The sequence below is a fragment of the Paramormyrops kingsleyae genome, chromosome 2, assembly GCF_048594095.1.
Source record: "Paramormyrops kingsleyae isolate MSU_618 chromosome 2, PKINGS_0.4, whole genome shotgun sequence".
In the NCBI taxonomy this organism is placed as follows: Eukaryota; Metazoa; Chordata; class Actinopteri; order Osteoglossiformes; family Mormyridae; genus Paramormyrops; species Paramormyrops kingsleyae.
Window position 1 is genome coordinate 15,187,427 of NC_132798.1, and position 222,173 is coordinate 15,409,599.

The window sequence follows — 222,173 nt, forward strand, 5'->3', positions numbered from 1 at the left end:
GGCAGAATGGGGACGGGAGGCAGAGGGTGGGGTAACAGTGTGATAGGGCAGAATGTGGATGGGAGGCAGAGGGCGGAGTAACAGTGTGATGGGGCAGAATGGGGACGGGAGGCAGAGGGCGGGGTAACAGTGTGATGGGGCAGAATGGGGACGGGAGGCAGAGGGCGGGGTAACAGAAGCAGGTCGCTGTGCTGAGCGATAGAGTGAGTCAAACTGCAAATCCCCCATCCCTTCCATATCCCCCCTCCAAGTCCTCACACCCCCTGTACAGAACTTTGAAATTATAAAAATAAAATCATTTAACAGCAAAATGGATGAAAATTGAGAACATCCAAACGGCAATTACTCCTGTCCCTGGAAGCGGTGTAATCTCTCCCATCTCAGCGTGGGCGGCAGACTCTTACCGGCGGCTGCCGTCACTGCTCTCTACCACCCCCCATCCCCCACCCCCCGCCCCAAATTGTCCTCCACCACTTTGCTCATGCCGTGACCTCGCCCGGGGCTCGTAAAGGGGCAGTGAGCTGCAGATGGCTCTGAGTCACAGCGCCCCCTATGGTGACGGTGCAGCATTTTCACAGTTCCTCAGCTTGTCTAAAATGACGTAATAGGGATTGGTTTCACGTTGGATAGTGTTTTTTTTTTCTTTACAATAGGTAGCAAATAACTATTGTTAATCCAGTCTAAATCTTCACGGTTTATGAATAAACAGGGACTGACAGATGGTCAGTCCGGGAGATCGAACTTCGTTATTCAAATATAATTTGAGTTTTAAAAATATTTACATAATTGATGGTAAAAATCTAAGTTAGAATTTGTGAAGATTTATGTAGGCTACTGTTGGTCATCTACTGCATCTCCTCATTTTTGTTTTGCCAAATGACCCTTGACACTTAACATAGATTATCTGTCAACAGTATTGCCTTTGAAAATACCGTCAAAATATCATAATATCGTATACCGCAGTATAATGTCTGGAGGGTATGATAAAGTGGGTACCACCCAAACCTGGTTAGACATAGCCTGAACCAAAGGTAACATTTGATTGCATGATCTCGTTTAAGTTTTAAGCTATTTTATGCACATAAGCGTATGTTAACTATCGTTCGATACCTTAATTTCACACCACAATTTAGATGACTTTATGTTTTGCTGCTGCTCTTTCTGTCCTGTTGGCAGCTAAATAAATAAAAATGTCTTATTATATATTATTGTCTCCTTGTGATTTTCCTCACGTAATCGCAGGTTAACGCTGCAGATTTCACCGTTCACGGTGGGTCGCTGACAGTGGGTTTGGGCAACTACGCAATGATCGCTAGGCCTGTAATTTAACTGTATAAATAAAATTTGAATTTCTCTGAATGAAAGATCTGTTGTGTCATAAAAATTCGAATGGCTTAACAGGCAGTGGCTTTCTATGGTCAACCTATAACCTGTGCACAACTGTTACACAGCAGTGGAATGAAGCTTTTGCATTGGGTTCTCAACGAATTGATTTAGTTTCCAAGGGGTTATCGAAAAATATACTTCAGAAATTTACACTGAAAACTTTCCATAACAATAATAATCTGTGTTTGGGTACAGCAATATCTTGGACCTGCAGCGATAAACATCCTCCAATCACATTGAAGCTACTGTTCTAATCATCATAGTCACAGGGATCTTTGATGTCACAACGTGCCTGGTTGGCCGTTAGTAATTTTGGATCCCTGCTGGACCCCCCTGTGTGATTTTCAGTGCCGTTTGCCCCCAAGGGGGTGCACGCTCCAACTGTGTCTGCGCTGTTTGTTAATCCGGTGTTTAATGTTCAGTTAATTTAAAGAATTTCACAGACATCTTTCCACTTTTGCCAGAGAAAAAAGTTAATTGAAAATATGTCTCTGTCATGTTGATGATATTTTTTAACACAAGAACCCTACAGAGTGTTTTCATTATAAATAATTGGAGAGCGCCCTTGATTGCATTGAATCTGTTATCCAAGTATCCATCTTTTTTTTTTTTTAATAACATCCAGTCCCATTTCTGACATCATGGGAAATTAGTGTCCTCTTTCCTGTGGGGGGTACATATCCTCAGACCAGAACCTGCACACTCAGAATTGCCTCAAGACGTTTTTTCCCATAATCCCACACCTTCTAGGGGTCTGACTTCCCTCAGAGACAAAGCCCTTCTGATCCTCTTCTACCTCAAGCGGCCCTCTGTCACCCGGCCAGGGCGTGCTGTGATATGTCGGCACATTGATTTTTAATTTTTTCTCCCCTCAAACCTTGGAGCTTTCTGCTACTGTACCTAAACTCACTCTTTAAAACTAGATAGAGAGATGGACGTTGATGGCGAGCATCTGCCGTAACCTGCAGGGCGGCCATGTCTGACCATGCCCCTCTGTCAGCACTGTGGTGGTGCGGCACTCACAGAGCGGCTCTCAGGAGCACCAGGGCGACTGCACAGTGTATCATGGCAGTGAAGCCTTTTTTGATACCAGGCTATTTGGGTAACCAAACCCACAGCTTCAGAATGCTGCCGTTTTAACCCTTTGGTGAGATACTTAACCTCACTGAATGGACGAGGTATACGAAAAGGTTAAAGTGCAAGGACCGGACGCTGCTCTCACTTCTGAGGAACGGGCAATAATGAGCAGTTTTGGGGCTCTGCTCCATTCATGCATGCGATCTCCCAGTGCATGCACCAGTGTTTGCTGGGTGTGCCACCAGCGGCATCCAGTGCTGTACATGAAAACAGTGAAACCATCCGCATTCCCACTTGTCTTTTTTTAGCGTATTTCCTTCAGACTGACCTTTGATCTTGCTGTCCTTTTATTTTTCATTCAATTATATTCTTTTACAAAATATTCATGCCTGATATTTTCCGAAACCCCCCCCCCCCACCTTTGCTATTTTTTTTCATTGTTGTTATGGCAACCGCTCCACCACCTGCGTGAGGTGTACGCATTTACAGTCTCCGCTTGTCCCCTGGGTTTAAAGAAAAAAAAAAGTCCATGATTGTGGCTGCAAAAGATGCTGATAAGTGATGTTGCAGGTGCACATGCTTCACGGGCTGAACACGTATGTGTGCAAATGTAGCCTCAGCCGTGTTCTTGCTGCTCTTGCCGCTTGCACTACAGCCATAGATAGGAAGCAGAGTGCCCATGCTGTCTCCCGAAAGGCTGCCGCCAATCTCCCTCGTTTTAATACCAGGCTTTTTATGATTTCCACCCATAACTCAATCCTGTCACTCAGACTTCCATAACGGTCTGTTAGTTGAAATGGATAACTGGAAGGCAAGTAATAAAAAAGACTATTTGTGCTGAGCGTGAATATGTAGACTCTTTATACGAATGGGCTCTTTCCGAGACGGCGTGGAACTGGGTCTGTAATGCCGTCAGGCGGGACGGCAGCTCTGACCCGAGAGCTTAATGTGCAGATACTGGACTTAGCCTCAGGCGGGGCTGTGAGCCCGGCTCTGGGTATGGCAATAATAAGGCAAATGGGCATGATCTACTCGTGACGTCACCGTCTATTGGGCCATTTGTGATGGCAGAGGGACGCCTTCAGCCTGTGATTGGGCGGCAGGGGTGAGGCCCCGCCCAACCTTGCTGAGTTATTACACACTGTACATCCTGGCCCATACTGCTGGGGTATGACTTGTCACCATGGCGATCTGAATATAACTGGGGGGGGGGGGGTGCTCAGAGGACAGGGGGTGGCTGGCCTCTCATAAGGTTCACATAATTTTTGTGCTTATGCTTGTGCTGTATGATCTAAAAAATTTCAAAATATGCAAAACTGCAGAGTTTTTTTATTATTATTTGCCTTATATAAGGAGTTTTTGTTAGGCAGGTAAATTATATTTCTTATCACCTTCGTTTATCAAATGGTGCATTGCAAGCATAAGCATAAGTGAGTTATAGAGTATCTGCGCGCATCCTCTCCGCTCACAGGGGGCGCCGTTTCCCTGGAGACGCTGCTCCTCCTTCTGTGGCACTTTGAAACTCCAGGCGTCACCGTCATCTGCAAGTGTATTCTGTCTAGGTTATGGATTGCTTCTGCCACAGGCTTTGATCAGTTGTGCTGTTATTCTACCATTTTCTTACAATACATTCAGATGACTAAAATGAAAATTTCAAGTAGGAAACCCACATGGAAGAAGCAGTCGGGGAAAAAGGGAAAGGATCACAGACCGGAGGAGGGAGAGAAAGCGGGCAGCCGGCGGTCGGCAGAGCACGGGTGACACAAGGAATCACTCGGGGACTAACAGTGTCGGGCTATGATGACGTCACGGTCAGGCTGCCCTGGCAACAGGCCGCCTCACACTGAATCATCACGTTTCATACGATGACGGGCGCATAAACGCAAAAGGCACACGGAAGGATGTCTGTGAAGGAAGTGTGGATGCTTCTTAGCGGGTGCCCTGTCCTCCAAACCCCCCAGTCCCCCTCATGTGGTCCACGTGCTGGCGGGGGGGGGGGGGGGCAGGTGGCCCATCGCCAAACCCTAATGGATTCTGGGAATGTGGTAGACTAGGGGCGAGGGTGGGGCACACGATGGATGCATGCTAATGCTGGAACAAATCCTCGTTGCCACCCACCAAAAAAAGCCATGTCACCCCCTACTGGAAGAAAATAGAAATGCATTTCTTCTATTGACATCACATCACATGGCTACTTGCTCTCCAGACCATGCTGCTAACGCAGAGGTCGTTGTCTCAGTGTCCAGGTAATGCTGTGCTGTCTAACTTTGCTGCAAAGCATTTAGGGCCACAGCCAATAAAACACCCAGTCGCTCTGAACAGTATGACCAGCTAGACTGATAAAATCTTTGATGTTTGATCTGGTCCAAGTTCTTCTGTGACTCCTCGTGGTCCAGCATTGTCTTCCTTTGGTCTTCAGAAGTGAGGCCTCCTTCCCTAGTTGCTCCTGACAGCCACAGGAGAGCCAGAGGAGCCCTGTAATGTGGCTCATCTCGGTGCCTTTCCCCGCCAGCCTGTCTTTGCTCTCGTTTCATGCCTGTTTTGGTGCAGCTCTGTATGGCTGCCGGCCTTGGAGGCTCAGCAGTCGTGTGTCCTCTTCACTGAGGGAGAAGCAGGCGCATTTTCCCATCCGTGCCCCAGAGGACCGATCGTCACTCTAATGAGATGTAACTCCGTGTTGCCATGGGAAACAAAATCCTTGCCCACGCCTTCGTGTTGAGATGTTGACCTGCTTGTTAGAATACTGGCTGGGTATCGCAACACCCCCCCCCCCCCCCTCCCCCCGACCCCCACCGCTGTCACCGCCATCCCAGCCCCAAATGCTCACAGCGGGCGCTGTGGGGACATGGGTGTCTTCATTTGCTTTTGGGAACACCGACAGGCTTAGGAGGAGATTCTCCACTTGAGGCAGAATCGGCGTCCAGGTGGAGGAGGCGACGCGTCCGTTCAGGCCACTTGACCCCATCAGTGAAGAGCCTTTTCTCTGTAGATACACATGCTGCTGTTTTCCAAGGTACACCTGCTAAAGTGTAGGAGGTCTGTTCATTTCGAGGGGGCATTTCAAGGGCAGAAGCTTTGTGTGAAGCAAAGAGGTACCAGGGGACAGGGCTGGGGGGGGGGGGGGGGGGGGTGGGCAGATGGGGTTTCCATGGAAACAGAACTCGGGGCCTTGCGACAACAGCTGCCATTTGTTACAGTGTCTAGCCCCCACTCACCTCTTGAGTATTTCCCACAATACTAGGAGGGGCAGCAAGATTAAGTGCCATCCCTTGGGGCCCATGACTGAGGTCCCTGGGAAATATTATTTGGCCTGAGTCACGTGACCTGCAGTATAGTGGAGGCAAACCACACGGCCTGTGGACATGTGTGGCCCGAGTCCTGTTCTGGTTAGAGCATGAGACCCGGGGTTAGTCTCTCTGATTTAGACAGAGCCTTCCATTCTTCTCTTACTCCCTCTGTTAACACGCCACGTTAGCAGGAGAGATCAAAGCCACAATGAGCCTTAAAAGTTAAATCAGAGGTTGGATTTGTGAATCAGTGTCTCTGCACTCCTATTTAGATGCATACAGATTAATTTAAAAGGGGTCGCTGGCGGCCCGGCGGTCCTGACGGAGGCGAATTGGAGTGTGCGGCCTCCCCTGGCCCCATTTGATGTTCAGCCTTTTAGGGTGTTAGTTTGATTAATAGCTCTGGTGTCTGATTCCCGTAGACGTGCGTGCGCAGTGACCGGAGACACACGATTGCGTTGCAGGCTTCCAGTATCCCCGTGTGAAGGGCACGTGCTCAGTGCCTGCGGCGGACGGGGATTGTCTGAAAACTAACACACACTCCTACAGGTATTGCTGAGAATATTACACCGTTTAGTATTTAAATACGGGAAGTAAATAGGGTCTAAGTCTTTTTCTCCTCTCCTTGATGTTACCTCCGTCTGTGACGTAGTGTGTTCTGCTGCCATCTGAAAACTGTCGCTCTCCTCGCTTATGTCGCCATTCAGACATTTAACTTTGAATTAAACTTTGATAAATAAGCGGGGGAACGTGGAAGCCGGCTGAAGAAGAGTCAGATACGCTGCTCCCATATCTCAGGATGCATTTCTACTCGTGATTAAAATAAAATTGAAAAGAGAAATAATTTTCTGCCAAATCCAATTAGCTGAGGCATTTCCGTTCTGGCCCAGCGAGCTGTCCAGGCCTGGTTCTGTAACATCTGCTTCTAATTATTTTGGATTCTGTTACCAGCGCCCGTCTCCGCTGCCTCTCAGATTTGCATATGGTTTCTGATAGGCTATTAATTGCTTTTTTTAATTTTTCCTGAGGAAACAAAGAGAGTTAATGACAGCTCAAGGCCAATTAAGGAGCCAGACAAACGAAGGTGTGGGAGCTGTCACATTGTCTCTTCCCAGCGCCGTGACTTTGGGCTGTGCGCACAGGTACGCAGCACCTGTTCTCCAGCTCCGGTGCTGCAAGGGCTTCTGGGTAAGACACTTCCCCCAGGTGTACCACACTTCCCCTTTATCCCATACTCCTCGCTCTCGTCCAAGTCTTTCAGCGCGAAACAAAGTTAGATGCAGCCACAGAGAGCGAGATCAAACGTGAAGCAGTCTTGAGTATGTAGGGTACATTCTGGGCGTGTGCAGAGGACCCGTGTTGAGTGGCTTACTGAGCATGTTCAAAAGGTGGAGAGAGAGAGAGAGAGAGAGAGAGAGAGAGAGAGAGAAAGTAAGCAAGAGAGAGAGCGAGTGTGAGAGACAGAGAAAGTGAGAGTGAGCGAGTGAGGGTGTGTGAGAGAGAGAGAGCGAGTGAGCGAAAGCGAGCGGAAGTGGAGCGCTCTGGGGAGCTGTCCATAAAACTAGGTTCTGATCAGGATGAACAGGAGAGAGGGAATTCTGGGCAGCTTTGTGGGTTACGTGTACATAATTCAGGCCAGCTGTGAAAGGTTTGCCTCCAGTAAAGAGCTGTCCAAATGAAATGCCTGTCTGGATGGTCCTGAGTCGCCAGAACGAAGCTCTGAAAAGCATCATGTGAAATACTGGTCTGCCATAGGCGCCACCCCCCCTCCCCCCCCCGGCTGGCTGGATGGACCACAGCGAGGTCAATGGGCAGGATGGTTAAAAACAGGAAGCCAAGCAGCACAGTAAATATCACGTTTGTGGCTTTCCCTTACGACCGTGAAATTATGGAATGGTCTGGTTATTGCCGAGTTAAGTTCTTGAAAGGTTACACTGTAAACGGGGGTCAGAGCCCCGGCCTGCTCTTTATTCAGCTATGAAATCAGATTAAATGTGACCTTTCACTTTGGCCCCACATCCAGATGATGATTCCGGCAAACGGCGTCCGCCGACCCGGGACAGGCTCAGGTCTGTGGCGAAGGCTGACGTAAGTGGAGAAACGGGGCGTCTGCAATGGGACAGATGCCAAGAGGCAGACTAACAAACGAGGGAGCGTTGTCGGGATGCCAGGCTGAGTCCGGCCACCGGGGGGCACATAAGAACAGCCACCGTCTGTTACTTACAGATTAATCACAAATGCTCAGGCTCTCTAAGCACAGCGACGAGTGAAACACTATTAGGACAATGAAGCGAGCCACTCAAACCGAGAGCAAATTCCATAGTGATTCATTTGCTTAATTACCCTCAGTGTGAGAATGCGGCGCAGTCATTCCGGAACAGTTTTAAATAAATTTCCGTTGTTCCAACTAAATAAGAAAATATTCGCTTTGGAATTGGTTTATCAGGCACCAAACCGTAATGGGAGGATTGTGAGATGTATGTGTCACGATCCGCTCCGTTCGATCCCGATGTGTGCCACGCCCCTCATTATCCACGTGTGCTTTCCCGATCGTGCCCAGCTGTTCCTTGTTGTCTCGGCTTGTCTTTAGTATTTAGTCCGTGTCTGAGTCAGTCTTCCCCAGATCTGTCATTGATGTATTGTCACGTTGGATGTCCCTGCTTGTCTGTCGCTTTCTCAAATAAACCCCTGATTACCCGTAAGCACGGCTTGCTCTGCTGCTTCCTTGCCGAGCCCTGACAGAATGACAGATCTCCCCAACGCACCTCCGCAGGTCGATGACCAGCGCATCGATCTGCTTCGCGAGGTGTTGTACTGGCTTCACCAACCGGAGGTCCGGGAGGACACCGGATTGTTGGACTTGGCCAGTAAAAGCGGGACCCTCCTCCAGGAGGTAACCCCGCTCACGGCAGCGCCTGTCATGGCGGAGGTTCGCGAGAACCTCCGACAGCTCTTTGACAGGGTTACGGAGAAGCGGCTTCAGCCGCTCGCCCTCTCCGAGGCAACCCCGCCGCAATCGTCATGCCCCAGCCGCAAGAAGAAGAAGAAGCGGAAGGGGAAAGGGGAAGCAGCCGCCCCGACGCTGTTCTTGGGGGCCTGCTCCTTACTCCCTGCCGGGGATGACATCGCCGCTGCACCGCCTGCAGCAACAACGGCTGCTGACGCCACACTGCCCGCGGCTGCGCTGCCTGCTGCAGCTGCCGCCTCTCTGCCCGCGGCACCGCAGCAGCTTGATGCCTGTCTCGCTGCTGCTATCCGGCCATCGCAGGCGACTTTCCCCTTCCAGGGCACACGGCTAGCCCTTAAAGGGGCCAGGGCCGTCAGGGACTCTATTCCCCGGATCCCCAAGGCCCTTAAAGGGGCAGCGCCTGCACGCCCAGCGCCAATCCTGGCGCCTATTCCGGACCTGCCTGCTCCGCACCTGCCCGCGCCTGCTGTAGCTGCTGCTGCCGTCGCCGCTCTGCCCGCGGCACCGCCTGCTGCTGCTGCCGCCGTTCTGCCCGCGGCACCGCCTGCTGCTGCCGCCGATCCGCCCGCGGCTGCGCTGCCTGCTGCAGCTGCCGCCGATCCGCCCGCGGCTGCGCTGCCTGCTGCCGCCGCCGATCTGCCCACGGCTGCGCTGCCTGCTGCCGCCGCCGGTCTGCTCGCGGCACCGCCTGCTGCTGATGCCGCCGCTGCGAAGCCAGCAGCACGGCCTGACCCGCCTGTCCTGCCTGTCCTGCCTGACCCGCCGGTCCTGCCTGCTCTGCCTAGGGCAATGCCCGAGGCGGCCGCTGCGGCGCCCCCTGCTGGCCGCGTGATGGCGGCGCCCCCTGCTGGCCGCGTGATGGCGGCGCCCCCTGCTGGCCGCGTGAGGACGGCGCCCCCTGCTGGCCGCACGATGGAGGTGCCCGCGACGGCGCCCCCTGCTGGCCACGTGATGGCGGCGCCTGTCCTGCCGGCTCCTGACCTGCCCGTCTCGCCTGTCCTGCCGGCTCCTGACCTGCCCGTCTCGCCTGTCCTGCCGGCTCCTGACCTGCCCGTCTCGCCTGTCCGGCCGGCTCCTGACCTGCCCGTCTCGCCTGTCCGGCCGGCTCCTGACCTGCCCGTCTCGCCTGTCCGGCCGGCTCCTGACCTGCCCGTCTCGCCTGTCCGGCCGGCTCCTGTCCTGCCCGTCTCGCCTGTCCTGCCCGTCTCGCCTGTCCTGTCCGGCCAGCCCTGCTCGCCGGTCCTGCCCGTCTCGCCTGTCCTGTCCGGCCAGCCCTGCTCGCCGGTTCTGCCCGTCTCGCCTGTCCTGTCCGGCCAGCCCTGCTCGCCGGTCCTGCCCGTCTCGCCTGTCCTGTCCGGCCAGCCCTGCTCGCCGGTTCTGCCCGTCTCGCCTGTCCTGTCCGGCCAGCCCTGCTCGCCGGTCCTGCCCGTCTCGCCTGTCCTGTCCGGCCAGCCCTGCTCGCCGGTCCTGCCCGTCTCGCCTGTCCTGTCCGGCCAGCCCTGCTCGCCGGTTCGGCCCGTCTCGCCTGTCCTGTCCGGCCAGCCCTGCTCGCCGGTCCTGCCCGTCTCGCCTGTCCTGTCCGGCCAGCCCTGCTCGCCGGTCCTGCCCGTCTCGCCTGTCCTGTCCGGCCAGCCCTGCTCGCCGGTTCTGCCCGTCTCGCCTGTCCTGTCCGGCCAGCCCTGCTCGCCTGTCCAGCCGGCCCAGCCCTGCTCGCCTGTCCAGCCGGCCCAGCCCTGCTCGCCTGTCCAGCCGGCCACGCCCGCGGCCCCGCCTGAGGCCGCCGCTCGGCCCGCGGCCCCGCCTGAGGCCGCCGCTCGGCCCGCGGCCCCGCCTGAGGCCGCCGCTCGGCCCGCGGCCCCGCCTGAGGCCGCCGCTCGGCCGGCTGCCCCGCCTGCGGCCGCGGCTCGGGCGGCCTCGCCCGCGGCTCTGGCTGCCCCGCCTGTGGAGGCCTTGACTCTTGTCCGCCCAGGACTGACCTCCCTCATGACTCCCTCGCCCTTGCCCCGGCGAGGTCAACAGCCCCCTGGACCCCGCCTTTCGGTGTCCCGCAAGGGACGGGGACACAGGCGTCGGGCCCGGGTCCCGCCCGCCCTGCCCCCTGGCTCGCCCGTTCGGCCCCTGGCGGTGGCGCGGTGGCTGCCTACGGGTCCTCCGGCTCGGGGTCGGCGGTCGCCGCCGGGTCCCCCCCTGGGTCCTCGGTGCCGGTTCTCGGTCCCGCCTCCGGCTCCTTGTCAGTCGCCTCCGGGCCCCCCTGCTCCGGCTGGGCGTCGGACGGCGCCTTCGCCGGCTCCGGCTGCGCCTCCGCCTGCCGCGGCTTCCCCCTCCTGCCTGCCTGCACCGGTGTTCCCTCCTGCTCCCTCCGTGTCCCCTCCGTCACTCCCTCGTCCCGTTCCCTTGGCCCCTGGGTGGTCCCCTTCGGTTCCCTTCTCCCTCTCGCCTGTGGCCCCTCCGGCCGCTGCCCGTCGCCCGCCTGGGTTCCTTCGGGCTCCCCTGGCTCCTCCTCCCTTTCCCTCCGTCCCGTCTGTTTTTGCTCCTCGTCCCTCTGTGTCTCCTCCGTTCCCTTCTGGTCCCTTTGTCACTCCGGTTTTTGCTGCTCGTCCCTCTGTGCCTCCCGTGTTCACTCCCGGCCCTTTTGTTCCTCCATTTTCTGTCCCCTCTTTGTCTCCTTTCTTTGTCTGCCTGTCCGCGTTCCCTGTCCTCTGTCAGGTTTTGTCGTTTTTCTGGTCCTTGTTCCTGTTCTGTGTCTCTGTCCTGTTTCCGGTGTCTCGTTGACGTTCTGCTTTTGTCTTCCAGGTCCTGTTCCCCGGTCTCGTCCGTCGCCTCCTCCCAGGCGCGCCCGGTGTGCGCGCCTTTGGGGGGGGGTTCTGTCACGATCCGCTCCGTTCGATCCCGATGTGTGCCACGCCCCTCATTATCCACGTGTGCTTTCCCGATCGTGCCCAGCTGTTCCTTGTTGTCTCGGCTTGTCTTTAGTATTTAGTCCGTGTCTGAGTCAGTCTTCCCCAGATCTGTCATTGATGTATTGTCACGTTGGATGTCCCTGCTTGTCTGTCGCTTTCTCAAATAAACCCCTGATTACCCGTAAGCACGGCTTGCTCTGCTGCTTCCTTGCCGAGCCCTGACAGTATGAGTGAAGATTTCTGGGAAATAAATTCAGGGACCATCCGGCAGACAGCCACGGCTGAACAGTAACACTCGCCGAGGTGAAGGAGAGATGGAACGCAAGCGGGAAAAAATCTGAAACCAGAACGTCATCCGGGTGACCACAAATTCTCATCAATGTCACATCTCCTGTCCTCGTGTGACAAATGGCTCGGCCCGTGTCACCCACCCCTGGCACTGCTGTGCTGCTCTGTCATCGCAGGGGGCTGGGATGAGGGCGCCCCGCCCCCGAGGATGAGTCTCTCACATGACAGGGGCCTGGATACTCTAGAATTTCCTTCATCTTTTATCCATGGTACCGCTATAGCTTCATGTATGTGTAACTTTGGGTCATATTATATTTGGGTAGTATGTTGATGTCGCTTATCAGTTTTGCGTACCTTACGTGTCATGTGGACAAGCTGATTGTCTGAAAGGAAACACACCGATAAACTACTGTCAAGTTACATATAATGACCGTTAGCCGTTAGCACACAGAGCAGCTATCCATGTCACCACACTACAAACCCAAGTGACAGTTTCCCACGGGCTGAGAGCCGCGCCACTCGCATGGCCAGCATGTTTTCGATTAGCAGGCTAATGTTGCGTGCTCTTAAAGACCTGTTTTCTCCTCGTGTTAGCTCGTTAGCGTCACGTTGTGCTAGTTCACTAGTCATATGCAAATATTTCCTACAGAGACTATAGTCGTAAAATGACTTCTGCTGCATAAAGCTGTCATTATAGCTACAAATCTAAGGAAAGATGATAGGTCAGTATTCTTAGACATGCTTAAGTTAACACAGAAATGCATGCTTGTGCCTGAACAGATGTAGTGTGTGGGATTTTATATATTTTTGTAAACGTTCTGTCAAACTGAACTAAACAGAGCATGACTGTTTGCTGTACAGGTGTTAATGGGCGGGTGGGTAATGGATGGTATTAATAAAATGAAATACACTCAGTCATTTACCTTCAATCCAAATCGCTGTCTATGCTGTAGTAGATAAGTACTACAGGCCATATAAATGAACAGTATAATTACAAGATCTAAAGAATACGTAAGTATTCACTCATACATATAGTAAATGTGGCTTGTGACACATATGTTCATACCTGTAGTCAACATCTGTTTCACGTAGAGACACAGGGTTCAAGAGGGGTCATATTCACACAAAGGGGTCAATCTTACGATAAGCCAATGATATGTTTTGAATCTGTGAGTGACATGGGAGATGGCACTTTGGGGGCCAATCAGCTTTCAGCCCCACCCCTGTCTAGCTACTGAGTGGCCCTTGACCATTTCCTAGGTGATCAGAGATGCTGTCAATTAAGCGATGGTGGAAGTGGGCAGCAGAAGGTGTATGTTGGCTGATGAGGTGCAGTACACCTGGGGGGGTGGGGGGTGGGATGGGAGTGGCAGTGAGATAAAAGATTAGGAACACTGCAGAATATCAATGGGGCTGTCCTGTGGGAGATGAATACAGGAGTCCCAGAGCAGATAGATGAACCACAGCAACTGAAAACCCGACCAGGAGACAGATAGCCGCTTAGCCGCGAGGACGGGCCTGTTTGCTCGCGCGACATGCCGATAAAAGACTTAAAACACAGCATCTGAGATAGCCTCTGGTCCCGTCAGAGTCAGCTGGGAGCTCCTGAGGAAGAAGGAGCTTTCGGCACTTGCAAAAAACGAAGAGGAACAAACTCACCTCGGCAGATCGCGAGGTGGGGGGAGCTCGCACTGATGATTGAAATCACTCCTGCAGAGCCGGCACCGCCCCCCAGAACCGCTGTGTTTTCGGTTTTCTGGAATGTTTCAGATGCAGTAGTTCATTCGCTTTGGAGAGCGCTGAGTGAAACTTGGAGCAGTCAGGAGATATAAAAAGATCTGTCAACATGTTGTGAAGAAAAACCCATAACTGAAATCATAGGCATTATACACATGACAAGACACCCATAACTAGATATTCAAAAAGTATAGAGCAGTTTTAGGTGAGACGGTTCCCCTAGGTGCATTTGGGAGGGTGAGGTTGTGGTGAGGTTGTCCATCAGGTCATCAGTAGTAGAGGAAGTATAGTGACTAAAGACAGCTGGTCCAACTTCCTGGGTCAGATGCTTCTCTCTTATTTACCTTTGACGACCAACTTGTGCTTGAATAAAATACCGCATTGCAGAAAGCAATGTAAGTCGCTTTAGATAAGCAGGAAAGCTTTTGGCCTGCATGCATTTTATGTATGGGGCTTGAATACATGCATCAGTGAGAGACTTGGCCTCTCGTCAAAATAGCAGAGGAGCGGCGTCTGAGTGCAGAGGTCCGGCCGAATCTCCAGGGCGCCGAGGGTCTGCCTGTGTCGAGGAGCATTATGAAAATAAGCATTCTGCTGGGACATGGGGCTTTGGAACCCTCTTCAGCCCGGCATAATCATGAGAGCTGTCAGGCCAACGAGGCTCTGCTTCTCTGGCTAGATCCTATGAGCCTCTTCAAGACATAAAACATGTCGCTAATGAAGCTGTAAGGCAGTGATCACAAGGCGAGAGAGGGAGTTCAGGCTTCGACGTCAAGCCACAAAGCATGAACTGGCAGAGGCCGCATGTTCAGGGCCAGTCTGGATGGCATGATGCTCTACAGCAATCATCACACGCCCCGTCTCCTCCAAGCCTCGGCTAAGGTGACAGAAAGCTCCCTACAGGAAATACGGTGAAGCAACGCTTCACTCTTTCGCCTGCGCCAGACTGCCTAACTGCATTAATATGATGCTGAGCGCACCTTCGACACTCCTGAATAGAGCGACATATCCTACAGGAGCCGTACGTCATTATCAATCAATTTGAGTGCAGATGTATTGAAGCTGTACCAAACCAAGGTCATATAAATAAGAATGGACTCAGGCAAAAAAAGTCACACATTACTCTTTCTCAAGCAGCCGACAATGAAAGGCAGACGTTAGCCAAGGAATGGGCTTCATTGTAGCCTTTCATGTGAGAATAGTGTACAGCGCTCGCATATCCCATAATATGGGCCGGGTAGCCACAGAGCCTCTCCATAATGGCCCCTCTATCCACTCGTAGCACTTTTCACGCTGCCTGGAATATGTAAGGGACGTGGTGCGTGACTAGATTTCGAATGGGCTCAAGTGCAGTAATGTGTTTCCAGTTCTTCTGTGCCTTTTCTGATTCTGGTTTTATACGGGGAAGGAGGGGATGGGCGTAAATTCTGATATGTGGTTTCCGTTCTACCTGAGCGGGATAAGCAGCAGGAGGATCGATGGATTGGGTTCCTTTCTAAGCAGTTAGGTGTCTCCAAACCTCTGGGGCTGTATAATTTAATGGATAAAGTCACGTCCTTGAGGTCAGTCAGGTATCACCCCCAGATCCTTGGGAGCGAGCCTTTTCTGCCGGAATCCCCGGTCCGTGTCAGACTGCTATGTCCTCGGGATTCTCAGTGGAGGAGTCGCTGACATGTATGTGCTAATAGGAAGTCATGGGGGATGAAAAACAATTTCAGACAAACTACTCACTCCGTTCATCTTGGAGAATAGTTTTTCTTTCTCCCTAAGCGTTAAAGATAAACCATTGCTAATAATTTGGACCTCTCCAAAAACCTTTTCTGTTTGAATCCTTTCTTTCACATCTTGTGTTTTTTTTTTTTTTTTTAAGGCTTTTGAGTCTGAACAAAAAGCTCATTTTCTGTGAATAAGTAAATCTTATTCAGTATTTTTTCTAAATGGAATTCAGGCCAAGTGCTGATTTGTTGGCACGGTTTAACGCCACACGTAAATACGCTGTAACCTTGGTCAGGCGGCTGGAGGGAGGAGCCCGCGCTGAAATCCGCCGCGAGAAGTGCTCTTCTCACGCCTCTGCTTCTACTGTCTCCTCCTTTGTCACGAAAGTGTGAGGCATCCTACTGAGTGTTTACACGCTGCTTTTGTGCTGCAGTTGGCTGCTTTGATAATGCCTGATGTATGTCAGTATGGTTTGTGAAACATGAGTGCTGCTCGAAGTCCATGTGGTCCCATAGTCAAGATTCAGCATCAGCACTCACTGCAGACAGAATGAATTCGGCTTGCTAAGTCAGCACCCTCTCAGAAGATGGTACCCTGAGCAGCAGAGGTGGGTAATTCAGGTACAGAGAGTCAAAGTCCAGGCCAAGGTTTTGTTTCAACCAACCAGCTGAGTATAAAGAGTCACAGTCACAGAGTTTTCAACTGGTTGGCTGAAAGAAAATCTGAAGACTGGACTTCTACTCTCTGGACCTGAACTACCCAACTCTGCAAGGCGGCCACCTATGTCTCGTAATGGGTTGACTGGCACTGCGTACCACTCTGAGGAAATTTTCCCCATTTGGGGATGTTATCTGGAGATTCTCTCAAGGAGAACACAACCATCAGTGCTCCCAGTACAGCCGCGACCCCGATTAGCAGCCGTGTTCGGCGTGAGGACTGAAATGGGCTGTACGAAGGCTGCCCCCGCTGTATCGACGCACCGGGGCCGTCTCGCCGTCTGGCCCAGCTGCAGACCAGCTAATCGATGGAATTACCGCACCTCCCAGCAAATAACTCCAGCCTGATTATCAAACAAAAGCTCCCTCAGAGAAGCAATTAAGGGGGTCTGTAAAGCCAGAGTGGGGGGGGGGGAGAGGGGGCAGACAGGGATAAAAATAGACCTCATGGGGGGGATGAACCAATTCAGAAAAAAAAATCAAATAATAAGCTGCAGGCACCCGGGGCGGCATCACAAGTCTTTATCAAACATCTAGATGGATTTCCATATACAGACCGTTGTCCGGCTTTTCCTGCTAATTAGCTCATTTTTTCCCAGCCTCCTTTTCAGCACAGGTTCCTGTCTCCCAACGCAATCCAATCAGCGCTGAACTTGAAAACTCTTTACAAGAACCATAAATCTCCTACCAGCCACTGTTGGGTTCTAGATAGAGCTGCCAGATGATCACCTTGAGAACCTTGGGACGCCCAGGTGCACGTTGGATATGGCAGAGAGGAGATCTGTACTGCCAAACTTGGTTTTAGTCTCTTGGTCTTGGTCTTCATGTCACAGATTTGGGAAATGTTCCATACAGATCTCATTCTGCTGGAGTTAATTTATGCCATGAGTATCTTCTTCCAGATCATTCTCCTTGCATTAGCTCTTGCATTTTGTCACTGTTACTTCTCATCATCAGTAATGAACAATAGTGGAGCTTCTCCTTGTCATTCAGCTTCAGTGGTGGCTTTTCTGGTTCCATGAGGCTAGAACGTCCATTTACCAGACCAGATGATCCATGGATCAGGGAGGACACTTTGAACTACTTCAGGCTTTACAAAGAAATTTGGGGTTGATTACTTAAACCCAAATTGTGTAGCATCTCTTTATGGTGCTGGGAGGTGTGAGACCTTCTCTCCATCCATCATGGAACGTCAAGGTTATAGGTCTCCCTGTCAATGGCCAGCGGCATTGTGGCAGACCTGGGCCATGGCCACCTTGCTAAAGCAGCCTCTAAGGGGTGTTAGGAAAGAGACAGTCATGTGAGGAGCTGCTGGATGCATCAGAGTCACCCCATCATCTGTGCGCTGGTGGGTCCATGAAGAGTGATCCAATCTGCACGGAAATCGTGGACGTGTTCTCTGAGCCGTGATTAAGCGGCGGCCCGGTGTTTGTTATCACACGGAAAGGTAGGACACATGTAGCTCCGTGGTCAATTACAGCAGACGTGGCTGGCATGTATGGAGTCACTCCAGCGCTGAGCTTTCAGCACATGGAGGAAGCAGGTTTAATTTCATGATTATGCATCTATCGAGGTGTGCAGTTTTTCTCCTGGAACAAACAATGCTGTGATTAGGACTCACAGCGCACCCGTGTTTGACGGCGGCATCTTTAAGTAATTACCTTGCCTCTTTCAGACTCACAGTCTCCCTGATTGCCATTGTTGGGGGCGTCGGCCTCTTGCTGAGCCAACGAGCTCCGTCTTCACGTTCAGATGCTCTCAGGCTGCGTCTCTCTCCCAGCTCCTCTCCACACACACCTACATGTGCAAGTCTCTCCTTCCCAGGCTTTGTTGTAGTTGGTCCACCTGTATGCCCTACCCGAGCTCAGCCCCTCTGGGCATACTCAAGGCATTCCCCCCCCACTGATCCCTCTATCCCTCTGCCCTCTATCCATCAGCTCTTTTATCACTCTATCCCCCTGTGCTTTATCCCTCTCTCCTATATCCCTCTATCCCCCTGTGCTTTATCCCTCTATCCTATATCCCTCTATCCCTCTGTGCTTTATCCCTCTCTCCTATATTCCTCTATCCCCCTGTGCTTTATCCCTCTATCCTATATCCCTCTATCCCTCTGTGCTTTATCCCTCTCTCCTATATCCCTCTGTCCCTCTGCCCTCTGTCCCTCTGCCCTCTATCCCTCTGCTCTCTATACTTTTGTCCCTCTATCCCTCTCCCCCATATCCCTCTGTGCTTTATCCCTCTCCCCTATATCCCTCAATCCCTCTGTCAATCTATCCCTCTGCCCTCTTTCCTCTATCCCTCTAGCCTCTATTCCTCTATCCCTCTATCCTTCTGCCTCTCTTTCCCTTTCCCTCTATCCCTCTGCTCCTCTTTCCCTCTGCCCTTCTTCTCACTATCTCTCTGTTCTGATATTCCTCTGTCCCTCCATGTCTCTGCTCTATATTTCTCTCCCTTTACCCCTCTGCCATCTATCTCTCTATTCCTCTGTCCCACTGCCCTGTATTCATCTGCCCTCTCTCCCTCTGTGCTTTATCTCTCTCTCTTCTATTCCTCTATCCCTCTGTCTTCTGCCCCTGTGCCCTGTATTTCTCTATCCCATTATCCCTCTATCTCACTATCTCTCTGTTCTGATGTCCCTCTGTCCCTCCATGTCTCTGCTCTCTATTTCTCTCCCTTTACCCCTCTGCCATCTATCTATCTCTCTATTCCTCTATCCCACTGCCCTGTATCCATCTGCCCTCTATCCCTCTGTGCTTTATCTCTCTCTCTTCTATTCCTCTATCCCTCTGTGCTTTATCTCTGTCCCTTCTATTCCTCTATCCCTCTGTCTTCTGTCCCTGTGCCCTCTATTCCAATATTCCTTTATCCCTCTGTCCCTCTATCCCTCTGCCTCATTATCCCTCTATCTCTCTGCCCTCTATCTCTGTATTCCTCTATCCCTCTGCCCCTCTGTCCCTCTGCCCTCTATCTCTCTGCCCTCTATCCTTCTATCCTCTATGCCTCTGCCCTCTATCCTTCTGCCCCTCTATCCCTCTGTCCTCCATCCCTCTTTCCTTCTGCCCTCTATCGCTCTGCCCCTCCATCCCTCTGTCCTTCCAGATTTTCTATTACCGTCCCTTTACTATTTATTTTCCTCTTTAGAAAAACAGTCTTTTTATCAACGTTTACGGCATCATTAATTCTCCAAATGGGTTTTAAGTTAATTAAAAGCGATTACATGGCTGTTCACAGTGTGATCCATTATTACAGCTCCTCAGTTCAGAAAACATGGAGCACCTCAGCAATCCTGAAGAAAGAGGGATGCAGAGGAACAGGGGAGAGCAAGGAAGATGGAAACAGATGGAAATTCTGTCTAAAAGGCAGCAAACACAGGAGATAGCAGATGTAGACGGAAGGTTATATCTGCCGGAATAAGCTGCCAAGATTTATAATTGAGGTCACAAAACCAGGATGCATCTGAATTCAGCCCTGATGCAGCTGTAGATTTGCTTCTGATGCAGAAAATAAAATGGCCGCCTGGCAGGTGGAGGCGGGAGAGGAGGGGTTAGGTAGCTGTAGGGGGCCGAACTTCACAGGCCTGACAGAACAGTGACAGAACGTCTCAGATCGCAATTCTGCCAACAGTGGAACTGATACGGTGCTTCTCTGGAAGGTTCTCTCAAGACGAACTGTTAAAGTTAGCAGCATGAGAGGGATGTAGATGTGCCTTGATGCTTCTCTGAAACGCTGATAACATTAATGTTTACAAAACATGCAGGGAAGCGATTGTCAGCTTCCTCTGGCATCTAGGGTACGGATCCCTCTGTTATTCCACATAAGGCTGGCCTCACATTCACCTTAAGCTCCGTGTCTCCACCCTTGTGTTTGCCTCACACTTTGCTAAAGTCACACTAATCACAGTGAACACCCTGCTTCTCATGTGCAGCTGGAACCAGGGGCCTATCTCAGTGGGAAGGCAGGGTTTTAAATATCCTACAGAGCCCCACTTTTAAAGGGGGGGGGGGGGGGCGTGGGTAGGAGGCAAGGTTTGCATGTGACTCTGCAAGGAGGGGAGGGTAGGAAGGGAAAGAAGTCAAAGGTCATTCACGATGCAGGAAGTGCTGTAGACACCAGCCCAGGGTGAGAGGTGACCGTCTCTGCTCTTGCCCCCGTGTGTGTGGTGCAGGTGAAGTACGGCCACTTCGCCTTTGTGTGGGACGCCGCCGTGCTGGAGTACGTCGCCATCAACGACGAGGACTGCTCGCTGTACACCGTGGGGAGCAGCATCTCCGACCGTGGCTATGGCATCGCCATGCAGCACGGCAGCCCCTACCGGGACATCTTCTCCCAGAGGTACCGTGGTGGGGGGCTGGGGGGCGGGGCCACAGGGAAGGGGTGGGCCAAAGAAGAAGGGGGCGTGGTCACATGGGGTTACCGGGAAACTAGAAACTTGCTGATTTTGTCACCGAGTGTCTTTTTATTTGTTTTATCACAGCTCACGCACATTGACACCCCTGCACACTGCCATGCTGTATAATGAGATGAGGTGTTTTCGCTTCTGTGTGTTATTCCATCAACAGCTGTTTATGCCTTTTTGTCCACTGATGCGCACGATTGGAGGAGAATATCTCCTGTAATGGAAGTTATTAAAGTAAACAAGCTATTAATTGAAAATCACTTTTCATTTCCTCTCGTTATTGTCAAGGCCGTGTCGTGCCCTCGGGAGTAAGCGTGCGCTTTGTTTCAATAAAACACTTCACTAAAAAGGTTCCCTGTGGTTCCTGGAACAATAATGGGGATACACTGAAGACAAAACTGTCCTGGAAGCATTAATATTTCATGGCCAGCGCTTGACAGGACCTCATATGCAGACTCAAGGACGAGCATGACACACTGTGAGCTAATCGTTTGGGTCACGGATTTGGGGAGCGATTTGAGGTGGGATCCTCGCTTTGGAAACGAGACCCAATGTCCCTGCTATCTCTCTGCGCTTTGTCTTTGATGGGCCAGAATGCACTCGGTACATGGGGTGACATGTACGGGTGACGTGCCAGTGACATCACCCTGCCAGCGCTGGGATTCAAACCGGCAACCTTCCGATCACAGACACAGTGTCCTTACTTGCTGAGACCCCGTCACTTGTATCATGTGATTTACTGTAGCCTAGATACCACCCCCCTCCCCACCCTGCGAGCGTCTGGGCGGCCCTCAGGCACACCCCGTATCTCCAAAGGATGTTCTAGGTGAAAATGACTTTTCTGTCGCTGGCTGAGGCATGCCCGCACCATGGAAATGCCGGGATATTAACGGGAACGTCATGCTGATGGGGACCACATTGGGGGATGGGGGGGGGGGGGCGGTTTTGCACGGTTTTCATTAAATTGCGCCAGTTTCAGGAGGCCGGTGGCAGACGCAAAGTAGACACTCTCTCGCCCCCAAGCGCTGTCAGCACCCAACAAATGGAAGGAATTACAAATATGTTTTCTGGACAAATTGTCATATTTAACGAAGCTTTGAAATAGCTGAGTGCACATGCATTTTTTAATGTCTCATGCTGCTTCAAGTGCCATTTTACCATTTATGCTAATTAATGGGTTGTGTCTGTGATGTTTTACGGCTGTCCCACTGTGTCCGTCCCGTGAGCTGCATTCCGGAATACTCTTCTCCTCCATTGTGTGAGTCACTTTTAGTTGATGCTTCTATCTGAAATGACCACTGCAGTGCACATGGTGACCACTGCATGCCCTGCAGACTAGTGATACAGCTAGACAATGTGAGACACACCGTCTCTTAGCAAGATCATAGCCCCCTGGAATGAACTCTGCAGTCCTAGAATGTACCTTCTGCAGTGCTGGAACCTATTTTCTGCAGTGTTGGAATGTACCGTCTCCAGTGCTGGAATGTACTTTCTCCAGTGCTGGAATGTAGTTTATGCAGTGCCAAGTGTACTTAATGCTGTGCTCAAAGATAATTTCTCCAGCAGTGTAATGTACTTTAAGCAGAGTTGGAATGTTCTTTCCCTAGTGTTGGAATGCATCTTGTAGTGCTGGAATTCTGATGTTCCAGGGCTGCAGTGTCTTCTGTCCTATTGTAATGAATTGTGCACTGCTGGAATGTGATATTTTGTGTAGATGGAATTTTCTTTGCAAGGCCATTATGCAGATTCTGGAAATAATTGTAAGAATCAGTAAAGCTTTGGCTTTATTCTAAAGTTTAAAGACAAGTTAATGGGTCCAGAGAGTTTGTTTTTATCTGCAAAGCACAACAGCAAGGTCCAAAGAAAATTCGTTTTCCACAACTGCATGAAAACATATGGCAGGAGAGGATTTGCGTTGTTCTAATGCATTCTACTCTATTCTGCCAAGTCATGACTCATTTAATTTCAGTAATATTTTTGTCTTGCTTTATCTCAGAGTAAAAATAAATGATCACAATCCAACAGAAGGAAGAATTAAGAATTCACGGAAATGCGGTTCTTTGATCTTACATGATGAACTGCATTCTGATGAGGCTTTGGGTGTCTGGTGGCTACAAAGGCTGCACTGTGGTGCTCGTTTACCGGTCATTTAGACGAAGCCGTGCCCTGAATCAGCCCACTGTGCCGGCTGTCCTTGGGCCAGTCTTGGTGTGCCCTCTCTGCTTGTTCCTTGGGTGATTGGGTGATTTATGATTCAATTGAACGGCAGCATGGCCTCTAGCATATGCCCCAGATTCTCCACTACCTTGCTATGATTTTCTCTCATATGACTCTCCCGGTCATTAGCACCGTCGCTCCGTCTTTGTCGTCTTCTCCCTGGTTGCTAGCTAGACTGCCACTTGTGACGTCAGTCATGGGAAGCCTTGTTTATTGGGTTTAATACTTGTTTCTGTATGATTTTTCTGACCCCTTCTGGGATAATAATCTGTAATAATCTTCTGGTAATTATAATCTGTTCATGGTTGTTTGTTGCTTCAGCTTTTATTATTGCCAATTTAAAAAGCTCAGTAAGCAGAATGTTATAAATTCAAATCATGTCATTCCCTGTAACTAGGGCTACTCTGCCTCTTAGTTATACAGTATATTGAGAAAAGTATTGGGACACACCTCTTAATCATTGAATTCAGGTGTTGCATTCAGATCTATTGCCCAGATGTATAAAATCAACCACCTAGCCATATAGTCAGGTTTACCGAGATTTGTGAAAGAATTCAAGTGTGGTGCTGTCATAGGATGGCAACTTTGCAATAAGTCAGTTCGTGAAATTTCTTCCCTGCTACATATTCCACGGTCAGCTGTAAGTGGTATTATTGCAAAGTGGAAGCGTTTAGGAACAACAGAAACTCAGCCATGAAGTGGCCGACCGTGTAGAGTAAGAGTAGGGTCACCGAGTGCTGAAGCGCTTGCTGCGTAAAAGTTGACAACGCTCAGTTAACTCAATAACTGCAGAGTTCCTGACCTCACTCATCTAACTGCTGCCCGCAACACCATCCAACACCTTTGGGATGAACTAGAGCGGAGACTGAGAGCCAGGCCTTCACGCCCAACATCAGGGCCTACATCAGAAATGCTCAGCGGGATGAATAGGCAAACATTCTCACAGACACACTCCAGAATGTTGTGGAAAACCCTCCCAGAAGAGTGGCAGCTGTTATAGCTATAAAGTGGAGACCAAGTCCATACTGATGGGATGTCATAAAACTTCCTATAGGAGTAATGGCCAGGTGTTGCAATACTTTTGTCCATATAGTTTATGTGATGATTCCCTCGAGTGTTTGTTGAATCCTGGGCCATGTAGTTGCTTGTAACTAAAACGAATCTGTCTTTGAGTTAAATATGATGGTGTGTAGAAATGATCCCTGTAGTTGTTTGTAACCAAATGTAAACTGCCTCTCAGGTAGAAATGCTGATTTCCCTGTTGACTATCGAAACTTGAGGGGTGTAGCACCTTGTACCTGGGACCGATCCACCTCACAGGCGCAATGCTAATCCCCTTGACCGTTTGGAGACACTTGAGCTGTGTTGTTTTTTTGTAGCCATACTATTCCGCCTCACAGTTGGGAGCGAAGATCCCTTATGACTGTTTGCTGAAACCTGAATGTGAACAGCATGCTAATTTAGTCTCTGATGGCAATGAGCTGCAAATTGAGGATTAGGGGGCTGCAGTTTCCCCTTCATTGACGTCAGACTGGCATATCTTCCTCCTTCCTCTTCTCCTGTATTTCCTAAACGTTTAATGAATTCCTTTATTTCTCTGTCACGTCGGCTGGAGCGACCGTGTCAGGCAGCCACTTCTTCTGAAAATTACAGACTCTTAATTTGACGGTATTCTCCAGTCTCACATGGCCCCCGGGTCTGGCCAGCTTCTGCCTGAATAAAAATGCAGTCATCACAGCTTCTGAGTGCACCTCAGCCCATTAATGCCGTCTCGATTTTGGCCCGGGAGCCAAAAGTGGCCAGCGCTCGGCACGTGGCGTCAGGCACGATTTATCACTCACGGCAGGCAAACGGGCCAGACACCCGTGGGGAGGTCCTGTGAGTTGGAACCTCATAAAACACTGCGGCATAGTGCTGCTTTCTGGTTCCTGCCTTTTCATTGCTTTTGCTTCCACTTTACCTCAGTAAACATAATAAGAATTATACACTGAGTAATCACAATGGATAGGAAAGCAAAATAATAACCTGTAGTGTAGTGTTTTGTTATGATCTGTTTACTTATGGTGGTTTCTGGCAGCGTTTTAATGAGGCTTTTTAAAACAAATCAGTGACAACGGTGTGGCTGGGCTGCTTTTTTAAAAAAAAACCAGATCCCAGATTGAAGCTTTTTCAATGTCAATTACTTTCCATTTAAATCAGTTTCAAAGGCAGGCATAGTGGAGAACCCTACGTGTCCTTTAGGGCAGTGTTACCCAACCCAGTCCTCGTGGAACCCCGGTCAGTCCAGGTTTTTGATTCCTCTCAGCTCCCAGCCAATCAGGAACACCGAATACCTGTTACAGGTGCACTGGGAGCTGAGAGAAAGCAAAAATATGGACTGTCTGGGGTTCCCTGAGGACTGGGTTGGGAAACACTGCTTTAGCGGACTGATCCAGGCCAGCTTTACTCTTCTTTTTGGAGCACACTTGACAAGATGCACCAAAAGTGTTTAGCATTCTTGAGGGATCCAAGGCTAACTAGCCATCCCTCCACCCCCCCAGACGTGCTGCCCTTGAACCAGGATGAAAGTTAGCGTGACCCACGGTCAATCAGGGTGATGCTGGGGGGGAGCACGCTGTTGTCTGGCCATCTGTTGGATTAGAGACTTACTCTGGGTCCACGGCGGCGTGGTATCCGCTGCTCAAGCCAAGTCCGGTTCCGAAAGGACCGTGGGTCGGGGGGCTGAGAGCAGGACGGAAGCAGCTGACATGTGCAGATACAGGTTAGATCCAACGGCCCCAGGCTGTGGGGAGAGGTGTAAGTGCCAGTTATTGTGACACAGAAAAGCAGATATTCAGGAGGGAGGTTCACAGGGCGGGGGAGCCAGGTCACGGCTGGTGCACAGCTTTTTGAGGGGGGTGGGTGTTTGCTGAGGTGGGGGGTTTGGGGAGGTCGCACTTCAAAGGAGTGCAGCCCCTGGCCAGAGGGGCCACCACATCGGGCCGCATCAAAGGGCGGGCCGGTGACAGTGCCGTCTACTTTGTTCCGAGCGCGAGACCTGCTTCTGGGAGGCATCTTCTCCGCCGTTTGAGGAGGACAAGCGGAGATGAGGTCCTGTGGGGGCGTTGCTAGGCAGCAGCTGTGTTAGCCATTGCAGTTCCAATGTAACATCTGGGGCAGCTCTTTTGCGTCGAGTATCCCTTTCCCTTTGCTTCCATGTGGTTGGGGAAACGTGGGCTAGGTTCTTTGGTAGCTGCAGTGACCTCGAAGCTTCAGGGATCATCATTGGTCAGTAAGTTGCCATAGGAATTGCCAGGCTTTTCCCAGTCGGGCTGTCACCGGCCCTCCTTCATGACACCACAAATGGCTGCCTCGTATCAGTGGGCACTCCAAGCAGTCTTGGGGTATGGGGAGGTTGTAATGGGTGACCTCATAGCCCCCAGTTGACCCAGGGGGGGAGCAGTGTCTTCACTGAAAAGCAGAGAGCAGCGGAGGCAGAATCATAGAAACCCTGGTGTGTTTGTCTTGAGAAGTTGGGCCTTAGAGATACTCGATTTCCCATGGCATCATTTTGAATTAAAAAGTTAAACATAACACCTAAAATGCTCTCTGGAGAGTGTTTGAGGCTCGAACATAGTTTTGAATGCTGTTAGTGGGGTATAGGTACATTTTTCACCTAAGGCATTCTGGAGAGCAAGATATCTGGCACAAAATCAATCTCCTCTTATCCCACAAATGGTCCAAATAAACACGTACCGATCCGGTGTTCAGAAGCTCCTCTGCCATTTATGAGGTCCAGCCTCCAAATGTTTCATCGAGTCGCACAGCGCATTGCTCTGCTGTGGTGTGGTTCCCCCCTCTGGGGTGTGGGATGACATAAACACACCCCCATCAAAGGGAGTCTTTGGAAAATATTACAAGCAGTTGTCCCAGCAGCCTCATTAAACAGTGTATCATTAATTGATCTTTGACTTCAGACGGTTGTGCTGATCGCTTATGGAGCTGGCTGGCGTGACCATTTCACGGTGACAAAGCGTGACGTGGACGCTTGGCTACCTCGTTAGTGCCCCCATGAGTTACGGGGACAAGGTCACCAAAACCCTGGCAGGAATCCAGGTTTGTTCCGTTGTGGTCTGGTGCTGCCAGTTTGGGTTCTGGTTGGCACACTGTCTGGGTGTCCATCAGCTCAGTGCTTCATTATGTTCATTCAAGTTTCAAATTCGCATGCGTTTGGAGGAACATAGCTGGAAGGGAGGGGATAGTTACATGGAGGGATAACAAGATCCAACTGCAGTGCAATACAAGACAACACAGTGCAGGAACAAATCTGCATTACAAGACAGAACAGTGCAAGAGAACCAGTGCAATACGAGCCAAGGCAGTGCAAGACGACCAGTGCAAAATGAGATATGACAGTGCAGGAGAAACAGTGCAATAGAAGATAAGAAAGTGCAAGATAACCAGTGCAGTACGAGACAAGACAGTGCAAGACGACCAGTGCAGTACGAGCCAAGACAGTGCAAGACGACCAGTGCAATATAAGAATCAGTAATTAATAAATAGGTAATAAATTGGTGATGCCAGTTGGGCAAAAACCCAGAAGTAGTAAAGTACAGAAGTGTTGTATATAAAAATCTTGGGAATGTCGTACCCACTGTGGTCAGCAGAGGGCTGTACTTCCTCTCCAGAGGTGACGGGTCAACTGATATCACCTTGTATTGGAAAAGTGATCATAGTCGTCTTAAAAGGCAGTCATTTCAGCTTAAAAACACTGTAGGCAGAAAGTTCTCCCTTTGTATGTGCAGCATGTAATTGCCTGTGCTGTGAAAAATCGATATGCACACAGATGTTACGGTGCCTTGCTGTGAAATCTCGCAGCCTCTTTGAGATCAGTATTCATCAGTTCGCTTTCCACACCTTTATAACCGTATTTATGTTCCATCCAGAAATATTACACCTTTTATAGAAACTGCTGCGGGAGACCGGCACCACCCAAAAGGTTTATAATTTTTCCATTTAGATTAAATGTCAGTTATGTGGTTTTAAAGTGACCATTTCTAATGCTTTGTGTTTTGAATTTTTTTTTAATGATAATTTTGACACTTCAGACAGATACAACTATAGATATTTAGTTCAATGTTTATGTGAATACTAACAGAGCAGCATTGCTAGGTCACTAGCCTGTTATTTGGATCCCGGGAGAGCCTAGGTCACATGACTTTCCCAGCATCCTCTAGGCTTCTGGTGTCATGTGGTCCTGAGGCGCGGAGGCCCCGGTAATCTCAGAATGAGAAACATCAGCAATGGGAACAAAGTGCACGAGAACGTATTAAATCCAGAGCTTGTTACAGGGACCAGGAAACTTACAGGCTTGTCATAGCCAATCAGAGCCCTGAATAATGAGCAACGCTCTACCCCCAGGGAAAGAATACAGGTGAATAGGTTACAGGGCTAAAAGGGGAACAGTGGGCTTTTGTGTATGTGTGTTCAGTTGCTGTCTTTGCTAATCTGCAGCTTGTTTTCGGTGAACGTGTGATGCTACCATTCAGTGTGTCAGCCAGAAAAAGCCACAGTTTGTTTCCTTTTTTTAACCAAGTAGTTTGTCTGACGCTGTCAGAGACATCTTCTAATGTGATCATTTCTGCTGCACTTTGGTTTCCGTGGCAACGGCTCACTGCACGGAGCCCCGGAGACGGGCGGACAGACTGCTCTGCAGGCAGGCTTCCTCCTTCCCAGGGACCGGAGTGACTTCACCACATCGCGGTGTGACACGGGGGGGGGGGGTCTTTCTCCCACCAGAGATGGCCTGGAATGGTGTGATGTGACGACGTGCTCTTCTTCTTTGTACTCTTCATCCTCTTCATTCATTTTGCCTCCTCTTCATCTCCGCACCGCCATGTTGTTATGTTCCCTCATGGGGGTGCTGTGTGGCCCTGTGGATTATGACTGTGTGTATAATCAGCAGGTCATCAGTTTAAATCCCTCGGCTGGCTGGGTGATGTCCCCATTGGGCCTCACCATTATCTGCTAATGTTTCTGCCATTGTCATGTGATTGATATTTCAATATATCTTTCCCTTTGTTGTCTTCTTCATCATTGTCTTCAGCATCATTATATTGCTTCATCTGCCCAATCTTTAGATCTTCACCACTTACATTTTGAACATTGATCCATCATTATTTTATGTCTTCTCCTCGGTTCTTCGTCCCATTAGCCTCCTGCGGCAGAGCTGGCATCGCGTAGGCGGACCTTGGTCTTGTGACTGAACATCTGTGCTTTTGATCAAAGTGTTCCAGGTTCAAATCTCAGACGGCTGAGCTGCAGAGCACTGATTTTCATGAGGTGAAAAATGTGCCCCATTACTATAAGCAGCGAGAGGAGTGTCCGTCACCATGGCTTCTGCAGGAGCCGCAGAAGCTTGACGTCGACACGCATATGCAGATGCTCAGTGACATGTGCTCACGTGCATTTCTATCCTGCGCATGCAAGCTCTCGTTGTCTTATGAGGACGGGAGCTGGATGCCATGTGAGATGAGAAGAAATGATTTTTGGAGAAGGCTTGGATCTCTCAGCCCACAGGAAGTGTCACGGGCCGGATGATCGTATCGAGGAAGGTGGCCTTTCTGTAGTGGCAATGCAACACTAAGTGGCGCCATGATTAACACCTCCTGTAGGAGCTTGGGGGTGAGTGGGGGTGGTGGTGGGGGGGTGTCACTATGGGGCGTTAATTTCTTGAGGATGCCGGGGTGATAATTTGTTGAAGCGGCAGCCGGTAAATTCATCTGGGCTGTAATTGACGAGGCCTCAGCGAGCACTCCTGGCGTTAGTCTCACTCTGACCCCCGGTAAGGGGATCAAAAGCAGCCGCTCTCATGCCCCGGGGGCTGTCACCGAAGCGGGGGTGCTCTCACACCCCGGTGAACAACACAGCCTGCAAGATCCATAAAAAGCCGCGGGCAGCGTCCGCCTCTTGCTGCTCCACGGCACGCACACCTGCCCGAGCGCGTGTTGCTGTTTATTTATCAAGCTGAGGATTACTTTGGGTTCTAAGCCAACACGCATCCATTTTTCAGGGGGCAGCTTGTCATTCAGGTCTCCAAAGTCGCCGTGGGGCCGTCGTTACCTTCTCCGTCAGGCAGTCCCGTTTTTATTTATGCGGTAGCCCTCTGGTTATGGAGCCGGCGGCTAAAGGAGGCCGTTTTAGTAACTCCGCCTGAGGCCGCCGTCGCTGGGAGTCGGAACCAACACTGTATCGATCCTCTGACGGTGATCAGCACGGAGGAGGTGGCATCTCGCTGTCGCCTAGAATAAACTGTTTTGCCGCCGTACTCACCATCTAGGTCGCTGGTTAGATTGTCGCGTTATCCCCGCGTTCCGCGAGGACGCCACGTGTCCATCGTTTGCGATGACTGCATTTAGGGAACATTTCCCGTACATATCTGTAGAGATATGTGCTCTCCATCTCATAGTTTTACCTTCATGCAGTAACATGTCTCAATTCTTCGCAGGCTCAGTAAGTGAAATAAACTTTGGGTCGTGTCTCCAGGAGCCACTGAAATCATTCCTCCTCGTTCCCTCAGAGAAGACGCATGTAATATTTATAATCCAATTAAAAGTAAGTGTCTGGCCTGAGGTGGGGGTTCCGGCACGTGTTCAGAACCTGCTGGAAAAGACGGCCAGAGCCTAGAGCATCAAATGATGGTGGAGCGTCTTCCCACACTGCCCCCTACAGGGAACAGTGGGACACTGTCTGTCAGTTTCCCCACACATTTCCCAGTGCAGCAGATTACTTTAGAGAAAGGCTATGGAACATGAATTACATTTATGACTCATTTAAGATTTTTAAGTGACAGAATTCATAAAGGCTAGGTGTGTCCTTTGGCTCTGATGTGGGTTCAAAGCCCCCTGTGGCACAGAGGAACATGATTGGCTCTTGTTCCCTCAAGTGGGCTGGACTGCTAGGCTCCTGTCCTCTGTCTTCAGTCTCAGGCTGTCTTATACCACAGGAGACTCGCAGCTTGGCTCAATTGCAGTGTGCCCGCTTGGGGGGTGGGGGGTGTGTGGGGGGGGGGGGTGGTTGGTTGAAGGTCCTCCCTCCTCCCAAGCTAAAAGGACACCTTTGGTTTGAGGCATGGACTGGTCCGGGTCTGAGCGTATGAGACAGAATTAAGGAATTCAAGTTAAGAGATGGATGCCTTTGCTGATTGTGAGCTCTCTCAGTAAAAGGCAGCGGATCAGTGAAAGGGCCTGTTTATCACAGAGGCTAGGAGAGAATTTAAAGTAAATCGACATTTGGGTGCCGGTGGGTCAGTAAGGGAATCCCAAAAAGCAACTTTAACCTGCTGCTGAAAACACTGATTCTTTGTTTCTACCCCTAGAGAGGTGGGTTGGCTCTGTTCTTTTCTCTCCCTGCTGTAATCTGAGAAAGATTTGCTTTGTAGTACAAATCAGAAAACAGAAGCCCCTTTACGTCCTGCGTCCTCCCCAAACCATAATTAATTTACTTTAGATGTACCGCTGAATGTTCTTATAATGCAACACTTACACTGCACCAGAGAATATCATTTTTCATTCAAAAACACGAGTTAGTCACACCTTCCGTTTTGCTATTGGCTGAGTTCTCTGGGTTGGTTAAACACTGCCCCCTGCTGCTGAAAGCGGAATATGCCAAAGGTTCTGCGAAACGGTAGCCTTAGGACCTGGGGGCAGAGTCTTGACTTTGTGGTGGAAAGAGCTCATTATCTGGGGGCCTGGTTGTAGCAAATAGCCTGTTAAGATGTAAAACCTTTAAACATGAAGGGAACAGAGATGTCAGAGATATTGGCATGCCTTAAACTGTGATTTGACATTCAGCAGCGTGGCTACTGACGGTCTAAGGGCTTTATATTCCCAATAAGGGCAATCCGTACTGTTAAAATGGATGCGTGGGTCTTTAAGGGTTTAACAGTCAGGTCCTTGCTGTCTGATGGGGGGAATCGCTGTTGAATCCTTGGGGGAGCCACTAGGGACTAGCTTCCATAGCAGTGCGATTGGATACAGAGTTTGTATGGCAGAAGTGTACATGATTACCCACAATCCTCCACAGGATCCTGGAGCTGCAGCAGAACGGCGACATGGACGTCCTGAAGCTGAAGTGGTGGCCGCGGGATAGCTCGTGCGACATGTACTCATCAGTGCAGACACGGCAGCGCGGCAGCGCCCTGGACATCCACAGCTTCGCCGGCGTCTTCTGCGTGCTGGCGGCAGGCGTGGTGCTCTCCTGCCTCATCGCCATGGTGGAGACCTGGTGGAATCGGAGAAAGGGCTCGCGGGTGCCCTCCAAGGAGGTGAGGGGCGGGCGGGCGGGCGCAGTCGGCATGTGGCGCCGGTGCTGGAGCGGGGAGTGTCACTGCACCACTGAATGCGGGGGCGGACTCGTCACTGTCTGCATTTTGCTGTCCTAGTGGAAGCGACCAATCAGAAAACAGAAAGAGGGGCGAAGAGACCCAAGCTGAGCATAGTAAGGCATCGGTAATGCGGGTGTGATAGGTAACCTGAGGCTGACCCCTTCAGGCAGAGTCAGACTGACCACCCAATCAAAACACGCCGACATGGAAACGCCAAACGCCTCGTTCTGAATTAACGGGGAGACCTGGGCGCTGTAGCCCAGGTGTAACAGCCTTTTGTTAATGCCGTCATAATTAGTGTAGAGAGGAGGACAGATACACTTGATTTACACCTAGAATTGTAGTGCTGCATGTGCTGAGTCTCTCCATGCATGGCAGCCTAGCTGAGAACAGATTCCAATGTTGAGCAGCAGGTGGCAGCACGTAGCAGGGCTCACTGGGGGAGAATGATATGGAAGGGCTGTAGAGGGTCATTTCTCTTATGCAGCGCACCCCCATGCCATGAGGGGCTACCTCTGAGGCACTCTACCCTCACTCCCCACCACCCCCTTGTATGTTCGTCTCTCTTTAATTACCTGATTCCTTAATCGTAATACATTATTTGACTCTCAGATTCATTATAAACATGTGCTACCATGTTCACCCAGCATGCCTAGAGCCTCTCCCCTGTGGGCGTGGCCCCATACCATGTGACACCCCCCCCCCCCCCCCCCATACACCCTGTACCACGGGTGTCAAACTGCAGTCCTGGAGGGCCGGAGCCCTGCACATTTTTGGGTTTCCACTCATTTAACACACCTGATTCAACTGCTTGTGCTAAGTATCACGTTGCTCTTGAGCTGAATCATTTGTGGTGGAACAGAACTAAGATATACGGGGCTCCGGCCCTCCAGGACTGCAGTTTGACACCCCTGCTCTATACCATTGGTTTACAGGTCGGTGGTACAGTGGCACAGTGGTTAGCATTGGGACCAGGGTTTGAGTCTCTGCCATAGCACTATGTGTGTCTGCATGTTCTCCCCGTGTCATCACGGGGTTTCCTCCAGGTACTCCGGTTTCCCTCCACAGTCAAAAAACATGCTGAGATTAATTGGAATTACTAAATTGCCCGTAGGTGTGCATGTGTGTGTGCCTGGTGTATCTGTGTGCCCTATGATGGCTTGGCACCATGGATGGATGGATGGATGGATGGGTGGATGGGTGGGTGGATAGATGGATGGAAGGATGGGTGGATGGATGGGTGGATAGATGGATGTCCTTCAGGAACAAACACACTGCACATCTATGCACAGCTTCCACATGCCTATTACCAAACAAACTTTCCACAAGGCAGTGAAACTTTCCACGTAAGTGAAAGCCCAATTTACAACAGATGAAGGAATGATTGATTTTAACATACGGGTATTTTAATTTCCAATTAAAATGCAATTATAAACCCAATTAAAACATGACATTTTAATGATTCCAGCCCAGTAATTATCCCAATTAAATTCGCTGGAAGGTCGGCTTACAGGTACAGTCTACTGAGCTTGTTGGGTTTCTGATTGGGTCAGTCTGGTATAAGAGGTCACATGGGGACTATGGACACTGGATGAGAGCGTGTGTATCAGGATTTAACCTGTCCCCTCCGTCTAGGTCCACACCGAACCACCACCCCTGTCTCACCACCTCCTCCCCTAGTCCACCCCTTTCTTTCCACCTCCTCCCCTGCTCCACCCCTGTCCCACATGATGCACCACCTTCTCCTTGATCCAGAATATGTAACACCTCCGTACCCGACCAACCAGCGTCACCAGTTCGGTGCCATACTCCACCAAATCAATCCAGGCCCATCTGTTCCGCCGGAGCTCTGAACCAGCGGCTCCGCACCCCACAGAACCAGGCCAGCATGTCTCCGAAGTGCCCCGCACACGGGCACCTTCGAAATCAATACAGGCCCAAACGTCAAAACCAAAAGCTATCCTCTGGACTCAGTCGGGGGGCTCTCAGACAGCCTCGAGCCCCCAGTGAGCATGCCCAGTGACCTGCCCCCGCCCCCATGTCCAAGACGCTGTCCTCCTAACGAGTGCTTGACGCAGACCCCTGTGTCAGCGGGACATTTGGTCAGGCGTGACCTAGCTGACCATTTCATCATCTGACTTCCTTGGGCTTCAAGTGGCTTTTGATCAGTGAGCAGCAGACGGCCCATGGACAAACCCCCCCCCCCCCGTGACCTCAACAGCTTTTATCTGTCAGCATGACCCTCCCCTGGGCCCCCGCCACCGCACGGCCCCCAAAGGGTCACGCCAACTTCATTACCATCTGAGAGGTGCTGCTCGCCGGGGCCTGTGCGGTTGTAGCCGTAGCATCCGCATGCCTATTAAGGGGACTGTGGTGTCTACCCAGCATTCCCTGGGGTTAGAGCCAGACAGCCTGATTACCGCCTCTCGGGGGTGTACGGCAGTGTTCCGACATCAATGCCGTGCATTTTTTTTCCCCCATGTAGGTGACATTTTACGAAGACAGCCATGTAAACACTGTTAGTGGAGCAGGATCAGGCCTGGCGGGGCTGGGGGGGGCCTCCGACAGCAGCTTAGTCCCAGGATCCTGCTATGACCACGACCGTGACCGTGCCCACGGCGGCGCGGTCATGCTGGGCCCGGGGCAGCCTTCCCAAACGCTCCAGTGGGTGTGACGCGTGCCATGGACACGCTTTGTAATCACAGCTTAAACCCCCCCCCCCCCCCCCCCAACTGTGCCAGATATCTGCTCCCCTCCCATTGGCACTTTTCCTTTCTTTATTTTCTTTCATTTTTTGTTTTTGTGAGGCTGGGGTACGATGTGTCACGTCAGCGAGCTTCCTGCAGGGGGCATAGAGGAAAAGGGACTCCCAGAGGTGTCACGTATGCGGATTTCAGTACCAGAAATTGTTACACCATTATGGGTCCTTTTGAAGAAATATCTCTGGTGACGTAATGGATTTTACCCCCGCAATAGCTGTTACCCCTGTAATGGCTTTTAGCTCCATATCGTGTCTCTAGTCTTGAGTGCTGGAACCCTACCCAACCCCATCCCCCCCCAGCTAAACAAAGCTGCTTCTTAACACCCATTGGAGGAAAAGGTAGGACTGGACCTGATGACGTCCTGGAGGAGCTGAGACCAGGCAACAGGACAGACCCGGTGCATGCGGCCTGAACACAAGCACGCCCTGAACACACAGGCCCTGTGCACATACACACTGTACATGTTACACACACTGTATGCACATTGGCCGCATGAGGGGTGCTGGTGCTGGGGGCGGTGGGTATGCATGGGGGGGGGGGGCTTTACACTGTCTCTGCTGCCTGCTCTGCTCAGTTCCTGATGCTGTGTGACTGCCCTGTGTCCTGCCTGAATGGTTTCCGTTCCTTGTTTTGTTTTGTAGATAAGTACTCTGTGTTGAGGATTTGGGTAAAAGCGTGGAGAACAATGCACAATGCCATTTTCCATCTCACCTTCCCAGGTACCCGGCCCCTCTGACCTCCGACAGAGCTCTGTGTGCTAACCATGCTGTGTGCCCTGCCCGCCTCTCTCTCCCCCAAGCCTGTTCCTGTCTCCCCCTGTAAAGCTCCTCCCTCCCTCCCTCTCTCTCTCACTCTCTGTGTCTCTCTTCCCTCTCTCTCTCTCCTGTCTCTCTCATGTTTCTCTATCTCTCTCTTTGAAACACGCCCACACATGCACACACATACACATGCGTACGCTCTCTGTAACACATATATATATAACCTGTCATATTAAAAAAAAGTACCTGTGATAGACCATGTGATAGACCATGTGATAGACCATGAGATAGACCATGAGATAGACTATGTGATAGACCATGTGATAGACCATGAGATAGACCATGACATAGACTATGTGATAGACCATGTGATAGACCATGAGATAGACCATGACATAGACCATGTGATAGACCATGTGATAGACCATGACTTACCACAGAGGCTCCGCCCCTTGACACACCTCGTGGTCTCGCCCCATGCCCCACATAGAATCTCTGAGATACAAAATAAACTAATCTGTCATATAAATAAAATCCCCCATTTGCCCTGGAATATACTATTTGATATGATTTCGCCAGGTGCCCTCTCCCCAGATCCCGCCCCACACCCTGCAATAGGTACCAGGTTTGAGAACCACGGATGGGCCGATGTTTTCAGAGATATGGCATCATCCCCAGCATTGTCACCCGCTTCCATGTGCCGTTTTCACCCACATCACTGTGTTACAGTTTAATGCGTAGGATGATGCCCTGGCAGGGTGCCAGCAGTGTCCGTACATCATTTGTCTCATTACAGTATATTTAATAGATGGATTGTGTCCAGCCTTTGATTGGATTTCGCGCCGGGTGGCCAGAATGTGAGACAAGTGCTTGTTCGTTATGAATGTGAGAAGTCTTCGTATGTAGATGAGCTCAGTGGACAGCAGCATCTGTGCCTGAGAGCCTGCAGTCTGCACAGCAGCAACTGTACCCGAGAATCTGCGCAACAAGGGCAGATGTGCCTGAGAGTCTGTAGTCTGTGCATCAGGAGCAGCTGTGCCTCAGAGTCTGCCAGCTGCGCAGCAATGGCAGCTGTGCCTGAGAGTCTTTGGTCTGCGCGACAATAATAGGTCTGCCTGAGAGTCTGCAGTCTGCACAGCAGCGGCAGCTGTGCCTGAGAGTCTGCAGTCTGCACAGCAGCTGCAGCTGTGCCTGAGAGCTGGCGGTCTGAGATCCTGTGGCTTATGCAGCCACCCATTCGCTGATGGGCTCTCCGCCTCCCACTCTCCCAGCCCGGCTCCTTTGTTGCGGAATGTTCCGGGCCTGCCTTCGAGTACACCGCACTCCTGGCTGGAAGGTAAGGCTGTCTCAGCCACAAACCACTGAACGGGGGTGACTTTAAGACCACCTGTACTGGTCCTCTCCAGCACTAGGCATGATGAGCGTGGCCGTGAACGCTCTGTGACCTCTGACTGTCGGTATGGAGATGAAGAGGATGAAGAGGATGCTCGGCAGGGGAATGACATCCCCCCCCCCCCATTCACACCACAGAGCCCAAGAGTTGCTGTTTCCTTTAACAAAGCAAGAAACATCCTGTGTGTATTCCCCCTGTGTGTGTGTGTGTGGGGGGGGGGGGTGCCTGGGGGGGGGGGCGCAGTCACCTGAGCCCCACTGCTGTCAGTTCTGGGAAGAAGAATATGTATGACATGTAGCTGAGGTCCCTCCAGAACCGTAATTATGTCATTTTCCCTGGGGGTAGGAATTCATCCTCCATTTGATGCAGCAGAAGTGGGGCTGCTGTGACCTGGTTTGGTCCCCCCTCCTGCTGGAGACGCTGTCTTTACCGAGGAAGCGTTTGAGCACTGGTGCCGCTCAGTGTATCTGCAGCAGTGCCGTCTTACTCCCCGCTCTCGCAACGCAGTGCCGCAGCAAGCCGCTGACAGTGAACTGCAGGTGAAGAGCGCTCGCAGTTAGTGCAGATAACGCTGGAAGCAGGCCTGCAGTAGGACTCCCCAGGTGAAGGGCACACCTACTTTTCTACTCCGTCTGTCTTGATCTCGCCAAATCCTCGACGAATGCGGCAATGCCTGCTGGCTCCGCGGTTCTCCATCGGCACCATCTGTTGTGCGTTTTCCTGGCGGCCCAGGCCTACATCGGGGCATTGTGCTCTGGATCGCAGTTAGTGTTTGCACAAGGTGCCGCGGAGGTCTGCCGTAATGTTTGCTGTTTCGTTCAGGTTCCCAGCGTGATAATAAGGTAAAAAGGATATTTCTTGATGATGCCTTTTGTCTCTGAATGGCTGTGGAACATCTTCACCATCACTTTCTGTAGTTCAACAATAGCTTCAGCTTGAAGGACATTCCCTGTTGCTCTATAATGGCTTTACACCATCTTGAAGAACATTCCTTGTAGCTCTGTAATGGCTTTGGAACATTCCGACGTAATTTCCTGTTCTTCTTGTTGGTTCAAACTTGAGCTCTGCTTCCTCACAGTATCACTTATGACCGACTTCATTACTAGGCCACATTTCTTACATTTAAATGGATTTACTTGGCAGATACTTTCCTCCAAAGTGACTTTCTAGGACATGAGTGTTAAGTTCTTTAGATCTGAGATCCATAGCAGATCAGAGATAAAACACTCAGGGAATCGCAGTACAGAATCTCAAAACGCAGAACCAATAAAAGAGTCATGTGGAGTTCAGGCCATCCAGAATTAGGTGATCAGTGGTCATTGTTGATACACCACAGCAAAAATGTGTCCTCTGTATTTAACCCATATGTGACATCGTGACATAGCAGGGGGCAGCTAATTCAGTGCCCGGGGAGCAGTGCTTGGGGGTGGTACCTTTCAGGTCGGGGATTCGACCCAGCAATCTTTCAGTTACATCAGGCTGCAGCCAGGAGCTCAGCAGGTGACTGGGAGCCCCTTCATGCATCGTTTGAGAGACTCTACTGTTCTCAGGCTCAGTGGAAGCAAAATCCCCCACTCAGGCTGAGGTGGGAAACAGACAGGAATTTGATTTCCACACTGTTTCCTGTCAGAGGAACATCGTAACTTTGAAGGGGTGACAGGTTGATGTAGAAATGTTGAGTCTTTTTCCCCTAGGCACCGTGTGCTGGTACCAAACAAGAGAGAGGCGTGTGACCATTCAAAGAGGCTGAACACAGTTCCTAGCTCGGTCTTCTCAACGAGCACGAGTGGTTTAGTGTGACGAGCCTGAAGTCCACCCAAGTGGCGGCTGCAGCCGTGTAGGAGAGTGACGAGCGTTCCTTACGCTGGCAGCTGTGTTGATAGCTCCCACTGAGATCATGTCTGGCCCAGTGTTGGAGAGCAACATAGGGTAGAACCTGTCACCACACAGCTACTTCTGTGTAGTGGAAAGTAAAGGTACCCAGAAAGTAGCGGCGATACTGTATAGCGATCCCTTAACTCTTAAGTAATCGTTCCTTAGAATCTCATGATTTTCTGTCTCCCAATATTTCATTATGTTGATTATGAATGATCATGATTGACATGGTGACTTTCACTCATCACTGGCTTCCATTGAGATGTCTCTCCTCATTCTCTCTCCACCTTCTTCAATTCTTGCTCCACCCCATGTTCCTTCCTGCTCCCCATGGGCGACAAACCCATCCACCCCTTCCTTCTCCCAGAGAGACAGAGCAAGAGAGAGCGCACCTGAACACCCCAGTGCTCCAGAACCCCCCCCCCCATACACAGACACATAGACACCCCCCTCACCCTGTCTTTCTGAAGCCCAAGCATGACAAACACACTTTGATCCTTCACAGGTGGTTCCGTTGTGATGTTCCTCAGATGTTCCTGCACCTTTTCTGCCCTATCTGTATCAGCGTGGCTGTGACACTTGTGAATGCCGGTGGCATAGACTAACAAGGAGCCGACCATGAGAGACAAACCCCATGCAGTGACAGTGCTAAATTTAGAAGCTAATGACATTAATTATTAACAGCACTGTGACTCTGATCATGCCTGAGGCGCTTCGTGTGCATCACATGTAATCATGTGCAGGTAACCGCTCACCATTTGAAATGGCTTGTGACTCTATTGGTTACGACACTGTGGCTGCGATCAGAAGGACACCAGTTCAAATCCCAGGGTCAGTGGATTGATTTCACTGTTGGGCCCTTGAGTCAGGCTCTTAACTCTCAGTTGCTCCAGGGACTGTCTGACCCTCCTGCTTTCTCAGAAATGTATGTCACTTTAGATAAAAGCAACTGCAAAATAAATAAATTGGAAATCGTGCCAAATGTCAGTAATAAGCCATTTTAGCATCTGTTGTAGCTCAGGCAGAAGGTGTAGTGGCAACGATTGCGCAGTATACTGGAGTTTTAGATAGTGAGGTCTGCTGTGTCTGCAGAGTCGGATATTTACTTAAGGCTCTGACTCTGACTGTGTGTCTGTGTGTTTGCTAAACTCCCAATGGCACTGCTGCCAGCCCAGGGCCACTCAAATGTGCAGCATGTCCGTCTGTCGCGGCTGTGCCCTCAGTCTGTGCTTCTCTATCCTGTTCCCCTTCCTCCTCTTCCTCTTCATCTCCATCTTCCTCCTGATCCTCCTCCTCCTTCTCACGCTCACCTGGCATGTCTCCCACTTCCACACCCATCAAACTCACCCCCCCCCCCACCCATGTGTGCCCATCAAATATCCCCGACTGTCACTGCCCCCCCCTCAACCCCACCTTCAAACCAACCAACATTTCCCCATAACAACTATTCCCTTCTTCTCCCACCCTGCCTCTTCCCTTCCCTCTTGTTCATCTCTCAATCCCCCCGCCCCCCAAAACCCAACAGGATGACAAGGAGATCGACTTGGAGCACCTGCACCGCCGCGTGAACAGCCTGTGCACAGAGGACGACAGCCCACACAAGCAGTTCTCGGCGTCCTCCATCGACCTGACCCCACTGGACTTGGACTCCATGCCGACGGCGCGCCAGGGCCTGGAGCAGATCAGCGACTTCCGCAACACTCACATCACCACCACCACCTTCATCCCGGAGCAGATCCAGACACTGAGTCGGAGCCTGTCCGCCAAGGCAGCGGCCGGCTTTGCCTTTGGGGCCGCACCCGATCACCGGACTGGTGGGGGCCCCTTCCGGCAGCGGGCCCCCAACGGCGGCTTCTTCCGCAGCCCCATCAAGACAATGTCCTCCATCCCCTACCAGCCCACTCCCGCGCCGAACTTCGGCTACGGCAACGACCCCGACCGAGGCACGTCCATATGAGCAGAGGGCGGTCCGCTGTGCCGACGGTCAGACAGCGGCGACGCGTGTACATAGAAACCCTCCTCACCTGCCCCTCTACCCGCTTTGCGTTTCCATTCCGCCCCGCTGCCAGGGGGCGCCCTTATCCTTTTGCTAAATTGTCACTGTCGTTGTGGAGACTTTTTCTATGTGGAGGGACAAAGTAACCCTCTCCTTCTTTTTGTCACACCGTTCGGAAACTGCTTTTGAGACGAGGAGCAGGTGGATCAGAACGGACGGCCCGCGGACGTAACCGTGGTGACGGGGACAGAGTGCCCCCCCTCAGCTGCAATAAGCCCAGCACTAGCTGGATGATCTCATCACTCTCAGTCCTTCTCCTTGTCAGAACCTTCATTCTTACACAGTGTTCCAGTGTTGCCTAGCAACACCCCCCCCCCCCCTCCCCGCCCCAGCTGGGCTGGATCCGATAGTGCACGAGCGCAATCCGGCACCACAGCTCGGCCCGATAGCAGGAAGATGTCAGGAGTACGGTTTGGGCCAAGACCGCACGGTCAGTACAAGGAGGCCGTGAGATGGACAGACCGACTGCACTGTACCAGTGCCCTCTGACCCGGATGTGATTGTGGTGTAATTTTTCTGAACAGAGCTGGCTGTTTGAAGAGGAAAGCTTCAAAGAGAGGAGAGAAAATAAGAAAATATAGAAATAAACTGCCAGAAAAAAAGAACTGGTACTGCACTCAAGACTGCTGTGTGTCTTTAATTACATTCGTTTTAAATTTAACAAGTATTAATGCGTGGAATGTGTTTGGTCAGAAAGATTAAAAAACATTGTGCTGAATTGTCTACTCGTTTATCTCTTTTTGAAATGGAAAAAGAAGAGTTTATCCTGTCATTCTCATCCGATCACCATCTGCCATGACAGTTTTATTTACCTGTTTATTTGTAGTTATAGCAGTGTCCGGGCCATCACATGTCATTTGCAGGTATATTTGCACCAACAGACCATACTGTGGCAGTTAAATGATGAGGCGGGGCTGAGAATCTGGATGGACCAATCAAACAGAACCTCAGCAAGTGATTGGCAGGAAGCTTGTCCCATCACGCTTTGGTCATCTCGCACTGAGCCTGCCCGCAACTTTAGAGTCAAACATGTCATTTGAAACAGGGAGGTGACAGCAATCTTTTAGGAACTCGTTTTGAAATGTCTTTGAGTTTAATTTCATTAATGTTTAGGGTAACGTTTATTTAACTTTTTTAAAGTGCCAGTTGTTTAAACAAGGCCATTAAGATGAAGCTAAAAAAGACAAAAACACATTTTGAGGAAAAAAAATAAACCAAACCTTTTCACTAACACTGTATTAATATTTAATAATGTTAGTTGTTTAGAATGAGCTTTCAGTTTGTTATCTTAAGACTAAATCTCCAATGTTGTGCGTAGAGAACAGCAACAGTGTTTGATGCAAGCCTTGTAGATGTTTATTTCTTAAGCTATGGCTATCGAATGACAATAGGACACAGGCAACATTTTAAATTTATTTAGTATAAAGGAAGAAGCATTATTACAATGTGTATTTTACATGTCGATGCTAATTTTGTTCTGAGTTTTTAAAGGAGCTCATAGAAGCCTAGCATTGATTTAGCTGTCATCTGACATCACCGTCAGTCTCCCCCCCTCGCTCCCTCCCACAGAAAGCCATACCATTGGCTCATTTTCTTTTGTTTTTGTTTTTGTTTTTTTTTTTTTTTTAAACGTTTGACCTGTTTGTTGACAAATAAGGAGGCAAGTTCGTAAAGAGACGCATGCACAACTTGCTATGCCTGTAACATTTTTAATTTCATACATAGAACGTACAGGATTATGTGACGATTTTCAACTTATTACAATGTACAGTATTTAATATAGGCCTATTTTGTTGTATGTGTTGCATATTATTCAAACAGAAGATACTGGGCCTCTGTTACAAGTGGCAAAAGCTTTCTGTGTATAATTTGTCTAATAAATTTGTTTTCTACAGCCGCGTGTTCGTGTTGTTTTTCAGGCTGTAGTGCTTGCAGGCGACACTCAGCTCATTCGCCTGTATGTCACCCCCAGCGCTGACTCCCAGCAGGAGCCCCTGGCTCTGATGCACACCCCCCCAATCGATTCCAGGCGTGGATGTGGGCCCCCATTGGGCTCCAGCCAGGGCCAGCGGCACCCAGCGGAGACCTTATGGACTTTTCAGCCCATCTGCACCATGCTGGTGCAGCAGCAAGTGGGCAGGAGCCCAACCGGATCTGCGGTCTGCGGTCAGCCTGGGGGCCACAAAGAATAACTCTGCCAAAATAAAGGGGTAGTTAGATCTTAAATGTGAAACACTTACCTGATACAGCAGATTGTATGTTCAAGAAAATCCACTGCTTGTTAGTTTCAAATGGAGTGCTGGACAATTTGTGCCTCCACTCTCTTAGAGTCCATGTTTGGTGAATGAAGAAGCCATCCAGATTCCACGTGCCTGTGATTTAGTGTAATAAACTACACTAAGTATAGAAGTTCACCGATACACCCACAGCGTTAAAACTCATCCATGTGACGTAATAGTGAACTAAAGCGAGCGTGGGTTTGTCTTCAACGTCTTTCGAATGAGCTCTGAACTCAGCACCCTGGACTTCTGACACTTTCAGAGCTGAAATCGTTGATGCTGTAGAGTGATAATTAGGTAGCTCTCATGGATCTGTGACTGACGACTTTGCTTTGTAACCGACTGCTTGTCAAAATTTCAGCCCAAAGCCTTTCATACGTCCATAAGCCTTTGTACACGGCAGGTCACCGTGGCGTGAGGCCAAGACTAGAAGGGGTGACCGTGCCTGACAAGTCTGCCGAGATCCATGGAAGTCAATCAGTGTCGGCAAAGGTTCAAGGGGGTGTTGCAGGGGGGCTAAAAAAGCCATTAAATTCTAATGATCTTAAGGAGAAGCTGCATGTTTAAGTTATAGGCTTAATTAAAAGACCACAGTTCAACAGCCTACACTGCAAAAGTTACTATTATTATCTGCAAAAGTGATTATTATTATTATTATTATTATTTTATTATTCGTAGTAGTAGTAGTCGGGGGAGGGGGGGTAGGAAATAGGGGGGCTATTAATTTGGCTGTATTTGTCCCCCAGAAAAACATACCTCTGCATTTAAATGAAAATTGTTAGAAAATGAGTCCCCTGAATATCAAACTCTGCCATACACCCTTGATGGGGGGGGTAGTATTAATATATTATTGTGTAACATCAGCAGAAAATTTTTGTTCAGACATAGACCGTAGAACTGGGGGGGGGGGTGGGTGCCCAGGTACCTTTGGGAGCATCATTAAGAAAGCAGTGATGAACAAACAGGAAGAAAAAATCACCTATAAATAACCTGATGCCGACTGATTAATAAAAGCATGAATGGTACAGGTGACTCACTGGGAGCTGCGATTTGATATGTACCAATCAGCTGTATTCGTAGACTGTATGTTTATTGTTACGTCATTGGCGGCATTAACTGAATCTCAACATGCATAGTGAGGCAAAAAAGTGCATCGAGTGGTGAGCAGGCTTTGGAAATTTAGGGGGAGAATGAAGAGGGAGAAGGTTATATCTGAGTTTTCCAAAAGCATACAAGTGGGCATAACTTTATGCCCCCCCACCTTGATCAGAGGCATGCATTCATACCAAGCATAACAATGTTTGTACCATCAGGAATTGGGATTGAAATCAAAGAGCAGTACAGCCATCAAGGCCAACAACAACATGATGCTTGAGATCCCACACATTGTGCAAAAATGACAAAGGGCCAGAAATGCTCTTATTTTCCCCGTAGCGTCTTATTATGTTCTTCCGTCTGCAGCTTCTGGAACATGAAAAAAATAAACCATGTGAGCGAACCAAGTTATGAGAGACAAATCAAACACATGTTTTGGAGAGACTGCCTGCACCTTTCCTGTGGTTTATGAGAAACGCTCTTATTTAAAGAGCTCTGGTCACCAGGGAACTAACAGAAAAGTCAGCCGCTGCTTTAGGCTGTCAGTTATGAAAAAGAAATGAATTCCCTGCATTCACGTGGGTCAGGACACAATATTTCTCCTGGGAATGTTCCAGCAGAAAAAGCATCATCATGCTTCTGAGTCTAGCAGAGCATGGAAGAATGAAAGGTTGTGCAAAGTCAGGCTTCGTGGGATTGTGTTGACAGTGTCCCCTCAACACCTTCTGGGCTGTTGGTTTGAATCCAGCCTCAGTTGTGTGTGTGTGAGAGAGAGTGTGTGTGTGTGTGTGTGTGTGTGAGCAGGTTTACCTATCCTTATGGGGACACAATGTCCCCATAACATGATAAATATCCATTTTTTTTCCCTTATGGGGACCGGTTTCCTGGTCCCCATAATGGAAAACTCTATTTTATAAAAATCAGTGACTGCTATGAAAAAACAAAAACTCTTGTATTTTGTTAGGTTACTTATGGTTATGGTTAGGGCAGGGTAGGGGTTAAGGTTGTCATAGTTAGCGTTAGCATTTTTCCCATTGAAATGAATGAGCGGTCCCCATAAGGATATGTTTACCCTACACGTGTGTGTGAGAGTGTGTGTGTGTGTGTGCTCATGTTTCCTTTATATTTACGTGGGTTTCCCCACAGTTCAGCAAAATGCAGTTTTGGTGATTTACTGACAGATAATTGTGCAAATGAGTGCTTGGCTTCAATCCAGCACGATTCTAACTGGGCAAACCAATTCCCGATGATTAACATCAGCGTGACCTTAGCAGTTTTGACGAACATGCTAAACACTTCTTAACGAAGGACCATTTTAATTAAATGTTCATAAGCTCTTAGCGTATATTAGCCAGGCAAAAAACAAACATCAGCTCATTATCATCAGTCTAGCGTACTACTGCTACAACAACAACATCTATGCTGAATTTCATTAGCATTTTACATCCAGTCTGCCTGTGAATTTCAATATTGCCTCCATACTACAAGGTCTACAAATGTATACAGTGAAAACGAGTCAATTTAGAACCTGTAAAACTTCAAGTTTCACCAAAGTTTATCCAGCATACACTACCCATGATAGTGTATGTGTGTTTTATCATACTTTTGTGCACTGTACAGGGTCTTACGGTGTAACAGTAATTCCCTCAGTAATACTTTGCACCCAGCGATAGAACTGTGTTAGGCTACACTGTGCTTGTGTGACAAGTTGTTTATTTTCCTGCATTCGCCTTTCACTGAGACAGCAAGTAAAGGTTCACGTAAAACAATGGCCAGTGCAGTAACCCTCAATGCCTCGCTTGGAAGCCTGCCTTACTGGTGACGATACCTTTCTGGGGTAAACCTGCGCTGGACTCATGCCAGGGGCTGCCCCTAGTGGAGATGTAACGATATTACAATGGGCCAAATCACACGCCATTTCTCCGTTAGTTAGATATGCACTGTTTTGTTTTATAATTATAATTTTTCTTTCTATGGAAATTCATATAAGAGTTGTCGATAGAACCCCAGCATAAATCTTGGAGTTCGGATTTCCCATCGCGTGATACGACACCAAAAGCCCTTCACAGCCACCGCGTTGCTGCTACCCCGACCACCACCCCAAATGAAATCGTCATCCTCACTCGTTTGTTTTTTCTTTAGAGTTTGCAAACTGCTTTGCATATCGCAGTGTCACGGATCGCCCTGCATATCCTGCGATACAAAAAAATACACACTTCTTAACTCCTGAATGGTTTAAGGAGCTCCAGTGCTCAGAGTTCCGTGAACGCAAAACCTGCAGCGGCTGTTTTTCGCTTTTGAAAATAACACGTCTTTAATTGCCTCCACCTTTTCCATAAGAAGCTATAATTTGGAAGAACTGCGTTTTCTTTTATTACAATTTAACACCCTTAATTGAGTTTTGGTAGTATGTTTATTACAGAAATTGTACATTTTGAGTAATTGATAGAGCATTGTGATCCTCGAAAATCCATCAGGTGGCGCTGTTTCACCATGATTGTTTTTTAAGACTTTTCAGAGTACTGTATTACTAAGCAAAAAAGCCACACTCTTGTCATTGATATCGCCCCCAGTAATTATGGAAAATACAGGAAAAAAAACGCGTTTTAAGTAAACAAAAAACTCCCCCGGTAATCCAAGGCAGAGTGAGAAATAAGTTCCGCGCGCAAACATAGCCTGATAACCTGAAATGGAGTTATTTCGCGTTTCATAAAAACTAAATTCTTTTGTTTTTGTAATTTGGCAAGCTGTTTTGAATTGCGGTTTGCTTTGACCAGTAATCAAGACTGACACTGAATGAATACTGAACTACCGGCCGTACCTGCAAACTAAGACGCTGCTGCGGTAGCCTGCGGCAAACAAGTAATCACGGTGAAGCTAAAACGCCCGAGGATTACACAGGTTATTAAAGAAGACGATAGCTTGATTGCAGCGTTGCCAGTTTCTAAGTTTATTGGTATCATGCTTTATGAAGCCGTTGACGCTGCGCGCTGAAGCTTTTTAAGTTTATCATCGGAGACGTATAACAAGGAAGAGTGCTGTCAGATGAACTTTGCAGAAAAAAATAGAAGTTAAAAACCTCAGATTTTGTGCAGCAGCATATGATTATTATTATTATTAATAATAATAATAATAACATTGTTGTTGTTATTGTTATTATTATTATTAATAATAATAATAATATCAATAATGTTATTGGTCTGGTGCTGTTCATTATAATTCACTATCTTCAGTTATCGTTGTTATTTACATAGCTATTAGTATCAGTACTAGGTGCAATTAAGCGCCCGGCTTTCTGGAAAAGTCGGTTTCCTCGGTGACAGGAATGGAGTAAGCAGCACGCAGACTGGACCGCGCTGGAAGACCCCATCGGGACACGTTTTGTGCACATTTTCCAAAGAGGTCTTCAGGCGTGTCGAATGGAACATAGAGTCACTATTGTGCGCACGACACTTTAATAATCGCCAGCTACAATATCCAACCTGTTGTTTGCTTTAGGGAGTGCTCCAAACCACACAGCCCGGCTGGGCCGGCGGTCGTGGGTGGGGAGACGGAGCTAGGCGCCAGTCCCGGAGCCTTCTTGCTTTATGAATTCATGAATAAAAGGAGAAAAGATTAATGTCATTTTTCGTCAGAAATACGAGGAATTCAATTCTTAAATCTAAATGTTAATGTAGTGCCTTCCCAACCCCCATTTTTACAGCATGTATTTCAAAATGTAACGTTTTTGCAGTCGACAGTAGTTGATTAAAATAGAAGCTGACATACATTTAGATAATCGTTTTGTTTCAAACTTATAAATTTGCATATTTGAAAAATAAATAAATAAAGTTGCTTTGCGATCCCGCATATTAATTATATTGCGTTTAATTTTTAAATAAAATTGTTTGAGGAAAAAACGGAATGCAGTATTAAAGTTCATTTGTTTGCAGGTAGCCTATTATTCAATTCAGTCACCTTATAGTATAGGTCCGGCCGTCCTTGGGTGAGATATCCGAAGCCTTTTTAGCACTACGTCATTCGTAATGTTTTAATGTAGAAGGCTTCGGGACACTCACCCCTTAACAACTGACCTCAACTTTAAAGCTTTGTAGCTATTCATATACCTGCACATTTCTACATACATAATCTACATAGTGAATAATAATTATTATTATTGTTATTATTATTATTTGCTGTTATGTGTTACATTTTATAATTATATTTTCCATAGAATCGCGTTTTAATTTCTTACAATGATCTATAACGTGTAGCGTAAATACTCATGATCCGGCTGAAGAATTGCACCATATTACTGGTCATGTGTAAATACAAATTATAATTGATAAATGTTACAACCTTCGCAACAAAGTTAAAATTAATATCTATGTAAGTAATTTTCGTGAACTGTCATGGAGGAAAATATCTTTAATAGAAGCCATAATTTAGATTTTAGGTTAATTTGTTATTACATACTTGTTTGAATTATTTGTTTATGCACAAGTCCGACTTAAATGTTGTTGTTTATGTATAAGGTTTCCTTTTAAAAATGTATGACTGGGAGGCGGTGCAGCGTGACTGATGACACGATTTTCACCCGACATTTGTCCAACTTTCTCTGAAACACACTTGTAGCCCGTGACGCCGAGCAAAATTTTACGATCATGTTTCCGATCTCTGTGAAGCTTTCTTACCAAACAGGGCGTTCCTTTGCTTCTATCAAAAGGTTTTGAACTTGTACAAAGGAAGATGAAACTCGAGATGACTTGAACATTCAATAGAATGGAGGAGGGTTGAATTGACAATGAACGCAAAACCCAGAGGAGCGGAGTTGTTCGGTCTGGGGTTTTCTTCCCCTCTGATTTCCAAGATCTGTAACAAGGGAGATTATTCTGATGTATTATTTTTTATACATATATCCCGGGAATCTTTTGTAGGAGTGACGACCCATTTTCAGTACGCGTGCTGCCACACGAGTCCAACTCCTTTTTTTTTTATTAAAGTTTGTTTGCTGGTCACAGAAAGATCCACATTATATAAGAAGGCCTGCAACATTAATTCAATTTTTTTAAAATTTCACTTAACTTTTAAGGAAAATTATTTGTCGATTTATCCACTAGATTAACTTTTTAAATGTTACCTTTACATATTTAATTAAACACCTTTGGGCGTGGCAATGTTCAAAAGTTGATAACTTTTCTTTTTAATATTTTTTAGGTTTATTCCAGTACAAGTAACGAGGACTCATGGTCCCTTCTATTGTTTTAAACCAAGTAATTCAACAATGCCGTCTATGAAATTATTTTCAGAACTGTAATAAAACCCAGAGGAATCTTAATAAAACATACACGTGTTTTAGGTATACGTACGTGATTAGAATAAGAAAAATATTATTCTCTTTGTGTCGGACAGGCTGAAGGAAAGTGTAATTAATTATTAAGTAAAATAATTGCCAACAGTGATTTCAAGAATTTGTTGGAAGATATCGCGTATATCTAAAACTGAATCGGTTTACAACTCAGCGGGTAAAGTTATTTGTTCTCAATTAACTGCAGCACGCTCCAATTTCGCCTCTAGGATATTTACTACTGTCTTTTTGGTAGGTCAAGTGATGTTGGCCGACGCTTTCCCTCTCACGTATAAGATTTTTTATTTGAGTTTTCACACGAGATAAAACATATTGATTTTTTTTTTTACTAGGAATAGATTTTTCGTAATATGCATTTCGTCCAATAGCATCGTTTAGTTGTAAAACAGTATAAGTTCCACTGTCCGCTCTGACCAAGGGTATGCATGCACATCTGGTCCACAAACCAAATTACGGTCTATCCTTGTTGTTCGCCATCCAGTTTCACTCTGCGTGTGTCCTGTGGGACGAGCCATTGTGACTGTAACACCCCAGTTAAACAGTCCTAAACTGCGGCATTATCATAAACAGTCTGAGCATAATAACCTCTCTCGGGCTCTGCGCGCTTTCTCATTGGCCGGCCGCACGCGCCTGCCCCGAGTGCTCTTATTGGTCAAAGCGACACGCGACCAGCGCGAGAAGGGGGGCTCCCCGGCGCGTGCCGCTTTTTAAAGGGGCGCAGCGCCTCGAGACACCAGAGAAGCGGCCTTGCACGCGACCCGGCGTAGGCAGAGGGTGCGAGAGTGAGGGGAGAGCTGCGGGATCGCAAAGCAACTTTATTTATTTATTTTTAAACTTTTATATAAAGTTTCCATATACTTAATTTGTTCTTTCTAGCCACCAAAACTAAAGCTTTTAATATGGAAGGGATGCATGTGGAGGAATGGGGCAAAGATGAAAAGGAGATGGCCGTGTTCGACGGGCAGCAAGCGCGCTTGGGGCGGGGGGAGCAGCGCGGGTACCCGCACGACCTGGCACTCATGGACAGCAGCGACCCACGCGTCTGGCTGGCTCCCGTGCAGCCTGGCACCTGCGCGGCACACGCCGACTACCTGCTGCACTCTCCCGGGTCCAGCGTGGAAGGCGTGTCCCCCCCTCCTGCTGGTCAGGAATCGGGCTGTAGGAAGAGTACCAAAAGCCCAGTCAAGGTGCGCGAACTGTGTCGGCTAAAGGGGTCTAGAGGAGCGGATGAGACTCGACAGAGGGCTCCATCCAGCAAACCAGCCAACGTAGTGCAAAAACAAAGGCGAATGGCAGCGAATGCACGGGAGAGGCGGCGGATGCACGGGTTAAATCATGCGTTTGACGAGCTCCGCAGTGTGATCCCGGCTTTCGACAACGACAAGAAGCTCTCCAAGTACGAGACTCTACAGATGGCACAAATCTACATCAACGCACTCTCCGACCTGTTGCAGGGTCCGGGCGGAAAGGTGGATTCGCCAAAGTGTGAAGTCTTGTCCAACACAACTTACGAAGGACCCGACAATCCTTTAGGACCGTCCTCTTCTTGCCGGAGAGGAACGGGTACGGGCTACTCCGTCCACCTCAGCTCGATGCCATTCCCCTACGAAGACAGAGCTTTGACAGCACTGATTGGGCAGGAGGGGCTGTGTCCCTCGGGGACACTCAAGTCCAGTTCCGAGGGCAGCAAGGACTCGCCTCGGTCAAGCCGCAGCGACGGAGAATTCTCCCCACATTCACACTTCAGTGATTCGGATGAGGCACACGCGGAGCTACAGAGCGAGGACGAACTCTCTGAACTAAAGATCCCAAGCCAACACACTTTCTAACCCCGATGCCCCTCACTGACAGACAGACTTTTATGTCATCCGTGCGTTTCTTTCTTTTTTTAGCCTGCTTATATATGCCCTCTGTTTCACGTCGCCGCTTACATGTCCACACGTGTGTATTTGAGGGCTACCGCATTTTTTATAGATTTTGATCGTTTTTGTTTGGTAATTCTGTTCTGCCAATTGTCCATTTGCCGATGGCATATAGAGGAGATCGCTCTGCCATGTCGAAACTGCCACGGGCTCTCAGATGTCATGTTCAAAAAGCTGTCTTCCAAGAAAAGCCGCCGGAACCTGTTCATGTTCGCAGTGACATGCTTACGTATTGCCTTACATTGTCCATCATTATTATTTTTAATTTTTTTGTCTCTGTACTTCTAAAGTTAACGCGTGCACTTTACATAGAGCCAGAGGCTTGAGAAACTAAAAAGTATAACGTTATAAAATAATGAGAATTCCTATAAAAACACTACTGCCAATTTGATACATATATTTAATGTAGATATTAGTTCTCTCGTTTTTTTTGTTATTCATTTGTAAAGAATTTTTGTGTCTTGCTTTTCCTTGGGAACAACGGAGGTATTTATTTCTGTGTTGGTTTTGTTCTGCCTTTTTACAATAATGTTACATTTGCTGAAGGTTACCAATTTGCCATTGCTTTATGATCCCTTTGATTTATTAGAATAAATGAGCAAAGAAACCTCAATGAAGTCCTCCAGCGTTTTTATTTTGGTGATTATTATTGAGTCTCAATAACTGTTATTATTACAGCCCCAATAAATAAAATAATACCATATTAACGATATTTGACACTATAAGCGGCATTAACACGTCGCTTTGAAATAATCATAATGACGTGATTGCTATTCTTCGCCATTTGTAACATATTATAAACTCTCATCGTAAAATAACCTTCGCCATCATCTATGCTACTACTAGACCGACAATACTGCGCTCTCCTGCAGTGTATAGTCAAACCTGAAAGGAACGCCGTAGCCACTGATTGCGGGTTAAATGTTGTCGTTTTTAAACAGTAATTATAAGCTCAGTGAAAGTATCAAAAGTGATTGGGTGTAATTTCATACTCTGCACGTCTTTTTTATAGACACGTGCAGCAAAGTATGAGCAACATGCCATATATCTCATTTTATCCGTAGCACCTTATTATTATTATTATTATTATTATTATTATTATTATGTTGTTGTTGTTGTTGTTATCGTTGTCGTCGTTGTTATCATTATTGTTGTTATATGATTATTTGTTTGTTTGTTTACTCATTCATTCATTTATAATAATATAAGACACAGGGGGAAAATGTGAAATGCATGTAAGCAGGATTGCTTGTGGAATATCGTTATTCGTGATGAATTAGCGGTCAATATACCAGATACATTTAAAGCAGTTAAGCTGGTTGTGCATCTTTCATTTCTATGGTAATCAAAGAATTCATAACTAAATCTTAAATACATTAAAATAGATAGATACAGAGACAGATAAATAGATAAATAAACACATAGATAGATCGATAGATCGATAGATAGATAGATAGATAGACAAATAAACACATAAACAGATAGATAGACAGACAGACAAATAAACAGATAGATAGATAGACAGACAGACAAATAAATAAATAAACACATAAACAAATAGATAGACAGACAGACAGACATACATACATACATACAGATAGATAGATAGATAGATAGATAGACACATAAACAGATAGACAGACAGACAAATAAATAAACACATAAACAAATAGACAGACAGACAAATAAATAAATAAACACATAAACAAATAGACAGACAGACATACAGATAGATAGATAGATAGACAAATAAACACAAACAAATAGATAGACAAATAAATAAATAAACACATAAACAAATAGATAGACTGACAGCCATACAGACATACAGATAGATAGATAGATAGATAGATAGATAGATAGATAGATAGATAGATAGATAGATAGATAGATAGAACTTGAAATAAAAAAGTCAGATTTTGACGTTTGCATGGGGTAAAATGCACGCTGGCTATTGAGATGCACTCAAAACGCTACATCGTCCTGGATTCGTTTTTCTCGGTGATGGCTTTTCGACTGAGATCACGTACATGAAGCGGCAGTCCAGTGGCACTCTCTGTCATTACTGCGGCTCTCATTTAATCTCATTAAAGTCAAACAGAGTTTGGAGTCGCTTCCCGCCGCAGCGCTCACGCCCGCGCTCGCTCTCCATATGGTGGAGCTTTTCGCTTCTTTCTCCTTTTCAAGCGGCGACGCTGCTGCCTTTGCAAACTTCTCGCGCTTTTAGTAAGTCCAGTTCTGTTGCTCCCCCCGCCCCAATTTTTTTTTTTTTTTAACGATTACATGCGTTACATAAGCATTTCTGCTCACTGAGATGATGCTACATCTATTGTCAGTACCATACACTTGCTATTTGAGCAAGTTTTGTGTTGTACTATATTTCAGTGCCATTTTTAAACATAGTTCTCTATAGCCAAATAGAGTTCTCTGTCGGCAACAAGTCTAAATGATTAGTAATGACTTTCTAAGTTGTAAGAGATCATGGTCATGAGATTATGTTTTATATCTGCAGAAAGAGCTTGGCAAGAACGCTGTCCGAGGTGTTCGGTGTCTTTATTGAAGCACGCGTTGTCAGCTGGTGAGCGCCCGGTCCCCCGCGCTCACTCCGAGCCGCGTCCCAGAGGACATACTTCTGGACACAGTCAGCCTGCCAGCCTTTCTAGGACTCAGTGCAGACATAAGACCCAGACCCAACCGCACACTCATACGCCAACTCACACGCATGCACGCTCGCTCTCTCTCTCTTTCTCTCTCTCTCTGTCACACACACACAGCAGATTGCAACCCATTTCAATGTCTTTTTAAAGTCCCAGACACAGTAGGCCTAAATAACAAATGTAAAGTTAATTGTATAAGAACGCTCCTGAATTTATCTTGAAATGTATATATTGTATTATTGCCAAATAATAAAAATAGACTATTAACAAACATTATATATTAATTTCATATCGCTTGTCATATAAATATAAAAATAAACAATGTGCTTTATTGATTATGCTAAAGGATTAACCTGACAGAATTTAGTTACAAAATATTTTCGTGTCAGCTTGCACTGGAGTGCAAGCTGGTTAATTTGGTTAATTAGATACATTCATTTTATTATTTAATTAATGTAATGCATTACTGGTGCTCAAATAAAACTAAATATGCCACGTCCTATCATATCATTTTCTGTTACGAGCCACAGATACTTTTGTGCTTCTGGTGTAATTAATAGGCCTGTGTATGCGAATTTCCAAAGGTCTGGTCCGGTTTAATTTCAGGCGCTGGATAGTAAAAACACGGGGAATTATTTATAAGAGTGATTGTGTGTACCTGGCGCCTTGTCTCCGCCCCTTAGCTTTAACCAGCCACTGAGCGCCTCGGGTAACAGCGGGCAGCGCCTTGTCTTTTTAATTATTTACAGATATGCGTCCCCGCCTTTATCTGTTTAACACCGTAGCCAGCAGTCCACACCTGCCCGACTTACGCGACTCTGTCAACTTGCTTAATTCTCCGATTTCTTCCCCTTGTACGTGAGTTCGTCCTGAATCTCACGACGAGGATTTTAAAATATCATCATCATCATTATTATTATTATCATTATTATCATCATCATCATCATCATCATTATTATTATTATTATCATCATCATCATTATTATTATCATCATCATTATTATTATAATTATTATTATCATTATTATTATTATTATTATTATTATTATTATACCCGAAATCATGTATTTTGACGAGACTTCGGGCTTAAATAGCCTGTAGTATATTGGTCTTAAATTTAGCAAATGCTTCGATTGAAGAAAATTAGCAGAATTGGTTTTGTTTCAAGTGCGCGCGCTCAAAGAAGCGAGCACGCCGGTAACCTACATGCAAGATACAAAAAACAGCTGTTGCTTTACATTCATACAGGTCTATTAAATAGAATTCAATGCAATCCGTAATATTGGAGTTAAACATTGTAAATGCTAAGTTATTTAATTTTTTCCTTATTTCAAAACGTATCCAACTGGAAATAATTTTATAATTGTGGTAGCCTATTGGCTGACTGACGAATCGGTTGATCAAATATAGCCTCGTTTGATACCAAGTACTAGCGATAATTTAGTTATTACTAGAGCGAGGTTATAAAAACGAAGCAAGAATATTTTCTGTATGAACATTGCGATATTTCAAAGACATATCTTAATGTTAGCTTCCCCGACCGTATAGGTCACCGGACCATTATTGTAAGAACTTTGCTCAACAAAGCACTTATTTATTTATTTTTACCGATTTTAATAGACATAACAGTGTCTCTTTCTGTATTTTCCGTCCTCCTCAACTTGTATCTCGGGTAGGAAATCACAGGAATTTGTGTCGGTAACAGGTACACATCAGCCGGTTAAGTTAAAGACCGCCTCTAGCTGGCTGGCTGGCTCTCGACACCTGTGGCATCGCCACTATCTTCCCAAGAGTAAACTGCAAACAAGTATCTGCGAAGACTCCCGTGAAAATGAGTTGATGTTTCATTCTCATTAAATATTTAGAAAGGGCGGTATGGAAAATAAAAGCAGAAGCTTGCTTCGCCTTCTGGCGTAACGATAAAACATGGCAAGACATATGGAGTAGTAAGGGTTCGTCCTAGTCAGCTGTTATCTAACGTCTCCCCACTGTCTGAAAACAGACACTTTCAGCACTGTTGCACTGGCATTTCAATACTGATATTTGTAATTCAGTGAATTGAGATGAATGGTTTGTGAAGATGTTCTGTAATGAGCTTAAAGGGCAAAGCAAACGTTGTCATGTTTTCGATTTATTCTATTCAGATTATTTATTTGTTTGTTTGTAGAATTTCAGTAGGCCTTTGCTGGGTGTGGAAAACTATATTTATGGATATTTTTTTTCAGAATAAAAACCGACCCGATGAGATATCCACCGCTTCTTCCACTAAGTTATATAGACGTGAACAAGTAAATTAATATTTTTAAATTAATATGGTTTTAATTCGTTTTCTTTTTTAGGAAAACTTAAAGCAAAGTAATTTCATTACAATTAAGACCCTTTTTGTGTGTTTATTTTTAATAACATCGTGGAATGTTGTCATAATATTATAACTGCATCGAACTGACGTACATTTTCATGCAATTAACTTAACAGTGATGCGTGCTTCGGTGTCTACAAATATAACTACAGAAAAATACAGTGCGCGGATATTTACATTAACAACTACTGTACCTGGATTGTAGGATTAAAGGTGGATTGGCTAAATGCCTCCCGTGAAATACGCTAATGTGTTTATGGAGGAAGATGATAGATGACGGAACTTGTTTGTTGTGATTCGGACAAAGGTTTACGTCACGGACCTTCGGCGATAGTAAGAATGAAAACAAAGTATCACTGTATCACAATATTCCCTAGAGATGGAAAAGATGCAATTAAGTTCTCTACAGTTCTACTTCTGAATTACACATACTGTAGAGCCGTCTTGGGCGGGTGGGGGGGAAGGTTACTACCGCTACACGTGCCCCCCTCCCCCCAACACAAATGAATCGGCAAAAAAAGAACAAGAGGGGAGATGAAAAGTTTGACACTGAATCGTGCATATTCTGTGCCCCCCTCCCCAAGCCTCTGAATTTTTCATGAGTTTGGAGGCAGGGGGGGGGGGGGGGGTGAACTGGGCTGTGGATTCAAGAAGCCAAGAGAAGATAGGATTCTCTAGGGGTTCCTGTACAAAGGCCAAATAGCCTGCATTTCCCAGCTGCTGTGGATGGAGGTAAGGGGTAAGGGGGGGGGGCAGGGGGCACAGAAGAGCAGGAGTATAGGGGTGGGGGGGGGCAAGGAGGGAGAAGGAGGGTGGGGTGGAGTAAAAGGCCACACAACCTGATGATACGGGTGACTCACACACATGTTCAGCTTGCTCTTAATAACCCCGTAGGATAACCCCGTTATCCACCAAAGCTGGAAGGAAGGACACGTCTAGCTCCCATCGGGGCACCAGATCCCAAGAGCACGCTAGTGCCCCCTATGGGCAGCTGAAAGCCGTGCAACACCTGTCAAAGCTCCTGGTGAGAGATCACCTATAAGTTTGTGTATGAAATATTTATGTGGAGGGTCAATGGACTATGGTACCTGTGCAGGGGTGTGCGTGCACCTGTGCGTACAATGCCAAGCGAGTAAACCTTTGTTTTCTTTTTGAAAAGATGGTTATCTAAGCAGGGCTGGAAAACAATGGGAACGGCCACTTGATCCAATGAATAAGAGTCATGAATAATGCATGAATGGTGCGCGGACTCCCCGAGCGCAGTCTCTGTGCCGGCGTGTCTGCGCAGACCCGCTGGAGAGAAGTCAACGCTCACCCCCATCTTTGGTACAGTCCGACTCAAGTTTCCTTGGAAAAAACAACAACAAATTGACACATTTTGCCATTGGACATCTCGCTGACACATCAAAGAAAACAAGTTCACACGATACCATGGCACAAGCAACAGTTCCGTCCCTGTCCTTCTCGGTGGCTTCATGTAGCTTTTAATATGTTATGTGCGTCACGTGGTTTCATGTTTGTACACAAGAGCCCTTTGGGGCAGCTAACTGGGGAAGGGAGAGTAACCGTCGGTCACCAGTTTCACTCCATCATCTTTGGTGTACCTTTGCTGCCCTGTGATGGGCATCGAGTCGACGGGTCATGTTTCCTGGCTGGTCTGACATTGTAGGTTCTAAGCTCTAGGTTTGAATGGAGATTTCATTCCCCATGTGAAGGTACGAATGAGAAAAATTGGAAAGTAAGCTGAAATGCGTGATAAAGTCACAGCATGATTGGTCTGTGGTCTCCATACCCTGAAATGCGTGTTAAAGCCGCAGCCTGATTGGTCCCGCAGCTGGTATCTGGGGGGACTCTGGCTAGACTTGTGGCGGTTTACCGCACACTCCTTGCCACGTGCATTACTGAGCCGTACGGCCAGGTTCCGCGCCATGACATGCTGTGACGCAACTCTATGCGCTCCCAACCCCCAGCATGCGCCAGTGGGCGGGGCAAGCACTGTGGCCAGCCCTTTTATGTCCGCCACCTTCAAAGCTCGTGTACCAGGAACGACATGAACCTTCTTGGGTATCCAGTCCATTCAGAGGCACACAATGCTTAGACCAATTACCCTGACACTGAATGCTTTCTGAGCTTGGCTTATATGCGTTGTGTGGGTGTGTGTGTGTGTGTGTGTGTGCCTGCTGTGTGTGTGTGTAGCGTGTATATATAGCACGTGCATCTGTGGGGAGCGTGTTAACTCTAGGGGTATTTACACTTTGACTCCGCATTCATCTTCCGCTGGCTTGGGTTACCTTTCACAGGTAGCATTGCCGCCATGTCACCACACCCAGAGAACGCGAGTGAAAGCCCATTGGGAGTCGTCAGCATCAGAGCCCCCACCTTGAACTTGTCAAAGCACTTCCAGAATGGAAGCTGTAGGCACAAGGCGGGGGGGGGGGGGAGGTTAGGGGTAAGGAGGCAGGGTCAAGTGGGGTCAGTGGAGAAGATGGGTTCAGCTAATATGTAGGCTGTCATCTCCGCGGTATAACCCCCCACCAGCCCCCCAAAAAACATGTTGCCGTCTCAGGCCACTGCTAGGCCATGTTCCTCCATCAGAACTGATGCTGTGAGCATTGGCACATCTAGAGAAGCAGCCTTTTGACCACCACGGGTCCTATAACCATAAGGTCATGGTCCACATCCCTGCAGCTACTCAAGGACCTAGATGTCTACAGAACATCCGGCCATATGCAGCCTTTAGGTGAAGGTGATAATTCAAAGGTTTTTGAAGGTGCTTTATGATGTTCTGAAGGGTTGCCTGGTAGACTTGACATATTCTTGGAGAAAGTGCCTTAGAACGGCTGCTACGTCATCCATGATCTCCTAGGAGCTCCAAAAACCCATGATAAAGATGCCTCTGCATTATGGCTGTGGGGAAAATGGCCAGGAATGTCCTTTAGACATGTCTCCATCGTGCCTCCTGATGTTGTCTGTCCTCCGGGTCCCTCATCACACCAGTCATGCTGGTGAAAGCCTAGTGTCTGTCTGATCTCAAGCTCCATCTGAGATCTTAAGCCCAGTCCCGCTTCTTCTGTCCCATGGCATCTATCCTTCACCCTTGCTTTTCCACACCAGAGCCTCCAAAGATACTTCTCAGGTTTCCAGGGATGCACTGAAACCCCTCAATTAGCGTTTCTTTGCTCTGAGTCGGTCGTGTCCTGCAGGCCACCACCCGGCACATACTGAGGACGTCTCTCCAATGGCAGGACTGGGCCGTTGAGCATTACTCGCAGACTCATTCTTTTAAAGTGTTATTTGAGTTTGGTTCCAGTGGCAGAACGTTCTAGAGCTGCTCCACGCGCTGGTCAGAGGACCTGTGCTTTCTGAGAGGGGGCCCTGACTCTGCAGGCGTGAGGGGTCCCCGCCCAGCCTACACTGCGAATCCCTTGGTCGGTGAGGACCTGCCGGGGCCCTTTGTACAGTGGCCCTGCAGATAATATTTCAGCTGCTCTCCATGCTCTGGGGACGGATACTGTATATTGTAGGAGTTTTCTGTGTTTTATTCCGCCTGGCTTTTCATGGCCAGTGAAAGGCTCCCCCCCCCCACTGCAATTCCCAGGAGACCCCCACTCTCAGGTAACGCGTGGGTGGAGCAGGACGGACTAGGGCAAGCTGCAAAAGACAAGGATATCACTTTCCACCCCCCCCCCCCCCCATCTCCCCCCAACTCCCCCATCCCCACACCCACCCTCCCCCACCTCCTCCCTGCCCTGGTAATCCCTCCCCTTCCCAATTAGAGATACATGTCAGGTCCTTTTAGAGCCCCCCCAGCTCCCCCCCCCCCAGAAATGCCTATTCACCAGCCCCCCCCCAGAAATGCCTATTCACCTCCCGGAGAAAAGTCCCCCGACAATGGAAGCTGTGGAAAGCGGTTCTGTAAATTGGAGGTGTGTGTGGGGTGGGGGGGGGGGGGGGGACGCTGTTGGACTGCCGGTGCCCCCGAGGGTCACATGGGCGCGTGAACGTGGCCCGTGGCGGGTTGCCTAACCTCCTCTGAGGTACATATACCACAACAGGCAGCCTGGGTCTGCATTACTGCTTCTATTTAAGCGTCAGAGGACACAGATCCGTTTGTGTCTGCCTACTAGGGGTGGGGGGGGGGAGGGGGGGGGGTACACTATCTCCAAAGTCAACGCTCAGGACGGGCCGAGCTGAGGAACTTAGTCTTTGGTACTCAGGTGGATCTCTGGAGGATTCTCTGACGCAGGTGGAAGATTCCCGAGGGGCACGGGTGGGATAAAGGGAGACGGAAAGGGCTGTCGGGAGGGGGGGGGATTCTCCACATCTGAGTACATCACAACATTGCGAAGAACACAGCGGTTCCCCCGCAGCGACGGTCCACCCATGCCCCCCGCTGGGACTGCGGCGAAGGAAAAGGCCCAGCTAATTGCTTAACTAAGTGGGGTGCGTCTCCCGTTTCAGCTCAAGTGCCACACTATTGTTTTGTTTCTCGTCTCATGTCTCTGCCAGCGGCCTTGAAGACAGTCATCACTTCCTGTTTGTCTCAGGCGTCTCACTCCACCTGCCCTGTCGACGATTTTAAGTCCTGTATTTCCCTAACATTAGCTATGTTTGCCTAAAGTCGTCTCTGATTAGAACTGGGTGGCTGCGCTATTTTGATGTTGTTTAACGTAATTTGTTCATTCACTTTGAGAGTAAATGTTACACTGTGATCATAGGCATGGTTCGCAGTGAAACATACCTGTCCTCTTCGTGGAGCATAGCTGAAGGTTTTGTGTTTATTTGTGTTTTACACGCAGGTCTGTCTCAGTAGGAGAACATTTTGAATTTGTCATTTCCTTAAGAGAGCAAATCACACTTTTACAGGTGCTACATCCTGGGATAGAGATAAGAAATATTAATAAATATTAATAAGCAGGCTAACCAATCAATACAGGAGAGTGACCTGAGGAATTATGGGTAAAAATTGTGATTGGAGAAATTGAGTAAGGAGAACCAGTCAAGGTGAGGCTAAATGTTTTCTGTGTTTTTACCCATAATAACCCTCAATGTGTTCTGTGTTTATAATCCTGCTTAAATCTGTAGCACACCTGACCTTGCTTGAGTTACATGACTCGTAATCCACAGGAGGGCAGCTGCAGGTGCACTTTTGATGACGGACCTTGAAAGCATGATTTCCGCTGGTCATTACACAGGAGGGGGCAGATAGCTGCCGCATCATGCCTGAGTCACCGGCGCCGCCCTGCAGAGAGAGCGGTGTCAATACATGAATCAATGACAGTAAAGCCCAACCAGGCACCCGCCAGCGCCGCAGACAGAGAAGGACACGCCCACACGTGTTCAGGTGTCAGGTTAATGTCAGTTCTGGGAGAGACAAAGGGGTAAATTAAGGATCAGGGAAACCTTCCCCTGGGGAAAAGCGCATATATATACCGAAAAAGAGAGAAACAGGGGATGCCTCACACATCTAGCATGACAGCTCCTGCTCATACCTCGTTCCCCTGCTTTCTTGGTCAGTTGCCCAGATAATTCCCTCCTACAGAGATGCTATAGAGGTTCTGTCTTTACAAAGTTTGTAAACCTGTGATCTTTTTGTGCACTTGAAACTCCATCTGTAAGTGGTTTCAGGTATTACACAAAGTCCTGAGTTTTTCAGCTCAATTAGATAGAAGTGTCCACTGGAATTCTATGACTACAAGATTCTGGAAAGGCAGAGAAAGGGCTCCAGAAAGGACAGCTTGGGTTTGTCTGTTATTATCCAGGAAATTTGTAGGCCTTAATCCAACCTGTGCGCACGTTCACAGGTAGCTGTTTCCGAGATTCTGTTCTTGAAGCTTCTCATTCTGCAGCAGATTGGACACTGGAGATTCAGATCTCTCCAGGATGCCTTCGAGCCTTGGAGTAACATCTCTATACAGATCCAGTTTCTCTGTTTGGACGGCCAACATCCAAATGAGGAGCCTTAGAGAGGGCAAATCCAGCAGGATGGTGAAAGTGTGTGTTTTTACTTTTGAACTAACTCTAAACTGTTTATTTTGTTTGAATGGGCTGGAATGTCTGCTGTAGAAATCAAGAAAGCATCGATTTTTTTAATGATAGGTGACTGAAAGTTAAACATTTGTAGTTTTAATAACATGGAGGGTTAGTGAGCTGGGAAAGTAAGATGATCCAGACTAGCCAGATTAGATTGTGTATCGTCCTGCTATGTCAGCGTCTGAGCTACGCTCATTCTGTACAGCGACTGTATGTTCAACTTCAGCCCTTTGACATCGTCCAGCAAGACTCCTACACTGTCAGAAAAAAAGGTACCAACTTGTACCTTTCAGGGTACAATTACTTGTCACTGGGGCTGTACCCACAAGGGTCTGCCAGTTGTACCCTTGCTATAGGTAAATGTATCTTTTAAAGAGATGGACTCTGAGGAACATTTTTGTACCATCAGGCAAACATTTATATTGTTAGTACCTTGGGGTACAAAACTGCATCAGGGCTGCATCTATAAAGAGCAGCCGCTTCCCCATGCCTGCTTCTGTTAAATTAAGACGTCTTCTGGCATTAATCTTAAGTGTGGCAGACTCGTAAGCCATGCCCTAAAATATAATATACTTTTGTAGTCTGCATTGGCTGTGATTATCATAGAACATGCATTTTGCTGACTGTGCCTTTAACATACTAACAGGTTTGATTATTACTTATGTCCCTGAATGCTTTTATTGTTGCTATTAGACCACTGTTGTGCAGCTCCGGCTCCGATACTCTGCTTGTGCTTGTGTCTTGCTTGTACGCTTGGAAGCTCAGCCTAGACCCACTTATGCCAGTTGATTTCTTGTGCCTGGGACCCCTGTGTTTGTAACGTGCTACTTGCCTCACTTGTATGTCATTTTGGACAAAAGCACCTGCTGAATAAATAAATGTAATATAAACAAAAATCTTCGTACATTTGAGTCCCGAAAAAATGTATCATGTTCAAACAAAGTGCTTTTCTTGATGTTTATTTCTGAGTGCAAGAAATAAATGAATGAGTTTACTTTGAAAGAAAACGCAGGAGAATGCGAGTCTGCCTGTCTGCTTGCTCCTTGGGGGGCTCCTTTGGGAGGGAGGGGGGTATCTGTGAGCCCCCACCCCCACACCCCTTTGCTGTACGTGTGCACTTCGGGGTCCAGCACATGGTGACGAGTTTCCTTTTTATTTCAGCTGCAGAGAAACAAGTCAACAAGCGGTCCAAGCAACAAAGGCCCAGTATCCAGGCCGGGCTGAGCCTTTTGTCCCGGGCCGGGCCTGCCGCTGAACGTGAGACGGCCCGGGCTCCCCTCTGCGGGAGGAACCTAATAGGAAATCAAAGGTAGCTGGGAGAATGGGCCGGGCTCAGCGTTACCTTCCCCTGGGTCCGCTGAAAGAGGAGTGTAGAAAGGGGCCTGGCAGGACCGGGGAAGCTTAATGCAGCGGATAGACTTTCTGAGTCTGCTCTCTGGCCCCAGTGCCCCCGTCTGAGCCCACATCGCCTCCTCCGCCGCACCCGTGCCCTGGACTCATTGCCCTGTCTTTCCCCATCTCCATTCTCTGGTCGTACTGCTCAGTCCTACCACATCTCTATGCTCTGGCCTGATTGCCCTCTCTTACCCCATATCCATACTCTGTTCTGATTGCTCTGTCTTACCCCATATCCATACTCTGCTCTACCTGCCCCATCTTACCCCATATCCATACTCTGTTCTGATTGCTCTGTCTTACCCCATATCCATACTCTGCTCTACCTGCCCCATCTTACCTCATATCCATACTCTGTTCTGATTGCTCTGTCTTACCCCATATTCATACTCTGTTCTGAATGCCCTGTCTTACCCCATATCCATACTCTGCTCTACCTACCTCATCTTACCCCATATCCATACTCTGCTCTACCTGCCTCATCTTACCCCATATCCATACTCTGCTCTACCTGCCCCATCTTACCTCATTTCCATACTCTGGACTTACTGCCCCATCTTACCCCATATCCATACTCTGTTCTGACTGCCCCATCTTACCCCATACCCATACTCTGGACTTACTGCCTAATCTTACCCCATATGCATACTCTGCTCTACCTGCCCCATCTTACCTCATATCCATACTCTGCCCTACCTGCTCTGTCTTACCCCATATCCATACTCTGCTCTACCTGCCCCATCTTACCTCATATCCGTACTCTGCCCTACCTGCTCTGTCTTATCCCATATCCATACTCATGCTCTGGTCCCATTTCTCTGTCCTCCATGCTCAGGCTGAGACCAGAGTATCTTCATTCTTACCTTTAGCTTATATGCAGCAGTCTCTTGCCAAGGCCTCACCACACACCCTTCACCTCCTGATTCATCCCCATCTCAGTGCTGCCACCATGGCCTGTAGGGTCCCATTTGGCTCCTTGGTCGATTTTCACACTCCCTGGTCCTTCACCTTGATCATAAAACTTGGCAATTTGTGTACTATCCTTGTGCAGTGGTTCTGTGTGTGATTTGGTGAACATACTGTTTTACTGAGTTTTCTTTTCCCTGCTTATAGAAGGTACATTTCCACATATGATCAATCCTGATGGCTTTCACTCTGGTTGTCGGTTCTGGCTGAATTTCACCATTTCTCTAGTTTTGGCCACAGATACCCAGCAAGAACAGGAAGAAGGAGTGTGTGTGCTTGTGTGTATGCGTGATGTGTGTATGCGTGATGTGTGCAGTAAATGCTTAAATGTTTGAAGTCACGCCAGTTCCTCATGTGACATCACCGCGTCGGTGACGCTCCTGGCTGCGGGTGGCATCTAGGGCCGTGTGGTGCAGCATGGATTGCGCCACATTGAGCCACTTAAGCTGTATGAAGGCCCTGAGGGTGAGGAAGCACTGGGGCAGGGGGGGCAGTCTCCTGCCCCTAGGCCTTCTCTCCATTTTTGGGTTACCCACGCAAGAACAAGGGCTTTTACAGCTCCGAATCCTGCAAGGTGTTGGATGTCAGCGCTGTCACAACTAACAAAACCATTAGAAAACAGTGCGACCCCCCCCCCCCACTCAAATGGGCCTTTGCAATCGGATCTGTTCCCCTTTGTGCATCTGAGAACACGGCTCTCAGAACCAGGCAGAGACACAGCGATTCCTTCCCTTTCAAGCGCATTCTTCCGAGGTGAACGTGCCATCTGAATGCAGGGGCCTCGCTGACACCCTCCGCGATAAGGTCTCTCCCTATTCGCACATCAGATTTTATGGAGATTCCTCACAGCCTGAGGAAATAAACTAAATGCAAGCAGCCTGTAAATGACAGTGACAGGCATGGAGCATTGGTGTGACTGCTGGCGAACCCTCGCGGTCCATGAGACCGACGCCGGCGGGGCTGGAGAGTAGCGGTGGGCCCGGACATGAGGCATGTCGACAAGCGGGCACGGGACGCGAGGCACAACCCCGAGAAAGAGTCAGTGTGTAAGAAAATGAAGTCAGACATGGAGACGGTGTGTGAGAAACTGGAGTCAGATACATCATCCCATGTAAGAAGACAGGAGTCAGATACATTGTCCCATGTAAGAAGACAGGAGTCAGATACATCGTCCCATGTAAGAAGACAGGAGTCAGATACATCGTCCCATGTAAGAAGACAGGAGTCAGATACATCGTCCCATGTAAGAAGACAGGAGTCAGATACATTGTCCCATGTAAGAAGACAGGAGTCAGATACATCGTCCCATGTAAGAAGACAGGAGTCAGATACATCGTCCCATGTAAGAAGACAGGAGTCAGATGCATCGTCCCATATAAGAAGACAGGAGTCAGATACATCGTCCCATGTAAGAAGACAGGAGTCAGATACATTGTCCCATGTAGGAAGACAGGAGTCAGATGCATCGTCCCATGTAAGAAGACAGGAGTCAGATACATTGTCCCATGTAAGAAGACAGGAGTCAGATACATCGTCCCATGTAAGAAGACAGGAGTCAGATACATTGTCCCATATAAGAAGACAGGAGTCAGATACGGAATTGTAGTGCAAAAATAGAGGCATCCAGGGCTGTGCAGCGATATTTTGAAGGGCAAGGGTTGGACCAGTAATTATGCGTGATCGTCGGTGATCAAAAGCTAGCATTCATTAAAATTTGCCAAGTTTGGGTGAGGGGGGGGCAGTCCCTTTGATAAAATTCGAAAAGATGCACTCATGCCAGTGCCCGCCCCCCCAAAGGACTGCAGGAACCACATTCACACTGAACAAACACCGAACACCTATAACATTAAAACCACCTGCCTAATATTGTGTTGGTCCCCCTCGTGTCATCAAAACCGCTCTGACCCGTCGAGGCATGGACTCCACAAGACCTCTGAAGATCAGGACCCAAGGTTTCCCAGCAGAACATTGCCCAGATCATCACACTGCCTCCACTGGCTTGCTTTCTTCCCATAATGCATCCTGGTGCCATCTCTTCCTCAGGAAAACAATGCGTACGCATTCAGCAATAACTTTCTCAGAAATGTGCACTGGAGTTGCTCTCCTGTGGGATGGGACCAAACAGGCCAGCCTTCACTCCCCACGCACATCAGTGAGCTTTGGGCACCCATGACCCCATCATCAGTTCACCGGTTGGCCTTTCTTGGACCACTTTTGATAGGTACTGACCACTACATACTCGGTACACCCCAAGGGATGAAGATGCTCTGATCCCATCGTCTAGCCATCACATTCTGGCCTTCTTCAAAGTCACTCAGAACCTCACACTTGCCCATTTTTCTTGCTTCCAACACATCAACTTCAAAAGCAGATGGTTCAGTTGCTTAATATACAACAGCATCCTTGACAGGTGCCATTGTATCGAGATTAATGTAATTCACATCACATGTCAGTGGTATTAATGGTATTGCTGATTGGTGTATACTGTACTTTAAACTACAATTATTGGTAAATGGAACTGCAACATTGCAGGTTTAATATATAAAATTATTAGTCACTAGTAAAGTTCTCTGAATTAAAATATTTAAAATGCAAAGTAAATATAAGGGATAACAAAAGTTACTTAAACAGTTTATGCTGTTATACTGTTATACTGCAGGGGATATGTGAACCACGGCCGGCATCAGCTTGAGCTCAGTTTTAAGTGCAATTGTGTGATGCCCCCAAAAAATAAAAAAACGGGAACAAAGATAACAGCTGAGCAGAAAGGCAGCATGTGATGTAGCTGACGGACAAGGTCGGCGGGGTCACGGTGCACCAGGAGACACCTGAGATGAGAAGCTCTCCTCTATCCTATAGAAGTGCTCCTTTTATGGGTGACTAATGACAGGTGCTCTTATCTTGTTTGTTTGTGTCTATTTCTACAATTTGGGTCAAGTGATCCCCCTTTGACATTCTGATCTGCGATCAGGGTGCCCCCCGCCCCCCATGGACTGCAGGCCAGTGTGATAGCTCACGCCGCGGTGGTACTGGGACCCATCGTTCTGCCTCGTGGGGGGATGGAGGGGCTTATTATGGGTCTCAAGAGCCACTGGAAGTGGACTGCTGCCTGAATTAATAATCAGAATCAAATGAGATAAACATCCAATCATTAGTTATGAATCATTCATTTTACATTCATGTTAAATTAATTGGCTGAGAAATATATGTTTGTGTTTTCATCCCTTTATGAATTATTAAATAGACATTTTGTTAGTAAATGAGTAACTAATCATTCTTAGCTCCTAAACATTAACACAAGCTAAATGCAATGCACATTCATTTAGATTTTATTTGAAATAAAATAGCAGCAAAGTGTTTTATTTGAACCAGAGTGAAAAGCAGCATCTGATCTATAACTAATATGTCAGGCTCCATTTAATTTGTGCAAATACATTCAGCCAACAGCTAATCAAGGATAATTAACAGGGAGCTCTGTGTGGAAACGGGCTGTAATCACTCAGGATTTAAACGCCTCATTAAGCGGGACCGCAGTGACAGGGAGTGCATTAGGTTGCCTGAGGCCCTGCATGGGCGCCTCCTGCTGGTCTGTGCAGGCTCTGCAGGTGAACTCAACTTGGATGCCCTGTCTGCCGCGTACCTGGGAGGGGTGACATGAGGACACGTCAAACGGCGGCATCTCCAGGTGTCTGGAGAGGACGACACTGACTGGTCCTGCTCCTTCCCGCACCAGTCCTTTCTCTTGTGCCTTGTGATGGACTGGCTGTCAATCAGGCTGGGAGTTAATTACCTCCCCGGCCCTCTAAGTCAGAGATGGGGTTGCGACCTCCGACCCCTGGGGGTCGCTCTTCTTTTCTCCCTTCCGTCTCAGGAGGAAGCCTGACGGCAGCGGGACCTGGCTGGACCACATGGGGGGGTCTCTGTGAGCCCATGAGCTCACTGACAAGGTTCTGGAGCATGTTTCATTATGTTGCTCTCTTAAGATAGTGTGTGTGTGTGTGTGTGTGCCTCTGTGTGGCTCTGTGTGTCTGTGGGTGTCTGTATTTGACTGTGTGTGTGCTTGTGTGTGTGTGGTCTATGTGCATATGTGTGTGTGTGTGTGTGGCTCTGTGTGTCTGTGGGTGTCTGTGTATGACTGTGTGTGTGTTTGTGTGTGTATGTGTCTGCGAGCGGGTTTACCTATCCTTATGGGGACATAATGTCCCCATAACGTGATAAATATCCATTTTTTTCCCTTATGGGGACCAGTTTACTGGTCCCCATAAGGGAAAACTATTTTATAAAAATCAGTGACTGCTATGAAAAAACTAAATATGCAAAAACTCTTGTATTTTGTTTGGTTACTTATGGTGGGGGATAAGGTTGTCATAGTTAGCGTTAGCATTTTTCCCATTGAAATGAATGAGCGGTCCCCATAAGGATATGTTTACCCTACATGCGCGTGCGTGTGTGTGCATGTGTGTGTGTGTGTGCGTGTGTGTGTGTGTCCGTGTCCGTGTGTGTCTTTGTGTATGTGTATGTGTCTGAGTGCCTGCATCCTGAGGCCGAAGTTATGCATGGAGCTAGAATGGACTGAAATTTGTGGGATTTGCACTCACCTGGTGCCCCATCACGCAGTGCCCTGCTGCTTGGGGGGGCTTTCCACTCTCCACTGGACCAGAGTGCATCAGATGAACACACCGACACTTTTTGCCTCCTCTTTTTCACTGGCCCTGCCCCCCTGACTCCTCCCACCCCCTCACTCCCTTGACTCCTCTCCATATTAGGAACATTCCGGCGTTTCCTGTTTACCGCAGATCCTCGCTTTCCTCTCAGTATGATTGAATTCGTTCAGTATTTACGCAGATCCATCTCTTCTGTCTCTCATTAACGTTGGTTTTATCTGTCTGATTGTCACTACAGCCTCCAGCATGTAAGCGGGACGGTTCACCCCAGAGACACACGCTTCTCCTGACACCTCCGGCTTGCTGAGCGTCCTCTCTGCCTTTACAGAGCAAAGGAACTTCATTCCAACAGCCGTAGACATCTCCCATATCACCGATCCCCAGACAGAACGCACCAGAACGACGATCCAGGCGACACAGCACCTACAAGCCGACGAAATCAAATCTCACACTCGAGCATGCGTTCCCCAAAGACGAGGGAAAGAGAGAAATGTGATTTCAGGCGACCAGAACACACCTGTGCCTCAATTTCAGTAAACAGAAAAAAAGGGCGAACTGGCTAAATAAATAAAGAGCGATATGCGGAGGAAAATGAAACTGTCATCACTTTGTGAACGAGAAAGAATGAGGGAGTGAGCGAAGGGCCCCCGGACCTCTATTGGGTTAAAGCCCCTGAAATCGCATCACTAAAGATCTGCCTTCTTTTCACAAATATGATCCTGGGCAATTACTGGCACTTAGGAGGCCGGTCCAGTAGGCAGGGGGAAAATTCAAAGTGCTCCACGGTGGCATGGAGGAACAGAAACTCGATTACAGTGATGGAAGGTCCAGCATGCCGATGAGAGGCAATGTGGGGCTGGAGGAAGGAGAGGCGAGTCCAAATACCTGCACAGGACCTGCTTCCTGGCCTCTCGATCACTTCACTCAAACTCAACATCACATCCAATCCCAGCACCAGAAAGTGCATTTCTGATGTTTCTCGGCAATGATTTGGTTTATATCCATTGGCTGGTCAATGTAACAAGAAAACACAAGGGCCATTTTTCCCCAGGTGGTGATGTAATGTCATAACAATGTACTGTATTGCGTTATTCCTGTTAAATATGCCGCCTCTGAAACAATAAAAAGAATGTGAATTTCAAGAATAATGAGAAAACACATTTAAAAGTGAAATATCAGAAGGCTTGTATGAGAAATAGCATTCACCCTTCTGTAGCATGTTGCCAAACCGGCTATTGGAGCTTAGGAGGGGAAAATGATGTTGGGGAAGACATGTGGGTTCGACAAAGGAAATGAGATGCTGGAAGAACTTTTCTGAGTATAACAGTGTCATGTGTATCTTTCGACTTGATGCTGGGCTCATGCCAGTCCCCAAGTCCTACTAACCACACAGCCGGAGTTCGGAGGGGAAGTTTGTCCTGAAAGCCATGGTGGCCGTAACGGGATCAGAGCCGCCGACGGACAGAGCAGAGCTTTTGTGTTTACGCTGATGGTCCGGTGGGCGGGGGGGAGGATGTGAAATGAGGGGGCGGAGAAGGGAAGCCCTCGGGGACCCCGGTCATGACCACGATCCCCCCCCCCACCCGCCGGCGGACCGGCGAGCTAATGGCCACGGTCCCTCTCTGATTTCCCCAAATTGTCTTATCGGGCCGTGCCTGATTGGCGAATAAAACCGTGACCCTTTGCCTGGAATTCCTCGGCATTCACACGCACATCTTGGGAACACAGATGGGCAGATAGACGGGATCAGTGCAGCCAGTGAAGTGGCTAACAAGGCCCATTACAGAGCCTTTCATACATGGCGCTGCGGCTGAGATCGGGGGCCCAGAGAGGAGGGGCTAGCGGCCCCCACTAACCTTTCAGGTCCACATCATTGTCCGGCCGTAAAAGTAGCTGCCATTGTGTGGGAAAGGTTTTTTTGGGGCAGGGGTAGGCAACGGGAGGGGAGGGGAAGGCGGGGGGGGGCAAGAGATAAGTGGCTCCTCCTTTCTGATTCACGCTCTGCTGCCCCAGGAGGAGCCAGGCGGAGAGTCAGCGATACAGTGGCCCTTTGTGGCAGGGCGGGGGCGTCTGTAGGCTGAGCCGGGCGAGGAGTTCGCAGAGGGAGGTAAAGGAGAGGGACAGTGCAGGGGAGGAGAGTTGGGGGGCAGGAGAGCAGGGGCAGGCGGGGCACGGCTGAGGGGTGGCAGTCAGCCTGGAGATGGAGCGTGCTGTTCCCTACTTCAGCCCCCCCGCCAAAAAAAAAAAACATTTTCAACAGGAGTGCACAGGATGGGGGGGCCAGGGGAGACATAGCTTCACAAGAGATGCTCAGAGCTTTAGCAGAGCGATGGGGCTTGTGGTCCATGGCGCCCCCTATGTGTGGCAAGCAGGCTGTGCAGGGCAATCAACAAGGTGCCCCCACTGGTACGGATCTTGGTGAAGCAGAGGGTCCTGCACACATGATTACACTCACCAACGTGCAAGTGTGCACGTGAGCGAGCCGTGCAGTACGCATGTCTCATATCGACCCATGCTAAGATAAGTCACAGGCTCTTTGCAGTAACTGCTTCTGCAATTAGCTCTTAATTACCATGGAGTGATTATAATGGGATCATTATGGATCGTTCATTAAAGCCCAGTCATATGACACTACAGACAGCTTAAAAGCTGGACTGTGGGCAGAAGGGATGCCAGTTAGAGAGCTAGGATGAGGAACCTCAAACACAAACGGCTTTGGTAAATATTTAGCAGCAGAATTTGGGAAACTGAACGGCCTGCAAACACTGAGTCATATTTCAAACACTGAGTCTGCTTTGTTTACTGAATTTTTTTGAATGACCAAGGTTAATTTCGCCAATGCATGCTTTTAGCTTTCAAATTTATCTCTATAAACTATGACACTTTCGCTCATGTCATTTCTGACTGCCCCGCTCATTTTTCTTTTGTAATTTCAAACCGTGGCTTTGATGGTGGAGAACCACACGCCGTATTAATACAGCAAGTGACCTCAGCGAGACTGGAACCAAAAAACATAAATCTCCGAGATACAGCCTCGTTTTCATTGCACATCATCAAGCGGTTTGATTGAATGGCCTTACATTGTTGCTTTGTGACAATGGCCACGGGAGAGTGATAAATTAATGCTGATTGTGACAGATGTAAGCCATGATCTATTGTTCAATGTCACCCACCCCCACCTTCTTAACCCCCCCGCATACTAACAGTGACAGGTTTGGGGCACTTTGGGTATGCTGGCAATTCAGTTGTTTTTTTCTCTTATGGGCATAGATTTTACTTCTTGCAAAAGTCTTTTCCTTATTTAATGTACAGTGAGAATAATTTTGTGTTGTTTTTTTTCCCAATTATTAGTCATTTTATTGGGGGGTGGGGGGAGCAGGCAATTTTATCCCATTTACAGTCGCCCCTCCCGATTTGTGAATTTGATGGTTGCAATCTCGGTTTTTCAGAAGTTGGTTGTAAACAAAAAAATGTGCGTATTTTTGGATGATGCCAAAAATATATAAACAATACTGAAATTATTTGGATCACATTAAATCATAAAATACATAAATGTTTGTGTCATTTAATATTTGTTAGTCTACATACATACCACATCTGTAATATTGAAAGTTATCTTTGGTGAAATAAATGAATAGATCGATAAATGAAAGAACCATGGGACCCCCGTAATTGCATAGATACTCTGTGCATCTTTGTCTCGGTGAGCAGCCTCACTCACATGTGAGCCGTCTTTGTGGTCATGGAACCTCACATTTCTCGCAGTAACTGTCAAACTTTCCAGTGCCAATAATTTTGCAGTTATCACCATGGCCCAAGTACTGCTCTCAATGTTCACCTTCATGAGGACCTTCTCCCCAAAGCCTCACAGATGTGATTGAGTGGTCATTTACAAATGGCCCCCAGTCGACTCAGAAAGGAAGTCCATTTTTGGGGAATATAGGCAACGAGAGGGACTCCTTTACGGTATTCAGCCTGGCTGTCAGCTGCCGGGGGGGGGAGGGTGTCCGGTTGTTGGAGCATTTTCTTGCTGCACCCTGGTCTCGTCACAGAGCCCCCGTGGGGGGGGGGGGGGTGTCTTTACGTGACAACAGACAGGGCAGCTTCCACTCCACAGCACTGAACGCCAAGCCCGTCTGAGACTGTCTGAAGAAGAAGAAGGAAAAAAAAACACAGTACAGCCAGTGCCATTATGAATGCAGAGGGGGGCAACCCGCACATAAGCCAGGCCTCAACCAGAAAGCTTGAGTATTAATCCCTCCTGCCGCCACCGGGGGCAGACGGGGCATCGACGGTGCGCCTGAATGGGACGAAAGTGAGGCTGGAGCTCAAACTCCAGCTAGCAGATGTTAAAGGCACAGTCATCTGGCGTGTGTGGCAACAGGCAGAGTTACAGGCCGGCTGGACCTCCTGGCGGGGGAACCTGCTGCACGCTACATGCACACGGCCCCCATTTCAGCCCCCGCCTTGGCCATCGCTATAAAGCCTAGGGGTCCCTAACCAGCGGCCAGTCAGAAAGCAGCTCTCGACGGACGTTTTGGCCCCATCTTCTTGCTGGTTTCTGATTGGACGCCAGACCCCCGCCCATGACTCGTCCAAGCGGCTCTTGGCCACGGTCCCTGAGTGAAACTGCAGGGTCTGTAAAAGTTATTTATTTTGCTGAGGCCTGGATCTTTCAAATAAACGTTAGCTGCTTGCATTGTAAGTGCTGGGGGCTTTGGGTCAAGGCGATGTCTTCCAGCCAAGATGCTGTAATTCAGAGAGAGAGAGATTCAAAACATCTCAGCAGATACAGGTGGCCACTTCATCTACAAGTGCCAGCAGTTATGTCTCATGATTTATAAACTGTACTTATACTCATCATTTGTGCGTATTATAAATAAATGGCATTTGTGAGTTATGCGTAGGTTTTGATAAGCTGTTCATATTGTTGTTTTAAATGTCATTTGTGTTTCGGTCTGGCCTCCAGTAAAGGGGCTCAATTTTCCATTCAGTCAGAATCAGCCTGAAGGGTTCCTTTTTTTGGGAGGGACAGGCATTCTTGGCCCAGATTTTGTTTTTGAAAGATGTTTTACTAGATCAGTGCAAACGCAATTACAAATCAATTACAATTCTAGAACCTGGAATATGAAAACAATAATGTTCTTTCTTTGTGTGCATATCTGTGTAAGTGTGTGTGTGTGTGTGTGTGTGTGTGGGGGGGGGGGAATCATGTGTATATTACACTGTGGGGACTAAATGACCCCACAATGCGATACAAACCTGTTATTTTGATGTTGTGGGGGGCATTGTTTTGGTCCCTACAATGGAAAACTCAATTTTATAAAAATCTATGAATGCGATCAAAAAAACTAAAAATGCCAAAAGTCTTGTATTCCATTTAATTCCACGGTTAAGGTTAAGGCAGGTCGTCATTGTTGGAATTATGCTTATGTCCATAGAAATGAATGGTGAGTCCCCACAAAGATATAATTGGAAACGTGCGTGTGTGTGTGTGTGTGTGTGTGTGTGTGTGAGTTCCACAGTGACAGACAGCATCGGAAAGCTGGGAGGACGCCATGGCGACTGTTTCAGCCTCGTTCTGGCTGTGCCCCCCCCAGCCCCAGTGGCACTGAGCCCCTGCTGGACGGGGTCATGTCAGACATCGGCCCCCATCGCGCGCCTCGTCCCCCCCACATCTCCCCTGCCAGCGCTGTCACCACGCCCCGCTGAGACAGCACATAGCAGACACAGCCCCTCCGATCCCCGCCTGTTGGAGGAAGGGGGGGGGGCAGGGGGCAGGGGGTACCCTGCTCATTATGCACTCATCATTTTGGAGAGACTCTCCAAAGAGTGCACTAGAGGGAGCGTCAAGGCAGAGAGGAAGACCAATAGGATCACTTCCTCCCCCCGCTACTGGCCCCCGTTCCTGATCCCTCTGTCTCTCTGACATTATAAATCAATCAAGGGCCCGGGACAGACACTGCACGCACCCTGACGGGTGGGTACTGTCCCGGCAGCTCAGACAGCACATTCCCCAATAATTTTCACCCCATTGCTGGATGGTAGCAGTTTAAGCCACAACCTCTATGTAGGGGTTTGAGTTCGGGGGTGACGAACAGGCGTCCGCAGGCACCGGCCAGGTCTGTGAGCTGTGTCAGGCTCAGCTACCCCAACCGTCACCCCTTCTCGTCGCATTTCACAGAAGGGTGATGCACATATCTTCACTTTACCAGGGGCTTGTTTCACGAAACAGAATTTCTTAATTAGCCAGAACTTGTTGGATTTAAGGTAGTCTGGGTTAAATGTAAATGAACAAATATATAGTCCGTCTAGTACAGACTACCTTAAATCCAACAAGTTATCTGGCTAAGAAATAAAAATCCTGCTTCATGAAACAGGCCCCAGACCTACCTTAAATTATTTTGCTTACCTCATCAATTTAATCCACTGTTACATTACTATAAAATAAATATGGGGACATACACAAATATTTATTCCACATAAAAGCAAAGGCAAAAAGAATGAAATTGGAAAACATAAGGACAGCATACTTGTCAGAATATTCTATGCATTTTTTTCTTGATTACGGTACTCCACCCAAACGGTAAGTGTTATAAGATTTCAAAGAGATATGGAAGCATTCTTGGCAGCAGGATCTGGCACTGGGAGACGCATGCAGGGAAAGGGTACCTACCTAGAAAAGTGAGCCAGAAGAGTAAGAGATATTCAAAACATTTCTTTGGACTGGGGGAATGAAAATGAGGAAATAACGTATTTGCTTGTCAGAATATACCATCTCCTAACCTGTCTAAATTATCAGTTTGAAACGGTTTATCTTTGTTTGATATTTACATTCCTTTACAGGCTCACATCCAGAAGCTAACGAAAGAAAAAATTTAGCATTGACCAAGATCTACATTCCAAAATATTTTACATCCACCAAAGCTATGAGGAAATTTAATTTGATTTAGTATGTATATTTATTGCCAACTGAGCTGTGGTCATGTGACAGATCCCCATGTTCAATAAAATGCACACCTTTCATAATGTTTTTAATAAGTGAAAAAGTTTTAAAAAGGACTAAACAAAGGAGCAAAACATGAAATGTGTGTGTTTCTCATGATGGACAAAGGAAGGTTGAAGCTCTGTAAGCTCTACATAGCAGCAAGACCCCTGCGCTCCCATTGAATCAGGAGGACAGATGCATTATGGGAAACGTGCCGCTCACTGCTTGTAGAACCGCGTGTGTTCACGCGTGCAACACAGCGTGCTCCACTTGCCCCACATACTCCATGATCTTTGTCTGGAAAGCTTCCCCCTACTCACCACAGCAACCAGCCCAGCACCCCACCACTCCAAAAAACCTTTCCTTCTGGGGGGGTGGGGGGTGCTTGCATGTCTGCGGCTGTGCACTCATGTGTGGCAGCATGCGTGTATTCAAGTGGCCCAGCTCCTCCTTTTTATGTCTGAGTTTTGTGGTAAAAAAAATTTGCATTTGGTTCCTTTTTAAAGCGTAGCGCCTGGAGGGGCCAGTATCCTGCCAGGCAGGGCAGGAAGGCAGGACTGGAGGCCGGGCGGCAGGGTGGGTGGGGCAGGCGGGCGGGCCGAGGAGAAATCCACTGCACATGGGCGGCCACCCGGTTTACAAGAGGGCCTCCTTCCTGCAGAAAGTCAAGGGTGTCCTGCCCTAACCCTCCTGCTAACGGACAGCTGGATTCTCAAAGACACCTTGGACGAGGCTTTGGCCCTGTTTTTCTGCACTTTGTATTTAAAGAGCTCAGTATAGTATATGCATACTACATGCTCATTTGAGTATAGTGTACGTCAGTGGCCCCCAACCCCTGGCTGTTGGTAATGACCAGTACCGGGCCGTGGGTCATGTGGTACCAGTCCGCGGGCTGCACAGATAATATTAAAAACTTCAGTCACGTGATAGTTACTGCTAAAAATAGTCCCACAAGCTAGTAAGATGTATAAAAAGCAAATGTCTCTTGATCGTTTCTTTGGAAAGGGGGACAGACCCAGTGAGGAGACAGAAGAGGAGCCTACTGCGTCTAAGAGGAAAGCTAATATTAACAGACAGTACCAGGAGTCCTATTTAAAATTTGGATTTATTGCAACCGGCGATTCCCATGCACCAAGGCCGCTCTGCGTAATATGCGGCAATCGGCTTTCAAATGACGTGTCGTTGTCTCCCATCAGCCCTAGATGGGAGAGGCTCACTGCAGAGAAACAGGCCCAAGGCTCTCACTGATTCAGCGTTGCGGTGAAGTCATATTTTTTTATGCACTTTGTATTTGTTTTTGTGGTAAATCTTGAATTATTTTAACAAGATGTTCAAAGTTTACCAGAGCATTAGCGTGCTGAGTGAATGTTACTCGTGTTATATTGTTTGCTCGATGTTATGAGGATGCTGTTAATAAAGCTGCAAATGCACATTGGATTTACGTTTATTATTATATTTTAAAGATACCCCATTATTATTTTTTTTAAATATCCCCATTTTTAAACGTATCATTTATTCATAAAAATACGTATATTTATCTGCTACTCCTTAAAGGCCGGGCCGTGAAAATAGTTTCTGATATTAAATCGGTCCGTGACGAAATAAAGGTTGGGGACCACTGGTGTACGTATACTACATGCTCATTTGAGTATAGTATATGTATACTTCATGTTCATTTGAGTATAGTATATGTATACTACATGTTCATTTGAGTACACACACTAGAATTTTGAGATTTTCAGTTTTTTGATTGCAGTAGCAGACTCGTATAATATTGAGTTTCCCCTTGTGAGGACCGAAAAAATGGTCACCACATCGTCAAAATAGCGTTTTTTTTTTTTTATCACATTGTGGGAACATTTGGTCCTCACAATGTAATATATACATAACCCATACACACACACACACATAATGGTACTAATATATATAAATAGTATATGAGGCAGCCAGCAGGCCAAACAGTAACGACACTGGGCATGGTATAGGCCGTCCTTGCCCTTTCCACAGTGATTGGTCACCAGGCAGCAGGTGACCAGAGCTCAGATGGCCCTGGTTATGGTTTATGCTGGATCAGCTGGGCGGAATCAGGGAGGAAGATCCCCTTCACAGGTACAGAGCTCTTGCTGTGTCCTCATTAAACCCTGCGCTCTAGGACCACGACCCACAGCCCCGACAGCTCGACAATCTAATGTGGCCAATCACGGTGGATTGTGGGATGCAGTCACATGATTAGTGTGGGATAGTCATCCATGCAGTCAGGTTCATGATTCTGCTTAAAGCTTATCATACTGGATTTACAACCCCCCCTACCTTCAGAATTGAATATTAACATAGATAGCTTTATCCTTAGCCGTTAATTTTCCCTAATAATCCTGGGATGCCCACATAATGTGTTGCGTCTGTTGTCTAAGTTACTATGACCTACTACTCCATCATAAAGAGGAAGATGTGCAAAAGTCTGGTGTAAAAATGATCAACAATGTCATGCTGGCTGCCTACACTGACAAATAAAAATCATACAGGAATAAATGGATAAAACCGCCCAGGAAGGATAATCAGTTGGCACTATTCAACCAAGCAGTGGGCTACTGGTTTGGGTCTGAGCCTGAGAAAACGATGCTGAAGATCCAAGAACAAGAAACTTGTAACATAACTAGCTGTATAAACAGAACACAAGTTTCAAGCTGTTAGCATGGTACAAAGGCTGAGGTTATCCACTGAGCAAACAAACAACAACATCTGCCAGCTTAAGATGGCTGTCTGGCAGCTTTTTGGCTGCCACTCAACTCTTGCCTGCACAGCCAACATGTCACAGCGTTTTCACCAGCAAGTGCACGCAAATCCCGGAAAGAAGCCGTGCTGTGATCTCTTAATCGCAGACAATCCTGTGGCGATCCGCTCAGAAGTGGATCACTCGTCGAGATCTGTGCCTTTGGAGGGGAAACAACTCAGCCAGGAGTTCCTAGAAGACCAGATCACTGTGACCGATATCAGGAAGGGTTCAGAATGACTGGCAAATGTGAAAGATTCATGCATCAAATCTGAGGAACTTCTGATGGCAAAATAAGCCCTGAGGCAGTTTTCAGACAGACCTCCCTCTAGGAAAGGAAAATCCTTTTTGTTTTCCTACAATAACAGGTCACAGGAGAACTTCATCTTAAGAGCAGCTGAGTGAGCCGATTCCTCAAATCTCACAGCAATTCAGCACCTCTGCGCTTTCCCTCAACTTTCCGTTAAATATGGACAGTATACACATTTTTTTTTAATTTAAATACAAGCATCATGTTCCTGACACTTTCATTGGTAGCTTTTCCAAAGCTTTATTTATTCTGTAATGGCTTCCACACCTTTGTTTAACAGCTGGAGAAAACGCTGCAGTTTTCTGGCTCCGAATCGAAGAGAGACGGGAGGAACCCCAAGGTTGGCCTCAGGTGCCCAGTGCTGCAGGTTTATGGGTCTGGATGGCGGTGTGAGCAGGTGCTGGGACCTGAGGTGGGCAGCGTCTGACACCCCCTGCTAGAAAAAAACAGGTCTGACTCCACTCCGCTCCGCCAGCAAGAATTTCACAGGAACAACAAACATAGTGAGATAAGAACTGCAAAATCCAGCCAATAATGTAACTGCAATTTCCCCCAGGGGTTAATAAAGTAGCTCTCTGTGCATGGAGCTTCAGGACCTGGGGGGAGCTGGGGGATTGGACACGGCCGGAGCCAGCAAGACCTGCAGGGAAACTCCTGGCAGAAGAAAGCTCTGGATGGGGAACCCGCAGCCCAGGGAGCAGCATGATGCAGGTTCTAGGTTCACTCCCCAGGATGCAATGCACTGTTGTACCTTTGGCAATCCTTCACTGCAGCAATCGTGCAGCAATCGTGCAGCAATCGTGCAGCAATCGTGCAGCAATCGTGCAGTAATTGTGCAGTGAGACAAATTCTGAGAGTCGACATTGCCTGGGAAGTATGGGCTGGGTAAGAAGATAAACGACTGAGCATTCATGTAAAGAAATCCTTATTTTCACTAGAGCTGCTCACTAATAATAATAATGAACCACTCCTTTTTTTGGTTCGAATTATCAAATTCAAATATCTGCTCTGAATGCAGATTTCATAAATGTGATAAACACCTTTGTTCTTTAGATCTTTGTGTAATCAACTGAGATCCATTTTCTTCCCTTCTGAAGCCTCTTGCTCCAGTGAGCTTATTTGATGTACTTCTGGAAGATTCTTCCGCTGCAGGGATCTAGTCAGCTGGTAAACTTAATCCAGCAGTACTTGTTGATGGGACCGCACCAGTGGGGCTCCAAGCCTCGTCCCAGTTACACCTATACTGGGACCGGGTCTCTTTGCTGCTATGGGAATTCCCACAGTATATTAGCAGCAGCGTGACAACGAGGGGGAGTGGAGGTGGGGTGGGCTGTGGGGGGGGCTCAGTGAGGAGCCCTGCATTCCCTTCCCACACTGCCTTTGCCCTGGAGATGGTTGGCTCCCCCCCCCCCCCCCCCCCACCCCATGCCCCTGTGGCCCTTTGTGGCCTGTTTTAATTAAACTCCCTGCCACTGTCACCTCCATCCTGGGGCTTGTGAGGACTGCACCCCAACCCCCCCCCCCCCCCTTAGGCCACAGGGAGGTGCTGTCACTGTCTGACTGCATCACACACACACACACACACACACACACACACACACACACGTTTATATTCATATCCTTAAGGGGACTCATGAGCAAAACACTAATCCCAACTATGAGAACCATAACCCTTCCCCAGCCCTAACCTTAACCATTAGTAACCAAACAAAATACAAGACATTTTTAGTATTTTGATTGCAGTTACAGATTTTTATGAAATCGAGTTTCCTCTTGTGGGGACCGAAAAAATGGTCGCCACGATTTCAAAATAGCAGGTTGTGGGGGCATTTAGTCGCCACACATGATCCTCCGCCCCCCCCCCCCCCCCCCACACACACACACACACACACACACAGGGAGATGAGGACTCTGCAGTCACTGCCCAGACCTGCCGACATCTCTTTCACAAGCACACAGCCCCTCCCAACCACCGCGCCCCCAGCACACGCCCAGTGCCAGACAAGCAGCCATCCCACCTGCAGAGACCGCAGGCCGTTTGGCTTTTAAGCCCATCAGAAACACGCTGCACATGCTTATCTTTGTTTCATCTTCATTTTCTCGTTCCTAATCATCTCTGATGAAAAGGAGCTGGGGGAAAATTCTAAATGTGAAATTGTGGCTTTCATGAGGATGGGCCAAATATCCAAACAACAGCTGAATAATTAATGATGCAAAGTGTGAAGCGAATCATTCTAATGGAGTGTAACCTTTGCTAAGTAACAGTTTCCACCCCCCATCGCACGGTGATTTTTTTTGTCGTTTCATTGGCAGCCCTCACTTTTTGAGTGATGCCACTTGAAAAGAAGACAATGGTAATTAATTTTGTAACAATTTTTCCTGGTGAGGAGCGCAGGGCGGGGCCAGCGCAGGGTGTCAAATCCCAGACGCGTTTCCACGGAGACAAGGTGCTGCTCGCCGCCGTCGGGTCTCACGAGAGGAGGGCGTCATGGCGACGGGAAGGTGACAGACACAGTGACAAGTCCTTGAGGGAATCGGGTCAGCCCCTCACCCTGTTAACCCGACCCGAGGTCCCGCACCCCATGTGTCTGCCCCGCCCAGCCCGGAATCCGCCAGCTTCACAGCCGGGCCTCTCATTGGCTGCCACCCGCACGCCTCCGCCTCCTACCTGATCCACCTCCTGCGGGGGGACTGTGGATACGTTCCAGCCGGGGGTGGGGTGGGGGGGGCGGATGAGATTTACAAACCCGGCAAATGTCCGATCCTTCACATTTCCCGTCGTATTCGCCGCTTAATTGACATCTCGCTTCAGGATTGTTAACGGGGGACTTTAACAAAGCCAAGATTAATCAGGGGCTTTGGTTAAAAAAAAAAAAAGCCATGCGCGATGCACGACACCCAGGGAGGGGGCGGGGGGCGGGGGGTGCGGTCGCAGAAATATTTGACCAGGAGCCACGACTTGGAGCCCTGCTTCGGGGGTCAGGACCCTGATTAGATTCAAAGTCAGTGTTGCTATTGTCTTTATGGCAGGGGGGTAACTCATCTCCATGGCGATGGGGGAGCGGAGACAGGATGGCGGCTGCAGTCGCCCATGGTAGCTAGCACTGTACCTACTTGCACACGCAGCCCCCCCACCGCCCCCCCGACACACGCAGTGAATAGAGGCTCCAGTAGAGGGCTGTGCTACCGTCCAACCAACTGGAAACATGTCAGGAAGACAACCAGTGTTGTGCTGGGTAGCTGGCAGTCCAGGCCAAAAAGGTACGTGCTGAAATTATACAAACAGAGAAATAAACCCGCAATGACCATCGTCATCTCCATCATTGTCATCATCATAATCATAATCATCATCATCATCATTATCATAACATTCTTCCTAAATGGCAAAATGGCTCTTCGCTGGGTTGAGGAAAGTCACTTAGCATACACTCAAACTTTTTTACAGCATCCTTAGAGACAGCATCCAAAGCTTTACAGGTAAAGAGACAAATACAAATGTTTTTTTAATATAATTCAAGAAAATGATTCATTAACGTTGCCTTCATTGTAGGCGATTTATATTTTATAATCTTTTGTAATTTAATGATTTTTTTTTGGTGGCCCATAGTTATCCAGTTTTACTTTAAAATATGACCTTACATTTTTAAAATAATAGCATGAATGAGTGTGACTGACAATGAATAATTATAAAAAAAATTAAAGAATGAAGTTCATTCAAAAAATACTAAATTGTAAACGGCCATGAAGAATAGGAGGCTTTTGACTAATGGGCCTGCTTTTCCACGTTACACTGTTTTTGTGTTATTATATTACAGGGAAAGGGTGACTCATGCATATTTGATGATAGCTCTACAGGTGACAGTTGTTTTAAAGCCACTGTAGAGTATTAATGCCGGGTTTTGTTTACCCAGCAAGTAGACGTGTTTTGTTTTTATGTCATAGCAAAGCTATGACTCTGTAAAACCGTGTCATGCTTTGCTCAGATCTGGGCTTCTTTATTTAGTGAATCCTATCAAGGTTTTTACCAGCTATGCGAATGGATTTTTACTGAAGTTTTTCAGCCCTTTAATGCTATTGGGTCCTGTTTGGGACACAAGCCTTTGGTCTTTCAAGAACAAGTCAGATTCCATAACTTAAACTCCCTGATGCCTTCATGCTGTCTGTATGATGCTAGCATTTCCCCCACTCACAGAAGAGCAGGTTTTACTAGAAGATCAGTGCATGCAGTTGGGACATCTCAAGTGTGCCCCCTAGTGGGTGTTTATTAAGCACAACAATACTCAGGTCCAACAGAACGAATACTAAATATACTACATGGACCAGAGGTGGAAAACTCAGGTCCAAAAAGTGCAAATCCGGACCAAGATTTTGTTTCAACCAACCAGTTGACTACTCTTTGACTCTTTATATTCAACCTAAACCTAAACTAAACTTTCCACCTCTGATATGGCTAAAAGTATCTGAACACCAGCCTGTCCAACATCTCATTCCATAATCATAGGACATTAACGAAGTTGGTCCTCCCATTTCTGTTAAGATCGCCTCTACTATTCTAGGAAGGCTTTATAATAGAGTTTGTAATAATTTGTTTGTGTAATTTGCTGCCAAGCTCAGCATTAGAGAATCAGGCGCCGATGTTGGGCGATCAGACCCGGCCCACACAGCAATCCAACTCATTCACAGGTGCTGAGCTGGGCTGAGGTCAGGACTCTGTCCAGACCTGCCAAGCTCATCCCCTCCCACCCCAGCAAATTCATTTCAGTGCAGACCTTGCTTCGAGCACAAAGGCATTATCATGCTACGGCAGGAAGCCATAAAATACGGGATGGTATGATGACCTTCAGGGTTGGGGGCCCAAATCCTCTAGCCTGCATGTCCTCCCCGTGTTGTGTGGGTTTCCATTAGGTATAGCAGCTTCCTCACACAGTCCAAAGACATACAATTAGGCAGATGCACATCTCTAAATTGCCCATAGTGTATAAATGCATGCCTGCCACATCCCATTAAGCAAGGCCTGCCAAACACAAATGCCACGACTCTGGACTAATTATTCTTTTGAGCTATAATTACACCTAATTGAACACTTGCACAATGTTTAAATGGGGTTTTATTATAGTTTAATTTAATGGCTTGATTTGTTCATATCTATTTTGCCTGCATTTATAGTATCTAATCTAATAAAATAACCCTAGATTGCATGCTAAAGTACAATATTAGTTTGATTCATTATGCATAACTCCAAGGAGGTAAGTCTGATTCCCACCCAGATTTCTCTCAGTCCAAAGATGAATCGCCTCTACATTGTGTGCATGTCTTGACCTTGTAATGGGGAAGCAGATATGGAAGGTAGACGTCTGCTTGGTAGGTATGAGTGCATAGCTTCACAGTGCCCACATGTGGTGGTTAAGACACATTTTTCCTTTTTAATACCGTTAAACACCTATTCTATATGAAATGTGATATTTGTCCATCTTATCAGAATTAGACAGTAGGATTCCTTCCATCTATCACCACTTGTGAAGTACAGAGCAATGGTGAGCCAATCCCGGGGGGCAGAAGGTAGGGGCCACCCTACATAGGATGCTGGTCTATTGCAGAACATGCACTCACCCACTCGCACATGACGGGCAAGTTATGATCTCGATCTACTTAAATGCTTCTTTTCTGACTGTGACACGAGACCCGCACTGTATGAAAAGAGCATGCAGAAATGTCCATGGTACCATTCCTTTAGTAGAATTTATGTCTATATAATCAGTCACTAGAAGAACAAAAATGGTTTTAATGGTTCGGTAAACAGTAATAATAGTTTCATCCATAGATATAAAAAGGTAGATAGCACGTGCTACTGGACGTGTGTCTGCGCAGCGCCGCATTGGGCCAGCCAGCACTCGGGGCCCGGACAGCAGACCACTTGCACAGATGCTGCTGGCATGAGCCACATTTGGATACACAAAAAGAAGAAGAAATCATGGGATTATGTTTCACAAGTAAGTGGCAATTTTACTGTATTTTACGGTTCTGTAAATGCATTTGGACTGGTGGTCCCAATCTTTAAAAAGGGGGAAATGTGTTCCAAATTAGGGGGATCACACTCCTCAGCCTTCCTGGGAAGGTCTGTGCCAGGGTCCTGGAGAGGAGGGTCAGCGTGAATAATGCGGATTCTGTCCTGACCGCGGAACACTGGACCAGATCTTCACCCTCACAAGGATACTGGAGGGTTCATGGGAGTCTGTCCAACCAGTCTACATGTGTTTCGTGGACCGGGAAAATGCATACGACCATGTCCCTTGGAGGGACCTGTGGGGGATATTTCAGGAGTATGGGGTACAGGGCCATCAGATCCCTGTATAAACGCAAGAGATTGGGTCACACTGCCAGCAGCAAGTCAGACTCATTCCCGGTGGGGGTTGGACTCCTCCAGGGCTGCCCTTTGTCACCAATTCTGTTCACAATTTTTATGGACAGAACTTCTAGGCGTAGCCAAGGGGCGGAGGGGATCCCGTTCAGGTGCCTCAGGATCGCATCTTTACTTTATGCAGATGACATAGTCCTGTTGGTGTCATCGAGCTGTGACCTGCAGCATGCACTGGGGCGGTTTGTAGCTGAGCGTGAGGCGGCCAGGATGAGGATCAGCGCCCCAAGCCTGAGGCCATGGTTCTTGACCGGAAAAGGATGGATCGCCCTCTCCTGGTGGGGGATGAGTTACTGCCTCAAGCGGAGGAGCTTAAGTATTTAAGTATCTCGGGGTCTTCTTCAGGAGGGAGGGAAAAAGGGAGCAGGAGATTGACAGACGGATCGGTGCAGCGTCGGCCGCGATGCAGACGATGTACCGTTCTGTTGTGGCGAAGAGGGAGCTGAGTCAAAAGGCAGAGCTCTCAATTCACTGGTCGATCTACATTCCCACCCTCACATATGGTGACAAGCTCTGGGCAGTGGCCGAAAGAACGAGGATCTAAAGATGGGGTGAGGAGCTCGGACATTCGGAGCTCCTCCACATCGAAAGAAGCCAGTTTAGGTGGTTCGGGGATCAGCATTATGAAAAATTGGTAAAGCACTACGTAGCTAGGGGTAAACGTGATATTTACTTAACAGTGACCTCATTCACTGTATAGTTCACTTTATATAAAATGTGTTTGCCAAAGGTTGCCCAAAGATCCCGGATTAAGGAAAGCTTGGCCCATAGCTGTTCGACGGAAAAGATATGGAGCCTAAAGATACCACAGCTCTCTGTAACTGTCATTTCAAGGCAGGTGATTGTGACAGAACTGGGCAAATTGTACATCTGAAGGAATGTGTGATCGCTTATTTTTGTTAACTTTTCAGACCATCTGAACAAGGTTAGCGCATAACATAGTCATAAGATTAGTGTTTTGGTGTGGTAAACAGTGTTAATCAATAGTGTAGACTAATTGTTATAATGACCATACAGATCATCTCATAGCAACATAATTGGAATTACCACTAAAGCTGATATTGAATGTCCCTTTTATATTGTTCTAACATTGATTGTTGTGGGCAGGGTTCATTTTATTCCATGTCTATCTGCATATAATTGTCACATTATTTAATTTAAATATTTATACCTTGTTTCATAAAAGTTAAGTAGATTATCATATGGGAAGGAAATAATCGCCAATCCCTATCATTTCATATTATGTGTGGATATTTGATTTGTCAAAAAGTTTTGTGTATAATTTTGCTAAAATTATAAGTAAACATACATTAAGCTGCATCTTTTAGTTGCTAGATGTAACTCCCTATGGGGTGCATTTGTAAAGGTACTAAAAATTTTGTACTTGCCACTTTTTCTATTTTCAAAATTGTTTATCATATGTAAATATAAATGGTATGTCTATATATAAATATTACATATAAATGGTAAATGTAAAACTTAAATGTAAATCTAAATATAAATGTTGAATATAAATGTTAAATTAAGAACATAAGAACATAAGAAATTTACAAATGAGTGGAGGCCATTCGGCCCATCAAGCTTGTTAAAATCTTATCAAGGTGTTAAAAACTTATCTAGCTCTGATTTAAAGGAACCCAGGGTTTTAGCTTCCGCTACACTAGCAGGAAGACTATTCCATACTCTGACTACACGCTGTGTAAAGAAGTGCTTCCTCAAATTAGTTTTAAAATGTTCTCCCGCTAATTTCCACTTATGGTCACTAGTTCTAGTATTTAAACTAATATTGAAATAGCCATTTGGCTGAACAGCATCCAGACCTGTTAGAATCTTATATACCTGGATCATGTCCCCCCTTAGTCTCCTTTGCTCAAGGCTAAACAGATTCAGCTCAGCTAACCTCTCCTCATAAGACATTCCTCTAAGACCAGGAATCATTCTCGTAGCCCTCCGTTGCACCTTTTCTAAGGCAGCAATGTCCTTCTTAAGGTATGGTGACCAAACCTGCACACAATATTCTAGGTGGGGTCTTACCAAGGAATTACAGTATATAATCGTAGCATCACCTCCCTTGACTTAAACTCCACACACCTAGAGATATAACCCAACATTCTATTGGCCTTTTTTATTGCTTCCCCACACTGGCGAGAGTGAGACATGGAAGCATCAACATACACACCGAGATCTTTCTAATCAGCTACCTTTATTTCAGTGGAACCCATAAAATATCTGTACTTTATATTTCTGCTCCCTGCATGGATTACATTTTTATATGTTAAATTTCATCTGCCAAGTATCAGCCCATTCGCTAATTAAATCCAGATCCCGTTGTAGCCTCTCTGCTGCTAGATCAGTATCTGCTACACCACTCACCTTGGTGTCGTCTGCAAATTTAACCAGTTTACTGTATGTATTGGTGTCAATATCATTAATATAAATTAAACACAATAGTGGTCCTAAAATTGAACCCTGCGGTACCCCACTATGAATGCAGGCCCACTGTGACATTATGCCTCTAATAACTCGCTGCTTCCTGTCAGTTAACTAGTTTTCAATCCAAGCTGCTACAGTTCCTAAAATCTCTGCAGCTTTGAGCTTAAGCAAGAGCCATTTGTGTGGGACAACATCAAAGGCCTTCTGGAAATCTAAGCAGATCACATTGTAGGCCTTTTTGTGATCAATTTCATTTGTAGCTTCCTCAAAGAACTCAAGTAGATTCGATAAACAGGATCTACCTCTCCTAGATCCATGTTGGCTATCCCTCAGAATGTTATTTGCATCCAGGTAATCTACCGTTTTCACTTGGATTGTAGCTTCAATTATTTTTCCAGTAATGCTAGTTAAACTGATTGGCCTATAGTTTGCTGGATTACTTCTATCCCCTTTTTTTGAATATGGGTGTTATATTAGCATGCTTCCAATCTGAAGGTGCCACACCCGCAGATAACGATTTCTGGAATATTAAAGTTAAAGGTTGGCTAATAATATCCCTCATCTCTTTTAAAACTATAGGTAAGATGTCATCAGTGCTCTGCGACTTATATCTAAATATCTAAATGTTAAAAGCAAAACTTAAATGTAGATGTAAAAATAAATGATAAATATAAATGTTAAATGTAAATATAAATGTTAATTGTCCTTTAACTTAAACATAAAACAATAGTTATAATCTTTAGAGACGCAATAATATGGAGGATAAAACTGCTGAAAGAAGTGCTCAAAAAAGCAAGATAGTTATTACAGGAAAAACTTGTAATGAGGGCTTTTAAAATCGTTGTTTTTGGTTGCAGCAAGATGAAAACAAAAATCCACGTGAGTTTGTAACTCACCGCCGCCACTATCCCGGACACTCTGAATTTTCGCGCGTCCAATCACTGCGTTTTGCTTTGTAAACCGGTATTCTATTGGTACGTGTGGTCTGCTATTACTTCTGGCTCGCCCAATGGCCGGCGCCGTTATGTGAGCATCTGGTTTCGCGGGAAAGTGCTGGAGTCTCTCAGATTACCCGTGAGCCATTCAGGACACTTCCAGTACCCGTCCGGCTACAACTACTTCATCGCCTTTTAACTGTTCCAAGTCATTATCAAGACCACAAGTGTGTTGTAAATAATACAGCTCACTTTTTTGAAAATGAGTTTTAATTTGGAAAGATTCCGGTACCAAGGGAATGAACGCAAGAGGAAAGATCGAGCACTGACTCAGGATCGCAGCGGCTCTGCAAAATCCAAGCAGGACAAAGAAAACAAACCAAGTATGGGACCTTAGCTACTACCAGCCCACCACTGGAATTAATGGCGGACATCGATATCCGTTTTACTTAATCCTTGGAATGTCTATTTCCTATAAAATCATCTCACTTTCTAGAGGCAAAGTAAATCAAAGTGAATGAATAGCCAGCTGTTGTGAGCATTTTAACCTTGTATAGTGTCGGTGCGTCTAAATCTGCGCAGTTTGATATTATTGAGGTACGGCTATATTAATTGTTATCGTTATGGAAAATAATTAATATGGAACTTAAAATCTAAAGTGTTTTTTTCCGAGTGGTGTACCCCGCCTGGGTTATGTGCGCTGTTAAGTAGGTCTGGAGGAATGTAGTTGCGTGAGATCATCTCCTGGTGACCTGAAAGCATATCCTGCCCTTTGTCCTCTTCCACAGGCTCCACAGCCCCTGGAACGATGCAAGGACAGCAGACACCAGAGCCTGACTGCCAAGCCCCAGTGTTAAAGTGAGTTGGTCCCTTTTGTGGGGTTGGGGTTTCTGAGAGAGAAGAAATGTATTAATATTACTACCACTGCTGTGCCCTACAGTGACCATTCTTCCTGGCCTTTATCCATCTGCCCGTCGCTTTGTCACCAGGGCTGTGCCGAGAGGTCAAGGCTGGTTTGAGCTCAGTCATTGCACTTGTGATTTTTTCACTGCCACATCCTCCCCTTGTCCCTGATATGAACCATAAAGTAATTTAAGCTTGTTTGAAGTCGCAAACCCAGTGGGTTCCTTGTTCTGTCACAGTAACAGTGTGCAGGGGGCAGCGTGTGGCTCAGTGGGCTAAGCCTGTGTGCCTGTAATTAGAAGGTCGCTGGTTCAAACCCAGCCTTAGCACGTCTGCGGGTCCTTGAGCAAGGCCCTTAACCCCCAGCTCCCTGGGCGCCCCAACAGGTAGCTGCCCAAAGAGCAAGCTTTAGGAGGTGTAAAAAAGACGATTTCCCCACGGGGATCAATAAATATATCCATTATTAATAATAATAAGTATTATTATTATTAACCCAATCAAATGACTCCTTTAATCATTTAATCTTTTGCTGTGACTAGTCTTATCCCCAGTGCAGTGGAAATGTCAATTGGTTTCAAAGATTCTTCTGTGTTGACATAGTTGAAATGAAAACCGGTGAGACAGCCTGTGTGTTCGCTCACGCCGTCGTCTTTCGGTAGAGCCGCTCTCGGCATTCTCTGGATGCCTTAATGCTGACACTCGCAGTGACTTTCTGCCTTTTCTGAAGTTCAACGTATTCCGCATAACCGAAAATGCTGGTGATGTTGAACTCGTGGCGCTAGTGGACTGTAGCTCACCGTTACGCGCTGCCGAACTCACCAGTTCTGCCCTCCTCTGTGCTCAGGACGTCTGTACAGACTGTGGAGGCGGTGGAGGAGTGGGAGACCTCCAGAGAGTGGTACATGGGTGATGAGGAGATGGAGGAGGTAACGCCTCCACAGTAATGTGGCTCCAGCCTGCTTTGCAAACATTAGTAAGCTTCCTATTGGCCGGCTTAATATTAATTAATATTTTTGTTTTAGGGAATCAGAACCCCAAGCCCCCTGGATCTGACCATGGCTTCCTGCTTGACGAGGCAGACAGACAAAGGTATCTGGTCTTGCCAGATCAGCTGGGCCTGCAGGTGTCCAAGCCACACCCACTTTCTGTTTTTCTACCTACACTGGGGTGTCCGTGACAGTTAACCGTGTCTTCACCCTGTCCCGGGACCGTGGATATGTTTAACCATTGGGGTTCGCTGTTTTCCACTGCACCCCTTTCAGGCTGTCAGCAGAATAGTCATATGTCCATGGGCCCTTGAGCAAGGCCCTTAACACCTGGCTCCCTGGACACCACTGGAGGTGGCTGCCCTTCACTGCCAAGCTTGTCCTCACCTGCATGTGTGTGTTTCGTGGGGGGTCTGATGGGATAGGGGAGAAGAGAATTTCCCCACAGGCATCAGTAAAAGTGTCATGTCATCAGTTATTCCGTAATTTTGAAGATCATACATTTCTTTTTGTCTTTGCAATTTGCTCAAATAGATCTGTGTGATTATATTACTTTTAAGCCCATCAGTACAGACAGACATGGACATTTAGCATCAGAATTCCCTCATGGTTCTGAATGACCTCCTTCGTCCGGCCCTAACAGTTGCTCGCCTTTCCTCTGTGAGTCATCAAGCCCCTGCTTTGGTGACTGCAGTGTACACTGTGTTTTCTCGCTCCAGGGTCTGCCCAGAAGCAGAAGCACGGTAGTGTTGACAGCAGCGACTGTGAGGAAAGCGCCAATGAAATGGAGAGACCCGGCAAGAGGAAGAAGCAGGACACCTCTACGGCTGGTGTTGACAGCGGCGACTGTGAGGAAAGCGACAATGAAATGGAGAGACCCAGAAAGAGGAAGAAGCAGGACACCTCTACGGCTGGTGTTGACAGCAGCGACTGTGAGGAAAGTGACAATGAAATGGAGAGACCCAACAGGTGGAAGAAGCAGGACACCTCTACGGCTGCTGTTGACAGCGGCGACTGTGAGGAAAGCGACAATGAAATGGAGAGACCCGGCAGGTGGAAGAAGCAGGACACCTCTACGGCTGGTGTTGACAGCAGCGACTGTGAGGAAAGCGACAATGAAATGGAGAGACCCAGAAAGAAGAAGAAGCAGGACACCTCTACGGCTGGTGTTGACAGCAGCGACTGTGAGGAAAGTGACAATGAAATGGAGAGACCCAACAGGTGGAAGAAGCAGGACACCTCTACGGCTGCTGTTGACAGCGGCGACTGTGAGGAAAGCGACAATGAAATGGAGAGACCCGGCAGGTGGAAGAAGCAGGACACCTCTACGGCTGGTGTTGACAGCGGCGACTGTGAGGAAAGCGACAATGAAATGGAGAGACCCGGCAAGAGGAAGAAGCAGGACACCTTTACGGCTGGTGTTGACAGTGGCGACTGTGAGGAAAGCGACAATGAAATGGAGAGACCCGACAAGAGCAAGAAGCAGGACACCTCTACGGCTGCTGTTGACAGCGGCGACAGTGAGGAAAGCGACAGTGAAATGGAGAGACCCGGCAAGAGGAAGAAGCAGGACACCTCTACGGCTGGTGTTGACAGCGGCGACAGTGAGGAAAGCGACAGTGAAATGGAGAGACCCGGCAAGAGGAAGAAGCAGGACATCTCTACGGCTGGTGTTGACAGCGGCGACTGTGAGGAAAGCGACAGTGAAATGGAGAGACCCGGCAAGAGGAAGAAGCAGGACACCTCTACGGCTGCTGTTGACAGCAGCGACTGTGAGGAAAGCGACAGTGAAATGGAGAGACCCAGAAAGAGGAAGAAGCAGGACACCTCTATGGCTGCTGTTGACAGCGGCGACAGTGAGGAAAGCGACAGTGAAATGGAGAGACCCGGCAAGAGGAAGAAGCAGGACACCTCTACGGCTGGTGGCACCCTTGCTCATCGCGCAGCACACCAGGTTATCTTGCCTGGTCCCATTTAGTGCCGCCTCTCTCAGCTCTGAGGATGCTGGTTATCCGTGGAGCTGGAAAACAGTCCCACTGTGACTCTGAGACCAATGCCAGGGTCTGCAAGGGTTTGATAGGCAGCATAACTTTTTGCTAGATAAGGAATGGATGAATGAATGTATTTGTTGTCAGTCTACAAGGTACAATGAAATGGGAAGACGATGCTTGTTGGTGCAAGAAGGAAAATGTCAGGAAGGATACAAATACAGAAAAAATAAGATGAATAGTGTATAAGATAAACATAATATAAATGGGTAAATAGAATATAAAACTGAATATAAAAGGAGTGTAAAGAATAAGTGTAAACAATGTAAAAATGAATAGGGAAAATTTGACAAAGATTAGGTGTTAAAATAAGTGACTTATGTGCTGTGCGGTTAGGTGGCTCCGTCGGGCCAAGACAAGAAGGCACCGTCATCGGTGGATCAGGGAATCATGGTCAGAAAGCTGCAGAAGGTCTTTCCTGAGCTCGACAGGGAGGTAAGTCTTCCAGATGCATCTCAGAACGTCTGCCTGCCTGGTTCCCCCTCAGCTGGATCCGTTAACTGCCACTTGCCCCTACTGTGACCTCGCAGGAGCTGCGAGACATACTGCAGCAACACAACTGGAACATGGAGCAGGCCTTGGATGAGCTGTACCTGTCCTCTGATCTGGGTGAGATTCCATTCCGAGATCGAGAGACTGTTTCTGGGAAAGGCCTTGTCACAGAATGGCTCGTCGTGGGTATTGCTTTTGTTATTTTTGAGGTTTAAATAAATGTCAGCTCCTGAAATGACAACCTAGTCAATGAGTATCTGTTTTTCTGTTAGTTTGTTTTTAGCACTTACACACAATCACCTATATCATTTTTAGTGCTTTTCTACCCTCCTGGCACACTTGTGCTCCCGGGCATTTTTTATCGTCTATATGTACGTTTTACGGATCTCATTGGTTGCAGTCGCAGAACCTCAGAATTCTGCTAGCTACGTTCCATGACAGTGAAAGCACGCTCTGTTTTTGTCTCTTGTTATCCTTTGACCTTATTCTTTTCTACGACCGTGACATTATATTCATCACATGCTGGATATTGTGACGCTACTCATTTGCTCTGCTATTCTCGGTTTGTCCTGCCGTAGACGAGCCACCCAGCTCTCCTGAAGTCCGCGTGACAAAACCTGTCATACAGCAGCCTGTCACTGTGGCTCACAGGACGGGCAAAGGGGCCTGCCCCCGCAATGTCACCAAAAAGGCTGACAAGAGGGTCACTGCGGCCAAAGCCAAGAAGACCGGGCGGAAGGCGCGGGGCGGAATGACCGCAAATACTTCCGACAGCACCTCTGAGGAAGAGGGCAACAGCGATTTTGAGGACTCCTCGGGTGACGACTCAGACAGGACTGACACCATGGACTCAGACCTGAAAGCAAGCATCGTGAAATTCTTCCAGCAGGCCTCAATGGACGAGCTGTCGCTCATCCGCTCATGCTCTCAGAAGACGGCGCAGAAGATCATCGAGCTGCGGCCTTACCGCTCGTGGCGTGACCTGGTAGGAGAGCCACCATAGCTTTCTTCGCCGTTCTGGACCAGTTGCATTTCTCTCTCCTTTAATGCTTTCATTATTTCCTGATTTTTTTTTTTTTTATTATTCTCTTTGCACACACTTGCTGACATATCTTCCTATATAAAGCTGTGTTTTGCTCAGGTGAGTCTTCCCCAGCTTAGGAATGGGTGGCCTTACCCTTATTAGGCTCCCATTGCTCTCCCTTCTAAGCCAATGGCGTTGCATATAGGGTCATGTGACCATCTGTGGCGTGAGGGTTCTTGGGGAACGGGCCGTCTGATAGGCTGTTGCCACTTTCAGTCAGGCTGTGTGTCATGCCTGTGGGAGAGAGGAGCCGGTGAAGGCAATCGGCGCGGCAGAAGCTACACTGCAGACTGAGCACTTCTTAGCATCTTGGATCTGGATCTTGCTTGTTGGATTACACACAAAAAATGTTCTCTTTTTTTGAGGGATAATTTTCCCTGCGAGCTTAGCTGCATGCCTGTGTGGCTCTCTGACTGTCAGCCCTCCTCGCCGCCTGGCTGCACACCTGGGGCAGCCCCGCGTGCCGCTGACGGACGCGCGATGCTTTCCTGATGCTCGTAAGTCTGCCTTCCTTTAGCTCCCAGCCTGATCCTGTGTCCAGCAGGCAGCTCGCTTAAGTCCCTCAGTCAGCCCTGCCGCTGTAGCCGTGTGACTGAACTTGTAGGAGTGCCGGGTCAACCTGCAGGGGGGGCACCAGCATGTGCGTAGTGTCCAGTGGGGCGGGGGCTGTATGCACACAGTCTTGTGGGGAGCATTTTCCCATTTGTGCAAATGTCTGGTTCTGCTTAAAGTTCCTGATATCACTGGGCTCTCGTCTTTAAAGGTTCCTGAATGCTGTTTCTGCTGGGTCCTGTGTGGCTTTGCTCGATCCCAGACACTGACCTCCACAGGGCCACTGCGGCCGGCTGCTTTCCGTCATGGGTCTGATCTGCGACGTGGGGGAATCAGTGTGCATGTTTAAACGGGTGTTTGCCTCTCAGTGTTTGTCTGAATTGCTGCGCTGTTCAGACTTGAACCCAGACGAGGTATGAGGACAGAAAGAGCCTCTTGCAGGGATTATTTGGACACACAGAGCAGAGCTATAGTGAATAGAGTCAGAAAAATAGCATTGTTTTCTCTCAATCTCTTGTGACTTCATGCCAACTGAGATTTAAACAACCTTCAGTCCAAATTGTATGTGTAGTAAATGTATTTCATGCCCATCATGGTTATGACTCATTGTAAGTAATTACTTGGGTAAAAAGGTTTAAAGTGAGGGGATTTTACCAAAGCAGGAAGTGGGTGTTTGTTCAATGCTAGTGAAAGTCCCATTCCCCAGTCACATTAACATTATTGGGGGGGGGGGGGGGGGCTGTTAGCAGCCTCAGGCAAGATGTTTCCCTTAGTTGGGCTGTTGTACTGCTGTTCTGTTGGTTCATTGTGCTTCTGTTTTGGCCTTTTCGCTGCATTTGTTTGTGTTTTCACGACAGTTAAAGAGAGAATTAAGGATGGCCAATCCAAATTTTTTTAGTTCTGGTCAGATTCCAATGCACAGCTGCTGATATTGGTACAGATTCCGATACTAGAGCTCTTTTTACTTTAATATTTTAATATATACTCTATATGTATATATTGGTTTTTAAACCAGTAAATACAAATAACAAAAATGTATGCCAAATTTTTTTAATTAGGCTACTACAAACATACATAACGTACTGTTCCCCCTCATTTGTACATCTTGTTTTAAGTATTTTTGAGGCATTTTGCAGTTTAATTTGAATGTCTTCCAAGCGAGGATATGCAAGTGGCGAATGCTTAAAATGTCCCACAGTGTTTCTCCCACTGCCAACAGCCTCACTTACACTTCGCTGCGATCGCAGTCTCTCCTGTATCACAAGCTGTAGCGAGTGTGCAAAACAGCCCAAGCTAGCGACTCATCCATTCATACATCCATTCATACATCCATTCATACATCCATTCATACATCCAATCATTCATTGCTTTTTTTTTGTCTTTCACAATTGCATGGGCTTTCTTTAGTGGAATTTCCCATTAAACACTACTCCCACCTCTCAAGACTTTGCTTTTACAAACATTGCAAATCGCTGTGCTACTAGTTGTTGTTGTCGTTGTTGTCAAGATCATAAAATACTTCTGTTATCTGATGTTCTTTCACTCCTCCTACTGCAAAGGGTATGCACATGACGTCAGAGCAGGCAGAAGCCACTGCGCTCACACCCACTGAGTGGCAGCCTTAGTGTTCAGCTTGAATGCTGCAAGAAACACATCTAAAATGGGAAAAGAGCTGTCGGGTGACTGATAATTCAAATAGTTTCTATTTTGTGTTAAATCTCTCTAGAGACGTCCGACACGTGTTTAGTTTCGATACCTGTTGAGCAAAGTAGGTCTGGATCAGCACCAATACCAACCCGAATATCGGATCGGTAGATCTCTAGTAAGATTGTGTTCGTTTGTCTTGCTCTGAATATTTGTGTCCATTCGAGCGAGCATGAGATTCACACAAGCTGTCAGATGGACTCTCACCTTCGACTCGCGCCTCTTGTTTAAGAAGGAATCATCTGGGGGGAGGGGGGCTTTGCCCAACTTGCGCGGTTTAATTATTTTATTCATGTTGTCATGACCCCGATGATGCAAATGAATAGATGGTAATGTGCACCCCTTCTATTCTGGTAGAAATGTCTCCCACATATAACCACAGCCTCTCTGCAGTCAGCTATACCGTGCTGCTCCTCTGGATTTTGATGAATACCTGAAGAGCAGCTTCCCCGTAAATGGACTCTGAGATCCACTTGGTTCTCTGTGCTCACATTGTTCCTCCGAGCATTGCCCTTTGGTGCCTTCTGCAGCACTTGGAGCCTTTAAGAATAGGTGACTTCACACAAGAGCAAACATTGACTCTCTATTCATTCTGAAGACGAAAGGCTGAAGATCTATAAAGACCCTGCTTCAAAATTAGAAACCGTCATGCACTGGATGATTAATAACTCTGGCTGCTATTAATGGACTTCATCCACTTGAGGATCAGACGCCGATAAAGGACTTTAGAAAACTGCCCTGAAAAGACGATCTGGAGAGTCGGGCTTCACCAGCAGAGCCAAGGTGAAGGGAAGGCGCTGGAAGGGGAGCTTCATCTTTTCCCAGACAGATAACCGTGACCCAAATCTGTGAGCTTTGCTGAGTGCGGTTTTCCAGGCATGAGTCTGCCCTGTGAGTGATATGGTGAAGGTAGCAGTCACAAATTCCCCACCCCTGTCCAGGGGAGCACTGACATTGTTGCCGGAGACTTGGCCTGCTCCTGATCGATTCAGAGATGACGGCAAAGCTCATGCATTCCGCTCCATCGGCCGCACCTGCTTTTCTGCTTTGCCGCTTCAGGGTGAGCTGGCAGAAAGAGGACTAATTTTGATGGTTACATTTTCAAAGTAGCTCATACATTACCTATAAAATCCACCTCTCAGTCCTCTGGTTTTGGCCATAAGTGACTAGCAGAGTATAAAAAATGATGCCTGTCGTCTTGGCTGCAAACACTAGTAAACTGGTTACTTGTTGTAATTTAGATTAGGCTTGGGAAGCATTTTTCATACCATCCTGGCACATGAATTTTTAATTTAGTGATTTATTGTCATTGTTGACGCACCACAGTGCACAACAACAAAATGTGTCCCCTGCATTTAACCCATATGTGACATCGTGACATAGCAGGGGGCAGCTAATTCAGCGCCCGGGGAGCAGTGCTTGGGGGCGGTACCTTGCTCAGGGTACCTCAGTGGTGCCTTGCTGGTCGGGGAATCGAACCTGCAATCTTTCAATTATGAGTGCGCTTCCCTAACCATGAAGCCACCCCTGCCCACACCCACATATGGTGGTTTATGGTATTTTCAACACAGGATTTCAAAATACCACGGTATACCGCATTTGCCGTGGTACCGCCCAGGCCTACTTTGGGTGATGCGTTCTGTAAATCTAGTCACTTGGGATATGCATGCGTTTTATGCATCAAGCTTCATCATGCCTGCAAGCATAGCTTCGTATTTTTCCTGGAATCACAGGGGTGCCGCCGAAAGCCGCTGTTCCCCCGTCCCTCCGTCTGTAGGAATGGAGCCTTTAGAAAGCCAGCTGCATGGGCTCTTGTTTTCCTGCGTGTCTTTCTCAGCCACCATCTGCCCCGCGGTGCCTGTCGGGTTTCGGCGGGCCGCCCGTTTGGCACGCGTCTGCCGGCCGCGGGGAGGTATTCCTCACTGCTTGCGAGGCTCTGGGCTTCCGTGCCTGCCGACAAGCCTGATCTTGCGGCTGTGGGTGGGGTTACGGTGGCAGTACAGCTGCCTCGCCTGCGGCTCTTTGTGGGGGGGTGAAGGCGGGTCTGCCACGGTCAAAATCTCCCAGTGTGCCGGCGTTTTAAAACACTTTAGATTTTGGTTATGATACCAAACTTTGGCAGCTGTTCGTCCTTTTCCAGGTGTTGGCTGCCTCGACATGATCTTTCTGCATCCTTGAACAGAAATCGCTGCCCGACTTACACCAGCATCCCACCCCTACGGAGCAGCCTTCGAAGGCGTCCCAAACATGGCCGCGAATGTGTGTTTTTAGGGTCTGATTATCTTTTGATACGAGTTTTATGCATGTTGAGTTTGTAAGGTGTCCTGCAGTGGCTCATCAGTTAAGAGGGTCTCAGTCAGGAGTGACCCCAAGCGTAACATTACAGACCCTAGAAGACTATGTTACGGTTCTGTGATTGTGGCTCCCTGCCTATAATCACAGACTGACCACCCCCATTGGTTCTGTGACAGATCCAGAGCTGACTGTGTTATAAGTTAACTTTAGCCGGTCTGCCTCTAGAAATTTAAAAAATTTTCATATGCCACCTTTCATAATCGTTGCACGAAGTGTGTGTGGCTGTACATTATTACTTCATGTATGGTAAATGGCTCATGATACAGGGGAAGCGGAATACAATGGCAGCAGACAGGGGGGGGGGGGGGAGAACCGGCTGGCCAGCCACCCCAAGCATGCTACCATTATGCAATAGAAAGAAAATGATCGTGCGTATATAAATGCAAGGCATGAACTGATATATTTAGCATTTAATAGGGGTTTAACAGTGCACAAAATTCATGGTTAGTGCAATTTTACTACTAGGGGTGTAACGATACATCGATTTGTATCGATATATCGATTCAACGGCAATTATCCGATGCATCGATGTGACCCCATAAATATCGATACATACGTTTTTATTTACATGGTCTACACCTGGGGTGCCCAATACGTCGATCGCGATCTACTGGTCGATTGCAAAGGTAGTGTGTGTAGATCGTATGGCATAAAAAATAGAGGATGGGTGACGCGTTCAACCGCGCCAGCTGCTGCAAGCTACCGAGTTGCCTAGTTAACCTCCAATTTATTTCTACTAAATTTAAGAAAGGGTGTAAAAATGAATGGGGGAGCTGGACCAAGAAGCCAAAAACAGACCACTTCCATACGGAATGGGAGGAGGACTGTATTATTTCACCATGTCATATTCGAAGTGCATTTGCCTCATCTGTCAGTCTACCATTGCTATTCCGAAGAAGGGAAATGTGGAGCGGCATTTTCGGACTGTTCATAAAAACTACGACATTAACTTCCCTCCGAAAAGCGAGCTGAGAAATAGAAAGGTGAAGGAACTTAAAATCCCAGTTCAATTCAAAAATACTTTATTTATCCCAAAGGGAAATTAATAATAATAATGGTAATAATAAATATTAAAGAATACTCAATATTTTTATACATTTTTATAGATTTCATGACCTGCTCGTCCGATCCTCATGTGTGTCACGCCCCCTCATTACCTACGCGTCCTACCCCGATTGTGATCACCTGTTTCCTGTTATTTCGGCTGGTCTCGTGTATTTAGTCCGCATCTGAGGCCGTTTTCCCCAGATCCGTCATTGATGTTTGTCGCCGTCTGCCCTGTCTTTCCCTAATAAAACGCCGGTTCCTGCATCCTCGCCTACCTGCCTCGTCCTTCCCCGCTTCCTGCCTGTTCGCCAACCAGCGATCATAACAGTAGATCATTCTGACTTGGACGTGGACTTAAATACACAGAACTAGACGAAACAATAAGAAACAGCTGGGAACAATCGGGATTGCACACGAAGTTAATGAGGGGCGTAGCACAGGAGAGGGTCATACGAGCAGGTCATGACAGTTATGGACATAGGCCTACTTTTTGTTACACTTTTGTATTTGTCTGGAGAAGACTTGATTCAAAATAAAAATTATTCACCATGTTAATCTACATCCATCCAAAGTTTTTATTTTTACCTTATTGCACTTTATTTTTTATTTTGCTTGATTTATGAGACATACTTGACTACACTAGATTTTGTTTACAGTTCCCAATAAAATATGATAAAATGCTAATTATATTTGCCTTTTTTAATTCATTGAAATGTAAAGGATTGTGTGAAATTTCATCATTTCGACTACTTTCCCCAGTATCGAACTGAATCAAATCGTATTGCATCGTATCGTGGGAATTTCTGAGATATCAAAAAAAATCGAACCGTTAGCTTAAGGAATCGATACTGTATCGTATCGCGAAGAAAGCTGTGATTTACACCCCTATTTACTACAGCATGGAAAACTATTTGTTCTGAAATTTTAATTTTTTAAGTTTTGAGTGGGCAAAAAGACTCCAGTCTTGTGGAAAGTCTGCTATAGCAGCAAAGGGGGACCATCTGCACCTGAAAAGGAAAATGTTCCCCAAACCACCAATATGAATGACTAAGCAATTCACAGGTGCAGATAGCATGTTTTCCACATTGAATATCTACTTGTGAATTTAGGTTCCCTCCGTATCAAATGAACCAAACTCTTCATGGCGAATTTGTGTACTGCCGCCGGAGCCCTAGCATTGAAGTCGTCCGTGTGTGTCTGATTTCTCTTTTTGCAGGAGAGGGCATTCCAAGAGAAGAACAATCTCTCCGACAGACTCCTGTCAGGTTGCAAGGTGGTGCTGAAGGAGCGATGGGTGGTGCTGGAGCTGATGAAGAAGTGTGAGGCCATAGCCGGCAAGATGATGAAGGACTTGGCTTCGCTCATCCAGGGAGGTTCGGCCTCCTACAGCCAGCCTACCATTCTCAATAGCAAGTATGTCCCCTTTCAGCAGTGCTTCTCAAACTGGACTCTGGGGACTGTCTGGGGACTGTCTGGGCTTCTCCAAGGACCAGACTGAGGAACATTGCCTTAAGGCCAATTCATACTTTTCCACGTGCGCTTTCAGTTGTGGACGAGGGGACATGACGTAAACTTCATTGTCAGGGGTTGGCTCTGGACGACTATGGTCGGTGCACGTGTAGTCCAGATTTTTAACAGAAAACTTGCGCATCCGTGCGCATCAATTGTGCATGTGCAAGATAATTGATACACTGGTCTGGCCAAAAAAAAAATCATTTGAATTTTTCGTTGGACCACCTTTAGCTTTCGTTATGGCGCACATTTGTCATGGCATTGTTTCCACAAGCCTTATGCAACATCTCACCCTTTATTTTTATCCAGATTTGCATTTATTTCTCACCAAGATCCTGTATTGACAAGTGAGTTGAACCTCCATAAAGCCTCCTTCAGCACATCCCAAAGACCTTCAATGAGGTTAAGGTCACAACTCTGTGGTGACCAAGTCATGCATGAAAATGATTCCTCATGCTCCCTGAACTACTCTCTGACAATTCGAACCCAATGAATCTTGGCATTCTTGGCCTGGAATATGCCCATGCCTACAGGGAAGAAAAAAATCCATTGATGATGGGTGAAGGTGTAACCTGGCCATTCAGTAGATTCAGGTACTCAGCTGACTTTACTTTATTGCTGCATAATGTTGCTGAGCTGTAATAATGATCCAGTCTTTGGCTCTTAAGTTTTTGCTGATAAAAATTCAAATGACTTTTTTTGACCAGGCAGTGTATCAATTAGTGGTCTACGAAAAAAGAATACAGTAAGGATAGTTGTAGACATTATGGTGAGCAGTTGTATGAGGAGGGTGAAAGATTTACCCATTTCACTACACTCCTTGTATTTGTGTTTGTTGCAAATACATCTGCCCTGTCCTGGGCTGGTGGAACATGCTTGCTGTATGCATGCCCCGACCGCAAACACCCGCATCCGCAGCCAAATGTAGTATGAACACAAGTTACCATGCGGACCACCCTCCACAGCCGGAATGCGCGCGCGGAAACGTAAAGTGGCAGTTCTGCTTTAGATGAAGCCCATTTTCCCAGCATGCACTGGGACACTCTGGCTCAGTGATGGGGTTGACATGCACGGTTCGGGCGCCGTAAATGAGACGCGTTTTTCCTCTCCTTGCTACAATGTCAGGATGCAGCTGAAGCCTTTCCAGCTGGTTGGCCTGCACTGGCTAAACCTGCTTCACCAGAACAAGCTGAGCGGGATCCTCGCCGACGAGATGGTGAGAGACGCCCCAGCCATCTGGCGTATCGCGGGAGACCCCCGTGTTACATGCATACTGCTTGTTGTTTATTTTATCTCTGTTGTTTATTTTGTATCTTGTAATTATTCACTGTCTAATTATTAAGCGATTTTTTTTTTTTCCCAGAAATCACGTTTTCCAGACCTGGCAATTTTATGGGTGATACAAAATATCAGAAAGTTTTGGGAAAGTCATGGGATTTTTGAGAACCGTGTTTTTTCCAGTCAACATTCGCACTACAACCCTGTCTCATTCAAGCAGTTTCTAGGTTATACTTTGCGTGTCAGTGCTACTTGTGGGCATGGAAGGCCGTTGGGGTAGAAGTCGAGAGAAAATACGTCTCCACATGGCATTTCTTCCCCTCCAGCCACATGGCATTTCTTCCCCTCCAGCCACATGGCATTTCTTCCCATCCAGCCACATGGCATTTCTTCCCATCCAGACAGGGTATTTTTCCCCTTCTATACGTTGCTTTCCTATGGAGCATTGGCATTAGAATACGTATTTAAAAACGGTGGTAACATGCATTTTTATACCGCATCAACACGGTACAAATGTACGTGTTAAGAAAGGCCTTTCAGTACTAAGATACACCTAGAACAATACTTTTCTATTCAAGGGCAAAGAGTTCAGTCTGTAGTGCAGTATTTGTTACTGTATCATGCCTCTTGTGTTCTTACTACCATATGATATTTTAGCGCTTAATCATAACCAGGATAACCACTCACACAAAATCTGCAAAAATTTCAACAGGGGTTTGTTGTTTTGTCTGATATGCTGAGTAACCTGCCTAAATTGGAACAAGTGAAGTTAACAGTAACAATCTATGTAAATTTATCAAGTTATAAAAGTTTGTGCTGAAAGAAATCATTTTTGCGTGCCATTATAATTGCCCATAATAAGCACGATATATGCATTATAAATGTGTCACAAAAGAATGAAATTAAATTTTGAGGTGTACCCAACCTGTTGTACAATGTGTAAAGTTGAGATATTAGATGCTATAAACAAAAAGATGTGTGTTTCATACATTTAGTGTGGTCTTGTGGACAATGCTAAAAGAAATTTATGTTTAATATTGTTGACTTCAAGAGTTGAATGTGGGAAGACCATATGAAGTCCAAATATCAGACTCGACCAGAGACGTGAGCGTGCATGTGTGCGATTGTGGTGTTTTTTTAAATGCCACAGTACATTTTGCATAAACACTTAATGTGCTAAATGTGGATAAAGGTCGCTGTGCTGTGAGTACAAGCTAGCAGAGAAATTTAGATACAGAATGTGTACGATTCACATTAGAGTATCAGACAGTGTGAAAATAAAGACGTACGTGTGTGTGAGAGAGAGAGTCGGTGTCATTCACGTGGTTACTGGAAGGAACACATTCAATATATAAAATAAACACAAAAGGTATAAAGTCATTTCTAGCTTATAATTCCATGCAGATGCTAACAGTTGCAACCCCCCCCTATGGACCTTCCTACATGTTTACATGCAAAGTGCACTGTGGCATTATTTGTTTATGGCATTGTTATTATTGTTATTTTAACTTTACACATTCTATAACACGTTGGGTACACTTCAGGTTAACATTACCTCGTTCTTACATTTGTGATACGTATATCGTGCTTATGTCACATTAGGGTAATTATTACACTGCGCATAATTTGTCATTTAGCACTAACTTTTGCGACTCTGTAATTATTGTTTCCTGTATGGAAATGTAAGGAATAAATTAATGACTGTCCATCTGGTAATAGCTAGAAAAGAGTCTAGTGTGGTTAATAATTATTCAGCTTGCCATTCATTTCCCAGATGGAAATTAAACTGCAATTTTTTTGATAGCTTTTGTCCGAACAGAGAAAAGCAACATGCATATCTATATAATATATGCAATGGAAGGTACATCCAGGATGAATGCAAGGTCATAATACCTGGTTCCTCTATACAAAGTACATGTTTGTAATGTAATGATGACATTACTCTGCCTGAGTGGGTTGAACAAAATATCTTTCTTTGAATCGATTCTTGGAAATTTAGCTTGGAGTCCTGGATAAGTCATGAAAAAGTCATGGAAATTTGTTGTTTGAAAAGTATACGAACCCTGCTAAAAGTCGGAACCTGTGCCAACAAACATTTCCCCTAGACTCGGCCGTGTGGCAGTAAAGGTTCTCAGTCTGAAGCTTGGCAAACTTGCAAAACTTATTGTAGGGCAGATTTGTATTTGTTCGCAAATTCAAGTCCCGGCCTGATTTGGGATGTTCAGTCATTGTAGGGAGAAAGTCTTGGGCCCGTTTGTGATCCAACAGATATCAGTACGTGTGTGCACAATAGACACAGTTCCGTGTGTTGAAGGATTGTCAGGACGCACATGGTCGACTGCAATGTGGACGTGTCAGACATCGCTGTTGTGGCACCCTTACGATAGCTACCTGTGATGCGACTCGCCTTTCCGTGAAAAGTCGCGCAGCTGTGACTCTCAAAAGATGTGGGTGTGGTCCATGTGGATGGGGTGCTATGCGTGCCCCAGGGACAAAGGGTAAGATATTAATCCAACCATCCATGCTACAGATTCTTGAGAACAAATGTCGTTTATATTCAAAATTCACCTTTTTTTTCTCTCTGTTTACTTAAAAGATAATTCCACCAGTAACCGAGAGCAAGCCTTTCAGAAGGCAGTTCTGTTAAATGCTCTCTGCTCTGTTTCCTGGAGATTATTCCAGTTGTTTCTGGAAGTCTCTGGTGTCTAATTTATGTGGTCTGTTTAGTCACTGTTTTTTCCACCCTGTAACCCTTGCTGCATGTGCTTTTGGGGTATCTTTCTTTGACACCTTCTACGGTGACATTACTATTTTGTGCGTTTGCCAAGAATCGTTGTGGCTCTGAGAAGTTTAGTTAGGAATTATGTGGAAAAAAAACAGCCTGACTTGTGCATTTCACACTCCTTGAGCTGTGCAAATCCTGCAGACTGCAGCTTACTCCTGTGTCTGGTTGAAATTAAATGATCCTTTAATTGTCATTGTACAGGTGCATAGGAATTCTTTTCTCTTTCTGTACCAATTTGCACAATATCCACGTCCAGTCTGGTGGCTTAATGTTTCTGTCTGTCTTAATGTCCTGTCTTAAAAAATTATTTCTATATTACGTTTCTTGCTTTTCTACTTTTCATTTGCTCTGTGACCAACAAGAATGCTTTTAGCTCAGTATCTGACTGTACACGTCATACTTCTGAAGCTGACAATAACAGGTACTTTGACTTTAGTTTACACACACATCCCAATTCGCTTTCCTTTGAAGCAGAAACGTGCATATATACACGTGAGCGTGAAGCTTGGGACCAGAGTGCATGGTCAGCTGTTTATCTGGCAGATGTACAGCGTTTTTCAGGGTTAAGGACCTTGTTCAAGGGCCCACCAGCGATATGACAACTGCCAACCAGGGCACTGCAGAGAATTAAATAGCTCCAGGCAAAATGAGCAGGTGCTCGTGCCCAACCCGCGTTGAGATCACAGGCACTGAGGACTAACTGGTCCTTTATAAAACTAGCCATTTTTTTCCCAGATGAGATCTGCCATGACCCGGGTTCAAACCGGGGTTGTTGCGGCCACAACCTAAAGTACTGACCACAATACGATCATAGTGTGGCCCCCATCACAATGCGTTAGTGATACCGCGGGCTGCTCTGGAGGACGCAAGAGACACCGGCTCTGTCATTTTCTGCTTTAACAGGGTTTGGGGAAGACCATCCAGGCCATCTCCTTCCTTGCCAGCCTGTACCAGACGGGCAACAAGGGACCCCACCTCATCGCCGCGCCAGCCTCCACCATAGGTAGGCTGCTGTGCCCACCGGCTCTCTGGGGATATCAAGTGCCGAAACGCCAGCGACGCCATGTCCTCTCTCGCCGCAGATAACTGGGTGCGTGAGCTGAACCTGTGGTGCCCCAAGCTGAAGGTGCTGCCTTACCGAGGTGAGTGGCTGACTGTTGCTGCACGGCCCATGCTCTCGGAGTGGCTGTGCACGGGAGGAGGCTTTATAGCGGTCATGGTGACCTTCAACACTGTGGATATAAAGGGTTTGCTGTTGCCATTGTGGGACCTTAACTGCAGTTTGTCATGCTAAACTTCAGATACTGGGTTATAAATCATAAACACATAAGTTATTAGGCACCAGAACAAGATGTAGTGTTGATCTGCTTTATGATGATGACTGATATGTCTTCAGGTAATTTCGAGGAGCGTACATGCCTACGACATGACATCCTCCGCCGGCTGGTGGACTTCAACGTTATTATTTGCACGTGAGTCCATTATTCACCTTCTGCAGCCTTTCATGGTGTTTGCCTTTTGTTCAGCAGTCCATTTTGACTCATTCCAGAAGTCCTTTGTTTTGGATCCACCATCATGTTGATGCGCAACATTTTTTTTCTGTGTCGTCACATCATTGCCCTGGCAGGTACAACATGACCGTCGGAACCTCGAGCGACCGCGGTTTCTTCCACAAACTGAAGTTGCAGTATGCTGTGTTCGATGAGGGCCACATGCTGAAGAATATGAACACGATGCGCTACTTGCATCTCATGGAAATCAATGTCAGTGCATTTCAGTCATGCTTGGGTGAAGCGTGTCGGATGGAGCAGTGTCTCTCGACCTGGACCTCAGTGGACTGTTGGGGCTGCCCGAGGACTGGTTTGAGAGACACTGGGATAGTGTATGGCTGGATTTGTCCAGATGTAGATCTTAATATCCCCTCCACACACCCCACATTGCAGGCAAAGTACCGGCTGCTCCTAACCGGAACCCCCCTGCAGAACAACCTCCTGGAGCTGATGTCACTACTGAACTTCATCATGCCCTCCCTGTTCTCCAGCAGTACTTCTCAGACCGCCAAGTTATTCTCAGCGGTATGGAGGCACTACGGTAGACTTTTTTACGGCAGAACCAGTCATTGTTCGGAGTTGACGCATCGTCATAGTGAACTTGTTGTCCTGGTTCTGCTAAAGTTTCAGTAGGACCATGATGTTATTCAGTAAATGAACTAATAAAAATATAAATTCTTAGGTTACCTGTTTACTTCTACCAGCCCATGTTTGGCAGTATGTTGCTAGCGTTCAGCGTTCAGTGCTCAGTAGTCAAGTTTAGTTGTTGGCTTGATCTTTGCCAGCATTAAGATACCACTTCATTCTCTCTGTCCATGAGCTACAAAGCAGGGCCCAGACATCCAGGTCAGGACACTGACTCATGTTGTTTGTTAGAAATCTTCAGAGCAGAGCAGCTTTGAGAAGGACAGGATTGCTCATGCCAAACTCATCTTGAAGCCCTTCATCCTGAGAAGACTCAAGAGCGAGGTTTGGTGCATGCTGTCTGCCGTGATGCTTCTCGTAGACAACTGTCTGCCCTTATGGGGAATCCTGCTCGATCGCTGGGTCTTCTGTTCAGGTGTAACATGTCTGTCTGGCGTGATGCTATCTTCATCTCTGTAAAAGCTGAGTACCTATGAAGCACTGACTGTGTCACTTTCAAGGCACTAATGTCTTCTGATACCGCAGGTCCTGAAACAGCTGCCCGCGAAGGTGAAAAAGGTGGAGTTCTGTCCCATGAGTGAGAAGCAGCAGAAGCTCTATAGCACCTTCCTGGAGACGCTCAAGTCTTCTGCCGTCGGCAAGCGTAGGTGTTGGCGTCCCGTTTCAAGTTTGAGTGGTGCTTGAATGGGTGGGCGTCAATGAAGGAATGACACTCATACCCATGGTCGCTCCACGGGACTTTTCTGCTCTGGTCCACCAGCAAAGTCGCTGAACTTCATGATGATGCAGCTGAGGAAGATGGCGAACCACCCCCTGCTCCACCGACAGTACTATACTAGTGAGAAGCTTGCAGCTATGAGTCATCTTATGCTCAAGGTGGGTGGGGGGGGGGGGGTCTGTCTACTGGGTCACATCCACCATCATAATCAATTGTGATCTTAAATTCCTTGGATTTGTTTTCCATGAGCCAGATGAATTCTTTTTTTTTTTTGTAAAAGTTGGTCAATGAGTTGGTCCTCAGTGGACTGTTGGGGGTAGGCAGCCCTGATCCTGGACTGCTGGTATCCAACAGGTTTTTCATCCTATCTGCTCTCTGATGAGCTTCACCTGATATCAGGCAGATAGTAACTCATAGGATAGAAAACCTGCAGGATACCGGCACTCTAGGATCATTGTTGCCTCCCCGTACTCTAGACAATGAGAATATGAACAGTCTGAGAGAGGAGTTTCCCCAACACCCTCTACAGGAGCCCACGCACCATGACGCTGACCCCGCCCTCATCCTGGAGGACATGGAGGTGATGTCTGACTTTGAGCTGCACTGCCTGTGCCAGCGGTACCCCGGCCTAGAGAGTTACCAGCTGCAGTCGGACCTGCTGTGCGACTCGGGCAAGTTTGCCCTGCTCACAGAACTGCTGGCTTCCCTGAAACAGAAGGTGAGAGGGAGAGTCCAGCCCCATCACAGGATCAATGAGCCATCTGGCCCCAAGTACCAGAGGGAAAGCTAAGAGCGCCGACATTGTAAATGCTGGGTAGAACCCACCTGAGATACTAAACATCCAACGTTCTATCTCCCCTGAAGCTCCATCCTCTCCGCCACATATGCACTTGCCTCGCCTAACATTTACTGAAGTAGTTCAGCCTAAATGCCCATCTTCAGAGTCTCTGTGGGATGTGGGCGCTCCTTATCGGCCAGGCTGCCCACTGGCAGATGGGGCAGTGTCGGGTGAACGAGGCTGTAGCCTGGTCAGAGGGACTCCATTAGGACCTGCTGGTGTTGCCTCCAGTGCTTTACTGATAACATGAGTGCCTGTGCAGAAAGCAGAGACCATAAATCGTAATTAAGTGAAGCAGGTGCTTATTTCTGCCACTAATTCTGTTTACGGTCAGTAAATGAATTTTTGTCTTGCACGTTTTATTGTCTTTTTTTTTTTTTTTTTTTTTAAGATAAACAGGGAAACAACTGGCACACAAGCAATTCCGCAGCAATTTGTTGTAACTGTGCATATGCATTTATTTTATGAGCATTTCCTTTGCAATAACAAGATATTAGCATGCATTTTAACATTTATACCACAAATGAAGTGGGAATTAGCCGTATAAAGGTGAAAGTGCACACTAATTTCTTGTCATAGCAGTACAACTTTGTGTTGTCGCAACAATAAATTGCTGTCTGTGTTGCTTTATGTAGCGAATGTGTACTTACGCACCAGTTATGCTGCATCCCTAATGATGAAATTCTTGTCTGTTAATATGATGAAAGACCCATCTGATTGACGATGCTAACGGACATTTGCATGTCTGGCCCTTTGGCCTTTTGGTTTTACTGGGGCTGTACAGTGTCTGCATTTGGCATGATAGCCAAAGAACAGTGACTGTGAAGAACAGGGCTTCTCAGACTCTGACTGAAGGTCTGCATCAGATTTTGGTGGTCTGGAACGATTTTCAATAACAAAGCAGCATTACATAAATTTTAACGCATTAACAATAATCTTCAATACAGACATCAATATATGACAATATTGGGATTTTTTTACCGCTCACTGATCGTTTTGACTCCGTCATGAGGAGGGGATTATGACGAGTTATGTGTGTGTGTGAAATTTGGTGTTCTACATTGTATTTTTTACTTCAAACCTCTTTAACCCTTTTAACATTAACCATATTGATGCATTAGGTGTATGATCGGACGGGTCCCGATTAACTTGTGGTTCGGTCCACATCTGGACCACGGTCCACACTTTGAGAACCCCTAGTGCAGAAACTGGTACCACAGACTAGCAGCTGGATGACATGCCGTAACTCATTGTTGGTCTCACTCTTCCAGTGACCTCGGTAAATGTAGCAGGTGCCAAATGCCCAGGCACGTTCTTCAAAACATTCACCTAGAGGCAGCTAACATTTGGGTATTTCAGGCAGCTTGTTTGTGGTCAGATGAGGAGGGACCCTTGATGACCTCTTCCTCCCTCCCCTCTCTCCTTCTCCTCCTTCAGGGGGACCGCGTGGTGCTCTTTAGCCAGTTCAGGACAATGCTGGACATCATGGAGGCCTTCCTTCAGCAGCTGGGACACAGTTACATCCGCATGGATGGCTGCACTCCCATAGCAGACAGGTGAGTCATCCATCCATCCATGCATCCATCCATCCATGTGTCGTATAATACTCATCTTGGTTTATCGCAAGCAGCACAAGGCTGAGGTAGACCCTGGATGGGATGCCAGTTCAAAGGGATCATGTTCAGCTAAAATACAACTTGTCAGGGTTGTCTGGTGTAGAATTGTCTTCTAGCTTTAGACTAGACCCTAAAGTCCAAGGTTTGTAAAGGACAGTTTCAAATGTTCCACTACTATAAGGTTTCTTCCAACTCTGTTAAAAGGTTGCTGGCTTTTTTCTCTACAGCATCGATCAGCTGCAGTGCAGATGCTTATTTCCCTACAGAATTTCTCATAAACCAAAATATTTCCATCTCCTTCTGTCACACCCGGTTTCCCATCATCAGTGGGATGCTCCATCTTACCCAAAGCCTTGGTGTGTACAGCAGATCTCCCTATGCTGCCTCTTCACTGTATGCCTGCCTGTTTTTCTGCTTCCTGTTGAAGGATCGTCCTGATCGACAAGTATAACAACACCTCGGAGATCTTTGTGTTCCTGCTGTCTACTCGGGCCGGCGGGCAGGGCATCAACCTGACCTCAGCCAACGTAGTCATCCTCCACGATATCGACTGGAACCCTTACAACGACAGGCAGGCTGAGGACTGCTGCCATCGCGTGGGCCAGACCAAGTAGGGCCAGCCTGGGAGGGGCTTTAAGGAGGGAGAGGGGGCTGCATTTGGGTGAGCATGGAGTGATTCTGATGCCTTTGCTTTTCTTCCCATTAAAGGACGGTGCAGGTGTTCAGACTGGTGAGCCAGGACACCATTGAGGTCAACCTTCTGCAGATCAGCCAGAAGAAGCTGAGGCTGGAACAGGACATATCTGCTGCTGAGGAAGGTGAGGTTTTGGGGTGTATTCTGGGGATAGCAACCTGACGTAGGCCTGGCAGATAAGCTCTCCCCTCTATTTACGCCAGTCTGATTATCTGTGGGGCTTCTGTCCAGATGATGTTCTACTAGCAGTGCTGATTCTCTCCATCCCCAGGTAAAGAGGGGGACTTGTGTGAGGACATCGCCTCTTTGCTGAAGACCGTTCTGGGCCTGTGAGCACCTCACCTGCTGCCTGTCTTAAAGCTGCTTAACACTGAGTGCCTCCTGTGGATATTCAGTACCTGAGCTGTGAAGAATCTCAGCTCATGTCGGAGTGCTGCTGCTTGGAATCTGTTCAGTAGTTGAAGATGCCCTGTAGAGGGCATTCTGACTGAAGACATTTTTATGTTTGTTGGGTGCTTGTTGTAATGTCAGATTATGTATGTGAAGGTTACAAATGTTTATTCTCTCAAAAGCTGCTGTTTATATCGCCACAGCATTTGCATGTCAAATAAAGATTTTACAATGTTAATGGTGAGTTATTACACATACATTACCAGCGGAGTTGAACTTTTAATGGTTTAACTTTAATGATGGCTACGCTCCAATGAGCTGACTTGTCTCTGGCCAGTGAGATGAGTTTGGTCTCCGCTGTAAATCTACCAGTAAGTGACTTTTGCTCTGAAAGCGGATGCTTCCCCTCTGCCTCCTCCACTGTTACTTGCTTAGGTGCTGTACATCATTACTCCATTTGTCAAATGAAAATTAATTCAGTTAAATTTTCTCTGCTTTTCTCAAGCTGGCCACCGTGTGGCGCAGTGAGCAGAGGTCTCCCATTTACAGGTAGTCCCCAAGTTACGATGGGGATGCATTTCGATAACCCCATCGTAACTTGAAAATATCGTAAGTCGAGCGTATTGTATTGCGGTTTAAAATGTAAAGTTTAAAAAAAGACAAATTTGTAGCCTATATGCATTGTAAAGTGGAGTCATACATCTAGCTAATGCAGTTCAATAAAGTTTGCTCAGTAATAATCCTATCTGCTATAAAAACTTTAACAATGGTGGTAACCCTAAAATGAAATGGCTAAAGCTACGTATCATGCATACGCGTATCATATGGTACTGTTACCAAGATTCTGACTGACTTCGGCATACTTATACACTTAAATCACAGAAAAAGATACGCACTCTAACACCGATACAAATTAACTCCGTGAGCCGTTGGCGAGAGTGAGGTATCGCATAATGCGTACATCCTAGTGCTGTAGTTCTCGAGACCGGTCTTGAGACCAATTTTTGTGGTCTCGGTCTTGTCTTGGTCTCGACTCTATTTGGTCTTGGTCTCGGTCTTGTCTTGGTACCGGACATAGCGGTCTCGATGGGATGGGGAAAAAAAGAGAAAACAGCACATCCTCACAGAATAGTATCATTATTCATTACGTTCCTCAATTCAAATGCAACCAGTCAGATGCATCTACTTTACAAATGTTACATTGTATACATTTTCTCAATGGACACTGCTAGTGCTTCACAGTCCACACACTTCATACACATCGCATGATAGCGAAGTCGGCAAAGAAATGTTCCAAAACGTCACCACGCGTCACCATGTCACATGGTACAAAATCCTCGCGAGAGCAAGGCAACTTATGACCGACCGTGCAGCACAAACTGGAACCGCCTCCGTAACGACACAACTTTGCCCTTATTGGCTGACGATTTTAGTCACACGCATGACGTTTGTATCCCAGGAAGTTCCAATGCGTTATCTGCTATTTCTCCCGAAAAGCAGATAAAGCAGTGAGAACTGGTTTCAGTTCATTTACCTGGTAAAATAAAGTTTAAATAAATTACATAAATGCTCTAACAGTACACGTAAGTTAGTGATTTATTTATTGTTAGTTACTGTAATGTTGTGCTGCTTTATTTGTTTAATCGTCCAATCTGTGAAGAAGGCATGTACACCCTTCTGGCAGTGCTGCCATTGCAGTCAGGTCTCACAGACTACGAGGAGTAGAAGTTGTCCGACTTGGCTGCAGTGAGTTTATACTCCACCCCTGCAACCGCCGGCAGATCGTGCTCCACTTTGCGTCAGCTGCAGACAGACCTAAGCCCAAGTCGAACGCACCCACCATTGCTTCTTTAAGGGAGGATAGGCAAAATTACAACGTCGTCGGTGATTGGCTGTTGTGCTGGCGTTCAGTAAACCTCTGCTCGATAGGCCATCAAGTTCTCTGTCTCAGTGCATTCTCTAAAACGGAGCAAATTTGGTTGATTGAGTTTTATAGTCTGTGTGTATCATTGTGATCGTCCTTATTTTTTATCGATAAAAAATCGCGATCGTTTTATCGCCCAGCACTAATAGCATAGTTATAAATCAATTAAATTAGGTATTTTACATTGATTAGAAAGCACGGTCTTGGAGGTGCAAGTCAATCTGGAGGCTCATTCTCTTCAATTCAAAGCAGAGGATCATTACATAGCCGTATTTATAGCTTACCCGAGGCCTCTCTCCCTGGTATAAGAGACTTAATATGAACAACTTTCTGGTACATCCCATCTCTTTCCCTTGACGAGGTCTGATAAAATGGTTATAGGAGAGGATTGCTGAGAATATTATTTTCCATCAGGCCTCGTAACTATGACAAATCTGGGAGATTTTAAATGAGAGACATATGGACATATGGACAATTTAATTGAAAAGATAACATGAATTTGATTTAACGAGTAATGACACTTTACAGCAATGCCTTTTTTCTCTACAGTTGATCTGAGTAATGTGATGTCGATTCTAGCCCTAGTCTGTTTTCGGTCCTGGTTTTGGTCTCGCCTTAGTGTGTCTTGGTCTTGGTCTTGGACTTGGTCTTGGTACCCTCAAGTCTTGGACTTGGTCTTAGTCTTGGTACCCTCAAGTCTCGGCAGTGTCTTGGTCTTGGTACCCTCAAGTCTCGGCAGTGTCTTGGTCTTGGTACCCTCAAGTCTCGGCAGTGTCTTGGTCTCGGTTTTGGCGGTCTTGACTACAACACTAGTACATCCTGGCAGTGTCCCAACTTATCGTACGTCATACACTGCTACGCTTGCCTGCCAGCTAATCTTAAAATACATACTGTATTTTCCAATTTTTAGCGTAAGGGAATCCTCATAAGATCAAAACATCGGAAGTTGGACCATTGTGACTGGGGGACCATCTGTATTATAGTTGCCTGATCTCTCACTAAAACCTCTTAGGCTTTTTCAACAAAATCTTCATGTCTGACACCTTGACCTTCAGTACATCTTGGTTATGTTTGCTGCCTTTTGACTCCCACCACAGCCACAGATTTAAACTGGTAGGACATTATTGATAACCTTCATACATCCAGTTTATGCCTAATTAACTGTCTATTTATTAAGCCAAAGCGATTTTTTTTTTGACTTGCACCGAAGTCATTCTATCGGCCTGTTTCTTCATTCGGGTCCCAGTATGTTTTTCTTAGCTCTGAATTTGGGATCGGAAGAGTAGCTCAATGCTTCATGCTAAGTTCTTGCAGCAATTAAGCACATTTTTCGTCCCAGTCACGTCAGTCCCCACTTCTGATTCTGCTAAAATCGAGCACAACCCACCCCCCTTTGGCCATAGTGTTACCTTTTTGCTGAGGGCAGGGTGGTTGAAGCCTTCATCTGCCTTCCTCTTCTCTTCTGTGGCCCTCTCTTGGCATCTCCTGGGAGTTATGTTGAATGCTAGATAAATGTGTCTGTGTCGCGGCACTGCCATCTAGTGACTGGTGAGAATATTTAGTGCCACAACTCTAGTTCAGGGCTGCCCGTCCCTGCTCCTGGAGATCCAGCACCCTGCAGAGCTTAGGTGCCGTCCAAATTTAACATGCCTGGTACTACCCAAGGCCTGATTCTGTGTATCAGGACAGCCCTTCACTAGTTCGAGTTCTGAATTACCATACCATTGTGAGCTATCTGTTCTAAGATTACACATGATTTAGCGTATACCCTGCCGATTAAGTTTGTATATACATTTGGAGTTTGTTTTTGTTTAAGATTATCAGTGCCGCATAGAAAAGAGATTTGCAGAATTTCCAATTAATTTGGAAAACCCGCTGAACAAGCTATTTTTTTTAAAGCCTTAAGGTGTTTTCTGATTGGTCCCACCAGCTGTGGAGCAGTGCCCACGAATGACCTGCACTGATTGGCTGTGTAGCCACAGCCGGAGCTATGATTAAGAGAATTGGGGTGCAGATACCCTGGCAGAAAATAATTTTATTTTCTATATAGCGCCAGATGTATCGATTCTCTGAGAAGGTTCATACCTCGCCCTGCCGCTGTGTTTGTGCTCCACAGTCTCCTCACAACAGTCCTTATTGCCAGTAGTTGGTGATACTGATCAGTCTGAAGGTCAAGTTAATTTTATTTAATTTTATTTTCTATTTAGCGCCAGATCATAACAGAAGTCATTTAAGGTTACCTTTCCTATCGAACAGGTCTGTACATTGTCCTTTTATTAAACAAACTAAATAGCCTTATGTTATTTACCTTATTTACACAACAGCTTGTCTTTTTTTTCTCCACACGGTCGCGCATTTACAATTCTCCTCTGCTCTCTGTATCGCGCATGGCGGAGTTTTCTAAATTCATACCCATCCATCCATTTTCTGTACTCTGTTGTCCTGATATTTATTTAATTTATATAACTGATGCAACACTGCATCCAAGGTGAACAAAGGGAATTCCTTATTTAACCGCTTAATGTTTATTCTGAAGAGTCTATTTAAAACTTAATTTTGGGAATTGATTCACTGTTGATTGTAGTAAGAAATACAGCGGAATGGCAATTGACTATTCATTGAGTGGTAATGAATAGGACCATAAATGGAATTTCCAAATGATATTGTTGGGTCAGGACTGTTAAAGTACAAACTGGGGTTTAGCGCAGGCCTGGGGGGGTCCTTCCCCTATTCTATTGGTGCTTTTCTACTAACATACAGGAACCAACCCGCACCCGAGCCATACCGCGAAGAGTCTCTACTTAACAGCATGTTGCAGCTCACTTGGCTTTTCCACAACAGAAGGGTCTGCTCGGTAAAGGTGTTGCGGGTTTGGAGAGCGACAGTGACGTGAAAGCGAAGAGACGCTTATCTAGTGTTCTACTGCATGTGTGCAATTATTATTATTATTATTTTACTGTGTGCTAATTTCCGCTAGCAGATCTGTAAGAATCGCCACGTTATGCAGGTGTCAAACACTAACGGAATTAGCATTCGTTTAAATTTGCATTACACGTTCAGGTGTTCATGCTTTTTTGTAAGTAGGAGATTGCAAATTTAAATATTCTGAATTACTGGGAATACATCACAATTTGCAATACTACTAATAATGCTTAATATATAGATCATGGCTATGTATTAGGATCACCACAGCTGCTATAAACGCGGCTTCCAGACGTCTGGATGACCATCCAGTTAATTTCTCATTACACAAATCCCTAGGACAAAAACTCCATATGTCAACCCACCTAACTTTCTGCTGTTGTCCACAGCACAGAGGGCCCACATGCATCAATATAGCATAATGCTAAAATAATGTTTACATTAAAAAGAAAACACACAGTGCACACATTCTCATTTTGTTCATATTTTTGCATTAGGAAACAAATAGCAAGCCGTTTTTTTTAACCTGGCATCATAATACATTTTGATGCAGTTTTTGCATTAGGAAGCTGATCAATAATTAGATGCACAGGATATATCTGCTGATTAATTATGAAATTCAACAATATTTGACAAAATGAACATAGATATGAGATTTACGTAATAGAGGATGGTTAGCCAACTTAACGTAAATGAATAAATGCTTTATACTTGTAGTGTCTATCGGTCATATACAGACCGGAAACTCCAAGATACATTAGGAAAGAGTTTGTTTAAACTATGCTGACATGAATGTCTATACTTATATTGAAACTTTAAATGATCAAATGACTGTATAGTTCAAAGGTTCTTAACCTTTTTTGCACCCAACCAAAATTTTACCATACCAGCTCAGTCACGACCCTGTATCAGGTTTAAATTAACACTATGATCAAGTACACAGTTCACTCTGCAATTTACTCCGATCAATGTCTATTGCACAAATCTGATTGGACGTGCCAATGAATTTCAAATTAAGCGTCCGTGGTTTGGCTTCTTGGATTGGTTGAGTGTTCACTAGTTTTGCACTAAGCATTTGCAGACCCAAGACCCATGTATATAGGTTCATTCTAGGATTGGGGCTGGGAAATCTGATCGTGGATCAGCATAGGACCTTTCTGGTTTTAAAATTCTTAAATTTCCAAATCTGCCTCGTGAACCTTTAAGCACTTGCTGGAACCCAAATTTGGGTCACAGCCCATGGGTTGAGAATCGCTGGTGTAGTATGGAATTCTCTGCACTATTACAAACAAAATAATTATTTATTTTTTTTAGATATGCCTCATTAAAACTGCTTTGAATAAAAATTACAGACCCATTGCAGATACGTGATATACAGCTGTTTGATTAAAAAAGAATCAGTTAAATGCATTGACCCAGCCTACTCAAAAACTGAATTCATATAAAATTTGAACAGTGTTTTGATGTGACTGTGTTCATAGGAATTCTGTTACTGAATGACTGGGGGAGTATCTGCCACATCGAGGTCCTATTAGGTGAGCATCACAGATGACAGTGTAGCTGTAATAGAAAACCCCATGGTTTAACCGGCAGCTGTGTAAGTGAGTGCCGCGCTCAGGGTAGATCCGGCAAACACCCAGGAGGTCATTGAACAAGATATCCTTGTCCCAGACCTCAAAAATCAGCTGGTGACCCAACTCCACAGAACCGAAGTTTAACAGCATGTTCCATGTGGGGTTGTTTTCGTCCTTGAGGAAATCCGTCTGCTCGTACCTGTCGCCGTACATGACTTTCACAAAGCCGTCGGTCCGGGTGAAGAGGTCAGCTCTCAGGTCAGAGGCTCTCTGTACCACGATGCTCAACCTGCCACGACCTGCCCGGAGTGGGCAGCAGTTGTAATCCAGGTTCGGTGAAGACAGACACCTTCTGACATTGCTGTGACTCACCTGAAGTTCATTCTCCCGTATATACTCCTGCACAGTCTTCTTTAGGTTATCTCTGACATGTGGGTCATGGACCAAGTAGTGAAGGGGCAAGATGGTGAAGGAGACGATGTCAGGATCATCAGTCAAGCTGCTGATCCAGCTGCTGTAAGCTTCAGATGGGATCTGGTGAGGCACAACATCTGGAAGGTACTTCTCCCCTCCCAAGACTTGAATCTTGTGCGCCATAAACCCTTGGTAGAACCCCATGCTCATGTTGTTCTTCAAAATATCCCGACATTTGTGGGAGAAGGACACATTTGCTGGAAGCAGCCCCAATGTTGCTTTCAGTTCCACGTTCAGGCAGTTCTTGATCTCGGACTCAGAAAATCCCATCAGGGTGGCCAAGCAGGTGCGGAATGCGGACACTCGCCGAATCCTGCCGCCGAGCCGCACCTGGCGGATGTAGTGAGTGCCGTAGGTATCAATTATCCTTCGGTATAAAAGCCTGCTCTTGTCATCAAACTTCTGAGGTAGTATCTGGAGATGCTTGGAGAACTCCATGCTGACTGGAGGATGGTCAGCCAACCTGTAACTGAATAAAAACTCACTTTTTCGTTCTTCTTAAAGACATCTTTTCATATCAAATTTGAAATGACACAATGCTACTAAAGTAAATTGGTTTCATTTCTAAAGGGGACCTATTATGCTCATTTTCTTTGTTCAAAATTTTTTTGGGATCTACTAGAATATGGTTACATGCTTTAATGTTCCCAAATACTGTGCATCTCTATTCACCCTCTGTCTAAAATGCTCTGTTAGAGCTTTAAGCCCCACCCCTGATGAGCCCAGAGTGTTCTGATTGGCCAGCTTGCTCTACTGGTCCCACCCCTGTCTTGCAGTCTGCAAACAGATCCTCTCAGGTAGGTGGCCAATAAGGATTGTGTTACAAAGTGACCTCAACATATCATAGAAGTAAGGCCTGGAATTCCAATGAGGTGTTTAAGGCAGATCAGAGAAGAGTGGTTTCGGTGGTAACAGTTACTGACTTTGGTGTGTACTTTGGGCCTTAAGACTTTGCAGACTGTTTACATGCACATGAAGTTATATGACATACTAAAGGAAAGGGGAAAATAGGGCTTTATGTTCATTAGATAAAATAGGTAAGCCAAAGTCATTCTCTTCACCTGTGTCATGATACCCTTCTGATAGGACCACCTACTTTTCCCCCCAACAGCCAATCCTGCCCTAGCCCTGGCAGCTGGCCGTTGACAAGTGGATCAGAAACTTTGCATTTACCTGTAATAAGAACAACTGATCTCATGAGTAGCAAAGGTCGCCTTGTCCATACTGGCCTGGATGGTGGCGAAGTGGGCGATATCTGAGCGGCTCCCCTTCAGGATCCCTTGACCCACAACGTCCACATTCAAGCCTGAGTTCCAGGTGTCACCGATGGCTGCGGTGGAGCTTCGGATCAAGGAGTCCACAGAGTGATGTAGCATGCTGGACAGCTGCTTGCTACAGGAGCTGAAGCAGCGCCAGTCCAACACAGGAGGTGGAAGCTTCTGCAGCTGCCCCCCCCGGAAGCGGTTCTCACACAGTGTACACGTGTGGTTGGGGGCCGCGGTGGCCTTGACGTCGATGACATAGGCCCCCTTACGCAGCATGCTCACCACGTCGAAGCCCTCCCCCGCAAGATTGTACCCCGGCACAAAGCGGGCTTCCTCACACTCGGCACGCGATCCGGTCCTACAGGAAGAGCTGCCATGCAGGTGGATTAAAATGGACAGGGCAACGTTCAGCAGGAAGAGCATTCTGTCATTTCCTGTATCCATGGTCACCTAGGAGACATAAAACGGGAGTCTTGTGGATTTGCAGGAATGCCATTTTAGTCAAAAAAATAAAAAAAATACTGAAGATGTATTCACATCAAGTCGCACATATTTTAAATATTTGATGGTTCTAGCCTTTATCCAAGCAAGAAGGGCATTTTTTAAATGATCCTCTGCTGGAATCTATACTGTTTAAAGCCACATAGCTATGCTGTTTTCCACAAAAAGATGGTGCAGGACCAGCCCTGGACAGTCTCCTACCTTCTGGTCAGCTGATCAGTCCCCCGCCCTTCCGCACAGCTGGAAACTATCAGCTTTCACTGGCTTCTCTGCATTCAGCCCTTCACACGGATCCCTTCGTCTGCCTCGTGAAAAGAATGCAGAATGACACTGCTGGTGTCTGCTTGAGGGCTGAAGATCATATAGCACCTTGGAGGCGGACACTGAAACAAACCCTGCAAACAAGGAACAGACGGGCGAGCCCTCTGGTGCTGGCTGGGAGTGGTGCTTTCCCAAGGTCAGGAAGACCGCACAGCTGAGGGAGTCTTTCTTTGGACCGATTCCCAGATGTAGAGCGGGGGTGGAGCTCACACTATAGGGTTTGGCCCAGGGACTGACTGCCTGTTTGTGTTGTACTGATCTGTACTGTACTCTGATGTACTGTAATATTTATTTGTTTTGGATCTATTGTGCTGTAGTCTCTGATCTATCTATAGATCCATGTATCATGCATGCAGCTTTGTTTCTGAGAGTTTGGAATCTTAATAAGAAGTTTTCTTTAATTGTCCAATTTCATAGTTATGACACTGTTACCTTTCTGCGTTTTAGGTGCCGATTTTTTATATTCTCTTCTGTCTTGGTTTATGTGAAAATTCAGCACTACTTACAGTTTGCTGTAAATAAAAATATTTACAGTTTTGATGTTTGCAAAACAGGCCAATTTAAAAGTTTTCCCTTCTTGAATGTAAAATACATAAAATTATACCATACGTACATACCAATCGAAATAAATGCAAAATCTCAGTTTTTGTCTAGATACTTCACCTATAATCTGCCTCTCTATACATCGATTTGGACAAAATCGTCTGCTGAATTAATAAATGCAAATATAAACATACGCAAAAAGAGCATGAATCGACCTCGATAATAACTGCTTAGCGCTGCTGGCCTAGACGGAACTGAACGCTCCTCGGGGTACTTCACTCTGAAGCTTTTCACCGGCTGCTTTCAGTGGCGCCATGTTGATGCGATAGTTGCATAAAAAACCAGTGAGATTTGCTTGCAGTTCAATCACAGACTCACGCGTCGAAATGTCAATTTAGACGTAAAAGGGCAGATAATTTGCATACATCAAATTCATATATTACCCTTAACGTGGTTCCAGCAGAAAAATTCCTGGTCATACATTAACAATTTTCAGTCAAATATTTGATTTTTCAAATGTGCAGCGAATAAAGAAATTTTATCATCATCAAAAAAGTCTTTAGTGAAACGCACTCATAATTTTTATTTATATTTTGTCTTTATTAAACTGTGAAATGTATTTGGACAATGGACAGACGCCTGTACGACACGCCGATGTGAGATCCCAGGCACAATAGGTATAAAGAGTGACGTTACTGCACTGCTGAAAAGTGAGACGTCATATTCTTAACGTTTTATATTAAACGTCTACCTGCGTATATGGCAGAATACCCTCCAAGTGATTGTGTCAGATTACTCTCTGTTCTTTTTTTAAAGTTTTTTTTCTTATCATAACGGAAATCAAATATGTTATAATAAGGTTAGCACTGATGCCTCACATCTCTGGGACCAGGGTTCGCGTATCCGCCCGGGTTCCATGTGTGTGGAGTTTGCCCTGTGTCATTGTGGGGTTAACTGGAGTTATTAAATTGCATGTGTAAATCAATGGTGTGTGAGTGTGCCATGTGATGGGTTCACACCCCATCCTGGCTTGTTCCCTGCCTTGTGTCCGTAGCCTCCGGGATAGGCTACAGACCCCCCGCAACCCTGAATAGGATAAGTGGTTTCAGAAGATGGATGGATGGATGGATGGAACTCAAATATATAGCATAGAAATATATATTGTTAATGTTACATGGCAGAGTGCACTTCACAATCAGTTAAGGGGTTAAAATAGGCCTACATTGTAATGATATTAATTTTAAAAAGAAATAAATCTACCATTGAGGCATCAAATCCAATATGTTTAGCGAGGCGACAATTCTAAACAGCTTCTTTGCAACTTTCCTATCCATACATCTTAATGACCTACAACAAAGTTCAAATTCTTTACTGAACAAAAACAATGAAGGCTTAGTCCTCTTGTATTTACATTTATGGAGGAAAACCTTACCCAAAATAAATATAGTATTCAACAGCAGTTGGTTATCTTAATTTTCCAATAACATTCCAAATAATATGTCATTTTGAGTAAAACGCGTTAGACTGGGACCCTCTCTATACTATGCTTCAGGCGCAGGTGCAAGTTTCTCTTTTACTTTGTAGGCTACAAATCGGCCTTTCTATTGCAGTTCACGGCAGCGCCTTCAGGTGGCGATAGAGCATCAGGAGTGAAACACCTCGCCGCCATTAAACCAGTACCGAAAGGGGAGAAGGAGCACAATGATGGCTGATCCAGCGGTGGCCTTCCAGAGCCAGCTCGCCTCCATCATGGAGGTGCTGGTTCGAAACGCTGTGTGCGAGATTACGCGGCTGTACGAGAAGAGCATCGTGGACCTGCAGTCCGTTTTAGCCCAGAGTGAGTCGGAGAAGGCCAGCCTGAAACTGAAGCTGCAGCAGTCGGAGAAAGCGTCCACGTTACCGGCAGGCAACAGCAGCGCAATCAGCGGAGCAGGTAGGCATGTGGGTGCGTCTGACGCTGGCCGAGCGCTTGCGTCCAGCCCATTGTACTGACGATAATAATGACAGCGATCCTTCAGTTGCTATTGATCACAAATGAGTCATTTATGCGCTGATCAGCCCGCCCAGGGGTTTCGAACCTGCAACCTTACGTCGGTGCGCGGTCACGACTCGCCCCCGAACACGCGCATATGACCGTCTCTAGACATTGCATCTTGCTCTTTTTGTGTTTTCATCATCGGTGTTATTCTTCCCATGGCGCATTTCCGTGCCCCTTTATAAGTCATTAAGTGATCTGTTTTTGTTCGGGTACCTTTTAATCAGAGTAGATCAAATAAGGTGATGAACTGTGTTTGAGGGTAAGCTCGTGTATTAGGGCATGCGCTGCAGGTACCGAGCAGGCCTAGTGCAAAACCTAAGTGAGGTTATTACACAGGAGAGCTAAGCAATTACCATAAAAAAAGAATATTACATAGAATGATTTACCTTCCTACATCATTTTCAAGGTTTACCATAGAAGCAGAGAATTTGCATCATCCAATAAAGTGTCGACAGGTTTTGGGGATTTGGCTCTTTGGTTTCCATTCATAATGGATTCTAATAACTGTAGGATGAAATATGAGTCAACACTGTAATGTGTAGAGGTACTTGTTCAAAAGTCTATCACCTGCATGATTATGTAAATGTGCGCCGTTTTGAAGTATTAAATGCTAATGCATTCCTTCCCTGTTGTTTACTGCTGTTTTTATGTGGAGATTTATGCGTTTGACTCCTGACAAAAGAGGTCTAACGTTTTACTATTCCGTCTGACTTAACTGCCATAAACGGGTCATTCTGGATCTCACAACCAGATTGTTAGTGCTGTTTAATGTCTAATCACTTAATGGGCTCACTGTAATAAAGATACTTTAATGAGCTGTGCTAATTGTGTCTTTTTATGAAACCCAGGCCTCTGGTTATTTATGCTGCTCTTGACACAGACATGAAACCCACATCAACATTCAGCAGACTGCTAACTCAAACCCAAAGTGCTTCTTCATCATAACCGTCCTCGCTGGGTCTCCAAACCGGTGTAGTACTTATATAACTGGTGTAATGCACCGGTGTGCCATCCTGAAATGAGAGAGCTTCTTTCATAAGTCCTTGCCTGAAGCTGAGATGTTTGTGGTGGTTTTCTTTGACCATGAGTTTCCAAATGGCCTTCAGCTATCGCTCCTTAGCATTGGCTAAGGTCTCTGGGAACCTCAACCTGACATTCCAACCAAGACTCATCTTCGGTTTTTTTTTTATTCATCAGAGTCCCATGAGACCTTGGCCCATGCTGATACAGTCGTCAAACAGGAGGACGCAGAGGTGGACATGAAGGTCAGTTACCTCGCAGACAATAGCCGCTGTAGCTGTCACATTTCCCGCCATCCCACCTCATTCCTGAGTCCTCGTCTTTGTCTTGTCTGCCGTGATAAACCCCACTCCTTCCAGGTCGACACATTCTGCACCGTCTGTGGGAAAATGTCCAGGCAGGACTCCCCATTCTGTGAGGCATGCCGGAAGACGATGCAGTTTCCCTCCCATCCATCAGAGGGCAGCATTGTTGTCACAGAATCCTCACGCAGTGATCGAGCAGGTGTTTGATCAGTACTGTAAATTTTACACATCAGTATTTTTTTTCGGGGATCATATTAATATTAGATTAACACTTTGTGAAAACATTTATTTGAGATAATAAAATAGCAGTTATTCAAATTTTAGTTATTATTAACTTTTAGTTGGCAGTATAATGAGTGTATGGAACCCAGAGGAATTTTATCATGATTATGCGTCTGTTGTTCCCTAAGGAGGAGACAGCCTTGACATCCCAAAATGTCTGGACCTGAATGTGTTTGAAGCAGACACTGAGGAATTTCCCAGGCTGTTTGAACCTAAGCCCTTCCCCTGTCTCAGCCCTGCAGATGTCCGTGACAGTGAGTGGCTCATAGTTTTCTTCAGTTACTCCTTCAGGAACATGTTCCGGTAATACTATTTCAGTTTGTCATTTCATTTTTATTCTCTTTTTAGCCATATGAATAATCATATCTGTCTTTGGTATGAGGCTAAAATCTGTCAGAAACACAGAACATTTTCTCATTGTGAAATCTCTTGTGTAGCGTGTGAGTGTTCCATGTTCTGCCTGATGTTCCTGCTTTGGCTTTCTGATGATGTGTGTAGCTTGCATCTCAGCACAGCTCTTGGCGACTCTGTTTACCTTTCTGAACATGGCGCTTCTGGCCCTTCCCAGAATGCCCGGCGGCCCCAGAGACCTGTGCCATACCGTCCGACAGTCACTGTTCAGCAAGGCACTCCCCGGCCAAAAGATCCCGGCTGTCTCCCGAGGTCGACGGCACCTCTGGCAGCATGGCGGCGGAGGCTAAGGAGGTCGGGGGTTTCACTTTTCTTAACCCCTATAGACACAAACACATGCACAACTCGGGAAGACCTCTCCAGTTCATAATCATTATCGCTCAGTTGATCGTTTCTCATAGTATCAGCCAATCGTAAACCAGCAATGACATAACCAGATGATTTAATTGGTTGATTTTGACCAGCCTTTTTCCTCATTACTACCAAAGTTAAGTTAACGCTACATTAATTAAACATGTATTCACCTGTTTGCCCGTTCGTCGGCTGCACAGGTGTCATTCGTTACGTGTTCGGAGGTATTCTCTCTCCAGCAAGTGCTCACCTGTCTAATCGTGAGTCAGAATCCCATACCAAGAATACTCTGCATTTTTTACTACCAAGTTCAGTGAATTAGACCAATATCGCTGTCAGGTTTACTCTGATCAGAAGCCTAAATTCCTGCCTGCAAGGCCAAACCGATAGGAACACTGGCATGATGGAGAATTTCCCAATAAACTCCGGCCTCTGGCATTGCCAGTTAGAATATCTGTATTATAATATAGTCAAGATGTATGTTAGGTTTAATTTAATTGGCCAGGAGCGGAGGAACACTTAAAGCACCATAATCTTTCTTTTTTGACAAGATGCGGACTGCGGGTGGTCACAGAAATGTGCTCGACAAGAAGTGTCTCATATGGAGTTCAGCATCGTTCTTGCTTAGGAGTCACTAAGTCAAAGTGCTGGTATAATCTGTCCTTGTGAATCTAGCAAATCCTTGGCCAGTTCACAGAGGAAACTGATGCCCTCTAGAAGAACAGGGTACAGACTGTTAAAAAACCTGAACGCCTGTCAGTGAAGGAGGCATTTGGGAGCCGTGTGCAGCTCCATCCGGGCCGCGCGGTACCAGGGAGGCGCACCCCCACCCCGAGGCGGTTTGATACGTGCTGTGAGGGGTCAGCGCTCCGGAGCCATGGGGGAGAACCTTGCACTGATGTTCAAAGCGCAGCAAAGGAGGGATTTCCTGAGCAAGCAGACAGTGTCGTCTCAGCATCTGTCACAGGATGATAGCGTGCTGGCAAAGTCTGATATAGGCTGGCAGCGCGTTGGCACAGACGGCAACGAGAAAGTGAAGCACTGGTTCATTTTTTGTTTTAGCTGTTAGGAACTGTATAAATATAACAATACGTTTTAGGGTCCTGTGACCCTGATCAAGATAAGTGATTGGAAGATGGATGGATGGAACTATTAGTGTACTAAGGACTAGAAAAAGACACTGTGATCTGTGTAAGTGACTTAGGGCCACAGCAGGACTGTGATCTTGACCCTGTACAGTATTCAGACATTAAAATATTTGAAATAATATTGTGAGATTACTGTGACCAGTCATGCTCGGCATGTCATGACCGCTGGTTGTGGCCGGACTTCTCGTTAGTTGGTGCAGGCGATTCTGGCCAGGAGGCCCGGCGGGGATCGGGTCATACAGGAATATCGGGCCAAGGGAACGCTGACGGACACCACCAGAAGGCACCTCATCAACCTGCTGGTGGCCCACATGACGGAGACTCAGGGGTATGTGCCCAGTGGTCCTCTTTGGTGAATACTGTACTCTACTGTACTGTGCTGTACTATACTATGCTATACTATTCTACACTGTTCTATGCTATGCTACGCCACACTATCACATTACTTCACTATTATTACTCCATGAAGACATTATGTTTGAAAATACAAAACAACCACATCATTTTAGTCAGGATGAGCAGCTCAGTTATTTCGCAATACACTAAAACAGCATTTTTTAATGTTTCATTCATGTTCTTTTTTTATTCGTCATAGAACGACCCCACCTAAAAATGTACGAGAACTTTACGCACTGGGAATTATCAGCCTGTTTCCTTCTCTCAAAGATCCTTTCTCTCAAAACGGCTATGTAAGTATTCACATATTGCAGTGCGACTGCATGACTCAGCTGCTGCGTCTTTGAGTGCCCCGAGCTCATCAGTGTTCATGGCCTGAATTAAGGTGGCTGTATCCTTCTGACAAATTTGATGGAATCGGTGTCGTATCACGAAAACGTATGACCTTTAATCACCGCAGGGTCCCCAATTCAAACTTTTTCGTTTCTTCTGATCCCACCTACTGCCTATGATTGGTTGACATAATGTGATGCCACAGGGTTGGTCAGCAGGACTAATTATGCAGCTACCAGCATGCTTTGCACCACACCAAGTGTATCTTTAAATACTGTAAATTAATATGTATATTGGTCTATTCATGCTGATAGTAAATATTGTAACTGTAATGTTTGCCGTGGAATGCATGTGCTTCGTTAGTGTGTAACTGTGGCGGTTATTTAAATTGTTGGCTGCCCTGTCTCTGCCGCCGCTAGTATTAAACCAGTAGTGGTTGTTAATGAAGAGAATAGCTTCCATTTCAAATGAGCTGTCATCTCCTTTATTAAAATGACTCATGCACCCGCCACAATACCACATTTATTTACGTTTATATGTGGGTCTGCTGCATCGGCAACATTCTGCGCCCTCTAGGGGTGCGTGTGTGCACTTGCGCCCTGCGATGGACTGGCATCCCCTCTAGGCTGCACCCCAGCCTTGTGTGTACATACTTGGCTGCTTGTTCCTGCGCATGAATGCTAGCACATGGCCTCCATTGCAGGAGCACTTCTACGATGGCCGAAGCGGGACAGGGTACCTGGCCTGGCGGCTAAAGACCGTCCAGCGGAAGGGCTTCCACCGGAACCGGGGCTCCCAGAAGAGTGTGGTGAGCAGGGGCCCGGACTTCGTGAGGCAGACGCAGCCCGGCAAGCAGCTTCACGGCGAGTGCCTCCAGCAGGCCGTCTCCGCTCTGACCCGCTGCACCGACAGGGAGCAGGTCTTCCTCAAGATGCGGGAGACCTTCCAGTACCGGCAGCAACTGGTCCACGACCCGCAGAAGGCCGGTACCGTGCTGTCCACCTTCCCGCGCCTACTGGACACCAAGGGCCTGGTAAGTCTCAGGATTCTTCTGCCTTTGGATCATGATTCTGCCTGTAGTTGGTTTAGGTTTATCCTGAACAGCACTAACTGACCTATCAAAGCCAAGAAGAAAAGAACAGTGAAGTAAATGAGATTAACTTGTTAAGAAGTTGTTTTGATATTTCAACCCCTGTATTAGCTTAGTCATATCATCTTGTTTGTTTGACTCATCTGCCAGCCCCTGGAGGATGGGCTCCCCCTTTGGGTCTGGTTCCTCCCAAGGTTTCTTCCTCTTAGGGAGTTTTTCCTTGCCACCGTTGCCTTTGGCTTACTCACTGGGGGGTACTTACGAGGCAGAAATGTAAAGCGCATTGAGACAATGTAATGTTGTGATAATGCGCTATATAAATAAAATTGAATTGAATTGAATTGAATTGAATTGTAGAACTTGATGCTTCAACTAAGCTTACTCCAAAACCTATGCTTTATGGCAGGGCTCTTCAAATCTCCCCAATCCCAAATCCAGGCCTTGTTTTCAGTTCCCCCAGGTACTTAGATGAATAACTACTGATTCTCATTGGCTGCAGAGGCTTCACACCTGGTTCACAGGTAATGGAAGGCTGGAAAATGAGCAGTTCTCGAACCTTGAGGACCGTGATTTGAATAGCCCTGTTTTATGGCCTCCTGGTCAACTTTCACAACACCAGCAGTCACATGACACATCTACCTGGTTCCCCCCTAAGGTACCAAGTGTAGGTTCTGGCCCAGCTGAAGTGTTGTTCTCACGGTTGTTGCCTTTGCCATTTCGATGGTTTTACCTCAGGTGAACCAGGACTTCACCCTCCTCTTTGGGCTGGAGACCTCCTGCAAGTTGCTGGAGAGTTGGACCCACGTTTTCAAGGCCAAAGTCATCAAGGAAGCCAAGTGTCTCACGCAGTCGGCCGACCTGTCCGTCCTGCTGAGGAGCGCGGAGCACGAGTCGGACGGCCCCTGGGACCCAGCTGAAGACCAGGGTCAGTGACGGGACTGACCCATTCTCTGGAGGGGTGGGGGGACACCACACCTGTCATGTACTTATGCTGGCACTGTTCCATAGGGTGGGACAGTGACTTGGCCTCCATGCTGCTGCTGGTTCACCTTTTGCCCCCACCCCCAGGAAGGAGGAAATCAGCCAAAATCAGCGCGCGTGAAGCCGTCGACCGCATGGTCCAGTTTCAAGAGGTATACCTGTGTCAGATGCCCCCTTCTGTAAGGAAAAACAGTGGGCTCTCCAGTAGGCTGCCACAAGAGTGTTATTAGTGTTTACCTTCTCAAGGGAGGGAATTAACAGCAATTTATGTGTTTCCTTGTTGTTGATGGGAATCTTCCTCCCAGCTGAACTCCAGACCAGAGCCGAGTCCCCGTGTGCCAGGAGGCCAGCGGCAGCCCTTCCTGGTGGCCGTGGGCCGCAGGAAGGACCAGATCCAGAGCTTCTTCATCTCCCTGGATGGGCGCCTGCTGCCCTGTCAGGCCGGCAGCTCGCTGGGGGCCTTCGACGAGCTCTTCAAAGCACACTTCGTGTTCGGCCTGACCTATGACGAGGCGCTCAGCAGTGTGTACACCTTTCTGCAGACCACCATTTACCACATCGACGTGGGCAGCGTGAAGGAAAGCCCCCGAGTTAAGGAGCTGAGGGCCAGGCTGCTCAATAACTGCTGACCCACCCCTTGGTGGCTGTCCACTTGCTGACCTCCCCAGGACCCCCCTGATCCCAGGCGCCAGAAAAGACGGAGCAGCTTTGACAGGAATAAGCAGAATCATTTCTGTTACTGTCTTATGGATTCTGGCTTCATCCTCTGACCACTGGGGGGCGCAATAGCGACCTGTTGAAGGGGACAGGCCCCATCTCTCAGGTGCTGCTCCTCAGGTCCCTCCCATCAGACTGCGACCCCAGATGCTCCGCATGGGAAGTAAATGCAAGAGGCTTCACTTCCGTGAGCATGGATTGGTCTGCGGGGTCCACATATGAATCAGCCATTATATGTGCTGCAAAGAGAAGAAGCAGAGATTCCAGGCTGGGTCCAGACCACGTAGCAGAGCGAAGGTCACGTTCCATTTTGGCTGGTTTATAGTTCACGACTGAAACGACGGCATCTCACACCATCCTTGGCTTAATCACATTTTGTTAATAAGTATTCAGCTGTGACCGGGTCCATCGCCCTTATGGTCAAGCCCATAACATTAATTTTATGCATTTTTAATTTTTAAGCATTTTAAGTCATATTAAAGTTTTTTGTCATACTGGTGAAAAGTAACATAATCATCCACCCATCCATGCACTCATCCCCCTTACAACCAGTGTGGGACAAGAGTAACCTAGGAAACTTTCATTCATTAATTAAAGTAACTTCCAAGCTAGTTAAAAGTGATTAAATCCGCAAGTTAATAAGGTTAGAATTTGCAAGTTTAACACAAGTTTAATTAACAATTTCAGGGGTGAAAAATGCACAAACCTAATTTATTTTTTGAGCATTTTTGCATAAAATTAGACCAGCCAGCTGCAGAATTTGCATAATTTTGCTAGAATTTGTAATTCTGGCGTGTTGGGAGGAAAACAAATTCACAAACCGCAAATAGATCCTTACAATCTAACGTAGAAAGTATTAACCGTTTTTATACTTGATTTTTGTACTTTGTGCTTATTACCACAACACAGTATTTTTTGAGCAGAAGTTGTGTTTGAAATCCTTTTATATACTCAATGCATCGATTTAATTTATGGAATTTAGCTTTAATTTAAAAGTTTTAATTTTTATGGGATTAAGCCGCAACTGTAGTTGGACAGCAAACTATAAGGCAGCCTTGCGACTTTAATGTCGGAAACGACGAAGGGGGGGGGGCAGCGGAAAGTGGAAACTATTCAGCAAGTTTCTTAGAGAAGTTCAGAGGTTATTCTGAGCAGAACCTTCCATTGTGACCAGTTTTTTTTTTTTTTTTTTTTTTTTCGCTGCTCAAAAATATTTAACCAAGTTCCATTGTGGTGTATGTCATGTTCTCCTGACACAAGTAAACAAACTGGTGTGACATTTTTTGATTGAAAGTGATGTTAACAGGTAGATGTTCAGTGCTTTCTTTACAGTTTGTGTGCAAGTTTGTGGCACACAGCCATTGAGTGTTTCCAGAATTAGATTAACTTCTTTAAATTTGGCGTACTGGAAAAGCTGGGCAGGGTGTAAGGCACTTTGGGAGGAAGCGGCCCTCACATGCCTGTCACGGTGCTTGGGGCGTAAAGGCAGGAGACCAGCGGGGTTTATATTGCATGACCGTCCCCTGTGTGTCACAGCGGCGTGTCCCGTGCGTGTCCTGTGGATGCTTTCGCTTTGCCCCTGAGTGAGCCCGCGTCTGGGTGCAGGTCGGCGGTTCAGTGCGGGCTGTTTGCTGCACCCCGATCTGCGCCTCACATTTCCATCTCGTTCCAGTGCCTCTGAGAAGTTGGGGCCCATTAATGACATTTTAATGTTTAGACATTTTACATTTTCAGATTAGCCGTAAGTTTGTACGCTGGTTAGTTACTGGCCCCTGTGTGGTAATTATAAGCATCATTTGAATTAGATGGGTGATGGTTGGATGTTACGCCAAGCAGTAACATTGACGTGCCAGATAATCTGGTTTTGTGTAGTGTATCATTACATAAAATGTTCATTAAATTCTTTTTTATAACAATGCCCATATTGCCTCGGAGTACACGTGTCACATGACGTCTCCAGGACCACGAAGGCACGTCAGTGCCACAGAAACACTTCCTCCGCTGACTGAGAAGATCACGCCTCCCCCTCCAGCTCTCACCGCTTTCTACAACAGAACCATAGAGGGCATTCTAACCAGCATGCCTTACATCTGGAGCATTCAGTTCACCACCATCAAGCTCTGCAAAAGGTTTCCTCCTATCAGATATACCCCATAAACGCTTATAAATGCACATTCACAAATTTAGATTCTGCCCTATTTAAGGGGATTTGTCATCTTCTAGAGAACCGTACCACCAGGATTGCACCATACCATCTCTGTCAGATGGTCTGGTGGAGCTCCTGAATCATACTGTAACAACGATGCTTTCTGTGTTTGTGGATGCCAACCAAGGGAACCTCAGGTGATGATGGTTTACCAGAATGGCATCCCAGTGCCAAGTATACTCCTAACCATCTGCTACTGTGTAAAGAAATGACCAGTGATCTCAAGCTTCATACTGAACGCAATAATCCTTTTGAATCCGTGGAAGGCTAAGTGGAAAAAACTGGAATGTCGTTTAAGACTCATTACGCGGCATTTCTTAGGTGCCAGGAAAGGGTTTCACGGGAACGCAAACATTGCTATGACCTTAACCTTGAATCCTCCTGCATTTAAAAGAGATGCAGTTAGCTGGATCGGTGCCTATAAATCCCCCATAATGTCTGAATGTCCCCACAATGTGAGAAGAGACTGTTGTTTTATTGTTGTGGGGACCATTTTAGGATAGATCTCGCCCCTGTGATCCATCTCTGGACATTATCCAAACAACCATCTTTATTGTTAACAATAATAAGGTGAACAGGAAGTGGTTCAACTAACACTTACATAGAATGTGTAATGAATCCAAGAGGAGTATATTTGGGTTGCAGGTAACATATCCATGTTCCACATGCAGAGTCATGTTGAGCTTGCAGCACATGAAGGACCTTGGTCAGGACGCCAGTCTGTTACAGGACACACACTGATCCACTTAAATCACATGTTTTTGACTGTGGTACTAAGTAATGCACAGAGGAATCCCACACAAAAACAGGGAGAACATTCAAACCACATTATACACAGTATGGGAAACAGTCAGACAACTCTGCAGTTGGGATGCCATAACTCTGTCACCACACCACCACTGGATTGTCGTTCTACACAAAAGTTATAATATTAGACTGATAATTGGAATAACAGATCAACTTATCTCTGACACAAGAAGATTCCATTTGCCCATGTAGTCACTGTTCCAGAGATGCATTCTGGGAAGAGTTATCCGATACCTACTATAGTATTAGAAAATCAAGCCAGCATCACTCAGCTTCTGCTGAAAAGGGATGATAAAGTCTGATGTAACCATGCAGATCACTGAGATGTGATTTGCGGGTCTGGATATTTGTCATCGAACACGCGAAAAATTTCAGATAACGAAAACAAATGGTAAAAGCTGACCACTATTTCACAATGTGCCTTTGGTTTTTAGGCTTTTTCAGTAAAACACTGCTTTAGACAAGTTTTTTAGTGTTACACCACCATAATGTGCTAGCAGATACGTGCATTGTGGTGCCTTCACATGTATCATAGCAAACTGCGGATTTTAGGACCTATGATGTAAGGCGGTGACTCTCCCCTAACCTCAAGGAGGCATGTGACTTGCAGCTCCGTCTGCAGTCATGCGCTGCTTCCCGGCTCCTTATGTCTGCTTCGGTGAGACGCGCCTGTAATTAAAGCTCTGTCCGAAAGTGCGCACGGGCTCAGCCGAAGCCGCAAACATGGACTGCGGGATAATGACCTCCAAACTGATCCTTTTGCTCCTCAGCTTGGTGTTCTGGGTGAGAATCTCTCTGGTTTTCTTACTTTCACTTCCCATCTTCTTGTAAGTTTTAAGTTTACTCCTGTGGAGGCGGCGCGTTGGGTGTGTTTGTAACCCCAAAAATGTCACCGAGAATGGGATTTTCCTATAAAAAAAAAAGTGGGTGATGGGGGACGCTGTTAAATAGGGCTTAGGCTATATCTTGGATGACAGTGTCATGTAATCTTGCTTAACTTTGATTTTTATATTTTGGGAAAAGTATGCATGTTAAATCGCAGTTAATCCGTAACTGGCTCTAGACAGAAAGGGCCTGAAGTTGATGCGGAGTTTACTAACACTTGCCCAAAAGGACGTCTAACGTTAAAAAACGTAGCAGAACCGGAATTGTTTTGAAACACTCATCTTTATTGGGATCTCCTACGATTTTCCTCCATTTTTTTTTTATCGCAAATAGGTTGCAAACTGGTTTGTCTTGTTCAGGCCATATTGTCAGATCGTACAGTAGCTTGAATAATTTTAGGAATCTTGTGTTTGTCAATAATATTAATACGAATGAACAAAAATGTCCAAGGTTTTCTACCCCCAGCCAAGTATAAAATAAAGACCTCTATTTCCCTTTTCTTTATTTAATAGCTTTGATGGCTGGCTTACTACTTGCTACTTATCACCGTGTACTTTTCGTTTTCTCCTTGATCTGTTGGTTAAAAAAACCTATATGCTTTGGGGCAGTATGGCGCAATCAATGTTTGTAATCTAAGGAACTAAAACGCCGACGATATATTGCTATCATAACTATTAAAGTTATAAAGTTGTTTATCGGTTGTGGTACATTATTAGGTTAGTAACCAGTTTATTTCCTTATTTAAAGTTAAACTATGGTATTGTTTATGCCCGTTGTCAGGGGGACGCTCTGTTTAGTTCCTTTTTTCAGGCTTATTTTTCCGTTTGGTCAGTGGTTTTGATGCGTTTACATAATATCAGATGTGCTACAATGAACTGAGGGCACTGAGAGACAGAACAGATTTCTTTATAAAGTAGGATTTTATTTATCTAATGTCAGGGCTGCCAGCTCCATTATAAACTTAAAATTGACTACATAAAAAACGCTGGGTTGAGAATCTCACTCCAGCCAGCTGACCGAAGTTGGTAACTGTAAAGTCCATCCCTGACCCGTTATGTATCCGAATGGGCCAGTCTATGGCAGAACGGGTGACAGGGAATTGCGGCATGATCATTTCTCATGATCTGCTGATGATGTCTGGCACGGGCTGCCTTTGGTCTATCTAATGCCAGTTTTTAAAATGGACTGGTTTTGTTGGCTGCAATCATAAAATCCACTGATACTTTAACCAGATGTGAATGAATGGGAAAATCCTCTAATGATGATGGATTAAAACTTACACTTACAGTCTGGCAAGCTGGATAAACTGTAGCTCATGTAGGAACTGGAGGAACACATAGATGACAGAAGGGTTGCTTTTCTGACTGTATACAAAAGACAAGCCTGGTTACAAGTCGTCATACATAAAAAATCATGCAATCGTATGTATGTGTTAGAGGTTGTACTTCTCTAAAATATTGGCGTGTATAAATTAGAGGTTTTGTACATTAGGACAAGAGCTTAGGAATTTTTTTCTTAATATCTTACAGTTTTAGCTTGTTGTTTTACCCTCCATGACAGTTGAGGTCCTGGTAGATTTTAAATAATTGATCAATTTATTGATCACTGTGAGGGAATTCTCTTTATGCCTTCCCCAACTTGCTCTCTGTAGGTGAGAGTAACTGGCTGCGAAGGGCAGCCACCCACAGCAGCACCCAGGGAGCTGGGGGTTAAGGGCCTCGCTGAAGGACCCGCAGATGTGCCAAAGCCAGGCTTGAACTGATGACCTTCTGATCACAGACACAGAGGCTTAGCCCACTGTTTATTGTCTGAGGTTCAGTCACAGGAGTCCCCGGTACCATGACCTGTGGTCCAGTTTGTCAGGCCAGTGAGTATTATGGGTATTGTACGATAACCAGCTTCTCCTGGTGAAGATCAGCTGATCAATGCCATGTGCTACATTCTGGGGATAAAGGTATTATGGTGGATGTAGGACTGTGTTCTTTTCTACTGGAATGTGGAACAGAACCTTAACTGTCATTTATGTTCAGTATAATCATGAGGTTCAGTATAATCTCTAATCCCAAGGCAGTCAGACCCTTTGTGTGTGTCTGCAAAACGGCTAAACGATGACGTAGCCGTGTATTCCTAACCCTAATCCGGTTTGCCCCCCCTACAGGCTGCCGGAGCTGCTCTGACTTATGTGGGCGTCTCCGTCATAAAGAGCTACAATAACTATGAGCACTTCTTTGAGGACCAGTACACCTTCATCCCTGCTGCTATCATCGTTGCAATCGCGGTGCTGATGTTCATCGTCGGTTTCGTGGGTTGCTTCGCTACTCTGACAGAATCCTGTTTCGGGCTGGGATTTGTAAGTATCCCGGGATGGAATTAAGGAACGATCGGCCGGTCCTTTATGGGTTAATTCTCCAACCATAGCTCCTCTCTCCCTCAATGCAGTTCCTACTTGTTCTCCTGGTCTTCTTTGCTGGGGAGATCACTGCTTTAGTGTTTGGATTCATCTACAGGGGAAAGGTAAGTGAGTGTCTGCTGTACAGTGATCTCTATTGGGTGTGTGAGGGAAAACACCCCATATTTATCGTTAACATGAGTAACACTGTGAAACCGAGGTTAAATGACTGACTGCTCTCTGTGGAACATTTGCTTTAGACGATTCTGTTATAGAAGCTCATGATCTTCAAATCCAAACAATGTACAGTTCTGTAAATATAACCTGGCCTCTGGGGCATTGTGCCACATCCTACAGATAAAGGATGACCTGGAGCACACAATGACCGGGGTGTTCCAGAAGTACGATGGCCAGAACTCAGAGACGCGGGCAGTAGACTACCTGCAGACTCAGGTGAGAGCGATTTTGTTGGCTACGACTTTATGTGTGTTAGGCTAATTGTTGTTGTGTATCACACATGTGATTCCTGTTGCAGTGGAGAGGAAATATGGCATAATCTCATTTTGTATTCAGCTGCTCTTGGTGATAGTAGACATACAGAAGACAATTGATCTTGTGAACACAATAACTCTAAAATTATTTTTTCAAACATCCCAGGATCATTATAGTGTTGATCTGGAAAATGTTTAATTTTGAGACAAATTGCACCAAAATTGAAGCAATGCTGCTTAGTGGTGGCAAAAGGAAGGGCAACTTCAGATTTAAAAAAGTTGTTGATAATTTCACAAAAACATCTATGCTTGTTTTCATTTTGAGACAAATTGCTTGAGGACTGAAGTAGTTTCACATAGTGGTGACACCATAAAGGGACAGATCTGGTGAATTAGATTACATTGGGAAACATCACACAGTTGGGCTTTTAATAACAATTTTTTGGAGAGGTGGGAGAGTGCGTAGGGGGGCTACAGATTGTTGAATTTGGGGGGATGTGGGTGTAATGGGAATTAGATGGGGGCAGGGGGGGGGCAGGGCTGTCCGGGGAATGTTTTGTTGCTGATCCGATAGCATATGGTTTCTTTGAGGTGTTTCTTAAAGGACTTGCAGCTTGTATACATGACTTGTTTTGTGCTGGTTGGAAAATAAAATAGGGAACTCAGTCAGTAACTCTCCATCTTCCCTCTTCTTTTCCCCACCACACAGCTTCATTGCTGTGGAGCGAAAAACTACACTGACTGGAGAAACACGACCTGGTTCTCCACCAACCACACAGTGCCCCTGTCCTGCTGTGCGACCCACAACTCTGGCTGCACAGGTCGGCTGGACCAGCCAACACTGCTCAACACACTGGTCAGTGCCCAATAGCGCCACCCAGAGCTTGTGTGTCACCACCTTGCTTTTCACAATATTTTTAGTTTTGTGTCTGATTAATTCCTGTTTACAAGGCACTATTGAAATATTAACACAACTATAAGCTTGTAAAGAAGAAAGGCAAAGAGAAGAACTTCTCTGTAGGACCTTCTGTCTGTGGGAAGTAGTGATTAGTAGAAATTTGACTCCAGTAGAGTTTATTAGGCTGCATATGTCCAAAACAAGGTGGCTGTGATGGTTGAGTTCTGGCGTAATACAATTTTAATATTTTTGGAAATTCTAGTAGTGAAAAAGTCTTAAGTATCCAAGGCTTATCTCTGGAGGTAAAAATCGCCAGCTGTACTGAAATGCCTCCCATTCAGCGCATTGATGCTGTTCAGAGACGAGCTTCGGCCTAAACTGTCTCCCCCTCCCAGGGATGTGAGTTCAAGCTGGTACAGCTGCTGCAAGATGCAATCAGCTATGTGATGCTAGTCGTCGTGGGCTTTGCCAACTTTAAGGTATGTCTTGCCTTTCCCTCCCCTTGCTTGGACAACATTAAAGGGAACACATGCCAACACTATTGTAGGCTTGGGGTGAGGGGTGAAAATTAATTAATAGCCTTATTGTAAGGTGATTCTGGAAAATGTCTAGATCTGTCTTTATTAGGCTGCATCTCCTAGGACAGGTGTTGGCAACCCAAATGAGAAAAAACACTTTCAGAACAACAATAAATAAATAAAACTAAAAACCACTGTGATCAAGCAGGCATGTTGTCTTAGGCAGCCACAAGTACTATACCGTACTTACTGAATTTCATTGACAGCATACTTCAGTTGATGAAACGGTGATGGTACCTGGGGCTTTAACGATCATGGTCAGGCAGTCTTGTGCCCAGTTGTAGAACCTTGGAACTGAACAGGAAGCACTAGAGCAGAGCTCCGCCCCTTCCTCCACCCATGAGGTATCTATAGCAACGCCCTGCTGACTGCATCTGTTTCTTTGCAGCTATTCGGAGTGGTCAGCGTGTGTGTGATCACTTGTAGGGATCGCCAGAGACACTACCTGCCACTATAGACCAGAAACTATGGACTCTGTCTTCTGGATCGCAGGGTGTCTGTATTCTGGTTTTATGTCTGACTGCGCAGAATCTTGTTTTCCTGGCACCCGCCCACCAGCAAGCTGTAATCATGAAACTAGAACTAAAGTAATGACAAGTGTATATTTTTATTACCATAATACTTAAGCATAACAAGCTATGGAGAAGGAGTGTGTTTTGTAAGTGTCTATGCTCTGGTAGCTTCAACTGCGCGTTTATTTTTTGGTGTGAGAATGTTAGGTCTAAACTTGCTGTATGAAATGAGAAAAACCTGCACCTTTCCATTTGCTTTCCATGTAGTTGTTCCATAATTAAATACAATTAAATACCATGAACATTTTTAATCTGTATGCAATAAAATGTAATTATTGGTAGTTTTTCAAAATACTGAAATGGTTCAGTGTGTTGTCTTTATAAATATAATAGTCTCATCTGTTAAATAAATGGCTCTTTGAATAATTGATTTCTAACAAAGTTCACATCACAGTGGATATTTCCATGTAGGTCACCCACATCATCACTCTCAGGCTTCTGATCAGGGCTGCTGAGAGGCTAACGCTAATGCTAACCTGCGGTGAGCTTCCGGCAGTGCCACATCTCAACCGCGAGGTGCTCCAGGTCATCCGTTACCTGTAGAATGTGCCACAGTAGTGCTTCTGTTGGTACCAGACAAGATAGCCTTTGTTCACATCCTGCATCAATGAGTTCTGCCCGCCCAACACTGTCAGCATTTCATGGTTTTTCCCCTCCTCATACCAGTCTCTGTACTCGCCATCGCTGACGGTAAGCATACCCAATTGTCTGGCCATAATGATTTGGCCTTTGTATTAGTTACTCAGATCTTAATCCCTGCCCATTTCTTCTGCATTAAACAAGTCAACTACAAATACCGAATGTTACTCTCTAATATATCCCAAACCTTGACATGCACTGTTTTTATAAAACAACATTATTCGCTTCACATGGGGTGGTGATAATGTTTTGCCTCATTGGTTTCTACACCCGTAATGGCAGACCTAAATTTTAACAACTAGGTGAGGGAATATTAAATACAATCTATCCATTTTACAGCCCCTACTTTGGGTTACAGAAGGAAACCCACATAACAGGAAGCGATAAACGGAGACTCCACCCACAGCCAGAGTAGGACTGGTAACAATTTACCTGATGGGGCACAAATACTTAGTAGTAACTCACTACTAAAGTACAGATAATGAACAAATATAGTACCTACTTGAGATAAAAGATGCATCACAATTCATTAATGATGAACAAACATGAGATCAGTATTTCACTTGTGTTATTCATTACTTGATCCTTCAGTAGTTCACAATGGTTTGCAGAGTAAACATATAGTAACAAATATAGGAACTGCTTCAGATAAAAGATTTTATGATTCATTAGTAATGAACAAACGTGAGTTTAACTAATACATAAGTAAGAGGGTAGTACTATATTGTTTGTGTCCCCCCAAGCAAAGTGTTTCCGTTGGATCTGAGCCCTTGATTCTAGAGGTGTTGGTGATGAATGCTCGCTACTGAACCAGCATTCCATCTAATGCCAGCCACCTTTCATTTAGGCCTCTTGGTGTTTAGCCATGGACATGTACGTAAATGCATTATTTTAGGTTACGGCTCGATGCTCCTGCATCTTCACTGTAGTTTGTGGAAGAGCTACAGAGCACCGTTCTCTGTGTGACAGCAGCAGGTCAGTCCCGGGCCTCTGCGCTGTGGAGCCGCTGCTGTTGACACCCCCTCAACATGTCCTCTGTCGCAACTAGGACCTGCCAAGCCACCACCCCCCCTCCCCGTCACCAATCCACTCATCAAATGTTTACAGAGACACAGTATGTGTATGTGTGTAGTACTCAGTCTTTCACCAGTGTCTACACAACTAGCAAGGCAGGAAGGGACCAGCAGGTTGCAGGGCAGGCAAGGATTTCAACCTAAATCCCTAGAGAAACCAGCTGTTGGACCGTCAAATGTAAGATTCTGCCAGACACACCCAGTTCATTAAAAACAGAAAATGCATGTTCTTTGATTGTAAATTGAAGGCACCATGACCCAGGTTCATCTGAAGAGGGATGATAATATCTGATGTAAGTATGCTGATCCCCACACATATTTCAGCAGCAGATACTGAAAATGCATATGGGCTGACTGAGGTGCAACTGAGGTGTCAACATACTGATCATTTAAAAGTAGAAAAATCTCACAGGAATGGTAAAAGTAGATCACTGTATCACAGTGTGGCTATGGTTTAGTAGGCTACTTCAGTCAAACACGTAATTAGACAGTTTTTTTTTGTGTTACACAGCGGTGGGTACAGCTAACCGAAAAGCTTCGATAACGCTAAACTGATAAACCACTGGAAAAAAATGTGGAAGATAACGATAACTTTTACTACACGAATTTAGCTTCGGTTTGGTTTTTGCTTCTGAAACCCTTAAAGAGGCAGTTCATCCCATAACTAAAAAAAGATATGCTTTAAAGGGCTTATGTGGTATCTGTCCATTTAGGTTTTTCTGATGGGAGATACCTATAATTTTGGAGATATCGACCATAGAAATGTCAACCTTCTCTCAGATATTCACATGAGTGAATGTCATTCTTTCTGTGGTGATTATAGCGCCAAAAAATACATTTGAAAAATTCAACAGCAATGTCTCTTACCAGAAATTATGACCCGGTTACTCAAGATAATTCACAGACTTTGTAGTGAGCAGTTTAGTGTACGAACTATTTTCTTCTGCGGAACTCCACTCACCAAGCGCATCACTGCGCAGAAGATTTCGCCGGGGTGCTCCTATATTCTGCGCAGTGATACGGGTTTCTCCGCCCAAAGCGCGTAAATCGTAAGTACATGTAAATCGTTGGGTGAGTACGCTTAAGTCAAATAAAGCAGCTGCGTGCTTTTTAATTATTATTTAATTTTAATTTAATTATTATTATTCCCCACCAACTGGTGCTAACCTGTCTTAATGTCCATGTCTTAAGATGTCGTTTATATAATTTTCTATATGTCTAAATATTTATGTTCTATTTATTTCTCTTTTGCACTATCGCCAACATTTTCCGTGATATAACAGTCAGACATAACTGTGACAGACACACTAATGGTATGCACGGCTTAATTTGTAAACTCTTGAGTTGCCGGTGTTCGGATGAGTTGAGCTGAGCGTGCTGGGACAAATAGCATATGGCCCCAACTCAGGACTAGGAGTCTAATAAAAAATTGATTTAGAATGGAAATCCATTTCCATCCAATTACTGTACCCACTTGGCCTAGGCGGGGTTGTGGGGATCCAGAGCCTATCCTGGAAGCTATAATCGCAAGGCAGGGAATAACCCAAGATGGGTCACCAACCCATCGCAGACACACTCACTATTCACATACACAGTCACGAATATGGACAATTTGGTAACTCCAATTCACCTTAGCATGGTTTCAGACTGGGGGACGGACTAGAGATCCTGGAGGTAACGGCATGGTGACATAGGAGGAACACGCAAACTCCATGCACATGGACCCAGGGTGCAGTTCAAGCCCTGGTCCCAGAGGTATAAGACAACATTCAAAATATACTGTTTCTGCAATTTTTACATTAAAATCTTACGATCAGCTTCAGGTGCATAGAGTCTCAGGTAGTTTTTGCATTGCAAAAAATGCAGTTACTTGTTTTGTTTTGCACTTCAAAATTAGAACACTTTAGTATATGGTATATTCTAAGTCTAAATCGATTCCAATCAGAGATTAATCGTTTATATTGAATCATTACATGTTTAATTGCATTTTCCTTTCTATCATATTGTAGACTGGGGTGAGTATGTTAATGAATGTATTGTGCCCTCTAAGAGGTAGAGATACACACCCCTATTCAGAACCTCAAGCTCTCACTTTGTTGTAGTGATTTTAATGACCAGAAGGGGTCAGCCTTGTCTAAATGGATCCAGCTCACTGGAGGAGTTACAGGGCTTAGTTGGTACCTCTGTAACACTTAGGGAGATGTCTGCTATTGTATATACACCTGTAATGGCAAACGTAATTTTTTTCCACTGGATGAAGGAATATAAAATACATTCCGTCCATCTTACAGCCCCTACTTCAGCTCAGGGTCACTCAGAGCCTATCCCAGAACACAACACAGCGGAACACCTTGAACTGGAGGCCAGTCCCACAATATGGGCACTTTGGAGCTGCCTGCTCACCTTAGCTTTGGGTTACAGAAGGAAACCCACATAACAGGAAGCGATAAACGGAGACTCCACCCACGGCCAGAGTAGGATCTGAGCCCTCGATTCTAGAGGTGTTGGTGATGAATGCTCGCTACTGAACCAGCATTCCACCTAATGCCAGCCACCTTTCATTTAGGCCTCTTGGTGTTTAGCCATGGACATGTATGTAAATGCATTATTTTAGGTTACGGCTCGATGCTCCTGCATCGTCACTGTAGTCTGTGGAAGAGCTACAGAGCACCGTTCTCTGGTGTGACAGCAGCAGGTCAGTCCTGGGGGGGCACTCTGCTGTGGAGCAGCTGCTGTTGACACCCGCTCAACATGTCCTCTGTCACAACTAAAACCAGCCACCCCCCCCTCCCCCCGTCACCAACAATGCGTGTTTGTGTGTGTGTATGTGTGTGTGTGTGTGTGTGTGTGGTGGAAGGGAACAGCAGGTTGCAGTGCAGGCAAAGATTTCAACTTAAATACCAGAAGGAGCCAGCTGTTGGACCCTTGACCCTAAGACCCTGTCAAACATACCCAGTATGTTATTTTAAGTTCAAGCTAAGATATATATATTTTTGGGTGGGGGGTATAAAGCCATATAACTATATTAGTAAGGAGTTTGTCAAAGTGGTCTATCGAGGTGCCAGGAAGTTTGCAAGAAATGTGGAAGAGAGAGAGGAGAAACGTGGTCTGCAAGCGTTGCCAATGACATGTGCCCCCCCCCCCCCCCCTTTCTGGGAGTGTTTTTTGTGTTCAGGTTTCTGCAAAGTCGAGCGGGATGAGTATGTTAAAGAGCAGGGGGTCTTGCCAGAGGAGTCTTTGCTGGAGTGGGGGAGCTGCTGAGTGTCCCTGCCGCTCGCCGTCTGTGCGGGAGGAGGCCCTAATGGGTGCAGATCTGAGTCACAGGGACGCGGCACCGGCGTCATGGCTCATTGTTTACTCTGGCCTCTGCTGAGGTCTTCCAGCAGCAGGGGGGTAACTAAGCCCTGAGAGTTATTGAACCCTTGAATAAGATACTTCACCTGAATTTCTTCATATCCATCTGTGAGAAAGGTGTGAAAATTGTAAGCTGACCTGGAAGAAGCAGGAAATAAGCATTTACGCATATTAATATTTAACTTGATGATTAAGTTAACAGCTATTGTTACTTTAACCGAGATGTATATTCCACATATGTGTTGTGGCGAAAAGGTTTGGGATCTATTGAAATAACCTGTATGTTTTAATAATTTATTGACTCCATTTATGAATGCTGCCTCATCGCTGAGATGATAATGGCCGGTGTCAACCAGGGTTATTATCGATAACAAAAACTATAACTATGAGATAACATTTTCATAAACCGAAATACGAAACTATAAATATTGCTTAAAATAAATGAAAACCATCAAATGCTTTCCGTTACCATTTTTCTAATACTATGTACCTAAGGTAATGATGTGTTCATCTGTACCATTAGTAGCAGTTGGAACATATTTTGGCAGTTTTTTTGTTTGAAGACTTCAGTACATTCATGTAGAATCCTCTAACGCTCCCACACATAAAACAGCTCTACATCCTTGTCAGTCCCCAGAAATAAAGTGACTAAAACTTGAGCTGAAACTAAAATGTATAAAAACTAAATAGAAAAATATATTCAATGTAAAAACTAAAAAAAAACGGCACTGAAAACTAAGTAAACCTAAAGAGGATTTCAAATGAAAATTGAAAATAACTTAAACAAAAAGCTAAATTAGGAAATCAAAATGATAACTTTAGTGTTGACCCATGTTCATGCTCTACAGTGACAGCAGGATGAAGGATGAGTTAAACCCAAACCCAGTGCATTTTCTTGAGTCTTATTTCATGGCCTGTGAGTGAATCTCATGTTCACCTGACCCAAAACATCACAGGGCATCTTGAAGCCTCATGTTGTAAAGATGTACCTACATCCTCTGCCTTCCTGAGAATCAGGATTAAATTTCAGCCTCTGGTGACCAACCCCCACGAGCGTGAAAACCTCACGGCTTTTGGCTTTTGGCTCTCTCGTCTTCCTGTCCTTCCACTCCTGGCGGCAGCATCGCAGGTCTGGAGTCACTGTTTATCAGTCTGCGTGTCAGGTAGCAGGGGAAGGACAAGACAGACCTTTAATTTGGTCGGAAGTGGGCGCTTTGCCCCCAGGCTGCCCCAGCCAGAGCCGTAGGCCCAGGTCATCCTGACCGATGGCCAGCGTCAATAACACCAGTTCAAGTTTCAAGTTTAATTTGGCACATACACAAACCAACACAATACATTTGTGCAGGGGAATGCTTTCAAAAATTGAAGCTGTATTACGGGGTGAGAAAAACAGGAGCAGGAATGCGCCTCCTTACTCTACACAAAGGGACAATCTCATTCTTTTTGGTATTTGTATATACATACATACATACACACACATATATATATATAATAATAAGGTGTGTGTGTGTGTGTGTGTGTGTGTGTTTGTCCAAAGCAGGGGTACTTCCAGACCCCATTCCCTCTCGACTCAGTGAAGTCTCCCCTGGACTTGGCTTTGTGAGGCTGACGAAATTCGAACCTCGGGGGGAAAAATAATTGCATATGCCCAGTCTCGGATGATGGATGGCTCCGCCTGTTTGGCTACTGTGCCTCTAATCAGCAGGATGTTGGTTCAAATCCCAGTGATTTTAACATGAGGCCCTTAAGCCTCCAATCGCTCCTACTCTGCTTTCTTAAAAAACATATGTCGCTTTGGATAGAAGCGTCTGCTATAAATAAAGTGTAAATGTGATCTTCTCATAGATCAGGCTTTGCAGTCTGACCTAAACCCCACCTGTCTCTTTTCACTTGTCTTTCAGAGGATGATGCTTCATTAAGAAGCCTCTAGCACTTCTGGTCTGACTTTTCCCCCATTAATAAGCAGAAGTGGCCCGATGTGGCCGAGCTGTCTGGCCTCCCCCAGGCAGCGCTCTGTTATTCACACACCCTCTGATCCAGCTGTCCGCAAAGTGGCTCCGCTGTGATTGTGTTCGGCTTCTTCTCGGGCCGCCGGCGGTGCAGCCCCGGCTGAGTCCTCCTGGCGGGGAGCTGCCGCGTGTTACATCCATCCCGCCCTGTGATCTGTTTCAGGTTCCTCTTCGTGAGTTCTGGGTTCATCAGCTTTCGCGTTTAGTTCCGACGAAGCACAAACACAGTAGCATTTTTTCCAGCTTTGTCTTCAGTCCTAGAAAGACAGGACACCATATCCTAGAGTCAGTATGATAGACAGGACATCAGAGTTTTCCATATTCATCTGGTAGATTTTCTCAGATTTCTATTTAACTCAAGAATGAAAAAACTTATCTTGATCACTCTAAATTTGACTTGGTCATTTGGAGATTGTAGTTTTTTAAAAATAATTTTGTATCCATGGTATCCCATACTCCCCAGCACCAGAATTCAGCCTTTACATAAGTTTGTATTTCTAGCTGTATGTTATACTCCTTTCTGTCCACCAGGGCGGCACTGTAGTTCTTTTCTCTGTGCTCTCCCTCCAAAGATTCTATTTCCTAAATCCTTGTTGCTCAGGCTTGGCCTGTGATATGTGATCCCTCCTGATACTTCCTTGTGTATTGTTTGCATGTGTATTGTTTGTGTGCGTATTGTATGCGTGTGTATTGTTTGTGAGTATGACGCACACCTATTCTCCCATCTCCATGGCCACTTCACGCTGGTGCCCCTGGAGCGGCAGCAGGTTTCCTGTCTGTGTGGGCCGGAACCTGCTCTGCCATCTGTAGACCTATACGTGGTTGTATGTCTACCCAGCCTGTACATGGGGTCATCCATCCAGCAGGAAAGAGAGGTGGTAATTGGGCTCTGGGGAGAGGTAGAAGGGAAGAGAGGGTTGATGGAAAAAGGAGGACCGAAATCAATCCTGAAGTACAATAGATATCAGCGCACACAGAAAAAGCGGTCTACCAAAAATAACTCAGGTGTGTCAGATGGGGATGAAGCAGCCATCACCATACGTGTGGATTTGTGTGAGCTCAGTGTCTCTCTCGGTGCCCGAAGAGAGTGGGGGGGGGTGATTAATGAACCACAGCAAGCACACAGTCTCACTGTTTTACGCCTTTGTTCTGTCAGTGTAGATGTAGTCAGTGTCCTTACCTGTTGACGGTAGATTTGTGCAGAGTAGATAGAGAGAGAGAGTGAAGGTAAGCTGTGTGAGAGGGAGCAGTAACAGCCTGCAGGAGGATCCAATTACTGGGCCTGCCTCCTTGACCTCTAATTAGCCCCCCCCCCCTTCCCCCATCCCAGTTCAATTCACTTTGAGTGGCTTTATTGGAAACCTACAGCCATTTGGGAACACTGTGTTCTGTTCCCGGAGGAGCGGAGGCGAGGTTCTCCGGTAGACACCGTTTAGCACAGGGCACCATTAATCCAGAAATGCTAGGGTTCAAGTCTGAGGTAGAGAAGGATACCTCCAAATGGATTTGGACCCCGATATTTCTTACAGAGCCCCCTAAATGCCGCATCAGCAAAAGTGTCTGTTTCAGCTCATGCCGGAACCATTTAAGCGACTGTGTTCTATCGCTGGGTGATGATCAGCTTTGTTTCCCCCTATGATACATTGCTAAGCATTTCGGATGCTTTGGCTCTCTCTGTCTCCTTCTCAGCCTCTCCATCCTCAATCTGCCATGAATTTGTAAGAGACGAATGGCAGAGACGCACGATGGAGGCACGTGGGCGTGTGTTTGATGGGGGAAGGCGTTTGTTCCAAGCCGACCGCAGAACCGCGGGCTAAATTCAATACTTTAGAAGCTGACTAGTTCAAGGTGGCATAATAACAAGTTTCTGCAAGGAAATTCAACAAAAACTGACAATGGCATTGCTTTCCATTCTGGTTCCTGGTGTTTACCTGCTTGGCCCATGATCTTATTTTATACTTATATGTTGATTCAGTAATAAAATTGGGAATCAAGTGATGGAAACAGATTTAAACTCCACCAAGATCCAATAACAGTTTGTTTATTTTACTGTAGTGGGATTACTCCATATAACACGTACCATTAATAACTATATTTCAATAAACGCAGTTTCTTTTTCCCGGGTTTTCCCAGTCCATGGAAACCAAGGACTGATGGAAAATGATCATTTTAATTTGGAAATGTCAATATCAAAATACGGTTATTATTTTTTTTAAGTGCAAGGCAACTAGAGTTAAAAAAAATTCGACCAGGAATACCTGTGTTAATCTGCACCTTCTGAAAATGAGTTTTAAAACACATTTTTCCACAAAACATACTCATTAATATTGCTCCTCAGTCTTGCCTGTGATTCAGCGGGTTAGGGTTAGGGTTAGGGTTAGGGTTAGGTCACCCACTCACGTCCCCGAGCTGGCATTGTGATGTCATGAATGGGCCCCTGTGCAAGGCTAGGGTTAGGGTTAGGGTTAGGTTAGGGTTAGGGTTAGGTCACCCACTCTCGTCCCCGAGCTGGCATTGTGATGTCATGAATGGGCCCCTGTGCAAGGCCCTTGTTCCTTCAGGGACTGTCTGAGTCGGTTTCTTCTCAAAAAATCTGTGCCGCTTTTGATCAGAGTGTTTGCTAAATAAATAAAATGTAATGCTTAATAGCACAAATTGGGCCAGTAATGGCGGTCCAAGGTTGGCACGCCAGCTTAGTGGATAGCCTGTAGCCGTGTGTGTGTGTCTGTGTGTGTGTGAGTGTGTATGTGTGTGCGTGGTTTGTATGGCTTCCCTTTGGGTACACTGATTCCATCCTGCAGATATCGTATTTGTGATGGCTGTTGTTGCCCTTGCTGTGTACCCTGCGGTGGACTTGCATTCCATTCGTAGTATCCCCTGTCCCGTGCTTCCTGGGTAAGCTCCAAGTTTACTGTGACCCTGCATTGCATAACCATTTGGATGGATGGATAGATGGCTGGATGGATGCCTGTCCAACAGCCTGACTGCCATTTTTAGCTTGGCACCCCACTGAACACTCATGTTTACCCCCTGCTTGCAAGTTCTCCATGGCCTCAAAACTGTTCTAACTCCAAATTCATTCACACATGACCTTATGGAACTTTAAACAAATGTAATTTCATACGTCTTTTAACATTTGTAAAACCACACAAAGCAAAATTTATTAGAAACCATTGCTTTAATCTGAGGACTCCACAGAGTCCGTAAAAGCCATCAGCCACATAGCAGTGAACTCACTCTGCTCCTTCTGTCCGTGGGTATGAGAGACAGGAGGAGCAAAATCAAGGAGAAAAACTCCTCTGTTTCCCATGAACCCTCTATGTTCTACACACCGAAAGGCAGCAAGGCTGCAGATATCTGCCTGTTGCTTGAGTCACCTTCTACTCCCCATGTTATGAAACCAGGATCTTCCTCTGCAGGAAGTCAGCCTTAATAGATAGCATGCTTGAAGAGTGCCTGATTATTATTCAAAGATTTAGAAATAAGCCAAATGTGTTCCCTGGAAGGCAGGAGGATCTGCGAGCAGTGGGTGGACGGCCTACCGTGGTGAGTGATTGCGTCGTCCTCTGGAAGGCAGGCGGGACGGAGTCATCAGGCATGACAGCATCAGTCGACTCGATGCTAACACGAAGATAAGCAGGAAATGCAGACTAATTACCTGCCTCTGCTTTCGGGCTAAGTTGATCTCCAGCTGTGGACTAAGATAGTCTACACGCTAAAAAAAGGCCAAGATGTTGCAGTGTTTCCAGCCATATGCTGACTATTTAAAGCTACCATTTCTTACTAGAGTGTGGCCTTAATCCCCCGAGTACTCTGGGGTGCTGGATAAATGGCTGACCCTGTGCTTAGACCCTAAGCTTCACTCTGAACCGTATATGTGCGAGTATGTCTCAAAAAGGAGGGCAAGATTTGATGTGCAAAAGAAGCATCCCAATGTACTTGTACTTGTGCAAATGGCACATAACAAATCATTTAATCGGTGGATTTTTTTGTCTCGTAAACTGGGGTACAGTGGCTAAGGTGTGCTATGCTCCAAATGTTACCTTGGTAGCATAACTGTGATGGCCTCATTTAGAGCTGCTATGGACTTAGTTATCTTTTTAAAGAAGCCTCAGCGGTATTTTTAAAGAAATGGTACATGCTGTCATTTAGAAACAGAGTAATGCTGCCTTCATCTACTTGCTTTATATAACATGTATTTTCCTGTTGTTTTTTGCATAATGCCCTCCACACGGCTCTGCGGCTCAGACTTTTTCAGGATAATATAAAGCAAATCAGGCAGTGGGAGATGTCAGCTCAGTTGCATGCATATGGCTAATGAATTCAGAAAGCCAGAGGGCACGGAGGAGAGGAACACAAAGACTCCTGTCAGGAGAGAAAATAAACCTTGGGTTGAAGGCCACTCTGAGGGTCTTCCTCACAGGCCTGCGCGCCACAAACAGAGGAGAAATGAGGCGAGGCCCAATGTCACGAGCTACTCGTTGTCATGTTCTCCCAGGTATCAGGATGTAGCACCTGCTGATTGAGTTGATGGCACCAGGAAGGGGAACCAGAATCAAGGATGCTGCAATCAAAAATGTGACATGTCTACTGGGGATGGCATGTCTGCTAGACACAAACCTTCAGCCAGGACCAAAGGGCTGTCATCTCGTAACATCTTTATTGCTTATAGTACCATAGCAGGATATTTCTGGACTGGAATTGCCCAAAAGCAATGTGAGAACAAGGGTAATGGAATTGTATCTTAGATTGTAATGAAAATCCTGGTATCAGGGGAAAGGTTGCAGTTGAGTCATAATTCAAAGCAAGTGATTTGTTGTGTAAGTCCTTGTGTTGTGTTATTTAGTGTGGAGAGCAGAGCCTCGGAACATTTTGAATAATTATCACTCCCCCATTTTACTGAAGTGTGAAAATGTTAAGGTATAATGTGAATGTTCCTGTGGGGTGCTTCCAGGTCAAGCTGCCTGACGACGACATGTGAGAAGTTAATTTTGTGTTATTGTGTAAAGGTACTTGGTGTTGACATATGTGAGGTAATATTTCTGAAAGATGAGTCATCATTCTTCCGGAACTGAGAGCTCTGCATGTAAGTAAGGGGTCTAGATAGATCTCAATATGTTATTCACCACAGAAGGATGGCAGGGTGATGTCAGACCCAACCACATCCTTGGTAAGACCTTCAGAATATGCAATAGTTATATTTATATGGAAGAAAAATATGTTGTGTTGGATGAAAGTGTGAGATACGCTTCTAATACGTTTTCTGGAAGCATATCTTTAAAACATGGGTGCACAGGATTCTTCTTGTACAGATTCCTTTGGAGCTGTTCTGGGGATGTCCTCTTGGAAAGCAGTCCTGGAGCAGACCAAGAAAATGGCAAAAGGATTACATCTACCACTTGGTTTGGGAGTAGGTGTCACAACTCGTGGGTTACAGAGTGGGGAAGCAGGCACAAGAGCCGAGGAGTCGGGTGAACACAGGGTTTAATTAGAAAAAACACACTCATCTACATGGAACGACGTCAATGACCGACTAACTAAAGGCACACAGACACAGATTTAAATACACCAGACTAGTTTACATAACTAGAAACAGCTGAAAACATGGGGATTCCACACGAGGCAAATGAGGGGGCGTGGCACACAGGAGGATCAAACGAGCGGGACATGACAGTAGGAATCTCCAGAACGTGTCGGAGCCTGTAGCCTCCTGGGCTTCTTGTCTTCATGGCCCTTACATATACATCCATTCTGAGGATGGAAGGATTCACCAAATCACCATTTGTTTGAACTGTTGCCATCTGGTAGAAGGTACAGGGTACTCAAAGCCCACACTACCAGATTTCAGAACAGTTTTTACTCCAGTATAGCAACCAGGGTGAACCAGACACTAAAGGACTCTCCCTAAGGACTCTCACTAAGGACTCTCACTAAGGCCTGTAACCCCCAGCACACTGCACTACCATATACTACCTATATCTGCTAATTATATTTATTGACAATTTTATATTTTGTACTTGTTAAATATTACATGTCCTGTCTTGTATTTTGTTTGCACCACACAATCTTGTTGTGCTGTCATATACGATGACAATAAAGAATCGTGTCCCAGCGCTGAACTTTGTCTTGGGGCTTCTGCTTGGAGGTGAGACATTTCTTCACACCGTGTTGATCCGTTGTGTGAAAGCACCCGCTGTCTCGCACCTGTCAGCTCGCCAAAGTGCCATCCATTTTCAAGAACCTTCCACAAGGTCGAGTGGTGCATTGGTGCCTTTTAGATGCGTATGATTCTGGAGCTCCGGTGTTTTAAAGGCAAGGTCAGCTCTGGCCAACTCACACCTACTAGCAGGAGATGGGGGTCACAGACAGAAATCTGCAAGCTACATGTACATGCCGAATGGATTTAGCAGGCCGGAGATGAAGTTATCGCAAAAGCTCATAGTTCATCTGACATCAGCAGTGGTGGCTAATGTTGTATAGTTTGTGCTATTCCTTGGCTAACAGTTTTGGACTTCTAAGGGTACAATTAGGACTTTGCTACAAAAGACAAGCATTCAAGTCTCACAGTTGATTGCTCCCCACCACCAATACAACAAAAAAAAAGAGAAAGAGTGGTGCCTGCGGTTCATGAACGCTGTGGCCTATGAACAATTTGTTTCACAACCTAAAATTTCATGAAAAAAATGCAGTGGTTCCCGAACAAAATTTGGTCGACAAACAGATTCCTCGACCAGATTCCTTTTCTTTATACTAGTGTACCACCGGCGGGGCGCATGTCCCAGCATGCCCTGCGTGCAATTGTAAATAGAAGGAACACAACAGGCACCCAACAAGCACCAAACCCAAATACACAGACGGGAAAAACAAGGTTGTTAGACATTGAACTGCAAGATGCACACACGGTGGAAGATTAACACATGAGGATCGGACCAGGTACCCACAAGACACGGGCAAACACACGTGTGACAATAGGGAAATGCAACCATTAAAATTAACAACAATACAAGGATTAAGGACTGTTAATAAAGAGCGTGATTTCCCCAGCAAGCAAGTTTCCACGTCTCTCTCTGCTCCCACGATGCCTCGGTCCACCCGTCGCCACACTATATTGTGTAGTTTTACTATAAAAACCAGAAAATTAATTAACAAATATTATTTGGTAGGCTTGTGAACAAAATAATCGAATTTCAATGCTTTCTTATAGCAAAAATTGCCTTGGTTCGCGTACAAATTAGTTCGTGACCACTTTCCTGGAACGGATTATGTTCGTGAACCGCAGGCACCACTGTACAACATTGATATCAGAAGTGAGATAAGAACCTACATTTTGTTGAGATTGATACTCCGACAGCTGGGAAGCAAAGGCCAGGGTCATGTTCCCTTACAGGGCCACTTTGGTACCCACTTGCTAAAGGACAAAGATGCTAGTCACCACTTTAAGGTCGCTTGATGTGAGTTTGCATCTCAGCACCAGCTGTACTTCTTTAGAGCTGTCAATACAATACATTTAATACCAAGAGTGGGTGCAGATATGTTTTATGGAAGTGTGAGAAAACCTTGAGACCAGTTGAAACAGAGCATTTACGTTATTATTGCTACATTCCCTCATTATTGTATTATTACGGATGCTAGTATGATTACACTATAAGCGGTTACAGTGGGCCCGAAATCTCTTCAGCACCCCTGCCTGAGTCTGCCGTGCCGCACGGCTGGATCAGTAGAATGACGCCACCTGGGTGCCTGAGCTGTGAGCTCAGCATGAATCACAGTTTCTCAAGGACCTCCAAGCATGCTTACTCTGAAAGTCCCAATTAAGTGGCGGAATTTACACGTCGAGACCTTGGCAAGGTATTGAGTTTGGTAATTGTGTTTGTTCATTTCCTCACTCTTAACATTTCAGCAGAATGGTTTTTTTCGTCCTCGATTTAGATGCATGAGAGCAGAAAGGTAATTGGGGGGGTGGCTAAGCTTTTCTGTTCTGCGTTTTTTTTTTTTTTAGCAGGAAATTGTTGCCTGCATGGACTGTGTCATTCATGCACTGTGACCAGGAACTTGCGGGGAATAGAGTAAATTGGAGTTTCTCTACCAAGAGAAGGCTAAAATTAGCAAGTGGAGCTTATTGGCGTGCTGAAAGTGGTCTCCATGACAGGGTGAGTCTGCCGGTTGCTGATGGTTGGGGAAGCGGAGCACATGGGGAGGAAGAGACAACGGTGAGCTGCCTGCAGACTCCCTGCCAGAATGTGGAACAGCTCAGGGTCTGTACAGCATCCTGGTCCCATTTCAGCCCTAGCGCTCCTATATCGATTCAGTTTATGATGCATTCCGTTTGGTTGTTGACCATGCCAAGACTTCTGAGACAGCTGACTGAGAGATCAGAATCCTAAAATGAAAGAGCATCAGTAAGATTGGCTGTTCCATCAAAACGTGTAGTCTAATGAATTCATCTGCAACAAATATTACATGCTGGAGAGACATCAATTTAGACGCCATCACATAGTGTGGAAGCCGGAACTGTGTATGTCAGCAGCACTATGATGATAGTCACTACTCTGTAAAATAATTATCTGACTGTTATGTCTGCCGCTGATTTTTCCCCTGTGTGAGCTCATCACTTATATCCTACCTTCATTTGGCAGTGGGTATTTTTGTGAGTTAGGATGCTATGCTTGAAATCTGAAGGTTATTGGTTCAAATCCCAGAGTTGGTGGTGTGATTCTACTGTGAGGCCCTTGAGCAGAGCCCTTAACCCCAATTGACCCTGCTTTCTAAAAATGTACATTAGTTTGGGTAAAGGTGTCTGTTAAATACAGGTAATGAGCAATTTCCTCCGGCATCAATAAGGTTTTTCTGATTCTGATTCTGGTTTTCTAAAATTCTGGAGTTGAAATGCATTTAACATATTTACAGGCGAGTCAGTTTGTTTTGTTGGACAGTCAAAGTCTGATGCTTACAGCACGTTAGCAATAACGAGGCACTGTTTTTACTATAAGTTACTTTAAAGGAAAAGACACTGGGAGCATCCCTGACAGTGCAGATTAATTGTAGATGTACAACAATGTACAACATCTAGCTCTGCAATGCCTAGTAAGTTGCTGTATTCATTACCCTGCCTTACAAAATTTGGTATTGGAATTTTGGTATGCCACTTTGCTTTCTTCATGTTCTGTGGCGAAACTCTTCATGGTATACTTCCTGACAGGGGCGCCGTAAGGGGGAGGAAAACTAGGACGATTCCAAGGGCCCCTGAGTGACAGGGGCCCTTAAAAATTAGGAAAATAACTGGATTGGTTTGGACTGGGTGGCCTAATATGATATGCTTTCATGGGGCCCAAAATCTCTAGCAACGCCCCTGCTTCCTGATATCATTCTACAAATCCTTAAGGACCATGAACGATAGGTCGTTCTGTTTAACACAAAGATCACGCAGCGGGAGTGAATTACAGCAGGGACTTACGGTGTGCAGGGTTTAACCCCGAGAAAGTCCGGACATATCTCAAACCCCTGTCTGCGACCTCATGCAGGTAGGTGCCGAGCACGCGGATGAATGACGGCCTCTGGCGTGACGTCATGGGGGGGGGCGTTTGGGGAGGGGGAAGGGGGGTGGTTCCATGCAAGCAGAGACCGAGTAGGAGAATAAAGAAAGCGCAGGAGGAGGAGGAGAGAGAAAGAGGCCAGCATCAGCCGAGCGTCCGGCCAGCGCCGAGCCTTCGGATATCCCGGGAATCATTGGTAGAGGGTTCCGAAGATCCCGTAGCGGTGGATCCCGCAGCACCTCCCCTGAGCGGATAAGCCCAGAGCCTCGGCGGCGAGATCAAAGCCACGATGCCGCTACTTTTCGTTTGAGAGTGGACTTATACGATGCAAGTGGAGACGTCCTCCTGATCGCACGGCTGACACTGGAGCGAAGCGCAGGGCTGTATTATGGTAAGTGCTTATCGGTACCCCTGTCACGGCTATCTAGTTATTTTTTACTAAATGCACGGGCCGAAAAAATAAGGAAATACTCGGGTATCGCTGTACACGGCACGGCTTGGTGTCCGATCCCTAGCACGATGCAGCGAAACGGGGGATTTTATTAATTTTGCAGCCGTTTCGCGCTGAGGTTTGACAATCCGCTCCCGCTGTGATACGGGCGTTACATTGTATGCACACAAAAGGCAGAGCCGCCGGAGATCGCCGTCCAGATGTGAAGGGACAAAAGGAGCCCTCGTTTTCAGAAATGTGATTTTAAGGCAGGTTTGACCCACCGCCGCCGCGGGTCGATCCCTCGTTCCGTTTATTTATTTATTTTTTTGTGTGTTATGAGGTACCGCCGCTTGATCTAGCGAACAAGTTGCATTTGCAAGGTTTGCATTTGTAAGGTTTGATTTGGTAAAGCTTATATAAGGGGGCGGGGGTGGGGGGGGGACACGAAACGGGGACCCGCGTCCATATGCGGGTTGAAAATGCATCGTTTATGAAAAGTTGTGCTCGGATATTGAGTCCTGTTTGACGGCGCGCTGTGAGTGAATATCAGAAGCACAAAGGAGGTACTGTACCCTTCTGGGCTGCCCCACTTCTACGGGGCCAGCTGTGCCCTATATCCCCTCCTAATTCTCATACCGACCGGTTGATGGAAACCTGGAGGTTCATCCTGCAGGTGGTCCGCCGAGTGTCCCCTAAGCTGCCCCGCGATATAATTCCCCATTCACTTCAACTTAGTGCTGATTTTGTAATCAAACGGAATGTCGGCTCCCTGCTTGTTTGCTCTTCTTTATTTTACATTATTGAGACAGGACCAATGGGTCATCGATGTGAGCGAGGGCCCAAGTCCCAGTCCCAGAAACAATGTACTGGGAGCAGTGTTATGCAAAAAAAAAATGTTTTAATCTTTTGGTACATTATTTATCCCCAGTGCAACTTGATGTTTTAAATGGGATAAGCATCCGATAAAACAAAAACCAAATCCAATTACTGAAAATGCTTTTTACATAGAGTGTAGGCTATTGATTTACCAATCGATTTCTTTGAGAAAACATTCGTTTCAACGGTCTACAGTGCTGTATATTGTGATATAATTTATGACATGTATAATAGCCATAAACTATTTATGCTATTTAGAGAAAATATGTCTACAGTAAAATTATAACCCCAGCCTGCAGCAACAACAAGCAGGATTAGTAATTTGTTGTCTTATAATGCTGTATAATTCCACTGTCATCTCTGTTTATTTACTGGTTTATTATTGCATGTTGTTTGCCGGGAGCGTTTTGCTGGTGATGGCTGAGGAGCTGTATCTTCAGTAGCGGACTGCGCGTGCACAGGCGGTCACACGGTGCACCCTTGTCCTGCCACCCGCTGTCCCATCCGCGCGTACCCGCTTGCCCGTCAGCGCGCTTCCGCGCCGTGCGCGCCGTCTGGGGAGAAGGGAAGCAGTGACCGGCCGGTCGGAAGTCATGACAAGTGTACTGTGAGCCTCAGTGCTACTGAAAATCCCTACACCCCTCCGTCCCTCCCGATGCACGCCGCCTCCCTTACGGCTTCATGACTGGAGCGGTCCACCCGTTTGAGTTTTTCAAGGTAAACTCATTTTACAGGAGTACATTTAAAGTAATTCAAATTTACACTAGTCGCTTTAAGAGTATAAATTATGTAAGTGGCTCTGGGTGATTCAGCGTCCCCGAGAACTCGCCTGGGTCCGGCCGGTGGGACGCTAGATGGGCTCAAAGCACCGGCAGCTAAGCGGGTTTTTTTAAGCCAGTCAGTGACAGGTGTCAGGCGGCTTTTCCCGCATCGCTGTTTGTCTCATTTCTGCCGCGAACAGCCGTGAGTCGCGTAAATACAGATCAATAAGCAAGTGTGAAGTCTGCCTTGTAGCGTTTCTGAGGAGCCATCTCGGCGGGGACGGGGACGCAGTCCAGCCGCCCACCGCTTCGGATGTGTTACTTTGGACTATGAGCCACACAACTATATTTATAATGACGGCCGGCGGAGGCGACTGTATCAGATCTCATTCACAACTGAATGACGTAGCCATTCCAGTTGTCTCTCCTCTCGTAGCCCATCCAGTTGTAGCTCTTCTCTTAAACTGACGTAGCTCGTCCACTTGTAGCCCTTCTCTCATACCGATGTAGCCCATCCAGTTGTAGCCCTTCTCTCACACTGATGTAGCCCATCCAGTTGTATCCCTTCTCCCATATAGATGTAGCCCATCCAGTTGTAGCTCTTCTCTCAAACTGACATAGCTCGTCCACTTGTAGCCCTTCTCTCATACCGATGTAGCCCATCCAGTTGTAGCCCTTCTCTCATACTGATGTAGCCCATCCAGTTGTAACCCTTCTCCCATATAGATGTAGCCCATCCAGTTGTAGCTCTTCTCTCAAACTGACATAGCTCGTCCACTTGTAGCCCTTCTCTCATACCGATGTAGCCCATCCAGTTGTAGCCCTTCTCTCATACTGATGTAGCCCATCCAGTTGTAGCCCTTCTCCCATATAGATGTAGCCCATCCTGTTGTAGCCCTTCTCTCATACCAACATAGCCCATCCAGTTGTAGCCCTACTCTCATACCGATGTAGCCCATCTAGTTGTAGCCATCCTCTCATACCAACGTAGGCCATCCAGTTGTAGCCCTTCTCCCATACAGATGTAGCCCATCCAGTTGTAGTCCTCCTTTTATACTGAGGTAGCTGGTCCAGTTCTCTTTCTTTTCTGTGATTTGTCACTACATCTGATTCTTCCTCTCTCCTTCCTATATGGCAGGACAGACATAGTGGGAACATTGAGGGACTGAGGACGGATTGCTGGGACCTGCCACCCCTGCTGCAGGGCTAGAAGGAAATGGCCCAGAAACAGGGGTCCATCATGCTTGTTTGGAGACCTGCCGCAACCTGTGGATTTGACCGGGAACTGTGAGCACTATCCTTCGCCCAATGTGGGAGTGTCCAGGGAAGGTTGTCTGTGTTGTGTTGCCATGGGGACCCCCACCCAGGATGTCACGTTGGAGAATGGGGACGTGAGGGTCTTTCTGTGCTGAGGTCCCCAAGGATATATGAACAGACCCATGACCTAACTGGACACCATTTATTTATTTTTGAGCAATCCATTGATATATTGCCGCAGTTATTTACATATATAGTTTTAGGTCCCATTTATGTGTCCCTGAGTTAGCTGGCAGTTGCTAAAGTTAGCTTTTCACCGTTCACCGTCTATGGAGCTGTTTGCATAAGCCACCGTGCCCCCCCCCCATGCGATGACACCCCAGGCCATCTGTAAGCCATGGCATCGCATCCACCCCCCCTCTTCCTCCACGACTTTGAGCTGGGCGGGCGTTTCGTGGACTTGCGTCCGCTAGGCTCTGGCTCCACGGGGCCGGTGCTGTCGGCCGTGGACCGGCGCAGCGGGCAGCGAGTGGCAGTAAAGCGGCTGCCCATGCGTGACGCCGTGTCTGTCAAGCGGGCATTACGCGAGGTCAAGATCACGCGGCGCTTGCGGCACGACAACGTGGTGGCTGTGCACGAGGTGCTGGGCCCACGGGGGCAGGTGCTGCGCCCCGGTGCCATCTGCCTGCCCGCCCTCTATGTGGTGCAGGAGTGCATGCAGACGGACCTGGCGCGACTACTGGAGGACGGGCCGCTGCCTGCTGGACACGCCACGCTGCTTTTCTACCAGCTGCTGCGTGGCCTCAAATTCATCCACTCAGCCAATGTGCTGCACCGTGATCTCAAGCCCGCCAACATCTTCGTCAACGTAGACCAGTTGATGCTGAAGATCGGCGATTTTGGTCTGGCCCGCATCGTCGACCCCCGCTACTCGCACAAGGTGAGGCTTGCGCTGCTCCCCTCTCCATTAAGGGGGCTTTTATGCAGTTATAATTGCAATTTCCTTCAAGATCAAATATGGCTATCTGTCTGTCTGTCTGTCTGTGTATTTCTGTCATATCTATCATCTGTTTTGTTTATCTATCTATCTATCTATCATCTATCTATCTGTCTGTCTGCCTATCTGATCTTCATTGCGAGCCACATGTACACATATGTACACTTACACTGTGTTTGTCTTGGCCCTGTGAACGAGGCTTCACAGGGGGAAAGAGAAGTGATATGATTGTATTCTGGGTACTTGTCTCAGATTGTCCTTGTGACTCTGTGGGCATCTGTTAAGCAGTGATACCCATGCATTCATAACACTCTATGATGATGATGAAGTCATTCTGCGACGGAGACTCTGAGAGTATTTTAATTACCCCCGATTAGGCTGAGAGCACTGTGCCGCACGGAGGAGCTGCAGATTCGGTAATCCCGGCTGCTCACTTCCACGCCTTTAGTCGTCTGTCTGGCTGTTTGGCTGGAGAGGTAGCCAATATGTAAAGGTCCTTCATTAAAGATACATTTGTCCTCCAGTGACCCTCCTCTGTAACCATAGCAGAAGATGGGAGCCGGGGAAATAGAGAAGTCGTGTTCATCTCTGATGGACTCAATTACATACGTCTTTCTGCCCATTTGAGCAGCTATGCCACCCAGCCCCCGACGGCTGCCCTCTGACCCTCCCACCATTTGGGGGGGGGGGGGGTGTCATTTGCCTGGCATGTCTGTCGATCCATTAAATAGTCTGCAAGCCTGTTTTGTCACTTTAACGAAAACGTGAGTGTTTAGATGAATAGAAATGACCGATTAAAGGGGCACGGTCATATTACACCCACATGAACATTCAGATGCAGCTGAAAAGTGATCAGAGCGACCCCTGGGCCAGAACACGGAAGCCGCATCGGTCCCGGGAGGTTAACGTGCCGATCCGCCGCCGCATTGTGAGGGCCTGTTACGGGACGGACTGGCGGGGTAACCCGAGCCCCGTCCCACCGCCCTTCAAAGGGGACCTTTGTCACTGCAAACGAGAGGAAAGAAAGATGAGTGGAGCCTGAAGCCGGACATGGGAAGAAAGGATGGGAGAGCGGCGAGGGCGACATCAGGGGGCACAGCCACACACACGCACTCACCTATGGGCATGACCCTAATGTCAACCAGGCCCACCGTCTATCTTGCTGGTACCTGGGTACTCACACACAGGTGCTTCCCGGCTGCACGCAGGTTGCTGACTGGCGATAACATGCACAGCGCCTGCTCCATTTGCACACTGCAGAGAGCTCTTACTAAAATACAGGCTAAGGAAAGCGGAAGCCACACCTACAAAATTCAATCATATTACAGACTCGCTCGCATTCTCAACTTTAATGCTTTGAATTTGTCCATTGAAAACTTTATAACAAACTCGTAATTTAATGATCTCTACAGGATATTCATAAAGACAGACATAAACATTCTATAAGGAAATATCACAAACATTATAAACCAATTTTCTCATTAATGTTACAGTAATAATCCATAACTGTTTCTTCAGTCACCTCTGCTGTCACTCTCTATTTTTCATCTCCTTTTCTCTCCACCTAACTTTTAATGATTTGCAATTTTGACAGGTGATGGGGGGGGGGGCAGGTGGGCAGGTGACTTTACCATGGCATGGCAGACCAAACCATTTTTTGCATCCTAGGGAGGGAAACTAAAATTGTTTTAGTTAAGGTTCCCCTTTGGAGGACCAAAAAATGTTCCCATAACGTCAAAATAGCAGGTTTTTATCACATTGTGGGGAGGTTTGGTCCCCACAATGTAATGTATACATGACCACATTGGCACTCACAGACACACATAAACACAGACAGACACACGCGTGTGCTGCTGAGACTATGACAGTGGCAGACATCCACTGTGACATCATCGCTGTTCCCCTCTGTCACATGACGCTTGACGTTATGGTGGATGCAGGTCAGTTTGTCTCACAAGCTTCTTTGAGGTGCTTCCCTGTTCACTGCCCCCATCTCACATGGACACCTGGACCTCCATTCACCGGGGGGGGGGGGGCGATCTCGCAGACAGCCTCTGATCACTGCTTGCCCAATGATGCTGAGCGTACTGGCCTGGGCAGGCAGCAAGTGAGGGGGATGATACTGCTGACTAATGCTGTTGATATAACATTTATCACCCCCCCACGCCCTCGTAACCCTTTAGCAGCGACGCTCGATCGCTCACTCAGCTAAGACAAAAACCCCATTATCTCCCATTGTCGACATCCTCTGTCCAGTAACTAAAGGCACCATGGACGGTGCCCCCCCCCCCAAAGGCCTTGTCTGTGTAAATTAGGTCGTGCCGCTAACTGGGCTGGTCCCTGTGAGCCTGTTCACCTCTTTCCCCGTGGGAGGAGTACACGCTGTCTGCCGGGCCCCCGTCCACAACCACTGTGTGCTCTTCTTTCCGAGAATGTCGCATTAGAAATATCCTGCCCCCACACCCCCTGGCTGAAAAATCCTGCTCCCACACCACCCACATCCTCCCTTTGGCTGAAATGTTCTGCCCCCACACCCCTGTCTGAAATCTCCCACCCACCTCGAGGAAAGGAGCCCTGTCAGACCCTTACTAATAATTTATCACATGGAGATGCAGCAGAGTGGGAGGTGGGCTCATGGATTAGGAGGCAGGTTTAGTGGGGGGGGGGGGATGAAGTCCGGGGGGGTTTAGAATCAGCTGGCACTCCTTAAACATTAAACGGCACCCAGTCAGTACTCTTCATCTACAGAGGGAGATAGGGAAACAGGGGGACGGGGTATACCCCCCCACACACTGTTCTTATTCCAGAGCCGCTGTGCAACACACATTCGGCGGGTCGTCTCCTGGTCTCCTGGGCTGACCGTGCCAGAAATATTACAGGAGGATTCCTCATAGCGCATCCAATATGGAGGAGGCCCGAGGATCTCACCATGCCGGGGCTCATTTGTTAAAGGATGGCATGGCGCTGCTGTACCATCACGCTTTATAAATATTTGCCTGTGATGCAGGCGGAGAGGAGGGTGAGTGGTGCAGGTGTGATCTGAAGCTACAGTGCCCACTGGTGTCTGGGGTTTGGATCCCAGCCAATCTGGGGGGCGTGACACCTCTCTCACAGTGCTGGGCGCTACCCCAGCCACATCCGCCAGGGAAGGAAAGGGTCTGTCCGCTGTGTGCTGCACTGCATTGTGGGTAAAGGCGACAGGGTGGGGCCGAAGGGGCAGAGGTGTCTGGTGACAGGGTTGGGTCTCCTGGTCCTCCGTGTGTCACTCACTCGCTCTCCCTCCTGCCAGGGATACCTGTCCGAGGGGCTGGTGACAAAGTGGTATCGCTCTCCTCGGCTGCTGCTCTCCCCTAACAACTACACCAAGGCTATCGACATGTGGGCGGCTGGCTGCATCCTGGCCGAGATGCTGACTGGACGCATGCTCTTCGCAGGTGGGGGCATGGGGGGCAGGCGACCAGTGTCCTATCTGAGAGTCCATTATTTCAGCAGAGAGAACCGCTCTCTGGACAGGAAGGAAAGAGATCCGCACAGCTGAGTGATGTGTGTGTTTCTGTGTGTGCGTCCATTACTGAGTGATTGTGTGTGTGTGTGTTTGTGTGTGTGCCTCCATTACTAAGTGATGTGTGTGTGCGCGTAGATCCATTACTGAGTGATAAGAGACTGTAGCGTGTCTGTGCCTTGTACTGAGTGATGCCTGTGTGTGTTTATAAGGCGTGGGCACTTTCTCACTGAATCCATGAGGGTGTGTAATTCTCTGTCAAGGCCAGCAGGTGGCATACTTATTAAGGACAGTGATTCATAACTCTCAGGATGCAGGTTTGAATCCAGGGAGAGCCTTGCTGTCACACCCAAGAGGAAGTTTCTAAATTATCCCAGTGAAATCTCCATCCATCTATATATATTCACATAAGCATAGAAAGTCATTTTGCTGAATAAACAAATATTTTGTGGAGGTGTGAGGTGTGAGTGTATCAGGGAGAAATGGACACAGGTGTGAGACTGATACAGCATAAGTAAACCTCCATACTTGAATAAGTCACATCATGTAGGTTAAAACACCTTGTTTGCTCATTTTCAGTTTAATTAGGAACGTAATGTTTACATGTTGAAGGTATTAGCTGAAGGTTAAAATGACCAGATACCCTTGAAGACTTACTCAGTAAAAATAATAATATTGCTATTTATTCAGTTTTAGTCACTGGTCACCTGTTAGTTTTCATCTGGTTTACGCAATTAAAACTGATACCTGGTCCTCTTCAGCACATCATATGATTTGAATTATGGGATGTCTTTGATTAGGGTAGGAAGTGAGAGTAATTAATGAAGAGCTCAGCTGGTGAGAAACACGGTTGCTCTGGCACTGGAAATGCTGGATCAGCCTGCTGGTCCTTCACATGGGGTGGGGGTGCCTTTGATGGGGGGGGGGGCTGTAGTAAAAGGCTCACTAATTAGCTTCACTCTGCTTACAAGCTCTGGCCTCCCACACAATCGATGTTTGCCGCATTCTTCGTCAATCCATATAGATCAGGAAGGAATCACTGATCTCTCTCTCCCTCCCTCCCTTCCCCTGTCTGCTTTTCTCTACATATCCCCTCTTTCCGTCATTCAGCCGTCAGCATACCTAACAGGCTGCTCTCGCATGATCTCTCATCACCATTATGGATTATTCTCTCCGTTTATGCAGTCTTTGATAAAGGCGGTGATTCAAACCCGGTGCCCTAGCCGATATAGTGATATAGCGGCCTTTGCTGTACCGGCCCGTCTAGGGAGAGCAGAACCTGGGGGGGGCTGTGTCACAATGGCACCCGGATAACGTTCACGCCTTCTGAAGGGATCACGGAGTGTCTGTGACACTTCCCAGGGTATGTGAGTGACCTGGTGGCTTTAAGGGTCACCCCCCCCAGCCCGGCCCTGCCCCCCCCCCAGCCCATCAGGCCTACCTGGCAGGTGCATGTATGTGCTAGTGTTAAGTGGATGGCTGCTGGAGTGGCTGTTGGAAGCGGATGAAGCCAGCTACCCTCTCAGAGGGCTGTGTGGGAGTTTCATGATGCGAGAGTAGTAGCGATTACAGAGCCTTCTGCTGTTTGCTTGGGGGGCACTGAAGTCTAGGAGTCCCTGCTCTAATATTAAAGGGACACAGTAATTGTTTCCCCATGTACCTCCTGTTTATCATACTAAATCATCTTAATTTTGTTTCTGTGGAAAAAAGAACATTTTGTGTTTTTTTCTTGTATGTTAATTACAGTGGCTAGGTGTCAGTTTTATGCCTATATCTCTATGTAGTGCTTGTCTATGATTCCCTCTATGTGAGGCTTGTATATGACTCCTTCTGTCTAGGTGGTACTTGTCTATGATTCCCTTTGTCTGTGTAGTGTTTTCTATGACTCCTGTTTATGTGGTGTTTGGTTGTGACTCCCTCTGTCTGTGTGGTGTTGTGTTTGTCTATGACTCCCTCTGTCAATATGATGTTTGTCTGTGACTCCCTCTGATTATGTGGTGTTTGGCTGTGATTCCATCTGTCTGTGTAGTGTTTTCTGTGACTTCCTCTGTTTATGTGGTGTTTGACTGTTACTCCCTTGGTGGGTGTGGTGTATGTTTGTGACTCCCCTTGTCTATACCAGGGATGGGCAAGCTTATCCACCAAGGGCCAGTGTGTATGCAGGATTTTGGGAAATTCTTTTTGTTAGCTGATCAAACCTAGGTACAAGGACTCTTCAGCCAATCAGTCCTCTAAATCTAATTAGGGAGTTACAGTGAAAACCCAAAGCGACCCTTTTTGGATGCGATTACCTATCCCTGGTCTATGTGGTGTTCCACTGTGACTCCCTCTGTCACTGCATAGCCTTTTCTGCCTGATCGTCTCTTGGACTCGCTCTGTCTGTTTATATTGTCTTGTTTGAATGGTGTTTGGCTGAGGTTCTGTACACAGTTTGACAGCTTTTTGGCTGTTTTTCACGCCATGCCTGTCGTTCTGACTCTCAACCTGCCCACCCTTCCACCCCCAGGGGCCCATGAACTGGAGCAGATGCAGCTGATTCTGGACACGGTACCGGTGTTGAGAGAGGAAGATCAGCAGGAACTACTGAAAGTCATGCCCTCCTACATCAGCCAGGGCTGGGAGGTCAAGAGGTCACTGCGAGAGCTGCTTCCCGAGGTGGATGTGGAGGGTGAGAGATCCATATCAATCCATAAAAGTGACTATTCAGTTCAAATTACTCTGCACTAGGCACAAGGTGCAAAAATGACTTTGTATTGAACCTATAAGGCACAGAGCAAAATTAAATTACATTGGTGATTTGGAACACAAAGCTCAGAGCAGTTACTGAGCTAGACTTGAACCTAAAATCTGGTTCTTGTTACTAGTTGTGTTTGCATATTACCCATGAGTACTTAGCCTGGATTGTTTTAGCAAATATTCAGCCGTGGTCAAATGAAATTCCAGTGGCTGTGATGTCATAGATCCATGCACTTCCACACTGTAGCATCCCCAGTAGCCCCAGGTGTCGAGTCACTGGACTTTAGCAGGAAGGTGCGGGAGGAGAAATCGGAGAGGATGAATCGGTTCACACAGGCAAGAAGTGTAGAGGCTCAGACAGGGTCCTGGATCCCAAGATTGATCTAGAAGCAGTTGGCTCCCTTATGCCCCAATCTGCAGGGACTTCATGAGTGGACTGCAGAGAGCCTTAGGCTACAGAAACTGCAGCTTTCTAACTAGATCCCTCGTTAACTTTGTTTAATTAGAAAGAAGCAATAAAGCATCATCCTCAGCCCTGACTCGGGGGAAATCTGCAGTTATGTACTTTGTATTATGTATCTCATTCCGTAATTGTCTTGGAACCTTGGAAGTAGGTGGAAAATAATGATAGGATTCTCGTGTTATGCAGGCTCCAGAGAAATGTTTATTGCACACTCACCGGAGCGTGACGTGTCATCAGCGGCTGGGGTCATGTGACGCTCACAGAAACACTCACACCTACACTCACACGACAAGTCGTTTTAATCTGCACGCTGAACGTGAGGGGCAGGCCCCAGGGACTCTCAAAAGCCGACCACTCTCCCGTTAACAAGAGGCAGCCATTGATGCGAATCCCCTCCTGCCTGCTTCATCTATCCACTTCAGCTGTCGACTTCCTTGAGCGGATCCTGACCTTTAACCCCATGGACCGGCTGACGGCAGAGGACGCCCTTTCCCATCATTTCCTGCGGCAGTACTCCTGTCCTGAGGACGAGCCCACATCACTGCACCCTTTCCGCATCGAGGACGAGCTGGATGAGGGCCTGGTTACTGGGCAGGACTTTGACTACGCCTCACAGTGGGAGTGTGACAGCCAAACCACACACTGGGACAGGTACGTCCACCAGGCCTGGCTATCTGGGATACTCGTGAGATTGAGATTACCAAGCCTCAGGCAATTTGCAGATGTTTATATATATAGTATATAATAGTGTGATTTATCTGTTGAGTGCAGCAGGGCCTGTAATGTGATTGGTTCTATTTCATCTATCTCCCATGCTGGCCTATTATTTTTTTCTTTGGTAAAATTCTGATAGGCTACACAGCGTGCTGGACACGCCCACTAGCAGTCCTTAGCAGGGACTGCAGAATGAGTCACTGCTTCATGCTGATATCTCCCCTGGGAGTCCCAGCACAGGATGTGGTGTTACCCTGACAACGGGGCAGAACACACACCCCAGGGCGCTGTGTGTCCCGCGACAGAATACTGGGGCTCAGAATACAGGTGACATTAATGACGGGTGCAGAGTGTGATCTGGTTACAGATGAGCAGCACTAGGGTGGGGGTGGAGGGGGGGGGATAGCCAATCCACATGCAACTTGGTCGTTATGCCATCATGCTGTCCTCCCTAAGGCGTTTGGCCACACCCCCTTGTCTTTTTGTGTGTGCGTGCATGTTGGTGTGTTGCAAGCTGCAAGTGAACAAGGAGCTGCTTCCTTAGGAGACTGAATCAGCGACCAAACCTACGTAGGATTTCCAAACGAGGAAACTGGGTCGTGGGGAAGAACAGGCTCTGCTGCACTCACCTCTGTCTGTCCTCCCCGCCCCACTGCCACAGGTTTGAGGCCAGCCTCTCCTCAGAACCCAGCTGGAGGCAGTCGGGCCAAGTGGAAGGAGTGTCAGGCTTGGGGGAGGAGGGAGAGGAGGTGCAGAGGGACCCACGGGCGGATCCTAGGCCTCCTCTGGAAGAGGCACAGGTGGATCCCCGCAAGTACTCGCACAGCAGCTCCGCGGAGCGCTTCCTGGAGCACTCGCACTGCTCCCTGGAACGTGCCGGGGGCAGCCACGGCGAGCTGGACTGCGGCCGCTCCTGCGACTACAAGGTGGGCTCACCCTCCTACCTGGACAAGATGGCATGGCGCGAGGGCAAGCCGCAGCACTACTCGGAGCCTAAGCTCATCCTGGACCTGTCGCACTGGAAGCAGAGCAACCAGCAGCCAGTGGGGGGTGGCCTGGGGGAGCCCCCAGCAGAGGCCCCGGCAGACCTCTTCCTGGAGATTTCCCGCTGGGTGGAAAGCACACAGTCCCGCCTGCACTCCCCCACCCCCAGTCCGCTTCAGGACTTCCTCTCCCTACCCAGGTCACCCCCACTACCTCTGTCACCCACCCTGCACCCCCTGACCCCCACTCATTGTCCAGTTCCTGAGCACAAGCCCCACCGGAGCAGAATCAGCCCTCGTTCGTCGTCCTCCTCGCCCCCATCTCTGTTACCCTTCTCCCCCTCCTCCCCACCTCCACTCTCCCCCCGAATCCCTCCTACCTCCACCTGCCATATTGCTAGCCCCGCACCCTCAGAGACAGTCTCGTCCCAAGGGGCGGAGTCACAGTTCGACCTGGATGCCTTCATCTCTCACGCCCTCAAGCTGTGCGGACAGACGGAGGAGCTGGAGGATAGGGGGGACACAACCAGGCCGGCGGACATCAACGGAGTGCCCAAGCTTGCAGACTGCCCCCCGCCCCCCCCCTCAACCCCTGCACCGGGAATGCTCAAGGCACAGAACTACCAGAAGGAGCACTGGTAGCCCCAACACATGGACACCTGCTCTCTCTAGGGACTGAGTTCCCCTGCTTTGAAGTGCTGCAGCAGTTGGCATTCACCATGCTATTAGCCGTTAGCTAACATCCACTGGGCAGGACACCAGTGAGCCCACCCAAGGGCAGCTTACTAGATAGCCTTCTTCTAGATACCAATAGCCTTCCCATGGACACCAGCAAGCCTGCCCAGGTTTCTGGGTGCAGATTATCTCTTCCACGTCTTGGGCTGTAAGTGACAGTGGCTCGTCACCGGGGTGGGATCCTCACAGTAGCTCGTGGCCCTCAACAGGTGTGAGGAACTGCACGAAGGATCATTCTGAGGCAAGGGGGTAACCTTCAGTTTCCAGACTGGCATTGAAAGCAGGCATAACCAGGACAGGTTACACACAAGAACTCAACAGGCATCTTATAGTTTTGCACAATCACCCGTGGAAGCTATGTAGGAAAAATGTAGGCGGCTAGAAAGGCAGAAAGTTTCCTGGGTTATAGTCTATCAACATAATAACCCATATTTTTCATTGTTTAGAATGAATGCAGTGAAAAAAACGGACCACAACAGCACTTGAAATAGTTCCAGGTTTCTCGGCTACTCATTGTGAACATCCCCTTGGTATACTTGCCACAGAAATAAGCTGGTAATAACTTGCCCCTTGACCTTCATGACTGTTTTGGAAGACTGTTCTGGTTCTGGTGGGTGGAGCCCCATTAGCAGGTAGACTTTAATCACACGGGCAGCCAGGCATGTTCTGGGACTGACAGCGTAAGTGAGGGTCACTTGTAGGATGGGTTTGCCGGGTTGTTTCGATCTCTCCTAGTGCTTCCCCTTATCGCTGGGCTCTCTCACCAACAGCATGACGTATATGATTGTACAGATGCTGTTTGTTTTCCTGTCAGTTTGAGTTTTCTAACAGATTAATGACGTTTAATAAAATTTGCCAACGGCTTAATGATGCTTGTGTTGTCTATTTCTAGCCGCTTGCGTTTCAGAAGTTCCTCTTGCTCCTCATTCTCATCTTCATCAGGGGAAGATTGTGCCTGTCAGGGGATTATCACTAAGCAGATAACATCTCCTGGTATAAGGAGTAGCCGCACTCTGAGTGATAGCATCACGATGACAGACCTGACTGATCAAACACCCCATGTAGTGGGGAATCTCAAGTGACAGGCACAGCTAATTAATCATTGTGCCAGTTATCCTGCCTTTTTTAAGCTGGGGAATAGCATGTTGGACGATTACTGTGTGAGATGGTTCAGTCAAAGCACACACACACAAAACATCGGCCTTGTGTCCTTCACAGTGAGGCTCTTTCGAGGTCTGTAGCCAGGCCTGGGGGTGTCAGGGCTTGTCACCTGCCAAGAGGACCGTGACCAGGGTAGGACAGCAAAAACAGAAACTGCACAAAGTCTAACTGAAAAGTGCATGAGGGCTAGCATCATGGTTAAGAGCATTTTAAAGACATTGTAGCATATAGGCTTGGGAAGACATGCAGCTCAGGGTGCCGAACGTCAGAACCACCAATAAACTCTACTGAAGTTCTTTTGTATCATAGCTAGCTGTTAACAAGAGATCAAGCATGAAAACATAGGCTGGACACAAGGCATGGGTGCCCTGCCATACAGTATTCTGACACTGCATTACCGCCAACAACCAGCGGAGGTGTTGATGCACCCTCAGCGCCCTTCCTCTACTGTTGCGTTAGTTACAATCAGAAGGTTGAGGTTAGCAGCGGCTACTAAGTCCCGGGAAGGCTTTGCACTTTTATTTATCTTGCAAATGTTTCTATCCAGCAACATACACTTGAGGAAACCGGGTCAGCCATTGAGGCTGTGGACAGTGCTTAACCCACAAACTCGTAGGAGCCACAGCTAATAAGGAGCACAGAGACAGACTGCGACCACCACTGTATGAGGATACGGGAACCACTGACTCTGAGTGACATCACACACACAAATCAGTCTTTAACAATGATAATGTGCTATTAAGTTCTTAAACATGAGAAAATGCAATATTTTCTATTGACACCTGTAAGTTAATCAAACTGTAAAATAGACTTACCCTATTAGATAAGTTTAATGGTCCAAATGGTAACCTATGTATTTTAGTGGGCAAAAGGTGGATTTTTTTTGTGATTACATAGTTCAATTTTTCCCTTTAAAATAAAGTCAAATAAATTTCAAATAATTAAGAAGTCAGGTAAACGATTTTACAAATGTTTCCAGACCGCAAGTATGTGGCCATGACTGCACCGGGTCTGGCAGCCGGAGCGTCGCCCAGCGTGAGTGATTGACAGGGCTGACTTATGACCGGATCGACCTACGAGATCGGAAACATCTGAAGGCGGCGATGACCTATATGAACATAGGTGGAAGAATGTCAATAAATCATACAACACAACTGATTTTATAAATACACATTACTTTAGTTCACTTTTCATTTATTCCAAATTTTAACTAAATTAATTTTAAGGTCGATAATGCTTGGCATAGCTCTTGGCCAGTGGTTATAAGCTCCCAGACTGAGGGCCTCGCTGAAGGGCTCAGCAGTGAAATCACTCTGCCGATTAGGGGATGCAAACCAGCGGCATTCCGATCATCGCATCCCAGCTTCGCACCTCCCCAGGCCAGGTTCTACCAGTAGAGGTTGCATTGACAAAGGCATTTGCTCCTGCATATAGTCTAGCTGTATGAATGGGTGAAAACTGTGTGCTTTTTGAATAAAAGAAAAGCATTTGAGATGTGAACATTTGAGCATTTTAAGTTGTGCTTTTTGTCCCTGTTGGAGGCTGTGCGTCACCCTTCCCGACCGTAGCACTTAAATCTTTCCCTGTTTCACTTTTGACACCCACTTCAACAAAAATCTTCATTTGAACAGGAAAGGGTTTCGTGGACAAATCAGATCTGTCTTCCTCTGTGTGCGTCCTGTTCCATAGTTGAACAGAAGTATTTGCAGGGACAAACTTTTTGTTACAAGGTGGCATTTGCTGCAGATAATGCTAACCTCTGTGACCTGGGATAACCCCTCCCCCCCATGGCCACACATGCACGTACACACCCTGGCAGTAGGAAGCGGTCAGTCTGCCAGCCCATTGTGCTGACTCCTCGGGACATGCTGGGATTTGCACTGTCTTCCTGGCATTTGCATTAGGGGCCGGCGAGGATGAGTGATGTAGACTGGCCCCTGGAGGTAGGAGGGAGTACTGCAGCATGAACTGACCCTCTAAAGCAGGGGAGGCCAATCTAATCCGCAAAGGGCCGCTGTGTATGCGGGTTTTCGCTGCAGACTGAAGACTCCACACACCTGGGTTTGAACAGCTGACCTACAGATTATCCCAAAAATCTGCATACACACCAGCCCTTTGCAGGTAAGATTGGCTACCCCTGCTCTAAAGGTCTCCCATACTTTGTAGAATCAGGACTGAAATGATAGCAATGCAAAACGACATGATGGCAGGTCTGTCATGTGTATCCAAACAAAGGGGAACCTTAAATACAGGGTTGCATTGGCCATCTGGCATACCAGGAATTTTCCCAGTAGGCCAATGAGGTGAGGACTGAACTGGCCATCTGGCATACCGGTGGGCCGATCATAATGGGCCTTTATAACCAAAAGCTTAGTGCTGGTTTTTAATCCCAGTCTGGTTCTGCTTAAATAGTTAAATGCAAACTGATATAACCGGAAAATATTGCTAATTGTACCAAAAGTACTCCAACAATGACATCATCTCAAGTCGATATGAAAAGTACATCTTTTTTATCAAGTAACTATCATGTTATGTTCCTCAAAAAGAGGTATCATGTTATTCCTGCCATAAACATGCTGCCTTGGCAATTGCGTAAGTAATAAGAAAAATATCGGACAGAGTAAATAATGCGCGAGGAAAAATGTTACCGGTTGAATCATATTTATGAGGATGCGGTGAAAATGCGGTGCGATCAGAGGCCCGCTTATACTCAGCAGGTCAGGGGAGACAATGAGACGCTGAATCTCAAGAATAGCTCTGCATCCCCGGGATCGAGTGCGGTCCGGAGAACATTGAAGGTTTGAACTGATAGTTAGCTAGTTTAACTACAGAGTCGACATATCTAGCAAATTTGAAACGATTACGCAGTGATGTAATAGCATTAGTATTTAATTTCATAATGCAGTGGCTTTTTTTGTTGTAAAGTTTAAGATTCATCGTAGGGCATGCTTAAGTACATGTAATATTTCAGTCTATTATAGCTCAGATATGACAGTGCAGGATCCTCTAAAATATTATAATATTCTTTACGGAACCCTACGGCGTAAAGTTTTAACTTACATTTAGGTCATTCCATTTCGTTTCAGTTTTCTTCGTGGAAATTAAAGATACTTAATCGTTTTACAAGTACACATGGAATTATTTATATTTTCCCCGTGTACCGATATCGCATTTATACTGTCCATTGAGACGTACAGACACGGGGGAAAAGCTTGGGAGGAGTGCTTAGGGTCAGAGATTTATGACAATCTCGGAGCAGTTTTCGGTGTCAAGAGCCAAAATATAACCACTTCTCTAGACAAGGAACTTAATTGAAACAACAACCTTCCGATCACGACCACACAGACGTACCGCTCACATACACACATCCGTGCATCTCCTGACCGCATTGAAAAAATGCATTTTAAAAAAGTTTTTTGTTATTCTAACACATTATATTTTAACTTAAAACCAGATAGGATGTTTTTCCATTGCTGTCACCAAAACGTCAACATGCAGTGATGTTTTATACTTTTGCACTGGAATTATGTTAAGTAATCCCTTTTACTGCAAGCTCCAGCTGGCATCTTGCGGATCCGCAAAATCACTTCCCATTTCTGACATTAATAACCTCTAATCTGGAAAGCGGATTCTTCTTTTTTGGAGAGTAAAAAACAGAGGGAGAATTTACCGTAAAACTCAGAAAAAATATTCACAGTTGGCTTGTTCACATGGAGAAAGTTCCGCTTGTGAATTTTTGTAGATGAGCCTGAGTACAAATCTTCCAATCCGAATGCGGTAAGGGGGTATGTAGAGAAATCGAAGCCTTGTATGACAAAACACGGGTTTTACAAACCAGTTATCCATCGCAGTGTCGGCGTATATTACCGACATTATGGTACACCGGAAGCGTGACGGCACGTTAGGCGGCTTGTGATTGGCTGGTCGGACCTGTTCTCCCGCTGTCGCGACGCGTCCCAGTCTCCTGTTTCCCTGCGGGCAATCGCCGCGTGTCCGTGGAGAGTTGGCGAGGTCTGCATCCACCGTCTAAGCCGGATCCGCAGGTGAGTGAACCTGGAGCTCACGGTACTTTGCCATGAGCTCTACCTGTATGTACAGCCACGTGTGCTCTAAGGACAGGAACAGGAGATGAAGCCCATTTTTGTTCTTTATATGCACAGTGTGCACGTATTTTAATGTATGATTGTTGTTTACACACGGATTGCTCATCAATGGGTAAACCTATCACCGCGACTGCCTCTGTATGTTCTTGTTAATCTTGTTGAGCGGATATGCTGAGATAGACTGTGATGCGGACTGAACCGGTTCTGGTCACCGTGTTGCGTCTTCTTCGAGGGATGAGGCGCTGGGCGTCTGAATCGATTTTGTTGGGAAGTAATGCGTTCAGTTACTACACGGCAGGTCTTGGTAGAATAATATAGGTCCCTCTCAGCCTCCGATTTTCACCATTCGATCAGTAGCCTGGGATGTGCCAAACACTGCCAAGTGGCCGTCAGGAAAGTGAGACAAGCCATGGATGAAACCTGATGATCGTCCTGGACCCCGAGGACGTAACTCATGGGGGACACCCCCCCCCCCCCCCCAAAAAAAAAAACGCAGCCAAGTGCCACATAAATAGCTAAGGCACGCTCCTTACTGCCCTATTTGGATTCCTTGCGGTTGGAGCTAAAGTGCAGTTTACTGTCTTTTATTAGCTCATCTTGCTTACTCTCTTTTATGCGCTGCCTCACCCAGCTGTTGTGGGTACCACACCTGCCTTTGAACAGGTTGGTTATTAAACAGTTCAATATAATATACTGTCTAGAGGAATGGATTTACTCCAGCAGAGCTCAGGTGAACTGGTGAGAGGCACACCCAGTGCTTCTTTGTGTGTGTTGCTGGTAGCTCACTAAACTCTGGTCTGTGTAACTGAACTTGTAATTTTGCGGTGTTATTAAGGTCTGTTAGGCTGTGTAAGGGATACTTTAGTAATTTATACTGTTTGTCATGCCCACACTTTCCCCAGAGTGATTTTTGCAGATCTGTGCTTTGTTTTTTATAAGCTGCATGTTTTACCAGAATATATCGGGTCTCTCGCATCTCCTTCCTCTTTTTCTGTTCATGTTCTGAACTTTAGGTCACAAGTCCAGTTTCTTATCCGGCTGCTGAGTAGGGTGCGGCTTAGTTTCATTTTGCGCAGAGTGAACTTATCTGTCACTGCTTCCCGCTGATGGGGGGGGGGGGGGGCGGTCATGTGGGTGACGTGGGTAGTGAGGTGACAGGCCCCCTCCTGCTGTTGGGGACTTGAGCATGCATGGGGGGGGGGGGGGGGCTTGAGCACCTGCCCCTTTTGCCCGAACTGAAACTGCCCCGTTTTGAAGCTCTAAGTCAGGGCTGTTCAACTCACGGTCCTCAAGGGCCAAGCCCTGCTGATTTTTCCGGCCTTCCTTCACCTGTGAGTCAGGTGTGAAGCCTCTGACCAATCAGAATCAGTAATTATTAAACGAACTACCTGGGAGAACTGAAAACAAGGCCTGGATTTGGAATCGAAGGCCTGAATTGAATAGCCCTGCTCTAAGTACTCTTAATCAATAACCCCTCCCCCCCTTCAGCAAAACTGACCTTAGGCCACACCCCCTCTGACATCACTGCACATGTGCAAAATGAAGTTAGGAACTGTCCAGTCGTAGACAAAACCGTCTGTAAGGAGGACGAAAAAGACTTTCAGCCGCCCAGAGACTAGGGGGGCCGTGATTGTGCAAGCATGGGTGATGGTAGCTTTTAGGGATGGTAAGATTCACAGATTCACATCAGTGCACCGACGTAGAAGTTCTCGATACAATTTTCTCCATTTAAAAAACAGTGTGCACCAGATACAATTTGTAATGAACTCGGGATGCATCATTTCTAATGTCTTTACATTGATAAAATCTGATTTATTAACATATAATTATCAGTAGAGGCCGTATACCTTTATTATTATGTCATGAGTAATTTTATATTGAGATTGATTCCCCCTCCTGAATTCTTTTGCATCACATTATATGGCATTGAATTTAATCGCGTCAAAACAAATCATTTTGAATCTCACTGTGTCGCAATCGGGCTGAATCATATCGCATTTGCAGTTGCTTTATATGTATCTTTAATGTATCGGATCATTGGCAATGCATCAAGATGTGTCTCATGTCGGCCTCAGTGATGGAGGTGCACATCCTTAGCAGTTTGGGTTTTGGATGGGCCTCGTTCTTTGCATGGCCCGTCGTGTAGGTGCTGTGTGTGTGACTGCCTATATGGATGCTGTTCTGTGTGTTTTCTGAGTGGCTGTGTGAGGGCTTAGTCATCATTTATTGGGCTCCTCATGATCACAGACAAATGGGCAGAGTTTCAGTCACGGACGTGAGGGCGACTTGGCAGTGCCTGTCTCCACACTGTGTGTCCTCAGAGGTCACTTGTGTAAAGTCATTCACCTCTCCCTACCCAACAAGATTGTTTCTGTTGCACTTCCCTTTTGGAATATTTTCAAGCTATTTTGTGTGTGTTGGAACAGCCAAATACCTGTTCAAATTACACTGAACGCCCTTGAGTGGCATACTTGACACAGATTGTTTATGCAAAATGTCTGTCACACACTGTGCTATAGATAGTACCAGCAGTGTATGTTTGCAATATCATTTTCATTGTGTTTGTTCTACTTTTTTTCAGTTTGGCTGTAACATGTTGTTCGTATTCTGAAAGCTGATGAGGAGCCTTAGGAGTATAATTTTAAAAGCTATGTGCTGCTGAGTGTTGTTGGCTTTAGGTTGTAGACTATCCTCTTCTGAAGGGTCTTTGTCCCATGATGGTACTATCGATCACCTAGGCTGCCTCGATCCGATCTTGAGTCAATCTACGCTCTCCTCCGTCTGGGCGAGGCTCAGCTGTTGTTTTACTCAGAAAGGTGAAATAACAACATGTGGAAAAATGACCTTCTGACAGGCACAGCCTTCGCTTGGGGCTGATGGCATCTCAGGTTGTGAGGATATTGCACAAATGCCGCAGGAGCTTTGCCTGAAGGAAGGCATCACCTCATTGAGAAGGATGTTGATGACTCCCAGGAGGGGTTCCTGTTTTGGTACAGCTGTCCTCTCTCCAGGTTTGACCTCCATTGCTTGGAGGGTTTAGTCTCCTCCATAAATGAAGTTGAAGTACCGTATAAACCCATTTAATGCTCCTTTCAATTTAAGGTGCTTGAAAGTATTCCATCCATCCATCCATTGTCCAACCCGCTTATCCTACTGGGTCGCGGGGCAATGGGCACGAGGCAGGGAACAACCCTGGATGGGGGGCCAACCCATCGCAGGGCACACTCACACCAGTCACTCACACATGCACAGAGGTGTGAGGCAACAGTGCTAACCACTGCACCACCATGCCGCCCCCTTGAAAGTATTTCCAGACATAATGTCATGTCACACAGCCAGGCACAGTCACATTACCCAACCCTATCTTGGTGATTGGGCAGCTATCAGAGAGTTTACTACAATGGATATATGGGGGGGGGGTGATGGGTTAACACTGTAAATGTAAATGCAAAGTCCAGGCACTGGTTTGGAACGAAGCTGAAAAGTAATAAACACAGGACCTTCTAGCACTCATGGAGATTATGGGTCTCTGGACTGGTGTTAATGCTGAGATTCTGGGGAGAGAGAGCAAACTAATATGTCCCCATCACAGACCAAGCTGGATGCTGACTTTTCTGAGCCCGTGCGCTATCCAGACACCTATCCTTGTAAGTGGTATGATGGTAGCGGTGTGCTGTTAATGAAATCAACATGAACGGACATAGTAACGAGCCCGCTAGTGCCCCCAGTGGCAGCACATAGCAGAGCATTGTCGTAGGTCTGTCCCTGTCTCCCCATCCCTGTCCCTAGAGCCCTGTTTCCCTTAAACTCTGGGAGCTTTTTCCACCAGCCCCCTCACTTTTCCTGTAGAGAAGCGGACTCACTGATGCCCCCGTGGCAGGATGCAGTAGAGCACGGTCTCTGATGGTGTGTCCCTGTCTCCCTGTGTCCCCAGAGTCTCCTCTGCCATCACCATGCTGTCCAGGATGTTGGCAGCCCTGCGCCCATGTGTGGCCAGTGCCCGCTGGGTGCACACTAAGGAAAAGGGCAAGCCGCTGATGCTCAATCCACGCACCAACAAGGTAAGAGCACCGAGGCAGGCAAGGTTGTAGGTGCAGTAAGAGAGGGAGGTGCAGTAAGAGAGGGAGGTGCAGTAACAGAGGGAGGTGCAGTAACATGCATATGTGGGCCCCTTTCCTCATGTCACACGACTTCCTCTTGAGCTTAGGCGTGTACAGGAGCAGGTGTGTGATGCACTGGTTACAGCATACAGTATGTCACGCTGAGACAGATACATATGTTGTGTATACATTATGTCATACATATAAACCGTAGTTGGACAACAGCAGTATGGAGAAAGAAAGTAGCATCAAATGTAATATAGAGGAAGGAATAAAATAAAGGAAGCCGATCTGATTAGGCGGTGGATGGTTTCTAGATGAGGTTTGCAGTGCGCTTTGGCAATGAGAGCTGTCTCACTCACAAGGATCTGAAACATGATTGCGAAGCATGATTTAGCGACAGTTGCGTCATTTCTTCTTATATGTGAAGGGTCCTTGAAGCTTGTGTGACAGATACGCGTGACTAAAGTTCCACTTGTTGTATAACTGCTTGTTCTATAGCCCCGATCCCTTGATCTGAGAATTGGAACTAGACTTCCAAACGACAGGACTAACACGTTACGACTTTGTCCAGGCTTGACCAGACTGATTGCTGTGTGTGATTGGTTACGGAAATGAGTGACTGACCTGTTCTGATTCACTCTTGTTTTGACCTGGTGGCAGATTCTCTCACTGCGCAGACCCTTATTGACTATTTATTGTAAAATCAAGGTTTTAAATACTAACATGAGAGTTGGTGCCTCAGGCCGCTTCTGGTGCATCCTGAACACTTGGGTGGCCCCTGGTGACCAGGAGGCCTCCTCCAATTGGTGTAAAAGGTTTGATTTTAGTGGTCTGAGTGGTACAGCAGAGCCTATTGGAAGGCCACTTCCTGAAGTGTGGAGCATCAGGCTGTTCTGCCGATTGGCTGCCAGCCCAATACAGGAGGGCTGCTTATGGGTTCCTAGCGTGTTATTGGTCCTCCAAGTCACATGTGCTTTTATTTCCCTGGGCCTACTGAATAGAGGGCTTATTTTTTTCCTGAAGTAGCAGGTCTGTCTAGCTCTGTCCTGAATAAAAATGAACTGTGTTGCCCTTCTTCAGCACTGTGATGCAGTCATTCTGGGTGGAAAGCTGGGGGTGCTGTTTACAAGGGCATGTCTTGGCCTGAATCCCTCCCCCTAAACACCCCCTCCCCTTACTCGGGCAAACAGGCCGTCTGTGTCTAAGCCTGCACAGACACAGGGTAAAAAAATATGTGTTATATTGGCTTTTCCTCTACATTAGTAAAAAAAAAAAATCACATTTTTTAGTTTGAAGTGCTTAAAGAACTTTTGACAGAAACGTTGCATGAATATAAATGAAAAATGGCGTAACAGAGCAGCAGCAGCCCTGACGTTGTGCACCGTTAATCAGAGGCTGGCTCATTATGAAGCTTTGTTATGATGCTGCTCTTGGTCTCCTCAGGAAACTAATTACAGTCCAGCACAGGAAGTCGGGTTATGAATCATTTGTTTGGACAGAAGAAGAATCAGTTACGCTAATTAACCAGATGTGGTCCCTGTCACCGACTGCACTGCCATGCCTATGCCTACCCTCCCCCCCCCCCCCCCCCCCCCCATAGGGCATGGCGTTCAACCTTAGGGAGCGGCAGATCCTGGGCCTGCAGGGACTGCTGCCCCCCAAGATCGAGACCCAGAATATCCAGGCCCTGCGTTTCAAGAGGAACCTGGACAAGATGACTGACCCACTGGAGAAGTGAGCTGCAGCACCCCCTAGTGTCTGTAGAGAGCAGCGTGCATGCGGGGCCTGTGTATTTCACAGTGTAAAGGGGCTTGGTATGACCTGGGCCACCCCCCTAGCCTGTTGGCCCTCCCGTTTGCCATGTGGGGACACTCATGAAAACCATGTGTTTACCCCGATTTGATTTGTATGCTCACATTCTTTATTAGCCCAGGCAGAGTGGCTTCCACAGCCTGTTACTGTTTTTATTTCTGATGTTTGGTTTATTTCATGGGTGGTGTGGTGGCGCACTGGTCAGTGCTGCTGCCTCACAGAAAGAAGGTCCTGGGTTTGGTCCACGGGTCGGGCGTAGGACCTTTCTGTGTGGAGTTTGCATGCTCTCCTCATTCGCGTGGGTTTCCGCTGGGGGCTCCGGTTTCCACCCACAGTCCAAAAGTGTGTGTGGTAGGTTGATTGGTGACTCTGAGTTGGCCCCATAGTTGTGTGCGTGTGAGTGTATGCACCCTGCGGTGTGTTCTGCGCCTGCCCAGGGTTGGTTCCTGCCTGCGCCTGTTGTTCCTGGGATAGGTTCCGGTCCCCCCCCGCAACTTCGGTTGGCATTAAGCGGTTATGGTGATGGATGGATGGTTTATTTCATTTGCAGCCCGTACTAATAGCTAAGGTTCTGGGGTTAGGATTGGTGGGAATCATTTAACCAGTTTCCTAAAAGAAATCATTTTAAAAGCATATGCGTGATATTAATGTAATGTATGTACTGTAATTCTCCTGTTTATTGAGCTGTTAGCTGTGTTAACTCACCCCCTTGGGCACCCCTCCGTGCTCAGGTACATCTACCTGATGGGCATCCAGGAGAGGAATGAGCGGCTCTTCTACCGCGTGCTGATGGAGGACATAGAGCGGCTCATGCCAATTGTGTACACCCCCACCGTCGGCCTGGCATGCTCGCAGTACGGCCACATCTTTCGGCGACCCAAGTAAGCACCGCGTCCCGCCGAGAAGGCTGCAGGGGTAGGAGGTGGCAGTGGCCTGAGGAACATCCAGGTGATGCGATCACGTGTCCCGTAACACTTCTGGCTGCTGCTTGACTTTGTCCAGAGGCCTGTTCATCTCCATCCTGGACAGAGGACACATCCGGTCCATACTGGACAACTGGCCCGAGACGAACGTGAATGTGAGCTTGTTGCCTAGGGATTGCCCATAGCTGGCAGAACAGTGCTGAATGCCTCTGTCAGCAAATTGCAAAATTGGATGCCTGTCTCTCCCATGTTTATAGGCTGTTGTGGTGACAGATGGGGAGCGCATCCTGGGTTTGGGGGACCTGGGTGTTTACGGAATGGGGATTCCCGTTGGGAAGCTGTGTCTCTATACGGCCTGTGCCGGGATCAGACCAGAGTGGTGTCTCCCGGTCTGCATCGATGTGGGTACCAACAACCAGGTATGTATGGGGGTGGTGTGGTGCATTATAGTTAAAGGGCTATGGGTTGTGGGTCGCTGACAAGCTTTCCAACTTGGCAGACTCTGCTGAAGGATCCATTCTACATGGGCCTCTACCAGAAGCGAGATCGCTCTCAGCTCTATGATGACCTCATTGACGAGTTCATGGAGGCCGTGGTGGATAAGTACGGCCAGGACACCCTTATCCAGTTTGAGGACTTCGGGAATCATAATGCCTTCCGCTTTCTCAGGAAGTACCGGGAGAAGTACTGCACCTTCAATGATGACATCCAAGGTCGGTCAGGTTGCACCATGGAGACATTTACGGTCCATTCTGGTATTGCCTGGGAGAGCTTAATGGTCTCTGAATGAAAAAATGGCTAATAGGCTAATATCTGTTTACTCTACATCTATAAGTTTTCTACAATTCTGAACGTCTGGACATGCTTCTTGTGGCTATATTGCACATTTCAAAACCAGGCACTCAACCATACCAGTAGATGAGTGTTAAGACGTATTAACTGTGAGTGCTAAGATCAGACCTTTATTTAGCAGATGCCTTTGTCTAAATTGACTTATAAATGAGCATCAGAGAGCAGGGTTAGCCAGTGTCCCTAGAGCGATTGAAGTTAAGAACCTTGCTGAAGGGTGACATCACTCTACCGGCCATGGGATTTCAACCCACAACCTTCAAGACATGGGCATACATCCTTGATCCTCTGAGCTGCACAATCTGTCTTCAGTCATTACCCAGGCCTCAGAGCTACCTGTAGAGGCTCCAAGCTGCAGTGTGAGATGCCTTCTTGCAGAGTGGTATTTCAGCGTGATCATGCACATGCGTGTTGTAACATGTTCGGCTCCTTGTTCAGGCACTGCGTCTGTGGCCCTGGCTGGCCTGCTAGCTGCCCAGAGAACCATTGGAAAGCCCATCACTGAACATCGGGTCTTGTTTCTGGGGGCTGGAGAGGTAAGGAGTACAAAGGGATTAATTCTACTCCTCCTTAACTCTCACATAGTGACAGCCACTCCTTCTCACTGATCCATGGTTTTAAACGTGTCTTTGAGCATTCTGATGTGTGCTTCATCTCTGGAGGACACATTTGGAGCAGCTCGGTCGTTACTCTGCCATCTGTTGGGCCCTGGCACCAAATTGCCCAAATGTAGCAGTTTGCTTGGCTCCATGGCCGCTGTTGGGCTTCCGGTACCAACGCTGGGCACGCTTACAGTCATTTCGCGAGTCTGCTAGTCGTGGCGTTCCAGACCTCCCCTTTGCTGGGAGGTTGCTCTGGGACTTTCCAACTGTTCCTGGCATGGATTTGTTTTATAATTTACTACATTTTTCTTGACTACCGTCTCCCTCTGCAGGCTGCTCTGGGCATCGCCAACCTGATCGTTATGGCAATGATGGAGGCTGGAGTGTCTCAGGCAGATGCCCGGAAGAAGATCTGGATGTTTGACAAATATGGGCTCTTGGTGCAGGTGAGGCACTGGTGGGTGGGGATGTTGAGGTGTTTGGGGGAGTTGGAGGCATGTCTGTCTGTCTCTTATACCTGCCTTATCGCACATCTTTTCCCAGGGCCGAGAGGACATTGACAGCAATCAGGAGGGATTTGTCCATCCCAGCCCAGGGAATGTCCAGAGCTTCCTGGATGCAGTCAACCTCCTCAAGCCAACTGCCATCATTGGTAAGTGCCTCTCTCGTTCCTCCTATTCCTTACTAAATGTCTTCCTCCTCTCCTCCTGATTCTTGCTGATCCTCTTCCCTCACTCACTACTCCTGATCCTCTTCCCTCTCTCCCTCCTTCTGATCCTCCTCCCTCTCTCCCTCCTTCTGATCCTTGATGATCCTCACTCCCTTCTCCGGATCCTTGCTAGTCCTCCCTCCCTCCCTCCTTCTGATCCATACTAATCCTCCTCCTGAGCCTCACTGATCTAACACCCTCCCGCCTCCTAACCCTTGCTGATCCTCCTCCCTCTCACCCTCCTCCAGATCCTCCTTCCTCTCTTCCTCCTTCTGATCCTTACCGATCCTCCTCCCTCATTCCTTCCTCCTGATCCTTGCTGATTCTCCTCCCTCAGTCCTTCCTCCTGATCCTTTCTGATCCTCCTTCTGGTCCATGCTGATCTTTCTCCTTTTCTCCCTCCTCCTGATCCATGGTGATCCTCCCTCCCTTCTCCTTATCCTCCTCCTGACCCTTGCTGCTCCTCCCTCATTCTGATCTTTTCTCATTCTCCACCTGATCATCACTGATTGAGTACCCTCCCTCATCCTGATACCGCCCTCCCCCCTCCTCCTGATCCTTGCTGATCCTCCTCCCTCACTCCCTCTTCCTCAGCCTTGCTGATCCTCCTCCTTCCATCCTCCTCCTGATCCTTGCTGATCCAGTGCTCTCGCTCCTGACCCTCACTGATCCTCTTCCTGATCCTCGACAGTCCTGCTCTCTCCCTTCTCCTGATCCTCCCTCCATCCTCCTGATTCTTGCTGATCCTTGCACAGGGGTGGCTGGAGCGGGTCCCCTCTTCACCAAGGAAGTCCTCGCTGCCATGGGCAACCTGAATGACAGGCCCATCATCTTTGCCCTCAGTAACCCCACAAACAAGGCAGAGTGCACGGCTGAGGATGCCTACACCATCACACAGGTATCTACTCCCCACACTTACCCAAACCCTTATGCAGGTGTGTATATATACCCACATAAAAACATAAGAAATTTACAAACAAGAGGAGGCAATTCGGCCCATCAAGCTTGTTTGGGGAGAACTCAACTAATAGCTCAGAGTTGTTAAAATCATATCTAGCTCTGATTTAAAGGAACCCAAGGTTTTAGCTTGCACTATACTAACAGGGAGACTATTCCATACTCTAACTACATGCTGTGTAAAGAAGCGCTTTCTTAAATCCAGTTAAAAATGTCCTCCTGCTAATTTCTACCCATGGCGACAAGTTCTTGTATTTGAACTAAAATTGAAGTAACTATTTGGTTAAACAGCATCCAGACCTCTTAGAATCTTATATACCTGGATCATGTCCCTCCGTAGTCTCCTTTGCTTGAGGCTAAACAGATTCAGCTCAGCTAACCTCTCCTCATAAGACATTCCTCTAAGACCAGAATCATTCTTGTAGCCCTACGTTAAACCCTTTCTAAGGCAGCAATGTCCTTTTTAAGGTAAGGTGACCAAACCTGCACATAATATTCTAGGTGGGGTCTTACCAAGGAATTATATAATTGTAGCATCACCTCCCTTGACTTAAACTCCACACACCTAGAGATGCAAACCAACATCCTATTGGCCTTTTTAATTACTTCCCCGCACTGGTGAGAGTGGGACATGGAAGCATCAACATACACACCAAGGTCTTTCTCATAATCCGCTACCTTTATTTCAGTGGAACCCATAAAATATCTGCACTTTATATTTCTGCTTAGTTCAGTATCTGCTATACCACCCACCTTGGTGTCATCTGCAAATTTAGCCAGTTTACTGTACATATTTGGTGTTAATATCATTAATGTAAATTATGAATACCCGTGGTCCTAAAATTGAACCCTGCGGTACCCTGCTATGAACGCAGGCCCGCTCTGACATTGTGCCTCTAGTAACTACCCACTGCTTCCTGTCTGTTAACCAGTTGTAACCATTTTAACCCTTGAAAATGGCTGAATTTGACTATGTTGTAGATGTCATTTCAGCAGTCGACCCCTGACTTGGTTTTCTTGCCCTGTCTTGTTTGCTGGATGCAGGGCCGGTGCCTGTTTGCCAGTGGAAGTCCATTTGGACCTGTGACTCTAAGCGATGGCCGTGTTTTCACTCCTGGCCAGGGGAATAATGCGTACATCTTTCCCGGTGAGTGCAGGACACATTTACTTACTCCTTGACCTGTTGTCTTACTCTGGTTTCCATCTGTCTTGACTTGGTAGAGTAAGACAATGCAGGTGTGACAGGTCCATGGGACGGGCACTGCTTCTTGGCACATTAATCACACAGGTGGTCTGTGGGATTAGATGTGTGAACCTTGAGTAGGCTGAGAGTTGGCTGTCCATGTCTTGCAGGTGTGGCCCTGGCTGTGATCCTCAGTGGAGTGAGACACATCAGTGACACCATCTTCCTGCAGGCTGCCAAGGTCAGAGTTGAACTGGGTCTGAATGTTTTGCTGAGGTCTCCATTTCTGGTCTGAGTGGGAGGGGCCTTGTGTGGGTCTCTGTTAGACCTGAGATGTTAATTATGTCCTGGAATTAGTTTATTGTGCCACTTTTTAGTCTTATGGAAATTAGTTTAATAGAAACCAGAAAGTCCCATCAGGATCATTACCTGAAACTGTTGCTGAGTGCAGGAGGATCTCGAACCCCAGTACTGTGGCATCTTGGAAAGGTTTACATGTATGTGTTGGCTTATGTTCCTTCAGACACTGGCAGAGCAGTTGACTGATAAGGATATGGAGCAGGGCCGTCTGTACCCACCCTTGTCCAACATCCGGGAGGTGTCACTCCGAATGGCAGTGAAGGTGAGACCTAGGTGATGGTCTGGGATGCTGGATCAGTCAAGGAACGAACAAACGCTTAGTGTAACACTAAATTAATGCATTGAGCAATAACAAAGTGCTGGACTGCTCACCCCTGTGATGGGTTGGTGCCACATCCTGGGTTATTCCCTGTCTTATGCCTAGCTTCTAGGATAGCCTACAGACCCCCGCAGCCCTGAATCGGGCACAGAAAACACATGTATGGATGAACTGTTCACCTTGATATTGGGGGGGGAAGGTTGCTAAGAGTGAATCGTTCACTTCAGTGGCATGACTAACCTCTATCTGTCTGCCCACAGATCGTTGAATATGTCTATGCTAAAGGCATGGCCTTTCGGTACCCGGAACCAATGGATAAGAACAGCTTCGTCAGGGCATCCGTGTGGAACACGCAGTATGACTCCTTCCTTCCTGACATCTACGACTGGCCGGGGAGTGCCCAAGAACCCCCCAAAATAGAGTAGACGCGGCTGCGCAGGAGGGGCGAGAATTGCATCTCCTCAACACTCAGAAGAACAGGAAAGCACTCCACACCACTGTCACCAAGCTCCTTTTCAGCTTATAGACCCCTAAGTGCTGACATTTCACTCACAAAGGGTTCGCTGGAGAATGTTCCCTGTGAAGCAGGCTATTTTGAACGCTCCTTTTGTTTATACGTGTTTACTATGTATGGCTGACCACTGTCTGAACAGCTAGGAACTCCAGCTCCGCAGTCACTCAGTGTCCCCAAGTTATCTCCGCTGTTTAATGGGCTGTCAAATTTAACACTTAGACCTGGTGATTGTGGTTCCTCTGGCTAAATATGCACTCCAATTAAGCAGTTAAGAGACGAGATAGCATGATAAACACATGCTGTGTGACCCATAGTTACACAGCACGGCTTAGCCATGGTGCACTTGTTCATTAAACTTACCTCCAAACTTTTAAAAAAATTTTGTTAAGAATATTTAAATGGTTTTTAGAGACTTTTGATATATAGAACTTTGGGTTTTGTTTGTACTTAACACATTTCTGACTATTAATATTATTTAAGGTCTGAATTGTGGAAGGGTTGGGGTAAATTTGAGATTGACTGTCAAAGTGCCTGTGTGGGATTCCTTAGCATCCAGATCCACAGCTGTCAGATGCTTCAGGAGGCAGAGTAGTTATACTATCATATGGTGAATAATGTACAAGCTTCCTCCCTGTATTGTAAAAAGAGCAGTGACCACTGGTCTTGATACCAGAAGCAAAGAGCACAAACACCCTGCTTTGCTGGTTTCTGGTGGATCTGGCTGCCTTTAGTCATCCTACAAAAAAGGCTGGCTAACTGGTTGCTATGCGTGTCCAGGTACAAATAGCCCAGATTGGGTACTTATACCACTGTGTTGGGGGTATATTGTGCTTGTCTGGCTGACTCCCCCCAGCTTTTCTGTGTATTCTTGTATGTTATACCAGCGCTGAGAAGTTTTCAGCTGTGTCTTTTCATGTATTTGACTACAGAGGGACCTAGACTTTAGATACTATCAGTCATCAAGGGTCCTTAAAGGATATCATACGCAGGCATGAACTTTTTTTTTTAAGTTGAAACTGACATTAGTGTTCCAGCGCACTTTTTTGATAACTGTCTCAGTCCCCGTGAGGTGTCGTCTTGTTTATGGAATTTATTTTTTATTATGAGATGCTGTTGCCTTAGTCTGTAAAAGCTGCGTATACCCGTCGACGGCACTTTTAACCGTGACTAATAAATAAAAATACTTTAGTTTCCCACCTTGTGCTGCATTCCTTTTTATGACTGTCCAAGAAGTGCTTTTTGTTATCACTTAATGCGACTTGATTTTATACCCCCACCCAACCTTTTATTGTTCAGGCATGAATGGGCGAGACTGAGAAACCGGCAGCCATAAGACAACGCTAATTCATCAGCACAGGGCCCTATGTCTCAGCCCCGGTGAATATCCGTATAAATCAGACCGCGCTTTGTTTTGGAGAAAAGTTTATGCCCAACACAACACTAATAACTCATCCAATAGTCATTACTGGTTGATTTCTTTCCTGAAGCTGTTAGCCAGACGCTCGCTTATTCATTTAGAAGTCTAAATAACTAGCTGATCAGGGCCCAGTTTTTCAAAAAAATTAATCTGGATCAAATTGGTCCGGATTTGGAAATCCCATGTTTTGCTATCCAGGATTAACTGATTTATCTTACTTTTATGACAGCTTTTTAAAGGAACATTGGGTTGGATCATTGTGATCCAAATATCAAATTTCAGGATTACCAAATCCTGTTTACCATAGCCTTAAATGGAACCAACAGTGTAGCCTACTGGCTTAGCAAAAAAAACAACAGGTAGGCAAAATACCAGTGGCCACAAATAGCCATTGTTTGTTTTAATTGTAAGAAACAGAAACACTGCAAAAAAAAAAAAAAAAAAACTTTTACATTTTTTTAGTTTGTTCTAATGTTAAATAAAACAAAAACAATACTGTCAAAAATCATTTACAGGACAGACACCAATGTTCTTACATAATGAAGGACACACTGGACATGCAATTAGAGATGCAATTGTGAGAAATTACTTTTCCTATTAAATGACTAAATGAGTATATGTTTTGTGGTCATTGTCATTAATATACTGTGTAATTATAGAGCTATGAGCAACAGTGACATTTATTTGACATCTGATAGCTTTGATATTAATTTGTTGTTGTTTACCATATCTCAATATCATTATATGTGACATGCTTCATATAGGCTTCAAATATGAAGGAATTTATATATCATCAGTAACCATTAAGTTTGTGATCATTCACTTAAAAAAAATGTATATATATATTTTATTTGGTTTATTTGGGTCAAAAAATCACAACTGAATCCACCCTTCTGATGGGATCAGGATAATCCTTTTTTTTTGGATCAAATAGATCCCAATCTGAGTTCAAAGTTTTGAATAACCCAAAGGGCAGGTTTGATCCAAATCAAATGTAAGATTGGATTACGTGGTCTGATCTTAATTCAGGATCCCTCTTTTACTTTTGAAAAACTCATTTCCAAGATTTGATCCAATCCGTGATCCAAAATCCCACTGGATTACTTTTGAAAAACTGGGCCCAGGGCCCGGTTTTTCAAAAGGTTTAATCCGGATAAAATTGATCCGGATTTAGTAATCCTTTTTTTTGCGATCAGTGATTACGTAATCCATCTTACTTTTGAACCAGTTTTTCAAAGCAACATCGGATTGGATCAATCTGATCCGGATAGGAACTTTTCAGGATCACCAAATCTGGATAACCAGTGCTCAAACAGGATAGGAAATCACAATGTAGAACTATAGATATATAAAGAGCAACAAGTAGAATAGCCAGTGTGGGGTCAATATAAGTTTATTTTTATTTGAAATGAAAACACAGACATTTCAAAAAAACTAAAAACAAGAAAAACCCCACCCCATCCTCTTCCAGCACTCCGCTCATCTGAGACCTACAACACAAACACTGTACATTGAGGATATTTATAACAAGTTTCAAATATAGATGTATTGAATTAAAAAAAAAGACTTAATGTCAAATACTCCACAATAATTTCAGACTTCCTCATCTGATGTGGAGAGACCAGCTTGTCTGAGCGTAGCCTTTAGGAGGCGGATCTCAAGTCTGGCCTTGGTTTGCTGCAGTTTGGTCAGAGTCAGTTGTTCCTCTGCCAGACGAAGCTGTGCTTCTGCCCTTTCAGTCTCTTTTTGCAGAAGTGCCTTGTAATCATCATCTTTGTTTGATGAAGGGCGCTTCAAGCCTTTCCTTTGAGATCCTGTGGCAACTACCACTGGCTCAACCAATGAGGATCCAGCTTCTTCCTCAGGAACAGAGCTGAGATTCAATATAAATACTCTCTCTGGATCAGCCTCAGGAGGAACTGGCAGATTCTCCTCCTCCTCCTCAATCCAAGGCTCGCCATCCCCTACAACACCTTGAATACCATAGAGAGCTTGTGACTTCTCACCTCCAATGATGTTGAGGACCACATCTGTGTAATCTCCCCTCTTAAAGGGTTTGTTGCCTGTTTCTGGGTTTTTGGCTTCAGCATGGTCCTTTGTTGCCCTGGCCTTAAGATTCTTCCACCGCAATTTGATTTGGTCTGTGGTCCTCCTCTGGCCAGACCCTATGGCATTCACATTATCTGTGATAAAAATCCAAACATCATTTTTCTTTTTGTTGGTATCCTTAGCAGAATTAAAACTTCCCACTATTGTTCCATAATGGCACCGAACACCCTCTAGTAGTGCATTGGTTTCAGCAGCAGTGAAGTTACAGCTTCTTGAGTCCATGGTTCCGTTGCTTTACTATAGTGAACATTGTTCATCATTTTTAGGCCTTGGGTCCAATTGCCTCAATTGAACACAAGCCAAAACTAATCAGTTGTAATAGGTGTGTTTGAAAAGACCAATTACACAGCCATATAAATCAGCCTTTCTCAGAGGATTCACACAGAGACAGTGAAATGGCAGATGTTGTCCACCGCCACCACCACTTTGCCAGGAGAGGATACCGTCAAAGGATGTATGTTGAACGTACCAAGCCACTGGAGCAATACACCACTGAGGAGCTGTATGTCCGGTTTCGCTTTGGGAAGGCTGATATAGAGTACCTTGTGAACCTTCTCAGGCCAAAACTTCAACACAGAACCCAAAGGAGTCACGGTCTGTCTGTGGAAGACCAGATCCTCATTGCTCTCCGATTTTATGCATGTGGGACTTTCTATCAAGTTGTTGGTGACTATATGGGAGTGGTGAAATCAGCTGTGTGTGATGTGGTGAGAGATGTGTCAATTGCACTGGCCAGCCTGGTCAATGAATTTGTTTCTTTTCCAAAGGACAACCAGATTGCCCAGGCCAAGCGCAGCTTTTTTCTTTTGGGGAATATGCCCAATACTATTGGAGCAATCGACTGCACACATGTGCATATACAAGCACCTCGTGAGAATGAATGGGAGTTTATAAACAGAAAGGGGAGGCACAGCATCAATGTCCAACTTGTGTGTGATGCTGACCTCATCATCACCAACTGCGTTGTCAAGTGGCCTGGGTCTGTCCATGATGCACGCATCCTGAGGGAGAGCGCTCTATATAGAGACCTCCAAACCAACCGACCGGATGGCATAATATTAGGAGACAGTGCCTACCCACTCCTACCATGGCTGATGACTCCTTTTCTAACAGCAAATACACCGGCGCAGGCACGCTTCAACACTGCTCATTGCAGAGCAAGATGTGCAATTGAGCGTTTAAATGGAGTTCTTAAGAGGCGCTTTGCATGCCTTAACTACCTGAGAGCGGAACCACAGAAAGCATGCAACATAACCCTTGCCTGTATTGTCCTGCACAACATTGCTACTAAGCGCAATGTCCCTCTCTGTGCTGACAATGATGCACCTGAGCCCCTTGGAGACCCTGACCAACCTCCTGCATTCTGCCAGAACGAGCAAACAGCACGTGCAACAAGGGACGCAATAGTTAGACACTATTTCTGATTTGGATTTGTTTTGAATTTCAAAAATCAGTGATTGCCATTCTTTGCATTTTTTTGGTTATTCTGTAATCATTGCATGCATCACTAATAAATATTCTAAAAACAAAAATATTTTTGATTGTGATGAATATATATATCAATTAGTGACAGAATAAAATGTATTGTTTTTGGTCAATTTTGACAGCTGTTTGGGGGATTATTTTATGAGGCCAAACTCTTTCTACTTTGCTGTAGGCCTATACTGAAAGGCTGAATACGTTAAAGCCTACCTAATCACTGTAGCCTAATGGATGAACAAATAAAATTAAAACCTTATGAATAAATAGGATATCTTGTAAGATACTGCATGATCCAAATATAGTATTATTTGATACATTTTTAAAGTTTTCATTACATTTTGGGCATGAAATCCACGCTGAATCCACCCTTCTGATGGGATCAGTTTAATCCAGATTTTTTGGATCAAAGTGATCCAAATCCTACAAAAAAGTTCTGAAAAACCCAAACTAATGGTTTGATCCGGATCAAAACCAAGATTGGATTACGTGATCTAATCCGATTATGTAATCCGTTTTTTCTTTTGAAAAACCCATTTTCAAGATTTGATCCAATCCGTTATCCAAAATCCTAGTGGATTACTTTTGAAAAACCGGGCCCAGGAGACTGCAACTATTTGCATTAAAGTAAGTGTTGTTTCCACTAAGTGCTGACATTTCGCTCATAAAGGGTTCACTGGAGAATGTTAAATATTGTGTAGTCCAATATTTACGCTGTGCGGTGGTTAGACTATTGTACTTGTGTAATGGTTAAAGAGTTGAATAACTGCTGCGTTATGCAGACCGATGCTGGATAATCTGGTTTTCCTTAGCTGAATGCACACCCAACGAGCATGACGCGCACAGCCCCCGCCCCGCTGTTAGCCCGCCCCACAGCCGGCGCAGCCACACCAGGCACTATCCACCTTCTATCGACCGTTCTCGTCGTCGCCGGGGTATTTTTGAGCCTTTTTATCGGTAGGTGTTTAAGATGTCTATGGATATAACGTTCCTCGGCACGGGCTCCGCGTACCCTTCTCCGCATCGCGGCGCGTCGGCCTTAGTCCTCCGCACCGAGGGAGACTGCTGGCTCTTCGACTGCGGGGAGGGGACGCAAACACAGCTGATGAAGAGTCAGCTAAAAGCCAGTAAGTTTCTTACTAGTTTCTTCACCATCGTAATGTATAACCAAGCCAAGAACGTAAAGCGGGCGATGCACATGCTTGCTTCCTCTACTCCTGTCTGGAATTAAGACATCGCCAATAGATAACAGAGCCACGATCGTCCGGCCCTGTGTTACACTATCAAGCATCAACAATAGATCGCTGATCCACGATCGCTCAGCCCTGCGCTCGAATTCCTCGAAAGCGCCGCCGTCGCATTTACAGCGCTAGACATTAATACCCTGTACCTAGATATTCTGCCCCCTCCAGTTTTACGTGTAATTGTCCACATTCAAGGGCCACTGTCAAGTGCTGAGCAGCCTAAATATGTCAAAGTATCCATACCCTTCCGACGCCTCTGCCTGTGCTACTTAACTTTTCTGTAATTAGTTGAATGTAAATTGCAGCGTTTTCTATATATCCTGTCTATGGTCTTACAGTATCAACTTTAGTACTGTAAAAACCCCTTTGACACATTCTATCTGTACGTTTAAAAAGATATGTAGGCTGTGCTCTTTAAGATATACTGACAATATTGAACCTATCTGGTCTCACTTTTACATAAGCTTATATTAACACTCAGGGGGTGATATATTCCCACCATACTACAGTGTTAAAACAAGCCTTTAATTTATGTGTGTGTGTATGTGTATGTGTGTTTATGTTAATTGCTATGTTAATTATTGTTATATCATCATTAGTGTGCATGTTATTGTGAATAATTTCTTACACACATTCTTTTTTATGATTTTAATAGTATGTGACTATGGCTGCTTTGCCAGCCATTTTCCCACTGGCTCATCCCGGTAATAGCTTGTATGATTGATAGTGAATGTTTGAATTCAGATTTTGTGTACAATGCATGTCCTCCTTCTGTGCACTTAGGTCGCATCACTAAGGTGTTCATCTCTCACCTGCATGGGGACCACCTGTTTGGGCTGCCTGGTTTACTGTGCACAATTAGCCTGAACTGGAGCTCTGCCCCATCGCAGACGCCGGCCCCGCCCCCATCCCAGCCCCGCCCCCAGGCACAGGTGGATATCTATGGCCCCTGTGGCCTGAGGCACTTCCTGCGTGTGGCCCTGGGGTTGTCTGGCTCCCAGCTGCTCTTCCCCTATGCGGTGCACGAGCTGGAGCCCACGCCTGACCAGTGCCCCCCTGATGCCTTTTTGCACCCCCTGGCTGCCCTTCCCTGCGACGAGCACTTGCACCCCCAGGAGCTGCCAGGCCGGACCCTCACTCTGGACAGTGCTGATGAGTGCTACACACTCCTGGAGGACGAGCACTTCCTGGTCAAAGCCTTCCGCCTCTTCCACCGGCTGCCCTCCTTTGGCTTTGCAGTGCAGGAACAGGAGCGGCCTGGCAGACTGAACACGCAGCTGCTGAAGGAGCTGGGTAGCACTGCCGTGCCCAACATTATGCATTTATTACACAGACGACGAGCTGCTGCTGTTCTCTACCATCAAACTGAATTACGAGCTACTGGGAACTGCATTTTTGCAGTGGCCGTTAATTGATTAATATTAACTAACCACTAACCCAAAGACAAGCAGTTTGCTCTCTTATTTTAATTTGCCGTGCGGATATGTAAGGTCCCTCCCAGTCACATTTTTTATTATTCGTATTTTTATCTTTCCTGTATGGCAGCTGGTAAAGTCATCCTGTAAAATTTGTGAATATCACGTCAGGATAACTGTTTAATAGACTAATGGCTTGGTCACCATTGTAAATATAGTGCTTAAAAATTGGCTCATATATGTATATATAGCACTATGCAAAAGTCTTATAAAATGATGTTTAAATGATTTTCATGTTGGCGTAACACTATATTATGTCCAGCACCCCAAAATTTGTAGCAGCTATCCAATACAAAAATGTATTTTTTGACTGGACCACTAGCATACCATATTTGCCTAATCAGTACCTAAATGAGTTATTTAACTAATTAAAGTACATTTAACAAATACATGGAATGGCTGGGGTGCCCCTGAGGAGAGGTTTGGGAACTGAAGCAGGATTCATCTAGCCATCCGACATAATATCGGTAACATTTTGCAGAACAGGGTTAGTTTTTGTATGTTAATTTGCATATGTTCTAATTCTGAATTGTGTATTTTTTCTGAGCATATATCCATTTACCACCAAGATAAGTAGCTTTAAACATTTCCTTTGACTGCCTAAGACTTTTTGTACAGTACTCAATGTAAAATTATAAATGTGCATATTTACAGACGGCTTTCTTTATAATGGCTAAGAGCAGATCTGTATAAGTGTCGTTGTTGCTAGGTAACATGCTGGGTGGCTGTATCACTCCCTTTGTCTCCCCCAGGGGTGAAGCCGGGCCCTGTGTATGGGCGGCTGAAGGCCGGCGAGTCGGTGACCCTGGACGACGGGCGGGTGGTGACTCCGGGCCAGGTTCTGGAGAGACCCATCCCCGGACGCAAGGTGTGCGTGCTAGGAGACTGCAGTGCATTGGTTGGCCAGGCGGGGGTGCTGCACGTGTGCCAGGGCGCCGACCTGCTGGTCCACGAGGCCACACTGTCGGACGAGCACCAGGAGCGTGCGGTAGAGCACGGACACAGCACGCCCAGCATGGCTGCCGAGGTGGCACGGGCCTGCCGACCGCGTACGCTGGTACTGCACCACTTCAGCCAGAGGTACAAGCCCGCGGGCCTGCGGGTGGAGGAAGACGCCGGCAGTGAGGCCGATGGTAGCAAGGACAACGGGGACGTGATGGAGCTGAAGCGGCAGGCCGAGGGGGCGCTGCAGGGCACAGGGGTGCAGGTCGTCCTGGCTGAGGACTTCCTCACATTGTCCATCCCCATCAAAAGGCCGTGACCAAGCAACGTCTTTTCATGCAGTTTGCACGTTTGTGCATTTACATTGGAAATTATACAGTGTGCATGTATGTAACATACAATGTGCATTTGTACAATGAATGTTAACATAGTGCCTTTGTTCATTGAATGTTTATACTGCACCTGTAAGCATAACGTAAGGAATGACGTACAGCAACCTGTATTCATAAGTGTGCCTCGCCACCCATAAACACAAATACTTTATGGAAGCACATTTACGTTCATTTACGTAATGTTCTATGAATGCATTGTAAAGGGATTATGAAGGTGCAGTTAATGTAAAGCATTACCAAGTGTTTGTGCTTTTGTGCAGTGTGTATTTATACACCTTGCAGAGTACATTGACACAGTGAACTCTTTTGCAGTGTATATTTATATGTCACATATTTGCACTGGGTAGCAGTGCTGCGTCACACCCCCAGGTTTGGGGTCCTGCCCACATTCTGTGTGTGGGGTTGGCGTGTTCTCTGTCCTGCAGTCCAAATACATGGGTAAGGAAGTTGTCTTTCAGTTGCTCAGAATGTGTGATTTTATGCTCTGTAATGGGCTGGCATCCTATCCAGTGTGTCCCTCTACCTTTTGCCCTGTGGTGTTGCTGCACACCTCCAGGTTCTTTAATTATGGAATTCTGTACCGGTTCAACGATTCAGCAGTGGACATTGGTAGAGGAAGTCTACAAATTAGAGAATAAAACAGATCTCTTCTGTACTGCCATAAACAAACATTTTATAATAGTAATTAATAATAATCGATACTTTTATTGATCCTTGTGACTTATCGACTTATAAACCATGTTTAATGTCAAAAAACAGTGTAAAAATATAATGTTTATTTTCCACAAATGCCGGTGTTTTTACAATTCACATGATTTTACTTTTATCTACATATATTTACATATAGTGTAGTATACAATACTTATCCCAGAGACAGAATTCCACAAGTAATTTTTCTGAAACAACCTTGACCATGACCATGCTGGGATTTTTTAGATGTTGCGATGAATGTGGTTTTGTTCATCTGCAACTTTGAGAAGTGCTGACAGCCATAAAGTATCAATCATCTCACAGTTTTTCTTTTGGCCAATGTGCATGTTCTGGTGTAAGCAGACGTTCATACTAATGTAATGGGCTGGCATGTAATGGGATGACCTTAGTATGTTCATACTAAGGTCATCTGCTTACACCAGAACATGTACATTGGCCAAAAGAAAAACTGTGAGATGCATCCCAGAGCAGCAGAGCCCTTCAAATGAAACCCTATGTGCCCTGGGCTGTCTTTGCCCCATCACCAGATGCTGTGAGCGTATTCAGGTTATTTAGTAACCTAACAGAACCTGGGACCCACTCTGTGGTCATGTCATATCATTCCCCAGGGATGTGCTCCTCAAATTTGCTGCCAGACATGAAGATGATTTTGACATGCATCTCTAATTTCAATGTCATGAAAAATGCAAAAGTATTTTTGTTTCGTTTTTTCCAGCAGACATTTTTATCCAAAGCAACATGCAATTGAGACGGCAGGGTTAGACAGTCCACAGAGCAGTTGGTGGATAAGGACTTTGCTCAAAGGCTCAGTGATGATGTCACACTGTCAGCCATAGGATTTGAACCAGCAACCTTCAAATCACAGGCACAGTGAAAACAACATACTGCCCCTGATATGGCATTCATTTCCTTTTTATGGTCTTTAAATAGAGTTGTAGTGTTGTTTCTCCAACTATGTTCTTAATCACATTCCTTTGTAGTGCTTCATACTAGTGTTGCAGTACACGAGACCTGTCTTAGTCTCGTGACCACTTTTTGCGGTCTTGGTCTCCTCTTGGAATTGACTTTATTTTGACTAACGACTTTTCTTGGTCTCGGACATATATAGAGCACTTGAGGTTTTATTTCAAGACCAGTTAAGACTACTCATCAAAATGCCTCAATATTTATCACAATGACTAAATATTCTGACAAGTGTAAAATGTGTTCATTTACACATCCATTAATCTCAGGCTCATAACTACAGAGTTGGTTTGTTGTTTGAGGCTAAAATGCGAACTAAAAGTTTCATTCCTAAATTTTACTTTACCAATCATAGCGTACATAGGTGGAAAAACTATAGCGATAAACATTCAGCATTAGACTCTGAACCATCTGTTCCAGTGGAACACAAACTTAGCAATGTGAGAGATTCTAATCCCAACATTTAAATTTGCCTGCACATTTTCATATTAGATGAGACAAAAAATTAAGAAATTTCAATAGGCGCAAGTAGTTTTTCCTTATAAGGATGATATCAACATTGTGTCAACATTTACACATCAAATTATGATATATCTGAGTAGCCCAGAATGTCCAGAAAACAAAACCGTAAAGCATATATAAACCTAAAATCAAAGGGATAGAAAAACGCTCAAAAATGGATAGGGTTCAAAGGGTTAACAGTGCTGCGATTGGGTGTAAAACATCCTGCTTCAAAGTTCAAATGCAACCAATAAGGTGCATCTTATTTGAAAAAAAAGTTACATTTGTACAGAAGCATTTATATTTAATATTTTAAGAAAAAAAGCATCCATAGTTCAAATTGTACTGTGACACAAATTTTAGGCCATACTGCCTAGCACCAAGATGGTGTCTGTACTCCACATTTTATAGTGAGTTGTGTTATGTAGACTCAAACATTAGCCTTTTTCTGATTTTGACTTGGTCTAGCCCTGCCTTGGTCTTGGTCTTGTCTTGGTCTCGTGGTCTTGGTGGTCACTATGTATCCGTAAGGTACATTCCAAGGAGATGTATGACTTATTTTCATTGAAACAGTTACATATCTGGTGAACTGACTGTAATGCCAGTGCTGATGTTGAAATGGAAAGTACTGGTAAAAGTTTTTGTGCTTCCTTGATTTTTTTGGTTTCATCAGCACTCAACTGATATGAGACTCGTTTACACCATATTTTCCCTCTCGCCATTCTCTTGCAGAATGTGCTTATGTCTATTCTGATAATCTATTAAATTACCTTTTTATTTGTTATGACCCTCATGCTCAAAGAGTCCCCTTCTAGAACCACAGCTAACCTTACAAACTAGGCCACTGATATGCTGGATGCAGTGTCACATAATATTAGCAGTAATGATTTCATGGCTTGAGGGCAGAACAGGGTCTGCACACCTCCAGGGTTGGGGACTTGAACCCCCACCTCTGGCTCTGCGCGTGGAGTTTGCATGTTCTCCCTGTGCTTCTGTGGGTTTCATCCTGCGGGACAAAAAACAGATGAAGTTAGGTGGACTTGTGGTTCCACATTGCCCATAGTATGTGAGTGGGCACCCCAGACTCCCCCTGCATGGTATCCTCCCATCATGTGCTTCCTGGAATAGGCTCCAGGCTCACTGTGTACTGGATAAGTCATCAGGAAGGTGGATTTTATGGGTTTCTTAATATTGCTGAGGGTAGACTTTAGATTCTACCAACATCGACTGACTTTAAAAGGTGTCTCTGTTATACGCAGTCTGTGATAGGCTGGCTTTCCAGCCCAGCTCTCCCCTGCTTTGTGCTCTGTCCTCTCTGGCGAAGGCTTCAAACTGAGATCCACGTGTATTTAATAACTACAGGCCTGGCTCCAACTTTCACTTCCTGTCAAGAACACAAAAATAGTAGCCTTTCAACTGCAAACACACTTAGATTCACACGATATACAGAGTGTATGGAGCAGTGCTCTTCTCCCTCATTAGTTATACCACTTGGGAAGATTGTACAGAAGCACCATTTAAATTTACTCGCTTTTCAAAAAAAAGACAAAAATCAAACATAGCTACCCAATGCCTGCATTTAATACAGGGTTAAAAGTCCTTCTCCAAAATTATAGAGCATTGAAAGGCCCCTGCTTATGGGATGGAGATAATTAATGTGTATAATCCAGATCAGACTGTGAGATTGTAATTCCTGTAATACACTACCTGTTGGTGGTAAAGCCATCAGCTATAGGACTCATCACACGAAACCATTTTCCAGACAATCTAAGCAAAACTCCTCACTTTAAACCTACAAGTTTTTGTAAAAGCTTTTTTTCAAAACTTCTGACCCTGACCGGGAGAAGTGGATAGAAGATGGATGGAGTTATTGTTGGTTGTTACTTTAACAGAGGCACAGTGGCCTGGTGGGTGGCACTGTGGCCTCAAAGCTCAAGCACTGTGGGTTCCCAGCCCCTTCTCTGTGTGGTATTTGCATGTTCTCCCACAGGTTCATGTGGGTTTCCACCGACAGCCCAAATGCGGTTTAAGTGAATTTGTGTCTGTGAATTGCCCTTAGTGTCTGAGAGTGAACAAGCGCCAGGCTCATTGTAGTCCTGCCCCGGATAAACAGTTATGAAAAATAGCATCGCGCCCAGCTGCCTCGTGCCCAGCTGTGATATGACCCACTCCCCATCGTCTTACCCGTGCTTTGCCCCTGCCTGTACGCATGCGCGGATCGCCATGTTGCCATAAGAAGCAGTAGCACAGAGTCGCGGGGGCGCCTGCATTTAGTGTTGAGAGCGGCTGCATTTAACGATTTTTAACTTCGTTTGAAGCGTGAGTCGAGTGCATAGCATCGCTGCGAAACCACTGCCGAGAAATGTTGTTTTAAAAACAGTCAACCTGGTGGCAGCTTCTCTTTGGGGAGAAGACGGAGAGACATCGCGACGCCCGTGAGTCGAGCCGGAGACGGAGCTACGAGGACGGGAGGGAGACTTGAACCCGAACGGGCCGGCCGGAGGTATAAAAAGTCAACCGCGCCGGACACCGGGGCGACATCACCCAGCCACATGTTCACTTTAATTCCAAAACAGGAGAGTCTACTGGGGGAAATAATAGAGTGGGCAGATTCGCTAAATGCTAATGCCATAGTTTGTTTTTGTTTAAGTTAGCCTCTTAGCCTGCTAAGCCTGTTAGCTAACGCGGCGGATGCCATCCCGGCTACTTACTAACTACCTCTTTCAATGTTAGCCGAACTGCCGGTGTGTGTCTTGGTTAAATAAAATTTATCTTCGTTCTTCGCGCTTGATTTAAGCATCTTACTATTTTATTTGTCTGTGATCTATGCGGTGGAGCGTTTTGTACTCGGGGGAAAGTAGGTGTCGCGCTGAATGCCGCCCGGTCAGAAACTTTGAGTTCTGCTGTTTGGTTCTTGTATATTTCATATTTGACTTGAAATTTTCTGTTCGGAAATTTCAAGCAGAAATAAAAAACAGGGTTGTACCTTACCTACAAGCTAAAGATACATCTTACATACCTTTCTGTATGCGAGTTTCATTAGCAGCACCATCGATAAACGTGCCTCTGTTTTGCCAAGTCTCCGACTGTCAGCGCCGTACTCCGCTACCTATTTATGTAACTAGGGAAATTTATTGCTGCAGCGGTTTAGTTCGGTTTCGGGTATGTTTTCTTGTGGGTCTGAACTCTGATCCCCACTGGTCGCACAGTTAATAAGTTAGTGGTTAACAGGTTGGCTGTACCGAAACCATAGCAGTGTTTACTGTAATGTGTTTGTAAATGACATTTTAACTGGCGCTTTTGATGATTTTCTGTCGTAATTCTGGTTAATTGCAGGCAGGTTTACAAGCACAACGAATTATGTTTGAGTCACGGGGCGACCAATGCAATGTCAAGCAGTGCGTCTCATTGCCATTGTCCAAAAGAGGATCATGGCAGAGTCTCTTCATTGTAGGGCATACTCACACATTAAAGGCAATTCAGGAGCACAATGAGGAGAGCATGAAAAATTCACTAATAGCTTCGTGTGGGAATCAAACCTACAGTCATGGAGGGGCAAGGCCACTGCACTGCTGACTAAACTGACCTAAGCAGTGTATATATTTTTAAAAAATATGTTCTCACTAAATGACGTGGGAACATTGTGAAGCTGGAGAGGGGAATCATGGTGTGGGCTTGATGTCTGTCATACACCTGGAGCTGGTGCTGACCGTGTTGGGCCTCATGGTTGCTTAATTGTATCTGAGGCTTCAGGGCTGATCCCGAAACAGTGGTGATGGGCGATGGGAGGGGAGGTTCTTCTCGGAGGATCCTTCAGAGGATTAGCAGATGTGACACTTGAGCATACAGAGATCGTCCTGGGCTCTGGGTGTGTAGGAAATGGGAAGTGTGCAGTCTTTGTTTGGTAATGTCCAGAAAATGGGCATCTGTAGGGTATTTATAGTGTGTGTGTGTGTGTGTGTGTGGTGGGGGGCATAAAGCTTTCCAGGCATTTGTTAAATGGATCGGTGTGCTGTTTCAGGCTGATGGAAACAGGAGGCTATGGACTTTCTTAAACATGGATACTTGACCCTGCAAGAAATGGGCATGAGTTACAAATTAATTTATAAATATGTTGGTGATGAGGTATTCTTATTGTGCAGTGGAAATAGGCCTTACCTGGTTAGGAGTTGTCCAAGTTTAGTTTGTGCCACAGGAACAATAGAATCCAAAAATGGTTGTATTAAAAAGCAGCAATAAGCAATGTTAATATAAAAATGTACAGAAACACCCACCAGTAATATCTGGAAGCATTAGCAGGGATGCACCTAATTGGTGTGCGAGTACATGTTCATGTCATAAAGCGATATGCACAGCAGTTTCTTGTCATTATTTCGCAAGGGTGTACTTGTGTGGATTTGCTCTATTATGACTAGTTGTGCATTTTAACGTTTGTCCACCTCATATGTACTTTATTTGTGGTCTAGTGATTAAAAGACATGGTAAATTTCTTGTCATAACAGAGCAAATACACATAAAATAAGTACAGAAATTTAAAACTGTAGCACTTTATTTGGTGGATGCATACTCGTGCACCAGTTTTGCGCATCCCTGATCATTAGCTATGTTATAAGTGGCCTGACTTCAGCAATCCTTGGGATTACCTCATCGGAAATGAGCTGCAGTTTCATTTTGCAGGTTCTGTGGTTCAGCTACATTGGGGGTGTGGAGTAGAACACGTAACATTTCAGATTTGAGCTGAATTATCTGGGTCTTACTGGAGAAACTCTTCGCACATTGGAAATGATTCACCCTGTGTACGTGGGATCAATAGTGTGTATATCTTTGTATCTGTGACATCATTTGTCAGTTTATTCGCATGAACTTGGCTTTGTTGGATTTCAGGTAACTTTGGAAAATATAGACTGGAGGGACCCTCTGAGCTGTGTGCTTGGGGACGGCAGCGGACGGGTGCCCAGTGTGTCCCGCTCTCCATCCCTGTCACAGGGAGCTACTGTCATTACATTCCCACCTCACGGACCTTTTGCCCAGAGGCCCGAAGACCCTTGAGACCTCTGAGCCGAAGGCTGGCACGCCTCCTCTAATCGAGGGAAACCTTTAAGGCACTGGCAAGTCCCACACCTCCTCTCTGACGGCCCTCACGATGTCGATCACCAACACGCCCACGAGCAACGACGCCTGCCTCAGCATCGTGCACAGCCTGATGTGCCACAGGCAGGGCGGCGAGAGCGAGACCTTCGCCAAGCGCGCCATCGAGAGTCTGGTGAAGAAGCTCAAGGAGAAGAAGGACGAGCTGGACTCCCTGATCACGGCCATCACCACCAACGGGGCGCATCCCAGCAAGTGCGTCACCATCCAGCGCACCCTGGATGGACGCCTGCAGGTACATGGGCGTGGGGAGGCTGTGGTGTGGGACAGAGTGTTAGGAACCCTGGGGCCATCTGACCGAGCATCTGTCTGCCGGTTCCTCATATGGAACGTCAGTCGCCTAAGGAGCGGCATGCCGGCTGAGGGTTGGTTGATAAGCAGTTAATGCTGCGAGTCTTGCGGGCCCAGATTGGCCCGGACGTCTGAGCTTGCCGTGTGTCCTGTCGCCAGGTGGCTGGCCGTAAGGGCTTTCCTCACGTCATCTATGCCCGCCTCTGGCGCTGGCCAGACCTGCACAAGAACGAGCTGAAACACGTGAAGTACTGCCAGTTTGCCTTCGACCTGAAGTGCGACAGTGTCTGCGTGAATCCCTACCACTACGAGAGGGTGGTATCGCCAGGTATCGGTGAGTGGGCGCCCGACCCCTTAACCCCTTCCGCATCCGGTGCCGTCGTGAAGCCAGAGCATGTAACTGACCCACTGATCCCCGTCTTTTCAGACCTCTCGGGATTGACTCTGGGCACCTCTGGTAAGTACAAAGCCCCTCCCCCCCCATTTTATTTTTTTAATACCCTCCAGAGGATGTGCACTGTGCAGTATAGTGATGTATGTAAATACATGGGAATTTCAGACAGTTTAACTGCCAAAAACTCTGTCATGTTTGACACGCAATTGAACTTAAAAACCGCCTCGAGTCCTCGCTAACAAACATGCTGAAGAGTGGGCTGTCTGGTAAAGATGCCATTCAACTGGAAAAGCCAGATGCCTCTGAATTCTGCATCACTTCTGTATGTTATTCCAGCAGCTGTCATGTAAATGACACAGTCTATAGAGCACCACCTTCTGGTGGAGTGAACTCGGTACGGTCAGTACCTGTGCTGGCACGTCTAGCGCTGCTACATTTACATGACTACCTGATTGTTGTGTCCCCCCCCCCCCCCCCAGCTCCGTCCGGACTGATGGTAAAGGACGAGACTGAATATGATGGACAGCCTTTGCTGCCCAACATGGACGGTCACTCTATCCAGACCATCCAGCATCCGCCCTCCAGTAGGACCGCACCTTCAGAGCCCTTCGCCGCTTCCTCCCTGCTGCCCCCGTCCGATGCCAGCAGCTCTGCGGCCACATCCTCCTTTCCCGTCGGCTCTGCAAGTGAGACTCCACCTCCCCGCTCCTCCTGTCAGCTGTGGCTGTCTCTCTCCCTCCCGCACTCTCTCATGGGTTCCCCCGGTCGTCGTCCTTGCTATTGGCCCGGTGGTGGGATGCTCCGCCCCCATAGGGCTCCCATTGGTAACACAGGCCTTACTCTCTGCTTCTGCTTCCAATCGCCTGCCTGCTCCCTTCGCCTTCTTGTTGCTGATTTGTTCCCGGGTGATTTTGAAAAGCTTTCTGCAGTGTGAGGGCTGGTATAAAATGGCAATAACATGGGTGTGCGAGTAGGTGGTCCCTCCTTTCTTTATGGGCGTGCGTGTGTGTGTGCGCGTGTGCCTGTGTGCGTGTGCGTGTGCGTGTGTGTGTGTGTGTGTGTGTGTGTGTGTGTGTGTGTGTGTGTGTGCCCTGCCCATGTACCTTGCCCTTCTCTCCTCAGCTCAGCCCAGCAGTCTACTCCCAGGCAGCCACAGTGAGGGGCTGATCCCGATGGCCCCAGGGACAGCACAGGGCACTCAGCAGAACGGCTTCCCCCCCGCCCCACCTGCCACATATCATCACAGTAAGCTCCACCCTCCGAACACAGGCCACACCTACTACCTCCCTCGGGGGCAGAAAGCTTTTCAACATCACCTGGTGGGGGCGCTGTGGGGCTACTGACAACCCATGTGCTGGTATCCTCTGCCATTTTCCGAGCAGTCACATGACTTGCCGAAGGTGCATCATGCAGTTATTTGGGTTCTGGACCTTCCATTTAATTGTCTGAACATGTTCCCAGTTTGAATGACTTCGGAGGTGTGTGTGTGTGTGTGTGTGTGTGTGCGCGCACGCGCGCGATTTGGGCTGCCGTACAGTGTTTCTCCCATGTAATCAAGAGTCCCGGCTGCTGTTTCCCAGATGTGTGGACAGTGTCAGCTTCATTCTGTCTCTAACTTGCAGTCGCCTGCTGTAAGGAATAATGTGTGTGAAGCTTGTTGTAAGATCGAGCCAATGAGGCTGTTGAGGTGTTTCTGGAGAAGCTCCTGCTTGATGGATTGTGATGTGTTTTTGTGATGTGTTGGTATCTGGGCTGTAGACCGAACTGCCATGTGTCTGACTTTGAGCTCAGTGCAGAAAATGGTCCGTGTGGGATCATGCGATTGGAGCGTCCATGTAATTTGTTAGCAGATTATTAACCGGCCCGCTATGCCCCTAGTGAAGTACCGCGGTGGGTCCTGTAGGGCTCACTATGCACGCCTGGGTCTTCGTTCTCTGTAAATGATGGCTAAGTGTTTGGCAGGAAGGCTGTTTGGTTGTGCTGCCTGTCACTCACCTGTAAGCCTGATTCTTTGCCCCTCCGTCATGCAGATCCCACCTCCCCCTGGACAAGGAACGGCAGCTTCACACCCAACATGAGTCACCACCCAAATGGGCACCTGCAGCACCACCCGCCAATGGCCCACCCGAGCCACTACTGTGAGTGTCAGCCCATGCCCCCTCCCCGGTTGGGGCAGGCCTTCCCCGCCCCTACGGCCACTAACAGTATCTTGTCTTCTGCCCCCAGGGTCAGTGCACAATGAGATTGCATTCCAGCCCCCTATATCCAACCATCCAGGTGAGACCCCCACCCCCAAAGGAACTTTTTTGTTGATACGGTGCCTTAGCTCCACCTCCTTGTGGTTTCAAAGGAGAGTTTCGGTCTGGGTTGACGCAAGGAGCTGTTTTCTGAGCGTTAGTACAGTTCTTCCCTATTGCTTGGGGGCTGAATTTTCACTTTACCTCTGTGTCTCAGGGTTGTTATTAACTAAAACTCAAACTACAAGAAAACTGAAACTAATATTGTTAAACTTCTGAATCGAACAGAATAAGAACAATTGTCGAACACTTACTGTTTTCTCATACTTTGCGCAGTAAGAGGTCTCATGTCCTGAATGGGGTGGTGCGGTGGTTAGCGCTGCTGCTTCACAGCAAGAAGGTCCTGGGTTCAGTCCCTGGGTTGGGCGTAGGCCTTTCTGTGTGGAGTTTGCATGCTCTCCCTGTGTTCATGCGGGTTTCCACCCACAGTCCAAAAGTGTGTGTGGTATGTTGATTGGTGACTCTAAATTGGCCCCATAATTGTGTGCATGTGTGTGTGACTGTGAGTGTGTGCGCCCTGTGGTGTGTTGGGGACTGCCCAGGGTTGGTTCCTGCCTGCGCCCGTTGTTCCTAGATTTGGCTCCGGTTCTCCCCCCCCCGCGACCCCAGTTGCGATTAAGCGGTTATGGTGATGGATGGATGTCCCGAATGTCTGGACTGAGGCACAGTCAGACGGTTTTCTGGATATTTTAATCTTACAATTCAGTGTTTTTCTAAGTGTAACACAGCTTTTATGAAGACATTGATTATTCTACTGCTACTTTGAGTTGGATACACAATAGATGTCTTAAGAAAACTGTGGAGATGCGTGCAGCCGTGTGTTTGAGCGTGACAGGATCGTGCCCCTCTACCTCCAGCTCCAGACTACTGGTGCTCCATTGCCTATTTCGAGATGGACGTGCAGGTGGGTGAGACGTTCAAGGTGCCTTCAACCTGCCCCATTGTGACGGTGGACGGGTACGTGGACCCCTCCGGGGGGGACCGCTTCTGCCTGGGGCAGCTAAGCAACGTGCACAGGACCGAGGCCATCGAGAGAGCCAGGTACGATGGCTGGTGTCTGTAGCTCAGTTTGAACTTCGGGGGGTGTGTTGGCCATTTTGACACCCTCCCCATTTTGCCCTCTCTAGGCTCCACATCGGCAAGGGGGTGCAGCTGGAGTGCAAAGGTGAGGGAGATGTGTGGGTCCGCTGCCTTAGCGACCATGCAGTCTTTGTGCAGAGCTACTACCTAGACCGGGAGGCTGGGCGAGCCCCCGGCGACGCCGTGCACAAGATCTACCCCAGCGCCTATATCAAGGTGGGTGGGGTCTCCTGGAGGGTGGAGCCCGGCCTGGCCATATACCACCTGTGTGGTAGGGGGTGTCTGAACGATGTCTCTGCTCAATTCTGCCCCCAGGTGTTCGACTTGCGCCAGTGCCATCGGCAGATGCAGCAGCAGGCAGCAACCGCACAGGCAGCCGCCGCGGCTCAGGCGGCTGCTGTGGCCGGAAACATCCCGGGGCCCGGCTCCGTGGGAGGCATCGCCCCCGCCATCAGTGAGTGCCCCGCCCCCTCGCTCATTTCCCTTTGCAAGTGGTCCCAGCGCACTCAGAGCTGCCCTAACCCTATGTATTGTAGGTTTATAGGCAGTTAAGTCTCTCCTGTCATTTAGTATGGGAGTTCCCAACTTACCAAGCCAGTGATATCTGCAGACCGGTTTCTGCTGTACAAAAACTTGACAGATCGGTAAAACAAGGGGTGGGGGAACCAGCAGGTCGATATCAAACCAGTGGTTGGATTCCCTAATTTTGCCTGTTTTTAATTTAGTAAACATGTCCCTCCTAGCTGCTTCCTGTTTAAATGCCATTTTTGCCAATTTTCTGCTAAACAAATCTTAGCTCAGCCTTGTCTCGTATTACTTGTCAGATCAGTTTTGAGTTATGGACATGCTGGAGATCTGTGCTCGGGTATGTGTTCTGAATACCCCTGACCGTGGCTGTTATGCCCCATGGCCGCAGCCTTGATTTATGTGAGACCTTGGCCTCTCGGCAGCTCCTGTGCCTTAGCAGTCATTCACCCATTGAGGGCTTTTGTTAGTGGTCCTGCCTCCAGCGCGAGGCAGCTGATGCCCAGCACTGTGTTCTCCTCCAGGCCTGTCGGCCGCTGCCGGAATCGGCGTGGATGACCTTCGCCGGCTGTGCATCCTGCGCATGAGCTTTGTGAAAGGCTGGGGACCCGACTACCCCCGGCAGAGCATCAAGGAGACGCCCTGCTGGATCGAGATCCACCTGCACCGAGCTCTGCAGCTCCTGGATGAGGTGCTGCACACCATGCCCATAGCTGACCCGCAGCCGCTGGATTGAGCCAGCAGGGGGAGCTCTGCAAGCCCCCTCTATCTGAACCACATTGAGGACGCAAGGACTTACGGGTCACTTTGTCCTTTTGTATTTAGTGCCCCGCCATGTTTCCCCCCCCCCCTCTCATTCCCCTTTCAAAACACCACTGGGAGGGGCTGTTGCAATTGCAACCAGAGAGAGTTGCATGTTATCATTTTTTCCCCCTCTTTTTCCCTCTTGTGTGTATATTCTAATAATTGAGAACATCTACTTTTTAGCACTTTCCTTTATTTTATATAAAATTCCCCTGATGGCTTCTTTGGATGGTTTGGAGGTTAAAGGTTATGCTGCCAGGAGTTCCCCATCTCTCATCCACGCACGTTCATACGTAGTCACACCTTGTAGCATATGACTTATTTTAACACTAAGACACCTGCTTTTTTCCTTCTTTCATTTAAATATGTATGTCGTCTCCCCCAGCCCACAACGGTGAATTAGTCCTCTCTTTTGTTTTTTTGTAAATACTGTCATTTTTGCTTCTCTTTTAAATGCATGTCATTTTTAGTATGAGAACATAGTATTAACCCCTTCTACTCCAGTCCCCACCAGCCGCAGCGGAACGTGTGCAGCTCAACACACAGGCCTTTTAACGTTTCCCTCAAAGCTTCTCAGCCTGAACTTTTAAATCTGATCAGTCATGTGACTTGGGTGTAGGGTATAGGTGCCTGTCTTATCCCCCCTCCCCACCCATTCAAGATGTAGCTAGTCCCAAAAGACTATTCATCTCCTCCCTGTGCATGTTGTTCAGCTATCACAGACTCGCTATTCACCTGTGGCTGTCACTGCATAGATGGTCCTCAGTCCTCTATTTATTAAAAAAAAAAACAAGCTAAACTAATACTACTTTACATGTAGTTCTCAAGTATAATTCAGCTGCAAGAGAAGCCCCCCCCCTTTCAGTTGATACATTATATGTAATTTTGACTTACTTTCTGGAAGGATGAACAGATGAATAGATAAACTGCCAGTTCCCCCTGGAGGCTCATTCACAGATGGGGGGGGGGGGGGGTGCAGATTTCCACTTGCAGTAGCAGGTGTTGTATAGTAGATGCACCCGCTTGTCCATTGTGCGACGACCACTGTGTCCTTCAGTCTTTTGCTCCTCAGAGGGTTGTTCCAGAGCGGCCGGAGCCCGGGTGCCCCATCTCAATTGTTCAGATTCGCGACGTGTTTTGCTTCCATATACATGTGGCTTCTTTTGTCCCATTTCAGGCAAAACTGACTGAAAGTGTTATAGTGTGGGCAGGCAGGACGACCAGCGGGAGGCTGGACCGTCACAGCGGTGACCCAACACCTGTTTGTCAAACGAGTATCTTTCTGCGAGGTGCCGTGTCACTACTTAGCTTTTATACATTCGCTTATACGTGTGTGACTTGCTGACATTGCTACTCAATCATTGAAAATGAAAGCAGGGATGGTTCCTGCAAACTGGATTAATTGGCACTTCTAGGTTTCTTGTAAAAGTTCTTTCTTAAACAAAATGATTAAACTAGTTGACCTGAACATTGTTTTCAGTTTTGTCATGTGTTACTCTAAGTTGTATTATGAAAATACCACATGGAGTAGAAGGTTACTCCTTAGAAAAGGATGAAGTTCACAGACACCCATTTAACCTGCTTGTACACCCCCTGCTGGTGAGCTGGGGAATTGCAATGCCTCCAGTCACTGCCTTCACCCAGGGCTTTCAGAGCAGACCCAGCCGTTTACATTACACTCACTCCGGCAAGGAGAAACAAGATGCCCACTCAGACAAGGCTTTTAAAATGAAAGTCTTTATTAACTAATCAGAAAAATAAAACTCTTAATTTTCTTTACAGCAAATATATAATATCAGTGCTTTGGCCACATTTACTTAAAGGCCCTTTATCATAAAATATAGTTTTAAACTTCTCAATTTATATGCCCTAAGACTGCCCTACATATACATAACTGTAATAAAATTAGCAAATACTTAACTGTTGATACAGTATTTATATTTAGATACAATTATTTCAATCTTAAGTTGGTGGCTTACAGATGACACGCGGTTGAAGTGTTAGATCCACAGCCTTTTAGTTGCAGTGTACAACGTGGTACGTTAAACATGCCTGTGTACATATGCTCCCCCAGCTACGACAGCCCCAGGTTCAATACTGTCAAACTATACAAGCAGCACACTGCGTCGCCCATTATCAGAGAAAAATAAAGCCTTCTGTAAACAAACTGATTTTTACGTGTATATATACACAAAAAAAGGTAACTTCAAGAGGGTGGGAAGTTCCTGTTGACAGCACGTGGTGCTGCAATGCAAGGTCAGCACTGGCCTTGGGCTACACAAATAGAAGGCTCTCAACCCAGGCTCAACAAGACCAAACACTGAGGAATGGAGAAGTGTGGAGGTGCTCCCCCCTCCCTCCAGATGGCTCACAAACAGCAAACTGCCCTCATGTGCTCCCCCTGCTGGTGCACTTTAACAGGGGCTGGGGAGGGCCATGCTCAGAGCCATACCCAGGGAGAACGGGAGCTGTGGGTGGCTTTGAAGTGAAAGTCGAAACTGGCTGTCACACACAATGCACTGGGGTGGGGGGGGGGGGGTGGGGGATGCTGGGGCTAGACTCCCTCACACCGAGAGGAAATTAACGGTTTTTAAAAATAAATACTTACAGATATGGCTGGAAAAGTCACCATCCAGCATTCCTAAAGAGAGCTGGAGAGAGTGACCGCAGTGGCCCATACTCCACAGGAAGGTCACGGCCGTACCTAAGCACGTCCCGGCCCTGCCCTGTAACATGGCCCCACCCAGGGGACCAAGTGAGGCAGGGGAAGTTTTTGGTAATAGTGAAATGCATGCCATCAAAGGCCAAAAAGCATATATTAAAAAAAATAAAATTTATCGTTTCACTGTGCCTTCTAGCCTGCACAACACACTAAGATCAACTGCTCAATGGAATTAGGCACAAGTTGTAGTAAACGTAAAGCTTTCTTTAAAAAAAGAAAAAAAAGAAATGCGCAACATGGCAGTACTCGCAAACAATGCTGATGGCTCTGAAACGGAAAACGGGGAAAACCCTAGCTGTCCTACCACCTGTAGTGCGAGACCAGACGTCCCAGAATCTCAGACGCTAATATAGCAGCTAAAGCAACCCGGATAAAAACATGGAACTGCCATGACCAGCGACTAAGACCTCCATCCTGAACTCTTTGTTCAAACCTAATTTAACAGTCACTGAAAAAAGTATACATAACATTATAAAAAAATAAAACTTACGAGTAAGTGGATTAATCTGGTTAATAAAGGATTAAAATAATTAAAATAAACTCTACGTCGCTGATGAGGGAACCCCTCCTGGCCAGTAACAGTTCACTTGGCCCGTCTGCAGGACGGTTCACATGTTACGCAGCCGGAGCGCCTGAGTGACAGGTACCTGGCACACCGGACAGACCGGATCATCCATCTGGCAGATGCGATTGGCGCACTCCATGCAGAAGAGATTGTGCCCACAGGGCACCAGGGCAGCGACACTCTCGCTCTCCATGCAGCGGACGCAGTCCTGTCGGCCACGGTAAGCCCCCCCGGGGCCGGCCGATTCGGGAGGTGAGCTGGAGGTGGTGCTGTCGCTGGAGGAAGACGACGAGAAGGCCACACTCCCGTAGACAGAGAAGCAGGGGATGCGGGCGCTGACTGGGTCGCTGCGTGCATGGCGGCCAGCAGGGGGCTCCAGTGCCTCATGGAAGGTGGGGGAGTGGCGGGGGGTGCCTGGCTGGCTATCACGGCAAGGGACGGGGCCGCGGCTCTCCAGAAGTGGCAGGCTCTGCTCGAAGGGGCTCCACAGAAACGGGTGCTGGGGGGCACCGAGGGGCACAGCTGTGACAGCCAGGGTCTCAAAGCCAGGTGGCTCCTGGTCTTCCGGCCCCAGGGGCAGCAGATTCTCCCCAAACCAGAAGCCGCCAGCAGTGCTGCCACTGCCGCTGAAGGTGGGACTGAAGTCCGCCATGCGGCCCCCTCCACCGCCGTAGAACGACTCGCTGGAGCCGCTGCCGAGGGAGCTAGAGCTGCTGTTGCGATAGGTGGAGGAAATGCGGCTACCGCTGCGCCCCCCGGTGGTGGCCGCCGCTTCCGCGTCGAAGCTGACGTCGGTGCCGTTGCAGTGGAAGTCGTCATCGTCGGCAGCCTGCTCAACATAGCTGCCAGTGCGCACGGCAATGTGGGCCTCGATCTCCTCTCGCGCTCGGTCCACGTTCTCTGGCATGCCCGTCACCTCAAACACGGGCTCCTTGTCGCGGCTCGGAGTCACAATGTAGGTGTGCGTCTGTTGCTGGATGCGCTTGATGGTGGCCCCCTTGGGCCCCACCACAAGGCCCACGACCCTGTAAGGGACCCGCACTTGGATGGTGGTCTGACCTGGCAGGACGGGACCACCCGCAAGGCCTGGGCCCGCCCCTGCCAGGGGTCCGGGCTTATTGCGGGAGGCACGGATCAGGGAGAAGTGCTCGGCGGCAGACAGGATCTCTTGTTTGGCCATCGCCACATCCTCCTTCCGCCCAGTAACCACAAACACAGGCTGCTCTCCACGCACTGGGGTCTTGATATAGGTGTTGGTCTTTGCTCGTAGTGCCTTTATCTTGCATCCTTAACAGGAGACGTAAACAATGTCAGAGGCAGGCAGACCATTAACAAGACTCCAAAAGGTTCTAAAGAGATCGATTGTAAATAATGACTAAGTTTAAAGTGTATCCTACATGTTTAATAATCTTGGTGTTACAGTATTGAAAAACAAAGTGAACAGAAAACTTTGGAAACTGGCCATCTGTACACGAGTTACAGTAACCTGATCCAAGACCCCTGATACAAGAGAATATTTCCCATAAGTCTCCATCCTGCTCTACTCCACAACAGGAACCCCGGCACTTTTAGTCAGTGACATCAACCACTGCGTCATCATTAACACAAAATAAGGAGAGTTGCTTCCCAAAGGAGAATTGAATAAGAGACATCAAGTAAGCAGATGGGATTCGATCAGGTCTAATCGACTATGATCAATGATACAGATACCCTGAGTCTGACGTTCACATCGTGTCATCTGGGACCACGTGTCACGGAGACCGTGCCTTTAGATCACACATTAAAATCCCATTTTTGCAAAACGGACGCAGTTTTAACTTAATTCTTCTTGAAAGTGTCCGCCAGACGAGCGGTCCAGGAACAGAAGAGATACCCCCACCTCCGAGTAAGCGACAGACAGTATGTGACGCTAACAACTTCAGCCTGCCACCCCAGCATACCGAAACTAAGTTGTTTTCGACATGTTGGTATGGTGGAAAAACACAAGGAAGCGGCTCCCCCCTCCACAGCCCGGCTCCGCGTTAGCTGCCATAGACTAGCCTTAGCCGGTCAAGTTGGAAAAGTTCACCAAACCCAAATTTCTGTGACATATCACATAAAAAATAAAAAAGCTTAAACATGTAGATTTAAAGTTATTCAGTAAGGTCATACGCATTTCACAGGAGACTAAGGTAAGCTACGTTAGTCGCACGGCTAACATGCTCGAGCCATTAGCCGTTAGCATGCTTACGTTCAGCGCGAGACATTTCCAATCACACGTCCAGATATTTCTCGTAAAACGCCTGCCGTCGCCCATATAAAGGGTCATTTTTTACTTAAAAGCCAAAGAGCGACTGACAACGAAAATATCCCCCGGCTAGCAGAGCGTGTGGCCAGTCACTGGTGTGAAGCCCGGCGCTGTTAGTCAGCGAGGTAATGAGGCTAACGCCGAACTCACCCTGCCTGCCCACTATCTCCGCTACGTGCTCGGAGCTGGGCACGGCGACACACTCGGTCGTATTCACTCCTTTCCTCCTCAACAAGGAGGACGACTCCATTTCGAAGGCCGACGGCATCATTATTATCCCGGGGAAGTGCTGCGCCGTCGAATCGTCCGCCACGCCGCCATAGAGCATCGCAGTCTCCGGGACTTCCATGCCAGGCAGCATAACCGTGGCTAACCCGGGGAGTTGGGCCTGCGCAAGCAGCCCGCCGGTATCCGCGTCCTCCGGCTCACTCTCGTCCGTGTTTCCTTCATCCTCCGGCGCCGCCTGGTGACATCGCAGCGGCTGGAGGTCCAGCACAGTTCCCAACAAGCTCCTATGGGGCGTGGGGCCCGAGTGTAGAAGTGGCTCCCGCGTCTCTGTATGGTCGTCGAGGCCCATCCCGGCGAACGCCTGCGCGACCAGCGGCGGGAGCTCTGGCTCGGTCTCCTCGCTCTCCAGCAGAGACGTGCTGCTAGGCATCGCGGACCCGCGCCCCGCCGCTTCAAGTCCCAGTTTCACAGCGGGGAACAATCGCCACCTAGAGCGGATCTCCGAGCGCTGCCGTCAGCGAAATAAAACGGGCATTTAGGGCGCTGCGGCTCGGAGCATCGGGAGGTGCTTCTTTAATTGGGAGAAAAGCGCCCGCGCCCCGGTAATTTGGTCACCGCGAAGATACCTGCTCCTTTTATTTTTTCTTTCCTTTTTTCCGCCCTCCTTCTCTGTCTTTGTTTTATCACTAAGACCGCATGCAGCTCCGCCCCTTTCAGCCGAATCGACTTCCAATTGGCTCTTTCAGGCGCACGATTATTCGGCCACTTGTGTTTCGTCGCCACCTTCCTTCTTCTTTTACTTCTTCATTTACTTGCATTCTTGGAGATACGCTGCCGCCACCTGCCGTTGTGGAAGGTCATTGTGCCTCTTTAAAAGCAACGAAAGCATGTCTGTCGGCCCTGTTGATGCAACATTATACCTAAATCTTTGACTTGTTCTCCAGAGGGGCAAAGTCATTGCAAATGCAGTGACATTGCTGAAAATCCATAATAATTATATTAGAATTGCTTCTTAGCTGATTCAGTATGAGTGAAACAATCGTTTCTCCCTACACCTGCAGACTGGGCCATGAATAGCCTAGCAGATTTAGGGTGTTTAGAACTTTAAATAGGTCCCTGGAAAACAAACAAACAAACAAATAGATAGACAAACAAATAAACATTTACACATTATACTGGTGTGTTCATTTTCAATTGGAAGGTCAGGATTCTCAAGTTCCTAGTCAGAAATTTCAACTGAAATGCCCCTTAAGGCAGACTTCTGACCTCTGCAACCCAACCTCAGAATTCAAGAAAGCTGCTCTGTTCATCAACATAAAAAGCAACAGTAATTATCTGTCCATACTGCACTTCTGTATTATTTCTCATTAAATTGGTTGTGCACACAGTTCTATCCAGCCTCTGTTGCAGGGTTGCCAACTCTGGTCACCTGGCTGCAGTGAGATTTTCAATTTGAGACAAGTCTGCACAGACATTCACATGCATTTACATGTATGTGACAGTTTTATTACCTTGTAAATAGAGTGTAGGGTTTGCAAACTACCCCAAAACCTTTGATGTAGCTAATTTTGTTTATAATGGAATAATATAGAATTATAGATATCAACTGGTACTGCTAACAATGGCTAACAACGAACCTGGGTAGAACTGCTATTGCTAATGGATAACCTGGCTATTTGTACTGGAATGTGGTTAACTTGGGTCATTCTGAGCTCTGACCCCCCTGTTCAACAAACAAATTTCTTCAGATTGAAAGTGGCAACCCTAGCAGAAGACCGAATGTGCCTTTTTGTCAGGGGGATCAGATTTTTTTTTCTGCACTGTTACTTGTATATTAGGAAGGGCTATTAATGGTAATATAACATATGAAATGGTCTCTACTTGTGACCCTGACCAGGATAAGCAGTTAAAGAAATTGATGGATGGTGTAGTTTAGGGCAAGAAACATTTTGTGAGCTTTGGGTCTGCTTGTTAACATGTATAGCTCAATCAGTCCAGTCTGATTAACAGTCAATGTGTTTTTTTAATGACAAATATGTTTCTTTACATTATTTAAATACATTAATCTCACTTTGTAGCTAAAACTAGTTCATTATTATAAAAAAATGTTATTATAAATTATTATACCATATTTATTATGATATATATAAATGTTGACCTCTGGTAGCCATATTGATGACACCCCCCCCCCTAAAAAGCCCTCCCTTCTGTCTCCATCTCCCCAATTGCAAGTTCATTGATGTGATGAGTCCATTTGCCTTGTTGCTTGTCATCAGGGGCGCCATAAGGGGGAGGAAAGCTAGGACGATTCCAAGGGCCCCTGAGTGACAGGGGCCCTAAAAAATTGGGAAAATAACTGTATTGGTTTGGACTGGGGGGCCTAATATGATATGCTTTCATGGGGCCCAAAATCTCTAGCAACGCCCCTGCTTGTCATCATTTGTATCTTCAACATTTATGGATCTTTTCCAATGCAAGGAACTCATAATATGCCCAAGATATTTTATTCATTGATGCATTCTCTATTCCCACATGTCCTAAGCCACAGGCAGACATGTAGCCCTATAGTAAAATTTGACACCCCCTCCGCCATGGCAGGGAATAACTCAGGACAGGGTGTCAACAAATCACCGGGCATACACACCCACTCACAGCTATGAACAGTGTGGTAAATCCAGTTCACCTTAGCATGGTTTTGAACTGTTGAGGGGGGGGACCGGAGAACATCATAGGGTTGGGTGGGGAATTGAACCCTGGTCTCCAGAGGTATGAGCTGACCATGTTCGTGCCATCCCAGGTTGACATGTTATACAATATAGTCCCTTTGTAATGAGAATGGCTTAAAGCAGGAATCTCCAGCTCTGGTCCTGCAGAGCTACTATCCAGAAGTTTTCTATCCTACCTGGCTTCTGATGAACCACACCTGTTCCTGGTATTTACCTTAAAACAGGTGTGGCTCATCAGTAGCCAGGTAGCACAGAAAACCTACTGGACAGTAGCTCCCCAGGACTGAAGTTGGAGACCCCTGGCTTAAAGCATTGTTACCCAACCCGGTCTAGGGGACCCAAACAGTCCACATTTTTGAGCAAAAACGTGGAGTGTCTGCGGTTCCCTGAAGACCGGACTGGGAAACATTACCTTAAAGGAAACTGTAATTTTCCACTTATGCAGCTATCAAACCTCTTCATAATGTATTTTTTGCAAGACATACATAATCTGTGATATGAATGTTTGAAAAGTAGAATTTTTTTGTATTTTGAGGTCATTTTTCAGATAATGCTATGATCAAATTACGGATTATGTCTGTTGACTTGTTACTGACCACGAAAATTCTGGACACTAAACAATTCAATCACCCTGTTTTTGAACAGACTGGGGACACACTTATACTAAATGTTATCATCCACTGGGTCTTTCCAGGATGTCCATTGCTTTGTCTTTTGTGTTTCCTGGGATAAGCTCCAGGCTCACTGATGCCCTCTATTGGAGAAATGGTTATAGAAAATAGATGGATGAATTATTTCTTCATTATTGATAAGTAATTATGTTTTTTTTCCATATTGTGTCAGTGTGATATATTGAGGTGATATTCACCAATACATCTGCTGAAGCCAAATTTATGAGAGAGAATCCAGGTTAATAAAAGTGTTTAAATAAATGGTGATTGTCTTGTCTATCATTGCCATTTCTGTCATTCTATTGAACTTTTCTCCATGTAACTGCAGTGGGGTTAGGTAATCCTAAAATGGGATTCAGCAAGACTAAAGAAAAGCCAAAAAATTGATTTTCACAGTGTGGAGGTTGTAGAGAGGGTTTGTATTGTTGTGCTGGGGAAAGGGCACATGGAGAATGGCTCTGAGGTTAACCTGAGGGGATTCCAACAAACCTATACTGGTGCCGAGTTGCTCAAAGCCTAGAATATGTTGAAACTGTGAAATATGCACCACCAGGGGGCGACAAAGGCAGTAACATACAGCTATGCCTGCATGCTTGATGCAGCAGCAGGAGATGAAGATATAACCAGCCTTGGTGGAAATACAAAAATCCTTCAGGCAAACACAACAGCAGAGCAAACTGTTGATGTCTGAAAAAAACGGGACTAAGACGACATTTGAAGTGGCAAGAATGATTGTTCAGGGCTCTTCTTTTGCCAATGTCAGTGCTGCTCTAACAGAAAATAAAGATTAGGGGCAGTGAAGAGTGAAGATTAGAGCATGCACTCTAAGCTGCAGCCCAAAGAAACAGCAAGGAAGGAGCCCAAGCTGCTCTATTTTCAGGTCTGACAAAGGAGGGTCTGTGAAAAATACAGGGCAGACTGTCGTCAAGTCATTACCACATCGGTACAGGTGGAAATAGTGAAAAATACCCTATGAACTGGCCTGAGGATGCAAGTGTGTGTGTGTGTGTGTGTGTGTGTGTGTGTGCAGGGGAGGACAGCCATTGAGCGCTTTGTGCACTATGACTCATCTCGTCCACTTTAGTCCTTCTACCACTTTTCATGTAATTTTCAATGTAGAATAAAATTCTACCAAAGCTGAAAGAGGGAGAGAGAGGGACTGCACTTATCCTGAGCCAGCGACTGCCCAAGAAGGACTCCAAATGGAGGGGTGATGGGGTGGAGGGAGTGTGTAAAATGGAGGTTACCTGCATGGCAAATGGTTCCCACTTTGGGGTGGTTCTTCAGAGCATATTCATACTAACCCGGGGGAGACAAGTGAAGGGAAAAGGCAGGAGTCTCCAAGAAACCCCCCTGGGACTAAAAACCACTTCCTGTTCAACAGGCAGCGAGCGAGCGGAGGCGGGGGGGCTCTCTGAGACACAGGCTGGGATCAGGCCATCGCTGACGTATCAGCACCTTCATCTCCATCCAAACATGGCAAAGCCTTACTTAGGATTCAAAAAACAAACATTATTTATTGATGGGGAGCATGGGGCAGAACTGTAGACATGTACCTTTAGGGTTGTGGGTTCGATGCCCATATCCCTGAAGGTGCAGAGTTTGCATGCTGTCCCTGTGTTGCGTGGGTTACCTACCACAGTTGAAAAAACAAGTGAGAATATCATAAGCTTGGCCCACCCAATCATAAGCTTGGCCCACCCAATCATAAGCTTGGCCCACCACCCTTGGTAAAATCACCTGTGCTATGGCCCATCTAACGCCTCAAAGATGGAGCAAGGCCTGTCACCGTGTGACTGGGTGTCCTCTGCCTTGCGTCCTGTGATTCCTGGGATTGCCTCCAGGACTAGATCTGAAGAAAGAAATCTAAAGACACCCTCACAGGTTGTTAGAACAGCAGAACATACTGTATTATACAATTTTGAAAGTCAGTATGTGGAAAACCCAGAAAGTAAAAACTTCAGATGCCAGTACAGGAGAAAAAGAAACTTCTAGTGTTCCAAAGCCAAACAGTCATCCATCCCCTCTGGACATGGCAACGTGGTACACATCAGAAAATGCTGTATACCCCTGCGAGTGAGAGCTGGAGCGCCAGATCACTGTGCCACACAAAAGGAGTCGTTATTACAAACTGCAGAGAAAGTCTTTTGGAGATGCAGGCTTGGCTGAGAGGAAAAACCCCAGGACTTCGATTCTGCTTCCGTCTGACATCTTACAGAGCAAACTGAGATACATAAAACGACATTGCAGGAATGCGGGAGGAAGATGAAAGCTGGTGCGCGCCTTAAACACAAAGCAGGCGGAATTCAGCAGAGATCGGAGGGGGAAATCAGATAACTGTTGCGATCGCTCAGAGCGCAAAGCCGACAGCCAACAAATCGCAGAGAGTGCACGGAGCTGCAGGAATTCTGGGACGTATAAGCGAGTCTTATCGCTCGTGTGCTTTTTATTCGCCGGGAACAGTAGGCGAGGGGGAGCTGCGTGCTGCCGCGGCTGCCTGAATGCTTTGCCTTGCATGGTAAACACGTGTCTGATATTGACAAATTTTCGAAAATGGGCTGGTGGGTGGCGGGGGAACCACACTGACAAGTGTAATAATTCCTCCGCCATTCAGAAACGTCGTAAGATACGTTGTAAACATACAAGCTCTGGAATAAGCGGTTCTGAATTTCGAATAAGCGTTCACTGTCTGCCTTTTATACCTGTTTATCCAGATAGTGGAATGCGGGGCATGACCAAACCCAGGGTAATACACCAGCCCAATTACAGAGCCGACGCGCAGGAAGGAAAGTGCGCGCTCACCAATTCACCTGAATCTGGAATAAATGAGGGTCACGGCGCACGCATGATGGCACTAGCAGTCCTGCTGGATGCATGGACAGATGGATCCATTGGGTTTATTAGATACCTTTTGAAGTACATTGTTCATTATTCATTTTCCCACGCAGAATGGAAACCCTGCAAAACAGTAATTTCCACCTCCCTAGATGGGGTCAGCAGATCCCATTGGAAAGAAACTACTGAAATACAGGGAGAACATGCAAGCAGGGGCGGGTGTGTTGTTTCGGGGCTCCCTCCCATAACTTCACTAAGCTGACCCCACGAAAATGCGCGCTTTCAGTGGTAGTAAACACCAGCGCTGCATGCAAACCCCACGGTCACACGCCAAAAACCTAGAGCAGTGGTTTTCAACCTGTGGGCCGCGGCCCCCTAGTGGGCCGCGACGGTATTGCAGGGGGGCCGCCAATTATTATTAATAGAAATTGTAATATTGTTAATATAATAAAAAATGTCTAGTCAAAATCAAATAAATCAAAATTTGATATATAATTAAATAAATTACCAGTTTATTCAATAAAGACAATTAACAGCCTTGCTTCCGAGTACTTAGTTAACCCGACACAAAAAGCGGGATCGTTTAAATTCTTTTGCAGTGGGCCGCGGAAACATATGTGTTTG

The 222,173-nt window shown here is 46.8% G+C and overlaps 11 protein-coding genes and 3 long non-coding RNA genes across 21 annotated transcripts in view; 10 read left to right on the plus strand and 4 right to left on the minus strand.

The window, feature by feature from the left end:
• grid2 (glutamate receptor, ionotropic, delta 2) overlaps positions 1 to 42,790 on the plus strand; it is a 312,014-nt gene extending 269,224 nt beyond the window's left edge. For both annotated transcript variants that reach the window (XM_023836747.2, XM_072706413.1), the window contains exons 14-16: positions 20,241 to 20,407; positions 31,752 to 31,992; positions 40,366 to 42,790. In XM_023836747.2, the coding sequence (XP_023692515.1) occupies positions 20,241 to 20,407; positions 31,752 to 31,992; positions 40,366 to 40,797 (840 nt within the window). In that variant the 3' untranslated portion in view covers positions 40,798 to 42,790. The remainder of the gene's footprint in view (positions 1 to 20,240; positions 20,408 to 31,751; positions 31,993 to 40,365) is intronic.
• Positions 42,791 to 50,339: 7,549 nt separating this feature from the next.
• Positions 50,340 to 52,163, plus strand: atoh1a (atonal bHLH transcription factor 1a). The gene has a single exon (XM_023836712.1). The coding sequence runs from the start codon at positions 50,517 to 50,519 to the stop codon at positions 51,444 to 51,446; it is 930 nt and encodes a 309-aa protein (XP_023692480.1). The 5' UTR covers positions 50,340 to 50,516; the 3' UTR covers positions 51,447 to 52,163.
• Positions 52,164 to 89,561: 37,398 nt separating this feature from the next.
• On the plus strand, positions 89,562 to 112,899 carry smarcad1a (SNF2 related chromatin remodeling ATPase with DExD box 1a). Of its 3 annotated transcripts, XM_072706414.1 has the most exons (23): positions 89,562 to 89,847; positions 90,253 to 90,322; positions 91,212 to 91,293; positions 91,390 to 91,456; positions 92,073 to 93,307; positions 93,738 to 93,836; positions 93,932 to 94,010; positions 94,472 to 94,878; positions 101,852 to 102,048; positions 103,273 to 103,363; positions 107,114 to 107,213; positions 107,293 to 107,352; positions 107,607 to 107,682; positions 107,838 to 107,973; positions 108,154 to 108,285; positions 108,637 to 108,729; positions 108,931 to 109,048; positions 109,166 to 109,281; positions 109,653 to 109,841; positions 111,399 to 111,517; positions 112,005 to 112,187; positions 112,286 to 112,395; positions 112,543 to 112,899. In XM_072706414.1, the coding sequence occupies exons 1-23, from the start codon at positions 89,727 to 89,729 to the stop codon at positions 112,602 to 112,604; spliced, it is 3,942 nt and encodes a 1,313-aa protein (XP_072562515.1). In that variant the 5' UTR covers positions 89,562 to 89,726; the 3' UTR covers positions 112,605 to 112,899. The 3 variants fall into 3 exon arrangements, with proteins under 3 accessions (XP_072562515.1, XP_023692523.2, XP_023692522.2); XM_023836755.2 differs by lacking the exons at positions 89,562 to 89,847; positions 90,253 to 90,322; positions 91,212 to 91,293; positions 91,390 to 91,456; positions 94,472 to 94,878 and having other exon boundaries at positions 92,804 to 93,307; XM_023836754.2 differs by lacking the exons at positions 89,562 to 89,847; positions 90,253 to 90,322; positions 91,212 to 91,293; ... (3 more) ...; positions 93,932 to 94,010; positions 94,472 to 94,878 and adding an exon at positions 95,210 to 95,474.
• A 4,330-nt stretch (positions 112,900 to 117,229) lies between these two features.
• prf1.5 (perforin 1.5) lies at positions 117,230 to 121,773 on the minus strand. Its single transcript, XM_023836579.2, has 3 exons — positions 121,523 to 121,773; positions 120,729 to 121,270; positions 117,230 to 120,024 (listed from the first exon to the last, which is right to left on the minus strand). Exons 2-3 carry the CDS (start codon positions 121,262 to 121,264, stop codon positions 118,983 to 118,985), a joined length of 1,578 nt encoding a protein of 525 aa, XP_023692347.1. The 5' UTR covers positions 121,265 to 121,270; positions 121,523 to 121,773; the 3' UTR covers positions 117,230 to 118,982.
• Positions 121,774 to 123,821: 2,048 nt separating this feature from the next.
• On the plus strand, positions 123,822 to 133,177 carry LOC111857718 (uncharacterized). 2 transcript variants are annotated; one of them, XM_072706438.1, is made up of 11 exons: positions 123,822 to 124,118; positions 125,421 to 125,488; positions 125,603 to 125,747; positions 125,959 to 126,084; positions 126,399 to 126,535; positions 127,932 to 128,068; positions 128,336 to 128,429; positions 129,173 to 129,502; positions 130,295 to 130,484; positions 130,568 to 130,692; positions 130,846 to 133,177. In XM_072706438.1, exons 1-11 carry the CDS (start codon positions 123,887 to 123,889, stop codon positions 131,167 to 131,169), a joined length of 1,908 nt encoding a protein of 635 aa, XP_072562539.1. In that variant the 5' UTR covers positions 123,822 to 123,886; the 3' UTR covers positions 131,170 to 133,177. The 2 variants fall into 2 exon arrangements, with proteins under 2 accessions (XP_072562539.1, XP_072562540.1); XM_072706439.1 differs by having other exon boundaries at positions 130,628 to 130,692.
• On the minus strand, positions 129,453 to 136,517 carry LOC111856611 (uncharacterized). The gene is made up of 5 exons (XR_011985169.1): positions 136,442 to 136,517; positions 134,857 to 135,179; positions 134,065 to 134,548; positions 130,290 to 133,302; positions 129,453 to 129,584 (listed from the first exon to the last, which is right to left on the minus strand). It is a non-coding gene; the product is annotated as an uncharacterized lncRNA (long non-coding RNA).
• On the plus strand, positions 134,914 to 140,377 carry tspan36 (tetraspanin 36). Its single transcript, XM_023836726.2, has 7 exons — positions 134,914 to 135,053; positions 137,314 to 137,505; positions 137,595 to 137,669; positions 137,902 to 137,997; positions 138,745 to 138,891; positions 139,329 to 139,412; positions 139,900 to 140,377. The coding sequence occupies exons 1-7, from the start codon at positions 134,994 to 134,996 to the stop codon at positions 139,966 to 139,968; spliced, it is 723 nt and encodes a 240-aa protein (XP_023692494.1). The 5' UTR covers positions 134,914 to 134,993; the 3' UTR covers positions 139,969 to 140,377.
• A 2,399-nt stretch (positions 140,378 to 142,776) lies between these two features.
• LOC111856615 (uncharacterized) lies at positions 142,777 to 151,691 on the plus strand. Its single transcript, XR_002841175.1, has 3 exons — positions 142,777 to 142,844; positions 150,665 to 150,704; positions 151,657 to 151,691. It is a non-coding gene; the product is annotated as an uncharacterized lncRNA (long non-coding RNA).
• A 5,084-nt stretch (positions 151,692 to 156,775) lies between these two features.
• Positions 156,776 to 171,015, plus strand: mapk4 (mitogen-activated protein kinase 4). 2 transcript variants are annotated; one of them, XM_023836556.2, is made up of 6 exons: positions 156,776 to 157,082; positions 159,900 to 160,958; positions 164,305 to 164,449; positions 167,024 to 167,185; positions 168,139 to 168,367; positions 169,092 to 171,015. In XM_023836556.2, the coding sequence occupies exons 2-6, from the start codon at positions 160,416 to 160,418 to the stop codon at positions 170,053 to 170,055; spliced, it is 2,043 nt and encodes a 680-aa protein (XP_023692324.1). In that variant the 5' UTR covers positions 156,776 to 157,082; positions 159,900 to 160,415; the 3' UTR covers positions 170,056 to 171,015. The 2 variants fall into 2 exon arrangements, with proteins under 2 accessions (XP_023692324.1, XP_072562533.1); XM_072706432.1 differs by lacking the exon at positions 156,776 to 157,082 and adding an exon at positions 158,577 to 158,717.
• A 4,183-nt stretch (positions 171,016 to 175,198) lies between these two features.
• Positions 175,199 to 188,939, plus strand: me2 (malic enzyme 2, NAD(+)-dependent, mitochondrial). The gene is made up of 15 exons (XM_023836725.2): positions 175,199 to 175,352; positions 179,347 to 179,473; positions 181,116 to 181,249; positions 182,059 to 182,208; positions 182,330 to 182,405; positions 182,508 to 182,669; positions 182,750 to 182,963; positions 183,538 to 183,635; positions 184,034 to 184,147; positions 184,245 to 184,353; positions 185,166 to 185,308; positions 186,412 to 186,514; positions 186,721 to 186,791; positions 187,074 to 187,172; positions 187,490 to 188,939. The coding sequence occupies exons 2-15, from the start codon at positions 179,366 to 179,368 to the stop codon at positions 187,652 to 187,654; spliced, it is 1,746 nt and encodes a 581-aa protein (XP_023692493.1). The 5' UTR covers positions 175,199 to 175,352; positions 179,347 to 179,365; the 3' UTR covers positions 187,655 to 188,939.
• A 4,667-nt stretch (positions 188,940 to 193,606) lies between these two features.
• Positions 193,607 to 197,258, plus strand: elac1 (elaC ribonuclease Z 1). Its single transcript, XM_023836570.2, has 3 exons — positions 193,607 to 193,875; positions 194,776 to 195,285; positions 196,220 to 197,258. Exons 1-3 carry the CDS (start codon positions 193,719 to 193,721, stop codon positions 196,726 to 196,728), a joined length of 1,176 nt encoding a protein of 391 aa, XP_023692338.1. The 5' UTR covers positions 193,607 to 193,718; the 3' UTR covers positions 196,729 to 197,258.
• A 1,736-nt stretch (positions 197,259 to 198,994) lies between these two features.
• LOC111856534 (uncharacterized) lies at positions 198,995 to 201,834 on the minus strand. The gene is made up of 2 exons (XR_002841159.2): positions 201,695 to 201,834; positions 198,995 to 199,982 (listed from the first exon to the last, which is right to left on the minus strand). It is a non-coding gene; the product is annotated as an uncharacterized lncRNA (long non-coding RNA).
• smad4b (SMAD family member 4b) lies at positions 201,173 to 210,983 on the plus strand. 3 transcript variants are annotated; one of them, XM_023836567.2, is made up of 12 exons: positions 201,174 to 201,479; positions 203,861 to 204,359; positions 204,575 to 204,749; positions 204,843 to 204,872; positions 205,289 to 205,495; positions 205,932 to 206,054; positions 206,840 to 206,947; positions 207,036 to 207,086; positions 207,964 to 208,147; positions 208,234 to 208,402; positions 208,502 to 208,640; positions 209,236 to 210,983. In XM_023836567.2, exons 2-12 carry the CDS (start codon positions 204,120 to 204,122, stop codon positions 209,445 to 209,447), a joined length of 1,638 nt encoding a protein of 545 aa, XP_023692335.1. In that variant the 5' UTR covers positions 201,174 to 201,479; positions 203,861 to 204,119; the 3' UTR covers positions 209,448 to 210,983. The 3 variants fall into 3 exon arrangements, with proteins under 3 accessions (XP_023692336.1, XP_023692335.1, XP_023692337.1); XM_023836569.2 differs by lacking the exon at positions 205,932 to 206,054; XM_023836568.2 differs by lacking the exon at positions 205,932 to 206,054 and having other exon boundaries at positions 201,173 to 201,479; positions 208,234 to 208,640.
• A 253-nt stretch (positions 210,984 to 211,236) lies between these two features.
• On the minus strand, positions 211,237 to 216,113 carry mex3c (mex-3 RNA binding family member C). The gene is made up of 2 exons (XM_023836566.2): positions 215,240 to 216,113; positions 211,237 to 214,089 (listed from the first exon to the last, which is right to left on the minus strand). The coding sequence occupies exons 1-2, from the start codon at positions 215,745 to 215,747 to the stop codon at positions 212,846 to 212,848; spliced, it is 1,752 nt and encodes a 583-aa protein (XP_023692334.2). The 5' UTR covers positions 215,748 to 216,113; the 3' UTR covers positions 211,237 to 212,845.
• Between the last annotated feature and the right edge of the window lie 6,060 nt (positions 216,114 to 222,173).

Bases quoted from the DNA above. Each gene is read 5' to 3' on its own strand.
- atoh1a (XM_023836712.1), top strand. From the start codon at position 50,517: ATGGAAGGGATGCATGTGGAGGAATGGGGCAAAGATGAAAAGGAGATG.
- smarcad1a (XM_072706414.1), top strand. From the start codon at position 89,727: ATGAGTTTTAATTTGGAAAGATTCCGGTACCAAGGGAATGAACGCAAG. The intron at 90,323-91,211 runs GTGAGTTGGTCC...CTCTGTGCTCAG, and splicing joins TGCCAAGCCCCAGTGTTAAA to GACGTCTGTACAGACTGTGG. The intron at 112,396-112,542 runs GTGAGGTTTTGG...CTCCATCCCCAG, and splicing joins CATATCTGCTGCTGAGGAAG to GTAAAGAGGGGGACTTGTGT.
- prf1.5 (XM_023836579.2), bottom strand. From the start codon at position 121,264: ATGGATACAGGAAATGACAGAATGCTCTTCCTGCTGAACGTTGCCCTG. The intron at 120,025-120,728 runs GTAAATGCAAAG...GTTTTTATTCAG, and splicing joins ATCAGTTGTTCTTATTACAG to TTACAGGTTGGCTGACCATC.
- LOC111857718 (XM_072706438.1), top strand. From the start codon at position 123,887: ATGATGGCTGATCCAGCGGTGGCCTTCCAGAGCCAGCTCGCCTCCATC. The intron at 126,085-126,398 runs GTGAGTGGCTCA...GGCCCTTCCCAG, and splicing joins CCCTGCAGATGTCCGTGACA to AATGCCCGGCGGCCCCAGAG. The intron at 130,485-130,567 runs GTCAGTGACGGG...ACTGTTCCATAG, and splicing joins GGACCCAGCTGAAGACCAGG to GGTGGGACAGTGACTTGGCC.
- tspan36 (XM_023836726.2), top strand. From the start codon at position 134,994: ATGGACTGCGGGATAATGACCTCCAAACTGATCCTTTTGCTCCTCAGC. The intron at 137,998-138,744 runs GTGAGAGCGATT...CCCACCACACAG, and splicing joins TAGACTACCTGCAGACTCAG to CTTCATTGCTGTGGAGCGAA. The intron at 138,892-139,328 runs GTCAGTGCCCAA...TCCCCCTCCCAG, and splicing joins CAACACTGCTCAACACACTG to GGATGTGAGTTCAAGCTGGT.
- mapk4 (XM_023836556.2), top strand. From the start codon at position 160,416: ATGGCATCGCATCCACCCCCCCTCTTCCTCCACGACTTTGAGCTGGGC. The intron at 164,450-167,023 runs GTGGGGGCATGG...TTCCACCCCCAG, and splicing joins TGGACGCATGCTCTTCGCAG to GGGCCCATGAACTGGAGCAG. The intron at 168,368-169,091 runs GTACGTCCACCA...CCACTGCCACAG, and splicing joins CAAACCACACACTGGGACAG to GTTTGAGGCCAGCCTCTCCT.
- me2 (XM_023836725.2), top strand. From the start codon at position 179,366: ATGCTGTCCAGGATGTTGGCAGCCCTGCGCCCATGTGTGGCCAGTGCC. The intron at 179,474-181,115 runs GTAAGAGCACCG...CCCCCCCCATAG, and splicing joins TCAATCCACGCACCAACAAG to GGCATGGCGTTCAACCTTAG. The intron at 184,354-185,165 runs GTAAGTGCCTCT...ATCCTTGCACAG, and splicing joins CAAGCCAACTGCCATCATTG to GGGTGGCTGGAGCGGGTCCC.
- elac1 (XM_023836570.2), top strand. From the start codon at position 193,719: ATGTCTATGGATATAACGTTCCTCGGCACGGGCTCCGCGTACCCTTCT. The intron at 193,876-194,775 runs GTAAGTTTCTTA...CTGTGCACTTAG, and splicing joins GAAGAGTCAGCTAAAAGCCA to GTCGCATCACTAAGGTGTTC. The intron at 195,286-196,219 runs GTAGCACTGCCG...TGTCTCCCCCAG, and splicing joins GCAGCTGCTGAAGGAGCTGG to GGGTGAAGCCGGGCCCTGTG.
- smad4b (XM_023836567.2), top strand. From the start codon at position 204,120: ATGTCGATCACCAACACGCCCACGAGCAACGACGCCTGCCTCAGCATC. The intron at 206,055-206,839 runs GTAAGCTCCACC...TCCGTCATGCAG, and splicing joins ACCTGCCACATATCATCACA to ATCCCACCTCCCCCTGGACA. The intron at 208,403-208,501 runs GTGGGTGGGGTC...TTCTGCCCCCAG, and splicing joins ACCCCAGCGCCTATATCAAG to GTGTTCGACTTGCGCCAGTG.
- mex3c (XM_023836566.2), bottom strand. From the start codon at position 215,747: ATGCCTAGCAGCACGTCTCTGCTGGAGAGCGAGGAGACCGAGCCAGAG. The intron at 214,090-215,239 runs GTGAGTTCGGCG...TCTCCTGTTAAG, and splicing joins GGAGATAGTGGGCAGGCAGG to GATGCAAGATAAAGGCACTA.